This window comes from Moschus berezovskii, chromosome 19 (assembly GCF_049115385.1).
Source record: "Moschus berezovskii isolate FMDL1 chromosome 19, NW_MosBer_1.0, whole genome shotgun sequence".
Taxonomy (NCBI): Eukaryota; Metazoa; Chordata; class Mammalia; order Artiodactyla; family Moschidae; genus Moschus; species Moschus berezovskii.
In genome coordinates this window covers 4670079-4958436 of record NC_142478.1, presented here as the reverse complement: position 1 = coordinate 4958436, position 288358 = coordinate 4670079, and the positions used below count along the sequence as shown (strand labels likewise).

General features: G+C 43.3%; 2 protein-coding genes, 1 long non-coding RNA gene and 1 pseudogene across 13 annotated transcripts; 1 reads left to right on the top strand and 3 right to left on the bottom strand.

The window, feature by feature from the left end:
* Positions 1-30033: 30033 nt before the first annotated feature.
* Positions 30034-72995, bottom strand: FHDC1 (FH2 domain containing 1). Of its 3 annotated transcripts, none has more exons than XM_055404776.2 (12): positions 72861-72995; positions 66627-67221; positions 56828-56889; positions 56076-56178; positions 47150-47235; positions 46962-47062; positions 44102-44172; positions 43896-44003; positions 42076-42146; positions 39900-40017; positions 36291-36455; positions 30034-34283 (listed from the first exon to the last, which is right to left on the bottom strand). In XM_055404776.2, the coding sequence occupies exons 2-12, from the start codon at positions 67086-67088 to the stop codon at positions 32250-32252; spliced, it is 3381 nt and encodes a 1126-aa protein (XP_055260751.2). In that variant the 5' UTR covers positions 67089-67221; positions 72861-72995; the 3' UTR covers positions 30034-32249. The 3 variants fall into 3 exon arrangements, with proteins under 3 accessions (XP_055260751.2, XP_055260752.2, XP_055260754.2); XM_055404777.2 differs by lacking the exon at positions 72861-72995 and adding an exon at positions 72615-72851; XM_055404779.2 differs by lacking the exon at positions 72861-72995 and adding an exon at positions 71540-72544.
* An 18047-nt stretch (positions 72996-91042) lies between these two features.
* ARFIP1 (ARF interacting protein 1) lies at positions 91043-237058 on the bottom strand. Of its 9 annotated transcripts, none has more exons than XM_088827905.1 (12): positions 236909-237058; positions 215618-215697; positions 215450-215494; positions 214379-214474; positions 182610-182711; positions 158181-158289; positions 151043-151138; positions 149087-149199; positions 143024-143245; positions 136660-136817; positions 123395-123569; positions 91043-92901 (listed from the first exon to the last, which is right to left on the bottom strand). In XM_088827905.1, the coding sequence occupies exons 2-12, from the start codon at positions 215693-215695 to the stop codon at positions 92746-92748; spliced, it is 1350 nt and encodes a 449-aa protein (XP_088684031.1). In that variant the 5' UTR covers positions 215696-215697; positions 236909-237058; the 3' UTR covers positions 91043-92745. The 9 variants fall into 9 exon arrangements, with proteins under 9 accessions (XP_088684031.1, XP_088684032.1, XP_088684033.1 ...); XM_088827906.1 differs by having other exon boundaries at positions 215450-215488; XM_088827907.1 differs by lacking the exon at positions 215450-215494.
* Positions 123491-136053, top strand: LOC129542837 (uncharacterized). Its single transcript, XR_008683168.2, has 3 exons — positions 123491-123615; positions 127925-128021; positions 135929-136053. It is a non-coding gene; the product is annotated as an uncharacterized LOC129542837 (long non-coding RNA).
* Positions 169242-170867, bottom strand: LOC148774804 (lariat debranching enzyme pseudogene; annotated as a pseudogene).
* Positions 237059-288358: the final 51300 nt, after the last annotated feature.

Below are 288358 nucleotides of genomic sequence, written 5' to 3'. Positions count from 1 at the left end.
TTCAAACATTTCCTGTAAGATAGGTCTACTGGCAAAAATTCTCTCAACTTTTGTCTTTATATTTCTCCTTCACTTTTGAGGGATAATTCCAGAGTACAGAATTCTAGGTGGGTGATTTATTTCTCACAACATTTAAAATGTCTTACTCAACCTTCTTTTTGCTTGCATGGCTCCTGAGAAGTCAGATATAATTATTATCCTTGTTCTTCTCTAAGTCACGTGGTTTTTCCCTCTGGCTTCTTTCATTACCTTTGATTTTCTGTAGGTTGAAAATAATATTCTTAGGTGTGATTTTTTGGGTCATTTGTCCTGCTTGATGTTCTCTGAGCTGCTGGGATCTGTGGTGTGATGTCTGACTTTAATTTCAGGAAATTCTCATAATTATTGTTTCAAATGTTTCTTCTGTTCTTTTCTCTCTTCCTTCTCCTCTGGTATTTCCATTATCTATTACATTTTTTTGTAGTTGTCTCACAGTTCTTGAAGACTATATGGCGTTTTCCCACTCTTTGCTCTCTTTGCTTTTCACTTTGGGTGGTCTCTATTGAGATAATCAAGCTCAAGGACTCATTCCTTAGCTGTGTCCAGCCTACAAAGCCAATCATAGGTATTCTTCATTTCTGTTACAGCATTCTTGATCTCTAGCATTTCCTTTTGGTTTTTCCTTGGTGGCTCAGATGGTAAAGAATCCACCTGCAATGCAGGAGACTCGGGTTTAATCCGTGGGTCAGGAAGATCCCCTGGAGAAGGGAATGGCAACCCGCTCTAGTATGCTTGCTCTGAGAACTCCATGGACAGAGAAGCCTGGAGAGCTACAGTCCATGGGGACACAAAGAGTTGAACATGACTGAGTGATAACACGTCTTAGGATTTTCACCTCTTTTTGTATTGCCCATCTGCTCATGCATGCTGTCTGCTTTACTCATTACAGCCTTTAGTATATTCAGTTCAGTTCAGTCGCTCAGTTGTGTCCAACTCTTTGCGACCCCATGAATCACAGCATGCCAGGCCTCCCTGTCCATCACCAACTCCTGGAGTTTACCCAAACTCATGTCCATCTAGTTGGTGATGCCATTCAGCCATCTCATTCTCTGTCATCCCCGTCTCCTCCCACCCCCAATCCCTCCCAGCATCAGACTCTTTTCCAGTGAGTCAACTCGTCACATGAGGTGGCCAAAGTATTGGAGTTTCAGCTTTAGCATCAGTCCTTCCAATGAACACCCAGGATTGATCTCCTTTAGGATGGACTGGTTGGATCTCCTTGTAGTCCAAGGGACTCTCAAGAGTCTTCTCCAGCACCACAGTTCAAAAGCATCAATTCTTCGGCAATCAGCTTTCTTCACAATCCAACTCTCACATCCATACATGACCACGGGAAAAACCATAGCCTTGACTAGACGGACCCTGGTAGGCAAAGTAATGTCTCTGCTTTTTAATATGCTATCTAGGTTGGTCATAACTTTCCTTCCAAGGAGTAAGCGTCTTTTAATTTCATGGCTGCAATCAGCATCTGCAGTGATTTTGGAGGCCCCAAAAATAAAGTCTGACACTGCTTCCACTGTTTGCCCATCTATTTCCCATGAAGTGATGGGACCAGATGCCATGATCTTTGTTTTCTGAATGTTGAGCGTCAAGCCAACCTTTTCACTCTCCTCTTTCACTTTCATCAAGAGGCTTTTGAGTTCCTCTTCACTTTCTGCCATAAGGGTGGTATAATCTGCATATCTGAGGTTATTGATATTTCTCCCAGCAATTTTGATTCCAGCTTTTGCTTCTTCCAACCTAGCGTTCCTCATGATGTACCCTGCATATAAGTTAAATAAGCAGGGTGACAATATACAGCCTTGACGTACTCCTTTTCCCATTTGGAACCAGTCTGTTGTTCCATGTCCAGTTAAGCAGCTATTTTAAATTCCCAGTTTGGTAGTTCCAACATCACTGTCATGTCTGAGTCTTGTTCTGTGGCTTGCTCTGTCTCTTCCATCTGTGCTTTTTTAGTATGTATTGTAATTTTTTCCTTGATAGCTGGGCATCAAGGAGCCCAGGGTAAAGGCGAGGCACTGGGTAAAAGGAGCCACTGTGAATAGGCCTCTCGTGGTGTGGTGGCAAGGTGTGGGGGAGCCGTGTCTGTGGTGTCAGTCATTTTGTGAGTTTATGCCTCAAGGCCGTGCGTCTCAGTATTGTCCCATCAAGTGGGACGGGATGTGTAGAGAGGGCTGGATGTGGTGTTTCCCTTCCTCCAAGTTAGTTAGGCTCTGATAAAATCCCAGGAGGCTAGGCTCTGGTTAAACAGTTTCTTTTGAGGGCAGGCCCTGTTAAGAAGAGCAGAGTGCTTTGGCATATTTCAAAATGGTTCTTTCCCCCCTCCCTCTGCTGGAAACACAAGGGGATTTTTTTTCCCCCTCTGATAATCACTGTCAGAACCTGATAGAGCTCCAGGAGATAAATCTCACAAAAGTATGTCCCTGCACTCCTGTGAATTTTTAACTCTCAGAGTTGTCTGCGTGGGGTCTCTAGCAGTTCACCAGTTCCAGCTGGGCTTCCCTCCCCCAGCACTGGTCTCCACTCTAGCAAGTTGTGATTCTTGGTATTTGCCTGTCAGTCTCGCCAATCTGGAGGGCATCAGTTTGTTCTGTGACCTCACTTCTCTTGCGGATCTGAGAATAGTTATTGATTTTTCAGTTCAGGTGTTTATTTGTTGTTAGGACAGGATGGCATTTTCTAAGCTTCCTACATGCTGGAATGGAAACTGGAAGTTGGATCTTGCTTGAATTTTTAAGCAATTTTTATTTATTGAGAAAAGTTGGTGTCATTCATCATGCCTTTTGTTTAACCCTGAGTGGACTGCCTATTTGAACTATAAAAAATGTAAAAATGGAAACTGAGGCAGGGAGAAGTTAAATGACTTGGGGTCCAGCACCCAAAACATGAGGCTCAGGCTGTGGTTTTAAAACAGCATCTTCTCTTTCCGGTACATAAGTTCATTGAACCTAGACCAAATACAGGAGAGGAGTCCGAATAAAGTTTCCCAGGGGATGGTTCAACAAATGCCATTCCTGCCAGATGCCGAGTTAAAAACAAAAAGGGCTCTATGGTCCTGTGGTGTGACCATCACCCAAATAAAATGTGGAAAAATGCCATTGCCCCAGTGAGCTCCCTCCTGCCCTTTTCCAATTAACCCCCCACTCTCAGAGACAATCGCTGCTCTGATTTCTGTCACACTAGATTAATTCTGCCTGTCCTTGAACCTCATATAAATAGGCTCATGCAGTAAGTCCTCACTCACATCCGGCCTTGCTCACGCGTCTGTGGCATTCCTTAAGTTGTGCACGTCAGTAGCTGGTTCCTTTTTATTTCTCAGTAGTGTTTCATTGTAGAACTATACCCAGTTTGTTTATTCATTCTCTTGTTGATAGAGACCTTGACTCTTGTGAATAAACCTACTGTGAACATTTTTAGATAAGTCTTCCTCGAGACTTCTTTTTTAAAATTTTTATTTACTTTATTTATTTTTCCTGGTAAATACCTAGAATGATAGGATAGGTATATGTCACATTCTGTAAGAAACTGTCAGATAGTTTTCCAGAGCAGTTTTACAACTACTTTGAAACAGGGTTTGGAGGTTTCTTAGAAACCCCTTGATCAAAGTTTTGAGTTTGCACCTTTCAGAAGCAAGCAGGAGAGGGTCAGCCCTTTTCTCGCCAGCAGACATAGAGCATTCTATTTCTCCGTGACCTCACCAGCATGAGATCGTCAGTCCTCTAAGTCTAGCTGTTCTAGAAGGTGTGAGGAGGGACAAGCGTTGTTTCCTTTCCTCTGCCAGCCTTCAGCTCCCAGCTTTGCAGTGCTCTTTGTGGCGCTCTTCCCACTTCTCAGGGAAGCACCTGGGGGCTTCCCATCATTGGTCACTTTCAGGGTCTCCATCTCCAATCTCGGCCCCTTGGAGCTGTCAGAAGCCTTGCTCTGATATGTCACTCATTTGTGCAAAGAACATAACTTCCCCCAGCCCTAGGAATAGCCTGAAATCCTTTAAAAATAAACAAGTCAGGACTTGGAAGACCCTAACAGTCTGGCCTCACCGCCTTTCCAACCATATTTTTCTCAGTCTCCTCACACACCCTCTTCTTCCTCTGCTGCCTGAATGCCTTTCGGGGGCTTTAGGGTGGGAGGAGATTATCAGCTTGAAGTCACTGCGTTTATGGGCATAGTTGCTGCCGAGCCTTTCCCCCCGCCCTCTCTCCTCCTGTGCTGGGTGTGAACTGTTGTGAGTTGGCTTCACAGCTATTATGAGTTGAACTCGGGGGCCCTGGGAGCAGTTGGGTGCTTTTGGAGGCGGGGAATTTGCAGCATAACAATTAATGTCCCTCAACCCTTTGCCCTCGCATCTCCTGCTCCTCCCACTTATCTGCCACATCCATCCTGAGGTAGGAATTAGGAAGTGACACTCCCTGGCTGTGTATGTAAGTGTTATTTTCAGCTCAACACCGCTGTTTTCCAGGCCGCCCGCCCTGGCCCCTTCCAAGAGTTCCCTGGCCCAAGGTTCTGTCTGGAAGCTTGGACGTTCCAGATAATGGAGGCCCAGGGTGAAGAGCAAGCCATTTGGATGCTGGCAAGCAGAGGGGCAGTGGTGAGGCTGATGTCCCCTGGCCAGCCCTCGGGACCACAGGAATCTGCCTTCTGAAAGCTCCCCTGAGGCCTCTCAGAAAGGGGCCTGGCTGTCCCTGCTGTTACTGGATTCAAGCCAGATACAAGTGCTGCTTCTCCCCACCCACAGCTGCCAGGCGCTCCAGGCTCCACAGCAGAACTGGCGGGAGACCCAGCTCCATCACGTCTCCCACCCAACAGCTGTTATGGGGCTATTTCTGAAAATGGCACTAGAGGTGGTCCCCCGATGTGTACAGAGTATCTGCTGTGGTCAGGCTCCACGTAGTCTACTATTCCGGCTGCATGAAGGTGGGAACAGGGCTGCAAAGAAGTTAAGTGATTCGGGTGCCAAGACCCAAGACACCAGGTGCTTTAGAAACAGCGTCTTCTTCTTTCTTCTGGGTAGACCTGAGGAACGTACACAACTCACATAAGGAGTGAATTCCAGAGTGTGTGTGTGTGTGCCTGTTCACGCTAGTCTTCCTAGATGCCCAGTGGAGCAAAAGTGTTCTAAGGTGAAATTTGGAAATCACTGCACACAAATCTAATTTATATTAAAGGCTCTGAGAAATTCTGAAGTCAAGCAAATGGTGTCATGCAGGTACGCTAGTTTACTGGGATGGCAGTAACAAAGCAGAACAAATTGGGTGGCTTAAACAACAGAAATCCATTGTTTCCCAGCCCAGGAGGCCAGAATTGAGTCAGCAAGGCTGCTTCCTTCTGAAGGGCCATGAGGGAGGCTCTGTTCCCAGCTGCTCTCCGAGCTTCTGGTGGTTTATTGATGAGGTTTAGCGTTCCTTGGCTTGTAGAAGCATCACACCAGTCTCTGCCTTCATCCTCACGTGATGTTCTGTGTGTGTGTGTTCAAATTTCCTTTTATAGGGGCACTAGTTACATCAGGTTAGGGGCCCACCTTACTCCAGCATGACCTCACCTTAACTACCTCTGCATCAACCCTATTTTCCTACAGAAGTTCATTCTGAGGTCCTGAGGGTAAAGACATCAGCACATACATTTGGGGCAGGGAACACAGTTCAACTCACAGTACCAGGGTTTCCCATGTTTAGTTTGGGCTCCTTGGTTCTGGAAAGAGGTTGATGACGGCTCAAGGAGACCAGAACACACACTTGCAGGTGCAAAGACCAGCCCTTACCGCTGAAACTTCCCCAAACCCCTGCAGAATCTACCACCTTGGGATACTCACTCTAAACCTCAGGCCACGGGTTTCAACTTGGATGAGGGGAGCCTCTGAGGGCTCAGTGAGGGGCAGCCCACACCCCAGCCCAGAAGAGACACAGAATTTTTCAGACTTGCTTGTCCTCACCCCAGCACAGGGTGTCGGGGTGTCAGCAGGAGCCACTGAGCCACAGTAGCTGCCCTCCAGACTGAGGAAAGATCCATTCTCCCTTGATATGCAGCAGCCCCTGGCCATTCATGAAAGTGAAATTCGCTCAGTCGTGTCTGCCTCTTTGCGACCCCATGGACTAAACGGTCCATGGAATTCTCTAGGCCAGAATACTTCTCCAGGGGATCTTCCCAACCGAGGGATTGAACCCAGGTCTCCTGTATTGCAGGTGGATTCTTTTCCAGCTGAGCCACCAGGGAAGCCCAAGAATACTGGAGTGGGTAGCCTATCCCTTCTCCAGCAGATCTTCCCGACCCAGGAATTGAACCGGGGTCTCCTTCATTGCAGGTGGATTCTTTACCAACTGAGGTATCAGGGAATCCCATTCATAGTTTCCAGTATTTAAGAAGAACTGAAGTTCTGAGACAGGTGGAAAGTTGTCACTTGTCTGGGGCATGAATGCAGCACCACGTGGCAGGGCTGACTTGGAAATCCCAGAGCAGTGAGCAGGCCTAGCTGAGGGCCACCCACCCTCTCCCTCACTCACTTTGGGGATGTGACCCAGGCTTCTTGGGGAAGAACGGGCCTATCGGCGCGCTCTCTTCTGATTATCCTCTGATTAACGAAAAGGAAATAGTAGGCTTTTTATTAAAACCATATGCCCAGCTGGCCTCAACAAATCACCACAGCTGACATGAGCATCTTATTGACCAGAGGTTCACTCAGAATACCACTATGGGGAAACTGTCCTGAGATATTATCAGCTCAAAAAGTCACATTGAAGGGGACTGGAAGAGTGACATTTAGATGAGTCCAGAGAATCAGCTTGGCCAGACAGAAAGGAAGGAACTTCTGGTTTGGAGGATGAAAATGGAAGAGAGAATAAGTTTGAAATTTAAGAGACCAAGAACATCTCAGAGAAAGAATATTCTGAAATACTTGAACAAACAAATGTTTCCTTTGAAACTTAGGAAAAGCAGTTGTAGGATAAATAAAAGCAAGTACTATTGTTAGAGCAGATGGTTAACAATTAAAGATATAATACAGGCTGATGCTATATTACAAGTAGGTTTAAAGAGTAAAATCAACAGACTCCATCATGGGATATACATTTAGACATGAGAGCGGTGGCTGGAATTCAGAATGTTCAATGGGAACTACTCAAAATCTCACAAGCTAGCTTTGAGCCCAAAGCCCAGTGAAAATCCATAATATTTACAAACACAGCTCTATTTTTAAGAGCTCTTTCCCTCTTCTACTTTGACTCCTTTATCTTCTTCCTACCAGGAACTGCATAGCATAGCATAATAGGAAGAGAGTCACAGGCTTAAGGACCAGATGAGATGGTCCTGGTTTTACGTCTCATGGGGGGTTGAGCTTAGGTGAATTATTGTATTTCATTCTGCCTAATATCACCAAATTAGATGTTTATGGATCAGTAATTTATACAAAAGGCTGGCACATAGTAGATGCTCAATTAAACAGGCTACCATCTAGCCCTGCTCCTCAGGACTCAAGTGTAGAAAGTAGCTTTTCCTAAGGCAGCACAGACAAAGCCCAGATTCTGCCTAGATGTTGAAAGTTCCTTTAAATTGGGGTTCATCCCACTTTGGTGCTCCCTGTGTCAAGGGATTTCCTTAGGGCTTCCCCAGTGGCCCCGACAGTAGAGAATCTGCCTGCAATGCAGGAGACCTGGGTTTGATCCCCAGGTGGGGAAGATTCCCTGGAGGAGGGCATGGCAACCCACTCCATTATTCTTGCCTGGAGAATCCCATGGACAGAGGAGCCTGGCGGGCTACAGTCCATGGGATCACAAAGAGTTGGCCATGACTGTGCAACTAACACAGTTAGTTGACTTTAGCTTTACTTTCAGAGCTGGAGGGAGGCCGGCTGGCCGTTGGGAGGCCTGAACTGTGGCACTATGGCCTGAGGCTATGGTTCTGGGCGATCAAAGGAGCCAACTAAACCCAAATTTTAAAGAGAAGGGACTTGTAAATACATTAGAGGTGTGAATATCTCTTCTCTCAACCTCCCTGGTCATTGAATGCCAACCTTGTTAAAGGCTGTCTTCTTTGTTCGTGTATTCTTTGATTGCAAATTTACAGGCCCAGCTCCCTGAGACAGTGGGACAGGAGGGAGACGGAGCTCTACCTCACGGGATTCCCAGCCTAGCAATCAAAGTTACCCCTTCCTGTGTGAAAAGCCTTAGCCTCTTTCTCTTAGACCTTTAAAGAATTTTTGAGGCAGGAAGGAGGCTTGGGGCAAGGGACTGGCCAAGACCTTACTTTATTCATCTGAACACAGGAAAGGATGGTTGCAAGAGGCCTAAAGAGAAAGAAATCAAAGTGGGGTAAAGCACCAAAGACAAGGGGGCTGAACTTTCAGGAGTCAGAGAGGCCGGGACAGGGCTGAGAGGGCAGGAGAGGGCCACGCCGGCGGGGAGGAGCCAGTGCCTGGCTGCACCCCCTTCCCCAGGCTGGAGACACATCCTGGCTTGGCCGGAAAGGGAGGACTAGCAGGACTTTCTGTGATTCTGCCTGGAGGAGGGCTATTTGTTCTCACCTGGTGTGGAGCCCCCAAAGATGTGGAGGCCCCTAATCCTCTGCTCTATGGCACAGGCATCAGGGAAGTTCTACTCTGTACTTTTCCTTTCCCAGGAGACACTCCTCTGAAGGCACTCTCCTTCCCAGACAGTGATTTGAATGACCAAGAGGGCGGCAGAAATCAAAAGCAGAGCCCCAGGCAGCCACCTGCCCTGTTTCCCGCTCCCCAGCATCCCCCTCCCCAGCAGCGGGCAGAGCTGCCTGCCTCACCCGGCTGAGGTCCTGGTGCCAGGGGCATCCCATCTGCTGTTTTAAATGCCCCAATGAACCACGTTTCTCCATCCTAGGAGAGTGCCCCCTGCCCACCTTGGAACCGACTTCCCCAGTAAGATGGGGATGAAAGTAAGATGAAAGCTGCCAAGAGATCAAATTGTCCAGTTTACCTGGGGTTGTCTTGCTTTGCGCACCAAAAATCTCATGTACCAGGAACCTCCTCAGTCCCTGGTCAGCCTGCACGTTCCTGGGGGCCAGACTAGCTTTGTGGTTTTTCTAGGGGCTCCCTTAGACCCCCAGGGGTCCCAGCTTCTCACACTGGATTCACCTCTGGGGCCTTGTCCAGAATTCCCTCATCACAGGAGACAGCTGCTGGAGGACCCAGGGCGTCCAATAACTACAGAGAACTGCTCGGGGCTCTGGGGCTCTCCCACTGCTACAGAGGGTTCCTGGGGGACCCAGGTCCCCCCAACTGCTACAGAGGCTTCCTAGGGGAACTGGGGCTCCCCCCAACCGAGGGTTCCTGGGGGTAGGGGCCACAACTTCCTTGTCAGCTAGTCAGTCCAGGGCATCCTGGCCAGGCAGTTTCAGCAGGGGCTTGAGAAATGGAATATTTCCTGCCATATCAGTAAATAAGGATGTCACGGTCATCAGTGATTGTAGCCCTCCAGTGTGAGCCTGGGAGCCCTAAAGGAACACAGGAAGGAGATGAATACCTGCTATTTGGCAACCATCAGACTGCAGCCACTCCCTACAGTGAGTCCTGAGGAAAGGAAGCCCAGGATGTCAAAACACAGGATAGTGGCCTGAGATAACTGAGGTGCATAGGCGAGGAATTATTTCCGTGAACCCAGACTCTTACATCTTCCCATACATAAAAAAGCATTAAATTCCTTTACTTGGGTTTTCTGGTTTTCTTTGGTTAAGAACAGTCGTTTGATGTTCAGACTCCCTGGCCTCTGTTGCAAAACTTCTGTGTAACCCGGCTCCTCCCCTCGCCTCCTCAGAGCAGCTCTCAGGGTCACTTGAGATGCTGTCTCCTGAGCTTGAAGTCCTAAAAATTCCCACCAAATAAAACGTAGCTCTCAACTTTTAGGTTGTGAACATTTTTTAAGTCAACAGGCTGTTACATATCAGACACATATGCTCTCATGTGATCCTCCTGCCCAGACTGCAAAGGGGAAAAAAAAATGAGAAAAACGAGCCACAAGCAAGTGGTGGATCTGGATGAAAACCCAGGTCTGGCAAACTCTCAGAGAGCCCGTTCTCTGAAAACAAGAAACAAAGAGAGGCCACGTTGGGTGTGGAGTGGTGGTGTGGCGAGTGATTGGACAGCTGCAGAGTCAGGCCTGAGAAACGGGGAGCAAGACCTCCTGGGGACTTCTTTCAAAGCGCTCCCCCCCCACTTAGAGAAGCAGAATCGGGGCAGGGGTGGCATGTACGTTGCTGAAAAGCTCTCCTGGCATTCTGACACATCCCCACCTCCATCGCCCTGGACCCCTGGGGAAGGCCTGGCTCTTCAGTGGAAAGGGTCACTGGAGCTTTTGTGAATGCATTTGAACTTGGAGATCTAGAAGTCCCAGGAACATTCCTCCAACTCCCGTGGGGTCATGACCCCTCACTTCACGTACCTCCTTGGTAGGAGGGGTCAAGCTGGGAAGGTAGCCTATTTCAGGGACAGTTGTCTGTAACCTTTTCAGGAGCAGGATGCTGTGCAGTCTGGCTTTTCTTTGAGCACAGCTGGAAGGGGTCATCCTTGAAAGCAGGCCAAGTGTAAGGCCTGTGAGGAATCCCCACGAGCCCTTGAAAGTCAGAGTAAAAGCCTTAGTGTCCCCAACCAAGTACTGTTTTTCTCATTCTCTTTGTGAATGGATCAATGCTTGGCTGACACAGAAATGTTTACAGAAACTTAGAAGGTATGTGGGCTTCCCAGGTGGAGCTAATGGTAAAGAACCCACCTGCCAATGCAGGAGACAAAAGAGATGTGGGTTCAATCCCTGGTTTGGGAAGATCCCCTGGAGGAGGGCATGGCAACCCGTTCCAGTATTCTTGCCTGGAGCATCCCACGGACAGAGGGCCTGGTGCGCTACAGTCCATGGGGTTGCACAGAGTCAGACACGATGAAGGACTCAGCACGTAGGCACGCACAGGCCGAGGGCACTGCTAGATGGTTCAGGACCTCAGGCCAAAGTTGCCCAAGGCTGTGCCTTTAATTTCTATGAGGTGCAAAATAAACACATGTCTAGTCCTTTCTAGAAATCCTGGGAAGTATTTCTGTAACATTGTTTCATTTCTTTTAGTCATAAAATGAAGAAGTTGCTAGTTTTTTCTATAATTCCAAGGAAACGGTTCCTTGGACTGCTAGGAGCGGGAGGGGGCGGGAGGAGGTGGGATCTCTTGCTGGTTTGCAGGTGTCTTAGAACATTGCCCCCCACCCCCATTCTCCACCCCCTCACCCAGACAGAGCCCTCACCAGCCATTAGTTCCCACTGGTCCCTGGGGGCCGTTTTGGCCTCTCACCCCCAGGTTGTTAAGTTGCGTTTACTGAACACCAAGCACCTGCCAGGGGCCTTCCCACGCAAATGCGTCCCCAAGGTCTGTCCCTGCCAGTCTCCTAGTTAATTTGCTACTTAATCCCTCAGGCTGATCACAGTGCCTGTCACATGGCTGACACCCAATCATACCGTTTTATTGTTATCCTAAGCATTCTTTCACTGAACTTTCATCATAACCACGAGATGGGCATCTCTCCACTTAACAGGTGAGGCTCCCATAGGTTCCTTGACTCCCCCAGGGTCACACAACCAGAAAATGACGCTGCAGATTGTCACCCTGCCCCCTGTCTAAGCTCTTGCTCCTTCCCCAGGACTTGTCTTCACAGCTGAGCAAAGTTCCTCACGTAATAAGCACATCTTAGGTGCCCATCGAGCTAAGTGCCAGGGGCACAAATAAGTTCAAGACACCAACAGGGCACCCAGGTGATCTCTGAAGGACAAAGAGCGCGTAGGTGTGCTCTGTGCTGGGTCGGACAATACAAAAGGGGGCGGAGCAATACAAAAGGGGCGGAGTCAAATGTGCTTCCGGGCTAGGTCAGCTCAGGTTTCCCAGGGCCAGTGACTCTTGAACCAAATCCCAAACGGTGACAAAGATCTGCAAGCAGCTGGGAGGAGCAGGAGGGCGGATAGGTTGGCGGGCAGCCCGAGTTAGTGGGGCGGGGCGTAGGTAAAGACGGTAACTCCGTGCCCCAACCCCAGCCTCCTCGCCCCCGCCCCCATCCCAGTGATTTTTTCCCCTGGCACCGGTCTCTCCCTTCCCAGCTTCAGGAAGGGGACTTGCGGAAGTCTCAGAGTGGCTTGACTGCACGGATGGGGCAGAGGGCAGAGTTTAGTGTGGAATCTGGCAGGATCAAATCTGAGGCTCTGCACGCAGTCCAGGCAGACTGGGAGTCCGGGGCATCCCTGGCTCATTTCCCACCCCTCTGGGGTCACCTGTGGTCGGTGTGAGTCTGTAGACAGTCCAGATGCATCACTGGGACCCAGGGCCTGAAGAGCACCCGCCACCGACCTCCACGCATCAGTGGGAGGGTGAGTGGACAGCCTGCAGAAGCGGTGCTGGGGAGAAGCTTAACTCCCTGCGGCAGTTCAGCTCTCGGAGAGCAGGCGCACCTGTGGGTGCCACCACCGCCAACACCACCGAATGCCCCACCGGCAGGAGAAAGGCTCTGGCAGGACTGAAGAGGCAAAGACCTGTGGGTCAGCCTCCATGCTGGGAGTCAGAGTTCTGCCACTGGTGGGTCAGGCAAGTTCCCCAGACTCCTGGCTTGGCAGGAGAACTTAATCTGCCCTCCTGTCCCTTCCCACTTTCCCCACAAAACAGGGAAGCTCCATGCCCTGCTGCTGAGCAGGGGCTCCGGTCTTTGTAGGCAGACCCATCTGATCTCGAATGTTCCTCCAGTAGCAGGTCCAAGGTTCAAAGAGACTGAAGGTGGTGTAGTTTGGAGCTTTCAACTTTGCCTTCATTTCAACCCACCCCCCAAGCTGCCTCGGGTCCTGGCTGTCCTGGGCCCTGTGAAGTTACCGGCCTCAAGAGTGTGAATAATTGTCACTGGAGCAGTGATATACGAGTCTGTTTGACCGGCTTGCTTTCTTGCACTAACGTATGTCATTCACAGTCCCTAAGCCTGTTGCGTTATGAATGAGCGTGAATCAGAAGAGAGAGGACGTTTCCAGAGAGTTCTCTTCTTTCCCCTGAAGTAAAAGCATGGTGTTTCCAGCTGTGCATCATGCCTGTCAGGCTGAGATGGGAGAACCTCAGCATGGGTTGAAGTTTGCCATCCTATACCCACTAAAGCCCAAAGAGCCTAGGGCTGGTCCTCGAACCCTGGGCACCATTCCCATTTACTAAGTGACATGTGAACCTGTATATTTAAAAAAAAGAGACAGAAGGGACGTTTCTGGTGGTCCAGTGGTTAAGACTTCACCTTCCAATGCAGGGGGTGCCGGTTAGATCCCTGGTCAGGGAGCCTCATGGCCAAAAAGCCAAAACAAAAGACAGAAGCAAGATTGTAACAGATTCAGTAAGGACTTTAAAATGGTCCACAGTAAAAAAAAAAAAAAAAACTTTTAAAAAATTGTTTAAAAATGGGAGAGACCGTATGAGTCATTGCACTTTGAGGGAGGGAAAGGGAGAGAGCCTGTTCACCGCTTCCTCCCACTCTGGTTCTCAAGGGCCAAACTGGTCCTCTCTGCAAAGCAGGATTTTCTTGGTGTTGCCTGCACCCAGGGCCCCTTGGGGTTGGTCCTGGGAGCACCCAGCAAACCCGATCTGGCCCTGTTTGCAGCAGAGCTGTGCCAAGGGGGACTTACTTTTGGAGCTGGTGTGTGGCAGCTGAGGGTGCTGGCCCCCTGTGAAGCTTCTGCCAGCCTGTTTCAGAGCCTCCTGCCCTGCTCCCTCAACAGGTGTCTGGCTCTGCCTTGCCCTCGAGGTCTCTGACTGCAGGAGCCCAGAGGCCTAGTACTGTCACTTCCAGGGAGTCACCTGCCTTCCTCCCACCTGCACTTCTGACAGAGGCCCAGAGGGCACAGAACCGCTTTGAACTTGTAAGGATGTATTGGTTTGGAGGCTGGGCTGCTCTTGCTTCTGTTCTGTGTCCTCTAGGACTTTGGCCATTGTTAGATGAAGAATGTTAACAAAGATCACCGCTCTTGGAGGCCACAACCACTGAAAATGGACTCCAGGAAGAACCGGAGAACACCGTGCTGAGAGCTGTGTGCTCCCACTGTGGACAGGAGACATGAGGAGAGCTGGGCCGACAGCGTCACCGTGCAGCAGAGGAGAGTGGGGTCCACGCCTTGTCTGGATCACATAGGGGCTTCTTGGCTGGACTGGAGCCGCCCATGTCTGCTGATTCTCAGCCCCCCAGCAGCTCATCCTACCGTACTTTCTGCATGGCGGTATTGTTGTTTAGTCACTCAGTCATGTCTGACTCTTTGCGACCCCATGGACTACAGCATGCCAGGTTTCCCTGTCCTTTACCATCTCCCAGAGTTTGTTCAAACTCACGTCCACTGAGTCAGTGATGCCATCCAACCATCTCATCCTCTGTCGTCCCCTTCTCCTCCCGCCTTCAATCTTTCCCAGCATCAGCATCTTTTCAAATGAGTCAGCTCTTCACATCAGGTGGCCAAAGTATTGGAGTTTCAGCTTCAGCATCAGTCCTTCCAATGAACACTTAGGACTGATCTCCTCGAGGATGGACTGGTTGGATCTTCTAGCAGTCCAAGAGACTCTCAAGAGTCTTCTCCAGCACCACAGCTCAAAAGTATCAATTCTTTGGCCCTCAGTCTTCTTTATGGTCCAACTCTCACATTCATACATGACTACTGGAAAAACCATAGCTTTGATTGACTACCAGGACCTTTGTTGGCAAAATAACATCTCTGCTTTTTAATATGCTGTCTAAGTTTGTGATAGCAAACGTCTTTTAATTTCATTTAACTGAAATTAAAATTAAATTTTAATTTCATTTTAACTTCAATTGCATGGCAGTGACCAGAGTCTAAATGCCTTCATATTTCCATTACTATTTCCTGTCTCCAATATAAGCTCCTCCAGTAGCTAAGTTCCTTGGGACTTGGTTTCTCTTGTCCTTCCTACACCCCTGTGCCTGACCAGCGACACATAGTAGGACATCAGTAAATAGCTATTGACTGGCTGGTGGGTTCCTAGTCCAGCGCCCTTTCTACACTGATGATCTGCTCTCTGATCCACCTATGAACTGGGGATTTAGGAATAAACCTTAGGGCCTTGCCTGGTGGTCCAGCAAGCGCTGGAAGACACCCAGCTTCCACTGCAGGAGGCACGGGTTTGATCCCTTGGGAACTAACATCTGGTATGCTGCATGGGATAAATAAAAAAAAAGAAACCATAAAGCTGAGGCCCACTCAGGTGAATAAAACAGTTTGTCCCCCCCAAAAAGGTTTGTCCTCCTTTATTCAGGGCACAGAGCTGGTCACAAACTGGACACATGAGAACAGATGTGAGTCATTCTTCACTCCTGCTTTGGTACCGGAGAGGTGACCTCAGCCTCTGCCAAGCAGGACGGACTGCTGGTGACTCTCCTGCCGGGAGATCAGCACCGGCTTCAGGCTCTCCCGGATGGGCGCGAGGCTGTGCTGAGCAAGTGCCCGGCCCTGGGTGTGCAGTGTGCGCGCAGGTTCAGGGAGGAGGCCAGGGAGACAGACAGGTTCCCAAAAGCGCTGTCAGCAGCGCTGGCCTGGGGTGGGGGTCACCTATCATCTTGCACCTTATACATTTGTAGAGCACAAGCACTGAAATGAAGAGCTACTATCAATAATTTAACCTAAATAAGTTCCCCTGGAGGATACCAGATAGCTGCGCTCTCCCCGCCTCCTTTGTTTTCCTATCCTACCTGGGCTGCAGGCAGACGCAGGAACGCAGAGACCTGGCCTGTGCCACAGCAAAGAGTCGAATTCAGAGGCACAGGGGAAGGTCAAGGCTTCCAACGTGGAAACCCCTGGGGACTGAGGTCAGAGGTTTCATTGACCAACAGGCCAAATAGCTGGCCGGGTTCCATGGACACAAATGGCCTCAACCCCAGGCAGCCACCTCTCTTTCTCTGTCTGCTTCCCAGGCCTCCACTCCCTGGATTCAGCATGTTAACGCCCCAGCGCTCTCCTAGTGCAGACAGCGCCCAAACGCGATGGGGCGGCGCTGCCAGACCAGGGGCGTGCAGCGGGACCCGGGGAATTTTCTCGGGGGGTTTGTGCTCTGCTGACACTTTTATGCCCGCCCACAGCCCAGGGGGGTCAGAAGCAAGAAGACAGGAAGGAGGGGGTGGGAGGGCAGTGGGGCAGCTGCCATCCCAGGCTGATCTTCTTGTGAAACAACTTTAAAGAACCAACTGAATTTTTTTTAATTGAAAAAATAAGGCCCCCAGATAATGTTGACGTCTCCCTGAGTGGGGACCTGCAACTCTGTGTCACTCTGACCAGGCTGGGCATGTCCCCAAGTTCTGTTTCCACAGGAGAGAGGGGACGCTCGGTCCCCCGAGCCGGGGCTGAAGGTGTGCGGGGCTCAGCAGGGCATGAGGGTCAGCAGCAGAGCGAGCCGGCAGCGCCAGTGCGGGCAGCGTCTCTAAGCGCAGGGAGCCGGGGCCGGCTCTCGCCGGGGTTTCTGGCGGCCAGCGCTGCGCCGAGGACAGGCTCACCGGCTCCGAGGGGCTGGCAGGGCAGCGGCTGCTCCGGGAGGCCCGGCCGGCGGAGGCGGCACCGGTCACGCCTGCTCACGGCGAGGGGCCTGGGGTCCCGGGACAGAGAAGAGTCCGAGGAAGCAGAGGGTCGGGGCGGCCGGGGCGAGGGGAGGAGGCGGGGAGCCCGGACGCCGCCGGAGGGCAGCCCCGCCCGCAGCCTGGCGTGGGGCCCGGGGCAGAGGCTCCTCCCCGGCCCGGCGGGCCAGGCGGCGCGGAGGTCGTGGCTTCTCCCTCCGTCCTGAGGCTCCTCAGCCTGGCCCCGCAGGAGGCTCCCGCTCCCTGCCAAGGCCGCTTCGGAGGCTTCCGTTTCAGGAGACGGAAGAGAAAGTTCCCTCCCGGGCCGGGAGTGCAGGCGGAGAGAAGAAGCCCCTGTCCTGAGAGGGAGAGAGCCAGCCCGGGGCCTGCATGGCCCCTCTGGGGTCGAGGTCCTGCTTCTTCCGAGCAAGAGGACAGCTTGGGGCCTTTCTCGCTTCTGGAAGACAGCTTTGCTGATGGTTGTTTGGGTCACAAAGCTGGGGAGGCATCTCTGACTGCCTTTCTTTTGACCCCAGTGAGACCCTGCCCAGTGGCTCCCCAGATGCTTCAGTTCTCCTCTGGACACCCAGCAATGACTTTACACACTTTTACACAAATGATGCGTGATCTTCTAAAGGGCCCTCTTCTCCCTGCCATGCCCAGCTTACAATTCTTCCATAAATTGTGGCCCTCAGGATACCGCCTGAGTGGCCCCTCTGAACGGCACCCCATTTTTACCCTTCCCCTACCACCCCGCATCCCCTGCCGCTGCAGCCTGGCCCCCACTGCTCCCCTGACCCAGAAGCTTGCCTCTGCCCTGGACCTCAGGCTGTGGGAACAGGTCTTCCCCAGCCCTGACCACACACGTGGTTCCGACCCAGTGCCTGACTCAGACGCCCTCCATCCACCACCTCTGGACAAAATTCCACCCCGCCATGCTGTCAGAGGTGACTGCCTACCCACTCGTCCCTGCCTCCAACATCCTGGGCGATGACTCGCTCTGTTTTTTAAAAAAACTCACGTCCATGCATCATAATGGTTATTCTCCTGGGGACATTGACCCTACCGGGTCCTAGCACAGGATCGAGCCCACAGTGAAGGTCCATGAAAGGGGGCGGAGGCCGGGGGGGCGGGGGGAGTGGGAAGAGAGAGGAAGGGAGCAGGTGGGATGCTAACCTGAGGTCAGAGCTGTGCTAAGGCAGAAGTACCTGCAATCAGAACGGGGTCTAGGCTGAGGCAGGGGGACCCCAGTCTCAAGGGGCACGTGGGTAGGCAGCATCTGAGGGCGGGCCTGCTTGACTTCTGCCCCCCAGGAGCCCCTCATCCCTCCCCCTGGGCCCGGCCCGCCCAGGCTTCGCGCATTCCTCACGTCCCAACTTCACCACTGACACAGACCCAGCGTATGCTTGCCGCAGTCTGCTGGACCAGCTCGGCCTTAGGTGTGGGGCCCAATCTGACGGCAGGAGCAAAGAGCCCTGCCCTTGCAGAACCTGCAGTCTAGGAGGTGAGGAGACAATCAAATGTCAATCAAATCACCTTTAATTACAGCTCACTGTTATGGGCTTCCTTGGTGGCTCAGACGGTAAACAATCTGCGTGTAGTGTGGGACACCAGGGTTCAATCCCCTGCTAGGGAAGATCCCCTGAAGGGAATGGTAACCCACTCCAGCATTCTTGCCTGGAGAATCTCAATGGACAGAGGAGCCTGGAGAGCTACAGTCCATGGGGTCGCAAAGAGTTGGACATGACTGAAGTGACTGACACACACACATGTGTGCGCATGCACGCGCGCATGCACGCACACACACACACACACACGTGAGTTATAAAGGAAGGGGACGCTGACCTCAAAATTGGAGCCAATCAGAAAAAGCTGTGCTCTCCCCTGAGAAGGGAATCCAGCACCAGCGCCCCACAACTCAGCCCCAGACCGCCCAGGCTCACAGGCCCTGATCCAGGCCCAGCCTCACCAGCCCTAGGCAGCTGCCTCCCGTCCCATCCAGAACAATCTGCCAGGACTAAGACAGTGACTGCACACAGACTTTGCAGGGCAGTCCCAAGAAACTCTGGGGTCCTTAAGGGGGTGTGTGTGGAAATGTCAGCCATGGTGCCGGGTCTGGTGACAGTGTGTGAGTGCCATAGGGGTCCATCAGTAGCGGACGGACAGAAATAACATGGTGGCCACATATTCAGGACTTGAGTGCATCAGTAAGAATGAATAAGCTGGGAACACGGAAGGATCATAGAACAGTGGAGAGTGAAGAAACAGGACAAGTTTCATAGCCTGCCATCACCCATGTAAATTAAAAATACACACACGAAGCAATGGGATATGTTTATATAAAGACATATAGACACACATGGACTTAACCCAATGGCTCAGCAGGTAAAGAATCCACCCGCAATGCAGGAGGCACAGGAGATGCTGGTTCAGTCCCTGGTTCAGAAAGAGCCCCTGGAGAAGGAAATAGCAACCCATTCCAGTGTTTTGCCTGAAAAATCGCGTGGACAGAGGAGCTTGGTAGGCTACAGTCCAAAGGGTGGCAAAGAGACACGACTGAGTGACTGAGCACAAACAGAGACACACACAAATCTAAGAACAGACGTCAAATATCTTTCGGCGGCTCCCAAGGGGAGAGGGGTGGGAGTGGAGATTACAGGTGGAGAGATAAAGCAGTGAGGCTTTGCACACATCAGTGAGAGTCTGGGCAGCTGTACCCCGTGCTCCTCCAGCACAGGGTGTGACAGCTCAAAGCCAACCAGCTGGCTAGTGAGAGCCCTGGCCTTGTTCAGCTGGGCACAATGGCTGTGTTCCATTTGTTTTCAGGGGCTATAGGAATTATTCCAACTCAAAACCCACCATGAGGGTTGAGGAACCCAGGGCCCAGAGAGGGCATATGAGCCGGCCAGCTGCAAACACTCTGGAGGGCAAAAGGAAGAGCTGATGCACGGCTGACCCCGTGTTCTACTCTCTTCATTTCCATTTTCTGACTGCCCAGCCCAGCCTCCTGAGAGTGTTTGTTTAAAGGGCTGGGCTATGCTTGTCTGAGCACATGAGCACCCAGGCTGAGGTAATGCACTGGCATTAACTGGCCCTTCCTGTGTAGAGTTCAAGGTGAGAAACTCCTAGGGAACTGGGAGGCTCAGGGACTCCTTTATCTCTGTTGTTTAGTGTTTTCCTCCTTCCAGGACAACTGACTCAAAGCTCAGATGAGCTCATCGACTCACCTGGGCAGGTAAGCGCAGAACTTGAACAGGGCTTTAATGGGAGTGAGTCCTGCTGGAGGAAATGGTATCATTGCGGTGCTGAGGGTGGGAGGAGCCAGCCCTTAAAGGACCCATCTTTCCCACAGCTTGGTCAGCGTGTGCCCTGCCCACGGCATGTCCTGAAGCTCAGCACAGGATGGGTTTGGTGTGTTGATGACAACAGATTTGCTGGAACCCACAGACCCATAAGACTGCTGACAAGAAAATTGGATGGGGTATTAACGTAGGCAGTTGGTGGAGATTTGTGGCTACCTTCCCTGGGAGAAGGAGATGAACAGTGAATACTGGGGCACCTCTCTAAGGAGCAGCCCCCGAGACGGGCTTAGATCATCAATGCCCCCTAATCCTACATGGCCTGGCTTTTCACGATTAAAGCACAATATGCTTACACAGGGAAAAGAGCATATATCGTAAGAATGAACGTTCAAAAACCAAAGAAAAACACACAAAAGAGAAGAAGAAAAGGAATGAATGTTCATAAATTCTATCTCCTCATATAATCAATATCCTGATAACATTCCAGAATAGTCCCAGACCGCAGAAGTCCCTTTTGGGTCCTTGCCCACTCTCCAGGGCGGTCGCTACTACGCTGACTTCTATGGACACAGATGAGTGTGTCTCCCATTTTAACTCTGTCAGCATCAAGGTCAGGGTGTCAGCAGAAAAGAAACCCTGGGATAGTTGACCAAAGTCCCTTTAAAATAGTAATGCATTTGCCCCACTGTTCTCCGTTGAGACAAGCAGGTGACAGGCAATGTTCCCATCCTTGGGAGTGTGGAGGAACCAAGAGAACTAAGGGATTGCTTCGTCTTAAGAACCCTACAGGGAGTCAGCAAAAACCTGCCGCTCAACCAGTCCACCAGTGGGTGGACTCCCGGCTTGCCCTGCACCTTCTGACATCCTTGGGCATCATGCAATGGGGAGTAGCTCTTTGCTGAGCCACCTGGGCTCTGCTGGGACTGCACAGATTTGGCATGTGATATTGGCTCCTGGATGAGTTGTCAGCACTTTCCTTTAAGAGCCTCCAATGGCGACAGACCTCAAGCTTAAAGATGTATTAAACTGTGGGAAACAATCAAACATTGTGGCCATGTGTGAGAAACAATGGTCTGGTATGCTCAGATCACTCAGAATTTCTCTTTTACAAATTCCTTCAGAGCCAGATTCTTGTTGTTCAGTCGCTAAGTCTCGTCTGACTCTGCAGCCCCATTTCCTTGTCCTTCAGTCTCCCAGAGCTTGCTCAAACTCATGTCCATCGAGTCAGTGATGGCATCCAACCATCTCGTCCTCTGTTGTCCCCTTCTCCTCCTGCCTGCAATCATTCCCAGCATCAGGGTCTTTTCTAATGAGTCAGTTCTTCAGGTGGCCAAAGTATTGGAGCTTCAGCTTCATCTTCAGTCCTTCCAATGAATATTCAGAGTTGATTTCCTGTAAGATTGACTCATTTGATCTCCTTGTAGTCCAAGGGATTTTCAAGTCTTCAACACCAACAGGAGTTCAAAAACTACAGTTCTTCAGTGTCCAACCTTCTTTACGGTCAAGCCCTCACATCTGCACATGACTAATGGAAAAACCATGGCCTTGACTCAGTTCAGTTCAGTTCAGTCGCTCAGTCATGTCCGACTCTCTGCGACCCCATGAATCACAGCACGCCAGGCCTCCCTGTCCATCACCAACTCCTGGAGTTCACTCAAACTCATGTACACAGAGTCGGTGATACCATCCAGCCATCTCATTCTCTGTCGTCCCCGTCTCCTCCCGCCCCCAACCTTTCCCAGCATCAGAGTCTTTTCCAGTGTGTCAACTTGTCGCATGAGGTGGCCAAAGTATTGGAGTTTCAGCTTTAGCATCAGTCCTTCCAATGAACACCCAGGATTGATCTCCTTTAGAATGGACTGGTTGGATCTCCTTGCAGTACAAGGGACTCTCAAGAGTCTTCTCCAACACCACAGTTCAAAAGCATCAATTCTTCGGCAATCAGCTTTCTTCACAGTCCAACCCTCACATCCATACATGACCACGGGAAAAACCATAGTCTTGACTAGACGGACCTTGGTTGGCAAAGTAATGTCTCTGCTTTTTAATATACTATCAAGGTTGGTCATAACTTTCCTTCCAAGGAATAAGCGTCTTTTAATGTCATGGCTGCAATCAGCATCTGCTGTGATTTTGGAGCCCAAAAAATAAAGTCTGACACTGTTTCCACTGTTTTTCCATCTATTTCCCATGAAGTGATGGGACCAGATGCCATGATCTTTGTTTTCTGAATGTTGAGCTTCAAGCCAACCTTTTCACTCTCCTCTTTCACTTTCATCAAGAGGCCTTTGAGTTCCTCTTCACTTTCTGCCATAAGGGTGGTGTCATCTGCATATCTGAGGTTATTGATATTTCTCCTGGCAATCTTGATTCTAGCTTGTGCTTCTTCCAGCCTAGCGTTCCTCATGATGTACTCTGCATATAAGTTAAATAAGCAAGGTGACAATATACAGCCTTGACGCACTCCTTTTCCTATTTGGAACCAGTCTGTTGTTCCATGTACAGTTCTGACTGTTGCTTCCTCACCTGCATACAGGTTTCTCAAGAGACAGGTCAGGTGGTCCGGTATTCCCATCTCTTTCAGAATGTTCCACAGTTTCTTGTGATCCACACAGTCAAAGGCTTTGGCATAGTCAATGAAGCAGAAATAGATGTTTTTCTGGAACTCTCTTGCTTTCTCCATGATCCAGCGGATGTTGGCAATTTGATCTCTGGTGCCTCTGCCTTTTCTAAAACCTGCTTGAACATCTGGGAGTTCACGGTTCACATATTGCTGAAGCCTGGCTTGGAAAATTTTGAGCATGACTTTACTAGCCTTGACTAGACAGACCTTAATCAGCAAAGTGGAGCCAGATGGTTAGTCTTTTCTCTTTTATGTTGAGGTTGTATCATGTTTGCAATGAAAGACAACTATAATCCTGTTGGACCTCCCACCATTTTTCTCACATGGGGGCTCATCAGAAACTAGAGCCCCAGTCAACTGTCACTAAGCAAATGGGAAACATTCATGAAACAACCTTCCCTAATCATCCCAGTCACCATTTATTGAGTACCTTCTATGCACCAGAATATATCTCCCGTTTTAATAGCAACCCCCAAAACTGGGCCTGATTTATACCATTTTACAGATGAAAAACTGAGACTTAATGGTAAGTGATTTCCCCACAGTAATCCAGTTAGCAGAGCTGAGATCTGAGTAAGTCTGTCCTTCTCCACAGACCATGCCCTCAAGGGTCCTCAGAAAGGCCCTTTGGGGCTACCACAGAACGAGAGACGGGTGGGCTCTTTGAGTCCTTCTTGGGAGACGAGGGAGGCTGCTGGTATAAGATATGAGTGATGAGGCAGAAGGGGTGGGCTCTGGCGTGGCCCCAAGGTCACTCACACTGTCACCAAGAAACAGACCTCCAAAGAACATCAGCGCTGATGGGAACTGGAAGGTCATAGTACCCCACCCTCCTCGGACACAGATGTTTTCAGGGGACTTGTAACTGAGCAGGTGACCCAGGGCAGACCAGAAGAGCTCAGGAATTCCAGGCCCCTGTGCTTCCCCCAAAATTGGAGGGCTTCCTTTGTCTGTCTGTGATGCCTTCCTTGCAGCCGGGGTGGCAGGTTTTAAGTGGGCAGAGGACACACCCCCTCAGGTGGCCCAAGGCAACAGGTGGTCCCAGGTGGAGCCAGGAAGGCAGGAGGTGGTGGACCCCTGTTCCTTGCGTTCCCGCTGGGTTTCGCTGACCTCAAGGGAGGCTCCTTTTCCCAAACTAACACCACACCTGCTGCTGTCAAGAGCACCTCCCCCCAGACACCTGGTGGACAAATATTTTCCCAGGGAAAGGACACCAGGAGTCCCAGGTGAGAGGGAATTCCCTGAAGACTTTGGCCTCAAGAGTGAGATCATGGGTCTTGGGAGCAGCTGCATTTTATAGATCCAATAAATTAGACACAACCTGTCTGGTTATACACTGGCAGGTATCATGGGGCCCTGCCTTGCTTACTTGGCTCAAGGAGAAAACAGAAATAAAGGTAAACTGCGTTCAGGGACCAGGTCACCCAGATGGATAGGGAAAGAGTCCTGTGAGCACACAGGGCTGAGTCGGCAGGCTGCTTCGGGCCCTGCTGGCCCCCTGCCTGACTCATCTGGGTCTGTCGACCTCCTTGTGAGCCAGCCCCCATCACTGGGCCCCTGAGAAGCTGCCAGGTTGGGCTCTGACCTCGGATAGTGACGATGGCTAACATACTGTCTAACGTATTTAACCATCAAACCCTCTCAGCTGCTCTGAAGTTACATAGGGATATGATTTCCAAGCTGAGGTGTTAAGTAATTCCCAAAGTCACACACAGCTTATAAAATGGCAGAGTGGGCAGGAACCTGGCTGTCAGCGGGGGGCAGGGACCTAGCTACCTCCATCTCCCCAACATGCCCAGAACTGTGTCACTGTCCTGTGCAAATCAAGGATGCAGCGTCACATTGATCTGTCTCGGGGCTGCTTCGTTCTGCTCTCAGTGCCCAAGGGGAAGGCTAAGGGGTATCCAGCTGCCTTCCAACAGGCCTGAGGGTTGGTGGGGTGGCCACGAGGCTCCCGTGATTTTCCGTGTGAAGTGCAGATGAGCACCTGGGTGCCTAGTACTGTCTTTATCTTTGTTCTCATCCCTCTTCGTGCTTCTCAGAGCCCTCCTCTCCCAGAAGCCCTTTGCCCCCTCCACGGGGCCTTCTGCTGGGAGTCACATGCGCCCCAGCTTTATCTACCTAGGCCAGGTCCAGACACAGGCAATGGGCTTCAACCACGTGTTCCGCTAGCACACAGGACCCTGAGCCTTGCCCTCTCATTGCACTCCATCTGCCCACTCGTGTGTATGGGGCACCCATTAGCGGCAGCCCTTGCTGAGACCTAGAGGCCTCCACAGATGGAGAATCACCCCCATCCCCACCTGACACACACATACCCTTGGTCCAGGAGTCAGATATAACCAACCATCCTTACAAGGCAGGTGGGGATCAGAGTTTTAATCCCAAGCACTCTGAGTTCAGGGGAGGGAAATATCAATTTCCAGAGCAAAAGGACAGAGGAGGAAAAGACTGTTTGATCTGGACTTGGAGATGGCTGTGCTTCTGAGGAGCCACTGGATGGCACAGGCCTGGGCACCGTGTTTTAGAATCCCTACAAGACCCAGAGCTTTTCAGGATCACAAGCCTGCCTTGAACTTCCACTGAGAATCTGTCACAAGGTGACTGTCCTTGCATTTCTGCTGTACAGTCAGATCCAGAGGAATGAGCAGGTGCTGCCATGACAACGGGAGACCCTACGCCCAGGAGACCCCCATGAGGGCCTCTTGGCATAGTGACAAGGGTGGCTGTCACGAAGCTGCTTCTTGTGACATATAAGGTACAGCTGGGCCTCCCGGGAGGTGGCCCCTTCAAGGAAAAAGTGGCCTTCAGCGGCTACTGGGTCAACTCAGCAACTGAGTCTGAGGCAGCCATGTCATAGGCTCAGAGTCTTCCAAGTGGAAGGGCTTTGGGAGCCTCTGGCCCAGGGAGGTGGACACGCAGCTTTGGCGTGAGCTCTTCTTGTACATGAAGATTTAGCTCTGCTTTTCTTTGGAACAACACAGAATACGATTGATCTCACTGCCATGTTCTTATTGCCTTTTTTCAGTTTGAACAGTCTGAGTGGGCTCATCCTCAAACATGACGACCGGACCCTTGGGGGCCCCTTCATTCCTTCCACCATGACCCAGCTCATCACACTTCCTCATGAAAGGTGGCCCAGGGTGAGGCCCTCATGCTGGGTGTTATCACCCCCACAGATGTGGCCTCAGATGGTGCCTCAGGTAGCCATGCAGCATCACCGGTTCACCTGCTTCCCTGCCACCTCTCCCAGAAGGAACTCCTCCACTGGAAAGTGGGAATGGCAAATTTCACCTCCCACTAGGTCGCTAGAATGGTGGGTGTGTGGTGAGTGCCTGTCTGTAAAGCCATAAGCTTCTTGGGAGGAAAGCACTAGCCGGAGTCCAGCCTATTATGAGCTGGCTGAGAACCACAGGAGCCGGGGAAGGGCTGGGGGCAGTGGGCACCTTATCCAGGTGCTGATCTGATGACTCTCGTTTCCATCGTATAAAAGGCACTTAGGAGTAGGAGGCCCTGTGGGGGTGGGGAGGTAGTTCCGCTGTCTCAGCTGTGGCAAGAAGCTTGCCCTGCAGGCAGCCCACCTCTTCCCTCTCCTCCCTGGAGATGAATCAGTTTGTGGGAACTGCTGGTGCCTTGGGAAAGAGAAATACAGCTGACCAGCCAGGCTGCCGTCTCCACAGCTGAATGGAGGCACTGTTCTTCCTGCTGGGGCATCGTCCAAGGCTGAACCATCGTTTTAATCCAAGTATAGCTAGATCACCTCTGCTGCCCTCTGGGAACTGGCAAAACAGTTGTCCCTGGAAGTGGCCAGACTGTCCAGACCTCAGCAACTTTCCCGGTCTGATGGGGAGCTGTTTACAGCACGAAGCGGTGAAAGGTGGATTATTCTGTGCTGACAGGGGCCGGACCTCCTTCCAGGGAGGCCTTTTACCCCCTAAAGCAGGACAGAAGGGCTGAGCTCCGGCCGCTGCCGCGAGGCCGCCCTGAGTCTGCACCCTGGAGAGCTGCCCCACCCCCTTCCTAAGCGGTGAGGTCAGCGCAGATGCGTCCGTCTGGCCCCAGCTCGCCGCGGGAGAAGGAGCCGCGGCCACCAGAAAAAAGCTCCGAAGAACAGAGGTGCAGTGACTCTCATGAAGGTTGTGAAAACTCCAGAATCCAAGAGGCTTAGGGAGCAGGGTTCCACAGAGCACCTTTGCTGACAAAAATCTCACCGTGGGCAGTCAGGTGGGTGTGGCATTGCTCAGCACCTATTACCGAATTGCTTCACTGACACTCAATTATGACCTTCCTAAAAGGCGGTCATTGCCTCACTTCCTATGTTCCCCTGGAGCCACCGTTCTGGGCTCTGGTGCTGTGCTCCTGAGAGCTCCAGACTCAAAGGAGTGGCCGGGCCACCCAGTGGAGGTGCTTCTGCTGCAAGATCCAAATTAGACCACCTCCTCAGGCTCCTGGGGGCAACTCTGAGCCCGCAGGGAACTGTGTCCCTTGCCCAGAGGAAAAGCACCTGCTTTGCCCGGCAGAGGCCCAAGGAGAGGGCCAGGCCAGAGAAGCCAGCCGCTGGCCTCTCTCTGGTCCACTGGTTCAGGGTACAAAATGAAGTCACTGGGGAGTCATTCAGTGCAAATCAGGGGCCCCACTGAAGGAGGCTGAGTTGGTGCAGGTCTGGGGTGGGACCAGGAACCCCCCACCACTCCCAGGTATCCTGTCCCACACTAGAGCTCTCCCCCAGAGGAAAGTGGGCGCCATTTGGTGCTCTGACACTGTCAGGGGTCACCATGGAGAGCTCACCGCCCTCGTCAAATACCCAGCTTTCATTGAAGTGGCCCAACCTAGACAGCATATTAAAAAGCAGAGACATCGCTTTGTCAACAGAAGTCCGTCTAGTCAAGGCTATGGTTTTTCCAGTGGTCATGTATGGATGTGAGAGTTGGACTGTGAAGAAAGTTGAGTGCCAAAGAACTGATACTTCTGAACTGTGGTGTTGGAGAAGACTCTTGAGAGTCCCTTGGACTGCAAGGAGATCCAACCAGTCCATCCTAAAGGAGATCAGTCCTGGGTGTTCATTGGAAGGACTGATGTTGAAGCTGAAACTCCAATAATTTGACCACCTGATGTGAAGACCCTGATGCTGGGAGGGGTTGGAGGCAGGAGGAGAAGGGGACAACAGAGGATGATATGGGTGAACTCCAGGAGTTGGTGATGGACAGGGAGGCCTGGCGTGCTGCGGTTCATGGGGTCACAAAGAGTCTGACATGACTGAACGATTGAACTGAACTGAATGGCCCCGCAGCCAGCTGCCGTTGGCTCATGAGGCACGCCCTGGGCACACAGGTGGCCTCCCCACAACCCTGCCGCCTGCTGCTGGTTTTCAGGAGGCTGAGGGAGCGTGGTTGAGTCCGGTCCTGGAGGACTGAAAGCACCAGGCACATACCTTTCTGCTGCACAGTGTGCTATCAGGAAGCACAGACGAAAGGCAGTCCCCCACAGGAAGCGGCCTGTATTTACTGGAATTGGCCTAGGAGACGGGCGCTCCTGTGGCTGACCTGAGTGGAGAGGATTTTCTTGTCCAGCGGCGGAGAGTGAACATGACTGTGCCCTCATCTCTATATAACGTCATTAACTAGGGGGGACATGTTCGCGGCACCCTGGTGTTTTCCTCTAGGATGACAGTTACAAGTGAGGTTCTTGCCTATGAAATTTCAGTGCTGCCGTCCACCCATGGACGGGTTAAGGAAGTTTCTGATGGGCTGCCTTGGAAACCTCCCTATAACCGTGACATGATTGCTCAGGGAATGTGCATTCTGAATTTCTCAAATCTAATTTTGAGCAAACTTGGGGAACATCATTTGCTGGCAAGTTAGGGACCGCCTCTATGACTCAGCGTTTGAACATTTCTGATGAGGCTGGGGACAAAGCCTGACTCCAGAGGTCTGGTAGAAATTGCCTAAGAGGACCTCGAGCACTGACAGGCAGACGGTCAGGCCACACCAGGCTCCAGGTGGCCTCTGGTCAAGGCTCATGAAGGAGACTGTGGGTGCTGCTCCGGCCATGACCCCACTTGCAGTGGGGCCTGTTGTCCCACCTGCCAACTAGGAAGGAAAGCTGAGGCAGTGAGCTGCAGGGCTCTGGCCTGGAAGACAGAAAAGCCACTTTCTTCAACCGCAGGACATTACCTTTGTCTTCACTGAGGCGACCCAGTGAGCCACTGGGCATTTCACTGGAAGATATTTGCAGACGAAAACACCCCTGGGGAGAGGGTGCTCTGGCTTGTGTTTTCAAGCCTGTCCCAGATTCATTCCGAGCTGCGCACTGTGGCTCCGCAGAAGCTGAGTCGGGTGACTCTGTCACCCATTCTGCTTGTGCTCACAACCCAAATCATTTTAAGAAGTACTTAGTGGGTCAACTGCAATGTCTCTTCGTCACATTTGGCTTAAATGTGTATGCTTACATGTACTCAGGAACACATACCAGGAAAAAAAAAACCTCTTATATTTTCATGGCAGGACTGAAGCATGAAGCGAAAGTTTATAATGAAGAATTAAGAACAAAGTTTAAGTTTCAGTAGAAAATTCTGTGAAACTGCAGAACGTCATCATTGCTAGATGGGAGGAGATAGAGGAAGGAGAGTATGCCCTTGGAGGCAGGAGGTGGCAAATTTGTTCCCCTCGGAAACCTGAATTAGTCAACCGTTCCAGAGCCTCTCACTGTAATAAATAAATACGAAGACTGCTGAATGAACAATGAGGAAAGTGTGGTCCCTGGGTTTCAACGAGAACCTTTAGAAGACTGGAATACAGGTTCCGTGAGGAAATCATCAACCAAGAGTTGAGAGAACTACTTGAGACCCACTGTGGAAATAAAAGGCCTCACTTTGGTCTGTGTCAGTAAGCCCCGTTACCACAGGGATGACGGCAGAGGAGGGGCCCAATGTTCCCAACCGCTGACAACCCAGGCAAAACCAGGCTCTACACGTCTACGGGGCAGCGCCTCACAAGCAGGACAAGGACGTCATCTGCTGTCATCCATTGCTGTCTGACCCCAGGATCTTCCCAAGGAGAGCAGCTCGGACTGAAACTTAATAGGAAATCCCAAGGTATGAGTCTCATGTTACACACAATCCCCCTTTCTTTTCAAACCAATGCTGCATTTCAAATAAAAGCATGCCTCCCTCCCTCTCTACTCATTCCTGAGGCAGCCACAGAGGTGAGCTGCGATTTCCCAATAGCGTCCTGAGCCAAAACACATGCGAGCGCACAGGAGCAGATCCAGACTTGCCGGCCCCACGGAGATTGTGCAAAGGTTGGCCCACAACACGGAATAACGCAAGGGCACACGAGGTGCTGAACATTCCATGCGTGGCCCGCATATCAGATGCATGCCTGCATCCCAGGTATGGCGCAAGACCCCCTCCCAGGGCCCGCGCAGTTAAATGCAGGTTCTATGCTATTAAGAAGACACACATCAATAGCTCATTTTGGCTCTGGAGACGTCTGAAGCTACAGCTGCTCTATCCCAACCTTCTGGCCCCTCCCGTCCACCCCATCTCCACCCTTCTCTCTGTACGGGAAATGATGCACTCTCTTACCGGGGTCACCTGCCCACGACAACAGAAGCAGCTGAGAAGACACAAATCTCATAAACATGAACTTTATTAAACTACACATTACATAAAAGAACAAACATATAAATGGACCTTTAAATACATTCAGTTCATCTTAAAATTCATATATAAACTTATTTACATTTCTGCATTATATATTTAAATTATTTTCCAAGCTTACTACCAATAAAAGGTAATAGAATGATCACCCGCTCACACAGATGCATACAAGTGGTCCACAGGGCTAAGCAAAACGCCACTTCTCAGGAAACTCAGCTTATTAGATTTCAAAGCAACAACTCATTCTGAAGGTGCTTTCTTCCGAGCGAGCCTTTATGTGAGACCTCCACCATGGAAATGCTGGAGTTTAGTTCTGGAAGCTGATCCCAGGGCAGAGATGGGTTCTTGGCTGTTCACGATGACGTGGACTCTGGGAGTTGGCAGGACCCTTGAAGACCACAGCAGAGGCCCCCACTTATGCAGACTGGGAAACAGAGGCTTAAGGAGAGGGGGTGACTTGCCAAAGCCTCACAGCATCAGTGAGGGAACAGGGATTTGGACCCTGCTTTCCAGGGTTCCCCAAGAGGCCACAACCCTGACACTACCCACAAACACACAAACTTTTGACCTCTTTCACAGGCCCTAGGTTTCAAACAGTTTTGTGTGCATGGTTAAATATATGATTTTTTTTAAAGGCTTTTCGAGATGATGAAAACTGGCTCAGAATTCTCACAACCATCTTTGTGGAACCCTGCAAATACTACTCAGGGCTATTTTCATAAGAGGTTTTGTGGTCAGGTGCCTTGTTTTCCTTTTCAGTTTAGTTGACTTACGGAAGCTCAGAGTTTCCAATTAATTTGGATGGAAGGCAACATTCTATAGGAGGGAGACTGTAACATCAACCGTATGGATTCACCAGGAATACATTACTATATTTGCCTAAATCCACCTCCCGCTGTCAGCTCTAAAACAGTTTCACTAATAAGTGATCAAAAGTGAAAAGTGGGAGGAGGGGCAATTTTTAAATAACAAAAATGTTTCAAGAATCCCCACTTCCCAATTAGCTAGTTGGCACGGAAGCAGTGAAACTGAAACTGAGCAGTATGTTTTCCTCTTTTGAATGAAGGCTTACTTTTTTTTCTTCAAAATTTTCCTGATAATATAGTCTTCTTAAAGCAATTTCAATTGTGGTCCGGTTTTAAAAACTTGACCTGGTTTTTCTCAGGATTTAAAACCACTGTACCAAAGGACAGACATCAACATTTAAAAATACCATGGAGAGAGAAAGTGAATCTTTCTCTCCAGGCCACATTAGCAAAGGAGAAAGTCTGGGTTTATTCCTCCCTAGAGGAACTACAGTGAACACAAGTTACAGCAGCCTTCACTCAGTTTTACAACAAACGGTCAAACGAGAAAACAGGACAGGAAGGATGTTCTCGGCTGAACAGTCCCTGATGACCTTCCATCAAAACACGGCCCCTCTAAACTCTGGAAGCTCCAGCCTTCTCCCAGGGGCCACCACCCGTCTACAGGGGAGCACCAGATTCCTGTCCAACAGTTTTGCTTTCCCTCCTGTTCACCTCACCAAAGGCAGCAGGTGGAGATGAGCAAGGGAGAGTCTTCAGGAAGACGGTGCCAATCACAGGACACCCAAAGGCTTTGCGGCGGAAGTCCAGTTGCCAGCTGCACAGCATGGGCAGGTGGAACCCTGAGGCCAGGGAACTAGGAAGATAAAAAATACCTTCACCATTTTTCCCCAGGGAGGCATTTCACTCTGTGAAAGGAGCCAACTAAAACGTTTAATTTTTATAATAGTAAAAAATGTCACTGATATATAAAAACTGGCCCCAAGATCTTGTTACTCGTCACCTAAGAACATCAGATGATGTTGAGTCAGGCAGCGACCTTGTCTGGGTCGTTCGCCGCTCTCCGTTTGGAGGATGCGGCTCACCAGGTCCACCTCCGGGGCCGATCGGTCCAGCGGGGATGTGGGTCCAGCAAGCTACACCTTCAGGGGCGCTGGCAGGCGGCCCCAGGGAGGGGTTCCATGCGGAACAGACATTCAGGGTCGGCCTTTTGCACAAGTCAGCCTCACCATCCGAACCCCAGAAGGCTAGCGGCGAGGGCGGGCGCCCCTCACTTACGCAAGGGATGAAGCCCCTTCCCCAGCGCCGCGCGGCTGGCCTCCTTCAGCCGCAGGGAGGCCCTTTCGCCGGCCGCGCGGCCCTTCGGCGGGGCCTCGGCGCCGGGCCCGGGGCCCTCTGCGGACTCGGGCCCCTTCCGCAGGGTGCGGGCGCTGCCGGCCCGCCGGAGGGCGCCGCTGTCCTTGGGGGCGGCGTCCTCGGGGCCGCCCTTCACTCTCAGCTGCCGCTGAGACACGGTCCGCGTGAGGCCGGGGGCTCTGGCCGGAGCGGGAGAGTCGAGCCTCTGGCTCCGAGACGAGGAGGCCACCGTGTTGCGAGCGAAGCTGGGGACCGGGGCCGGGCCCCGGGGCACGCTGGCGGCCGGCGCGGCGCGGGGCGGCTCTCCGGGGCCGTCGGGGCCCTGGGCGCCGGAGCGGCACACCTTGTCCTCCTCGGGCTTCGGCCGCGGCACGTTGCGCAGGGGTTTGGCGCTGGGCTTCCTGAAGGAGCTCCGGAGCAGCGGCGGGGGCTCCCTCCCGGGCCGGGCCGCGGGCGCCGGCGTGGGCCTCGCCGGGGACGCGTCCGCGGGGCCGCGCAGGGAGCTGCGGCGCGCCGGGGCCGGGGGCGGGGCGGGCCCGGCCTCGCGGGGGCTGCCCTTGGCCGCCGGGGGCGCGCGGCCGGCGCGCGAGATGGGCACGACCCTGCGCATGCTCTCGTTCTCGCCGCCGGTCAGCGTCCTCACCGGCCGCACGGGCCCGGCCGGCCCTGCGCTCCGCCGGGCGGCCCCGGCCCGGGACGGCCCCGCCGACGGCGGAGCCTCTCTGGGGGCGATCCTCCGGAGGGCCGAAGCCTCCCTGCCTCGGGCCGGCCTGTCCCTGGGCGGGCCGCCCTTGCAGCTCTCCGGCTCCCTCTTCCCTGAGACGGAGCCCGAGCCGGGGGTGGAGGCAGCCGCGGGAGCCCCTGCAGTCGGGCTGCAGATGGGGTTGGAGGAGGCCTGACTGGCGCCCGTCTCCCAGGCCCCGGGGGACACGGAGCCCTCCCCATCGCCCGCCTCGCCCGGGTCCCCCTCTAAGGGTCTGGAGTTGGCTCCCTCAGAGCAGTCCAGGGTCAGCGAGCAGTCACTGGTGTCCGAGATGCAGAACAGAGGCCCAGGATCTTGGCTCTCAGAGAGCGGAGCTGTGCTTCTGGGCTCATAAGCGGCAGCCCCGCCATCCTGGGGGACAGGGCTGGGACCCACTCGGGTACTTCTCCCCATGGGCGTCGTTGGGCTGGTGTTGGGGGCGCCCAGGGACTGTGGGCTCCCATCCCCCACGGACACCAGCTCCATTGGGCTGCAGTCATTCCCGGTCAGCCGGACCGGCTCCTCCGGGCCCTTGGGAGCCTGGAGGTCGAACTGGGCCAGCCCGGTCACCAGCTCATGCTCTCTAATCCCTAGAGCCAACGGTGAGAGCGGGGGCGAGGACCGCACAGGACCCAGGCCCACCGGTGCGCTGTTCCTTTTTCTGAGGGTGCTGACCCCACTGCGCCGAGGACGGCGTAAAGCGCAGGCGGGATCCTCGGGGTGGGCTGCAGGGAGCCAGCTCGGCCAAGCCGTGGTAGGGTGGGGGGCTTCCTCCTGGCCCTCCGAGGCCCGAGGGCTGTGCGCTAGGCTGGAGTCCTGGCCCCTCGGTTCTCCAGGCTCCCTGCAGGCTCTGTCAGGCGGGACCTGCCAGAGGCAGCCCCGGGATGAGTTGCTGGGCTTGAGCTCCTCGCGGCTGCCCGTGGAGCTCTCCAGGAAGCTCAGCAGCTCCCGGTCGGCCATGGTGTCCAGGGAGAGGCGGGAGCGGCGGGTGGTGGGGGGCCGGTAGGACGGGCTGGCGGGCCTGCAGCAGAGAAAAGGGGGCAGGTCCTCCGCGCCCCTCTTGGTCAGCATCTCCACATCGTTCTCACTGCTGCTCCGGCCAAATCCAAACTCCCCCGCCGTCCAGGATCGCCGCTTCTGCTCCAGCTCCTTGAGCCGCTGCCGCTGCCGCTGCCTCAGCTCCTGCACCTGGCGTTCGTGGTTGTCCTGAAGGTGGGGTGGAGAGGCGGGAAGATGCATGAGACGCGGGGATCCGAGTGCAGCTGCAGAGCTAGCTATCCGAACACCCCACCGAGAGACACTGGCTGGAGGAGAGCCCTGAGTCACGGGCTTCCCTCACTGAGGGAGATGGCCTGTGTTTGCACATGCGTGTGCCAGGACGGCTGGAGGCCTCCGTCCTCCTCCAGCTGTGTGGGCATGACCAGGACACACTGGGCCTGACCCCAGCCATCTGCCTACGGTGATCATCAGAACCTGGGGCCCAACTTCCAGTCGAGGCACTGTGCCCTCAGTGTGGGCTGTGACTGCACACGTGTCCGTGACCTCAACTCCCAGGCAATGCAACTTGGTTTCGAAGTAGGGCGAGACAGAAGGGACTTCCAGGAGTGCTACTTAGGCACAGAGAGAAAAATGCTCTGGGTATTAAAAGGGGTCTGAATCAGCGTTGCATACATACAGACATATACACACATGTCCACACACTCATGCGCACACATTCGGGATCTGGATGCATAGACGCAGACTCAGGATATTAAGAGATGCCTGTGATCTCTGAATGCTCCCTGGTAAACACCACAAATGCCACAGAGGCTCTGTCCTTTGTGCCCGACACACGTCCCACAGTCAGAGAAGAGGATCTGCTTTATCAACCTTTCTGCCTTTCACCCTGCTCCAAGGAGCCGGCCCTCCCCCAACAAAACCGAACAGAACAAATGCACACACCACACACAGTTTACTGCCTGCACCTTAAATATACTCGTGCCATATAAATGTGAGGAGCCCACAACCCAAATCTGCTATCATTAGTGCTTTTCACTTGAAAATCAGTTTCTGCAAACAGTGGACTTTCGCTTCCAAGTGGTGCACTTTTCCTTCCAAGTTTCTGTGAGCCTCAGGCTCCGACCACTGGGGACTCTGGGCCCCTCCTGCAGCCTCGGCCTCCCCAAGGTCCCCAGGTCTTCTTTTAAGGCTGCCTGCGGACGGCACAGGGCCAGCTCCTGGCTCTCAGGACAGCTGGGCTGAGAGCATCACACAGGTGGCCTCACAAGCGTGGAGAATTCCAACTGGGAGTGAGGGACTCAGGGCCAGTTTGGCCAGTACCACCCCAGCAGCACCTCCCCTGCTGACCTCACTGCTTGGACAGAGGAGAGGAAACGTGGCCACAGGCTCAGCCTCCTTTTCAGTGGACAGAGAAAGGCAGTTTGAGAACTCCAGTCACTCTGAGCTACTCATGTAGGGGTCCACAGACACTGAGCAGCCCCTCAGAGAAATTCAGCTATGGACAAACGTGCGTTTAAAATTGAGGGAGAGAGGCTCACAGGAGTATTTGGTTCCTTACCAACACCTGAAATGATGGGCTGTTGTTCTGTTTTTAGTTGGCAGATGAAAGTTTTATGTGCAAAGTCAAGAAACCCAGAGTTTTCTGGAGTCTGCATGAACTCAGAGATTATGACCTGGAGGCTGACGGGTAAGAAGGCGGCAGTTGCGTGGACAGCAGCCTGCTCCCTCAGTCTCTGGGCATTCTGAAGCCCGCTCTGGCCAAGGACAGCCTGGTTCCCCAGATGCCGACCCCTGGCAATGGCTATAGAGCTCAAAAGAGGGGCAAGGGGGCCTTCCGATCACCCCACTGTGACAAAGGACCCCCTGAAGGAGGAAAGTGTCTCCTGGGAAGAGAGAAGGGTCTTCAAAGAGATGCCTTAATAGCATGACTGCCATCCTAAACAAACCTGACAAACAAAACGCTTTTAGAGCATCAGCTTGAGCACTGGAATGAACAGCACACGTTAGACTTGGCAACAGGGGAAGGCTCAGGACTGCGAGGGCAGAGCTCCCCCGGCATCCCGAGGGACAGCCAGGCAGCGCCGCCAGGGCCAGACCTTCCTGCTGCTGTGAAGCCACCGAGGCACCCTTCCGCCACAGGCAGGGGCCAGGCTAGGAAGAGGATAGGCAGAAATCCAGACAACTCAGAAAACACAGAGATGCCACGAGCTGTACCTTCACCGCGTTGTTGAATCTGACGCAGAAGTCTCTGAATATCTGCAGGCACTCATCCAGCTTCACCGTGTCCTTGTCTTCGCAGAAGAAGTCGATGAGGGTGTGGGCCTCGTCCTGGAGCTCTCGCTTCCATCGCTCCAGCTCTGCCAGCTTTTCGAGGGCAAACTGTGGGGGAGGGACAGGCGGCAGATGTGGAGCTAAGCGCTCGGCGGCCCCTGGGGCCCAGGGCTCAGTCTCGGATCTCACTGCAGGGCCCCTAGAGCCAACAGGGCAGTAAGTCACCCCCAACAAAACTCCGGGGAGCAAGGTGGATCCTGTGTCAGGGGAGCCAGAGGAGGCTGAGGAGCTTTAACCTGGAGGCTGTCGCCAAGCCAGTGTCCCCCTGTAATGTCACTGGACACGTGGCACTGGCATATAGTCGGTGTCATTAAGGAAAGCCCCGTCTGCCTCTGTTCTTCCTGCCTCATGAATGGGTCACTCTCTGGTCATGGGTCCGCTTCAGGGTCCCAGAAGTCTCTTGTGTTGACCAGTTGTCTTATTCACAGTTGGGAAGGGTTTAAACTTAACCCTGAATGAGCACTGTTAGGCTCACCCAGAAGCCTCACATGCTTTCTTTTTCACTGGGAACCACGAATTTTATGAAGAAGGCATGCATGGGGTATATTCCTTTATGAAATCACACTTTAGTTGGGTTGGCCAAAAAGTTTGTTCAGGTTTTTCTGTTCCCCCCCCGAAAAACTTTTTGGCCAAACTGATATTTGAGAAACTTCTTCCTGGGTAGGGGGCCAGGCCTGGGCAATGGTGACATTGTGGGCTGCCCCCTGGCCGCTGGGCTCGCTTCCAGAACACAAAAGAGAATCTCAAGAGAAAGTTTGAGAAGACAAGCTCCTTCCTATCTACACCATCCACCATCCCCTTTCAAAGCCCGTTTCTCACACCAAATGCCTTTGAGAGGTAGTAGGAAACCAAAACTATTTAGGAAACCAAATGCCAGAGAAAGTAACCATCTGAGTCAGTAGCCCGAGGCAGTGTGTGTGTTCACGCTGTATTTTTCTTCACAGAGGGAAGGGTATTAATGGAAGGATTAATCTCTGCCTGTCCCTCTTGTACAGGGGGAAAGATGGATCCTAGCCAAGAATAGCTCAACTGCAGAAAAACAGGACTTTGACAGGAACCTTCATGGGAGCTGACTCTACCTGGGATATCTCATCGTCAGATCCCATGGGGACGGCAGAGCACCTGGACACTTGCAGGCCGCCTGGGACTTGGAGAGTGACACATTCTGAACAGACCCTGAAAAGCCACCATGCTTGGAATCACTGGCCAGGAGCTAGTTTCTGAACTCTTCCCTCATGGTTGGGGCCACAGATGAAAAAGTTCAAAGCAACGCTGGCAAAGCGTGAATGACAGATCGGTAGTTGTGGCAGCCAATTCAACTTTTCAACTCAAACTTGTCTGCTGTGGAGTATCAGGTCCACCCCAGTGTGCTTGATACTTCTCACCCAAAGGGTCAAATTGTGAAACAGATCTGCAGATGGTAGATCATTTTTCTACTCAAAAACCTTCAATGGGGCTTCCCTGGTGGCTCAGTAGTAAAGAGTCTGCCTGCCAATGCAGGAGACACAGGTTCGATCCCTGATCCAGGAAGATCCCATATGCCGTGGAGCAACTAAGCCCGTCTGCCACAACTAATCAGTCTGTGCTCCAGAGCCTGGGAGCTGTAAGTACTGGAGCCCACCCGTCCTAGAGCCCGTGCTCTGCAACAAGAGAAGCCGCTGCAGTGAAAAACCCACGCACCACAACAGGAGAAAAAGACAGAGCAGCAGTGAAGACTCAGCACAGTCAAAATAATAAATAAATAAATGTTTAAAAAACCCTTCAATCATTCCCCACTTGGCTTAGAGAGCAAAGTTTTCAGACTGGCATTTAGAGCCTTCTGTGTCCTGACTCTAACCTACATTAAAAATTGTATTTCCCCTATTTAAAAAGAAAGTAAACTTGAGAAAAATAAGTAGCTGTATGGAATATTTCACTTACATAGATAAAAATGAGTACCAGGAAGATGAGTTTAGAGTGAAAACAAGGCTGCCTCTCAGCAGCCGTCTGGGTGTGCAACTTTGCATCATAAGCTTTCCTGTGCTGCCATTTAACAGAAGAAATTAACACCTCTTATAAGAACCGAGAAACAGGCCTCCAGAATGCTCCTCTGAATGTGTGACAGGCTTCTCCTCACATTCCTGGATTGTTCCATTTGTCTGAACAGGCTTATTTATTACTGAGTGTTTTCCTAGCTCCTGTTCATGTGATTCTGTGGTGATGTCTACTTAGTTGTCTCGGAGAAGAAAATCTGTGCACTTTTAAGGGAAAATTAAAGTTCAGTGATGTTTGAAAGAAAATACAGAATACGTGTTTAATAATAAAAACAAACTCCTAGCAGAGCCAAACAAAATCAGGTGTTCCCTGATGGGAGCTGCAGTTCACAGCATCTGATGTGGCTCCATTTCAAGGAAACCAGTGGGGGAGACTGAGGCTGACCTTGGTCTGATCTTCAAGCACACGGTCCCTTTCCCACCTCCCAGGGCAGCCCTGCCTCACATATCCCGGCTCACAAGCATTAGAGCCCTGACGCCAAGGTTTCAGATCTGTTTGGCGAAGGCAAATTGAGCAGCACACCATTTCCTGAAGGCTGAAAGCATGAAGAGGTGCCACTTCTTTTTTTTTTTTTTAAATAAGGAAGATAAAAGAAGTATGTCAGACTATGTGATTAGTGAGTCACGATGAGCTGTCACAAACAGGTCCACTCTGCTGGGTTCTGTTGATGCTACTTGGGGCAGCTCCCACCACACCCTGTGGGCCGGTGGATCTGGGGTGGTAGGAGGCACTGGCTCAGTGTGCTCTCCTGTCTCCCTATAAAACATGCCAAAACGGAGCTTGTTTCTTCCACAGAAATAACTGGAGGAACAACAGCCCAAGTGCTCAGGTGTCTTTAACGAGCACCTCATTCTGGCATCCAAAAGTTTAACTGGGAGGCAGGAACTCCAGAACTGAGCTTTCGAACCAAAACCTGAGTCGCCAGGCAGCAGCCGCCAAGCATAAGCATAAGTGATCCCAGTCCACGTGGGAGTGGGTGCCATCCTGTAGACCGAGCAGAAATAAACAGACACCCCATCTCTAGCCAAGGGCTCAGGGTCAGACATATTGCATATCCTCCGCCAGAAAACCAATCCAGCAAAGAATGCATGCTCAGCTGCTCAGTAGTGTCCAACTCTTTGCTACTCCATGGGCTGTAGCCTGCCGGGCTCTTCTGTCCATGGAATTTTCCAGGCAAGAATACTGGAGTGGGTTGTCATTTCCTTCTCCAGGGGATCTTCCTGACCCAGGGATCAAACCTGGGTCTCCTGCGTCTCCTGCATTGCAGGCGGATGCTTTACTGCTGAGCCACTGGGGACGCCCCCATAAAGACGGGGCACTGAAATATCAAGTTGCTTTGACTGGCTTAGGGGGAAAGCATGAATGGAAACCTGCTGCTTCCACAAACACAGCCCTGCAAATGTAAGTAGGCTCACAGGGCCACTGAGGAGATCAGAGGGACAGGCTCGAATCACTCACCTGAAGGAACTCCTCCATCTGCTGACACAGCTCTCGATCCCGCTGGATGTTCTCCTTGAGAGACTTCGTCCTGACAAAGAGCGAGTGCAGCTCCGCCTCCGTGTTATCCAGAGATAATCTGCAAGAAAGAAGGAGAGAGTGGGCAGCTGGCACTGGGGTTGAGGGGCGGTCACCCCAGGGATACCAAACAAGACCCTGGAAATAGAGGGGAGAGCTGCCGCAATCACCTTCACCACCCTCTATGTTTATAGCTTCCTCCTATGTTTTTCTAAGAGGCGATTCCTTCCTAAAGACACACGGTGGTTCAAAGAAAGCGGGCTGCAATTTTGTTCTTGCTGGATAGAACCACTTGCAAAGCTTTTCCTAACCTAGGTCTCAACGGCTTTATGCTGTCAGCATCAGTGTCCAACAGGACTCACATACTTATACTTTCCTCTGGCCTCGAAAATGCAAATACAAAAGCCCTAACCAACCCATGAAAAGCAAGGTGGCGGCCACATGCTGATAACCAGGACGTTACTGGGGCTGTAGAGACACTGCACAGACTACATGTTGCCTGCCACAAGCAACCAGAGTCAGTACTCTGGGTCTTGGAGAGAATGGACACACAGCTAAGAGTTCTGCAGAGAAATGGTGGGATTGCTGGCAAGGCTTTTGTTATAAATGTCATACCGAGATTAACAGAGCATGAATGATGTTCATGTCACCTGGTAAAGTGAAAGGTGAAACCTAAGTCCAGGAGGAATTCAATGAGCACATTCATAGATCAAGATGCTCTCAAGCGTCCACTGTCAGTTCTAACTTTTCTTTACACAGTAGCTTTCCACCTTCACTGGCACCCACCTATATCCTTTTCGTACTTCCCTTTCCAGTTCAAATAAACCTCAGTAAGTTTTTCCTAAGACAATATGTAGCTAACTTTCCCCATCTAACTCTGACCAGAAATGGAACCGTTATTTCTATGTGTATCTCTTAGAAACATTTCTGTATTAGAAGGAGGAAAAAATATTTCCACGCAAATTTCTTTTAGTAATTCAAAAGTGAAAACAGTTTACATCTTTGCAGATGCCCGTTCTGTGGGAGGAATACTCTGGTGATCTGTAAATATGAACTATATCAACTGTTCACACTTAGGACTGATCCTCTCACTTTGGGAAAGACGACATCTGTGGTTAGATGTTCTCAGGCAGTAACCCTGAGATGCGGGCCGGTGGTGGGCGGGGCTTGAAAAGCTCTGGTTGGCATGTTTATGCGTCTGGCTCACAGCTGTCCCAACTGGATAGAGTCCCTCAGATAACAAGCAGATGACATGCACTGGGCTGATAGGTGAGGTGGCTGCTGCCGCCTGCTCACAGGACACGGCTGTGGCCGTGGGCATCTTTCCCCAGCTCCGTAATCGACAGTGCCGCTTGGGAACGTGAGGTCAGTCATGGTGGCAGTATTTATACCACAGAAATCAGCAGTAGCTACAAATCAGGACCTTTTTCCTTAAAAAGCTGGCTATGGGACATTACCACCATTTCACATTTACATGTGTGGTATATATTATAAATTTAAAAGCACAGGACTCAGAATGGATACACAGATTATAGCTACATTAAAATACACATCTATATGAGGATCAGAAGCAAAGAGCAGTGATGTAAATAGAGCTTTATGTTTGTTAGATACTTTCTCTGTAAAGTTGAGTGACTAATTTAAAACAAAATCCTTTCACAGCCCTTGATATGGTTCCAACTTCTTCTAATGCAATAGAAAGTAAATGTACCATGTTAGATTCTAAAGGAATCAGTGAGGTAGGGCCCCGAGAGCTTGACTGATGTATACCAACTCCAAGTGCTGTGTCCTTTGAGCCCTGTCTTTTGGGTGTGGAGTATTTGAAGTTCTTATCCATATACATACATTTTTACATTGATGATATTCATTAGAATAAACTGAAATAGGGGTTTTATTTAGATTAAAAATAAAGATTAATTTTTCAAAACCCCCCTAATTCCAAAGCTGCACACACACCTCTATAACCAAATGAAAGGAAGGTCTAAAGTTCAACTAGACAAAACTTTTGAAAGTTCAAACCTGAATCCAGAAGTTGTAAAATATTCATCAGTTTTTATAAGAAGGTAGTCAAGAAAAAACAACCAACCACGTTTGTCTCACCATACTCTTTCTTGCTTACCTGGCAGCCTCCTGAACATGAAGCAATTTTTCAGAAAAATTTAGAAGCACAGCATCTTTCTTTTGGGCTTCCTGAAACAAAAAAAGAATTTTCTCTCACTCTATGGGGACAAAACTGGAATTGTATCCACTACACGGAGAAGTTTTTCTCAAGGCTTAAAGGAACCCTAAAATCACTGTCCCCCTTTAAGGCGTGATACAGTCAAAGTAATTCACAGAGACACAAACTCAGTCTGACATTCTCAGTAAGACTGGCCAGAAATCTCCTACTCTCAAGAAACATTTAACTTCCCGGAGCAACTGATCCTGACATGAAACACAACACATGCGTGTGAAAACTCCGTGGAAGGAGGAGGCAGCTTCGCAGGGCCCACCGCTCCTAAAAGAATCCAATCTATCCTGCTGAAAACCACCACAGCTACGAGGGCGCCTCTGTGTGACCCAGCTTCCAGCAGCTGTTAGACCAGTCTGAAAACTGAGCTTAATCAGACGGCACACAGGCCATGGAGGAGTCTGGACCCTTCCCCTGTTCAGAGGGCACAAGGAGCGCAAATATGAAGGGGGCAATTTGCAACTCAGCAAACCTCCCCACAGGGGCAGGGACCAAGCCACACAGAGCACCTGGATATGGGGATCTAACAGGGCTAAGGAACACATTTTCTGGTCTTAATGTCCTGAAAATGGACTCTTCAGTTAGTACCAAGTGCAACATGCCCTCTGTCTTCTGAAGAATATAGTAATAATAGGGTGTATTATTTATGGAGCGCGTACTATATTCAGAACACTGAGTTAATAATCACACTCTGAAATTATCTTCCTCCGCCTTCTCAATTACCTAGTTTTGAGGTTATCACTCCCCGCCCCCCATCATTAGATGAAGAAATTGAGGAACTTAAGGCTTACATAACTTGTCTGAGGAAGTACAGCTAATAAAGGACAGGTCAAAAATCTCCCTTCTGTCCTGTTCAGAAGCTCACACTTAAGCCTGCAACACACCTTCCTCCCAGGTTAAGCTATGTCTCCATGACTGCTGTCAAAATACAAGGAGATTCAGCAGGAAAAACAAGCCTGCACAATTCGTTATTTGAGATAATTTAACAACAAAGAGAGAACTGTCCTTGGCTGGTCTTTGACTTTGTAACTAGTTATCTGGGGGTCACAAAAACCCAGTCCATGAGTCCAAGTGGTGGACAGGGTTCAGTCCCCAAACATTGTGTGGACGGTAAGGCTCCCTCACCCCCAATTCACAAAGAAAACGAAGTGATCCATCCTCTCATTGCTCTGACCCCTCACTCTTTACACACAACTGGTCAAAACTCCAGTCAACTCAATACTAGAAAGAAATGTTTCAACACCCAGGCCTCTGCTCTCCATCCCATGGCCATTACTCGGATTCTCAACTCTCCCAAACGATGAACGCCAGCTTCCACCAAGAGGCACCCCTATTTCTCTTCTCTCTCCACTCCAAGCCATCCCCCCACACTGCCTCATTTTCCTCGGAAAAAAACATCCCTGGTCATGCCATGATGAGTACAAACCACTGCTGGCTCACCAGTGCTAATGCGTGAAATCCAAATTCCCCAGCTGTGGGTGTGAATCCTTCATCACGTGACTTCACCAACCTCTGTGCCCAGTCCCGACCCCTCCACTTCCCTCCAGCCCTGTAACTCCAGGTGCAGCTCAACTCAGGAATCTGCACACAGAACCTTCTTGGCATCTACCATGCCCTTTTCTGACTGTTTGATGCCACTTCACACCTCTGAGAAACTCCACTGCCTCCAGCGGGGGTGCACAAACACTCTATCAATCACTTCCACGTACCTGCGCAACAAAGTGCAGGAGATTCATCCCAGGTTTATTTGCTTTTGTGTCTGCCAATTTGAGCAAAGAAGACAGTTTAAATCCTACTGCATTGCCAGCATACCCTCCCTAAAGAAGACAAATCAAAAGAAAAAAAAATAAACACATTTTTAGACAGACAAAGTTGGAAATGCAACATTTAAAAAATTTTTTTGAACTTTACTTACTGCATTCATGATATTCCCTGCTTGTAGCACCAAGTGTAATATGGAATGTAATTCTTCACACGACATCAGCTCTGTCAGAAAGAACACACCACGGAACCTTAGAGAAGCCTGCAGCTCAAACACACGCAAGACAGCCATCACACCCAAGTTTAAGTGTGTCTGAAGCAAAGTCTGACCCTAAACTGTATAAAAGACTGAAACAAACAAAGCAGTGCATTGCATGGTATATTTAATGTACCACCAGCTCCTGGCGATGCCCATCCTAGTGTTAAACTGGGAACCCCAATGACACTTAAGTGTCCCATATACTTCAATGATGAAAATTTTCAAGGAGTGGAAAATACAAAAATCTCAGGAAAGGCAGCATACTGTGCTATAGGAATAATCTCCTCAACAGTTCTTTCTTTTTTTCCTTTATATCCTTTGAGATTGTGTTTATGGACTATGAAAATGAATAGTAAGCAGCATTTTGCTTAGCTGATGAGCTGTGAGGAGATACAAAATAAACAGGCTGGCATGATATGTAAATAACTTGCAAAGCTCCAACTCTTAGAGGCAGGTACCCAGAGAATCTTTCCATTTTATTCAAAACTAAACATTTTGTTTGGATTGGCTTAAAAGTTTCAAAAGGAACTCAATCACTGTTGTATTAATAAACTAATTCTTTAAACATAAATCTTTTGTATTATCCACCAAGACAAATAAACAATATTAAAATTTGTTAATGTATTTAAAAGATAAAGAGATAATTTAATTACTAAAATTACAGTATATATAAGTAATAAAATGTCATCTATGATATTGTTAATATTCTCCATTATGTCTGGTATTACTTTCAGAAAGTTACACTTGGATCACTGCCTATACTGTGTTATCTAAGAAGGCCAGGTTTTAAAGGGTAACCAGATAAAAAACATTTCCACGGTGCCCACAAATTTGCATCGCTTAATATGAAAACACATTCTTCCATCTCTATTTGAACAGAGGAAACAATCCTTTCAAAGCTGCTGCTTTAGCCTTAGTATAGGAAGAAATTTTAAAAGGGCTCCATATTGAAAGAAGAAAATGCCCTTAATTCTTAGTCTCTTCTCTAAACGAAGAAAATATAATGAGCTGAAGAAAAGGCGACTTAATGTCAACACAAGTCAGAGTCACTAAGCAGGTAAAATAAATAGGAATAAGCAGTGTACCACAGTAACTAGAGATCCAGAAAGGGACCAGGAGGAGATGAGGCCAGGGACCCCAGGTGACAAAGGCAGGAAAACAGGAGTCCAGGGAGCGCCAGAGACTCTGCCTCAGAGACAGCAGGAGGCAACTATGGCCAGCATTCTCACTGGGCTGCCTGCAGGAAAGCAAGCTCCCAACTCTGGAGCGAGACAGCAGAGCGGCCTGAGGAGGCTCCCCACTGGGGCAAGCGGAAAGTCAGCACGAGGCTCAAAGGACCAGAAACGGCTGGCTCGCTCCTCTCCTAGCATCTGGAGGGACCTGGGGTGCGGGAGAAACCGTTGGGGAGGGGTCTGGAGGGAAGGAGCCATGCTTCCCGGAGAGTGGGGCGCAGGGCCAGAGCCGCCGACACAGGCCAGAATGTGCAGGCGGCCAGGGCTCAGGCTGACAGCACGCACCACCATGCACACACATGACACACACAACGCATGCACAACATACACAGGCTACACACAGAGAACACACAACATACACACTCTACACACACACCACACACACACACCACACACAACTACACACACTAAACACACCACACACAACATACAGCACACACACAATCATACACACCACACACACTAAACACACCACATACAGCACACACACAACCACACACACTAAACACACCACACACAAACAACTACACACACTAAACACACCACACACAACATAGAGCACACACACAACCACACACACTAAACACACCACACACAAACAACTACACACACTAAACACACCACACACAACATAGAGCACACACACAACCACACACACCACACACACTAAACACACCACATACAGCACACACACAACCACACACACTAAACACAACACACACAACACACATACTAGACCCACCACACACAACATACAGCAGACACACAACCACACACTAAACACCACACACAACCACACACACCACACACTAAACACCACACACAACATACAGCACACACACAACCACACACAAAACACACCACACACAACATACAGCACACACACAACCACACACACCACACACAACATACAGCACACACACAACCACACACACCACACACAAAATATATACCACACACACACACACACGTTCAGAAAGCTAATTTAGGAGAGAAACAAGAGCACGCTGCAACCAACAGGCTTATTCCTAAACTTGAGAGGAAAGATGGGCTTCCCTGGTGGCTCAGATAGTAAAGAATCTGCCTGCAGTGCAGGAGACCTGGTTTCAATCCCTGGGCCCGGAAGATCTCCGGGAGAAGGGAATGACAACCCACTCCAATATTTCTGCCTGGAGAATTCCATGGACAGAGGAGCCTGGGGGACTACAGTCCATGGGGTCGCAAAAGAGTCGGAGTTGACTGAGCAACTAACACGTTCACTTTCTGAGATGAGATAACTTTCTTTTATTGGAGGATGATATGCTAATTAATTGGCTGGTCAGTTAATTTAATTAATTAACGGGGGGAGTAAATGGAGCTAAACCTTAAATACCATCCTTGGTAACACGTCATTTCCCTTTTTAGAGTGTATCAGAAATGGAACTTTCCATATCTATAACTTTTCAATTGAACGGTTTTTAAAAAATAGGCTGCTACCAAAATTAATAAAAACAGATTACACAAAGCATCATGTATTCACCCACCTTTTGTAGCGTTTCTTAGAATCGTCATATCTGTGTATAGAGAAGAACAAGAAGGCAAAAATTCCTTCTTTAGCACCATGGCTTCAATCCGCAGGGAATAGCTGAAAAATAAGAAGCAGAGCTGTAGCGTGTGATGCTGTTGACCTAAGAACCATGCTCTGCCAAGAGCAGTGATGGGTGGTCCTTACTTTGGCACCTGGATTAAGCAGTGCAGAAAGGAGTCTGCCAGGGACAGCTTGGCCACATCTCCACTGAACGACTTTAGTTTCTTTATCTAAAAGACAAATGGAAAAGGGGGCGGTCAAAGAAAAAGGACCAATGATTGAAATACAACATCATTTTAAATTCCACCTTAGAATTCCTTTCAGAAAATAAGGATTTCAGAGCTAAATTCAAATTAATAAAAATGTAGACCTAAGAAAAGACAAAAGAAAGTCATCGACTAGTTTGTTGTTCCCAAACAAGCAAGTTAGGGAAAGGAGAGCTGCGTCACTCATGTGGGTATAAACAGCCCCACACAAACCGGAGAGCCAGAGCCACTGGAGTGAGTCCTCAGGGGGTTACTAAGGAAGCCAGAAAAAGGATCAGGCCCAGGATGAAAATGTTGAGTAAGTCATAAGCTGGAGGGGAGACCCCTGTCTGGAAAAAGAAAGAAGAGACTCGATATATATAGTTACTATCAGCTCAGTTCAGTCGCTCAGTCATGACCGACTCTTTGCGACCCCATGAATCACAGCACGCCAGGCCTCCCTGTCCATCACCAACTCCCAGAGTTCACCCAAACTCATGTCCATCGAGTCGGTGATGCCATCCAGCCATCTCATCCTCTGTCATCCCCTTCTCCTCCCGCCCCCAACCTTTCCCAGCATCAGAGTCTTTCCCAGTGAGTCAACTCTTCGCATGATGTGGCCAAAGTATTGGAGTTTCAGCTTTAGCATCAGTCCTTCCAATGAACACCCAGGATCAATCTCCTTTAGGATGGACTGGTTGGATCTCCTCACAGTCCAAGGGACTCTCAAGAGTCTTCTCCGGCACCAGAGTTCAAAAGCATCAATTCTTCGGCGATCAGCTTTCTTCACAGTCCACCTCTCATTATACATGGATGATATACATGTTCATATACAGTTCATCCCAGTATAATACTGGAGATCAGTGGAGAAATAACTCCAGAAATGAAGGGATGGAGCCAAAGCAAAACCAATACCCAGTTGTGGATTGTGACCAGTGATAGAAGCAACATACGATGCTGTAAAGAGCAATATTGCATAGGAACCTGGAATGTTAGGTCCATGAATCAAGGCAAATTGGAAATGGTCAAACAGGAGATGGCAAGAGTGAACGTCGACATTCTAGGAATCAGTGAACTAAAATGGACTGGAATGGGTGAATTTAACTCAGATGACCATTATATCTACTACTGTGGGCAGGAATCCCTTAGAAGAAATGGAGTAGCCATCACGGTCAACAAAAGAGTCCGAAATGCAGTACTTGGATGCAGTCTTAAAAACGACAGAATGATTTCTGTTCGTTTCCAAGGCAAACCATTCAATATTACAGTAATCCAGGCCTATGCCCCAACCAGTAACGTTGAAGAAGCTGAAGTTGAACGGTACTATGAAGACCTACAAGACCTTTTAGAACTAACACCCAAAAAAGATGTCCTTTTCATTATAGGGGACTGGAATGCAAAAGTAGAAAGTCAAGAAACACCTGGAGTAACAGGCAAATTTGGCCTTGGAGCACGAAATGAAGCAGGGCAAAGGCTAATAGAGTTTTGCCAAAAGAATGCACTGGTCATAGCAAACACCCTCTTCCAACAACACAGGAGAACACTCTACACATGGACATCACCAGATGGTCAACACCGAAATCAGATTGATTATATTCTTTACAGCCAAAGATGGAGAAGCTCTATACAGTTAACAAAAACAAGACCAGGAGTTGACTGTGGCTCAGATCGTGAACTCCTCATTGCCAAATTCAGACTTAAATTGAAGAAAGAAGGGAAAACCACTAGACCATAGTTACCATAGCAGAGCCTAAGTCACAAGTGAAATGTCTTATTACTTTGAATATTTTGGATATAATAAAGATGCGGGGGGAGCTAACACAGATCTCCCTTCTAAGGTCAAGCTCCCCTTCACATTTAGCAGCTTTATAGGAAGGGCTCACTGGATGTGGAGGTGAGTACACACTGGCTTTGCAGCAGGAAGCTAGAGAGGAAAATGTCTTAAACATTTGAAAGATGTCAAGATCTTCCCCTCTGAAAGAGAGTCAGGTAAGGATCAGTAGAATGCCACTTCCATAAATTAAGACAAGAAGCGTCTATGCCCCGGCCCTCGAGGCACATACTACAAACACAAGAACAAGATGAACCAGGCATCTACACGAGGTTCTGGAATCAAAGTCGGTATCACTCGCATCTGCTGCTCATTCTTATTTTCTAAAATGTCCACAATGAGCATGTACTAGTCCTGTAAAAAGGTAAACTAAACTAAACGTTATTAAATACACAAATATGCCTTCAACTGTGGTAGAGGAAAGAAATAAAAGAGTTCTGACACAGGAATGTAACAGCTAGCAAGTAGGGATGGAGGCACAGAAAGTTCTCAAGCTGTGCCTGCCCCCCACAGAAAACAGGAGCAGCCCCAAACACATTCCTGTCCGCTGGACTGGAGTTTTCCAACAAAAACACTTTATGGTCAGTAGCACCTTAAGATTGCTGCTGCTGCTGCTGTCGCGTCAGTCGTGTCCAATTCTGTGCGACCCCATAGACGGCAGCCCACCAGGCTCCCCTGTCCCTGGGATTCTCCAGGCAAGAACACTGGAGCGGGTTGCCATTTCCTTCTCCAATGCATGAAAGTGAAAAGTGAAAGTGAAGTCGCTCAGTGGTGTCCGACTCTTAGCGAGCCCATGGACTGTAGCCCACCAGGCTCCTCTGTCCATGGGATTTCCTAGGCAAGAGTACTGGAGTGGGGTGCCATTTTAAGATTGCTAGAGTTTTGTAATAACCTACACGGGAAAAGAATCTGAAGAAGAATAGATGTATACATATGTGTAACTGAATCACTGCTGTCCACCTGAAACTAACACACTAATCAACTATGACTTAATTAAAAACAAACAAGACCACTGGAGTAAAGCTGATAGTCCATCCTTGCAGCTAACTGCTCCCAGTAAGCACTCAACACTTCAGAAAGCTTTATGCTTCCTACCCCTGGATTATGTTCAGTTCAGTTCAGTCGCTCAGTCGTGTCTGACTCTTTGCGATCCCATGAATCACAGCACGCCAGGCCTCCCTGTCCATCACCAACTCCCGGAGTTCACTCAAACTCATGTCCATCGAGTCGGTGATGCCATCCAGCCATCTCATTCTCTGTCATCCCCGTCTCCTCCCGCCCCCAATCCCTCCCAGCATCAGAGTCTTTTCCAGTGAGTCAACTCGTCGCATGAGGTGGCCAAAGTATTGGAGTTTCAGCTTTAGCATCAGTCCTTCCAATGAACACCCAGGATCTATCTCCTCTAGAATGGACTGGTTAGATCTCCTTGCAGTCCAAGGGACTCTCAAGAGTCTTCCCCAACACCACAGTTCAAAAGCATCAATTCTTCGGCGATCAGCTTTCTTCACAGTCCAACTCTCACATCCATACATGACCACGGGAAAAACCATAGCCTTGACTAGACGGACCTTTGTTGGCAAAGTAATGTCTCTGCTTTTTAATATGCTATCTAGGTTGGTCATAACTTTCCTTCCAAGGAGTAAGCGTCTTTTAATTTCATGGCTGCAATCAGCATCTGCAGTGATTTTGGAGCCCAAAAAAATAGTCTGACACTGTTTCCGCTGTTTCCCCATCTATTTCCCATGAAGTGATAGGACCAGATGCCATGATCTTTGTTTTCTGAATGTTGAGCTTCAAGCCAACCTTTTCACTCTCCTCTTTCACTTTCATCAAGAGTTTCATTTTGAGTTCCTCTTCACTTTCTGCCATAAGCGTAGTGTCATCTGCATATCTGAGGTTATTGATATTTCTCCCGGCAATCTTGATTCCAGCTTGTGCTTCTTCCAGCCCAGCGTTCCTCATGATGTACTCTGCATAGAAGTTAAATAAGCAGGGTGACAATATACAGCCTTGACGTACTCCTTTTCCTGTTTGGAACCAGTCTGTTGTTCCATGTCCAGTTCTAACTGTTGCTTCCTGACCTGCACACAGGTTTCTCAAGAGGCAGGTCAGGTGGTCCGGTATTCCCATCTCTTTCAGAATGTTCCACAGTTTCTTGTGATCCACACAGTCAAAGGCTTTGGCATAGTCAATGAAGCAGAAATAGATGTTTTTCTGGAACTCTCTTACTTTCTCCATGATCCAGCGGATGTTGGCAATTTGATTTCTGGTGCCTCTGCCTTTTCTAAAACCTGCTTGAACATCTGGAAGTTCACGGTTCACATATTGCTGAAGCCTGGCTTGGAGAATTTTGATTATGTTAGGTGCCCATAATAATAACCTAATTTTTAAACCTCTTGAAAAATAGGAATTAACCATTCAAAAACAGGGAGGAGATCCCCAAACTGAAACATCTGCATCAATTTTTCTGAAATACAAAATGTAACAGTGCAGATGCATACCCCAGACTCCCCAATATTAAGTCTGGGCCTTAAGACTACATTTTCTCCCCAATAGCCAGAAAACAGCCATTTATAGAATTGCATTATTCCCCCTACCTTTAGGGTCTCAAAGTGAATTTTCCATTTTCAGCCTTACTAAGCTTAAGTTTCTGTGAAGAAAGCTGAGCACCGAAGAATTGATGCTTTTGAACTATGGTGCTGGAGAAGTGGGACTCTTGAGAGTCCCTTGGACTGCAAGAAGATCCAACCAGTCCATTCTAAAGGAGATCAATCCTGGGTGTTCACTGGAAGGACTGATGCTAAAGCTGAAACTCCAATACTTTGGCCACCTCATGAGACGAGTTGACTCACTGGAAAAGACTCTGATGCTTGGAGGGATTGGGGGCAGGAGGAGAAGGGGACGACAGAGAATGAGATGGCTGGATGGCATCACCGACTCGATGGACATGAGTTTGAGTGAACTCCGGGAGTTGGTGATGGACAGGGAGGCCTGGCATGCTGTGATTCATGGGGTTTCAGAGTCGGACACAACTGAGCAACTGAACTGAACTGAAGTTTAAGGAGAGATGGAACTTGTGCTTTACTTAAACCCAAACTAGTGCCTAGTTTCTGAACTGAAAAAGCCACAGGATGAATTCTGATCCCTCCTGAACTAGAGTCTAACGAGTCACCATATATGGGCAGGGGCAGAGTGGGGTTGTCTGTGTCTTTTCTAAGGCCACATATATAGCATGGGCAAAACCTCTGAGAACCACAGCACAGCTTCCTGTCTACAGCACAAGAGCAGGTCATGGTAAGTGCACTTGGTAGAGATTTCTATTAAACATGTGGTGAACTGTAAATGAACAATGATTAATTGCCTTCTCATATAATGAGTGAAAAATGTTTATGCAGTTCAAGAGAACAGTGATGCTAAAGATAGTATTTGTTTTAAAAGCCATGTATACAGTTCTTAATTCCATTTCAAAATGAGATTTATGTTCATTAAGAGGGATTACTGTGCCTTCACAGTGAGGGAGTTAAAAAAGAGAGGTGGACCAAACCCTGTAATTATTGTGTATTCTCATCACCATCAAAAAGCATTTATCAAGCGTTGTTAGGCATCGTTTTTTTGGCTGAGCCGAGGGACTCTCATTATGACCCGGCTGCGCCCGGTTTCTGCCCTAACAGCAAACAGCCTGCTCCTTAAGACCCACGCATTCCACAGCACAGGCCTCCTTCATCCCGGCTAAGTCCACTCACGTGGCCATGAAACAGCAGGGTTTCCCACCAAATGGCAGACCCACGCAAGAGAAGACCCCGGGGCTTCCTCCTCTCCCAGGAGCAGAGTGAACAAACAAGGTAAGAATAAGGTGATAAAAACATCAGAAGGGGCAAGTCAGCTCGCTGCTCCAGACAGCAGCACCACCTCCAGCCCCAAGTCCCTGAAGCTGAGCCAGAGAGGGGGTACCAGCCCCCACAGAGGGCACGGCTCCTCCGTGACCCATGGCTCCTCGTCAAGCCCCCTCTTGGGGCCCAGGCAGGGGACATGCTTTCATTTCTGGGTCTATCTCCCTCTTCCCTGGGAGCTCAGTTGGTAAAGAACCCACCTGCAATGCAGGGGACCCAGGTTCAATCCCTAGGTAAGGAAGATTCCCTGGAGAAGGGAACGGCAGCCCACTCCAGTCTTGCCTGGGAAATCCCATGGACAGCGGAGCCAGGTGGGGTCACCAGGAATTGGACACGACTTAGCAATTAAACACCACCACCTCCCTCTACAAATTTTAAACACGAGTTTGAAGCAAGACGAACAAAACATGCCAGATAAAAAGCTCTGTGGTGAAGGGCAGGGCAGGGTGAGCTGGCGGCCGGGCGGTCCCGTTCACCAGCTCAGCGGCCACTGATGGTTTTGCGGAGCTGACACTCACACGTGTGCCTCGGTTCCCCGTGAGAGCGGAGGTGACGCAGGCCTGGGGGGCTGGCCTGGAGCAGGCGGCGGGTGGGGAACCCTTGTCCTTCCGTCCTCAGAGGGAGGTGGCAAGGGTGGCCTGGGAGCGGCCCAGGGGTCAGATGAGTCAGGCCAAGCCCACCCCCGCCCTCCAGGGCCCGTCAGTCCTGTGGCACCAGACGGGGTTTCGTCTGTTACTCGAGGAAGAGCTTATAATGTCACCGTGCAGATCAAACGAAAAAAACACAGCCAGCCCCCATGGATGATTTACCGACTTTCTGTGTGCCAGAGCTGGGCTAAGCACTCGCTCCCTGCAGTCCCGGCTGGCGCACGCAGTCAGGGCATGGCCCTCCCTGTGCTAAAAAACGAGCACGGGACGTACTGCACGGGCTGAGCAAGGCGCAGCTGTGCGTCCGCTGATGCGCTTGTCAGCGTCTTTCTGCTGCATCCCTCAGCCTCTTTCACTCCTTGGCCTCTTCTCCAGCCTCTGCCCTCCACTTGGGGCTCTACGGTTGCCCCCATTGCGTTGGGGTCCAGGGCGGCCAGAGCCGCCCAGCACTCATGGCAAAGCGAGCCTGTCCATGCAGGGGCAGTGGTCGGGAGGTGGCTCCTGCCCGGGGAGGCACACAGCCCCCAGGGAGGGGCTGAGGGAGGGCTGCCAACAGCCGTGGGGACTGTCAGGGCGTTCCTGCCGCAGGAAGCTCAGCTCCCGGAGGAGGGTGTGCCCCGTCGGAGGCCAAGACGCGGGAATGTAAACGAGCAGAGTGTGACCGAACTTGTCAGATACACAGACTGAGGGGGACCCTGCAGGGGAGAGGACGGCAGGCCCCGGGGCTGGGAAGGCCCTGCAGGACCCCAAGGCCTCAGCGGGACCCTGTTTGTCTCTGGGGTCAGCCGATCGTCTGAGGGTGAGAGTGCCTGGGGATCCTCAGGGCAGCGCTGGGGTGGGTTTTGGTCACCTCATCCTTAACCGCCTCTTCCCTCTGAATTACTCCCACACACAAAAAACAGGGTTCTTGAAAACAAGAGGTTGGACAGCTAAGTTCCTTCTTTGGAAGATTCCTTAAGTCTTCCACAGCCTTTGCATTTAAAGAGTTTTCAACGTAGTTTTCAATTGCCTCTGATTTTTATATTAGGAAGGAAGACATTAAGGAAACCATATCTAGCCTCCTCCCTCTTCAGTGGCATGAAGCTGGCAGCCTCCCCTCGCGCTTAACTCCCAGAGTTGGAAATTCAGAGCCGTGTTAGGAAGGTACCAGAGCAGTGCTCAGGAGGCGTGAGAAATGCCCAAGCAGGAATAAGATTTCCAGAGCAACCGAATCTTCTTAAAAACTCAATTCATTAAAACTATCCATCCTAATAAAAGACCTTGAGTACGCCTGAAACACAATACTGTAAATCAATATAGTTCAATTACAAAAAAAGATTTTGGAATGCCATTCTTTACAAAAAAGATTAAGGAGTGATCAGTAGGTAGGATACAGGGTGAACCATGATCTAATGTACTTTACCCTCAATTCTGTAGGACCCTTTACTAACAGTAACAAATGCCTTTAACTAATCCTGGCTTTGGAGAATTACAATTAATCTGTGAGCAGAAACCTGAGGTGAAGAGAGCAGCTCAGAATACCTGAAGACCCAGTCACCCACTAGGACCCTCAGCTTGGCGCTGTGAAGTTAGCACTGATGGAAAAGAAAAAAGCATAAATATATATATTTTTTGCGATTAATGGCACTAAAGTCAAGGAGGAGCCAGCAGCGTATGGAAGAGGGTAACTTACACATTTTACTTTAGAAGACTTTGTATTATTCAAATAACATGTATTTATTTAGCCTTTTACTAAATTTTTTTCAATGGTCACTTATTCAGAAATAGTACTACAATTTTGGAAGGTTTTACGAAACTGTCTTTCTCTTTTTTAAAATCCAGTCAAGCTCCTAATCAGGCAAAGATTCAGTTAATTCAGTCCCTCCAAAATCAGTAACTTTATTTATACTGTGGTACTATACTGTCACCATAGCCATCTCCATCTTTAGTCAATTAACATATACAACATCTGTTAACGATTTACCTACCTCTTAGGTTTTAGAGCATCTTTATTCAAAAGTGGTCGGTCTTTCCTTTTTTCAAAAAAAGTATGCATTATCAAACAACCCCAGGTACACCCTAGGCAAAGATCACCTTAGTTGACAGAAAAGGGAACTAACATTTATTGAGCTCCCCTGTGCCAAGTACCATGTTAGATGCATAACGAGGGCCTATCATCTCGACAATTCAATGAGGTAAGCCTCATTATCCTTATTTTACAGGTGAGGAAACTAAAGTTCACAAGACTTAAGAAACGTGCCCACTTTCTCAATTAAGGGAAGGAATGTCAATTTAAGCCTAGGTTCTTTAACTCCATAACTTGTACTCTTACTACTGGGTAACTTTTTACTGTCACAAGAGAAAACTCGGGCTCTGGATAAAAGAGCACCCATTCCATGTGAGTTCTGACATTCCTAAAAAGTAGGAAGCTTTTATTATCACTCTTAACATCAAAAACTCATGCCCCTAATTCCTTACCTCCTCTGACTCTGGCAAAAGCTTAAGAAATTCTCGCAATGTCTCTGATCCATAGTGTTCACTCTTTCCTCGATGGATATCTTCCACGATGGACGGAGGAGACCTTGAAAAGACAACAGTCAGATTCCATTTCACATTTGCTGGAGTGCCGAAGAAACACAAGCCAGTGGAAATGAAAACAAATCACCTCCACCCTCCTTCCCATCCCGCCTCCCTCCCTGTCTGACAGGTGGTTTTGTGTCAGTGATCCTAACAGCCCCCCTGCCAGGGGAAGCAGGGGATCCTGACATACCAGAGATCCCTTCCATAGGAAACCACCCTCGGACATCCCAGAGAGGCTACAAGTAGTATCTTCTTTGGGAGAAGAAAGGCAGCTCGGTCAACCCCCTGGAGCCAGAGCCCTCTCCACGTTAGCACACCTGAATTCAACCACTCTTTGACTCACCTGTCCATCCTCCGCTAACGGGGCAACACATCGGGTGAGTTTATAAACCCCCTGACATGTCAGGCCTGAAGAGGTGCCCCAAGACAATTCTCCCTGAACTCCCAGAGACTAGACTATGCTTTTATGGAGGAAAGCATCAGAAAGGGACACACACTTGGGGACTCGTCAAGCCATGTGCCTAAAAACAATTTGAAGGGATGAGGGATGCCTTTCCCTCATTAGAATCTGAGTTTCAGCTCACACCCACAGAGTCTGATGCTGACAGCAGAGGTGTGACTAAAGTTTCAAATGTGTACAAAAATCTTACTTCTTAAATTGCTTAAGAAATATCCCAATGTTCATGCTCCGTTTTGCATCCAAGAGAGTAATCTGGAAAAAACATAAGACACATAAGATTGTTAAAGTATGTGCTCTAGAGCCCAGGAGCCAGAACTACCAAGCCCGTGCGCTACAGCTACTGAAGCCTGAGCACCCTGGAGCTTGTGCTCCAAAGCAAGAGAGGCCACCACAATCAGAAGCCTGTGCTCTGCAACTAGAGAGGAGCCCCATGCACTGCAGCTACTGAAGCCCCAGCGCCCTGGAGCCCGTGCTCCGCAGCAAGAGAAGCCACCGCAATGAGAAGCCTGCACGCCTCAACCAGGGAGCAGCTCTGCGCGCTGCAACCAGAGAAGAGCCCACACAGCAGCGAAGACCCAGCACAGCCTGAATAAATAAAATGACTTTTTAAAAAAGAGATGGAGGAGAGAATTAAGACCTATCAAAACATAACATAAGGATTAATATGAGAATAATTTTAATGTATTAAAGTAAGAGAATAATTCCCAGTATGTAAGTCTGCAAATTGATACCTAATATAGCTTCAAAATATTATCTCCCCAAGTTTTCTGCAATATTTCCTTAATGGTAACAATCATATATATATATATATATATATAACATATATATAACAATCATATAAATATATATATATATATATATATTTTGGTCAAGCTGCAGGGCTTGGGAACCTCAGTCTCTTGACCAGGTATTGAATCGGGGCCCAAAGCAGTGAAAGCACTGAGCTAACCACTGGACAGCCAGGGAATTCCCATGTAGATCTATTTTAATATTGCATAATCTTAAATAAACTATATCAACATCTTCTAAATTTTGCAGTTTCCTCTTAGAACAATACAGCCCGCATTTAAAAGCCCCAATTTGGAAATAGATGTCTTAGCATAGCAAGAATGGTATGAGATTTGAACTCTGAAGCTACTGCGGCTTGAGCTCCAACCCTGATTTAGGGATGTTAAAGGACCAACACTGTTATTTTCAGAAACATAATAAAATTCGTAATATTTTTCTAAACAAAAATTTTATTTTCATTCAAAGAGACTATATAGATCCAGTAGCCCTTTTAAAGGAGGAGGTAAGAAAGTGTCCTACACTTTTTTCAGAATTTAAAAGGGAATTTATAAGGGAAATCTCCTAGGCTGTATTTTACCAAGTCTAAGATGCTTTTTTTTTTTTTTTTGGCATGTGAGCATTTCTGGAATCCTTGCACCATCCCGCTCCATCCACAGGGACATGAGTCAACCCTCTGTCCAGAGTGTCCTGCCCGTTAGTCACTTAGCAGCTATGGGTTATGGGGTTACTGGCATGGTACCACAGTGCTTGCGTTCACGATGCTTGCTTATTTTACTTGGTAATGGCCCCAAAGCACAAGCGTGGTTACACTGGCAACTCAGATATACCAAAGAGAGGCTGTAAAGAGCTTCCTTTAAGTGAAAAGGTGAAAGTTCTCAATAATGAGGAAAGAAAACACTCATTTGCTAAGGTTGCTAAGATCTATGGTCAGAAAGAACCTTCCACCCATGAAATTGTGGAGAAGGAAAAAGAAATTCCTCCGAGCTTTGCTGTTGCACCTTAAGTTGCAGAGGTTACAGTCACAGTGCATAAGTGCTTTGTTATGCTGGAAAAGGCATTAAATTTGTGCCAGATATTTTGAGAGAGACCACATTCACATAACTTTTATTACAGTACATTATTATTCATGAATAAAAATTCATATTGTACGGCAAATCAAGGAAAATGTAAACATGAGTTTTATCCTCTGCTCTTTGGCCTCCTCGTTGTCCTCTAGTGTGTACTGTGTATCTGTCTTACGCATGGACCAAAACTCCCCATCGGCAGAAATGCCTGCTCAGCCATGAAAGGCAACATTCCCTTGGCATCAACGAGATAACTCCATAGGAGATAACCTTCCTTCTTAATCTTGCAAGGGGCCACCATGACCCATCACCCACTGTTTGCTTTGTATGGGTAGATCTGGATTGTGTAGAATGTACAGCCCTCGTTCTCAAAAACTGATAGAACTGTGCTTTTATGTCTAATGAGAGGAGCAGTTCTCAGAGCTTTCTGAGAGGCTATTCCAAGGTTATAGTCCTCAATTTGGCACAAATAAAATTTTCTGTCTTTTTTTAGATAAATTTTGTTCAGCAACATGATAACTGTTCTATTTTACTATTCCTTATTGTTGTTAAGCTCCTACTGTGCCTAACTGATATTAAAATTTATCACAGTTATGTTTGTACAGGGAAAAACACAGTACAGATTTTCCTCGGCTTATGTCCTGATAAACCCATCATGAGTTGAAAATACTGAAAGTGTACTGAATACACCTAAATGACTGACATCACAGCTTAGCACAACCTACTTTAAATGTGTTCAGAACCTTCACATGAGACTACGTTGAGCAAACTCATCTAACACAAAGACTGTTTTATAATAAAGTGTTGAACACCTCCTGTAACTGATGGAATGCTGTACGGAAAGTGGAAGACAGCGTCTGTCAGTGTGCTGGCTTCTTCCCCTCGAGGCGGCACGGCTGACCGGAGCGGCCGCTCCACCACCGCGCAGTACCGGCAGACGGGCCTGCACTGCAGATGGCCAGTGTGGAAACAGCAAAACTCAAAAGTCCAAGTATTGCTTCGACAGAATGTCTACTGCTTCTATACCATCATAAGGTTGAAAACCTTAGGTCAAAAACATCATGAGACCATCTGCAGACAGAGAGTTTGGCACTATTCACGGTTTCAGGCATCCACCGGGGTCTTGGAAAGTACTCCCTGCAGATAAGGTAGAACTACTGTAATCGCTGGGGAAGGCTTATCAGACTGAAAGTTAGAACCTCTTATAGAAGGTGGTAGTAGCAGCGTGTCACTCAGTGGGGTCCAACTCTCTGCAACCCCATGGACTGCAGCCCGCCAGGCTCCAGGATTCTCCAGGCAAGAATACTGGAGTGGGTTGCCATGCCCTCCTCCAGGGGATCTTCCCAACCCAGGGATCGAACCCATGCCTTCTGCATTGCAGGCCGATTCTTTACTGTCTGAGCCATCAGGGAAGTCCCTTTTTAGGGCGTGGGTATTGTTAAACACAGAAGTCATTTCTTTGGAAGTAAATATCCAGCCAGAATACCTGGAGGAAAGATAATCTTAAAATTCTCCCATTTTCACCATTTGTTTTTTGGAGGAGGGAGATTAGCTAAATAGGAATGTTGCTATAATGCTCTTTCTTTCCAAATGTATGTGATTCATTGTGAACAGGAAAGAATCAGGTTTCAGATTAAATTCCTGATCTCTGGGCCTGCTTCTAAGTTTATAAGAGGCAGCAAGATTGTTAACCAAAGTTAATGGGACTTCCTGGCTAGAAGGTTAAATTTTTACAAGAGTATGGTTGCCTGCTTTTGAAGACTAATCTTAAACAATCACAATTATTTACTATCTGAGGGGTTTATTTCATCTTAACACAATCACCTGCCAGCCATAAAATAAACTCCTGAGCTAAAAGGACAGGCTCCTTATTGGAATCCTACCCAGGGATTACAGTTCAAGTTCAGTGAGAAGGGAGGGGAGAGGAGACGGGAGAGAAAGTCACACTTCACAGCCTCTAAGAGGAGAGCTTACATCAAAAAGAGGAATCTGGATTTCAGGCAGAAAATGATGTGGTTATTAGAATTCACAACTAAATAGTAAGCGCAGGCACACTGATCTGGCTGTTTATTTACCTGAAGGGCTTTTTCTGCATTCATATCTACCCAGAATGAGGACAAACCATCTTTTGTAGTTTTTCATTAAACCACCCCTCCTGCTCTATCTAACCTTGATGGCAGCGCCCTCGCCCAGCCCCGCCAGCCTCTTCCCCATCGACCCTCGGGGACTCCACGCGCTTAGTCCAGGCCCATCGCTACCGCTGTTGGAGAAGCAGGTGGAGAAATCACCGTCATTGCTCCTGTTTCACAGATAAGGAGACTGAGCCTTAGGGATGTCATTAAACCTTCCCAAAGCAACAGGCTCGCTCTGGTTCCGATTCATCTAGTTCTTACGACCCTCCCTCTGCTGAGGATACAGCGACACAGAGAAACAGCGAAGGTCCCCACCAGCCCAGTATCCACACTGAGATGCTTTTCCAGGAACGGGGGCGGCTCTGCAGAGAGCGGCCCACAGGCCTGGCCAGAGCCCCGGTGACCCCAGGGCTGTGCGCGTGGGACAGCGGGCAGCACCCTGGTTCCGGGAGCGGAGCTCTGAGCCGGGGGGCACACGCAGGGCCACGCTGGGGGCAGCAGCGGTCTCCACCGCTGGAGTGGAGCTTCAGAACCTGGTCCGTCCTTAGCGGGGCTCCTGGGGACAGCCTGGGCTGGCCAGCACGGGGCCCCCTAAAGGGAAAGCAGCACCTGGGCCTCCTGCAAAGCACAGGACAGTGAGGTGGCTGAGAGCCCCGTGGGGACGGCGCCCTTCTCTCCGGGCCTCCTCAGCTCTGCCAGTGCGGGCAGTCTCCTCTCAAAGCAGTGTTATCACACAGTCCTTTGAAGAGGCTTATCAGGACGCGTGTAACTTAGCTTATCTCACTTCCCCAGAGGCTGGCCAGGGCGCAGACACCCGGCAGAGTAGGGGGAGGGGCTGGTGCTCTGAGTCGCCCCCAGGAGCGCACTCCAGCCGCCAAGAACGGGGTGACCGGCCCGCCCCGCCCTCCCCTCCAGCTCGGTCAGTCCCATCGACTCCTGGGGACACAACAGCCGGCCACGGCCGTGCCCTCGGTGTGCATGGAGCTCGTGACCGCTCCCCCGAGGGGCCTGCCTGCGAGCTCACTACCCCGCTGCACAGGGGAGCCGAGATGCGAGGGCAGGATCCCAGCAGCTCCAGGAACAGCCTCCCCGCTGGCCGCCAGGGCCAGGGCTCAGGCCCCTCTGAGGCCCTGAAACAGCAGCGCTGACCCGTCTCGGGGCAGCTGGTGAGACCTCCAACTAAGCGCGTCTCCTTCCTTCTACCGTTTTACACTCTCATCCACCTGCTCCAGACTCTGCCTCTCATGTTCATTACAGGAAGAAGAAACTTTTCTTTTTAAATTGTGGTCAAATACACACGTGCTGTGCTGTGTTCAGTTGCTCAGTCATGTCTGACTCTTTGTGACCCCATGGACTGCAGCCCGCCAGGCCCTTCTGTCCATGGGGATTCTCCAGGCAAGAATACTGGAGTGGGTTGCCATGCCCTCCTCCAGGGGATCTTCCCCACCCCTGGAAGATGGATCACTGGTCTGTGTTAGACTACCATTCTGCTCGATCGAACCAAGGTCTCCTGCATGGCAGGAGGATTCTTTACCAGTTGAGCTACCCAGGAAGCCCCAAAATACACATAACAGTTACCATTTTGCCATGACAGTTAACCATGTTTTAAGTGTACAGTTCAGCGGTGATAGGTACACTTAGTGTTGTGTAAACACCTCCAGAACCCTTCATCGTGCAGACTGAGGCTCCATCCCCATTACACACTAACCTCCCCTCCCCACCACTGGAGGCCACCTCCTACTTGTCTCAGACTTCAGAACATTCTGGAACTAGAGCAGAAGCTGACAAAGAATGACTGAAACCTGAATTACTATGTGGGAAAATAACATTACTTTTCACAAATTCAGAAAGGCCAACCTTCCTTCCTTCCTCCCTCTCTCTTTCCCATCCTTCCTTTTTCTCATAAGCAATTTTAGTTCTTTCTTATGTGATATGAGCAATGAACAGTAATTGTAATATTACTACAGACACCACAGTGGATGACCTCAAGTGTTTCAACGTTTACATTTTTTTTCAAACCTCAGTTTTATGGACATGTAATTGAGAAATAAAATTGTCAGAAATTTAAGGAATACATGGGATTTGATATATATACACACACCGTATGCTGATATACATTCCCCTCATCTAACATCCATCACCTAACATATTTCTCTTTTGTATGTGTGAGTGGAGAGTGAAGTTCTACTCTCTTAGCACATTTCAATTATAGAATACGGTGTTATCAACTAGTCACCAGGTTCCACATGATGTCCTCAGACCCTATTCATCTTACAGTTTACTCTGGGAACACCTATTTTGACCCATGATATTGATGTCTTATAAGACAGTCCCTTTTCTCCTTTGGCTCACTTCTGGCAGTTCAGTTTACTTTCTTTGGAGGATACCAGATGGCTAGGACTGTCTTCCCCTTCAGACCATTTCAGATTCTGTAGGGAGACAAATGCAGCCCTAATTAACCAGCTCTGGGGGGCTGAACAGCAGCGCTAACAGATGGACAGGGGCTTCTCAGACCTGAGACCACTAAACTCGGGAAAGAAGATGGAGTTTGAGTTGAATCTCTTTACCACTACCCCAATAACACTGTTTGTTATTTCTAGTTACTTTATTACAATTTATTATTGTAGCATCTGTAGCCTCTTCAAGTTAATTTTTAGCTAACAAAAATACACAGGCAGTATTTCATAACCTTTTCCCCCATACTAAATGTTCTAATTTACTATTTTAGATGTTGTCCTTCCTAAATTTAGCCATTCTCAAATTCAGTTCTTCCCTGTCTCCCAGTAACTTCTTCCTTCAGAGTATAATGGAACTTATTTGTAATGCTTTATAAGTTCTTTAATGTCAGAGCCAACTGCATAATGGCAGGTCATTTCTGTAGGAGGTTATTACATTTCAAGGGGACATAATCGGATTCGCGGTATGTCTGAGTCTCCAGAATTATGAGCTGTGTGGCAGCAGATTGGAAAGCCACACTTCCAGGCTCAGGACGGACCTCCTGGGCTGTACATGCTCCATGTGCATGCTTCAGTTTGCACAGCTTCAACCCTGGACTCCACTTGCTACTGAGGGAATCAGAAGATGGATCACTGGTCTGTGTTAGACTACCATTCTGCTGGGCTGTAACTTCTCTAGAAGAAAATCTAAAGAGGGAATAAAATAGCATGCACTGTATTCTTTTGCCAAAAAAAGAAGAAGTATATGTAGTATAGGTGATACTTCTTACTTGATGCCATGTTGGAGATAGCATGAAGAATGGAAGTGAATTCTGGACCCTCTGTGATGTGACAATATTACCTAATATTCCCTTAAATCCATCTCCCTTCACTACTTATCCTGAGTATTGAAGAGTTAGATCACCTTATAATACAGTCATGGTGATTTTTCTTTCTAGACGGCTGTCTCTCAGATTAGGACCTACATATGTTAAAAGATATCTGCACACCCACCATTCATAGCAGCAGCATTCACAAAAACCAAAAGGTGGAAGCGACCCAAGTGTCCACCAAAGATGACTAGATAAACAAAGTGATAAATATATGCCTGCATGCTCAGTCACTTCAGTCATCTCCAACTCTTTGTGACCCTCTGGACTGTAGCCCACCAGGCTCCTCTGTCCATGGGATTCTCCAGGCAAGAATACTGGAGTGGGTTGCCATTTCCTCCTCCAGGGGATCTTCCTGACCCAAAGATCAAAACTGAGTCTCCTACAGCTCCTGCCTTCACAGGTGGAATCTTTTACCACTGAGCCACCTGGGAAACCCTGTGATATATACCTGTAATGGAATATTAGCCTGAAAATTCTGGCACATGTTACAACATGGATGAACCTTGAAAACATTGTGCTAAGTGAAACAGTCAGGTCACAAAAAGACAAATACTGTGTGAGGTACCTAGGGTAGTTAGATTCATAGAGATAGAAAGGGGAGGGGTGGCTGCCAGGGGCGGGGGGAGAGGACAGTGGGAACAGTTTTAATTTTTCAAGAAGCAAGGACTTCTGTGGATGGATGGTGATGGTGGCCATTCAGCAACGTGAATGTTTCCATGTTACTAAACGATACACTTAAAAACTGTTGAGAGAGACTTCCCTCGTGGTCCAATGGCTAAGACTCTGTGCTTCCAATGCAGGGGGCCCAGGTTCAATCTTGGGTCAGGAAAGTAGATCCCACAAGCTGCAACTAAGACCTGGCACAGCCAAACAAATAAAGAGTTTTAAAAAATTTTAAGAGGGTGAATGTTATGCTGTGTACATATCACCACATTTTAAAATATAATTATTCACTTTCAGGTTTTTTTTTTTTTTAAGTTAAAGAAAAAAAAAAAGTAAAGATGTACCTAGGGTAAAGGGAGGTGAAGAGAAAGACTTTTTTACTTGAATTTTAGATCAGGCCTAAGAAATAGACATTTCTGCTTCTGCCTAGTTGGGAAAAGATGTTACAAGCCCCTCCTGTTCCTTCCATCAGTGGGTCTTAATCCCTCTTGAAGTCACAAACATCCAGCAGCAAGTTCCACACAGCCTCTTGAACACCTGGCTGGCAGCCTCCCTGGGGGCCTGATCAGCCAGACCCCCTTCTGTCTGTGCTGGGCTTTCCTGAGACACATGCTCTGACTTGGGGCCCCCATCTACTCTTTCCTTCAAAGTGCTGGAAGGCCAGAAAGCAGAGCCGGGGAACAACAGTGAGGATGACCTACTGTCCAGCAGGAGCCTCTGCTGGAAGTGAGGTCACAGGCCAAGGCACTGAAGAAATGCCTTCCTGCTCCTTCTGATACTGAAACGATGCGCTCAGAAATAAACGGTCTTTGCATAAAGCAAAGAGCAGGGAAAGCCAGGCTCAGCATGGAGGACGCTGAGCATGTCCCGAAGACCTCCTCTCACATGTCTCAGCTCACGCCTGATTCTACTCCTAGGGTTCTCCTCATTTTATAAAAACTTGGCTGTTTCGACAGGGGACCATACAGCCCCCAGACAGAGAAAAGAGGACAATACTGCCGGCTCAAGAATTCAGTAATGTGGAGAACTACCACTTCATCCCAGAGCCCTTCCCATTCTCTTATCTAGTCAGCTCCATCTCTAACCTATTTTCCTTGCTCCTTTCCAACAGATTAAGAAATAAATGCATTTCTATTGCCCTTATTTCGGGGGGTGTCAATATTCTTTTAACCTCTTGGTTTCCTGATTACTTCTTCTAGCAAGTAGAGTTGTCTTAATTTACCTTCATGTTTCTAAACAGAGAATACTTATAAATGTCATTTTGCCTCAGTTTCTATAAGACATGGTAACCTGTTTCTCTGAGGCCATGCTTTCACTTAAATTTTCAGAACTTGCTAGCTTTATATTTTTCTCAAAGTACCACAGTTCGTGTTCACTGGAAACATGCTTTGTAAAAAGTCTATCTGAAAATAGCGTTATGCTTTGGCTGTCAGAATCTCTGTTCCACAACGGCCAAAATTTAATTAGGAGGTCAGAGGAATAAAGATCACCTCAAAACACTTGTGGAAAGAAAACTGGAGGGGAAAACAAAGATAAACGTCTAAGGATGTACATTACTTAATGATGTTATTTAATAAAAGGCATTCTGTCTCAGAGAGCTTCAGTTAATGTCAAATCACTGAGTTCAGAAGCTCAGGGTTTTGTTTCAGTGGAGACTAATAGGACCGGACTTCAGCGGAGCTCTTCCACCCAGGGTGCGGGGAGGGGCGTGGGACACGCAGATGTGCTGGAGGCAGGGCTGGGCTGGGCAGCGATCGAGGCCCCAGACAGCATGCTCTCCGCATGAGGTCATGGTCCTGTGGGACGTCTGGGAGGATACGGCTCGCAGGCCTCTTACACTTTCTTGCTACTTAGCTCAGGCTCCTTACATAGGACCCTCCTTTTATTTTCAGAGCACGTTCACTTGGGTTATCGCATTTCTCAGTGATTCTAGCAGGTTTTGGAACGGAGGCACATACCAAACACAAAACCAGGCAGCATGAGCAGAAGCACCCCTCCGTGGGTCACTCTTACCTCTTCTCTGGCCTCCCTGGAGGATGAATTTAAAGACCCTCCCCTCCTGGAAGGGGCAGCCGTGGTGGCATCTTCCTGCTGCCCAAACAGCTCTTCGACGGTCTTGGTGTCGATCTGGTAGTGATGTTGCTGGCTGGCTGCCAAGGTCCAGATGTTGGTTTTGCCGCGAACTTGCTCTTCTGGAATGGTTTTCCAATAAAAGCTTCTCATCCGCTTTTTCTTACCAAGCTGGCTGTAGCCGTTCAGGTGAGAGCTCGGGGGTGGTCCTGGAGGAGGTGGGGGCAGCGGAGGCTCCCCGGGCAGCGGCGGGGGCGGGGGCGGGGACGGAAGAAGCCCCTCCCCCGAGCAGGGCCCGGGAGGGGGCGGCGGGGGCGGCGCCTGCGCAGTATTGAAGCCGGCTGCCATGGCGGTGTTCCCATTGCTCTTATCGCTGACCAAGGAGACACAGTTCATAACATGCATAGCACCGTCGCCTTCTGAGGTGGTGATTTCTTGACCGTGGGGAAGCAGACACAGCCATCAAACTTGTGCCATGCTTCTCCATCTGCTAGTAGGCCGCCAGAGAAAAGGCTGCGGGGTGTGTCCTTTTCCAAACCTGCAAAGATAAAACAACTCTCAGTTCCGTTCAGGAGAACACTGCCACGTGGCGACTCCCTTCCGAGGCCACTGCCAGTCCTTTCAGAGTAGCTGGATGTTAAAATCAATGAGGGGCCGCGCGTCCAGAAGAGCACGGAAAGGGACTAATAGTTTTCTAAACGTGAACCACGTTTTACTACCTGGAAATGCTGCCAAAGCAGCAATGGTAAAGCCCACCTGGAAACCTTCCATTCACCAATAAAACACATATTTACCGCGAACCCGCGATAGGTTCTGCTCACTTTCTGAATAAGCTACTTGTTCACCAACTGGCTCCTTTCCTTGGGGCAGTGGATTGGCCATCCCTGGGGAAATTACCCAGATGGCTGCAGCCTTAGTGGCTCTGCCTTTCTTCAGTAGGGACATGTCCCTGGGTCAGCGGGTCAAAGGGCATCCTCCACCTTGCACATATGATCAACTAATGGCCAAACCTTCTCCCAGGATCAGGGCCACCATCTTCCACCTGTACTTGGTGATGCTGCTTCCCCACAGAGGAAAGAATGCCAGGCATGAAGATGAAAGGTTCCAGCTCTAAGCCAAGCTCTCTGGCTTACAATTTTAGAAGGGCCACTTTCCCTCAGTAGCTTGGGCTTTCTCATTTGTAAATTTAGGAGGTTGGGATTGACCTCCACCATTGCTTCCGAAGCAGTTGTTTCGGGCTCGTGTTAAGACACTCTCTGTACACCATCAGAACATTTCTCTGCCTCTTCTGCTCCCCCTGACACTATTAGCAGAGCAGACGCTGGCACAAAAGGGGGTGTGCCCGAACCACGCCTGTCACATGTCTCCCCCTCATCCACTCAGTCACGGACTTATCTCAGTGGCTTGTGTTTTTATTGACCTTTAAATGTTTATTTTTGGTGTTGAGCTGTTGCAGAATCTGGTGTGAAAACAGGGGTCAAAATGACTACATTTCTTCAGCTATGAGGACAGGTGAGTGGAGATACAGAACACAGGGCCCTGTGCAGGCTGCGGAGTGCGCACCCAAGTATGTGGGCATGCAAAAAGGTGGTAAAGGGTCACATGGAGGGGCTTTTTAGCCTGGACTTCCGAGGGGAAGCATCCTTCTACAGCATTCACTTACACATCTTCATCAGACACAGCAGAATTCTACAGGAGTAAATGTTATGAAATGTTTTACACAGAATCACATACAAAAGGCAGGCTTGCCTTGGGAGTAAGAGGGAAGACTCCAAAGACAGAGCTCTTCCTCAGATACCAGGTCTGCTACTTCTTGGGGGTGCAACCGGGGCTGAAGCAGATTATTTAACTTACATTTCAGCACCCTCCTCTTTATCCACACTGTACGCATACACCATTCCATTGGTTTGTATGAGATAAATGAGCTCACACATGTACACCCTTACCAAGACGCCTGGTACCTAGCTAGCTATGACTAACAACTGGTATCAGATGTATATACAATTTCTCTTTATTTTCACAAGTACTGCATTTGCTTTAAAATAATAAGTTGCCCTTGGTTACTAGAAACACACCTTTAATATTTCCAGTCTCTGCTTTCTAAGTTGCTAGGGTTGTGACCTTTGTCCTTTTTCAATACTCAGTGATTGTATATTACATTTCTACACATTACAAGAACAAATGTTTTTATGAAACATTTAAATATTTAAGTTCTAAAAATTATATATGGGTAGAAAATAGGATAATTGGAGACATTTTTTTTAGCATTTTAAACACTTTAAAATGCACATCAGTGGCATTAAGTACATTCACATTGTTGTGTGAAGTGTCATCGTGGGATAATTTTTTAGAAAGTAAAACTGAAAATATTTATCCAAACGAACTTACAACTCACTAGAGATGCAACCAGCTTTTAAAACGAATTTTCATAATTATCATTAGGGGCATAACTAGGCTGTTTTCATAGTTGGCACCCCTGAAGCAAATGACTCATTGTCAATTACAGTTTATAGTTATATTTGAACTCTTCTTCTCTCAAGACTGTACAGGTAATCTTGGCAGTTTATTCTTACATATTTTAAAATACTTCTGTACATGAAATATCTCATATATAGAAGAATTGCTAATCCTCCAATTCACCTCCAATTCCAGATATGCTGACTTGTTTATAGATTATCCCTCTTAAGAATGGTGACGAGCTAAAAAAGTCCCCATCCTAGAAAGCAGTAACTCATTCGGTGCTGTGTTAGTATATGCACAGCTGTGCCATTAAACCTCCCATAGCAAATGCGAAGATACTAATAAAGAGTGAGAAAAACTGTGCCCTCAAAGGTTGTGCAACAACACTGTCTCCTAATACCAAAGCACCAAAGCATATAGGTTCTTTTGAGTATAGCCTTTTCTACAGAGGAAGTACAAGCTTAAAGCTTGTCAAATAAAAAGTGACACAAGTTAGCTTTGCATGGACAGGATTCTAACCACTATTCTGTTTTGAGAAAGAATGCTATTTTAGAAAGTTAAAGGAACAAAAGAAAATTTACAACATTGTTCCTGGTATGTTGTCTGCCTAATTTTTTCCCAGGGTAACATACAAGGATCCTAGGCCCCCAACAGCTTCTAATGAATGAGTTCTCCAGCAATGATTAGCTAAGATGCTAATGCTTTTACTAGGAGCCTCAATGGGGCTTTGACAGGGCTTCCCCTTTGGGCCAGGATTTCCAATGTCAAAGAGATGGCAGGAAAAAGAAAGTGCAGACAGACATTCTAACCCTTTCCACAGTCCCATGAGATATTAAAACAGAGGACACACAAAGTGCCAGATTAAAGCTTGTCCGCAGTAAAGATATAAAGGTGTACTCTCCAAGCCGGCGAGAACATAGGTGATGCAGCAGCCCCGAAGCAGACTGCTTCACACAGTGGGCAGCTGCCTTCCGGACAATGGAATGAGCTTTTGGTTCTATCTGGAAAATGTCAAGTGTCTCATCAATCTCCCCCAGGGCAAAGAGAGACAGGCTTGTATTTAACATCTCACCTACAGGTTGGGGACCTCAGCAGCAGGGGGGACGGCTGCTAAGGTTGACAAATGCCCAGCCCTGAGTAAATCATAGAGGTGTCACAATCAGTCTCTGAAGATGAGAACTTATCTTCAAGTCCCCTGACTGCTACTCAGGACCCACTGGGGGTAAATCTGAGGGGAGGTCCCTCCTGGGGAGGTTGTAGCTCAGCTGAGCATCTCCCAAAGATGGGTTTTTAATAAGGGGACGTTTGAGCTGATCAGTAAGCAAAAAGTCTTAGAGTGAGAATGTTTATAAGGGTCTCAAAGGAGCCCCAACTCTCTTGCCTTTGCTCTTGGTGTCAGAACCAGTGCTGAAGCTCTTGAAGGGAGTGGGTGGAGGGGAGAAAAGAATACGTACATTTCATTTCACAGCGTATTTAGGAGAAAAGAGGGTCCCTGAAAGCTCGTTCAGGGTTCAGAGCTTTCCTGAAAGAGGGCTAGTAACTGTTGCTCAGTTATTCACTCACCCGCTAGGTCAACAATAAGCAAAAGTAAACGCCAGGGAAAACCTACCAGAAAAACCGCTCCCCTTGATTTCTGACTTGTGTCACAGATGAGGTGGGAGCAGGAAAGGCTGGCCCACACCTTTCTGATGACAAACGGGAGCAGAGCAAGCCCGGTGTGGAGAGAAGAGGCAGAGGAACCCACAGCTCTGTTTTATCTGGGGGGAGAGGAGAGGGTGGGGAAGGAACAGCTCCCACCAGCTTACCGGGAAAACGCCTCCTCCCATCACCTATCTTTCAAAACCTTTCTTGATTACTGAACACAAAACGTCAACCACACAGTGGAACCAGAACTGGCAACACCCAACCAGTTCTTCACCTTGGCACTTTCACCAGCAGTGAAGAACCTAAGATGCTTCCAGTCCCCGCAGTTAATCCGCTGTCGCACAACAATCCACAGACACCCCTGAGCGCAATACCCTGGGAGAAGAGGAAAAAACGCCTGTGTTTTGAACGTAGTTTCAGCTTCTCTCAATGTCCCCAAACCAAGAGGAAAAAAAAAAAAAAAAGGCACAAAGGCGCCAAAGGATGCTCTGAAGAGAAAAAAGAGCTCGCGATTCATTCCAGGAAGACAACCGTGGGTCAGGACAGAGGGGGTCACAGACAGTCAAACCCCAGGGTCAGCTTCTATGCAAACAGCTGTTTGAAAACGGACTCCCGAGGAGTCGGCGTGGGGGACACGGGGACCCGATTTCTTTGTGGAGCCCCAGCAGTTCCCCAGGTCTCTGTACTGGCGAGCGCTCCACCGCGTCCTTCCATCCCCAACCCCCCGCCCGTGTCCCGCCCCAGCCACTCACCGAAGCGCCACCGGCCCGGCCGCACGAAAGGCTCCGAGGGCGCTGCCTCCGCCTGAGTCCCCGCGGAGCCCCGTTTGGCCGGTGCCGGTTGGGCCGCCGGCGCCTGCGCGTCCTTATCTGGGCGGCGGCGGGAGGGTGAGGGAGAGGGCGCCGGTGCGCGGCCCAGAGAGACGCCCACACGCGCCGCGCAGGCTCCGCGGCCGGCTCGGGCCGCGCGCCGGGGAGGCCCGGCCGCCCTCGACGCAGGGACACGCGGGCCCGTCGGCGGACGCCGGGACCCGAGCGCCGGGCGAGAGTCCTCCGGCAGAAGGTCCCGGAGCAGCCGCCGCACCGACGCGCCCCGCCCTGGCCTCGCTGGGGTCGGCGACCCCGCCCCGCGCCTCCGGGACCCCCGCCGATCCCCGGGGCCCCGCCCCGCCGCCGAGCCGGGTTCCCCCAAGCGGAGTCGGGGGCTGCTCACTAGGGGCGGTGTCACTGGGCTTGACGCCAAAGGAGGGGGTCTCCCGGTTTGCGGGTTCCGCCCGCTCCTCGCCTCTCCGCGGAGACGCTCTCCCAGGTCCGGGGCTGAGTCCAGAGCGCGGGGGAGAGAGCCTCGCGGCCGCAGTGCGCAACGGCCAGAGGGAGCGGGGCAGAGCCTGCGAGGAGAACAGACGGGAGACGCCTGGTGTTTGGTCAGGGGATTAAACCGGGAGCCCCGGGTCCCCGAGCTGGGGCACCGTGGCGGCTGGAGGTGGCCCGCCAGCCCACCCTTCCTCCCTCGACTTCCACGAGCTCAGGGTTTAACTTCCAACCAGAACTTCGCACGGGCCGAGCGGACGTGCCAGTGCAAGTGCCGCCTTGCCGTCGGCCCGCATCTCCCGGACGCCGCTCTAGCCAGCCCCGCACCCACTGGCAGGAGGGGCGAGCCGTGGCTCCCAGTTGGCCAGGGACCCGGCGCGGCGCCCCTCGCTGCGTGCTCTTGGATGGGAGGGGATCCAGGGGGAGCGCAGTTTATCCGAGTCCTCGCAGCTAAAGCTCGATCAGCCAGCCGAGGTTTAACCCAGAGGCGGCCGGGGACCTATCTGGTTCTACGTACGCGGGTCCAGACCAGAGCGTCTTCCCCTCAAGGGGTGGATCGCTGTCCTCTGCGGCCCGGCGACTGCAGCCACCAGGTCGGGGGAGCTCAAACCTCCCCAGCCTTCCCGGTGAAGCTCGAAGACAGCAGAGACTCGGCGCCCCAGCACCGGGTCCGGGCTGATCCGCTCCTCCGGAGTCGAGGACTCTCCGTCCCCGGGCACTCCCGAGCAGCGATCGCTCCGCCGAGGCCGCACGGCTCACGTACCCGCGGTCGGTGCTCCCGCGCGCGCTCCTCTCCCCGGCGTCCGCGGCCTCCCGGCGCCGCCGCCTCCTCGCGGCTGCTGCAGCCGCGTCAGCTCGGGACCGCGAGGGGGCAGGGCGGCGCGGGGCGGGGCGCGGCCGCTGCCTCAGGTAACAATGCTGCAGACCAGGCTGCTCCCAGCGCCAGCTGCGAAGGGCAGCACGCCCTTTCCTGCTCGGCCCTTCCGCTCTCCCGTAAGCGCCCACGCCGGTGCTGCCGCGTTCACCTGCGCGGGGCCCCGGGGGGCGTGGTTGCCAGCACCCGAAGGCTGGCGCAGAGCGGCCACCGAGGAAAGTCGAGGGGCGGCAGGGGACAGTGAGGTACGGACTGTGCAGAAGAACCAGGTGTCCTCCTGGATCAGCAGAGGGAGGCGCCAAGCTGGCTCTGAACCCGCAAGTGGCTCCACAAAGGAGCCTCTGCGACAGCCTCCCCAACACCATTACCTGTGCACACGCGCGCGCACAGGCATATTAGCACATTCATGCACGCTCGAACCCCGCGCGCACACACAAACGCGTGCCAAGTCACCCTCTGCCCAACACACTCGTTTCTACCGGGAGCAGGAGTCAGCACCGGGGTGAACTGTCCCAGCCCGCGCGGCCGAGTCCCAGCCGGGCCGTAGCTTCCCAAATCAGCTTCTCCCTGGCCCTTGCCATCCAGTAAGTTTGTTACTTTTTTTTTTTTTAATCTCCTCAACGATAGTGGTAAGAGAAACCTTTCAGTTATATATAAAAGAAAAAGTCCACCCCAGGACGGATTGGATAAACAGAGCTGTCTGGGAAAGGCCCCTCACAGGAGGAAACCCCGGGAACGGTTTAATCGCATCTTTTTTTCAAAGTGACTTGTGACGCCAGGCAGTGAGAAAGGAGTAATCAAAGAAAACCCATCCCGAGCGACGCGGCTGATGGGAAATCAGCTGCAGGGGTGGGGAGGTGCCCTCTGCGAGGATGAAGTCATTGCTACCTTTGGCTCTGTGCTCGCAGATAACAGACCAGGGCTTATCCAGCTTCTGGTGCCTGAGGACTTCCGCCTTTGTGCCCTGGTCCACAGCCCCTGAATTCCCAGGACAGAATTCCCGGCGTCTACGTGGATAGAAAAAGAGAAGCTATTAGGGTAAAACCGAGAACAACCAAGCCCCCACCCTCAAACAAAATCCTGCCCAGCAGGCTTACACTACCATCAAGAAAAGTAGATCCAGGGAAGACCACAGAAAATCTCAAGGGGTGCGGAGTGTCTGTTACAGAAGAGATGACCTGAAAGGAATACTGACGGCAGAGGCAAAAGTTAAATTAGAGAATAGGAAGGTGGGGCGCTAATGGCACCCTCTTCCTTTATGTTAACCTTGCCAGATGAGGCATCTGCAGACACTTCTTGTTCAGCAAGCCCCCTTCCTCACAGTGTACTGAGTGTGCATTCTAAAATCGGTCACTTGTTCTGAAGGGTCAAGGCCGGTGACCCATCCTCAGTCCTTCAGCCCTTTGATGCCCCTGCAGCCTCCTGGCCTGCAGGCCTTCCCTCTGTCTCTTCCGCCTCCACTACCCACCCTTCCTGTCCCCTGAGGACAGCAATCGGATTCTTCCAGCTCTTATCCCCCTTACCCCTGGACACTGCCTTCTGACTTCAACCCACACTGGTCCAGAATTTGCAGGGCCTGAAGCTTGCATATACAACTCCCCAGGGAGCTTTTAAAAGAACAGTAAAGACTTAAAATGCAACATCAGCTAGGTGTCCTAGGAAGTGCCTGGGGAAACAGAAGCGTGGAAACGTGAGCTCTGAGGTGAATTCACTTCTGACTTCAGCTCTGTATCAGGGAGTCTTGCATCCACACTCACTGTCCCTGTAATGGTTCAAGTCCAAATTCCTTGTCCAAAAGTCAACTCATCTGTCTCTCAATACTAGCACTCTTCCATCTGCACCCCTTATTTAAGACCTTATTTTTTTTAAAAAGATTTTTTGTTGTGGACCACTTTTTTAAAGTCTTTATTGAATGAGTTACAATATCGCTTCCGTTTTATGTCTTGGTTTTTTGGCCACAAGGCATGTGGGATCTTAGTTCCCCAACAAAGGTGAACCTGCATCCCAGGCATTGGAAGGTCAACTCAGTAACCACTGGACCTCCAGGGAAATCCCAAGACCAGATTTTTAAAATTTAAAATCCCAGTTTTCCTCTTATTCTCTTTTACGTTTTTTATATCCAAGTATTTGCCACATTTGTTCCTCTTTACCAAGTAGTATCTACTGCATCTGTACTTTATATCCAGAGCCACTATACCTGCCCCAATGAGAGGAAGGAGGAGGTGATGTTTCTTTGCTGTTGGCTGTGTGTCAGGCATCACGCTTGATTCTCACAACCATCCTAGAAATCCTATTTTTTATATTTTCCAGCTTGGACAATTGAAACTGGACTCCTGCATCCACTGCCTCAGCAATCTTTCTGCCTTTCTTCTCCTGACTCCGCTGTCAGGTCAGTGTTTTTAAAAGCCTGATTTCATCCCATTACCCGTACAGGGAGGAGATGGCCATCTTCCGTCTGACACTCGGGCAGCATCCTTCCTTCGTCCCCTGCAGTGTGAAGCATCCCATTTCACTCAGTCTGTATAGAGAGGTATTTCTGACATATTTGCAGGAGGAGGTGAATTCCAAGTCCTTGTACTCCGTCTTGACCTTGACCCCCTCCCGTCTCCCTTGAGCAGCACCATGTGCTGACCCTGAAAGAAACATGCTTATTTTCATTCTTCTTTGCTGGGTTGTACATATGAGGCGGCCAAAACGCCCCTGAACAGAGCAGAACACAGTTCTCACTCTAATGTCCCTGTGGGTTGGGTCTGAGGCTGCAAATCCAGAGGGCAGTTTATCCTTCATTCATCGTGAGCCACACCTTCATCTCACCTAAGACTGTGCTCAGGAGTGAAGATCTGCAGTTCATCTGTTTCCCAGCAACGTGCCAGCCACTCTGTGGTGAGGCCAGAAAGACTCCTGAAGCCAGGCTGCCCAAAGTCAGTGCAGCTCCTGGAGTTTGTGGCCAGGAGCCTGCTGCTGCTGCTACTTCTGGGCTCCTGAGCCGCGGCCAGCCCACACCTCTCCAGGACAGTTGGGCCTCCTGGGAGCATGGCAGGGGCTCAGAGTGGCCTCCTAGGTGCCAGCTGCAAGCCCTACTGAAGAATTCTGTTTGCAGCTCTCCCTCCCTCCCCTTAGGCTGTCCTTCCCTGAGGGCTTCATTTCCTTTTCCCAGTTCATCTTATTTCTTTCAGCCTCAGCTCCTCGGCCCTGAGAAGCTTTCAGTTTCTCCTACATGGAGCATTTCGGATTTGGATCTCTCGTTGTATGGGTGCTGAGTCGGCTCAGTGTGACCCCATGGACTGCAGCCCACCAGGCTCCTCTGTCCACGGGATTCTCCAGGCAAGAATACTGGAGCGGGTTGCCATTCCCTTCTCCAGGGGATCTTCCTGACCCAGGGATCAAAACCAGGTCTCCTGCATTGCAGGCAGATTCTTTATTGTCTGAGCCACCTGGGAAGCCATGAAAGAAAACTTTCAAACCAAAATGAGGCAAATGTCAGGATGCAATCTAAAGAAGACCTCACAGTTCTGAGACAGGCTTATTTGCTCAAGGAGTGTGGTCCTCTGGGGACTGCAGTGACACACTGAGTTCCCTCTGGCTTAATAGTGAGGCCTCAAATTAATTTTTAAATCTTTCTCTCCCTTTCTCTCTACTATAGACTGAGATTTACTTCATCTTTGCTCTTCTTAAAACATATATTTGATGAAATCAGTTGTTCAGTAGATTATAGGCTATATCTTTGCTCTTAACAATTGGAAACTGCAAAAAGAAACAAACCTTACCAACTCTGTAGTTAAACAGACTTGCAGACAAAGGCAAAGTCTCACCAGCCCTTCTAGCAATAGGCATTTCTAAGAGAAATTGCTAGACCTTGTTTCCCTCAGAGAACGAAAGTGTAAAATGAATAAAATGAGCAGAATTTATAACATCACTATGAATGCAGATGTGCATCCAATATCTTATTGGCAAATTGCACGCACTGTATTATTATAATTTTCCAAACAACTTGGAACTGACAAAATGAGGCTTTATTTTTGTAGGCTAAGAAATCTGAATAGCAAGTTGCCTTTTATAAACATTGGAAATAATGTCTAGGCTTTGGTCCTTAAAGAGGGAGAAACTTTGTTTCTGGATGCTACGTAGTGATTTCTGAAAGTTGTAAATAGAAAATGTTCCCACACGTGGTACTGATATCCATGGCAGCATTAACGGCTTTTCCTTTGCCAGAGGTAAATACAGGTACTTTGTCAACAGCAGTGCCTCGTTTGTTTGGAGGTAGGAGAGACTACGGACAGTCTTTATCCAAGGTACAACTGATGTAATCAGACGCCCCTTGTCCCTACCTGTCCATGTTTCCTTAGAGCAAAGTGTCCATCTTCTCTCTTTTAAGACGTGTGTGTGTGTTTGGAGACAGGGAAGAAAAAGGAGACTTAGGTAAGAGAAAAGCTGCAGGTATCACTGAGTTTTCACCCAGAAAACCTTCGGCTAGACTTTTTTTTTAGTTTACATTTGGTACAGTGCTTAGAAAACTGGTTGATTTTAATCACAAATGTATGTCTAGCTGTTATAACATTCAAATTATGAGGAAAAAATAGCTTTAAAATAAAACATGAAAGTATATCACTTCTTTCCACTGCTGCTGCTGCTAAGTCACTTCAGTCGTGTCCGACTCTGTGCGACCCCATAGACGGAAGCCCACCAGGCTCCCCCGTCCCTGCGATTCTCCAGGCAAGAACACTGGAGTGGGTTGCCATTGCCTTCTCCAATGTGTGAAAGTGAAAAGTGAAAGTGAAGTCGCTCAGTCTGTCTGACCCCTAGTGACCCCATGGAGTGCAGCCCACCAGGCTCCTCCATCCATGGGATTTTCCAGGCAAGAGTACTGGAGTGGCTTGCCATTGCCTTCTCCGTTCTTTCCACTACCCATTATCAAAAACAAGTGTGCGTCTCAGTAAGAGGAATTAAGGTAAAGAGGGTGTCAGATGCCAATTTCGTTGGCTACCGGTTCTGTTTCCAAGTTGTTTACCTTCCAAGAAGTTAGAAGAGCAAACAGTAATTTGAAACCATAACACACACAGTATAGGCAGGCCCCAAACAGAAGCCCGGTGAGCCAACAGTATCGGGATGCAACGGTGTGTGTGTCTGTGTTGTGTATGTCCCATATAGGACTTTGTAGAGTGTGTGAAGGTGGCAGAAAAGCCATGTTGATGACTTAGCAATTTGGAAAGCTTTATTTTTTTAACTCCCCTGGGAAACTGAGTTTGTATTTAGTTTATGAACAATCCCTTTGCACTAAGCTGCCATTTTATTAGGTCGGCCAAAAAATTCATTGGGTTTTGCTGTTAGATCTTATGGAAAAACCCAAATGAACTTTTTGGCTAACTCCATAATAAGAAGGTAAATACTCTGGGTATGATAGCAAACAACAAAACTAGCCAATAGCAATTAGCATCTTAATATTTCTTAAGCCAGATTTATAAAAATAATGAAAATGGACCACTTTAAAAACTACCTATGCACTTTTGCCTATGGTGGGCTTCACTGCTCTGCAGGCGTTCTCTAGTTAGAGCAGCGGGGCTGCTCCTCCCTGCGGTGCACAGGCTTCCCTTGTGGAGCACAGACTCCTGAACCCAGGCGCAGAAGTTGTGGTGCCCTGGCTCAGCCTCTTCTTGGCACATGGAATCTTCCCGGATGAGGGATCAAACTCATGTCCTCTGCATTGGCAAGCAGATTCCCAACCACTGGACTGCCAGGGAAATCTAAAAATGCACCACTCTAGAGAAAGTGAAGAGGGTGAGCTTTTTGTTAGAAACACCATTATTCAGGTTTTGACTGGCCTTTGGACAAAGAGGATCCCTGTCAAAACACTGTGTCACAGTTCCCTCACCGTTCCGTCCCTTTGTGGGCTGACCAGGCTAAAACTGGCAGGGGGTGCATGGCGTGAAATCCAGGACTTCTCATCTTTACTCCTATTAAATAGCTTGCCAGCTCCCTCCTGAAGAAAGAGGCTCCTATATTTAATCTAACTCAGAGAGGGATGTGGTATTACATGTTCAGGCATTTGTAGTTTAAAATGGACAAAAAAATTTCCCCTCACCTTCTAAGTTCCTTTTATATAGTGTTCTTGTGCATATGATCAACTTTGTATGAACTGTATATTAAGTCATAAAAAAGAGTAAAATGTACCTATACAAAATATTTTTCTATTGGTGATGATGTTTCAGGACTAGGCTAGAGAACAGAGCAAATGACTTTATTTTTCTTGACACGTCGCTGGTTTTCTAAGCCGCCCCCTAGACTCCCTGCCCACCACATCCTTCTGTTGAGGGTGCAGGTGAAGGAGTTTCCGAGTGTTGAGTTCCACGCTGTCATGTTTCCCGTGGGATGATGCCTGAGCTGGGTCACTCCAGTGTCTGGTTTGCGATGCGGGGAGGGGATGCTCAGCAAGCACACAGTGACACACAGGGCCTGACTGTACACTGCACAGGGGAATGTTTAAAAGTTGGGAATGGCTTCACACACACACACACAAAAGAAAAAAGGGAGTTTCTCTTCCCAGGAAGTTGAATACCCTTTCACTCTGGATTTGTATTTATTTCAAATTTGGGGTCACAAACACAAGGCCCACCTGCAATTTTCAGGAGAGGATAAATAAGGAAAAGCAGAGAAAATGCCACTTGTTCACACAACTTATTCCGGTCTTCACATTCCTTATTATCAAAGATTTGAACACATTTCCTAGCTTCGAAGTCCTTTAGATGCAGGCCCTCTTCACAGTTGATCTCAATAATGAGACTAATTTCCAAGGGCCCTATTTGCCTGCTGCGCAGTCAAGCTAAAACCCTGTCTCCTAGAGGGGAGGGCAAAAGGAAGGAATTCTAGCCAGCAGCTCTACCACACAGGAACTCATAAAAAAGGGGGCCCTTGTGATCCCGTGCACATGGTACAGAGTCTACAAGGGTCACTTGATGTTCAGAGACCTTTGTCCTGTGTGACAGGCCAGGCCTGAGGCACCATAAAGAAATCAGAGGCTGATTCAGGAGAATGGAGCAGGCATAACGGGAGAAGGGGCAGCCACAGAGACGGTGACTCACCCCCAAATCCTTATTAGCGTCAGACTGTTAACAGTCACCTGTGATTCCACTTGGGCTAAAACTCTGGAGTAAAACTACCAATGACATTTTTTGCATTTGAGTGTCTTCCCTGTCAAAGCAAGCTGATTTCTTCTACATTAGACTGCAATCATCAACACCACAATAAAGGACTGTTACCAGAATTGTTTTCAAATTCCAGCAGATTATTTTTGCAGATACTAGGGCTTTCCTGGGAAACCCTGAAACAGACATGCACCCTAGTCCTTGTGTGTCTAGTTATAATCCACACATTTGAGCAGCCAGGGAACTAGTTATCAATTTCTTTTCCCTCTCAAAAATGGGAGTACTGGAAAAAAAAAAAAGGGAGCATTCAAGTTGACTTCCAGATGGAAAGTAAGTCATATATTCTGACCAACAAGGCTGCCCTGATGACCTAGGAGCCATAGGCTAGTTTTGCCTCTTCGTCTAAATACACTCTAGTGCTACTGATATTAGAAAGAAAGGAATCAAGCATTCTGTCTGACTGACTGGGAGCAGCGGGGGACAGTGTTAAGATTCAAAGCCTACAAATAAATAACATTGTATTATATTTAAGATTTGACTTACGTAAGGCTTAGTTTGACAGCATGGACAGGACCATTTCCACTGGCAGAGCTGCGGAGGGTAAAACACAGCCCTCTGCACCCAAAGCATGTGCTCACACAGGCACTCCAATTTGGAGCTGCTTCCCCACTCAACCACTAATAAATAGCATGCATTACCCACACCACGAATTCCCAGGATTTGCATGGACTTTATCCCTACTAACCACAAAATCTGAGGGCAGGGCCGCCTTACTCATCTTCATGTCTCAGTATTAATCGTATCTGCTCCAAGGGCTCTGACAATGAATCGTTGGTTGTCAGTTTGTCTGCCAACTAAACTCAGTCCTCATCACAGGCAAATGGTGCCAATGGACCTCCATCCTTCCAAACTGGAAGCTCCAGCAATGACCATCATCATTATGGACAGAACTGAATGCTTTTTGTGTGCAAGGCACAGAGAGGGCTACACACACGTTCAAAACAGCTCTGCTCTCAAGAGGCTTCTAGAATCCAGAAAGGAAGCCACCAGATGAGACTCAAGCTCTTTGGAGCAGGACGAGCAGCACATGAAGAGAATAACCAGATATTGTAATAATCCATGATGAACTGCAGAAATGTAGGAACGTATGGGCTGGTCACATGAAACATGTCCGAGGACACGCTGATGGCTGTCGCATAGCAGTGTGTCCCAACCCTGGACCAAACAACACCTCTCGCTTTGACATGGTTTGGGAAGAAGAGTGATTGGGATTGAGTTCTATCTTTTGAAATTTTTCTAAATTAATTTATTTTTAAGTGAAGGATAATTGCTTTATCCCAATGTTGACTGCAGCATTATTCACAATAGCTAGGACATGGAAGCAACCTAGATGTCCATCGACAGGTGAATGGATAAAAGAAGCTGTGGTACATAAATACAATGGAATACTACTCAGCCATAAAAAGGAACACATTTGAGTCAGTCCTAATGAGGTGGATGAACCTAGAGCCTATTATACAGAGTGAAGTAAGTCAGAAAGAGAAAAACAAATATTGTATACGAACGCATATAAATAGAATCTAGAAAGATGGTACTGTTGAACCTATTTGCAGGGCAGCAGTGGACATGCAGACACAGAGAAGAGACTTCTGGATACAGAATGGAGGGGAGGAAGGAGCGGGTAGGACGTACAGCGAGAGTATCATGGAGACATACATTACCACACGTAAAACAGATAGCCAGCGGGACTTTTCTCTCTTCTGAAATGTGATACAGAGGCTTAAGAATTTCGAACGAAGAGAGCCAAGTTGCCCCTTGGAAAGATAGCCTTCTGGTTCTGCCACTGCTTCTGGAAACTCGTTTTGTAGGCCAGGTGTACGAGGTCCCAAAGAGGCCACTGAGAGAAAATGAGATGCTGTTAACGATGAAGAGCCAGCACACCAGAAGTTAAGTGATTCATGAATGAAGTTTTTCTGAATTAACTGGCTGATCCAGTTCACTTCTAGTGAACAGAAACTCACATAAAAATGAGCTAAAAGAACTAAACAGATAGAGTTCTTCCTGGGATAAGTCAAGGTCAGTGTTGAGGTCACTGGCAAGGAAGTCTGGAGTGGCTTGGACTGAAGCTACTGTGTCTTGGGAGAAAAAAGACTTGTTTTCATCGCTTTAGTCATGAGCACAAATCGTGACTCCAAAGCTTGAAAACCCGAAGACAGCACAGCAGCTTCTTATGATGTCACTGTTTTTATTTTTAAAGGACAAAGGGGCAAGCTGGCATTAGAGCCTCCTATAAAGAGTAATACTTTCCCTTCCCTTGTGAGTTTAGACAGGTCATATATATATATATATATACACGTGCGTGTGTGCTAACTCGCTTCAGTTGTGTCTGACTCTTTTTGACTCTATGGACTGAGCCTGCCAAGCTCCTCTGTCCATGGGGTTCTCCAGGCAAGAACACTGGAGTGGGTTGCCATGCCCTCCTCCAGGGGATCTACCCGACCCAGGGACTGAACTGCGTCTCCTGCAGCTCTTGCATCGCAGGCGGATTCTTTACCATTGAGCCACCAGGGAAGCCCATATATATATACACACATATATACACAAAAGTTTCATCATTGGACTTAGAGCTATTCCTTTGCAGTTCCTAACTAATTTATCTTATGACTGCCTTAATTGGAGGGAAATGCTGAACTTCAAAAAGAAAATGTAGTGAGGGGGACTTCCCTGGTGGCTCAGTGGTAAAGAATCCACCTGCCAGTGCAGGAGACACCCATTTAATCCCTGATCCGAGAGGATCCCACATGCCTTGGAGCAACTAAAGACCATGCACTACAATTACTAAGCCTGTGCACTAGAGCCCAGGAACCACAACGACTGCTGCCCCCAAGCCGCAGAGCTCCTGCTCTGCAACAAGAGGAGCCCCTGCTCACCGCAACTAGAGAAAAGCCCATGCAGCAAGGAAGACCCAGGACAGCCTAGACAAAGAAACACTTTTTTTTTTTTTTAAAGGGACAATATAGTGAGGATTTTTACATAAAAAATGTTTAGAGAATATGAAGACAGGTTATTTTTTTTAAAGTCCATACCGTGGGAAATCTAAGTGAATCTAACTGACTAACTAAAGGCCTGGCCCTCTCTGGTAGCCAACACCAGTCCAAGAAGGAATTGCCCAACCCACTTCAGGGGCTCTCTGACCCTTTTGAGGGTGTTAGTGGGATCAGGTGATGAAAGGCAACATGGACGGGCCAACCGGTTTGTTCAGCAAATACTCATGACCGTTTAAACCTACACAGATTTTTCCTTCTTACTCACTTGATCATACCAGTGATTAGGTAGTAACCATTGCCATGGTAAAAACTCAAATTCTCAAAACATCCTCTGGGCTATTTTACTGCTTCTATTTCTAGTTAGAAACTTTTAATCCACAGGATTTTCCTTGTTCGAGGTAGGGGTGAAGGAATGAGAGAGAATTTTAGATCAATGTAAATATCCATTATTTATTTGGGGAGTTCTTTAAAGATTTAAGCTATTTAACAAGTGTGAATTAAGGACAATTTGTCCAACTATTTAGATATCTTTCAGATTGAAAGTTATACCAATGTATAAATATAACTCACCTTAAAGTTAGCAATCTAAGTTGTTACTGTAAGTGAACCTGTAAGAAATTAAGCTTTCAGAAATACAGCATCTCAGTACGCTACTGAGTTTCAGTCATCTAGGCTTGCTTATGAGAAGAAAAATTGAGACAGAAGAGAAATTGGTATTAACACCAAGTTACTGTTTAATTCCGGGACTTAACTTCCCTTACAGTTTCTTATGGGGCCTCTCCAATGCTCAGCAGTAAAGACTCTTCCGGCAGTGTAGGAGATGCGGTGTTCAATCCTTGGGTGGGCAAGATCCCATGGAGAAGGAAATGGCAAGCCACTCCAGTATTCTTGCCTGAAGAACCCCATGGACAGAGGGGCCTGGCGGGCTACAGTGCATGGGGTCTCAAAGAGCAGAACACGACTGAAGGGACCTGGCATGCATGCACGCAGTTTCTTACAGCTTCACACAGCCACTGAGAAAGTTGATGAGAAAAAGGTCTAGGTGAGTGAATGCATGTTTTCTCACATGACTTTTTTCTAACTAGCCTCGTATGCTAAATTATTTCTACTTCTTCAATCGTCCTGTTTCTGTAATCTTTACTGACGAACAGAAAACTGTTCAATTTTACAGTTTTTTGAATCTCTGTGCTTCCAAGCACAAACCAATATCTTTTACATGCTGGTGAAGGGGTTCTGATAGCTGCAGGAGTGAGGCCTTAATATAGAAGCTGACTTGTGTTTCTAGACCAAACACCCTAGATATTTTCTTGCTAATTTTTATTATGAAAAAGTTCAAAAAAGGAAAAGTTAAAAGACTAGTGCAATGAAATCCCACACATCCACCCACCCATTACATTGGGCCATATGTATTTTATTATTTTTAAAAACTTTTGGCTGTGCATTGGAGTACAGCCGATTAACAGTGTGTGATGGTTTCAGGTGCACAGCAGGGTGACTGCCATACATGTGTCCATTCTCCCCCAAGCTCTCCTCCATCCAGGGTGACACGTAGATTGAGCGGGGGTCATATTTAATGACACTTTTTTCTTCTTCCTTTTCTCTTTCCTCCAGCTTTCTGCAAACATGTATGGAGATGTGTATATTTCTGCTGAGCCACTTGAGAGTGCATTTCAGACACTAGGCCACTTCACTTTTCAGTACTTTTTCGCCTGCATCTCCTATTATAAGGCTCCCCCCTTACCTGACCACGAGAGCACACCTCAGAAAGTTAATGAAAAGCCCCCAGTTGTAGCGAATACAAATTCAAATTGCTCAGTTGTTCCCTGGCGTTTCAAGTGATTTTTCTAAGTCTGCCAATAGATATTTTTTGAACTGTAATCTAAAGTCTCTTTTATCTTCTAACACATTTCTAAAATATTTTTTCTTTCTTGACTTTTTGAAGAAACTACACCAATTGTCTTGTAGGAAGCCCCAGATTCTGGGTTTGTCCAATTAATTCCTTATGGTATTTAACTTATTCTTTATCCTCTTGTATTATCTGTTCACTGGAATTTAAGGTAAAAGTCCTGATGAGATGTAGGCCAAACAATCCCAGCGGGACTATCTCATCTCACAAGTGATGTTGCATAACTTACACTTCATCATACCTGGAGGTACCTGGTTATCTGGTTATTAGCGATGTTAACTTTGATCTCTTGAGGTAGATGCTAAGCACAAAACTCTTAGGAATGGCACCTTTTCCCCCGTTCACATTGAGTAACATGTGAAGCAATGCTTTGTATTTTGGACATAATCTGTTTTCTTTCAATCTCTAATGATTTTACATTCCACTGGTGATCCCTGTGTGAAACAGTATTTCAGTAGGGGCTGTAAAACAGTGATTTTTCTAAGTCTGCCAATATCTCTACATTTTTATTTAAAAAAACTGATCATTCATCTGTAAACATCCTAGTACCTTAGTTAACACCCTGATGTTGATTCAGAATAAGTTATTGATATAAATGTACCACCTTCTTTATAATTCATTCAAATGAAATGGCAGTGCAACCTCCAAATGTTTTTCTATATTATTATTTTGTATCAAAAAGCAGACACATTTTTTACTACATGGCTCCTTTGAGCTACAATCTATCCAAGGAGCTGGGGATGCAGAGTGAATAAAAAGCAACACCCACCCTCTGCTTTTCCCAAGAGCTTGGAGCCTAAGCCATAGTAAGTATATATATATATCCCTCAAAGGAGAGAAGCACAATCATCTGCCTAAAACTTTAGGGAGCTTTTCATAAAAAGCTTCCTAACACAGATTTAGAAATCACTTGTGAAGTGAAAGTCTGCTCAATTGTGTCTGACTCTTTGAGACCCCATGGACTAGTTCATGGAATTCTCCAGGCCAGAATACCAGAGTGGGTAGCCTTTCACTTTTCCAGGGGATCTTCCCAACCCAGGGATTGAACCCAGGTCTCCCGCATTGCAGGCAGATTCTTTACCAGCTGAGCCACCAGGGAAGCCCCTGGAAATCATTCACGGGGAGGATCAAACAAAGTCAAGTTGCATATATATATATATATATACATATCTACATATATAGCACCTAATTCACTATTCTAAAAGATTTGTAATTTAAAAACTTTTCAGCAAGGCCAACAGGATTAAAGTTACCCTCCCTCTCCATACCCCATAATACCCTCCACTCTTTTTAAAGTTAGATTGTGCTTTTTCTGTAGAACTTCAATAATCAAAACTCCAACATATACTGAAGACCAGTAGGGTTTACATTTTTCTCCCCTATGTGCCCCATGCCAACTTGATGTACATTTCACTTCTAAGATATTCATACAAACACATACCTGTGCCAAAAGCAAAGCAACAGCAACGTGTATTATACAAAGTTATTTTTGTGTCTAAGGCCAACAAGGTGGTATCTGGTTCTATCATTTTTCTTAGGAATCAACAACTCACAATGAACCAGTTGCAGAAAGCTCAGTCTTTGACAGAGGACACTTCTGGCAAAACCTAGCTTGGGCACAAACCAAACTGTGGTTTTATTTATTACTTTTGATTGGAGTACAAACGCTTTACAATGTTGTGTTAGTTTCTGCTGTACAACAAAGTGAATCAGCCACGTGTATACAAATATCCCCTCTCTCCTCAGCATCCTCCAACCCCCGACCCCCCCACCCCTCTAGGTCATCACAGAGCATGAAGCTGAGCTCCCTGTGATATACAACAGCTTCCCGCTAGGTATCTATTTTACACACAAGTGTAAATATATCAATGCTATTTTTCAAATGGAAGTTTCATTTGCAAAAATATCATTGACATTCCCAGATCTGCTACCATATTAACTAACATAATTAACTACTCAGGAACAGAGTTATGGTTGTTAGACTGGGCCCAATTTCCCTCCCTCACGTGGAGCGTAGCTCAAATGGTAAAGAATCTGCCTGCGATGCCAGAAACCTAGGTTGCATCCCTGGGTCAGGAAGATCTCCTGAACCTGGTGGAGGGCATGGCAACCCACCCCAGTATTCTTGCCTGGAGAATTGCACGGACAGAGGAGCCTGGTGGGCTACAGCCCATGGGATCGCAGAATCGGACAGGACTAAGTGACTAACATACACACAGTTTTCCCATAGCAGAGTTATGACCAGAATAATAAATAGTTCTCACTTCATATATAGAAACTGCCAAGAGTTCGCCTTTATTTCACAAAAAACAAAGCTGAACTTCATAGTTTTCTGTACATTAGGAGAACGACTTGGCAATTTATTATAAAGACCCATTCATGTCAGGAAACCTGTTGAGCAGGAAACCTTCAAGTGGGAACACAGAAGAGAATTTAATGCAAGTCCTTAAAAGTGGTAAGCCGTTTGCACTGTCATTCTATTTTAACAGGTTCTATTATATATATATATATATATATATAAAACATTCTATTTAACAGGTTCTCTGTTGTACGGAGAAGGCAATGAATGGCAAGCCACTCCAGTACTATTGCCTAGAAAATCCCATGGATGGAGGAGCCTGGTAGGATGAAGTCCGTGGGGTCGCTAAGGGTCGGACACACTGAGCGACTTCACTTTCACACACTGGAGAAGGAAATGGCAACCCACTCCAGTGTTCTTGCCTGGAAAATCCCAGGGACGGGGGAGTCTGGTGGGCTGCCGTCTTTGGGGTCACACAGAGTCGGACACGACTGAAGTGACTTAGCAGCAGCAGCAGCTCTGTTGTAAAGCTAGTTAAGGACTAATGCAAAATATAATTGGCCGTTTGGTCAGAAAATAGCCTACTCACAACTGGTCAGTCAATCTTAGCCAGTATAAAAATTTGCAGTCTTACAGGGAGAATACCTTTTTTTAAAGGCCTAAATTTGGTTACAATAAAGGATCTCAGACAGTCTCAACCCTCCCAGAAAGGTCCAACAGCTACTGGCAAAAGATATTAAGGAATATTACTACAAAATACAGGCATTCTTAGTGCTTCACAACAGTGTGAATTAACTACAAATGTTATACCGAATTAGCAGTTTAGATAATACACTTTTATTTTTCACATCTTACAGTCATCGCAAGTGAAGGGTAAAGGAGATTGAGCACATGAGGTATCACATTATTCTTCAAATTAACAGTCCCATGATTAAAAGATTTATTTTTAGCTTTTACGATATGTATAGTTTTACTTAATATAATCCTTTCTGGGTTCACAGTATTTCAGAATAGTTTAAGTTAAAGATCAGTGGATTGCATACACTGTGAAATACATCTAATATGAATCTGTTTGGGGGTGCGTTATTTTTTTCAACTGAGAAGACATTTATCCATATAGTGCTTTAGTAGAAGAAATGACAGGCTTCCCTGGTAGCTCAGACTTCTCTGGTAGCTCAGCTGGTAAAGAATCTGGCTGCAATGCAGAAGACTCTGGTTCATTTCTTGGGTGGGGAAGATCCCCTAGAGGGCATGGCAACCCACTCCAGTATCTTGCCTGGAGAATTCCCCAAGGACAGAGGAGCCTGGCAGGTTAAGTCCATGGGGTCACAAAGAGTTGGACATGACTGAGTGACTAAGCACGGAAGAAATGACACTTCTGACACACTGAATTAATTATATAGTTGCAGTTGAAATTGGAAGGATTTAAAGATGAATTCATATATTTAGTTGCAAATATTCACCTGGGGCATTACATTTGGAGATGGGAGTTGGCTAAGTCAGTTTGATGTTTTGGGGCCTTTGTGAAAAAAAAAAAGGGAGGCCTTAAACAGGTATCTCTAAGGAAACTCCTAGTTTCACTCTATGGGATACACTTCAGTAATATTATCAATATGCTTTGATTATTGAAAAGATGCTTCTTAAAATCTACATTTCAGCTAAACTACTTCTGTTAAGTCCAGGTCATTCCAGGGCCCTAACATTTTGGAAGCTTTGGTTTTGTTAAACAGACAAGGAGGCGTTTAGACTGAGGTGGCTTTAATGACTTAGTCTACGTAAGCAAACCAACACCTAAGTCAGAAGTGCCTCAAACTTATGATGACGGGACGTCCCCAGTGGTCTAGTGGTTAAGACTCTATGCTTCCAGTGCAGGGAGTGCAATGTTGGTTACCTGGTTTGGGAACTAGGATCCCAATGCCAACTGACAAAGAGAAAAAAAACACCAAAGCTCGGGACAACCAGTCACAAACAGCCAACTAGGTTTTCCCAAGTGAGCAACCCTTAAGCTGCAGCCGGTCGAATCCGTTTCCTCCTTGGTACCTACTCCTTCTCTCTCAACGGTCTCCCTCAACCCCAGCTCCTGCTGGTGGAGGGCTAACCAGGTCTCAGGTCGGTGCTGCTTGATTCCAATCAACTTTAAATATAAACCCTTACAAATTTTAACATGCCTCCGTTTACCTTTTAACAGGATGGAGAGTTCAATTTCACAGACTTGCTCTTCAGTGCATTTTCTTTCTTGAATAATTTCTATTTTTAATGAGAGAAAAGTTACACATTTCTATCCGTCCCCTGCCTCACACCCCACAATTCCCCAAATCCTGATGGTTCAGCCCTTACGTACTTGACAATTTTTCCCTTTCCACTTAAATATTTATAAAATGATGTTCTGCTGATTATATGCATGATGTCCTTTTCTGTATAATGGCTTTAAAAAATCTTTCTTGAAAGACAACCGGCAATGCGTAATAAACTCATACACTTTGTGAGGGCTCATATTCACTTTATGAATCTAACCTAAGGGAAGAACCTGGTTTGCGTGTGTGTGAAAGGATATTCAAACTAGAGCCTATAATACAAACAACTGGTAACTAAAGTAACATCAGAGGGAGTTAAGGGGTCCCATGCAGTACTCAATGATTGGGGAAGTTATCCTCAATTTTTGAGATTTTCTTCTACTGTTTTTCTACTTAATACAATGAATATGAGTTGCTTTCCTAACAAAGTAAATAAACCACAGGCTAATATGTTAGTCTGGCTACCCTGGTGTGTCAGTGGTAAAGAAACCCCCTGCCAATGCAGAAGAGGAGGGTTCGATCCCCGGGTCAGGAAGATCCCCTGGAGAAGGAAATGGCAACTCACTCCCGTATTCTTGCCTGGGAAATACCATGGGCAGGGGAGCTTGGCGGGCTACAGTCCATGGGGTCACAAAAGAGACACAACTGAGCGACTAAACAACATATTAATTCACTTACTTCTTTGGCACATGTACTCACTACTTAACATTACTGAAAATTTTAGTTTCTTCTGAAAATGAAATAATTTAATTACTGAGCTACAGTTGTTATTGAAGTATGTAAGAGTGGACACGTTCTGCTCCCAGCAGAGTCCCACTGAGGGAAGAGTAACTTACTGAAATAACACAATCTAAGGGACAGAATGTGAGAGTTGGACTGTGAAGAAAGCTGATCGCTGAAGAATTGATGCTTTTGAACTGTGGTGTTGGAGAAGACTCTTGAGAGTCCCTTGGACTGCAAGGAGATCCAAAGGATCTAAAGGAGATCAATCCTGGGTGTTCACTGGAGGGACTGATGCTAAAGCTGAAACTCCAGTACTTTGGCCACCTCATGCGAAGAGCTGACTCACTGGAAAAGACTCTGATGCTGGGAAGGATTGGGGGTGGGAGGAGAAGGGGACGACAGTGAGTGAGATGGCTGGATGGCATCACCGACTCTATGGACATGAGTTTGAGTGAACTCCGGGAGTTGGTGATGGACAGGAAGGCCTGGTGTGCTGTGATTCATGGGGTCGCGGAGAGTCGGACACGACTGAGCAACTGAACTGAACTGAAGGGACAGAAGCACCGTTTTCTGGTCATTGTCACTGTTTCCAAAGGCAAATCACACAGCCTCTCTTTTTCCAAATAGTTATTTCTTATTCTGAATTATGAAGAGGCAGAGATATGAGGTATCGCAGCAAACACTTTTAATAAGAATACAAAATTCACACCAGAGGCACATTCTGGGGAATGTAAATGAATTATCACAAGTAGTAATTCTGCTGGAAGAATAAAATAAGGCTCTCTCAGAGTACAAATATACAGGAGGGAATGATTTAAAATAGGTTTATGATTTATAGTCACATTACACTGTGTTAAGCATTGAAAACAAGCATATTAATTTAAAAGTCAGCTAAATGACATTTGAACATATATAACAAATCTTACAGTCCATGAAGTTCTGGTATAACAGTAATTTTAAGTACTTCATTTCAACACAAAAGAAATGAACAGGTGAAGAGATGCATCTCAAGATATTAATTTATGTCTATGACAAAAATCAAGAGAACTTGTACTGAAAAAGGGTTACATTACTGATAAAATCACGCAGAAGGCCATAAAACAAAACCAACAGTGCTGAGCAACTGAAATAGTACTGGCCTTTCCAGCCCCCTGTACCACCACACTGACCCATGTTACTGTTCCTTTACTCAAAGGCAAACAAGTCCTCCATCTTCCCCTCTCGCAAAAAGAACAAAGAAAATCCAAACGGCAAATTCACAAGTTGATTTCTCCATAAACCTTAAATGTACTTAATGAATATAAAGAAATTCAACATTTATACACAGTACTCCTTTCCAAGAAAGGAACAGACACATCAAACATTATCTGAAAGGGGCTTCTTTATGAATTTATGTACATTGGTTGAATGAGAATTACTGTATCTGAGAAGGCACATATCTGTGATTTAAGGCTTAGCCGGTATTGTTACATATGGAAGTCAATACAAGCTGTCTAGGAATTCACTTCTGTCAAAATGGAATTTACCCAAAAACTAGTTTTCTAATAAGCACAAATTTCCACTCTACAAACCATTGAGAATTTCTACTCCCAGATCCATCTGTCAAAAAAAATTCTCTCAATCAGGTTTCATTATGAATCAAAAGAAACTGCTAGCAGAACCGCTCCATGACTTTGGGTGATGCAAATTCTTAAGTTCAAAAGCCTCAAAGAAATGACAGTGTGATTCCTGCGTCTTGAAGAAAAAGTCTAAACAAAATTACCATGGTACAGATTCATTTTTAAAAAGGTATCTGCCACAACTCCACAAGCCAATCATTCATTCATCAGAGCTGCCACCTCTGTGTGCGTGCTGCAGGAACACCATATAATATGACTCTGCAAAATAGTCTCTTTTTCTCTTTAAGACAATACATGAAAATGACTCTCTTAAAGATGTTTAATATATTCTTATATAAAATATCTGATGTTGATACAAATCATGTAAACCTTCCTTTGGAAAAGTTACAACTGGTCCTCATTTGCAGGACCAAAAACCTTGAATTTTTATCTTGTCAGTGCAAATGTATATTAGGTGTTTTCAAACTACAGAAATAGCCATCAACCCTCACAATACAAAAGGATTTCTAAAAAGGAAGATTATTGTGTTCAGGTTATAGAAATTATGGTTACATTAAAACCACCCACCTTCCCATCAAATTTAACAGCTTAATTGTTAAAGTATGAAAAAGGGAAAAATTAAAGCTGTTTGTGCAAGAATCTCTACAATGGTTGTCACCCCTTCCCTCTCCCCCCAACTCTGCTTATTCTTACTAGGTTTGTTTAGAAATACAACAATGTGACTTTCTCTTTGTCTCCAGGTGGATTTTACTGTTCTTCAAGCCAAGACGGGGCATCAACTCCAGGGGTTTTCAATTTGATATGGAACTGTTTAAGTGTCTGTTCAAGCTGCTTCTGATTCCCAGCAAAGTAAGCGGCAATGGCGTTGTGAAAAAGGACCAGCTGATTGTGTAACACTTTAACCTGTGAACAGAGGAGTTATAAGACCAAGCATTAACACCAATGATGATAAAATATAAGGTGATTTGTTACATGTCGTAATGAAAGACTGTATCTCTCCTGAGGAAAAGGTGTTCTGACGGAAGTATTTCACACATACCAACTGTACACTGCTTTGCAAAGTCACCGAGCCTTTCATAGTTTTTAACTTCTCTGAAGGGAACAGATCAGCTTAATAAGATGCTAGCCATATTCAAACATTACTGAGCATACTGTAATTTAAACGCACCAGTACGTCCCTCTTTAAACTGTGTTCAAAGAAGCAAAATTATATATAAATAACTACTATATATGATCTGTGCCAAGTGTGGACATCATTAAGGCTACACTTTAAGTGAAACCTGAGTATTTAAAAGGCTGGATACTTTAAAATACTGCTGTTCTCTGCAAAGATTGAAGAAGTGATGGCAAGAGTCGCCCCGAAAGGCAATTTACTTAAAGTTCATATACCCCTCAGTTATTTTCAACTGCTTATTACTTTGAATGATATAAGAGTATGTTTTAACCAGGTAACACTATTTCTGTGACTCTTCTATTTAAAGACACCAGCAAAATATCACAAAGATATTACGAATGAAGTGTTTCCTCAAGTCTTATTTGTAAGTGCAAACTGTTCAACAATAAAGTATAAAATTTACCCATCCAATGCAATATTCACTAAAACTGCACTTTTAATAATTTTTAATGATGTAAAAGCATCTGATATATGATGGTAAGTGAAAAAATAGGATATAACATATATGATAAGACATCTGTATTCACTATAACACACATGCATAGTCTCTAGCCATTTCTTTGTCTATGTACCTCTATAAAGGAAAACACTTAATATGTTTATATTGGATAGATTTGTAAAAGCCTTTAAGATTAAAATATTGTAAAAATGGCATATGCTAAAAATTATAAAGTCTCCACTCTGCATTTATTCCTCTCCTTCCCACCCAAGAGAATCACTGTTAGCATTTTATTGTGCACCCATTGAGAAATTTTCTAGGGTTATATATATTTAAAAACATAAATGGACTGTACTATGTACACTTAGGGCTTCCCTTGTGGCTTAGAAGGTAAAGAATCTGCCTGTGATGCAGGAGACCAAGGTCTGATCCTTGGGTGGGGAAGATCTCCTGGAGAAGAGAATGACTACCCACCCAAGTATTCTTGTCTGGAAAATCAATGGACAGAGGAGCCTGGCGGGCTATAGTCCATGGGGTCGCAAAGAGTTGGACACGACTGATTAACTAACACTTTCACTTTCTACACACACTTTCAGTAAGAGATTTTTAAAGTATCTTAGAAAACTTTTTATTTCATTCACTTATTCATTCAACAGAGATTAAGCACCTTCTAGATGCCAGGTTCCGGAGAAGGCAATGGCAAGCCACTCCAGTACTCTTGCCTAGAAAATCCCATGGATGGAGGAGCCTGGTAGGCTGCAGTCTGTGGGGTCACTAAGGGTCGGACACGACTGAGCGACTTCACTTTCCCTTTTCAGTTTCACACATTGGAGAAGGAAATGTCAACCCACTCGTGTTCTTGCCTGGAGAATCCCAGGGACGGGGAGCCTGGTGGGCTTCTGTCTATGGGGTCACACAGAGTCGGACACGACTGAAGTGACTTAGCAGCAGCAGATGCCAGGTTCAGTTCAGTCGCTCAGTCATGGCTGACTCTTTGAGACCCCATGAATCACAGCACGCCAGGCCTCCCTGTCCATCACCAACTCCCGGAGTTCACTCAAACTCATGTCCATCGAGTCGGTGATGCCATCCAGCCATCTCATTCTCTGTCTTCCCCTTCTCCTCCTGCCCCCAATCCCTCCCAGCATCAGAGTCTTTTCCAGTGAGTCAACTCGTCACATGAGGTGGCCAAAGTATTGGAGTTTCAGTTTTAGCATCAGTCCTTCCAATGAACACCCAGGATTGATCTCCTTTAGAATGGACTGGTTGGATCTCCTTGCAGTCCAAGGGACTCTCAAGAGTCTTCTCCAGCACCACAGTTCAAAAGCATCAATTCTTTGGCGATCAGCTTTCTTCACAGTCCAACTCTCACATCCATACATGACCACTGGAAAAACCATAGCCTTGACTAGACGGACCTTTGTTGGCAAAGTAACGTCTCTGCTTTTTAATATACTATCTAGGTTGGTCATAACTTTCCTTGCAAGGAGTAAGCGTCTTTTAATTTCATGGCTGCAATCAGCATCTGCAGTGATTTTGGAGCCCCCCCAAAAAAAGTCTGACACTGTTTCCATGTTTCCCCATCTGAAAAGACTCTGATGCTGGAAGGGATTGGGGGCGGGAGGAGAAGGGGACGACAGAGAATGAGATGGCTGGATGGCATCACCGACACGATGGACATGAGTTTGAGTGAACTCCGGGAGTTGGTGATGGACAGGGAGGCCTGGCATGCTGTGATTCATGGGGTCGCAAAGAGTCGGACACGACTGAGTGACTGAACTGAAATGCCAGGTACTTTCTAGGAGATACAGAAAAACATTCCTTCCCTCCCAAGCTTACACTCTTTTTAAAAAAATTTTAATTGGAGGCTAATTACTTCACAATATTGTAGTGGTTCTGCCATACACTGACATGAATCAGCCATGGGTGTACATGTGTCCCCCATCCTGAACCCCCCTCCCACCTCCCTCCCTTATCCCATCCCTCAGGGTCATCCCCGTGCACCAGCCCCGAGCATCCTGTGTCATGCATCGAACCTGGACTGGTGATTTGTTTCACATATGATAATATACATGTTTCAATGCCATTCTCCCAAATCATCCCACCCTCGCCCTCTTCCACATAGTCCAAAAAACTGTATACACCTGTGTCTCTTTTGCTATCTCGCATATAGGGTCATTGTTACCAACTTTCTAAATTCCATATATATGCGCTAATATACTGTGTTGATGTTTTTCTTTCTGACTTACTTCACTCTGTATAATAGGCTCCAGTTTCATCCACCTTGTTAGAACTGATTCAAATGCATTCTTCCAAGCTTACATTCTTAAGGGATTGGGAAGGTAAGAGGCAGGTAAGAAACAAAATAAGTACTGACTCCAGGGAATGAATAGCTCAAGTCTTGAGAAGATGGGTTAACATTCAGGGCATCTGAAGCTGCTGATTCAACTGAAGTTGTTTAAAAAAATAAAAGGGATTTTTTTCCTTTCTCTCTGACAAAGATAAGAAGGAGATAGTTTCCGGCAAGGAGATAGTTTAACAGGGCCAGATAGCATGAAATGACGACAACTAAAAGCATACTTTGAATTAATCTGGTCAGAAATGTAAGCCCTGCAACCTTCCTAAATGAAAGGCTCCGGGACCAGGTATAAGGACAATACAAAGCCCTTAACCCTGTGTGTCAGGCACTGGACTCGGGGCACAAGAGTACACGGAGAACTGGAGGAGAGGGCAGCAGAAGCGCTGATTGACGTGACAAACGGGCAGAGCCTGCCCCTCTGGCTCTGAGATGAGGGGGACGGTGACGGACCTCCATCAGGGGCAACTCTTCAGGACACAGGATGATCACAGGAAGTGCAGGTTCCTAGAAGGCAACTGGGCTTCCCTGGTGGCTCAGACGGTAAAGAAGCCACCTGCAATGCAGGAGATTCCGGTTCGATTCCTGGGTCAGGAAGATCGCCTGCAGAAGGGATAGGGTACCCACTCTAGTATTCTTGCCTGGAGAATCCCCATAGACAGAGGAACCCGGCGGGCTACAGTCCATGGGGTCACAAAGAGTTGGACACAACTGAGCGCCCAAGCGCACAGAAGGCAATCAGGAGGCGAGCAAAGTGCACTATTACATTAACACAACAGTGGCTCCAGTCAGCCCTCTCAAGCCACACCCTTGGGGAGGTTTCTACAGTGACAGTGAGCTCAGTCTATCAAATCTGGAAAGTGAGGCCTCATAAACAAGTGCCGGCCATGTGGGATCACTGCTGCTGCAGTGTGAGGAAGCCCCATTTAGCTTCCCTTCTAGACGAAAGCCCACAGGGACAGAGGTCCAATGGTTCCAGCTGCTCCCAGAGCCCAGGGGCCCTCCAGCTGAAAGCCACCAGGCAACTGTGGGAATAACAGTGCTCAAGGTCACTAAGCTGTGGGTGCTTCTGTTAGGCAGCAAAAGAGGTGCATCCATGAAAAAGGTTAAGAATGTGCTCTCCTAGGAGTTAATAAGGGTTTAGAAAACACAGTGAAAAGGAGGAAAATCAGAGGCAGAACGATAGGCCTAGGAGGAGGAAAAGCTAATAAGCAGCGTGGTTGCGATACATGAGAGAAACTACGAGAGCGCGCAGCTGTGGAGCAGACACTCAAACAAGGAAGGCAGAACCGATATGGACAGAAAGGCACAGCTACACGGGCAGCTAGAGAAGCCCGACGGGGGTGACAGACAGAGGGAGACCCAGGGGACTTCGGGGAAGGGCTCTAAGTTAACGATCGCTCAAGAAAGCTCTCAGACAGCGTGGAACAGAGCAGCTTGCTTAACCATAAAAGCACGAGATAGGCCCCAGGCCATTAAGTGAAAGAACCATCCTTCTGCTGATGTGAATAACTGCTATGATGATCACAGTTTGACCTCACAGGGTTACACACTCTCCTGCAGGATACTGTGGAGGGGTTAGGGACGTAAGCCCGAGGTCTACTGAAGAAGGCAGTCTACCCCCGCCCCCACTTTCCTTTGATTATAAAAACGCAGCTGCTTAATTCTAGGGCACAGGCCTCTTGACTGCCCAACCGCATCCCTCACAAGCATCCTCTATCAATACATCTGCTTCTTGCCTATCATCTTGCCTCTCGCTGGATTCCTTCTGAGCTGAGACACAAAGAACCTGGGCCTTGGTAAGTCCCACCAGATGAGTGATTCTAAGAGAACATAGGTTCAAGTCCCAATCTGAATCTCATGGTTTCAAAACTGCTACTAACCAGCCTCAAGACCTAAGTGCAATTCATGGAATACAGATTCTTTGAGAACTTTTATTTCCAATTTTCTGGCCAGACTTGCATTCAGTTCAGTTCAGTTCAGTCGCTTAGTCGTGTCCGGCTCTTTGTGACCCCATGAATCACAGCACGCCAGGCCTCCCTGTCCATCACCAACTCCCGGAGTTCACGCAAACTCATGTCCATTGAATCGGTGATGCCATCCAGCCATCTCATTCTCTGTAGTCCCCTTCTCCCGCCCCCAATCCCTCCCAGCATCAGAGTCTTTTCCAGTGAATCAACTCTTCGCATAAGGTGGCCAAAGGATTGGAGTTTCAGCTTTAGCATCAGTCCTTCCAATGAACACCCATGATCAATCTCCTTTAGAATGGACTGGTTGGATCTCCCTGCAGTCCAAGGGACTTTCAAGAGTCTTCTCCAACACCACAGTTCAAAAGCATCAATTCTTCGGCGATCAGCCTTCTTCACAGTCCAACTCTCACATCCATACATGACCACGGGAAAAACCATAGCCTTGACTAGACGGACCTTTGTTGGCAAAGTAATGTCTCTGCTTTTTAATATGCTGTCTAGGTTGGTCATAACTTTCCTTCCAAGGAGTAAGCGTCTTTTAATTTCCTGGCTGTAATCAGCATTCGCAATGATTTTGGAGCCCAGAAAATGAAGTCTGACACTGTCTCCACTGTTTCCCCATCTATAGTTGATACTGGGCACAGCCTCCCCAAATCTGTATTTGTTACTTATCTAGATCATTAGTAAAACATCCCTATTACTAGTGCTGTTCTTTTACAGAAACTACCAGAAGGAGCTCTGGAATCAGGAAGCACACGTGCCAGGCCCGGCGGTCCCACTTTCCAGTGGCACCAGGCACAGGGTCCTCCTCACCTCACTGGCCAAGGTCTTTATCTGTCTATGGGCTGCCATCACCGAGCACTGCATCTGCAGAGCTGCTGAAAGGTTAAATGAAACCAGATCCTACCGAGTACTCTGTCTGACAGAGTAAAGTATTCCTTCGATTTCAGTGGAATCTAAATTTACCTATTTGATGGTTTAAACCTCCACACGACAGTGACATTTTTTAATGAGATAAAATTTCCTTTATTTAGAATCCACTGATTTGGAACTTGTAAGAAGTAAGAGTGTGATCCTGTGATTTATAATAATAAATACACACTTTGTTTTGGCCCCATTCTAGGCGCAGAGCTCCTAAGACCTGCTAATCTCCTAAGTGGTAAGAGCCAAGGAGGCAGCTTTAGTTGTAATATCTGGTCTCCTGTTCGGTTCCTGAAATAGTCCCAGAGCTATTACAGGTGAAATGAGTGTCTTTTGTTATTCACAACAAGCACTTTTCAACCACACCAGCCTTTATGTTAATAAGATTCCTGGAAAGCCCCTAGATAACCATAGCTTGAGACTGGTTGCCAGGGGAACTAAATTGTGATTAGGTGGGAATTTTCACCCTCACCTCCCAACCTCTGGACAATTATTTAATCAGCCGTGCCCATGCAATGAAGGCTGTGTGAAAATCCCTACAGTACCCGGTCTGGACAGTGTCTGGGCTGGCTGACGCATCCACAAACAAGGACGGTGGTGCCGTCCAAACCCCATGGGCACAAGAGCTGGTGTTCAGAGCCCTTCCAGACCTTGCCCACTGGACGTCTTCGTCTTTTAATACTTCCGTGATGAACCGGTGATGTAATAAGTCAACTGTTTCCTGAGCGCTGTGAGCTGCTCTAACAAATGACTGAGCTTCCCGAGGGGTCTGTGGGAACCATGTTACAAGCTGACCGGTCAGATACACAGGCGACGCCCCAGAGTTTCCAACTGCGTGCACAGATGGTGCTGGCGGGGCCACAGGGTCAGAAGTCAGCTGAACTTCAGGACACCCAGCTAGCGTCCAGAAAACCAGAGAACTGTCTGCGTGGAAGGAAAATGCCCACATGCAACTAATGTCAGAAAAGTGCTGCAAGAGAAACAAGAATCAGGGTTTTCTACTTTTCAAAGATACAAAGTGATGTGAAGTCTACCCGAGCACCATGAAAAAAAGATGTGCGCTAAGCAAATAAGCTCTGCTGACAGGAGTGCATGGACACGACTGGCTTATCCACACTGCCTGCCGTGACAAGGCCCTCAGGCCAAGAATGAATTCCTCTGCCTGAGGGATCACCTCACAAGAACCTCTGAGGATCCCTCTATAACTCCATGAGTCTGCACTTCTGAAATGAACACATTTTTCAAGCACCAAGAAGGCACTTAATTTCTTCCTATCCTTTGGTTAACAACATTCAAGTTAACACAGTATTACATTAAAAATCTGTTTAAACATTCTTAATACAGACTTTAATTAATCCATATTGATCTCCTTTTCTATGTTTAGATAGAAAAGTTTTGCATGGCAACCACTTTTAAAACAAGCTTTAAAATGAAAACTGATTTGTCTAAGTATCTACTAAGATAAGGTCAAATTATTAAAGTTAAAACCTGGGTTTACCTTACATGAGTGGAGTTTGATTTTAGGACCAAATATTTTCCCTGTACGCCACTAGAATCAATGAAAACTGTTGTTGTTTTGTCGCTAAGTCATGTCCGACTCTTTTGCAACCCTATGGACTCAGCCTGCCAGGCTCCTCTGTCCCTGGGATCTCCCAGGCAAGAATCCTGGAGTGGGCTGCCTTTTCCTTCTCCAGGGGATCTTCCTGACCAGGGATGTAACCTGCATCACCTGCACTGGCAGGTGGATTCTTTACCACTGAGTCACCAGGGATGCCACAATGAAAATCACAGCTGGAAAAAAGAGGTAAAATAAAACATTACAGGCTAGCTCTCATTTGATTCCTGTTTACGTAAAAATGTTTTCTAACACTGACCTGTTCTCGGTCACCTCTGCCAGTGTGACTGAGTTTCAGGTCTCTTCTGGAGAACAGACTGTCAAGGACTGGTCAGAGCAGAGCTCTGAGGGCAGTATACTTGGACAGAAGGGTGGGAAAGTTTCCAGATGACCTTAGGTGTGAAAGAACTTCTTAAAGAGAAACAAGCATAAGTTACGAAGAAGAGACAGTTAAATTCAACTACTTTAAAATCTGGAATTCCTATTCACCCAAAGGCAGTGAAAATACAAGCTACAAAGTGGGGAAAAGGGTCTGCATTACTCGACAAAGGGTGCATATGCAGAAAACGTGAAGGACCCCTGCACACCCACAACCCAGCCAAAAAGAGCGGGTACAGGGACGTGCACTTCACAGAAGAGGAAAAAGTGGCCAATGGAGCCTGAAAAGACATCAGCCTCACAAGAAAACAGGAAATGCACATTAAAACTGATGTGAGATGTTGTTTTATTTTCTACCTTAGGAAAACTTAATAGCAATTCTTGTACACTGCCAACTGGTGTATAAATTTGTACAACTACTTTTGAAAATAGTTTGGCATTAACCAGTAAAATTAAAGATGCATATACCCTATGGAATAGCAATTTAACTCACAAAAACATGCCTTAGAAAAACCTGCACATGCGTTCCACAAGACATGGGGCTTTCCTGACAGCTCAGATGGCAAAGAATCCACCTGTAATGCACGAGAACTGGGTTCAATCCCTGGGTTGGGAAGATCCCCTGGAGAAGGGCATGGCTACCCACTCCCATATCGTGCCTAGAGAATTCCATGGACAGAGAAGCCTGGCCGGCTACAGTCCATAGCATTGTAAAGAGTTGAACACGACTGAAAGAACACTTTTACATGAGACGGGCACAAATATGTTCATAACAACAGTGTTTCTAGCATAATAATACAAGAAAACAACCCCAAATGTGTAATTACAGGAAAACCCATAAACTAGTTTCCTACGCAGTGGGGATACTATTGATATAAAGGTGTGAAAATAAATGAACTAGAGCTCCAAGCATCAACATGGACGGCCTGCAGGAAGGTCAGAGAGAACAGAACAGAACACTCACAGCAGGACCCCATTTATATGAAGTTCGGAGACACACGTAACTGAACGAGACGCTCACACGCAGCAAAACCACGCAGAACACCCGCGGCGACAGCAAGACAAACTCAGAAGAGCGCTGCAGAGGCGGCAGGCGAGGGGCACGGGGCAAGGGGGCAACAAGCAGGCTGCGGAAGAACGGGCGGCTTTGTTTCTTAAGCTGGATGGTAGGAGAGTGGCTGCCGTTTGCTGTCATTACTATTTATATCTTGCCTGTATACTGAAACATTCTGTTGAATGTGTTTCACATTTTTTATTATTAAAGGAGAGGTTAAAAAAGATGATGTCTCCACTTTATATTCAGAGGAAAAAAAATATTGCACCTAAAATGTTACTTATATTCATTCACTCTGTAAATATTACCAGGGTCTGGTCTAGGGGCTGGAATGCAAGCAAGCAACAAAACAGACAATTCTCAAAAAGCTTGTATTGTATTGAGGGAATAAAGAGAAATACAACCAGTACAGTACCCAGTATGTCAGATGATGACACTTGTTACAAAGGAAACAAAGCAGCACAGGAGAATCTGAGCTGTGTGCACAGCAGAGGCGCTGCAACGCCAGGAGGACGGCTAAGCACAGGGAAAGACGCACGCGGTGACCAGCACAGCACTACTCACAACAGCCAAGACCTGGAAGCAGCCCAACGGCCACCATACAGGAATGGGAAGGTGCACAGAACGGAACAGTACTACCATTCAGCCGTAAAAAAGAACCAAAGAGTGCCATGTGCAGTAACATGGGCAGACCTGGAGATCACCACACTAAGTGAAATCAGACGAAGACAAATATAATACACTATAACTCATGTGGGATCTATTTTTCAAAAAACAACACAAAAGATACATATTCATTTACAAAACAGAAATAAACTCACAGATTTTGAAAACAAACTTATGGTTACCAAAGGGGAAACATGGGAGGGAAGGATAAATGAGTAGTTCAGGATTAACACACACACACTACTACATGCAGAATATCTAGGTAGCCAACAAGGACAGCACAGGAAACTCTACTCAACAATCTGTAACGAGCTATGTGGGAAAAGAACCCAAACAACAATGAGTATATGTATAACTGAATCATTTTCTGTACACCTGAAACTAACAACAAATTAAAAAACAAAAAAAGAAGGCCAAAAGAGGTCTCACTAAGGTGACATTTGAATAAAGACCTAAAGTGAAAGGAGAGGAAAAAGGAGAAGAGGAGAGTGAAAAAGCTGGCTTAAAGCTCAACATTCAGAAAACTAAGATCATGGGATCTGGTCCCATCACTTCATGGGAAATAGATGGGGAAATAATGGAAACAGTGAGAGACTATATTTTCTTGGGCTCCAAAATCACTGCAGCCCGAGCAGTGACTGCATCCTTTCATGGTGACTGCACCCATGAAATTAAAAGACGCTTGCTCCTTGGAAGAAAAGTTATGACCAACCTTCACAGCATATTAAAAAGCAGAGACATTACTTTGCCAACAAAGGTCCGTCTAGTCAAAGCTATGGTTTTTCCAGTAGTCATGTACGGATGTGAGAGGTGGACTACAAAGAAAGCTGAGTGCCAAAGAACTGATGCTTTTGAACTGTAGTTGGTATTTGAGAAGATACTTGAGAGTCCCTTGGGCTGCAAGGAGATCCAACCAGTCCATCCTAAAGGAGATCAGTCCTGAATATTCACTGGAAGGACTGACAATGAAGCTGAAACTCCAACACTTCGGCCACCTGATGCAAAGAGCTGACTCATCAGAAAAGACCCAGATGCTGGGACAGACTGAAAGCGGGAGGAGAAGGGGAGGACAGAGGATCAGATGGTTGGATGGCATCACTGACTGGATGGACATGAGTTTGAGCAAGCTCTGGGAGTTGGTGATGGAGAGGGAAGCCTGGCGTGCTGCAGTCCACAGGGTTGCAAAGAGTCGGACACGACTGAGTGACTGAACTGAACTAAAGTGAAAGTTGCTTTAGTTGTGTCTGACTCTTTGTAACCCAATGGACTAAGCAGTCCATGGAATTCTCCAAGCCAGAATACTGGAGTGGGTAGCCTTCCCCTTCTCCAGGGGATCGTCCCAACCCAAGGATAGAACCCAGGTCTCCCACATTGCAGGCGGATTCTTTACCAGCTGAGCCTCAAGGGAAGCCCGTGGGTAGCCTATCCTTTCTCCAGCAGATCTTCCCAACCCAGGAATTGAACCGAGGTCTCCTGCATTGCAAGTGGATTCTTTACCAACAGAGCTGTCACGGAAGCCACAGGAAGTAAGAAAATGAACCAAATTTAAAATACTTAGAAGAACACCCCAGACAGAGAAAATAGTAAGTACACAGGTCCTGCGGTGGGCAGGTGGGTTGTTGGAGAGACACTAACAAGGCCAGCACGACTGGAGTTGAGTGAGTCTGGTGGGAGATGAAATCAAATAGGTGATGAGGGTCAGATGGTGTGAGAACTTGGATGTCATTAAAGACTCTAGCTGCTTTTCTAAGTGAGATGAGAAGGCGCTACAAGATACGACAATACCTAACTCAGATAATAAACACTCATGGGCAGAACTAGCAAGACCTGCTAGAATGCTTCGGCAGCAACCGAGGCGAGCTGACCGCGGCCTGGACTAGAGTGGTGACAAGCGAGCAGTGCTAAAGGGGGGCTTCTCAGTTCGAGGGCGGGGCCATCAGAAAGAACAAGAGGCGGGGTGTGAGAGAAAGGGGACGAAGAGGACGGCACGATTCTGCCCTGAACAACTGAGGCCGACACACAAAGACTATGAGAGGGGCGGTGTGGAGGGAGGGAAAGGGCACATAAGGAGCTCAGTTTAGGACACATTCGAGATGCTTTTCAAGTAAACATGAATTGAAATGTTCAACAGGTAACTGCAATTTTGAGACTACCACCACACTAATGGCAGAAAACAGAGAGGAACTAAAGAGCCTCTTGATGAGGATGAAAGAGGAGAGTGAAAAAGCTGGCTTAAAACTTAACACTCAAAACACTAACATCATGGCATCTGGTCCCATCACTTCATGGCAAACAGATAGGGAAATAATGGAAACAGTGACAGACTTTATTTTCTTGTGCTCCAAAATCACCGGGGATGATGACTGCAACCATGAAATTAAAAGACACTTGCTCCCTGAAGAAAAGCTATGAGAAATCTACACAGTGTATTAAAAAACAGAGACATCACTTTGCCGATAAAAGTCTGTATAGTAATAGCTATGACTTTTCCGGTAGTCATGTATGGATGTGAGAGCTGGACCATAAAGAAGGCTGATGCTTTAAGACTCGAGAGTCCTTTTGATAGCAAAGAGATAAAATCAGTCAATCTTAAAGGAAACCAGCTCTGAATATTCATTGCAAGGACTGATGCTGAAGCTGCAATACTTTGGCCACCTGATGTGAAGAGCCGACTCAGTGGACTAAAGACCCTGATGCTGGGAAAGATTGAGGGCAGGAGGAGAAGGTGGTGACAGAGGATGAGATGGCTGGATGACATCACCAACTCAATGGACATGAGTTTGAGCAAACTCTGCGAGACAGTAGGGACAGGGAAGCCTGGTGTGCTGCAGTCCATGGGGTCGTGAGGAGGCAGGCACGACTGGACAACTGAACAACAACAATTTTGAGACTGGAAAGAGTTCAGTATGGCAGTCTAGGTTGGAAACGTAAATTAAGAGTCAGTATACAACAATATTCAGATGATATTCAAAGCCATATGGCTAGATAAAGCTCCTCAAGAGAGTGGAGAGACAGGAAAGACATCCAAGGAGCGAGTCATGAAAAATGAATCCTGACCCTTATACTTTGTAACATATACAGAACTCAGCTCAAAATGGAATACAGGCCTAACTGTAGACGCTAAAAACTATAAACCTCCTAGAAGAAAACAGGAAAAAAATCTTAATCTTAGGTTTGGTAAAAATTTTTAAACAGCTCACACAAAGAATAAATTATAAAAAGAAAACAATCAACCGGACTTCATCAAAATTAAAATGTTTTTCTCTTCAAAAGACACTGTTATGGGCTTCCCTGGTGGCTCGGTGGTGAAGAATCCACCTGCCAGGGTAGGAGACATGGGTGTGACCCCTGATCCGGGAGGGCCCCACATGTCACGAGACATCTAAGCCTGTGCTCCAGAACCGCAACTACTGAAGTCCATGTGCCCTAGAGCCCATGCTCGTGCAACAAGAGAAGCCGTTGCAATAAGAAGCCCTCGAACTGCAACTAGAGAGTAGCTCCCACTTGTTGCAACTAGAGACAAGCCCGTGAAACAACGAAGACCCAGCAGGGCAACCCCCCCCAGAAAATTGATTAAAAGACACTGTTATAAAAAGAAATAGGCAAGCCATATATTGGGAGACAATATTTGCAAAACCTATTAGACAAAGAACTGATATACACAATATACATACAAAATATTCTTGCAAATGAATAAGAAAATGACAAACAACCTAGCCAAGAAATAGGGGAGAAGTCTGAACAGGCATTTCACCAAAAAACAAAACAAAAAACAGATGGCAAATAAGTCCATGAAAAGATGACCAATGTCATCTTTTTTTTGTTAGGGAAATTCTGACTTAAACCAGTGAGGACATAGAACAAATTGGCCTCTCATATATTATTGGTGGAAATGTGAAATGGTACAACTGTCTAGGAAAAGTTTGCCAATTTCTTAAAAAGTTAAACACGCACCTATTATTCCCATGTTATTGTACATACAGCCCAGCTATTCCACAACTAGGTATTGACCTAAGAGGGATGCATTGTTGTCGTGTAGTCGCTCAGTTGAGTCCGACTCTTTGCAACCGCATGGACTGTAGCCCGCCAGGCTCCTCTGTCCATGGGATTTCCCAGATAAGAATGCTGGAGCAGGTTGCCACTTCCTTCTCCAGGGGAACTTCCAGACCCAGGGGTTGAACCCGCGTCTCCTGCTTGGCAGGCGGATGCTTTTCCACTGAGTCACCTGGGAAGCCCAAGGGTATGTATTTTGTGTGCATACCAATTTTAATAATCAAAATAAACTGTGTGTAGCCCTACTGGACTTTCCCAGGTAGCTCAGGGGTAAAGAACCTGCCTGCCAATGCAGGAGACACAGAGAGACACATGGGTTCAATCCCTGTCTGGGTAGGGAAAATCCCCTGGAGGAGGAAATGGTTACCTACTTCAGTATTCTTCCCTGGAAAATTCCATGGACAGAGGAGCCTGGTGGCGGACTGCAGTCCGTAGGGTCACAAAGAGTTGGACACAACTAAATGACAAGCACGCACACATGTACACCAATTAAATAAAGAAGCAAAGGAAAACAGGACAACAACGAACCTTTGTGACTCAACTATGGTATAAAAAATAAAGACTAGAAATCAATAAAGTTAAAGATGAAACTAAATTAGAACGTTTTAAATAATCTTTCTAGTTTCTAATTCTCTCTAAAGCCACAAATCAATTCTGTTTATAATCAAGACATTCACCTTTGCTTGTAGAGTCTAAAGTAACACACCTCAGAGGATTCAAGGAAAACTTCTGTCCCTAAAACATCATGTTACAATCCTTACAAATTGCTATGTGACGAGTTTTGAATTTTTGCAAAAGCACACAATTTCCTTCACTGAAAATGTCACCTACCAGACTAGGAACAAAGCAAATCTACTACAAATAAATCATTTATTAATTTTCTATTTTCTCTGTCCATGAAGTAGACAATCCTTTTCTTTGCCCTTAGAGACTCTTGTTAACTCCAGAAGGAGGGTGATAAAGTTGAATGAGAATGACAGATTCAAGAAAACTGGGCTTAATTCCCGTTTCTGTCCCAAGTTTACCATGTGAACTCTCTTTTCACTTGAATAATGAAGAAACTGAGATTCAGGTCATTTTTATGGTTCCTTTCTACTGAAACTTCCTGACAAAGTTGCTTTCTAAATAGAAGTATACATATATTTGGAAACTCAAATGGCTCTGGAAAACCTTTCTATTGAAAGGCTTTCTTTCAGTAGAAAAACATTTCTATTTATTTTTAAGGACAGAAACTGGCACTTCAATTAGAGAAGTATAAAATTCAGCTGAAAGTTTATGTACAAGTTTATGAACACTCTTCCCTATTTTGAGTTATTAAGGTTTTACACTAGTAAACCTACTTGAGTCACAAAGTAATATTTCTATCTTGCTCTTCTAGTATTTTGCTTTTCTTGTTTTCCAATTTCAGATGACCCTTGGCTTCTGGAATTACAGAGAAACTAAAAGGCTTCTGTATTTTTAGTGTGAAATTCTAATTTTTAGAAATAGGGCCTAACTAGTTATTGTTTTTTTGGGCCACAAAAAATTCTGGGTTTGAATTTTAATTGTCAGTGTTTTAGAATTGGAGAAGACAATAAAAGAGCACAGGATTCGATTCACATACTAAACTGCAGAGAGCTCTTACAACAATCTAGAAAGTTAGGAGAGCGTCAAAAAGAAAGTGGGAAGGGCATCAGACAATTTTTAGTTAGCCCTGGTGGCTCAGAATTTAAAGCGTCTGCCTCCAATGTGGGAGACCCGAGTTCGATCCCTGGGTTGGGAAGATCTCCTGGAGAAGGAAACGGTAACCCATTCCAGTATTCTTGCCTGGAGAATTCCATGGACGGAGAAGCCTGGCAGGCTACAGTCCACGGGGTCACAAAGAGTCAGACACTACTGAGCGACGGAAGGGCACGGACTGATGTCGACACAAGGGTCCCCACCCTCTGACAGTCAACCAACCTAACAGACACCCTAACCGAGCCTCAAAACAGGGACATTAGCTGTATTTAAAATGGCTTCCCACCCCCCAAGGAAACCTAATCTAGAAAGAAAAGAGGATGCTTTTTAGGACTGAATTCTAATTTTCACAACAAAATGAGACAATATCCATTTTCACAAAAACATTATTTTGGTAACTGTGAGAAGGCTGATGTGTAAAAGCATTTTAAAGTATTCACACTACAGAAAAGTTTCTGGTATAAAGAGAGGCTCTGGGGATTCACAACTTTTCAAATATAATTATGGAAATAAAGTATAAAATTTCGCTGTCACTTTAACCTCAGAAGCTGTTTTATACCAAAACAGATAACTTATCTCACTTTTCTATTATCATCTGTGTTATTCTAGTGCAAGTTTTGATTCTGGTACTAAGTCTTCAAATCAGATGCAAATTTAAATAAGAACAGTAAGTTGATTCTTTACTCCAACCATTACTAACTCAAAAAAAAGGTAAATTAAACTAATAAATCAATTATCATAAGAATATACCTTCTAAATTAAATGAATTAAAAACAGAATATTTTGCTTTTACTACATCTTCTTGTAAATTTTTTTTTTCTACTCTTTCTCTACTTATTTTTGACTAATTTTAATTTGCACTAGGACATGGACTCAAAATGTATTCAATGAAGCTATGATAGCTACAAAGAATCTTCAGGATGTTCTGGCCAATAATAAATATAAACCATTACCAATAGAGGGAAAAATTAAGAACTATTAGAAAAGCAGCTGCCGTACAATTTTAAAGATAATTTTTGCGACCATGGTAATGATATTATGCTGCTGTCACTGTACATGAGCAATTTTAATAAGAATCAAAAGCATTATTTTAAGTATTTGGTTTTTTCATCAGGTTTACTTTATAAAGGTCAGTCTGGGCAAGATTCTGGCTTCTCAATTAGAACTGACTTGAGGAGAGACGTGAAGAAAGCAAAATGAGGGGAAAAGATCAAACCCTATTTTCAGAAGAAGGGTCAGAAAGCCATAATGCTGAAGGAAATATCTGAGGGTCATTATATTTTTTCAGTTTACTTCTACATTTGTGCTATAAAATCATGAGAAGTCATAAGCATACAGTATCAAAGAAACAGCCAAGAATTTTTGGTAGACTATTCTTTATTATAGTAGGTGACACTAACTTTTGTGAAGCACTTCCTGTTCAACAGATAAATGTTACCCTTACCTCTGCTCTTTGCAATCTTCTATTCTCTCCATGTTCTTCTATACTCTCCATTAAAAAAAAAAAAAAAAAGACTCAGAAAGTTGAGTAATTCACTTAAGTTTTAGACATCCAGTAAGCAGATAGAATTTGGGGAACTTAGGAATGTCTATTCCAAGAGTGGCTTCTTTCTCCTATTCTAACCTGCCTCTATTCATAAGGCAAAAAGCATTTTAGAAAGCTTTTAAACAAAGTTTGAAATAAATGAAGAAAGGTTTCACAGATCAACTAAAGGAAGGGAAGTAATGTAGAAAAGATACTTTGACCTTCTTTCTGTTTTGTCTCCGGTCCTCAAGCTGCAGGCACACAGACTCAGGACAAGGAGCTAATGCAGAGGCTGGAGCAGCTAAGATTCAACCCTTCCTAACGTTAGGAAGAATAATGCACAATTAAAGATTCATACAATAAAAACCTTCCACATAATCTCTCCATAGTTACAGAGCAGGACAATAAAATCTATATTGATCTATTTATGTATGTATCTCCTAACTTAAAGTGGTTATAAGGCTAAATAAAACACAACAGAAAAGCAGATTTAAAATAGCAGTAGAAGACAGAAGCAACATTTCCTGCCTGTGGGATGACGAAAGATTTGACCAATTTTCAAAACCTCACATCAGAAACAGTTAACAGTAATTCAGAAATATACTAAATCATTGTGAAGTCGATCACAAAGAACTTTCATAAAGATCTGACAAAGAGCAACCCAGACCAGACAGAAGGAAAACCACTATAGCAACATCTGGTGAATGACCTAAAATATACCATACGATACTGTAATTGTTAAAGGGCAAAACAAACTTCAACACTGACTACTAACACAGACACAAGCTGGGGTTTTAAACAGAAGTTGGGTAAGAGAAATTTAAGAGCAGAACTGATACATGATACCAAGTTCAGTTCAGTTCAGTCGCTCAGTCGTGTCCGACTCTTAGAGACCCCATGAATCACAGCACACCAGCCCTCCTTGTCCATCACCAACTCCCGGAGTCCACCGAAACCCATGTCCATCAAGTCGGTGATGCCATCCAACCATCTCATCCTCTGTCATCCCCTTCTCCTGCCCTCAATCTTTCCCAGCATCAGGATCTTTGCAAATGAGTCAGCTCTTCGCATCAGGTGGCCAAAGTATTGGAGTTTCAGCTTCAGCATCAGTCCTTCCAATGAACACCCAGGACTGATCTCCTTTTTTGAATTTATTTATTTTAATTGGAGGCTAATTACTTTACATTATTGTACTGGTTTTGCCATACATTGACATGAATCTGCCCCGGGTGTACATATGTTCCCCATCTTGAACCCCCCTTCCACCTCCTTCCCCCTCCTAGAATGGACTGGTTGGATTTCCTTGCAGTCCTAGGGACTCTCAAGAGTTTTCTCCAACACCACAGTTCAAAAGCATCAATTCTTCGGTGCTCAGCTTTCTTTATAGTCCAACTCTCACATTCATACATGACTACTGGAAAAACCATAGTCTTGACTGGACAGACCTTCGTTGGCAAAGTAATGTCTCTGCTTTTTAATATGCTGTCTAGGCAGACTTGTCTAACTCAATGATACCAAGTGGATAACACTAAAAACTTTCTCCTGCCTACACAGCATGTATCAATAGAAGATAAATACCGTTGACAGTCACTGACTATAAAACTTAAAATATTACTTCATAGACATCAAACAATAAAAAAAAGTACTTTATTTCTACCAAATGAACTTTTTTCCAAATCAAATTTAGATTATATACCTTATCAGAGACATTGAGGTAATTTTTTTAAATGAGGTAATTTCTAGTTAAAATAAGTTATTAGTTTACAATTTTATTTACAATTGTTAAGTTCTTCAAACTTGTTTGGCTCTCCTTTATTTTTTTTGGCTCTCCTTTATAATAATTCTATAAAATAAGGTTTTATCGGAGAAGGCAATGGCAAGCCACTCCAGTACTCTTGCCTAGAAAATCCCATGGATGGAGGAGCCTGGTAGGCTGAAGTCCATGGGGTCGCTACGAGTCAGACATGACTGAGCAACTTCACTTTCACTTTTCACTTTCACACATTGGAGAAGGAAATGGCAACCCACTCCAGTGTTCTTGCCTGGAGAATCCCAGGGATGGTGGAGCCTGGTGGCCTGCCGTCTATGGGGTCACACAGAGTCGGACACGACTGAAGTGACTTAGCAGCAGCAGCAGCAGCAACTTGGCTTAAACATGAAAGGTAAAGCTGGGACAAAATCACTATTTAGTAAGAAGTCTCAAACCACTAATATGTAAGGTATTAACTCCTTTCTTTTCTCCCAACTATTTAAAAATGTATAATGATGTGCTTTCTCTGTGCATCCTTGATCTTTTTCCAGTAAGAAACCAGAAGAGTAATAGCAGGAAAATATACCTGTCGTGGCCTTTTATTGGGTTTGCAAAGTATAATTTTATTTGTAACAGCTTTGGAAATGGTTTGTCATAAAAGCAACTACCAGCTGAAAAAGAAAAGCACTATCAGAAATATGGGTGTGGGCCTTGGGAAGGGAGGGAGAGAAGGAAAGTGGGAAGGGAGGGAGAGAAGGAAAGACAAATATGGAGGTGGAAGAACAGATTTCATTTTTCTGACTCACTGGGATGGGTTTCAACAAATCGTTGACAATTAGGTTAAAAAAAAAAAAAAAGCATCCTATGAGGTAAAAAGCGGCTTCCCTCCTGGTTCCTGCTTGCAATTCAGGAGATCTGCGTTTCATCCCTGGGTCGGGAAGACTCCCTGAAGAAAGAAATGGCAACCCACTCCAGTATTCTTGCCTGGAGAACCCCATGGACTGAGCAGCCTGGAGGGTTACAGTCCACGGGGTTGCAGAGTCGGACATGACTGAGTGGAGGCCAAATGCCATGAGGTAAACAAAGGGCAGTCCAGTTTTGAAAAGAAGGTAACTGATGAAACGCAATCTGTAAACTCCAGTAACAGATTCGTACACGTTTTCTCCCCTTTAGCAAAAATGCCTAAGCTAGCTAACTCCCAGTCCTCACCCTTCCCTCCGAAGGTTCCAGGTTTAGATGTGACCAATTTGGCTTCTGTTTTCCAAGGTTATCTCCAATCTTTTCCCTCTGCTGGTTTTTTTTTTTTGAGGCAAGGAATAGGACTTTAATTGGAAAGCTGGCTGGCTGAGAAGATGACAGACTTTCTCTACATGCAGATTACTCAAAGATCCGTGTCCATCAGTTCACTTACTATAGGAAGCGAATGCCCTAACTATGTACCCATGGCAGTCACGTCGAGGAGAAGAAACAGACTAACAGGCATTCACAGCACAGTATGATTTTGCTTTGATTAGAGAAAGCCCTGGACGCTATGATAATACACAGAAGAAGAAACTTTCAAGTTGCTCGAGGACATGTTTTATAGCATAAATCTTTCCAGTTAGCATATGAACTCCTAGCATAAAATTAATTTAGGGCCATGAGGGTAGTTAAGGCACTGGGTATTTCCTTTCATTAAATAGGTGATCCTGTTCTCACTGGCCTTTTGGACACTGGGCAAAAGGAACTTACCAATAAACTAATGGTCCATTCAAATTCATCTTTACATTCACAACATCGTTTTCCTTCATAGTGTGGTTCTATATTTTATCTTGGAAAGCTAACTTTTTTCCTCTTAAAGAGCTTGCAAAATTCTCATCCCAGGCACCTAACAACTGTTTAAACTTAAAAAATCTTTACCAAAATTTGTTACAATAAAACCATTAGTTTTCTTAAAAAAAAAAAAAAATCCATAAGCAGCAATACTCTGTTTTGCTTTAAGAAGAGAACAGAAAATATAACAAAAGTTTACGAATCACTGAAACATATGATCCAGGATTTCTTGAAGACTTTTTCTTTGACCTCTTTCTGCCAGGGCTCATGTTCCTCATCCTGTGTGGTCTGGCTCAAGCCATACTGCCACTTCCAGCCCTCACTAAGGTTTTCTTCGTCAAATTCTAGGTTTCTTCTACCTCATGCTTCACTCACCATTTTGCATAAAACAGAAATGGTCTCCATGAGACTCTAAGTTGCTTGGTAGCAGAGAGTTTGTCATAATAGAATTATACAATATTTCTTTAGATTTAGTCATTATAATAGCCCAAAGTAAGCACCTTAAAAATGTACTGAATAATTTTTAAAAGGGATCTTTTGAAAATTTAAAGAAATTTTAAAAAGAATGTTACAAGATTTAAGAGGAATAAAGAAAAAAGTCTAGTTATAAAGTGATTATTTCAAATCTAAGAAAGCAAAGTGTAGTTGAGTCATGGAGGAAATATATATATGGTCAACAAGGAAAGGACCAAGTCATTACTGAGAGGACTTCAAGGAAGGTCACAGAGAACAACACACAGTCAAGTTCTTAAACACTGCTGGTACAGTCTGAGATTCTACTCGGAAATACTAAGTAAAGGGTTTATTTTTAAGTAAATCTCAAGACGGTAACTACTAAGAACCAAAAATAAAAAAAAAAATTGTGCAGTAATGCTACTGTCACTAAATTGAATGCAGACACCAGTGATCTGTTCAAATCTCACACTGGTTGCACACTTAAAAACTCACCTTAATCACAAACTGACAAACTGGCAAACTGACCTGGGTGATAATCAAGGCTGGCAAAGTAAGTGAAATGTGGATCTGAGGCGTACACAAGTACAACCATTTAACAGAACAGAGACAATGAAGCAGTAATGGTCAAGAATTAGATTTTAATCAGTGAATCTATACACTCAGAGTAAAAGCACTGAACGATCCCCTCCCCTCTGAGATAAACAACAGAGACATGAACTGACCAGAAGAGGTCAAGAAAACACAAAGACTTTAAACATAATTGCCACACACACACGAAGTCTAATATATAAAAACAGCGATTCATGAGAGATCCCTTTGGAAGGCTTTTAAATCTAGTGTACAAAATATCTTTCCTTCACACTGCCTGCTGGAAGCTAGCACACCTGGCAGGGAGACTGCATGAACTGGTTGGTTCGGTGTGCTCTCTCCCTCGTTCACCAGCTGAGGGCTGCAAACTATCAAGCAACTCTGGACAGGTATGGCTTGGATGCTGTTAATTTCAAAATCAGCCAACAGGTATGGCCTGGATGCTGTTAATTTCAAAATCAACCCACAACTCTCAATTCTTTTTAGTTGCATGATTGATACAAAGATAGCTAACTTTCATCTTCTTTATAAAAAGGGAAAGGAGGCAAGCAAACCACAGGCAAATTTTTCCTGTTTCACATGTGCTGCTGCTGCTAAGTCACTTCAGTCGTGTCCGACTCTGTGTGACCCCATAGACGGAAGCCCACCAGGCTCCCCCATCCCTGGGATTCTCCAGGCAAGAACACTGGAGTGGGTTGCCATTTCCTTCTCCAATGTGTGAAAGTGAAAAGTGAAAGTGAAGTCGCTCAGTCATGTCCGACCCTTAGCGACCCCACGGACTGCAGCCTACCAGGCTCCTCCATCCATGGGATTTTCTAGGCAAGAGTACTGGAGTGGCTTGCCATTGCCTTCTCCGTCACACGTGCTTAAGAAGTTTTAAAGGAACATGGAAGTCAGACCACTAAACGCAGCAAACATGGCAGTACACAAGCAAATATTTTCTGATGTATATGGAAGGCACTATCATGTCATTACTAACCTCACACTTAAGATGAAACTGTCTATTCTTTCCAACACAGAATCAATCATTTGATTTTAAGCTGTAAGCAAAATTATAGGTCATAGGTAATAAAATTATGTTTAAAAAATAGAAATCTGGTTGAGTCTTTTTGAAAACAGAAGGTATCCTATTTAAAATCAAACATCTTTTATCTATACATATTTTTTCTTTTTAGTCAAAATCATCCTTTGAATAGGTAGGACCAAAATTGACAGGATAGAAGAAGTATATATCAAGATTTTCAGTCCTGTCTCCAACTACTCTATTCCCCTTACAGGTAAAAAAGAAAACAAAACACGTTAATTAGTTAATTCCTTTGGGCTTTATGCAAATACAAGAAAATAAGATCATACATTCTTAAGCCTTTCCTTTCTTACACAAAAGGTTTTGTACCACATACACTGCTGTGCACCTTGGTTTTCTCATTTATTATTAATAGTATGCTCTGAGGATCTTTCTATTAATCACATCCCTAGTCTTTTTTTAAATGGCTGAAAAGTGTTCCGTTGTATAAATGAGCCACAGTTTATTCAGCTTGTTCTTTACTGCTGAGCTGCTCAGTTGTTCCTCGTCTTTTGATATTACCAGTGATACTGTGATGAATAATTTTGTATGGAGGTCATTTCACCCTTGTGTTGGCCGGATCTATCTGTCCAGCTTCATCCAGAGCCTCTCCCCCTGGTTCTCTGCATGCTCTGGACTCCCTGACCTTTGACTGGCTTTTGCATATTCTATTCCTTTCCCTTATGGCTCAGAGGTAAAAAATCCATCTGCAACGCAGGAGACACAGGAGATGCGGGTTCGATCCCGATCTAGGCTGGGAGGATCCCTTGGAGGAGGGGGATCTTCAACCCACTCCAGTCTTCTTGCCTGGAGAATTCCATAGACAGCGGAGCCTGACCACGACTGAGCACACACCCATCATTCCTTTCCCTATACACCTCTGGTGACCTCCTCTCCATCCCTTTGGATCTCAGCTCCAGGGTCACTTCCTCTCTCATGTCAAGTATGCTCATAAGACCCCTCTGTTTTCCCTTCACAGCACCAATCACAGCTTGTATTTCTGTAATTAGCAGGTTAACGTCTATTTCTCTTACTTGCCTATAAGCTCTGTGACAGCAAGGCCATTATATTTCTACTACTTAACTCAGTGACTGACAGGAAAAACAAGTACTGAATATTTGCTGAATAAAGGAATAGAAAAAGTCAAAGGTGCCAATTATCTATCAATCTATTCTTCATATTTTACATGTATTTCTGTTCCACCATTTAAGTATCTCTGGAAACCTTCGGCTCACCCCACTTTCATTAACACAACGCCAGCCCGCACTCCCAGCATCCTGTTTAAACGCCTCTATTCACTCTTACGTTCTACCACAGCCCCTGCACCGTTTTGAGACTTGTCATTTGCCAAGAATTCCTGCAATGGATTCCCACCCACAATTAAATTAGCTCCTCCCTAACATGGCCTATCGGAGAAGGCAATGGCAAGCCACTCCAGTACTATTGCCTAGAAAATCCCATGGATGGAGGAGCCCGGTAGGCTGCAGTCCGTGGGGTCGCTGAGAACGACTGAGCGACTTCAATTCCACTTTTCACTTTCATACATTGGAGAAGGAAATGGCAGCCCACTCCAGTGTTCTTGCCTGGAGAATCCCAGGGACGGGGGAGCCTGGTGGGCTTCCAATCTACGGGGTCACACAGAGTCGGACACGACTGAAGTGACTTAGCAGCAGCAGCAGCAACATGGCCTATAAGGCCTGCATGGTTTGGCCCCTGTTTACCTCCCACAGACTATTCCAATTACCTGGAATACTCTCTGCTTCTCACTTTACTGGTGAACTTTCAACATCACATTCTAATAGAAGCCTGCCCTGACCACTCACTGGTCACAGCCACAATTTATATATACATACATACATGAGTTTTGCTGTGATTTGATCAGTGTTGCTTCTTTCGTTGCTATTCAGTTGCTAAGTTGTGTCTGACTCTTTGGGACCCCGTGTACTGCAGCATGCCAGGCTTCCCTGTTTCTTTTACTAGGCTATAAACTCTGAGGGTAGAATTTTTTTTACTTTTGCTCACTGGGTCCAGAACAACGTCAGAATACCTCCTGGTACACAGTATATAATACATGATAAATGTTTGCTAAATAAATAAAAAACAGTAACAACATGAAATTACATGACTGAATCCACTCAGGAATTACATTTGGAAATAAAGCTGCAGGAGTAAGGGATGGTCTCACAGGATCCAAATGGAGGTAACCATACTTGGCACAGTGTTGCGGTTGCTCACTATACTTCTACCTTTCAATCCATAAAGGCTTATGTTTTATTTAGAACCACGTTCTTTTACCTATAGAATATAATAACTTCACATGATTTAGGGGCAAATACCAAGAATATTGTTTATACCTATAATTACAGAAATAAAGATGACAGTAAATCACTGACACGAATCTTTTAAAAATATCGAGTAAAAAATGAGAGTTCTTTTGAGAATGGGGAAAAAGATTTCAAGAATGTATCTGCTTGTACATATTAAGTAACAATTAACATGCTTCTTGAAATCAGGCAACAGATATCCATTTTTTAAACTCAGAGGCTCCTATCTTCTCAAAGAGAAGAATCTGTTTGCTCTCCTAGCCTTTCCCAGCATTTACAGCGCATTCTTATACAAAAGTAGTAGGCCTGAGTATCCCCTATAACAGAGCATATTTGTATGCGGTCACTGGGTCACCAAAACGACAAGCACAGCTGTCTCACATTATCTGTGTTTACTTTGTTTTGTGTGTTTTTTAATGGAGGTGAAGTCGATTTACAATGTGTCTTGTTCTTATTCTCTGTGTGTCCCCCTCTTTCTCTGTCTCATCACTTTTGTTTACTGTGTCTCTGTTAAGTTAAATTCATAATAACACACATACGAAATAAATCTGGAATATATCAGGAAAGAAATCCTAACACACAGGATTATCACTGTATTATAATTCTATATGAAACATGATGTGAGTAAAGTTCTTTTCATCAACCCAGTGTTAAGAATGACTGTAATTTTAAAGAAATATATATATTTTAAAAATCAAGTATATTAATCAAACACGTTTCTAGGACAGATCCCAAGTCTGGCTCATCTTTTTTCTCCTGGCCTCCCAACCCCCAACTCCCTTGTCATCCTTTGAGTTACTGACCATAGTAACAGAAAAAAATGTGCAATTAATGGTTATAGCTAATTAACTGACATTACCTTAAAGAGTATATTCCACCCTTCTTAAAGTAAGAATATAACAAAATTAATGGGATTCTTAGTCTTTGCTTATACCCTAAACTATTGCTGAATCTCTGATACATTCAGGATCCTCCCCACAATATATTAGTAGACCTGAAAAGATATTTACTTGTACTCTTAAATTACAATTATCTTAAGGGGAAGGTTAATCATCTTAAATTACTTTTTCCACATTCTACATGGTTCTAAGCCATAAAAAGTTTTGAAAGAAAGTAAACATGGGTTACTCACACTATGTGTTTATTTTCCTCGAATTTTTTGCTCTCTTTCCGTGAAAACAGGACATATTGCAGACAACAGAAGCATTTCTGAGAGAGCATGCTATGCCTCACTAAATCAAAGAGCGAGGTAAGCATCGACTGTGTCCTAGTTGACTCTTACTCACCTCCGTCTCCTCCCTTCCCTGCAGCATGCCTCAAATTTTGGGAAGAAATACAAACATGTATTTGCTAAATGACTACTATACATTTAACATCATTGCTGGGCATCATGAGGCTGTAAAAGAAGGCACGGCGCCTATTCCAACAAAGTCTACAAAGCACTAGGAATGACTGTTTTCTTTACCGTGACTGTATTTTTTAGTCTATGCTTTGTTTTAAACTTTGAGAGGAACAATAAAAGGTAAACTGCCTTAAGTCAGAAAATAGCTCAAGTTACATTATTTAAAAGTCTAGGAAAAAAGAAATATTGATGAAAACAGAAACACTATAAGAGCCTAATTAGTTGTGCTCTTATTGTTATGCAACTCAATCCTGTTTAGTAAGTAAGAGAATTCAGAGGTTTGTTTAGGTTAAAGGTAAACACAATGTATTGGGGGGTGGGGGTAGGGTAAGGGGGTGGACAGAGTATAGACTGTAAACAGTAGAAGAATTCAAGTTTTCCCATTAAGGGTAAATGACAAGCATGGACATATGTACACAACTCTCAGCATTAACACATGTACATACATACCCCAGTAAGGACACACAGGTATTTTTAATACATACCTATTCCTTTTGCTTTGCCAGAGAGAAAAAAGGCTAGACTAAGTACACATACACACGTCAATTTTCTAACAGCAAAGAATCTACCTCCCAATCACTCTCAGTTTTTTTCCTTAAGTTCTGAAAACAAAATAAACAAAACTAGTCTTGCAATGTTTGGCCACTAAAGCTTATTACAATAGTCACAGGACGACCTTGAGTCCTTTACGCAGTGACTACTTGCTTTCAATTTTGCACTGTTCCAGCTGTCTGATTATCTGGCCTCACATTTTATAAGAGGAGTGTCGCTACGGGAGGATACTCGAAAAGCCAGGATAACCAAAAGGCCCTCCTTCTCCCCGCCATGTCCTGGCAAAAGGAGGTGCAAAAACAGCTTTAGAAAAAACAACAGCCTTTAGGACATCCTCAAATTACAAATCAGCACTCACCAATGTTTCAGATCGGAGAAGGCAATGGCAAGCCACTCCAGTACTGTTGCCTAGAAAATCCCATGGATGGAGGAGCCTGGTAGGCTGCAGTCCTTGGGGTCGCTAAGGGTCGGACACGACTGAGCGACTTCACTTTCACTTTTCACTTTCACACATTGGAGAAGGAAATGGCAACCCACTCCAGTGTTCTTGCCTGGAGAATCCCAGGGACGGGGGAGCCTGGTGGGCTTCCGTCTATGGGGTCACACAGAGTCGGACACGACTGAAGTGACTTAGGAGGAGGAGGAGGAGAATGTTTCAGATGACTTATGCTTTTTAAAAAATTCAACATATGGTATTTAAAAAATAGAAAGCTCGTATTTTGTTCACAGTCAAGCACTGAGAAGGTTACGTGACAACTGTACATAAAAGAAATACTAAGGAACAAATTCAGCTGCAGTTCACAACAGAAGAGTCCCACACGCGAGGCACTGCAGGCTGCTGAGAGAGCAAGCAGGGCCGACGGCAGCTCTGAGGCCGGCTTTACCCTCCCCTCGTTAGAGCTGCTAAAGGAAAAGGGGAGAAGCTGCTCCAGCAGAAGCAAGAAAACAAAAAATTCTTCTCATGAGTTGAGGTCTTCAGCCAAATCATAGCTGTTTACTGTTTGAAATAACTGAGACCAGGAACATTATCTCTTTATAGTTTTAAAGAATTAAATATGAAAGATAAAAATGTTGAGTTTCTTTACAGATTTTATTTTAGACAAAGCTGCTGAGTTGAAACTGAAGCTTGATGACAACTGTGGAAAACCCCGAACAGGGTATTTCTAGGCTCTCCATGAATATAAATAAAATCCTTGAGAATAAATGCAACTTTTTTTTTTTTTTTTAGTTTATAGTAAGAAAGGTCAAGATGAGACAATGACAATACTATCCTCAAAGTAATGACTTCTAAACTTTAATCTCTGGAACTCTGACCCTGTTCATCCAAAGTGCAAACCCACACCATAAACTTCCTACCAACTGCTTCCATGTGAGTATCTTGTTGTCATTTCAAACTAAACACTGAGTTAAGCAGAACAAGTTCCCAACCTTCATCCCTCATAACCTTCAGGCCAAATTAGCTTCCTCTGTCAATTTCCCAATTCCTGCCATGCAGCCCTGAAACCACTGCTCTTTCCTTTCTCTGCTAATGTAGTGATCCTAGTCCAGGCTTTTCACAAGGGTGCCTGAAGAGTGTTTCTAAGTCACAATCTTCTATTATTCCCAACTTTCCTCACTGCTCAGTGTGTCTCCTGAGTCTGAAGACTGTTTTGATGAATGAGTAAGAGAATAAATGTAAAATGCATAGTAAATAATAAGTAAGTGCCTTCCCTGGTTCATGTCTAAATCTGGAGATCTACCGCCAAGTTTCAAAAAGAGCTATACAGTTAAGAGAGTTGCAGTTACACGGCCATTATTTATCCTTGTATAATTTGATGGCAAGAACCATATAAGCATGGGTGGTTTAGGGACATTAATTATTTCAAAACAAGCTTATCTCCCTTTTTATAAAGGCAACACAACCTTTCATAGAAAATGTTTAAAATACAGAAAAATACAAAATACAAAAAATATCCATAATCTCACTATTCAGAGAATCACACACAACAAATACCATTAGGTTCCAAGAGAACACAATTACTATTTTAAACATTTCCCAAAAGCATTCCCTCTACTAGCAGAGGTCCTGGACCCTCATATTAGATGACTTCCTTTTTCCCATTCAAGTCAGCTTCAGGGAGAACCCATAAAACGCTAGCACACTTTATGCAGCACCACACTGTACAGTGCTGATTCTATGGCAGGATGTAAAAACTAGTTTATATTTAAAATACATGCCTATATCTAAGTATTGACATACTCTTATCCTTCAGAATAGTAAGCCAAATGACCAGAATGAGTGCCACAGCACGTGCTCAGCTAATGAAACTAAACGACTCACTGTGCTCTTGTCTGAGCAGCGCTGAGCAACCTGTCTGATGACTCTGCTGAGACTTCCTTCACTGACAACATAATGGCTGCAGTGTAACAGAAAATCAGTACTTTTCATGCACTGTGGCTAAAAGAAAAACAAAAAAGGTAGGAGACAATCCTGGTCTCAAGGAAATCTATGCAGCTTTTACAGTAGCCAGAAGAGTTTCTAAGGAAATATTAAAGAAGACAAGAAGATATCAAGTGACAGAACTGAAAAATACTAAGAAGGTACCTGGGAGAAAGCAGAGCTGAAGTTCTATTATGACTTCAGAGGATATGAAAAGCACAGGAAAGGGACCACCAGTGTGCAGTATGAGACCCTATCTCCACAGGATGCCACACCTCTTCTGTACGGAGTTCCCGACTGGGAGGAGAACTGCAATCCTTCTCCCTGATCCAAGTATGCATGTAACGTTAAACACCGGAACCTCCTCTCTGCTTAAACCGGAGCCCCGAGCCTGTTATCCCATGACTCTGCCTCCAACAAAAGCTGCAGTAGGTCCACATCGCCTCTCACAGCTCTAGGGTTTGGATGTGTTCATGCTGCATGGAAATAAGCTGGAAAGTTGATTTCTTAGCTTGTTTCTCTTAGGTTATGCTAACTGCAGCCCTAATCAGAACCTTTCAGCTATTCCTCATTCATTAGGTACTGAGAAGAATGCTGGTCCCTTCCTGAAATCTGTACCTACCGTTAATATAAAGTTTTCAAAATATTCAGAACAGAATCTACCATTACATAACTTTTTAAAGCACGTGATACCAACAGCAGTCTGAAGATCAGCATCAAGTATTTTTGCCAATTGTTACATGTGAAAAGACTGGAACAGCACAGCTGATGATGACTGTAATGACAGAAAGGTGAAGGCAAATATACTTTATGCACCCATAAACATGAAAACACTGTGTATAAGTGGAATTTCATTTCCAACAACTCCAAAGTTGACCCTTAAACAATATGGGTTTGAACTGTGTAGGTCCACATACATGTGAGGTTTCTTCAACAGTAAATACTACAGCACTGCATGATCCATGGTGGGCTGAATCTGCATATGTGGAGCTGCAGACTCAGGGGAACCCTGGATTCAGGGAATCAAGTGTGCATTACACGTGGACTTTCAATTGCATTGGAGGGTCAGTGCCCCCAATCCCCAGGTGGTTCAAGGGTCAACTCTATAATGAAAGAGTTAACAGAGTCAAAATATCTCAGAAGGTAAAGAATACATTTACCTTATTTTCTTCTAAAAATTTTAACTTGATAGAAACATCATTGCGCATTTTATCGTACTTTTCCTTATGTGCTTGGAACAGATGCTGTGATTGCTCAATCTTTGGCAGAGTGTTTGCATCACGTGGTCCAAGATTCAGTTCTTCCAAATCAGTACGATATGCATCATATTCAATTCTGGAAAGAGGAGAATAAGTGAAGCACGCTACAAAGACAGTGTGAAGTAAGTTCAGGAGGCGAAGGGGAACTCCCCAACAGTCCCATATTATACATTAATATGTAATAATCCTCATACATATTTGATACTTTATGCTTTTAAAACCAAGTATCTTACTACAAAGAGCAGAGCTATTAATATAAGTATGGTGGTGGGGGAGCTGCTGCTTTTTTAGAGGGAGGGGGGACTGCTTCTTAATCTCATTAACTCTTCCTTTTCAAGCACAGTATCAACTGACAAGTAAAATTTCCACAATTTAAAAACCAGGTTAGGGACTTCCCTGGTGGTCCAGTGGTTATGAATTCTTGCTTCCAATGCAGGGGGCATAGGTTTGATCCCCCGTCAGAGAACTAAGATTTCACAAGCCACAAAGGCATAACCAAAAAAAAAGTTAACTTCATCTCTTTAACAGTATGCTTTATTTTACCCAATATGTCCAAAATATTATCACTGTACTACATAATCAGTGTAAAAAATCTGTTACTGAGCTACTGCACTTTTGGGGGTCGGGAGACTGAGTCTCTGAGATCCACTGTTTAAGTTTCCATCACATCTCAATTCAAGCTAGTTACTTCATGTGCTCCACAGACACCTGTGCTGAGTGGCTACCGTATGCACAGCGCAACTCTAGGTGGATTTCCGTAGCGTTAGTATTTGGAATGCGACCATGGTATCTCCTATGGTATCACTTCATGTTCCCTGAGATACCCTCCCCTAATGCCTTCTCACCATTAAAACTGAAACAGTTACCCCAACACTGTCACTGCACGGTCCCAGTCCTCACAAGACCTCTGTCATAGCGGCCAAGTAGGGACAGCATTTCTTTGCTCATTAAACACGAATTACGCAGTAGTGTTAATTGCTCGGTACTCAGGAAATACAATCAGAAAAACTAGCCAGACTGATCACATGGCCCACAGCCTTGTCTGTCTCAAGCAAACTATAAGCCAGGCCGTGTGGGGCCACCCAAGACAGACAGGGCATGGTGGAGAGTTCTGACAAAACGTGGTCCACTGGAGAAGGGAATGGCAAACCACGTCACTGTTCTTGTCTTGAGAACCCCATGAACAGTATGGAAAAGATATGACATTGAAAGATGAACTCCCCAGCTCAGTAAGTGAATGGATAAACAACTCCAAAAAGAATGAAGAGATGGGGCCAAAGCAAAAACAACACCAAGTTTTGGATGTGACTGGTGATGGAAGTAAAGTCCGATGCTGTAAAGAGTAATATTGCATAGCAACCTGGAATGTTAGATCCATGAATCGAGGTAAATTGGAGATGAAAAGAGTGAACATCAACATTCTAGGAATGGACCCAAATGGGTGAATTTAATTCAGATGACCATTATCTACTACTACTGTGGGCAAGATCCTTTAGAAGGAAATGGATAGGCCCTCACAGCAAACAAGAGTCCAAAATGCAGTTTTTGGGTACAATCTCAAGAACGACAGAATGATCTCTGTTTCCAAGGGAAACCATTCAATATCACAGTAATCCAAGTTTATGCCCCAACCACCAATGCCAAAGAAGCTCAAGTGGAATGGTTCTATGATGACCTACAAGACCTTCTAGAACTAATACCCCAAAAAGATGTCCTTTTCATCATAGGGGACTGGAACACAAAAGTAGAAAGTCAAGAGTTACCTGGAGTAACAGGCAAATTTGGCTTTAAGAGTACAAAAGTAAGCAGGGCAAATGCTAACAGAATTATGCAAAGAGAACACACTGGTCATAACAAACACCTTCTTCCAACAACACAAGAGACGACTCTATACATGGACATCACCAGATGATTAATACTGAAATCAGACTGATTATATTCTTTGCAGCTGAAGATGGAGAAGCTCTATACAGTCAGCAAAAGCAAGACCGGGAGCTGACTGTGGCTCAGATTATGAACTCCTTATTGCCAAATTCAGATCTAAATTGAAAAAAGTAGGTAAAACCACTAGATAATTTGTAGATAATTTGTTCAGGTATGACCTAAACAAATCCTTTACAATTATACAGTGGAAGTGACAAATAGAGTCAAGGGATTAGATCTGATAGAGTGCCTGAAGAACTATGGACAGAAGTTCATGACATTGTACAGGAGGCAGTGATCAAGACCATCCCCAAGAAAAAGAAACGCCAAAAGGCAAAATGGGTGTCTGAGGAAGCCTTACAAATAGCTGTGAAAAGAAAAGAAGTAAAAGGCAAAGGAGAAAAGGAAAGATATATGCATCTGAATGCAGAATTCCAAAGAATAGCAGGGAGAGGTAAGAAAGCCTTCCTCAGTGATCAATGCAAAAAAATAGAGGAAAACAATAGAATGGGAAAGACTAGAGATCTCTTCAAGAAAATGAGAGATACCAAGGGAACATTTCATGCAAAGACGGGCTCAGTAAAGGACAGAAATGGTATGGACCTAACAGAAGCAGAAGACATTAAGAAGAGGTGGCAAGAATACACAGAAGAAATATGCAAAAAAGATCTTCATGACCCAGATAATCATGATGGTTTGATCACTCATCTAGAGCCAGACACCCTGGAATGTGAAGTCAAGTGGGCCTTAGGATGAACACAAACAGGTGATGGAATTCCAGCTGAGCTATTTCAAATACTAAAAGATGATGCTGTGGAAGTGCTACAGTCAACATGCCAGCAAAATTTGGAAAACTCAGCAGTGGCCACAGGACTGGAAAAGGTCAGTTTTCATTCCAATCCCAAAGAAAGGCAATGCCAAAGAATGCTCAAACTACCACCCAATTGCACTCATCTCACATGCTAGTAAAGGCAGGCTCAAAATTCTCCAAGCCAGGCTTCAACAGTACATGAACCATGAACTTCCAGATGTTCAAGCTGGATTTAGAAAAGTCAGAGGACCCAGAGATCAAATTGTCAACATCCACTGGATCATAGAAAAAGCAAGAGAATTCCAGAAAAACATCTACTTCTGTTTCAATGATTACGCTACAGCCTTTGCTTGTGTGGATCACAACAAACTGTGGAAAATTCTTAAAGAGATGGGAATACCAGACCACCTTACCTGCCTCCTGAGAAATCTGTATGAAGGTCAGGAAGCAACAGTTAGAACTGGACATGGAACAACAGACTGGTTCCAAATAGGAAAAGGAGTACGTCAAGGTTGTATATTGTCACCCTGCTTATTTAAATTCTATGCAGAGTACATCATGAGGAATGCTGGGCTGGAAGAAGCACAAGCTGGAATCAAGATTGCTGGGAGAAATATCAATAACCTCAGATATGCAGATGACACCACCCTCATGGCAGAAAGTGAAGAGGAACTCAAAAGCCTCTTGATGAAAGTGAAAGAGGAGAGTGAAAAAGTTGGCTTAAAACTCAACATCAGAAAACTAAGATCATGGCATCTGGTCCCATCACTTCATGGCAAATAGATGTGGAAACAACGGAAATAGTGACAGACTTTATTTTCTTGGGCTCCAAAATCACTGTGGATGGTGACTCCAGCCATGAAATTAAAAGAAGCTTCCTCCTTGGAAGAAAAGCTATAAGAAACCCAGATAGCATATTAAAAGCAAAGACATTATTCTGCCGACAAAATTCCAATCTAGTCAAAGTTATGGTTTTTCCAGTAGTCATGTATGGATGTGAGAGTTGGACCATAAGGAAAGCTCAATTGATGAACTGATGCTTTTGAACTGTGGTGTTGGAGAAGACTCTTGAGAGTCCCTTGGACTGCAAGGAGATCCAACCAGTCAATCCTATAGGAAATCACCCCTGAATATTCACTGGAAGGACTGATGCTGAAGCTGAAACTCCAATACTTTGGCTATCTGATGGGAAGAACTGACACCTTAGAAAAGACCCTGATGCTGGGAAAGACTGAAGGCAGGAGAAGGGGATGACAGAGGATGAGATGGTTGGATGGCATGCATCACCGACTGGATGGACATGAGTTTTAGCAAGTTCCAGGAGTTGGTGAGGGACAGGGAAGCCTGGCATGTTGCAGTCCAAGGGGTCACAAAGAGTCAAACACGACTGAACGACCAGACAGGAAGAAACAAAGTGATCTCGAACTTAGTCAAAATCAGCACCTCAAACTTATGCCCTAAAACTAAAGCTTTTTATTAAACTATCTATAGTACAATTTGTATCTCCTATTTTGGGAATTAAACACACTCTATAATATATATGTGACTCAGAAAGAACATGAGTCCCTCACACCAAGCCCAATTTATTCTCAACTCATACTGAATTTAATAAATTGCCCTTTTTAAGGTCAAAAGCATATCAATGGTTCATTCATGATACAATTCATTCAACAAATACGAAGTGTTAACTTTGTAAGTTTCAGGCACTGTGCTAGAAACAAAGACTATCTAACATCTTCAAGAAGTTAACAGTCTAGAGGGAGAGAAGCTCTTAAACAACCACAGCAAAATGAGGTAAGGGACACTGCCATGGGGAAAGGAAGATGGAGATCAAGATGAAGAGTTACTTAATCAGGGGTCTGAAAGAGCAACTCAGGAGAAAGTTAACACAAGTTTTAAAGGATGGTTAAGATGCTTTTGAACTGTGGTGCTGGAGAAGACTCTTGAGTCCCTTGGACTGCAAGGAGATCCAACCAGTCCATTCTAAAGGAGATCAGTCCTGGGTGTTCATTGGAAGGACTGATGCTAAAGCTGAAACTCCAATACTTTGGCCACCTCATGCAACGAGTTGACTCACTGGAAAAGAGTCTGATGCTGGGAAAGGTTGGGGGTGGGAGGAGACGGGGACGACAGAGAATGAGATGGCTGGATGGCATCACCGACTCGATGGACATGAGTTTGAGTGAACTCCGGGAGTTGGTGATGGACAGGGAGGCCTGGCGTGCTGTGATTCATGGGGTCACAAAGAGTCGGACACGACTGAGCGACTGAACTGAACTGAACTGAAGAGTTTTTGAGGTGGAATGGGGCTGGGAAATTGACAGAGCAGGAACAGAACAGTAGGCATAAAGGCATAGATTTGTAAGATACCATGACACATTGGGCAAGTAATTCAGTAACTTACAACCTAAGGTTGGAATAAGATCACGGAAGGAATTAGTTATCAGGCAGGAAGGCAGAATTGAGATTAACCAGGACCTTACAGGCCATACTGTAACAAACAAATATGGAACAACAGACTGGTTCAAAATTGGGAAACGAGTGAGTCAAGGCTATATATTGTTACCCTGCTTTATTTAACTTATATTCAGAGTACATCATGCAAAATGCCCAGGTGGATGAATCACAAGCTGAAATCAAGACTGCCAGGAGAAATATCAACAACCTCAGATATGCATATGACACCATCCTTATGGCAGAAAGTGAAGAGCCTCTTGATGAAGGTGAAAGAGGAGAGTGAAAAAGCTGGCTTGAAACTCAACATTCAGAAAACTAATATCATGGTATATAGACCTATTACTTCATGGCATATAGATGAGGAAAAAATGGAAACAGTGGCAGACTTTATTTTCTGGGGCTCCAAAATCACTGAGAATGGTGACTCCAGCCACGAAATTAAAAGATGCTTGCTCCTTGGAAGAAGAGCTATGACCAACCTAGACAGCATATTAAAAAGCAGAGACATTACTTTGCCGACAAAGGTCCATATACTTAAAGCTTTGGTTTTTCCAGTAGTCATGTACGGATGTGAGAGTTGGGCCATAAAGAAGGCTGAGTGCTGAAGAATTGATGCCTTTGAAGTGTGGTGTTGGAGAAGACTCCTGAGCAACCCATGGACAGGAAGGAGATCAAAGCAGTCAATCCTAAAGGAAATCAACCCTGAACATTCTTTGGAAGGACTGATGCTGAAGCTGACGCTTCAATACTTTGGCAACCTGATGCAAAGAGCTGACTCACTGGAAATGTCCCTGGTGCTGGGAAAAACTGAAGGCAGGAGGAGAAGGGGATGACAGAGGATGAGACAGCTGGATGGCATCACTGACTCAATGGACGTAAATTTGAGCAAGCTCCGGGAGACAGTGAAGAACAGGGGAGCCTGGTGTGCTGCAGTCCGTGGGAATGCAGTCAGACACAACTGAGTGACTGAACAACAACATTATAGGCCATTACTACAGAGATCAGACTGAATCCAGAGATCAGTGATGAAAACCCACGGAATAACTTTGATTTGCGAAGTGGCATGTTCTAACTGCTCAGGACAGAGATGAGTTTAGTGGTAAAGTCAGGCATGGAGCACGGACTAGAATAGACTAAGAAATCAGAAGGAAACCAATTAGAAGACTATGGGCAAAAGAGAAGTGAGCCACTGCATTCGGAAGACAATGACCAGTGCTGGCCAGGCTGCAGAGCTGGAGAGCCACGAAAAACTCAGGAGGCGGAGCTGACATGGCAATAGCTAGTTAAACTTCATGCGTTCAGCGGTCAAACGGCATGACCACTCTGTTCTTCACCGGCTCCAATGTCTTAAGCTTTTTTTTTCCCCCCTCTTGCTCTCATTCTCTGCTTCAGAAATGTGAATAATAATCTAAAACCATATTTTTTTCCCACTAAAACCCATATATACAAAGTACTTAGGACACCTGCTAATAACTAATATCTTTAGAGTGCTTATCATTTCAGCCTAATTAGAAGAGGGATGGACTGAAGCAAACATACTAAAATCAGTAAGAAGTGAGAGAGAAATAAGTAGAACAAAAATAAACAGCAATGTGTGGTGATTTAATGTGAAGACAAATATTCTTCAAGGCCATGGGGTATACCTTTAAATAATAGCAATTAATTTAAACACAGTCAAAGTTATAATACTGACATTAATTTTTACATCCAGTTTGCAGATGCTGTCAAAGTAAAACTTTCCCTAAGAGCTAAAAGTCTCACTACTACCAGGAAGAGAAACATACTAAGTTTTCAAAACGCAACTCTTCACTTCAAGGTTGCCAGTCTAAACTGAGTCCATACCAATACAGTTAGTGATAGTTGGTTACTTTATGCCTTATGTAAAACTTATAGGAAACAGGTGTCCACATCTGAAAAGTTCTGACCACAATTGGCTCCCTTGTTGCTGCTGCTCTGGAGAAGTCTTGAATAGGCTGTTATAAGATTTTCTATGCATGAAGCCCCAGACAGCTAGGAAACACTTATACAATGCATAATAGGGAGCGTTAAAAGGCCACCCAGACATCTGCCTAAACTGCCACTTTCTGTGCCGATCAAACAGCTGACCCTTGCCCTAAAAGTCAATAAATTCTGGGTTTGACAGAGAAGAAAATTCAACTACTGAGAAACTTTCAGTCTGGGACTCTTTTTCAATGTTATTCCTCACTAGGCAATGTTTTAGTGTTACAACTAGTCAATGCCTCAGCTACTACAAAAATGGCACAGAAAAGTTAACCACCAAGCTAAGCTTAATAAATAAAATCATATACCGAAATTTCAATATGAGAATAAATTATCGGGAAGGTCATTATTGTTGATTTTTAAAGAATATGCAGAGGTTATGTAAAGGTTTCCTGATAACCAGCTATCCAGTATATATAACTTGATAGATAATTTTGTTCAAAAGTTTCAAACGAACTTATATTATTGGATAAACTGAGATTTTTATATCACGTTATACATTAAGTCAGATTCCTCAACATAAGATGTGAAAGCTACTTTTTAAAATTAGATATGAAAATTTGAGATTAGTCCAATTCAAGTTTGAGGCCTGATGATCAAAAATAGAAGGCAGGAGCCCACGGATTTTCATTTGACTTTGAAATCGGTTCCAAGAAAATAACCCACTTAACCTCTAGAGGGTCATTTTTCTCCTTGGCAAATTAAATATAAAATGTTTTGTGCATGATATGTGACATGTAATGTATTTTTCTTTAATATGGGTCAATATTTTTAAAAACATGTTAGAAATAAATGCTGAATAGAAAGATATTACATGCTTCAAATAAAATATACTTTATATTTAAAAATCAGGATAGGTGGACAATTACAAAGTAGAGAGACAGAAACTAGATTCACATAGTTCTTAACTGGGATACTTTCAGAACAAAAGAAATTTCAACTTTAAAACCACAGATATTAGAACAATCTTTTTTAGATTAGAAAATAAGAATGTTTAAAATGATTACAAGATAAAAGGAAGAGTATTCATTATGAACAAATTAGGATACTATGAAAATGAATAGACAGATTTGGAGAAGAAACAGCTTATAGAAATAAAAATATACATAATAAACATATATCCTTTGAAAATTACAGGCAATATCCATGAAAGGATTTAACAGAGACTGGAAACCCAACTACTGGGAATGTTACTGAAGGAAGTCCTACTGAAGGATATTTTATTGAGACATCCCTTCAGTGTTACTGAGCAAAATCATACTGATACATTTCTTCACTTTTTCCCATCTTCTGATTTTAATACTATATTACTAAATTCTTCAAACAATAAAGGAAAGTAAAAAAAACCAAGTCCAAAACTTAAATAAGGCACACAGATCCATTTGTGCCCTTCTCCCACCAGACAACCACAAGAACTTGTCTTGACCTTCCTTTCCAAGTGATTGAGAATCTGATACATTAATACTAAAATGAGAGCTACAAACACAGCATAGGATAGAAGTATCTCTTCTTATGCAAAGATAGAAAGTAAACTTTCCAGAAAAACAAAAAAATCCTTGACTTCCCGGTGGTCCAGTGGTTGGGAACCCACCTGCCAACACAGGTGATGGGTTCAACCCCTGGTCCAGAGAGACCCCACATGCCATGGGGCAACTAAGCCCACATACCACAACTACTACATACGCCACGACTAAGTGAGCACCCCAGAGGCCATGAGCAGCAGCTACTGCAGCCTGCACTCCCTAGAGCCCATGCTCTGCAACAAGAGGAGCCACCACAAGCCCATGCACAGCAACCAGAGTACCCCCTGCTCGCCACAACCAGAGGACACCCACACACAGCAACAAAGTCCTAGTATAGCCAAAACTAAACGAGCAAAACTTTTTTAAAAAAGAAAAAAAATCCCATTTAAAATTGTCAAAAATAACAAACAAAAACATGAAAAACAGAGTTGAAATAACCCTAACCAAGGAGGTGAAAGACCTATATGCTGATAACTATAAAATACTGATAAAGCAACTAAAGATGATTCAAAGAAATGGAAAGCTACTCTATACTCTTGGTTTGTAAGAATCAGAATTGTTAGCATGGTCATACTACCCAAAGCAATCCACAGATTTAATGTGACTGCTATTAAAATTATTCATGACCTTTTTCACAGAACCAGAACAAACAATCCTAAAATTTATATGGAACTCCAGAAGACTCAGATTTGCCAAAGCAATCCAGAGGAAAAAGAACAAAGCAGGAAGCATAACTTTCCCAGGCTTCAGACAATACTACAAAGCTACAGTAATCAAAACAGCATGGTATTAGCATAAAAACAGACACATGGATCAATGGAACAGAATAGAGAACCCGGAAATAAACGCACACACCTATGGTCAATTAATCTTTGACAAGGGAGGCAAGAATATACAACGGAGAACAGAGAGTCTCTTCAGCAAACTGGTGTTGGGAAAACTAGAAGGCCTCACGTAAATCAATGAAGTTAAAACATACCCTCACACCACATACAAAATAAACTCAAAACGGCTTAAATATAAGAAATGACACAATAAAACTTCCAGAAGAGAACATAGGAAAAACATTCTGACATAAATTGTAGCAATGTCTTCTAGGTCAGTGTCCAAAGGCAAAAGAAATAAAGGCAAAAATAAACAAATGAGAGCTAATCAACGTTATAAGCTTTTGCACAGCAAAGGAAACCATAAACAAAATGAAAAGACAACCTACAGACTGGGAGAAATACTGGTGACCAACGTGACTCCGTTCCGTTCTGTCACTCAGTCATGTCTGACTCTTTGCGACCCCGTGGACTGTAGCCTACCAGGCTTCTCCGTCCATGGGATTCTCCAGGCAAGAATACCGGAGTGGGTTACCGTTTCCTTCTCCAGGGGATCTTCCCGACCCAGGGACCGAACCCGGGTCTCCCGCATTGGAGGCAGATGCTTTAACCTCTGAGCCACCAGGAAAGCATGGTGGTTAGACCAACGTGACTAACAAGGGCTTAATCTCCAAAACATACAAACAGCTCATACAACTCAGTAACAAAAAACCAACCCAATCAAAAAATGGGGAGAAGATCTACATAGACACTTTCCCAAAAACATCCAGTTAACAGGGTCAGGAAAAGATGCTCAACATCTCTAATCATTAAGTTCAGTTCAGTCGCTCAGTCGTGTCTGACTCTTTGCGGCCCCATGAATCACAGCACGCCAGGCCTCCCTGTCCATCACCAAATCCCGGAGTTCACTCAAACTCATGTCCATCGAATCGGTGATGCCATCCAGCCATCTCATTCTCTGTCGTCCCCTTCTCCTCCCGCCCCCAATCCCTCCTAGCATCAGAGTCTTTTCCAGGGAGTCAACTCATCGCATGAGGTGGCCAAAGTATTGGAGTTTCAGCTTTAGCATCAGTCCTTCCAATGAACACCCAGGACTGATCTCCTTTAGAATGGACTGCTTGGATCTCCTTGCAGTCCAAGGGACTCTCAAGAGTCTTCTCCAGCATCACAGTTCAAAAGCATCAATTCTTTGGCGATCAGCTTTCTTCACAGTCCAACTCTCACATCCATACATGACCACTGGAAAAACCATAGCCTTGACTAGACAGACCTTTGTTGGCAAAGTAATGTCTCTGCTTTTAATATACTATCTAGTCCTGGCAAGGAGTAAGCGTCTTTTAATTTCCTGGCTGCAGTCACCATCTGCAGTGATTTTGCAGCCCCCCAAAATAAAGTCTGACACTGTTTCCACTGTTTCCCCATCTATTTCCCATGAAGTGATGGGACCAGATGCCATGATCTTTGTTTTCTGAATGCTGAGTTTCAAGCCAACCTTTTCACTCTCCTCTTTCACTTTCATCAAGAGGCTTTTGAGTTCCTCTTCACTTTCTGCCATAAGGATGGCGTCATCTGCATATCTGAGGTTACTGATATTTCTCCCGGCAATCTTGATTCCAGTTTGTGCTTCTTCCAGCCCAGCATTCTCTAATTATTAGAGAAATGTAAATCAAACCTACAATGAGGTATCACTTCCTATCTGTGAGAATGGCCATTATCAAAAATTCGACCAAAAAACCCCCCAAATTCTACAAATAATAAATGCTAGAGAGAGTGAGGAGAAAAGGGAACCCTCCTACACTGTTAGTGGGAATGGAAACTGGTACAGCCACTATGGAGAACTACGGATGTTCCTTAAAAAATTATTATTCAACCATAAAAAATAATGAAGTACTGCCATTTGCAGCAACGTGGATGGAGCTAGAGATTACCACACTAGGTGAAGTCAGACAGAGAAAGACAAATACTCATAACACTTACTTGACAAATAATATCATTTATTTGTGAAATCTAAAAAATGATACAATTGAACTTATTTACAAAACAAAGAGAGACTCAGATTTTGAAAGGAAGTTTATGGTTACCAAAGGGAAAAGTTGGGGAGAAAGAAAAATTGGGAGTATGGAATTAACAGATACACATCACTATGTGTATACATATGTGTGTGTGTGTGTGCGTGCATAAAGTACATAAACAACAAGGGATCACTACACAGCTCAGGGAACTACATTCCACAGCGTAGAATAACCTACAATGGAAAAGAATGTGAAAAAGGTATGTGTGTATCTGCGTATACTGAATTGCTTTGCGTGTGTGTGTGTGTGTGAAGAATGTGAAAAAGGATATGTGTGTATCTGCGTATACTGAATTGCTATTTCAGGAAAGAGGGTGTGTGTAAAAAGGCAAGCTATTGAAAGAACATGGTAATAAGTTTTTAAAGTTTGAATTGAAACTACGTAAGTGTTTATAAGGTACAAAAATGTTTTGAGCAACTACTATCAATAAAAAAAAAAAAAAACAGTTAACTCTCCATGTGGTTTGGGATTTTAGTTATGTAAAGCATAAGGACACGCTTAAGAATAAGCACTCAACTGCAAAAAGACTATATACATTTAGCACTTTCACAGGCACTTCTCATACCACTAAACTAGACCAAGAGGCCAAAAAGTAAAGTTATACACCAAAAAGGTAAAGTTTGTACTAACTGTGGCTATGCTATAAAAAGTATAACAAATAATAAAGAAATCAAGTGTTCAGAGGAGAAAAACTAAAAGGGGACAAAAATGAATGGGGGAAAAAAACTGGGGCTGGAATCAGAAGCTGAAAAATGCTATCATAGATCTGCTGCATTTTAGACTTTTCTAAGCATCTATTAATATGTATTTTGTTTACCTAACAGGATGTTTATGAGACAGAGAAATCATGTGTGTGTGGAGGTGTGTAAAAAAGTTACGAAAATGCTGCATTATAAACCACCATGGAAATACAAGGCAAATAATTTATGCATAAAATAAAATCTGGAAGACTGAAGACTGGTTATAATCTGAATAATCAACATAAAAGAAAGGAGGCAGAAATGGGCTTCTATATTCAAAAGCAACTGAAACTATGCATCTGGCTGTTGCAGAAGCGCCGTCCTGCTTACAGGGAAGCAGTATGGCTGAAAAGGCAGGCTCAGGCCAGATTAGACAGGGCTCTGCTGTCGACCTGGTGGGAAACAAAGCTCTGTGCTCTGCCAAGAAAGCTGGAGCGGGGAGCTCCCCCACCCTCCTAATGCAAACAGGCAGGGTTTGGGCACATGACCAAGGCTCAACTGGATACTCTCAAGGCAAGGAAGCAAAGTATTCAGGAGCCTTTGGAATTTTTATTTATGTGAGCTGTGAGGTACCCAGGCATCAGAACCCTTATGAGATTCTTCTGAGGCATTATTTTGGCTTTGGCTCTCGCTCATTTCTAGAACTGTTCTCCTGCCTTTTTATTAGCTCTGTGGGCTCTCCTACAACACTCTAATAACACATTCTTTTTCTGTTCATATTGACCAGAGTTGGTTTCTCGTGTTGGAAAGCCTAAATCTTACCTGAATTATGTATTATCTGTAAAACAAATGATATAATGAAAATCTATACTTACCTGGCACTTTCATACTGTTTCACAGTCATTAATGTATCTTCAATTGTTTTATTCACCAAAGTGTTTACACTGGCAATGAAAAAATTAATGGCTCCTAGAAGAGTCTCTCCATTTTTAGCTAGCAGCTTCTGGGTATCTGCATTATAGCCAAATTCTTCCTAAAACAAACAAAAAAAAGTCATCTTAATTTATCCAGCTGTAAATCAGTAAATGTGACTAAAGAAAATCTCAAACACATCACTATTGGGAAAATATTTGATTTAGAAATCTAGCGATAGAAGCTTTTTCTTTCAATGTTTAAATAAATAGGAATCTAAATCACAACTAGCTATACAATTACAGAAAAAGTCTAGTAAACCAAACTGTCATTAGCTTAGATGTATAGCTAAAATCAAATAATTTTAAAGTTAAACTACTTTGTACTAGGAAGAATATTTTCATTTCCACGTTTTGTTTCTATTATACTGTAAGCACAGCTGTTAAGAAGAAAAATATAGCAGATTATTAATCAGAGAGGCTTTAACTCTCACAACCAAATTAGGTAACAATTGGCTAAAACTTTCAGACATAAAATAGACTACAATTTTTGTGTTTTGACTGAATCTCCTCAAAGTATAAATATTAACAATACACATTTCTTTGTAAACCTAGTGACCAACTGACTCTCAAGCTCAGGTCTGTCTGGACAAACAGTTGGGGAAGGACCACTCAACACCAACGTTAGTTCATTCTCTCTGCATAAACTGACTCTTGGCTTAGCAAACGTTACACACGCCTCCCTAACATGCGGACAGCAGAGACTCAGTTTCAGCAGGGAAAGCTTTCCAGTCTCCGCTTGACTGCTGCTGCTAAGTCGTTTCAGTCGTGGCCGCCTCTGTGCGACCCCACAACTGATTATCAGGAACATATCTGACCAAATAAAAACTCTGATCGTATCAATTTTAGAACTGAATGTAGGATGTATATCATTTGAGAATTCTGACTTTGTTAAAAATACTTTTAAATTTCAAGTGAAAAAAAAAATAAAAATGATGTAAATAGCTTCTCCAGATTTCTTTTTGGTAATGCAAACAAACAAAAGTGTTTATTTCACTATTACATAATTTTTCTAGGCAATGCTGTCAGTCTTTTGTTTTCTTATTATCTTACTCATTTTTAACATGGTAGGGATAAGCTGATGAGTAATAATGAAATAATTCCTAAGATGATGAAACAGCAAAATGTCTTAAGATACAGGAAAATAAGATCATTAAGATCCCATACTGTGTATTTGATCTCCAATGGACTCATATGGTAGTTCCAAGATAAAAAACATTTATTCTATTTTTAAAAATTAGTCAATTTATCATTGGAAGATCTCTAAGAAAGAATAAAAGTCATAAAATATCAATCCTTACAAAGAGAAATGCTCAAATAAGAAACTCAAAAATTAAAACTCAGTCCTCTAACTTTCCTGGTGGCCAGCGGTAAAGAATCTATCAGCCAATGCAGGAGACATGGGTTCAATCTCTGGCCCAAGAAGATCCCACATTGAACCCGTGCTCTGCCCATGTGTGGCAACTCCTGAAGCCTGACAACTCTAGAGCCCGTGCTCTGTAACAAGAGAAGCCACCAAAAGCCTACGCAGCAATGAAGAGCCAGCACAGCCAAAAATAAAAAAATATATACAAAAATAAAATTAAGGAAAAAAAAAACAGAAAAAAAATAAAGTTATTAAAAAATAAACTGGGTCCAACAGACTTGAATCCCCTTCATGGATCACTGCCTTGTCGCAGAGAAGGGGCTGTGTAACTCAATGAAATTATGAGCCATGCTGTCCATGCAGGGCCACCCAAGACAGACAGGTCATAGTGAAGAGTTCTGACAAACTGAGGTCCACTGGAGAGGGGAATGGCAAACCACTCCAGTATTCTTGCCTGGAGAACCCCATGAAAAGGCTAAAAGATAGGATGTTGGAAGATGAGCTCCCTAGGTCGGACGGTGTCCAATGTGCTACTGGAGAAGAGCGGAGGACAATTCCTAATGGCTCCGGTAAGAATGAAGCGCCGAGGCCAAACCCAGAATGAGTCTCAGCTGTGGATGTGTCTGGTGGTGAAAGTAAAGTCTGATGCTGTAAAGAACAATACTGGATAGGAACATGGAATGTTAGGTCCATGAATCAGGGTAAACTGGGTGTGGACAAGCAGGAGATATAAACTCTGAACGTCAACATTTTGGGCATCAGTGAACTAAAATGGATATGAATAGCAGAATTTAATTCATACAGACATTATATCTACTACTGTGGACAAGAATTCCTTATAAGAAATGGAGTAGCCCTCACAGTCAACAAAAGAGTCTGAAATACAGTCTTGGGTGCAATCTCAAAAACGACAGAATGATCATGGTTCGTTTCCAAGGAAACCATTCAACATCACAGTAAGACGAGTCTATGCCCCAACCACTGATGGTGAAGATAAGGTATCACCTCAATCAAATCCCTTATGATTATATACTAGAGGTGACAAACAGATTCAAGGGATTAGATCTGATAGATAGAGTGCCTGAAGAACTACGGACTGAAGTTTGCAATACTGTACAGGAGACAGGGACCAAAATCATCCCAAAGAAAAAGAAATGCAAGAAGGCAAAGTGGTTGTCTGAGGAGAGTTTACAAACAGCTGAGGAAAGAAAGAGAACTGAAAGATAAGGGAGAAAGGGAAAGATATACCCAAACGAATGCAGAGTTCCAGAGAACAGCAAGGAGAGATAAGAAGGCCCTCTTAAATAAACAAAGCAAAGAAATAAGAAGAAAACAATAAAATGGAAAAGACTAGAAATCTCTTCAAGAAAACTGGAGATATCAAGGGAACATTTCATACAAGGACAGATCCTTACCATTTTTGTCCTTTATCATGCCTAACAGAAGTAGAAGAAATTAAAAAGAGGTGGCAAGAATACACAGAAGAACCATACAAGAAAGGTCTTAACGACCTATATAACCATGATGGTGTGGTCACTCACCTAGAGCTGGATATCCTTAAGTGTGAAGTCAAGTGGGCCTTAGGAAACATTACTATGAACAAAGCTAGTGAAGGTGATGGAATTCCAGTTGAGCTATTTCAAATCCTAAAAGATGATGCTGTGAAAGTGCTGTACTCAATATGCCAGCACACTTGGAAAACCCAGCAGTGGCTACAGGACTGGAAAAGGTAAGTTTTCATTCCAATCCCAAAGAAGGGCAATGTGAAAGAATGTTCAAACTACCACATAAATGTACTCATTTCACATGCTAGCTAGTTTATGCTCAAATTACTTCAAGCTAGGCTTCAGCAGTATATGAACTGAGAAGTTCCAGGTGTACAAGCTGGGTTTAGAAAAGGCAGAGGAACCAGAGATCAAATTGCCAACATTCATTGGATTGTGGAGAAAGCAAAGGAGCTCCAGAGAAACATCTATTTCTGCTTCACTGACTACACTTAACCCTCTGACTGTGGGGACCACAACAAACTGTGGAAAATTCTTAAAGTGATGGGAATACCGGACCACCTTACCTGTCTCCTGAGAAACCTGTATGTGGCTCAAGAAGCAACAGTTAGAACTGGACATGGAACAGTGGCCTGGTTCAGAATTGGGAAAGGAGTAAGGCTGTATATTATCACCTTACTTATTTAACTTCGATGCAGAGTACATCATGCAAAATGCCAGACTGGATGAATCACAAGTTGGAATCAAGACTGCCAGGAGAAATAGCAACAACTTCAGATATGCATATATCACATCACTCAAATGGCACAAAGTGAAGAGAAACTAGAGACACTCTTAATGAGGGTGAAAGAGTAGAGTGACAAAGTTGGCTTGAAATTCAGCACTCAAGAACCTAAGATCATGGCATCCAGTCCTATCACTTCATGGCAAACAGAAGGAGATTTTCTTCGACAACAAAAATCACTATGGATGGTGACTACAGCTAAGAGATTAAAAGATGCTTGCTCCTTGGAAGGAAAGCTACGACAAACCTAGACAGTGTATTAAAAAGCAGAGTTATCACTTTGCCAACAAAGATCTATGTAGTCAAGGCTATAGTTTTTCCAGTAGTCATGTATGGATGTGAGAGATGGACTATAAAGAAAGCTGAAAGCCAAAGAACCGATGCTTTCGAATTGTGGTGCCGGAGAAGACTCTTGAGTCCCTTGGACAAAACGGAGACCCAACCAGTCAATCCTAAAGGAAATCAGTCCTGAATATTCATTGGAAGGACTATGCCAAAGCTCCAATCCTTTGGTCACCTGATGGGAAGAGGAGAGCTAACTCACTAGAAAAGACGCTGATGCTGGGAAAGATTGAAGGCAAAAGGAGAAGGGGGTGGCAGAGGATGAGACAGTCAGACAGCATCACTGACTCAGTGGACATTAATTAGAGAAAATTCTGGGAGACAGTGGAGGACATAGGAGCCTGGTGTGCTATAGTCCATGGGTTGCAAAGAGTTGGACTTGACTTAGAAACTGAACAATAACAACAATGGACTTGAATACTGAGGATTTGAATACTCTCGGGTTTTTTTTTTTAAAGGACTTCATATCTGTAAAAGAAAGGTAATAAAAGTACTACTAACTAAGACTGAGCACTATATGAGCTAACACACATGTAAGCAAGTTGTATCTGATGCATAGTAAGTCCCCAACTGGTGTTAAGTATTATAATTAATAGACTCTGTTCAATGTATCATCACTGATAACACTGCTCTACTTCCCCAGACCTTATACTCTGATCATCTCTTTCCATACTGTGGGGATTTTTTACCGGGTCACACCTTCTAAAGATCTCACTTCAAGAGACAGGCAGAGATCAGGAAGAGACAGAAAGGCCTGAATATAAATTCCACTTCCATCTTTTGTTTTTCATGATTTTATAAAAACTACCTAACCATCCTGGCCTCCACTTCCTCATCTATAAAATCAGGATAACATTTCTTCCAGTGTTATTAGAGAAATTACATGATATAATGGCTAAAAAGCACCCCACCCATCACATTGAAATTGTGGATACTCAGTAATAACAGCTGCTATAACTCAGCTCCCTAAATATTAGTATCATTCTTCTTTTTGTCTAGTGACTCAGTTAGAACTGAATCTCAATATTTATCTCAATATTGTCATCTCTAGCCAAACTTTCTTTGTCCAAGATTCTAGATTATTAACAAATAATTTAATGATCTAAATTACCTAACTTCTCAAGTTATTCGTCTGTAGGGGATTTTCGTAGAAAAGGGATTTCTTCTGGTTCTCTTTTGGACATCTTTTGGTTCCAGGTGAGGACAAAAAGACATAAAAGGAGTAATTTAAGATATCATTAGATGGGACTTCCCTGGTGGTCCAGTGATTATGAGTCCACCTTGCAATTCAGAGGACACCGGTTCTATCCCTGGTCCAGGAAGATCTCACACGTGGCAGAGCAACTAAGTCCGCCTGGCACAACTAGTGAACCCACAGGCTGCAACTACTAAAGCCTGCCACACTCCAGGGCCCACACTCCCAATAAGAGAAGCCACCGCAACGAGAAGCCAGCACGCCACGACTACAGAGTAGCCCCAGCCTGCTACAACTAGAGAAAACCCACTGCAGCAACAAAGAGCCAGCCAATAAAAAGACAGCGTAAGAAATTAATAATGCTTTCTGCTGCATACTTATATAGATATACACAGAAAAATAATTTCATTCTAAAATTCATAATTTATACTAATGATTTCAGTAAAAGTGTATCACAAATCAAGTCAAGTAAGTATTGTTTAGGACATTCAGAGACTAGGTAAGAGATTTTCAACATGCTGTGCTAAGTTGCTTCAGTTATGTCCGACTCTATGCAAACCTATGGACCACAGCCTGCCATGCTCCTCTGTCCAGGGGATTTCCCAGGCAAGAATACTGGAGACGGTTGCCACTTTCTCCTCCAGGGGATCTTCATGACCCAGGGATCAAACCTGTGTCTTCTGCATTGGCAGGCAAGTTCTTTACCACTGACGCCACCCGGGAAGCCCCAAGATTTTCAACAGGTGCCTGAATTTACCTTTTTACCAACACCCAGTTATTTACATGACTATATATGATTCTTTCTAGGCTCAAGCAGGCTGAGTACTCTTTTTCCTTTCCTCTAACCAAGTTCCCTTTCCCTGAAACCTCCAGTTGACATTTTCTTTGGATCAGTATTTTGACAAAAGTCAGCTGGGCCTTCTTGAAAATTACGTGAAGTATCTTAAAAGAATACCACAAGATCCCAATTTTATTAAAGAGTTCAACAAATCAGAAATGTAACAAATTGTCTCTCAGAACACTCCTATTGCCCTTTCAGCCCTCTCCTCTCCAATGGTTGTTTCAAATAACCTTACATGGAGTTCTAGTGATTTTAAACTCAGGTCAGCAAACGCATCTCCAAGTTGCCTTTGGGTATGCACCATCTGGAAAAGCTGGGTCGACAGGGTCTGAGCCAGTTTTAGAATATTTTCGTATTTTTTCTTGTTATCTCTTAATATATCAATCTGAGCTTCAAGTTCAAGGTCCACAGTTCTTGATCCACGGCCCAGCTTCTCAGAGATAATTTGTCGAGTGCACTAGAAGTAGAAAGATGTATTTTGTTTAGGAAAAAAAAGAACAAAAGATAAAAGCAGTAATCCAAAGTGCAAACGCTGAAGCACCATTTCTGGCTTCAACAAGCTAGCCTAACAAACTGCAGACTTTCAGGCCCCTTCAGATGTTCATCAGGACTCAGAAAGTAAACTCACCAATCATGCTTATTAACTATTACTAATCAGAGAGATTTTAAAAACTTATCTAGCTAATTCACATACTGCCAGATGAGTTCTCTCCTGGAATCATATTTCAAGCTCTGTGCATTTTGGTAGATGATTTAAAACAACTGACACACTTGGCATTGATTTAAGAATACCGGACTATATAGGAATAATAAGAATACCAAAACTCTACTCTCCTAAGTTTCAAATGCTTCTTTCCGTTCCAGCGTTCCCTTAAACAGTTGGGCATGTGTGTGAGCAGGAAGAATGAAGGGAAGGAAGGAAGGAGAAAGAAGAAAGAGGGGAGGAGGGGAGGGAGGGGCGAAGGACAGAGCAGGAGGTAGCGATTGGAGATTTCTGAATTCTTCCACTTTTGCCTAGATAAAATAGTATTAAACGATGTTACTCTATTCTACCGGATTCTATTTCTGTTCCAGAAATGATACAAGAGGTTATAGTTTTCAATTCACTACTCAACAATACATTAAAAGAGCAACCATATAGGGTATTAATATAATCATTATCATTTAAAGTTAACAAAAATATTCTAAAAAGTAGTCAATAAGCAATTGCAATTTTTAAAATTTGCAAATATGTTATTTTATCATGTCTTTTAAAGTTTTAGTTATTAGTATTTGTTGTAGAAGTGAAAATAATGAATGAAATAAAAATGAATTTCCTCTTCCTTTAATTCGACTGGATAGTAGAAAACTATTAATAAGACTTTCCTTTAAACCTATATAATCACATATATAATATTTTTAAAGTAAACATGAGACTATGCTATCTATACATCATATCCAGAGCATTTTTTTAAGAACAAATATCTTGAAACTTCTCCTTGTCAACATACATAAATCCATTATTTATCCTTTTAATGTTAACATATATGCTACTTACATTTTTCTATTGAAAACAGAAATGAATTCCCTGACACTCTCTATTATCATCAATTAAGGATCTTTACAAATAAGCTTTTTTAAATAAAGGAGTTCTTAAAAAAAAAAAGAGTAGAGAAATTAACTCTATAGAAAGTGATAGGAAGATGAAAGACCAAACTCACAGAAGGGACAGAACTATTTCTATGGAAAACACACAAACACTCTCTGGGGACGAAAAACATATAGAGAGAGCGTTTAACTGCAGACTCTGTGATCTTAATGAGAGAGACACCAGCAAGTGATATTTGAAACGGCAACAAAATCAAGATGCGTCACTCATTTCCACTTTCCTTCCACAAAAGGATTTTCCCTATGCAACAGAATATTATCGGAGGCGTTCACCTACTCTTAAGCCAAAGCATGTGGTACTTTCCACAGTTACCCAGATATAACAGTCTGTTGAAAACCAAGAAGCCAGAATTCATTGAAGGAACTTGGCAGACTGGGCAAAATGAAAGAAATGTCTACTTTTGTCTGAGTGGTCATTTTTTTACAGAAATAATGGTGATAAGCAGACAGTAAGGTCAAAGGTTTAATGAGGAAATTTTTTTTGGTTTCCAGGAAGCTATGGCAATGGGAAAAGTAAGGCAAGAGTATAAGGCATCAAATCTGGGCACCTTAAGTTTTGAAACTGAACTTACAAAGCTTATATTCCAATACAGGTAACTAACCACTCTCAAGGAAATCTAAGTAATCTGAAGGTGAGAATGCTACAGACAGCCTTTGTAGGGCTTTGTAGAGAAAACATAAAGTTGCGAGGCATTTCCCCACTCATCAGGGTCCCAGAGCAAGTTTCTCATAGGATCACTGAAAAACAATTTTATTTAAGTTGCTTCCTAGTAAATACTGAAATTGAAGTGCAAAATTAAAGGTATATATTATAAAGCAAGTTTAAAACAGAAGAAAATTAAAAATTCTCAGTTTTTTACCCTTCTCCAAAGTCCCTGAAAATGCAAATGACTTACCATGATCTGTGGTCCTGTCCAGCTTTCCATATAAATTAATAATTTATTTTGAGGATAAAAGGACAAATGGAGCAAAGTTAAATGGGAAGGAAAAAGCAAAAGTAAATTATAGCTCTACAGATATTCCCTACTTGGGAGAGGATAAAATAATGATAAATAGTGTATAAAAATACCATGAATCACCACCGCACAGGTCATGAATTTACAAGATAATCACTGGATACTGTTAGTATTTAAATAGCACCAAGAGCTTAGAATAAAACAATTAGGTACAAGGAAAAGAATAAGCTAATGGCAGCAAAAGACAGATACTATATTAAGAAAGTTGTTAAGACTGAAGGATAGGGAAGAAGGGAACATAAAAGTAAATATCAGAACCTGAGCAGTGGAAACAGATAAACCAGTAAATAAATAAGACAATACGGTAAGAAAGCCAGGAGTGAAAATTTAAAAGATACTGGCTTTAAGCCAACAAATATTAATTTGTTAAAGGTATGAATACTGGTGGCAAGTTCTTAAAACATTTTTAAAAAGAATTTAATGTTTGGAAGAGACATTAAATAGGTCTGAATGCTAAAACTGAGATTATTCTTTAAAAAACAAGATAGACTTCTACAAGTACCCTATATTCTATATTTGCAAAATACAAAAGTGATAAACCAGAGTTTATTATTCACACTGATTCCTGCAGATGAGAAAAAATAAGAAAATAAACTTTGGATTCAAACTGTACGAATAAAATCAGGTAGATTAAAATACTACTTAAGAAAATAGGTTCAAGGCCTAAACTTCTATTACAAAATCACTTCTATTACATATTTGGTTTTAATCATCAGACCAATCTTGGAGCCAATATTAGCACTTCCTTTATTAAACACCGATAAAGGAAGTGTTAATATTCTCTTTGAGTAAAAGCTTTCAAGTGTCTGCCAGAGAACAGAAACAGAAGAAACTGAAAACAAAAAATCATGAAGAAACTGAAGTCCATGAGAGAGGATCAAAGTCACAGCCAGAATCAAAGTCCTCAGAGTGCGGTGGACAATAAGCACAAATCAGAATCAACACTTGAAGGATTATCCCAATGACAGTGAATGTCCTCTGTCAGCTCATACTCTGGACTAAAAAGGTCAAAAAGACAGAAGAACAGAGTTGTATATCAGTACAGACACACTGAGCTACAAACTCCATAAAACCATGTAAGCTAGGACTTTCTCTCTTTTGACTTAGATTGCGACACACAATAATTCTGATGAAAAAAATTTTTCAGTTAAAAATAAAATGATCACTCTGAAAGAATGGTAATTCCTTCACATAGTACTATGCCATGTGTATACATTATGAAGTCTGCTTATTTTCAATAACAGAAAATCTGAATGTGGTATGTTAATGCAGAAAAAAGTGAAAGTGTTATTTGCTCAGTCGTGTCCAATTCCTTGTAACCCTACGGACTCCTATGGACCACTAGGCTCCTCTGTCCATGAATTCTCCAGGCAAGAATGGAGTGGGTAGCCATTCCCTTCTTCAGGGGATCTTTCCAACCTAGGGACCAAACCTGGGTCTCCTGCATTGCAGAAGGATTCCTTACCATCTGAGCAACCTGGGAAGCCCCATGTTAAGGTAGAGATAACCAGAAACTAATAATCATTCAACTCTGATTACTGTAGAAGTAAAAGAAGAAAAGAACAGCTGATAAACACACACATACAGGGTGGAAAAAAAGATAAGCAACAAGGAAAACACAACTGACACAAGAGAGGAAGGCCACAATGACAAAAAATTAAACTTGATAATTTGTAAAATTAGGATTATCAGGATTTGGTTCAAAAATAAGACCTGTATTCTTTAGGCTCAAAATGTGAGGCTAAATTTCAGGAATAAATGAACAAAGGAATGACTGAATACACGAATTTAATAAATAAATAAGTGAGACTCAGTCTGGTATGAAAGACAAACAAGTGAAATGAAAGGGAGTATGAAGAGGAATTTCAGGCAGTGGGCAAATACAGCCCCCGTGAACAAAGCTGCAGAGGTGTGAGAAAGCACAGCTTGCTTAGGAAATCTCTGGATAAACTGGTATGGATCACGAGATCTGCAGGTGGAAGAGAGGAGCAGCAGGATAAAAATGGAAAGGTAGATGGGGATAGCGGAGAAGGCAATGGCAAGCCACTCCAGTACTCTTGCCTAGAAAATCGCATGGACAGAGGAGCCTGTTGGGCTGCAGTCCATGGGGTCGCTACTAGTTGGACACGACTGAGCGACTTCACTTTCACACACTGGAGAAGGAAACGGCAACCCACTCCAGTGTTCTTGCCTGGAGAATCCCAGGGACGGGGGAGCCTGGTGGGCTGCCGTCTATGGGGTCGCACAGAGTCGGACACGACTGAAGTGACTTAGCAGCAGCAGCAGATGGGGATAGAGGGAAGGATTTAAGCAAACCGAACCATGTCAGGCAGAGCAGAATCTGGAGGATGAGACAATGTGTTGAGAAGCTACTACACTAATGTAAGACAGTAATCACATGGCTGTGAAGACTAAGATGGAGACAAGGATAAAGTCAGATAATAGTAAAGAGGCAGAGCCCATTTAATAATTAACTGGGCATGTGGAATCAGTGAGAAGATGAAGGAGACGTCTGAATATTTGGATGAACTGCTGTGATATGAAGGAGTGCAAACAAAAACCAGTATTCATGGAGTGAGAGAATCTACATCCTTGAGAACAAAAGGGGCAATGGGCAGATAGAATATCCTGAATGAGAACAGTTCAGCAGGCATCAAGTTTTGATGGCTACTACTGGCATTTCTCAGTTCTACACTGACATGAGCTAAATGATTTTGGGGAAGTTTCATGCAGCAGTTTCAGGGCACTTTTACCATCTTAAGAAAACCTGTACTTTTGTGGAAAATTGCAGATCATACTTAAAAAATACTAACTGAAAAAATAAATGCACTTCTGTATTACTCTTTAGAAGATACATAAGAGACTCCTGTATAAGAATACAGACAATTCCTGATTTACAAACCACTAGGCGCACTACCAATTCACAAACAGAGCGAGTGTTAGCGCTGATGCTCTGAATAGGGCTGTTAGGGTTTTCATCCACTTAACTACTCTACGAATTCTACTGTCTCATCCCTGTTAAGATTCAATGGCACTAAGTGAATTTGGGGTTTGAGATATCTATTTGTAACACATCAAATATAGCTGTATTGCTTCAGAGTAAGTTTTGCTTATTTAGTCTAGGAGAATGTAAGAAAAATAATCAATACGTGCTCTGAAGCAATACACTTAACAACAGTAAGCCTCTGAAATCCAACTCATATACTGTCTGTCCAGTTTACTGCTTAGTTATTACAATAAGATCAGAGAATTTCAAACTCCGGAAAACTAACATACCTCTCTTGACATTCCGCTGCTGTAAAGTATCAAAAAGATAGGAAGTTGTGACAACCATATCTATGGCAGTTCTACAGCTAAATGTGCTCCCAGACAACATATCTCTTCTTCAATTATGTGTTATCTGTCAATTAATAAGAACTTTAGTAGCTCTTTTTAGAACTCAACCTACTGACTTTTTAAACTACATTTATGCAAAGATCAGTAAGACAAAATACTTTATTTTAATTGTATATTTATGTTTAAAGAGCATTATTCTCTCCTATACATTTATATAATTGCAAAACAATAATTTGAGTAACATTCGAATGAAATTCTTAGAGCTACTTGGGGTGGAAACATTAAAAAAAATTACAAACCTTGTAGGTATTTAGACTCCATTTTCTAACAAGTTCTAACTTTTCCATTGCAGGATTTTTAGCTTCATCTGCTAGAATAACTGGACCACTTTTTGTCTGTGTTCTCTGGCCACCTGTAACATCAGAACAAAAGATAAAAATGCAAACCACACAGACAAGTAGAAAGAAAACAAAACTCTGATGCAGTTCAAATTAAACTACTTATGCATTTAAAGAAATAAGAAGGTTCCTGCAAAGTAAAGGCCTAGAACTTCTTGGAATCATTTTAAGGATGATTTCCTGATACTGTAAAAAAAAAAAAATTTCTTTGGTTTGTCCATCTTCTTTAAAAAAAAAAAAAAAGCTGCAATGGGCCTTCTTCTCTAAACTGCTATTTACTTCTAGGAAAATACATTTTCCATAATTTATCTTATAACCTAATGATTCTTAAAAAACTGTCATTAAAAATCTGAAAGGCTCATACTCTTCACAGTGATCTCCTTTCATTATACTACATAGAAGAGAGCAACAACACAATGTTACCAAAATTTTGGAGGGTTTAAAAATACTGTAACTTTAGATAGTCATCAAAAATATCTCACTGTAGTATAAGAGGTTTTGTTACAACAAGACCTTCACTGTGCCTCATTTTTTTCCTCAAGAAACCCAGCACTTCCCCCAAAGCCGTAATTAATACAGGCAGTATAAAGCCCTGATAATGCATTATTCCAACAATTAAGAAATTATGACATATCAGCAACTCCACAACTATACAGCTCCTCACAGTAAAATATTTTTCAGAGAAGAACATATTTAGTAACATTTATGATGCTAATACGGAGAAGGCAATGGCAAGCCACTCCAGTACTCTTGCCTAGAAAATCCCATGGACGGAGGAGCCTGGTAGGCTGCAGTCCATGGGGTCACTAAGAGTCAGGCACGACTGAGTGACTTCACTTTTCACTTTCACACATTGGAGAAGGAAATGGCAACCCACTCCAGTGTTCTTGCCTGGAGAATCCCAGGGATGGGTGAGCCTAGCGGGCTGCCATCTATGGGGTCGCACAGAGTCAGACATGACTGAAGCGACTTAGCAGCAGCAGCAGCAGCATGATGCTAATAACTTGGGATAGAAACATAATTTGAAAATAACAATTTTTTAAAAAGACAAGAGAAAACATTTTATAAAATGGTTTTAAAAGGTTAGAGTCGGCTAAAATTTCTTCTCTCACCCCTACAGCCAGGCCAGGCTTTACCACAGTTTTACCATAATCTAAGAAGGAGAACAGTATATAAAATCAAATGCATTTAAGAATTTACAAAATTCTCACCTAAACAAAATATAAAAATATTAACATTTCGTATAAAAAGAAACACAGAGTTTACTTTTTGCCCTGTTTTTATAGTCCAGCAATACTAAAGTGAAAAGCAAATCCAATGTAAAGAAATAGGTTTTTCCCAGTACTTTTCACTCAGCATAACTGGAAAGTTAGAGTATTTTGATGCAATTTGACAACTAGTTGTTAAGTCAAAGTTGAAAAAAGGAAGACACAACCTTCTCCACTTGATTCATTCCAAATAATGAACAACACAACTGTTGAAAGTCCTTTTTTATTTAACTGAAAACAGATGGCAGAGCTGCAAAGCCAAGAGCTTAGGATCAAATAAATAAAGCAACATTTTCCAGAGCAAAGAAAAGAAAGGTAGGTTAAAAATGAATCAAACTTTAATGTGTTTTTTTCTCGTAAAGTTAATTAATTTCATGTTTGAGATTGTGCCTAATAAACTTTGAAAAGCCAGAAAGATAAGCTATGGCTAGAGATTACTTTCCTTATTGTTAAAAAAAAAAACAAAAAACAGCCACCAAAAAAGCCAGAATAACACACACCTAAGAATCTAAAGCAAGCAACATGAAACTGAGTGAGTTTAGCTTCAGCAGTAGCAAGAAGGGCTTTATCCAATCAGCGCAGTGAATACCTGCAGGGACAGTTAAATCACTTCCATGTTGAGTCAGTCCACTAGCTGCCACCCTGCCAGGAGACATAACAGATGGCAGAGGTGGTGCTGGGGAACCTGAAAAGGGCAGACATGTCACTGTGAAAATGCTTCTCTTCCTCCACACAATATACAGTTTGAATACAGCTGTACTGACATTTCCTTTAAAATATTCAAAAAAAAGGATTAAAAGCTGGAAACTAACACACTTGCTTTCATGCAGAAATGGATGAGTAATAAATGGATGCTATCAGGATGAGCTCTTACATAACCTTTTCATAGAACTAGTAAAACCAAACAAAACACCTAACTGTAAGAAGAAACCTGGTAAGATCATGTTTACTCAGTACTTTACCTGGACTTTGCTATTTTCAAATCATTTAAAAGTATGTGATTAAAGGAATCAGCTGAATGGTAACTCAACATTTTATAACTTGCTACTCTAACATAGGGAGGAAAGCTCTTCAAGTAGAAATCCAAAGGCATGTAACACTTGTATCAAATTTATCATTAACATTCACAGAAATGTGAATGAATCAGCCTTCACAGAAATTATAGCCAAAAATTTCAAATCATAAATCAAGTATCACCTAGTACAGATTACTGCTACTTAGTATGGATGCAAGGGGTTTCCATCAATTATGTCATCTAGGAGCTCATCAGAAATACAGACCTACTTAATTAGAATTTGCATTTTCACAAGATCTTCAGGTGATTTGTATGTGTTTTGAAGCCTGAGAAGTGATAATACAGAGTGTTATTCTGATAAATCATAAGACTTCTGAAGCTTTTAAAACATACCTGAGACATTCCACAAGATATCACTGAAACAGGTTATCTTCAGAGCTTTTCGGGGTGGGGAGGGAAGCTTTAGCTTTTTTATTAGATTTTCTGCTTTTATTTATTAGATAAATAAAAATAGCACATTTTAAGATGTAAAAGTTATTTTTTGATATATGTATACACTGTGAAATGATTATATCCATCACCTCACACAGTTACCATCTTTCTGTGTGTGATGAGAAAACCTGAGATCTATCAGCAAATTTCAACTATACATTATTATTAACTACAGTCACCATGCTGCTCATTAGGCAACAGTTTTTTAAAAGCTACTTATTCTCAGACACAGCTAAGCTTGAGAACCTGAGGAAAGAATACAATTTTGGAATGAAACACACTGAGTTTTAAAATTCTAACTCTGGGTTTGAAATTCTGGCTCTATTTATCAAATAGTATCAGGAACACCCTGGCAAATTACTCAACATCTCTGAGCCTTAATTTTTTTAAAAGTAAGAAAAACTTAGTACCCAACATTGTTGCTGATGTCCAGCATAAACTGTACAGCTTCAATTGACTATTTTAAATTCTAAAGGTTGTATGTCTTTAGGGAAGTGATCACTGAAAAGAAACTGAAAAAATAATTAACTCCTTCACATTTAGCTGAATATGTTTTAATGTTTCTAAGATAATTTTATTACAACTACACTCTTCTCCAGTTTTCTAAAAACACATATCAAATTTATAATTAAAATATTCTAATAAGAATGAATGTCAACTTTCTCATATCCCAGATATACTAAGTTCTGATCAGGAACAGTCACCAGTTTTAATAATATGGAATACTTAATCTGGACTGAATCTAACATTAAAATCCAAAACACACAATGTATCTAAATAGAATGGCATTACCTTTCAAAATGAGATACCCGTCTTTCAAAAAAAATCCTGTTGAAGCACAAAAATTTAAAACTGGAAGGGACAACAGAAATCAACTAGTCTGATGCTAAACTACAGGAAAAAAAGAGGCTCAGAGAGGTTTAAACAGCTTCTTATTAGATTCTCAGATGTTCTGAATCTATACTATAATATCTCCATTATTAAATTCAATACAAAAAACATCAATCCATAAATTACTTGTTAAGCTGGAAGGCATTTAATGGATTATCCAATGCAATCACTATTTTAAACAAAAACTCTATCTCTACTATTACATAAAGAAGAGTTCAATAAACGATGACTACTATAATTCCATTTCGTGATAATCCCAGGAACAGAGCTCTGTTGTTCTGGCTATTATTGTTTATTAATCTTGGATAAGAAATAATCTCATGATTTAACATGAGATATGTATAACATGTATGTCACAAGTGATACAGAACTTTCCAAACTAAAGCAGCAAAAAGACGTAGTGCTGAGGTAAGTAGATACCTTCAACTATTTGCTTTACTTTCAAGGGTTAATTGTTCTCTGTATCTTCAAATCCTTAAGGCAGATTAGTTACTAAAATCATTCACAAGTAATAAGTAAATCATTCCAACAAAAATAATTCTTAAAACTCTAGGCTTGTGCTAACTGATGAAATTTGGAGAATTAGCTCAGCTTTCTCTCAACAGGAGAAGTCTAGGAATACGAATAATGTGTATGCAATGACCAAAACCCCACTGAAACAAAACTCAGATACCAAGAACAACTCACTCTTAAGAGTTCTGATTTATTCACGGTTTCCACTGTTATTGATTCTACCATGTATTTCTTGGGTAGATTTCAATATTTACTGTTACACTGAATTTAAGCACAATTTCTTCTAAATTTGCTCCAGAGATGGAAAAGTAAATGGTAATAGAGTCCTTATAAAGCTATCATTCAGTCCTTTTCCCAGAAAGTTAACAGAGCCCCAACTCCTAACACTTTCCCATGAGACATACATCCTAAATTTTGTTCAGTTAAAAAGGCTTTCTTATCTCTTCTTGCTATTCTCTGGAACTCTGCATTTGGCTGGGTATATATCTCCCTTTCTCTTCGGCCTTTCACGTCTCTTCTTTTCTAAGGTATTCGTAAGGCTTTCTCAGACAACCACTTTTATCTTCTTGCATTTCGTCTTCTTGGGGTTACCCAACTGAATGCAGAGTTCCAGAGAACAGCAAGGAGACATAAGAAAGCCCTCCTCAGTGATCAATGCAAAGAAATAGAGGAAAACAGCAGAATGGGAAAGACGAGAGATCTCTTCAAGAAAATCAGAGATACCAAGGGAACATTTCATGCAAAAATGGGCTCAATAAAGGACAGAAAGGACAGAAACGGTATGGGCCTGACAGAAGCAGAAGAGATTAAGAGGTGGCAAGAATACACAGAACTATCATATCCCGAACAGTCATGATGGTGTGGACACTCACCTAGAACTGGACATCCTGAAAAGTGTGAAGTCAAGTGGGCCTTAGGAAACATTACTACGAACAAAGTTAATGGAGGTGATGGAATTCCAGCTGAGCTATTTCAAGTCCTAAAAGTTGATGCTGTTAAAGTGCTGCACTCAATATGTGCAAATTTGGAAAACTCAGCAGTGGCCACAGGACTGGAAAAGGTCATTCCAATCCCAAAGAAGGGCAATACAAAAGAATGTTCAAACTACCACACAGTTGCACTTATTTCACACGCTAGCAAGGTAATGCTCAAAATCCTTCAAGCTAGGCTTCAACAGTATGTGAATTGGAACTTCTGGATGTCAAATCTGGATTTGGAAACGGCAGAGGAACCGGAGGCCAAATTACCAACATCCAGTGGATCATAGAGAAAGCAAAGGAATTTCAGAAAAACAGCTATTTCTGTTTCACTGACTATGTTAGAAGTCTTTGACAATGTGGATCACAACAAACTGTGGAAAATACTTATAGAGACGGGAATACCAGACCACCTTACCTGTCTCCTGAGAAACCTGCATGCAGGAAAAGAAGCAACGGTTAGAACCTTACATGGAAAAATGAACTGGTTTAAAACTGGGCAGGAAGTATGACAAGGCTGTATACTGTCACCCTGCTTATTTAACTTATATGCAGAGTATATTAAGTTAAATGCCAGACTGGAATGAATCACAAGATGGAATCAAGACAGCTAGGAGAAATATCAACAACCTCAGATATGCAGATGATACCATTCTAATGAGAGAAAGTGAAGAGGAACTAAAGAGCTTCTTGATGAGGGCAAAAGAGGAGTGAAAAACCTGGCTTAAACTAATTCAATAAAGCAGATACATCACTTTGCCAACAAAAGTCCATATAGTCAAAGCTATGGTTTTTCCAGTGGTCATGTATAGATGTGAGAGCTGGACATAAAGAAGGCTGAGCACTGAAGAACTGTTGCTTTCGAATTGTGCTGGAATAGACTCTTGAGAGTCCCATGGACAGCAAGGAGCTCAAACCAGGCAATCCTAAAGAAAATCAACCCTGAATATTCATTGGAAGGGCTGATTCTAAAACTGAAGCTCCAATACTTTGGCCACCTGATGCGAACAGCCAACTCAGTGGGAAAGACCCTGATGCTGGGTAAGATTGGGGGCAGGAGCAGAAGGGGGCAACAGTGGATGAGATGGTTGGATGGCATCACTGACTCAATGGACATGAGTTTGAGCAAGCTCCAGGAGATAGTGGAGGACAAGGAAGCCTGGCGTGCTGCATTTTATGGGGCTTGCAAAGAGCTGGACACAGCTTAGCAACTGAACAACAATAAGAACATATTCTAAATTTTAAACATGAGAAAATCATGCTCATTCTGATTTATGTATACATGCCTCAAAACAAGGACACTTAATTACAAATTTCCAGTAAATGTTTAACGAATCTGAGTATGACAGAATGATTATCTTTTTAACATACTGATTAACTATGTAGCTTGTTTTAAAAGGTGTTTTATAAAGCCAATTCAAAGAGACATAAATTACTGCCATTATCACAAAACATATTTTTTATTCCAATTTGAGGGACTACAATAGATCTGTAAGCAAGTGAAACCGACTGGCACTTTCATGTTCATGTATAACAGGTTACAATGGCAGCTGACTTTGATTACTGTATATACTATTCTGTTTAAGGGGGAAAGGATAAAACCAAATGTCAGCTAAATAATTTCACGGAAAATCTTCAAATATCTTAATTGTAAAAGTCTTTTTTAAAAAATTCTATGTTGATATTTAAATTTGGAAATTGGTGACCGGTTGGAAAATGTTGTCATGCAAATTGTGGCTTGTGTCTTCAAACGTTCATAATCTTAGGCAATTGGTCAACCTTCTCAAATTCAAAGTTATGCCCTAGAGAACACCAACACAATGCCATGCAAAGACTACTGAGATACTGATACATGTGTTTCCTTTCTATATCTTTATTTTTGTGAACATAAGAATGAAAAGGGTGAAAAAAAGATGTAGAGAGCCCACTCATTTTACAGAAGACAGTATACTGGGTTACCCTAAATGCCTATTTATTTCTAGGATCCATTTAGCAAGGAATATATTTTAAAATATAAGTTGTTTCTCACTAAAATATTGGCCATTAGTATAATAAAATACAGAATACTGTAAGAGGGCTAAGGAATACAAAGGCATGGAGATATATTTTTTAATTTGTGAAATTATAATACAATATTAAAAGATGCTTGGAAGAAAGATCCTTGGAAGAAAAGCTACGACCAAACCTAGACAGCATATTAAAAAGCAGAGCCATTACTTTACCGACTAGGTCTGTATAGTCAAAGCTATGCTTTTTCCAGTAGTCGTGTATGGATGTGACAGTTGGACTATAAAGAAGGCTGAGCACTGAAGAACTAATGCTTTTGAATTGGAGAAGTGTTGGAGAAGACTCTTGAGAGTTCCTTGAACAGCAAAGAGATCAAACCAGTCAATCCTAAAGGAAATCAACTCTGAATATTCACTGGAAGGACTGATGCTGAAGTTGAAGCTCCAATACTTTGGCCACCTGATGCAAAGAACTGACTCATTGGAAAAGACCCTGATGCTGGGAAAGACTGAAGGCAGGAGGAGAAGTGGACAACAGAGGATGAGATGGTTGGATGGCATCACCGACTCGATGGATCTGAGTCAGAGCAAGCTCCAGGAGTCCACGGGGCTCGCAGAGTCAGACACAACTGAGCATGCTACAGTCCACGGGGTCGCAGAGTCAGACACAACTGAGCAACTGAATTGAACTTAATGCAGTATTAAAATTAAAATACTTCATTGAACATCCAACTATTGCTACTTTAACTAGAGCTCTGTCAAGAAAACAATCCATTTTTATATCCACATGATTTTACTTTCTTTCACTTGTGTAAAAATGAAAAAATACCTAAAAAGGTAATTATAGACCAGGGTATTTAAAAAGGAAGTATCTTTCTTTATATTAAAAAAGAAAAAGAACATATACATGGGATGTATGCAGAAAAGAGCTAATATACTAGGTCTAACTATTTACCTTTGAAAAGACCAGTTTAGAAAAGAGTGGCTCTCAACTGGCATCTGAGAACTTTAATTTTGGAGTGATTCTCGCCATTCCCGGAATTTTAAGACTTGCTCACTATGCCTAAACTGTTTATACTAACAACGTGGTTTATGCTTTCCTTCTGGGAGTCTGGAATCTGGCACATGATAGGCAGAGGGTGCCTATGTGAACAATCTCCAATAAAAACCCGGGCACTAATTTATCTTCCTTGGTTAGTGACATTTCACACTTGTTGTCACAGCTCTGTTGGGAGAATTAAGCATGTCCTTTATGACTGCACTGGGAAAGGACCCTTGCAAGGTGATGCTTAGTTTTCCCCAACCTCAGGCATCCTTTGCCTTTGCCGACTGTGCTCGGTATACTTTTGCTGTAATCATGGTCTGAATTATGACTATATACTGAGTCCTGTTAGTCCTCTTTGAAAATTACTTTATTGGAGGGTGCTCTTGGGAGACCTCCGACACAGCATATATATAGAAAGAAAAATAAAAGTTTCATTTTCTAATTGCTTTATAATAAGAAATATGTATTTATACAAATCAATATTGACAGAAATTTTGTGGTTACCACTAAAATAAATTAAATCTGCATTCCTGATATAATTTTTGAGTTTTTATTTTAGTATTTGAAAACCAACTTTCAAGTAGTAATCAGTGAAATTATGCACACTGATCTGTTTATACAAAGACAATTATTAAAACAATTCCCACGTTAAATTGAAGAGAAAAAGGATTATGTTTTAATCAGTATTTTATCATGAAATTAAAGTTCTCAACTCTAATAAAGGTAGCATTTGGTGACCTTCTCCCATCTTCTACCCTGCTCATCTTTAAAAATAATGGGTTCCTTACCTTGAAATGCTCCTGCTTCAATAACCCCCTCTTTGGTACTGTCAAAGCCATGAGTTGTGATTTGCGTTTCTGAGAGACCAAGTCCAGCTGGTAATGAACGCTTCAAATCCTTAGCAACATTTGAACAAAAGAGAAAACCTTGTGAAACATCTCGAGTCACAGAGCAGTTCAGCGTAACTGTTTCCTTTCAATCACACAGTGAACTACTTTTCTCTCTACCATGTAGTAGTCCCTCACGCTGCCATGCGGTCCAAGACGATGTGTATCTGCAGCAAACTAAGCAAGGCTTGCTACTAAGAGATACAGTGTACAGCAAATTTAAAACAGTTTCCTTAGTTTGACTTAAGCATCCGACAGACATTAAAATTCAATTTCAAATTCCAAATCTTCTGATACATAAGGAAAATCATTTTAAGGACAGAATTAAGATGACTAAAAAGTCACGTCTAATATTAGAAAACTCACTAATGTCTAATATCATCCTGATGAGCCTTCAGTGATGTTTAACATAAATAAATCATTCACTTGCAATATTAAGTTTCCCTTTGATTTGCAGGTTAGTTAGGTAAACAGGGCTTCAATCAGTGTGAGGGAAAGAAAATTTCTTGTGATTTAGATTTAAACTACTGATATTTGCCAACCTAACTGCAATTTAGCTTATAAGTGTAATAAATACAATATTTGACATTCAGTCTTACAGTAAGAGAAAAGAGAAAGACTTGAAACACAGATTTCCAACTAAAGTTCTTTCTTGCCTCTGGCTTGGATATGAGGAATTACCCAATTTTCATGATCAGTCTATGACTGGACCCTATTGATTCTTCGTAACATGGTAAGTTAGTGATACACTAAGAGATGTCTTTGAAATTCTTCCTTAAGGCCCTATTCCACCACATATAATGTACAGCTATAATCTGAAACTGCAGCAACCTTCACAGAGGAACTTCTTTTCTGATTATCCAGTTTTATTTTTCTCATAGTGATTATCACTAACATATTCAATAAATATTTGTTGGACAAATAAATAAATGAATTTGTTAAATAAACTAAGGGACTTATGACAACATCATATAGATTAAGAAGTTGCAGGCTTCTCTGGTGGCTCAACGTAAGGAATCCACCTGCCAACACAGAAGACACAGGTTTGATGGCTGATTTGGGAAGATCCCACATGCTGCAGAGCAACTAAGCCCTTGTGTCACAACTACTGAGCCCGTGCGCTAAAGCCTGGGAGCCACAGCTACTGAAGTCCGCAGGCCCCAGAGAAGCAGAGCCAGAGAAGCCACCGCAATGAGAGGTCCACGCACCACAACTGGACAAAAGCCTGCGCAGCAGTGAAGACCCCACACATCCCCAAACAAACCAACAGAGTTGCTACAGCAATAAGCTCACTTGAAAACCTGAGTATCTGGTTATTCTTACTACGTGAGACTTGCTGGGCAAAGAGAAAGATAACATAAGGGAGAGACAAGATATACACACATTAATATAAAAGCTGAACTCGGTGCCAAAGTAAAGACAGTATCAGAGGAATTCACAATAGGGGCTAAGTCCAGGAGAACCGAATAAGAAAAGAAAAAGTACTTCCTGCACTCTGAAATAGAGTATTTCTTTATTCATTCAGTCAAGATCTAATGAGCACCAAGTTCATGACAGCCACGGCTCTAGATACTACACATGGAGCGCTGCAGGAAACAGACCACCTCTGTCCATCAGACCCATCTGAGGCGTAATGGAAGGGGAGACTGATAGTAAACAAATGCATCTCAGGTACGATGCAGTACCATAAAAATACAGGCGACCCTTGAAAAACACAGGTTTGAACTGTGTTCCCTTATATGCATTTTTTTTTTCAATAAATATGCTTGTACTGCAGTACTACAAGATCCAAGGTGGTTGACTCTTCAGAGGCTGAACTGTGGATACAGAGAACCAAAGGAAAAGTTATACAAAAATTTGACTGCATTTGGCACACAGTATCCACTGTACCGTGAAGTCACGCCACTGTTACAGAGTTTGCCCTTGTGAAGTGTGGGATTCTGTGGGTTTGTATATCGACAGGCTGTGCAGACATCATCATTATCTAATCACCTTCATCACCCCAAAAAGAAACTGTGCCCATCAGAGCTCACTCCTCTTCTCCACCCTCCCCAGCCCCTCACCAACACTAGTGTGCTTTCTGGGTCCTGCTTACTCTGGTTGTCACTGTCGTTCAGTCAAGGCCAATTCTCTGCGACCCCGTGGCCTGCAGCACACCAGGCCTCCCTGTCCATCACCAACTCCCGGAGCTTGCTCAAACTCACGTCCATCGAGTCGGTGATGCCATCCCACCATCTCATCCTCTACTGTCCCCTTCTCTTGCCTTCAATCTTCCCCAGCATCAGGGTCTTTTCCAATGAGTCAGTTCTTCGCATCAGGTGGCCAAAGTATTACAGCTGCAGCATCAGTTCTTCCAAACAATATTCAAGGCTGATTTCTCTAGGAATGAGTGGTTTGATGTTCTTGCTGTCCAAGGGACTCTCAAGAGTCTTCTCCAGCACCACAATTTGAAAGCATCAATTCTTCAGTGCTCAGTCTTCTTTACAGTCCAACTCTCACATCCATACATGACTACTAGAAAAACCATAGCTTTCACCATACGTGGGCAACGTGACATCTCTGCTTTTTAACAGGCTGTCTAGGTTGGTCATAGTTTTTCTTCCAAGGAGCAAGTGTCTTTTAATTTCATGGCTACAGTCACCATCTGCAGTGATTCTGGAGCCCAGGAAAATAAAGTCTGTCACTGTTTCCACTGTTTCCCCATCTATTTGCCAGGAAGTGATGGGACTGGATGCCATGATCTTCGTTTTTTGAATGCTCAGTTTCAAGCCAGTTTTGGACATTATTCTATGTTCCTGGCTAGGTCAGATAGTAACTCTACGTTTAACTTTTCAAGGAACTGTCAGAACTGTCTTCTGAAAGGGTTGGACCATTTCACATTCCCAAAAGCAATGTAAGAAGGTTCTAATTTCTCCACATTTTCATCAATACTTGTTATTATCTGTCTTTCTGATTACAGTCAACCAGGCAGGTGTGAAGTAGTATCTTACTGAAGTGATGATTTACATTTCCCTGATGACTAATAATGCTGAGCATCTTTACATGTGCTTATTTGCATTTGAATATCTCCCCTGGAGAAATGTCTAGTCAAATCTATTGCCCCGTTTTTAACTGGGGCATCGATCATTTGACTGATACAGATAAAAATCACTGATCATTCATAGGACTTTTATTTTTTCCCCACTTTCTTGGCTGTTCACTTTCTTCATGGTGTTCTTTGAAGCACAAAAGTTTTAAAATTTGATAAAGTCTGATTTACCTATTCATTCTTTTGTTGCTTATGATTTTGGCATCATACATAAGAAACTAAAGTGCCTAATCCAAGGTTATAAAGATTCATCACTAAGTTTTTCTTCTAAGAGTTCTATAGTTTTAGCTCTTACATTTAAGTCATAGATCCATTTCAGTTAATTTCTAACTATGGTGAGGGCTATGGTGTGAGGTCTGCCTTCAAATTCCTTTTTCCCATGTGGATATCCAGTTGTCCCAGAACCATGTGTTGAAGACTATTCTTTCCACGGGCTTCCCAGGTGCCGTTAGTGGTAAGGAACCCACCTACTAATTCAGGAGATGTAAGAGATGCAGGTTCAATCCCTGGGTCAGGAAGATCCCCTGGAGGAGGTATGGCAACCCAGTCTACTGATCTTGCCTGGAGAATCTCATGGACAGAGGAGCCTGAAGAACTACAGTCCATAGGGTCACAAAGAGTCAGACACAACTGAAGTGACTTAGCATACATGCATTCTTGCCACACTGAAAACTGTCTTGGCACCCTTGCTGAAACTCAACTGGCCATAAATGTAGGGTCTATTTCTCTACTCTCAATTCTGTTCCACTGATCTGTATGTCATCCTTATGTCAATACCATATTGTTCCAATTACTGTAGCTTTGTGGTAGTAAGTTTTGAAATCACAAGTAATGAGTCCTACAACTCTGTTCTTCTTTTTCAATTCTCTGGGCATTCTGCATCCTTTGTGTTCACATCTGATCAGTTTGTCAATTTCTACAAAAAGAAAAAAGCCAGCTGCGATTCTGATAGACACTGTGCTGAATCTGATCAATTTGGGGAGATTCCCATCTGATCCATGAACGTGAGACACCCTTCCATTTATTTAGATCTTTTTTTAACTTCCTCCCACAATGTTCTGTAGTTTTTAGGACAATCTCACGGGCCACAGGGAGCCTTGGCCTGCCTGCCTGAGAGCGCACGCTTCCCCAGAGCGCAAGGAGAGGCTGCCGCCGTGACAGGCCCCATGTGCTGTAACTGGAGAGAGGAGCCCCACTCACTGCAGCCAGAGAAAGCCCACGCCCAGAGACCGAGACCCAACAGCAGTCACAAAGATAAATACACAAGGTGATATGGGCAAGATACCCAGTTCTTATGTTCGGGCACTCAGCTGAAGTTAGCCACTGCACTCCTCTGTTAAAGTCACCTTTATAACTAATCAGTGCTATCACTAATAATCACAATCGCGAACATTTCTTGAGAACTTACTATGTGCCAGGGACTGTTCCAAGCACTTTACATACAGTTGGTCCTCACTCTGCATGACAGGGCAAGATCAAGATGGTAAAAATAAACAAGCAGGTTGAAACCATGCAAAGTGGTTAACGGGAAAAACCAATCATTCCATGAACTTCAAAAATTCATCTCAAAACTTTAAAAATTCTTTCCTTGCTTATGTTGTTAAGTGAGCTTTCACTAAGTTCCTCTGGCTCAAATCTAGAGCTCCTCAAACAGTGTAGCAGTGCCAACAGACCTATGGGTCAGCTATTTCCTCTACAACTTGTTAGTTCTGATTTGAATTTCACTCCTTCCACTGTTACCGTTTTTTATTTATTTGCTGTACTTCTATCTTCGTTCACCCATCCCCTTTTGCTTATCCACTTCTGTAAAATATCACATGGGTTTATGAGCAAGATACAAGGTGATAGATAACACAGCCACATGATTTGCTATCTGTGTATAACAGCAAATATAGTGACCATCACCGAAAGACTTTGAAAGTGATATGATTACACAATAATCATGATATGCGTTGGTATTTATAGGCTAAGTTTGTACTTTACACTGCTGCTGCTGCTAAGTTGCTTCAGTTGTGTCCGACTCTGTGTGACCCCACAGACGGCAGCCCACTAGGCTCGCCCATCCCTGGGATTCTCCAGGCAAGAACACTGGAGTGGGATGCCATTGCTTTCTCCGTGTACTTTATATAATTACACTTAATACAATGTGGTGACAGCAATCTGAGCTGTGGTGTTGGGGACAGGCAATATTTAATTAAACCAGAGCAATCAAAATTAGAAGAAGGCAATGGCAACCCACTCCAGTACTCTTGCCTGGAAAATCCCATGGGTGGGGGAGTCTGGTAGGCTGCAGTCCATGGGGTCGCTAAGAGTCGGACACGACTGAGTGACTTCCCTTTCACTTTTCACTTTCATGCACTGGAGAAGGAAATGGCAACCCACTCCAGTGTTCTTGTCTGGAGAATCCCAGGGACAGGGGAGCCTGGTGGGCTGCCGTCTATGGGGTCACACAGAGTTGGACACAACTGATGCGACTTAGCAGCAGCAGCAACTAAAATTAATACATTTGGAACTATAAATGGAAGAACTGCCTAAAATAACCTCATTTAGTAGTATTATCACTACTATTTTACAAAGGGGAAAAAGGCCACACAAAAATAGGACTAAGCATAAAAAAAATATTAATTAATGTATCATAAATGTAAATAGCTACAAGCAATTTATTAGAGACTCAGAATTTATTTTACCTAGTATGTTTTCTTTAAACAATTTAGTTAACAAATATCTTTTAAAACTCATTATTTCACAATCTGCTCAAGTTTAAACATACTAATGCAAATACATTCTCCACTCGTAATTTCCTGCTGGCGCAAAAGAGATGACAACTGCCATTCTGTTCCACTTATATTCTAGTGTCAATTAAAATCTCTTGTCTCAGGACATCTTTGCCATCAGTGTAGTGTTTTGGGGGAGCACTTTGAATTAAAAGCACTCTTTACCCTCACTGTTACTTACTTCCTATTTTAAAACCAAATCTCTGAGTCTGTTCATTTTGCTGAATAAATCTTTACCTTCCCAGTTTATTTTGTAATATACTAATATACTAAATTAACGGTTTATCGGAGAAGGCAATGGCAAGCCACTCCAGTACTCTTGCCTGGAAAATCCCATGGATGGAGGAGCCTGGTGGGCTGGGTCCGTGGGGTTGCTGGGTCGGACACGACTGAGCGACTTCACTTTCATGCATTGGAGAAGGAAATGGCAACCCACTCCAGTGTTGTTCTTGCCTGGAGAATCCCAGGGATGGGGGATTCCATCTATGGGGTCACACAGAGTCGGACACGACTGAAGTGACTTAGCAGCAGCAGCAGTTTTAAATATCAGTGATCCTTTTATTTGTATTTACATTAAAACCACATATAAAAACCAGATAATCATCACTTCAGTTCAGTTCAGTCGCTCAGTCGTGACTGACTCTTTGTGACCCCATGATCACAGCACGCCAGGCCTCCCTGTCCATCACCAACTCCCGGAGTTCACTCAAACTCATATCTATCGAGTCGGTGATGCCATCCAGCCATCTCACTTACAAAATAAATAATGTCAAAGCACCAAGATATTTCTTAAACTTTATCAATCTGGTTATTAAGGTCAATTATTTATAGGGTGGTTTCCCTAGATACTGCTTTGCTCCTTGTCTTGACAGCTTTTCAGCTCTCCATAAGTAAAAATGTACTGAAGATATCTCTCAAAATACGAGGGTAAAAAACCGTAAAGAACATACAAAGGGGAAGAGAGGTCCAAGAGAGCTCTGTTTACTGTATTCTCAGAACTTAACTGAAAGAGCTCTGCTCATTTGAATCATCTGTCCTGTCACAAAATAGTGTGCAAATTCCCAAAAAAGAGATACAGTAGCAGTAGTTGGAAAGACAGGAGACAGTAACAGGTTCAATAGTAAATTTGATGTATACCTCTAACTCCCTAAGTTTTCAGGAAGTTAAGGGATGCTTCCATTTTGCCATGCGTGGTTTCTGGAAGAAACAACTTCTGGCTGTCTGAGGATATTACATTTCACTCAAACCTCTCCCAGTGGTCTCCCCAAGGGTCCTTTACTCAACAAAAAGTTCTTTCAGAAAAAAAGCCTCCTGTCCTTTATGTAAAACAGCTGTAACATCTGAAAAGCACTACAGCTCCTCTGCTTAAATTGTTAGTAACAGAAGGAGCCTAACCAAAGTGGTAGGAATAGGTCCATTCAGAGTGTGAACAGAACTATCATTCTGATAGCTGTCTGACTGTTAAGCTGCTCCAACACAAAATGATACGCTCTACAAGAGAGGAATGCATGACTTGTGAGAAAACACCCAGTATTTCATGAGCCTGTTGAACGCGCTCTGTAAAACACATATTCTGTAAGTGATATAATTTAGCCTCATAGTTCACAAGAACTTTAAAATGTGTTTTTACATAACTCTTAAATGTTTAACATGTCTCAGTGGTGAGGCTGTGACTACCTTAGTAACTTTTAAATTAACTGCTGCAGCATTTCCTTCCACAGTTTCCAGAATACATTTGGGAGACAATGAGCCTATTTGCAACCAACAATGTAAAATCCCTTCTCTGCATTTTCATATTGCTCACATTCAACTCAAGGTTTAAGGCTTTACAAAGTTGTGCTTAACAACTGTACAATAAAACAGTATAAACGTGAACTTTCTATTCAAGCTGCTAGGATAATACTATAATACTGGAGTATTTAATAGTTTTTAAAAATAAATCTTCAAACAATTAAAATATAGTGCTTTTGTCAAAAAAAGTTTCACGCATAGTTTCTTTTCAAAGGACAGAAGTTAATACTTGTAGTTACAGCTTCCATAAAGCTGTGAAGGGCTGGCTCATTTTCAACCAAAATGACTCGCTTCCATTTGCACATTTTAACAGAGGTAAGAATAAGTCTGAGGTTAAAAATGTAACCTTATAATTTAGCACAAAAATCTACTTTTGAACTAAAGTTAGTGCAAAATTAACAATTAAAAACCAAATGTTCGGCAATTAATAAGATGCACAACACTACAATGAAGCAGAACTAGAGATTTATTCATGAGAATTCCCTTTTTACTCAGAGAGGGAGGAGGCAAAAGCTTAAGAGGGAGGCATTTGCTAGGCATGCACTGTAAGCACCAACCATCTGTACGGATTCTCCGAGCACTCTATAAACTGCAGACTCTTCGCCCTAGTTTCCTCACGCTGCACTTTCCCGGTTTTCCTCCTATCTGCACCTTTAAAAATGGCCTGGGGTCCTTTACAGGCTCTAGTTTCTCTACTGAGAGCAAAATCCAAAGTCTCACTTCCCTTCTTTCCGTGGTGACCTAACTGAAACATCTCCCTTGTCTCTAGTCTCGTCAGCCTTGAAACGGATTCCCTGAACAGTAGGCAGAAACAACTTTCTACAATGCAAATGCCATGAGGCCCTTCAAGATTTCACATCATTTTGGGTCAAGTCTGAAGTCCTCCACTTTTAGGTAAAGTCAGAACCTCCACGTGGTTCTGAGGTTTCCCAGAACCTTATCCCTACTTACCTCCTCAGGTGCATTTCTCACACCTCTGCCCCATTATCCCCCACTCCAACAATGGTGAATGTTCAATTCAGTGCTCTCCTACTGATGGGACTCCTTTATCCTTCTTCGTCTGGTTCGTTCATCCTCTAGATTTGGCTTGGCGAGCTATTCCCTAGTTGTCCACACCCTTTCTCTCACACCATGCTACACCAGGCTAAGAACATCACCTCTCACACGGCAGCAACATTATCTGCCTGTATTCTCTCTTCCTGAAGACAGCAAGCTCCCTAAGACCATCTATCTTATTCCTTTCTGGCATTAATATCATTGAGCAGATATACAATACTAATACTTCATTTAATTTTCTCAATTTACACACCTTTTCTCATTCTTCAAAATGGATAAAACCTTCCATAGCATTTATATAATTTCAAAAGAAACAGCTTGAAAATGTTGTGCTAAATATTCTATGAACTCTGGCAATTTTAAATCCCCTTTTGTTGTTTTAATCGTTAGCTACTTATAAGGAGCATCTGCCAGAAGCAAAGGTGTTGTTCACCAGACTTCCACATTCCCAATTTGGCTGAAGCATACTACGACATCCTCAGCCTCCTCACGGTGTCCTCTCTGACAATTACACTGGGTCAGAGCGGACTAATTCCCAACATTCTGTTTATCAAGCAGGCAGAGGGAGGGCCAGCATTTTCTCAGCTCTCCACTGTAAACTGCCAGTTCTCAAACTTTAGCTTGGGTAAGAATCATCTGAGAAAACTACTTAAAACGCAGTTCTTAGCTGCCTGCTGTAATTCTTGTTAAGTTGGAGGGTGGAGCCCAGGAGTCCGAATTTCAAACAAGTAACCCGGCCGGTTCTGCTACAGGAGCTCCTCTATCTGCGTCCTGAGGGCTCTGCCGCAGGGAACTGCTGCAGGAACTGCTCTATCTGCATCCTGAGGGCTCTGCCGCAGGGACCTGCCTTCTGTGCTTGTGCGGCTCGCTGCCACCCCTCGCCACCCTGCGGACGCCCAGACGACTCCACTCCGCCACTTACCTTCTCCTCAGCCAATCCAGGGTGCCGACACACCCAGGCTTTCTGTTCTGTCCACAACTCCTACTATTATCCTGGGTGTTTCCAATGTTTTGCACGCTACATGGGGCACACTTTCAGGGGATGATTCTATGTTCAGTCTGCAATCCTTCCAAAGCAATAATGTAAGGCATCTAATATGAGTTTTCATTGCTCATCAAAAACATTCTACTAATGGCACATATATCATGTGGTATGTTGCGTTTTTATAAAAAATATAAATTGTGAAATACTTGAAGTAAAGTCTACTGCATGAGTCCGTCTACCTACATTGATGTAGGATGATGGCCTGTAGTAATAAGTCTGTAAAGATGTATAATTTTTCCCCCTCAGTATGCTTTAGGAAGCCTAAGGGAGGTAGTTTGATTCAGATTTGGTGATATGTGGTTAGACACGGGGCCAAAAAAGTGTAATGGCAGATAAAAAAATATACTCAACTAATACAATACACCCAACCTACACTTACATCTCAGCTACACTGCCTTTCACCTTTCACGCCCAGTTCTACTTAGCAACTGGGACTCCCAGGGCCACTCTTTGAACCTTGTCATTGCTCAGGAAGCAACGCTTTTGGAATTTTAAACCTAACAACTTATTTTATGACCACAGTCTCCTCCCATATCTGTCATTCCACATGATCCAGACAGCAAATCTCCCGGCTCGCCTGCTTTCCCCATCTCAGCAACACACACACATACACACACATATGCACACACAATCTCAGCCTCACTTCTCTCTCCCTGCCCGCTTCCCTTTCAGTCTCTCAACAAACTTTTAACAAGAATTTAAAGCATCACTATCTTCTGACAGTTTACTGTCTATTCTCTTGGTCCCACCCCAACCCCTGCAGCCAGACTACGGTCTCAATTCTAAGTAGTACTGAAATTTGATAAGAATGAAATCATGTACCAATTTGCATCAAGAAAATTCCGAATTCACTCAAAAACTATAACAATTTCTACTAGATAGTGAAAGCTGTCCATGATAGCATTTGTTTATAAAGGCACAATCTAAAAATTATAATTAAGATACACAGGGCTGCAGCCTTTCATTAAAAATTATGTTTATTCACAATTTTCTATTTCCCAAACAGGAATACAAATCCAGAGTTATTTATTTATTTTTTTTTTAAATATATGAAATTTTAATATCCTTTTATCTGAAATATACAAAGTTCTAGAGATAAAGTCGATATCTAACTAAAACATTCTTATGTAACGTCATTATTACAAACTTAAGTCTTGAGTCAAAGATCCAATTCTAAAAATATAGTCTTAAAAAGCATGTATCTACATATAATACTAAGACAAGTAAACTGTCTCAGGCTGTATCATTATCATCCACTGCGGCATAGATGGCTTGATTCCTTCTCTTGATTTTCTTTCTTTGTTCAGGTTCATGTTCATCACTCAGCCTCTTCAATGGCACCGTGGTTAAGTCCTTTCCATCCCCCAAGTCCACAAGGTCACTGGAATTCCCCTCCTTGCACACTGGGGAACCCAGTGAATCGTCAGAAGACACAGTCATGGAACCTGGCAAGATCCTGATTTCAGAGAAGCTTGCAGAAAAGTCAGAGGCTTGATCAGAAGACGGTTCTACAGACGGTGTATTCATGTCACTGTGTGCACTCACAATACTATCATCACACTCCTCTTCTTCATCTAACACGATCTCATCTGGATTAATAGAGGACAGGGCAGATGTGTCTGTGTTATATTCACTAGGGTCTTCTCCAGAGTCATTACCCTCCACGTCATCCTGCCCTTCATAGTCACCACACAAATGCTGGTCTTCCTTGGCCGTCTGAAGCCTGACATTAATGTCTGTGATGCCAAGTTGGGCACAAAATTCAGTCGTCTGAGGATTGATCCTATGAACCAACTGCATCTGTGTCTGCGGCTTGCTAGGGTCATAACAAGCAGCTGTTATACTAAAGTTATTTGGAACTTTGAGGTCATGGTTCAGTTTCTCCAGTACTTCATTAATTGCTTCCTTTGTTGCACTGTAATCCCATCTTGTATGCAGGCCATTATTTTCAGGCATATTCCACAGGCGTTCAGTCACATTAATAAGATCATTAGTAGCCCTGAGAATAGTGAGCCATTCAGCATCATATTCCAAGTAATCAGGAGCACTGGGGTCATGTTCTACTTCTATTACCTGAAGAAAGTCTCTGTGTGGTAAGCACTTGTCCAAGGCTAGAAATTTGGTTGCTTTGGTTGACTGTCCTTTATCCATGGTCTGGTGCTGCATCAAAGCTGCAAACTTTACATGCAGATGGGCGGAAAACCAGTAAGTAGGTTTTAAGTGCTCTAAAAGCTCGGAGGCAGCAGGACTTCCTAGTGTGTTATTTTCCACTTCTTGTCGGAAAAAAGATTTAGTCTTAAGAAGTTGCTTCTTATTTCCATAATGATAGATACTTCTTGGCCAATCATGAGATAAGAATATGTCCATAGGCTGCTTCAGCTGTTTTAATTTGTAGACTTCAATATTTCTCACATGATATATACTCCTTATTGTAGCTGCATTATAAGGGGGGCACTCAAAATGACCTTTTCGATAGTCATGAGATTTAAAGATGCCAGAGATTCCACCAATCCTTACTCCTCGGTATTTTACTACTCCTGCCAAACCTGTAGAAGGTTTGCATGTGGCGGTACTTGGGCGGCACGGCCATGCAGCGCAGGTCGGCCTCGTTGCGCACTGCCTGGAAGTCGCCGCAGCAGAGCAGAAGGTCTATCCGCCCCGGGCCGAGCCGCTCCGCCAGCGCCAGCGTCTCATAAATCTTGTCCAGCTCGCCGTGGCAGCAGCCGGCCACAGCCACGCGCATCCTGCCGGTCCGAAGAGGGAAGCGCTGCCCGCAACCCCTTAACCAGAACCAGCCCAGGACAGACGGCGAAGACCAGACTGAACTCACCACCCGCCCGCCTTTCCTGACATGCCGCCTCCCGCAATTGAGTCTCCAATAGTATAATTCCAGAGTTATTTAATAGATGTATATATAATAAACACATTTTAAAATTAATTTGTGGTAACAGTACTAACAATATATTCTATACTTTAAAAAGCAAATATTAAAATGAATCTGTTTGCAAGGATTAAACAATCCTTGAAAAACATCTGCCATACCTTTAAAAGTGTCCAAGATATATATCTGGTAAAAACTGGCCTTCGGGAAAAGCTCTCATCAAATGTTACTGAGCTACTAAATTTTTCAGGTAACGCAGAAACATTCATCACATGCTATTCAAACTCCAGGGTAGGATGACTGAGGTAGAAAATATGTTAAATTTAAGTCAAACAAAAACTCAATCTTTTATTGAAAAATTACTGTGATCTATAAGCTGTACAGAGTGCATATACTATCTCTGTCCTAAATGTAACTGCAAGCTCTTGGGAAAAGCAGACACATAAATGGACAGTTACATTATTAAGGTGATTGGAGGAAATATGTTCAAAACAGGCTCTTATAATTCCTATTCTTCCATTCTTTCTCAAGTCTTTAGACTGCTAACATATATTATCCAAACTGATAAGTACAGGGGAATGGAGAAACAATTTAACAAAACAACAACAAAAAAGAGTAAAAGAAAAGTAACAATTAAAACTTTCAAAACAAAATTTCCAGCAGCAACAACAGCAATGACCACGACGCATGCTGGAAAACTGAGGACACAGGATGTGTCGTCTAAAAGTATATTCTTCCTGTTGCTCCACGTAACTCCTGAAACCGTGTTTCTAGTTCTCATTCTAATATTTGTTCACTCATCCACCAAACATCTAATGAAAGCCTGATTATCAATTACGTGCAGCACTGCTGCCAGGCCCTGGAGATCAGGTAATGAACGACATTCCTGGCGACACTGTACTTATAGCCAATCACACAAGTTTTTGGTAGAGTCAGTCAAGGTAGGCAATTTCATCATAACCTCAGGGCCCCTTTTCCTCAGTTGTAAACTAAAGTAGTGAGATTCAGGGATCTTCGAGGTACTTCTATTGAATTAACATTCTGTCATTTAACTCAAAACTTGTAGACCAGGAATAGTTAAGACATAGGGAACCCAAGGATCTACAGGCAGAATTCAAGTGATCCTAAACTCCTTGAAATTGAACACAAGATTTGGCAGTTTTGTATATATGTACGTTTTTCTAAAGACAAGGTCCATAGGTGGAAAAAGCTAAATTAGGAATTTTAGTTTTGGGCCTACCAGAGGAAAAGTTTTATTTTAGCTAAGGTAATTTTTCTAAATCTGCCAAATATAACTTAATTCACAAGAAGTTTCAATTTAACTCACAAAGAGCTAATCTTTGCTTCTTTAAACTCATGGTACAAATTGCACATTTCTAACCTAATATTTTGATCAGCACTATAGGACTAATGCTGAAAATCCAGTATTTTGGTCATCTGATACAAACAGCTGACTCACTGGAAAAGTAACTAATGCTGGGAAAGATAGAGGGTAGAAGGAGAAGAGGGTGTCAGAGGATGAGATGGCTGGATGGCATCACCGATGCAATGGACATGAACTTGGGCAAACTTCAGGAGATGGTGAGGGAGAGGGAGGCCTGGCGTGCTGCAGTCCATGGGGTCGCAAAGAGTCGGACACGACTGGGTGACTGAACAACAATATAACAGAATAAATTATAAATAACATGTAGCTTATAAGTAAAAGAGTAATTTACATTCTTTAGAGATTAAACTTTACTCTTTTAAAAATACCAATTGCTTTTTATTTAGAAACAAAAATAGTTTTGCTGTAAAAAACTGCAATAATACGAAGATTATCATCCTATTCTCTCTTCACATAGCTGTTGCCCTCTACGACAAGTAACAAACCTCGAAACATTAACAAGTGTTAAGCTGCTACCAGGGAATTTCTAGGGCAAATTCTCCTATTATATCCTCTATTTCAATGTGAATGTTGAGATAAAGTCCACCAGGGCCTTTCACAATAGGAGACTAAGAAGGGAAATGAAATGAAAAAGGAAACCGCGGCAGTAAGACACAGAAAGAACAGAAGCATTTACACTCTCACTGCCTGGGCCACAGTGACACCAACTGGCCAGCCAAGTAACGGCAACTTAATGCGCCATCATCTTAACTTTTGGCTCAGATGGTAGAGAATCTGCTTGAAATTCAGAAGACCCAGATTCGATCCCTAGGTCGGGAAGAGCCCCTGGAGGAGGGAATGGCTACCCACTCCAGTGTTCTGGCCTGGAGAATTCCATGGACAGAGGAGCCTGGCAGGCTACAGTCCATGGGGTCGTGGAGTCGGACACAACTGAGCAACAAACACGTTCATATCATATATATATATAATTTTTTATAATACTTTATACTTTTAAAAGTGTAATATGCATTAAATAAAAGCCATTATATGATTTATTTTATTGTTATCAATTTTTAAAATTGAAGGATAGTTTATTTACAATGTGACAATATAATTTTAAACATCAAGTATGTATAAAAGAAGATGTATATTAGTAAAACATGCTTTTAAAACTAGAAAACTCTAGTTATGAGGTAGTTTTTTATATAATCTCTTTACTAGTCTACATAATGCTAAGCAATATTTAATACATTATACACACTTACTTTCTCCATGAACTTTTATCTATTTGAAAACAGAAACATGAATTTGACATTAAATATTGATAAAATTTCCCTTTTATTGCTCAGGAAAATAAAGGAGTGTGCCAAAACATCGGTAAATATATGCCTAACAGATCTTGAGTGTAATTTATTTAAAAGTCAAAAGATGCTACTGAAATACTGTTTTCACTCATAGTAAAAGGGATCATAGAAGTGATTTTTATTTTAAAATACTAAATATGTAAGAAACTCTCATGATACATTTTTTCTTTCATAAGAGCAGGTACAAAAAGAAGCTAAATGATGTTGAACTTCTTTACGGAGGTAAAGTAGGGTGTACTGGTTGACTGAATTATTGCTTCCAAGGAGTCTTGCCTACTGGTAAGTGAAGTGAAAGTCACTCAGTCATGTCCGACTCTTTACGACCCCATGGACTATGCAGTCCATGGCATTCTCCAGGCCACAATACCAGAGTGGGTAGCCTTTCCCTTCTCCAGGGGATCTTCCCAACCCAGGGATCAAACCCAGGTCTCCCGCATTGCGGGTGGGTTCTTTACCAGCTGAGTCACAAGGGAAGCCCAAGAATAATGGAGTATGTAGCCTATCCCTTCTCCAGTGGATCTTCCTGACCCAGGAATCAAACTGGGGTCTCCTGCACTGCAGGCGGAATCTTTACCAACTGAGCTATGAGATAAGAACTTTGACTACCGGTAAAGTTCATAACTATTAAGAGACCTCCAGGACAACATATCCTTTTTTCCTTCTCTATCCCTCAATAGAAAATGAAATAACATTATAAGGGAATCTCCAAAAAGAGAATTAGACATTAAGTAAGAAGTTAACTTATAAAGCAGCAAGTTAACTGGTTTTGACTATGTAAGCAAAGAAAAAATTGAAATCATTCCAAGCATCTTTTCTGACCACAATGCAGTAAGATTAGATCTCAGTTACGGGAGAAAAACCATTAAAAATGCCAACATATGAAGGCTGAACAACACGCGGCTGAATAATGAACAAATCATAGAAGAAATCAAAAGAGAAATCAAAATATGCATAGAAATGAATGAAAATGAAAACACAACAACCCAAAACCTCTGGGACACTGTAAAAGCAGTGCTAAGGGGGAAGTTCACAGCAATACAGGCACACCTCAAGAAACAAGAAAAAAGTCAACTAAATAACCTAACTCTACATCTAAAGAAACTAGAAAAGGAAGAAATGAAGAACCCCAGGGTCAGTAGAAGGAAAGAAATCGTAAAAATTAGGGCAGACATAAATGCAAAAGAAACAAAAGAGACCATAGCAAAAATCAACAAAGCCAAAAGCTGCTTCTTTGAGAAGGTAAATAAAATTAACAAAGCACTAGCCAGACTCATCAAGAAACAAAGGGAGAAGAACCAAATCAATAAAATTAGAAATGAAAATGGAGAGATCACAACCAACAACACAGAAATACAAAGGATTATTAGAGAATACTATCAGCAATTATATGGCAATAAAATGAATAACCTGGAAGAAATGGACAAATTCCTAGAAAAGTACAACTTTCCAAAACTGAACCAGGAAGAAATAGAAAATCTGAACAGACCCATCACAAGCACAGAACTAGAGGCTGTAATCAAGAAATCTTCCAGCAAACAAAAGCCCAGGTCCAGACGGCTTCACAGCCAAATTCTACCAAAAATTTAGAGAAGAGCTAACACCTATTCTACTCAAACTCTTCAAAAAATTGCTGAGGAAGGGAAACTTCCAAACTCATGCTATGAGGCCACCATCACCTAATCCCAAAACCTGGTAAAGATCCCACAAAAAAAGGAAACTACAGGCCAATATCACTGATGAACATAGATGCGAAAATCCTTAACAAAATTCTAGCAATCAGAATCCAACAACACATTAAGAAGATCATACATCATGACCAAGTGGGCTTGATCCCAGGAATGCAAGGATTTTTCAATATCCGCAAATCAATCAACGTACTACACCACATTAACAAACTGAAAAATAAAAATCATATGATTATCTCAATAGATGCAGAGAAAGCCTTTGACAAAATTCAACATCCATTTATGATAAAAACCCTCCAGAAAGTGGGAATAGAAGGGACATATATCAACATAGTAAAAGCTATATATGACAAACCCACAGCAAACATTATCCTCAATGGTGAAAAACTGAAAGCATTTCCTGTAAAGTCAGCAACAAGACAAGGGTGTCCACTCTCACCACTACTACTCAACATAGTTCTGGAAGTTTCAGCAATCAGAGCAGAAAAAGACATAAAAGGAATACAAATTGGAAAAGAAGAAGTAAAACTTTCACTGTTCACTGATGACATGATCCTCTACACAGAAAACCCTGAAGACTCTACCAGAAAACTACTACAGCTAATCAATGAATACAGTAAAGTTGCAGGATATAAAATCAACACACAGAAATCCCTTGTATTCCTGTACACTAATAATGAGAAAATAGAAAGAGCAATTAAGGAAACTATTCCATTCACTGTTGCAATGAAAAGAATTAAATACTTAGGAATATATCTACCTAAGGAAACAAAAGACTTGTACATAGAAAACTATAAAACACTAGTGAAAGTAATCAGAGGACACTAATAGATGGAGAAATATACCGTGTTCATGGATTGGAAGAATAAATATTGTAAAAATGAGTATACTACCCAAAGTAATTTATACATTCAATGCAATCCCTATCAAGCTACCAACGATATTTTTCACAGAACTAGAACAAATAATCTCACAATTTGTATGGAAATACAAAAAACCTTGAATAGCCAAAGCAATCTTGAGGAAGAAAAATGGAACTGGGGGAATCAACCTGCCGGACTTCAGGCTCTACTACAAAGCCACAGTCATCAAGACAGTATGGTACTGGCATAAAGACAGAAATATAGATCAATGGAACAAAATAGAAAGCCCAGGATAAATCCATGCACCTATGGACACCTTATCTTTGACAAAGGAGGCAAGAATATAAAATGGAGAAAAGACAGTCTCTTTAACAAGTGGTGCTGGGAAAACTGGACAGCCACTTGTAAAAGAATGAAACTAGAACACTTCCTGACACCATACACAAAAATAAACTCAAAATGCATTAGAGAGCTAAATGTAAGACCAGAAACTATAAAACTCCTAGAGGAGAACGTAGGCAAAACACTCTCTGACATAAATCACAGCAGGATCCTCCAAGACCTCCCAGAATATTGGAAATAAAAGCAAAAATCAACAAATGGGACCTAATTAAAATCAAAAGCTTCTGCACAGCAAAGGAAACTATAAGCAAGGTGAAAAGACAGCCTTCAGAATGGGAGAAAATAATAGCAAATGAAGCAACGGATAAAGGATTAATCTCCAAAATATACAAGCAGCTCCTGCAGCTCAATTCCAGAAAAATAAATGACCCAATCAAAAAATGGGCCAAAGAACTAAACAGACATTTCTCCAAAGAAGACATACAGATGGCTAACAAACACATGAAAAAATGCCCAACATCCCTCATAATCAGAGAAATGCAGATCAAAACCACAATGAGATACCATTTCACACCAGTCTGAATGGCTGCTATCCAAAAGTCTGCTGCTGCTGCTGCTGCTAAGTCACTTCAGTCATGTCCGACTCTGTGTGACCCCACTGACAGCAGCCCACCAGGCTCCCCCGTCCCTGGGATTCTCCAGGCAAGAACATGCAATAAATGCTGGAGAGGGTGTGGAGAGAAGGGAACCCTCTTACACTGTTGGTGGGAATGCAAACTAGTACAGCCACTATGGAGAACAGTGTGGAGATTCCTCAAAAAACTGGAAAGAGAACTGCCAGATGATCCAGCAATCACACTCCTGGGCATACACACCGAGGAAACCAGAATTGAAAGAGACACATGTACTCCAATGTTCATCGTAGCACTGTTTATAATAGCCAGGACATGGAAGCAACCTAGATGTCCATCTGCAGACGAATGGATAAGAAAGCTTTGGTACTTATACACAATGGAGTATTACTCAGCCATTAAAAAGAATGCATTTGAATCAGTTCTAATGAGGTGGATGAAACTAGAGCCTATTATACAGAGTGAAGTAAGCCAGAAAGAAAAACACCAATACAATATACTAACGCATATATATGGAATTTAGAAAGATGCAAATGATAACCCTGTATACGTGACAGCAAAAGAGACACAGACGTATAGAACAGTCTTTGGGACTCTGTGGGAGAGGGTGAGGGTGGGATGGTTTGGGAGAATGGCATTGAAACATGTATATTATCATATGTGAAACGAATCGCCAGTTCAGGGTCGATGCATGTTACAGGATGCTCGGGGCTGGTATGCGGGGATGACCCAGAGGGAGGATAAGGGGAGGAGCGAGGTGGGAGGGGGCTTCGGGAGGTTCATGTCAATGTATGGCAAAACCAACCAATATAATATTGTAAAATAATTAGCCTCCAATAAAAATAAAATAAAACCAAAAAAATAAAATAAAATAACATTATAGGGGAATCTCCAAAAAGAGAATTAGACATTAAGTAAGAAGTTAACTTATAAAGCAGCAAGTTAACTGGCTTTGACTATGTAAGCAAAGAACTTACACAGATACATGAGTTAATTCACTTCACTCTAAAAAGACTCTAAAGTTAAAATTTGAAAGGATTAAAAATAACTTTTCAATGATACTCAAAGGCAAATTAAGGTACTTAACTAAAGACTCATGAATAGTTTTAAGGGACAAAGTAACGCTGAAGAAGAACGAAGCTAGAGGAATTACCAGGTACCAAGGCTGAAGCTACTATTTATTTCAGCCTTAATTACTCTAGTAAGTGGTAAGACAGTGTGGTATGACTGCAAGGATAGACAAAAAGACCAAGAAATGACACAGTCAGCCACGTAATACAGCTACACATGTATGATCACTTGATCAACAGCAAAGGCCCCTGTGTGGAGAAAGAATTTTTTTCCCAATAAACGATGCATATCACATGATATGCACATGGGGACAAAATGAGCCCTGACTTCCACATCATGCCATAAACAAAATTCAAGATGGATCATAGACCATGTGTGAGAAGACAAGCAGAGAAACCGTTAGAAGATGGAGTATCTCCATGACATGGGGACAGGCAAAGATACAAGGGCCATAAAAACCACTAAAGGGAGAGAAACACTAATAAACTGGACTTCCTTAAAATTAGCCTTTGGGCATCTAAAGATCCCATTAATACAGTACAAAAGCTAGTTACAGACTGGAGGTAAACACCTGCAATACACACATGCAAATGACTATACCCAGAACACATAAAGAACTGCTACGAATGAATTAGAAAAAGGCATACACTTAACAGAAAAATGAGCACAGGACTTGAAAAGGTACTTCATAAAAGATAACATTCAAATGGTCAGTAAGAATCTGAAAATATGCTTGACGTCATTAGTCATCAAGGAGATGCATGTTAAAACTATGAGATAACTACTATGATTTCATCAGAATGGCAAAAACTTAAAAGTATGACAATACCCCAAACTGCTAATGATGTGGAACAACTAGAACGCTTACTCACCGCTGGCAGGATTGTCGACTGATTTGATCATTTGGCAAACTAGTTGACAAAATCTACCAAAGCCAAACATCACATACCCATGACCTGCAATTCCACTCCAGGGTAAACACCCAACAGAAATAGGTGGTCATGTACACCGAAAGACCTATACAATAACGGCCACAGCGGCTTTATTCGTAATAGGTGCAGACTGGAGACAACCTAGGCATCGCCTATGGCTGATTCACGCTGATGTTTGACAGAACAAACAACAAACTGTAAAGCAATTATCTTTCAATTACAAAATAAATACATTTTTTTAAAAACAAACCAAAAAACCCACCAGAAACAAAAATAAATAAAAGAAAAAGAAAAAAAAATTTTAAGAACAAAACAAACAAACAGATAAACAAATTAGGGCCTATTAACACACACTGTGGTGTATTAACACAATGGAAAACCGTATTACAATGAAAAAGAATTGGTGGTGGTTTAGTCGTTGTTGGGTCTGACTCTTGCGAACCATGGACTATAGCCTGCCAGACTCCTCTGTCCATGGGATTTTCCAGGCAAGGATACTGGAGTGATTTGCCATTTCCTTCTCCAGGGGAAATGAAGAATTAAATACTGCCAAGCAACAACAACAACATTACGGATACAATGCTGGGTGAAAGCCAGTCAGAAAAGAATACACACAGTGTAAGTCCACTTACATGCAGTTCAGGAGGAGTCAAAAGCAATCAGTGGTGACAGAATGGTGACAGAAGGAATTACTCTAGAAGGGAGGGGGACGAAACGCCTAGAAGAGGGCGAGGGGGCTGGGGAAGACCTGGAGACGGCCTCCATCTTGATGCGGGTGCTGGCTCCACTGAGCTGCACACTCAACATGAGTGTTTTTTACTATGCAAAAGCTATAGCTCAAAAAAAACACACCCCAAGCTAGCAGGTGAATGCCAACCAAAGATGGCAGGTGAATCTTCCAAACAACGCAGCATTTTGTGTTTATCGCATTCTTAGATGAAAAGTCTCATTAGACTGTCTATGTATAAGAGTATCAACTCTCTGGCGGCAGGCATTTCTGTCATTTTGTTGTGAACCAGGCACGGTCATCCCTCATGCCTGGTATACAACATACACTCAATAAATACCTGCAGGATAAATTCGCAAAAAGGAGCTGTTACCAAAAACAAGACAAAGCAGTCATTAACTAAAATCCTGGTATAATGAGTTATTTAAATTAACAGAAGTTTATAAAGCTATTAGTAGAGTGTCTAATGATGGTAACTTGAGTTTCCTTAATCTGCAAGTATATCTCAGTGTTTTCAAATACCAGAAAGACTTTAAAATCTGAAGTGAAAATTCCTCTGAGTGCTCAGAGTTTCCACCTGCCAATGCAGGATACACAAAAGATGATGGTTTGACTGCTGGGTCGGGAAGATCCCCTGGAGGAGGAAACGGCAACCCATTCCAGTGTTTTGCCTAGGAAATACTACGGACAGAGAAGCCTGGCAACCATGGCGTTGCAAACAGTTGGACACAACTGAGTGACTTAGCACACACACAGCTGACTTACAATGCTGTGAGCTTCCGGTGTTTCAGGCATACAAATCCTGTCAGTCACTCAGTACTGGCCCATGGGTCCTTACAAACCAAGTGAAAACACTTGCAATTAAAATAAAAACACATCCCAAGCTTGAAGACAAATCTGTTTCTTCTAAATGACTTGAGCCAAAAAGAAGTGAAATAGAGTGGAATTTTCCAAAAGTCCATTAAAACGATCTATCTAAAAAGCGGTTCCCAACCAGAGGCAACTTCCTCCCTACCCCTGACATTCGGGAATGTCTGGGTACATTTGTGCTTGTCAACTACTGGAGGGGCTACTGGCATCTACTAGGAAGAGCCCAGGGATGCGGCCAACCGCCCTACATGCACAGGCCAACCCTCCACAAAGGAATTTTTCTGGCCCCAAATGTCAATAATGCTGGGAATGATAAATTGTGATCTAAAATATCACCTTCTGGGGACTTCCCTGGTGGTTCAGTGGTTAAGAATCTGCCTTTCAATGCAGGAGACATGAGTTCAATTCCTGGTTGGGGAACTAAGATCCATCACGTTGTGGGGCAACTAAGACCTCACACCCCAACTAGAGCCTGTGTGCTGCAACTACAGAGCCCCATGCCGCACCCAGAGAGAGGCCCATGTGCTGCAGGGGAGACCCAATGCAGTCAAAACTAAATATTTTATTTTATTTTTATTTTATTTTTTTTTACTTGATTATTTTAGCTATGTTTTATTGCTATTTAATTCTTTTTTTTGTAGTTAATTTATTTTTTATTGGAGGCAAAATTATTTTACAATATTATATTGGTTGGTTTTGCCATACATTGATATGAATTTGCCCCAGGTTTACATAAGTTCCCCCTCCTGAACCCCCCTCCCACCTCCCTCCTCCCTTTATCCTCCCTCTGGGTCATCCCCGCATGCCAGCCCCGAGCATCCTATAACATGCATCGACCCTGAACTAGTGAAACACGTATGTTGTCATATGTGAAACGAATCACTAGTTCAAAACTAAATATTTTAAAAAATAAATTTTTTTAAATTAAAAGTAAAATGTTATCTTCTGTTAAACTAAAGAACTTTATTCTCAAACACATGAAGTAAAAGAGTTCAATTTAAGCTGTAAAATAATTCAAGTATCTTTCAACCATTACTTTTTCAAGAATATGAAAACTATTTTTAAAGTTATTTAACATTGTACACATGTGTCAAGTGTTTGACACACACATGTCAAAAAGGAATGTTTAACGGAAATATCTCCAGAAATAACTAACATCACTCTCATTTCTAGGACTATATTAGGCATATTACTTATTTTAATATCATTTAACATTAACATCACCATAAAAATAAAATTCTCATTTAGAGAGATTAGAATAATATCTGCCCAAGGTTACACTGCTAGGAAAGGTATAGCTGAAATTTGAACCCACGTTATCTCTAAACCCATGGTGTTTCCATTTAAATGCATTAAATTTCAATTTCAAATGAGAGGCAGATCAAAATTAAACAGATCCCAAGTTTCATTTTCCACGGAGTCAAATATGTCACTCTAGAAAGTAAACAGCAAAATGAAGAGGCACCTACTTAGGAATTATGTACTGAGAAAAGAGACCAACGCTTTAAAGGATAACCCATAGTTAATATTTTTTCTTATCACAAGTAGAATGAAGTAGTTTTTTAATAAAGTTATATGCCAAAATCATTAGAGACACTCTTGCTCTGATTATACAGTAAAATTACAGATAGTAACATTAAGGCCTAAATGCTTTACTGGCCAGAAGCTTATTCTGGACAAATTACTAACATGACCCACCTAGTCATCCCTCCATAATAACATCAGACTCCAGAATATAATCAATCTAAGAACATATTCCTATATTATGAATAAGCTCTATTACTTTCATCTCAGCACTAAAGGGCTTATCATGATTCTTTGTATTGAGAGACAGAAGTGTCCTTACCCTATTAAAGCCATGTTCATGAGAGTCATCAACTTCCCCATTACTAGTCACCGGAATTTCTGCTGCTGAACTTTTTGGAGATTCTTGAGCCATGGTAGACTCCTAAAAAAATGAGGAAAGAAATAGTCATAAGTAACACCAAATCACTAAAGGCAAATATTCAAGAGACTATATTCATGTTTATAGCACATAAAAGCAACCATTATAGCTACCTAATCCTTATATAATAAACACGATACCAATATAATAAAAACACATCTGGCTTTTAAAACTGCATTCAACTTAGATTTCTTGATCTTATTGTAGGTACCTTATTTAAAGTGCCTGGGGGCAAATAACACAAAAAGTTTTTTAAATGAAAATAATGTCATAGTATTACTGAAAATGGACTTCCCTGGAAGCTCAGAGGGTAAAGAGTGTGTCTGCAATGTGGGACACCTGAATTCAATCCCTGGCTCAGGAAGATCCCCTGGAGAAGATCCTTCTGTTCTTGTCTAGAGAATTCCATGGACAGAAGAGCCTGCCAGGCTATAGTCCATGGGGTTGCAAAGTGTCAGACATGACTAACTGACTAACACACATTACTGAAAATAGTTTTAACCTTACAGGCTCCCCGAAAGATTCTTGGGTCTACAGACCACACTTTGAAAAACACTGGTATAGACAAATTTTAAAAGGGCTTCCCAGATGGCGCTAATGCTAAGAGACACGGGTGGATCCCTCGGTCGGGAAAATCCCCTGGAGAAGGGGATGGCAACCCACTCCAGTATTCTTGTCTGGAGAATCCCATCGACAGAGGGGCCTGGTGGGCTACAGACCATAGCGTCACAAGAGTCAGACACAACTGAAGCGACTTAGTACACTAGCGCAGAGAGACAAATTTATCCAACACTTAGTGAAACTTGTTATGTGCAAGGCACTCTACTAGATTCTACAGAATATAAAAAACAAGTAAGGCAGTCACTGCTCTAGGGAAAAGAACCACTGACTTAGTGTGGGAGACCGGCTGGACTCTTCAGTAAACACCTAGGACAGTTAAGTATCTGCCCCTTTTTCTTGAGGACCCTCTAAAACTTTTGGAATAGCTATAGATTACATAAATCCTAGGGTCTTCCTAGGCCAGATTTCTATTTCTTGGCAGCTCTAGAAATGCTCTACTTTCAACAGATCATCTTTTAGATTAATTACACTTCTACTCCTTATACAAACCTCTTTATCGTGAAAAATTTTATATTAATACATAATAATGTTTCTAATGTCTATTCACAAAACTGAACAGACTATCTCTAGATCTTTGTATACCCAGGGCAACAGAATACAGATCTAAGCAAATTAATACATTCCTTCAGGTCAGGTCCCTGAGAACAGAGACCGTCAGAGCCATCATCATCAGACTGACCCAGGGTCTGACAAGCAAGAGGTTCTTAACAAACGCTTACTGAATAAAGAGGATATGCATTACACCAAAAGTCTGATTCACAGTTATGAAGGTGTCAGACTGATCATTATACACTTAAGCTCCACACTCACTCCTCTGGAGCATGGAGCCATATGTTCGTTACTTCTTATGAATATCACTGCAGGAAGACAAACTAACAGAAAACATCTGAAGTAACAAAACAAACAAACAAAAAAAAGTGAATTATCAAGTACCTCAAAATCAGTGTACTTTAATTACTTGGTGACAGTTTTAATAAAAGACTAAAATGTCAAACTGAAATCCTAATTGGTTAAGCCAATGAAAAAAGAACTTTCATAATAATGTCAAATCCTATTAATATCACTCAAAACATTTCTCAGAAAACTTATTTCCTTGCATTCTTAAAATATCTTATAAAAAATACTGGCTTAAAAAATGCCATATTTCAGAGTCTATCATACCACAGGCTTGAAACTAGTGACAGAATTAATAAACTGAACATATCATGTAAGCCTTGAAAATTGAAAGAAAGAAATTTCAGAGAGAAGATTTCAAAAGGTTGAAGGTGGGAAAACAAAACATTCGTCTGCTTTAGCCTAGATTCTGGGGAAGTCTCTGAACACATGAAGCTTACTGTAGAGTCCTCCACTAACCTGAGTGAGGGCAGGAAGACTCGACAGAGCTGCAGCGCTGTTATGTCATAAGGCTCGGCCCATCCTACACAGAGCACTGAAGCCGAGGCTCTTCAAGCTGTTCCAAATTAAGGCAATGGGACCAGGCCTTTGGGCCCCCACATCCATACCCGATTATTAGATGCAAACTATCCGCTAGATAGGGGTATAACGGTGGACGACGCAGCTCTCTTTCGCAGAGGCAATTCCTGGACAGACTCAGCTATGAGCCCTCAGCAGGCACCACTCCTGGAAGGAGGATCCTGGTCCTAAAGCAGGTAACTGAGTCCCTCATCATAGCACCCATTGTATCTTCCTTATGATTATTCTAAAGTAGTATCTACTTTAAAAGGATTTGAAATGTCTTATTTAAATTATACCTGGATACCTTTATGCATGTATGAAGCCTAGCGTGCTGCAGTCTATGGGGTCGCAAAGAGTCGGACACGATGGAGCAACTGAACTGAACTGAATGCATGTATTTACGGATGTTCACTGATCTCTAATAAGAGAAACTGCCTCTTTCATAGTCCCCAGTTAAGAGGTGGCCACTGACTGAGCCAAAGAAGAATCCTTGACACAAGGCCTTGCAGTTCATAGGTGTGACAACAGGGCCTGGTTAGAAAATTACTGCCAAAATAGAAAAGAGGAATTTCCCGAGCCAAATTCTTTCTGAAGGTCTGAATTGGGGATACTGAGTGAATCAACCAACGAGGGTACTGGGAAGACAAATGAAAGTGCAATAAGAGCAAAGAGTAGAATTACACCGATGACAAGTCACAGAGTAAAAATTCACAAACTCTACTTGACAAGTGTTAGCAAACTTGTGAAAGTTTGCTGACAGTGTTATCTGTGTCTAGATCTTTTGTTTCTAAATTACGACCTTATAATCATAATAAACCTAGGTTTTATATTCTTTTTTATTGTGGTAAAAAACACATAACATAAAATTTACCCTTTTAACCATTTCTAAATGCACAGTTCAGCAGGGTTACATATATTTACACTGCTGTGTAATCAATCTCCAGAATTTTTCCATGTTGCAGAACTGAAACTTTATACCCATTAAACAATGACTCCATTTCCACTGTCCTCAACTCCCCTACAGCCCTTGGTAAGCATCACTCTACTTTGTTTCTATGAGCTTGATTGCTCTAGATACCTCACATCAATGCAGTCATATAGTATTTGACTTTTTGTGACTGGCTTACTTCTTTACATGATGTCCTCAAGATTCATCCATATTGGAAAAGTGTCAAAATTTCCTTTCTTTTTAAGGCTGAATAATAATTGGCTGCATATACTGTTGTTAAGTTGATAAATCGTTTTTGTCTCTTTGCAAGCCCATGGACTGCAGCATGCCAGGCTTCCCTGTTCTCCACTGTCTATCTGCCAGAGTTTGCTCAAGTCGATGTCCATTGCATGTATATACCACGTTCATTCAGTTCACTGATGGACACTTAGGTTTCTTCCATTTCTTGGCTATTATGAATAGTGCTGCTATCGCTGCTATGAACATAGGTATGGATGTATTTCTTCAAGATCTCGCTTTCAATTCTTTTGGAAACATACCCCAAAGTGGGACTGCTAGACCACATGGTAATTCAGAAACAGAGCAAGACCCTATGGTCCTTGCCCCTCTGTCCCATGTCCTCTGCCTGCCTTTTGTCTGTGGAAAACTTTAGTTGAAGAATAAGCTTAATCAGAGAAACGAGAAATGCAGAAACAAAGGAAAACAGTTAAGGGAGAAAAATAATAATGTAGTCATTAAGTATAGTCAAGGACTCTTAGTTCCTTCTCAAGGACTATAGATGATATCCTGAGCCATACTATGTGAGCTGTCTTTACAGATACTGAAATCCCAGGTGAAAGAAGCTAGCTATATGATGAACAGACTGTACTCATGACACAAGCTGCCACAGTTCTGAGAACTGGACTCAAAGCAATGAGAACAAATGGACCTTGGAACTGAAGATTAACTGCACCTAAAACAATCAAGATGACACTGGTCAGACCACTGATGACCGACTTGAAGATGAGTGTCAGAGATGGCTGCATTGTTTCTGCATGTAGCCCCCCTCCCCTCACCTCTGTCTATAAAAGCTCTTGCCCCACTGATTGTCAGTAGGGGGCGTCAGCCTTTGCACAGATGTCCATCCTCCCAGCCAGCTGCCAGCATCTGAATTAAAGCAAACTTTCCTTTTCACCAACTTAGCCTGTTTATTGTCTTTTCAGTGGCAAGCAGCCAGACCCCAAACTCTTCCAGTAACAAGTTTATTTTTAATGATTTTAGGAAACACTATATTATTTTCCATAACGGTTTCACCATTTTATATTCCTACCAACAGTGCATAAAGGCTCTAGTTTCTTCACATTCTCACCAATAATTGTTATTTACGTTTTTAAAATAGTAACCATCCTAACAAGTGTGAGGAGATATCTCATTGAGGTTCTGATTTGCATTTCCCTAATGATTAGTGGACATGGAACAACAGGTTCCAAATAGGAAAAGGCGTACGTCAAGGCTGTATATCGTCACCTTGCTTATTTAACTTCTATGCAGAGTACATCATGAGAAACGCTGGGCTGGACGAAGCACAAGCTGGAATCAAGACTGCTGGGAGAAATATCAATAACCTCAGATATGCAGATGACACCACCCTTATGGCAGAAAGTGAAGAAGAACTAAAGAGCCTCTTGATGAACGTGAAAGAGGAGAGTGAAAAGTTGGCTTGAAGCTCAACATCCAGAAAACAAAGATCATGGCATCCGGTCCCATCACTTCATGGCAAATAGATGGGGAGACGGTGGAAGCAGTGGCCGACTTTATTTTTCTGGGCTCCAAAATCACTGCAGAAAGTGACTGCAGCCATGAAATTAAAAGACACTCCTTGAAAGGAAAGTTATGATCAACCTAGACAGCATATTAAAAAGCAGAGACATTACTTTGCAAACAAAGGTCTGTCTAGTCAAGGCTACGGTTTTTCCAGTGTCATGTATGGATGTGAGAGTTGGACTGTGAAGAAAGCTGAGCACTGAAGAATAGATGCTTTTGAACTGTGGTGTTGGAGAAGACTCTTGAGAGTCCCTTGGACTGCAAGGAGATCCCACCAGTCCATCCTAAAGGAGAAGTCCTGGGTGTTCACTGGTAGGACTGATATTGAAGATGCAACTCCAATACTTTGGCCACTTGATGCGAAGAGCTGACTCATTGGAAAAGACCCTGATGCTGGGAAAGACCGAGGGCAGGAGGAGAAGGGGACAACAGAGGATGAGATGGTAGGAGGGCATCACCAACTCAATGGACATGGGTTTGGGTGGACTCCAGGAGTTGATGATGGACAGGGAGGCCTGGCGTATTGTGGTTCATGGTATCACAAAGAGTCGGACATGACTGAGAGACCGAACTGAATGATTAGTGATGCTGAACATTTTTTCATACGTTTGTTGGAGATTTATATATCATCTTTGAAGAAATGTCTATTCAAGTCTTTAGTCCATATTTTAATTGGGTTATTTGTGTTTTAATTGTTGACTTCTAGGAGTTTTTTTTACATATTCTGGATATTAACCTCAAAAGATGTATAATTTGTAAATATTTTCTCTCAATTCTGTAGGCTACCTTTTAACGCTGTTGATTGTATATAAACGTTTTGATATATAAAAATTATTTGATGTATAAGAAGGTTTTAATTTAGATGTAGTTCAATTTGTCTGTTTTTGCTTTTGTCGCTAGTATTTTTGCTGTTATGTTCAGGAAATTGTTGCCAAATCTACTATCATAAGCATTTCTTCTCAGTGTTACAGGTACAGGTCTTACACTTAGGTCTCTGATACATTCTGGGGCTGATTGTGTGTATGGTATAAGACAGGGTCCAGCATGCATATTGATATCCAGTTTTCCCAGCACCATTTGTTAAAGAGACTTTCCCTTCTCCATCGAAGGGTCTCAGCATCTTGGATACTTCTGAGATCCCTATTTGCTTCACTGCCACAGCATCCTCACAATATATCCAGATTATCTGAGGCTACTGGAGTTAAGTTTCTACGTCTTGCAAATAAGAGATACACAGATACTAACCTCATAGCTCAGTTGGTAAAGAATCTGCCTGCAATGCAGGAGACATGGGTTCGATCCCTGGTTCAGGAAGATCCCTTGGAGAAGGAAATGGCAACTCACTCCAGTATTCTTGCCTGGAGAATCCCATGGACAGAGGAGCCTGGCGGGCTACAGTCTATGGGGTTGTAAGAGTCGGATACGACTGAGTGACTAAACCACCACAGATACTAACTAGATACTTGATCTCTAATCCAACCAAAAAGACTAAGATTTTGTTCTCGAGATAATTATCACTCTGCCTAAAATTATAAGATATGCTCTTACTTTCTCCCTCCTAATAACAGCTGGTGATTCAACAGGTACTTGCTATCTTCTATGCAATATGCATGGGATAAAACAGAAACAGAAATCAGACCTTAGGTTTCTAAGAACTAGAAGCACTTGCAAAAAGTAATTACAATACAGCGTTGTGAGCACCTGAAGGAAGCATGTAATGCGGTAAGCACTCAGAGGGAAAACTTAATCAGAGGTGGATACTTAAGCTGAATCTTGTAGATGACAGATGGGGACACAGTAAAGGAGAGATTCTAAATAGAAAGAATAATAGGAGCAGAATAGAATCTAATATATTCCAGAAACCCAAGTAAAGCAATTTCACTAGAATGGTGATTGTTCATGCATACATTCACTGACTCAACTGACTCATCACGCTCTCTGATGTGCCGGGCAGGATGTCAGATACTTAGGACAGAGTGGTGAACCAGAGAAAACTTCCTACCCTCAAAGAGCTTATATCCTAGTTGGGGAAAACAAACAAATAAATACACACATTCAGTTCAGTTCAGTCGCTCAGTCGTGTCCGACTCTCCGCGACCCCATGAATCACAGCACGCCAGGCCTCCCTGTCCATCACCAACTCCCGGAGTTCACTCAGACTCATGTCCACAGAGTAGGTGATGCCATCCAGCCATCTCATTCTCTGTCGTCCCCTTCTCCTCCCGCCCCCAACCTTTCCCAGCATCAGAGTCTTTTCTAGTGAGTCAACACATTATGCAGTCCTAAATGCTAACGGGCATGTATACAAACACATTTGTTTGTGAATGTGCTGTTTTAAATAAGGTGGTCAGGGGAAAACTTACAAGAGGCATCATATTTCTGTAAGACACGAGTAAAGTGAGGGAGTGGGTCATTAAGATACCTGGAATACGCATGCATGCATGACGGTGGAGGGAGATGGGTTGGTACCAATAAACTGGTAGAACTAAAAAAATCACCAAAACAAGAACCCCAGGCAGAGGAAACAGTCAACACAAAGACAGGGAGGCGGGAACAGGCTCAGCTTCTCCAGGAACAGGAGACGGTGTGAGGGCCAGGGGAGCACAGAAGGAAATGTCAGACGGGCAGCACAAACCCATGAAGCGTTAAAGACACTAGCAAGAATGCTGGATTTTATTCTCAGTGCAATGAGAAATCACTGAAGGGTTCTGAACTTAACAGTGAAATGATCTGACTTATTCCATTTAAGGATCACTCTTTTCCTGCTGTGGTGCACTAACTATACAGGAGCAAACGGCAGAAGCAGGGAGAATAATTTTATGGAACAATCTAGGCAAAAGATAATGGGAGCCTGGAGTGGGGAGACAGTGGCTGAGGAGGAAGAAGTGGTTAGATTCTAGACATATTCTGAAGGTAGAACAAACTGGAATTCCTTACAGACAGATGTGAGAGATGGGAAAAGAGAGCTCAAGGACAACTACAAAGGTTTCTGGCCTGAGCAGCTGTTAAAGTGGAATTGCTGTTAACAGAACTAGGCAAGACTCAGGGTGGAGCACAAGGTAGAGAAAACAGCTAGAGTTTAGATTAGGATATATTCAGGTTTGTATAGATAAGGGTACTAGCCTTTTGGGTATATGAGCTTGAAGTCCAGAGGATAGCTTGAAATTGGGGATAAGAAATGTATAAGTCACTGGTGTTGCAGATGGCATTTAAATTCTTGGACTAAAGATTACCTAGATCAGGGGTCAGCAAGCATTTTCTATAAAGGGCCAAATGGCAAACACTATAGGCTTTTGTGAGCCTACACAACTACTCAACTTTGCTGTCAACTCTGATGTTGTAGACCAAAGCAGCCAAAGAAAATATGTAAATAACTATGCATGGATTCGGGACTCCCACATGGCTCAGTGGTAAAGAATCATGCAGGAGCCACGGGTTTGATCCCTGGGTCGGGAAGATCCCTTGAAGGAGGAAATGGCAACCCACTCCAGTGTTCTTGCCTGGAGAATCCCACGGACAGAGGAACCTGGCGGGCTACAGTCCATATGGTCACAAAGAGTCGGACACAGCTGAGTGACTGAGCACACACGCACGGATTTGACTTGACTTTTGATCTAGAAAGTCAATGCAGACAGAAGAGAGAGCTTTGCAGACTGAGCTCTAGGATACTTCAATATTTGGACATGGGAGAAACTAGCAAAGGAAACTTATAAGGGACAGGGTAGGAGGAAAAACCACAACAGGCGGTTTTCCAAGACAGGTAAAAAAGAAAGCAGGTTTTTGTTTCTGGAACTATACTAAACGTCCCCAGCCCAGCACAGAAAACAACTGCAAATGCTGAACACAATTTAAAAAGCAATTATTTGAAGGCACTGAGAGCAAAGAGAAGCTAGTGAAGAGCACATGCTTGCTCGGAGAAGGGGAGACAGGGAGCTATGCGAGCAAGTTTCCATCTCTTTGGCTTGTAGATGAAAACTAAATCCTATCTGTGCTGTGCACCCAGCAGCTGTCAGGGCACCCAGTGGAAAACTAGTCCTTTTCAGCTGGGGAAAGTTAAGCTGACAAAAGTAAAAGGAAGGGTGCAATACTGGAAAAGAAAGGTCCAGGGAGGGGATTCCCAAACTCTGTCTACTCACAGCTCTAACCCCTCTATGTACCTGCACAGACAAGAAACTGAGTCTGTAATGCAAGCCCAAACAAGACAATTAGCAACCAAAACAAAGGAAGTAATACTCACTGGAAAAGAATAAGACAATCTCCGATCTTCGCATCCCAATGTTCAAAATTTTCAGGATACAACCCCAAATTACCAGATATATAATGAACCAAGAAAATGACACAGGATTCCCAGGAGAAAAGAAAAATAATTTAGTCTGGCTTTGATATGAAGCAGAGATTGGAACTGATACACATTCAAACGAAGCTACAGTACCTGCAAATAAGTGAAACATTTTCGGTGAAACAATGATCTCAGTGAAAAAAATAGGAATTCTCTCAGCACAGTAAAAATGAAGCAAATGGATTCTATTATAAAATTGAAAGCCACAATTTTTCAAAGGAAAAAATCACTAGATGGACCTAGCCAAATGAAGATGACATACAAAACAGTAAGTAAAACTAAATTAAATAAATATAAATTACCCAAGGTTGAGAGTAGAGCAAAAACAAAGACTAAAAGAAAAGCTTCATGGAACCAGAAGACAGTATTAAATATTCCAACTTATGTGTAAATAAATGCTAGAAGAAAAGGGTACAGAAAAAGTATTTGGAGAACTAATGGCCCAATTTTTTCCAAATCTGATGAAAGACAAAAGTTTATAGATGCAAGACATTTAATGAACAACATGCAGAATAAACACCAAGTACACCACAGTCAAACTATTTAAAGATTGAGAGGTAACCTCAAAAGCAGCAAGAGAAGACAAATACTACTATCAGAACCCAAATCCCAGCAAATGGCTGATTTCTCATCAAATACTGTAAATGCCAGGAGAGGGCAGAACACTGGTAAAAAGAACGCTGTCCACCTAGAGCTCCATATCCAGGGAAAGCATTAGCAACTACAGAGGGCACTAAGGGTACTCTCAAATAAAACTAAGAGAATTCATCACCAGCAGACCTGAACTATACAAAATGCTAAACGAAATCCTCCTGCTGAAGGGAAATAAAACCAGACGGAAAAAAAAAGAATGTTGAGAAAAGAACGAGTCAGAAATGAAATGGTAATTACCTGGGTAAACACAAAAACCATTTTGTTTTTACCGATTCATCTCAATTTCTTTATAAACCATATAACTGCTTAAAGCAAATGTTGATAACATCATTTCTGTGCTTTATAATGTATCCAGATGTAACATATATAGAACAAGTATATCAAAGAACAAGAAGGGAGGTAAGGGAAATACTGACTCATTGGAAAAGATCCTGATGTTGGGAAAGATTGAAGGCAGAAGGAGAAGAGGGCCACAGAGGATAAGATGGTTGGATGGCATCATCGATTCCACGGAAATGAACTTGGGCAAACTTTGGGAGATGGTGAGGGACAGGGAAGCCTGGTGCGCTGCAGTCCATGGGGTCATGTGACTTAACGGCTAAACAACAACAAAAGGGAAATACAGACCTAAAAGGTTACGAAATTTCTTTAAGAGAAAAGCAGTACATTATTAATTAGAAGTGAAATATGAGAAGTTTCATATATACACTATAACCATTATCGCAAGCCCTATTATGTGGCTTGCAAGATCTTAGTTCCCTGACCGAGACTGAACCCAGACCACTGGCAGTGAAAGCACAGAGCTCTAATTGCTGGATCACCAGGGAATTCCCTGAATATATGTGTATATATACATATTTTTAATGATTCTACTATAGTCTATCTACAAGAGATGCACTTTAAAGACAAAGGTATAAATATTACAGATTGAAAATAGACAGATGAACAAAGATACACCATACAATGAGTAGGCGTAAGAAAGTTGGCACAGTTTTATTATTAATCCGTTCCGTTCCGTCGCTCAGTCGTGTCCGACTCTTTGCGACCCCGTGGACTGTAGCCTACCAGGCTTCTCCACCCATGGGATTCTCCAGGCAAGAATACTGGAGTGGGTTACCGGTTCCTTCTCCAGGGGATCTTCCCGATCCAGGGATCGAACCCAGGTCTCCCGCATTGGAGGCAGATGCCTTAACCTCTGAGCCACCAGGGAAGCCCTTATTATTAATAATATCTGATAAAATAGTTTTTTTAAAAAGTATTACCAGAGATAAAGAGGGTAGTATCACTCTGATATTTCATAATGATAAAATGATCGATTCATCAGGAATACAAAACAATCACAAATGTGCATGTTGGTTGTAATAACAGAGCTTCAAAATAAATGAAACAAACATTGACAGAATTAAAAGGAGAAACAGAACTCCACAATCATAGTTGGAGACTTTACCATCACTCTTATGGCAACTGACAGAATTAGACAAAGAAAACCAGCATAAACACAGAAGATCTGAACACCATCAACCACTCTGATACTTAAAGAATAGGGAACAATAATGGCAGAATATATATATTATTCTCATGTGAACATGCTGTGTTCAGCAAAACAGATATTTTAGGCCATAAAACATAACTCAATAAATTTTAAAAGACTGAAACCATATAAAGAATGTTCTAGTAAAGTCATGCTCAAAATTCTCCAAGCCAGGCCACAGCAATATGTGAACCGTGAACTCCCAGATGTTCAAGCAGGTTTTAGAAAAGGCAGAGGAACCAGAGATCAAATTGCCAACATCTGCTGGATCATGGAGAAAGCAAGAGAGTTCCAGAAAAACATCTATTTCTGCTTCATTGACTATGCCAAAGCCTTTGACTGTGTGGATCACCACAAACTGTGGAACATTCTGAAAGAGATGGGAATACCAGACCACCTGACCTGCCTCTTGAGAAACCTGTATGCAGGTCAGGAAGCAACAGTTAGAACTGGACATGGAACAACAGACTGGTTCCAAATAGGAAAAGGAGTACGTCAAGGTTGTATATTGTCACCCTGCTTATTTAACTTTTATGCAGAGAACATCATGAGGAATGCTGGGCTGGAAGAAGCACAAGCTGGAATCAAGATTGCCAGGAGAAATATCAATAACCTCAGATATGCAGATGACACCACCCTTATGGCAGAAAGTGAAGAGGAACTCAAAAGCCTCTTGATGAAAGTGAAAAAGGAAAGTGAAAAAGTTGGCTTGAAGCTCAACATTCAGAAATCAAAGATCATGGCATCTGGTCCCATCAGTTCACGGGAAATCGATGGGGAAACAGTGGAAACAGTGTCAGACTTTATTTTTTTGGGCTCCAAAATCACTGCAGATGCTGATTGCAGCCATGAAATTAAAAGTCGCTTACTCCTTGGAAGGAAAGTTATGACCAACCTAGACAGCATATTAAAAAGCAGACACATTACTTTGCCAACCAAGGTCCATCTAGTCAAGGCTATGGTTTTTCCCGTGGTCATGTATGGATGTGAGAGTTAGACTGTGAAGAAAGCTGATCGCCAAAGAATTTATGCTTTTGAACTGTGGTGCTGGAGAAGACTCTTGAGAGTCCCTTGGACTACAAGGAGATCCAACCAGTCCATTCTAAAGGAGATCAATCCTGGGTGTTCACTGGAAGGACTGATGCTAAAGCTGAAACTCCAATACTTTGGCCACCTCATGCGACGAGTTGACTCATTGGAAAAGAGTCTGATGCTAGGAGGGATTGGGGGTGGGAGGAGACGGGGACGACAGAGAATGAGGTGGCTGGATGGCATCACTGAATCGATGGACATGAGTTTGAGTGAACTCCGGGAGTTGGTGATGGACAGGGAGGCCTGGCGTGCTGTGATTCATGGGGTCGCAAAGAGCCGGACACGACTGAGCGACTGAACTGAACTGATGACCACAGAGAAATCTAATTACAATCAACTCACACAAGATATGCAGGGGCCTTCCCCAAATTTGAAAAAGAAGAAATCACAAGAGAAAGAAAATATTTTTTAACTGAATGAAAATGATAATGCAGGGCAGGGGGATGAAAAAAAAGAAAGAAAATGAAAATACACCACAGCAGTATTTGTGGGATGCACACAAAGAAGCAATGCTGAGAGAAATTTATAGCTTTAAATGTTTATATCTGAATAAGAAGATCTTACACCAACAATCTAAGATTGCACCTTAAGAAAATAGAAAATGAGCAAATTAAAGTAAGATGTAGGAAGGAAATAATAAAGACCAAAAATCTTGGAAACATGGTAGATCGTAGAAAACCTGGCTCCTATACTTGATAAAGCTTCAGTTCAGTTCAGTCGCTCAGTTGTGTCCGACTCTTTGCGACCCCATGAATCACAGCACGCCAGGCCTCCCTGTCCATCACCAACTCCCGGAATTCACTCAAACTCATGTCCACCGAGTCGGTGATGCCATCCAGCCATCTCATTCTCTGTCGTCCCCTTAAGTTCATGAAAAAAGTAGATGAACTATTGCAGATAAAAGAAGACAAGAGAAAAGACAGCTAAATACAATATATATTATAGACTGGATCACAAAACAGGAAAAAAAAGCTGTAAAGGATATTATTGGAACAACTGTGGATTAAATAATAGTACTGTATCAATTTCTTTAATAATTTTCTAATTTTGATAAAAGTACTGAGATTATATAAGAGAAAGTCCTTGTTCTTAAGAACAAATAGACATAAGAACCACTCTCAAATGGTTCAAAAGAGAAGAAACTCTGTATTTAAAGAGAAAATGATAAAGTAAATGGGACAAAACAATGGTGAATCTGGGTAAAGAGTTTAATTTTTCTGTATGAAATTTTATCAAAATTAGGTTTTAAAAATAAAAATGACAAGGAGGCTAGAAAAGTATGTAGGACACTATTATGATGGACTTTATAAATGCTAGACCAAGAACTGTGAAATTCTCCTAAAAGAGATAAGGAAAAAGAAGCAGAAAAATCGGATCAATTTATTTTAGAGAACAGCCTGATAGGAAGTTAGACTGAAGGGAAAGAAGGAAAGACTAGAAGCAGAAAAACCATTTAGGAAGCATTTTACAGTGTGAGTAAGAAATAATAAAGATCTAAATTAAGGCTGTGGGAACTGAAAAAGGTGAATTCTTTTTTGAGAATTCTTTAGGAGGTAAAGTAAGAGCCTTACAGAGTGACTAGATTGTGGGGGGTTAAGAGTAGGGGAGAAATGCAGGGCAACCCAGGCCTTCTCCCTGCTCCCTACCCAATTTTTGGCTTGGGCAATGAGAAAGACAAACATGTCACTCACCAAAGGGTACAGCAAAGTCCTGAGAGGCACAGAATATTTCATTCAAAAATGCCAATGACTTTCAACCCTCTCTGCATCCTAGAATTACCTGGGGAACTTTAAGTTTTAAAAGTTCACCAGGTGATTCCAAAGTGTAGCTAATAAGAACTACGGCTATAAGTACGCACTAGACTCTTTAAGCAAACATAAAATTTCAGTATTAGGAAAGATCTACAAGTCATTTGTGTCTGACTCTTTGGGACCCTGTGGACTATAGCCCATCAGGCTCCTCTGTCCATAGAATTCTCCATGCAAGAATACTGGAGTGGGTAGCAACTCCTTTCTCCAGGGGCTCTTTCTGAACCAGGAAAAGAACCCAGGTCTTCCGCATTTCAGGCAGATTCTTCACCATCTGAGTCACCGGGACAGCCCTGTCATTCAGTTTAATTTGTCATACAGGTTAAGACCACAGATCAGAATACTACTAACACCCATTAGAGTGGCCAAATTTAGAAAGACTGACAAAATTGTTAGCAACTATGTAGGTTCTCAAACATTGTTGGTGCAAGTAAAATTTGGTAAAATCACTTTGAAAACTTTCTGGCAATACTATTAAACATATGTCTATTCTACAACCCAGAAATTCTACTCCTAGGAAACATACCCGTGAAATAATAGTGCATCTGTCCATCATAAAACAAGTACAAGACTATTCACAGCAGCTTTATCCATAATATAGCTTAAAACTGGAAACTCAAATGTCCATCAACAGCAGAACAGATAAAGAAACTGTAGTATAATCAAACAATGGAACACTACACTACACAGCAATAAAATAGAACTACTGCCATTAAAAACAGAAAAAATTCTTACAGACCATGTTGAGCCACCGAAGCCAGACCCAAAGAGTATCTACTACATGATTCAATTCAAAAAGAAAACCAATAAGGTATGATGATGGTAGGCAGAACAGTAGTTATCTTGGGGTGGGGACTTCTGCTTTCGTTTCTGCATATAAGGAGCTTGGAAATCACCATCTCATTCTAACAAGTACCTTGAACACACTGAAAAATCAACAAGTCGTCTTGGATTCATAAAAGAGGAGAGGACACAGGGCACACTGTTACTCCCAAAATTGGAGAGAGGCAAATGCAAAGTCATGGCTTACTAGAACAAAAACCAGTGGAAACCACCTCAGTAACCAATGTTGTGGTAGGAAAATCTGAACTGTAATCAATGAGTTGCTGGAGGCTCAGCGTGGACAACTCTGGAGAGTTAAAGACTCCAGAGGAACCCAGTCAAAAGCAAGGACCCGCAATATTTAGTATTGCTTTCAAGAGCGGGACCAGGTTACTCCAGTAAATATCACAGAAAAACTCCCTCATCCTCCAGCAAGTGGTGAGAACTGGAACCACTGTGAAATACGCTAAGCAGCCCACTCTTTTTCCTGTGGCTGAGCTGGGTCTCCGCTGCTGCATGAGGGCTTTCTCTAGTTGCAGAGTGTGGGGGGCTCGTCACAGTGGCTTCTCTCTTCTGGAGCACAGGCTCCAGGGCATGTGGGCTTCAGCAGTGTGGCTCACAGGCTGAGCTGCTCCACACAGCATGTGGAATCTTCCCAGACCAGGGATTGAACCCGAGTCCCATGCACTGGCAGGACAATTCTCATTCACTGCACCACCAGGGAGGTCCCTAAGTACTCTATTCTTAACAAGGCTTACCCTCAGGAGAAACCAGAACCCAGCCTGCTTGGGTATAACCAGCAGCTAACAGGGCTGAGCAGGCAAACAGCCACACCCAGCACATTCCAGATATCCTGCGCCACCTAAGGAGAGGAGAGAAAAACTGAGAAACACTCGAGAGTTTCACAGTCCAGAGGCACAGGCTCACTGAAAGACTGACACCTAATCATAGGATAATATTCCCCTCCTCCTACACTTTATACCCACAGCCACAGCAGGGCCTTCTACCTGATACATCATGTCTGATTAACAAGTAAAAATCACAAGGTCTACAAAAGGCAAAAACACACTTTGAAGTCACAAAGCAAACATCACAATCAGAAATGGCACAATGCGGGAATTACCAGACTAGGAATTTAAAACAACTATGAGTAATATGGGCTTCCCTGGTGGTTCAGAAGGCTGTAATGGATAAAGTTGACAACATGCATGAACAGCCGGACAACATAAACAAAGATGTATAAATACTAAGAAAGAACCAAAAAGAAATGCTAGAGATTAAAAAAAAAAAAAGAAACGCTAGAGATAAAAAAAAATCACTTATAACAGAAATGAAGAATGCCTTTGATGGGTTTATTAGTAGACTTCACAATGACTTTGGAGTAGGCAAATATTTTCTTAGGAAATGGAAAACATAAACCATAAGAGAAACACTGATAACTTGGACTTCATCAAAATTAAAAATTTCTTTTCAAAATGACACCATTTAAAAGATGAAAAGATGAGCTACAGACTGGGAGAAATTAGATGTAAGATATGCATCTGACAGACAACTGGTATTCAAAATGAACTGTCGTTTAGTCGCTCAGTCATGAGGATTCTTTTGCGACTCCATGGACGGTAGCCAACCAGGCTCCTCTGTTCACGGGATTTCCCAGGCAAGAATACTGGAGCGAGTTGCCATTTCCTTCTTGAGGAGATCTTCCTGACCCAGGGATTGAACCTGAGTCTCCTGCATTGGCAGGCAGATTCTTTACCACTGAGCCATAAGGGAGCCCCATTTAAAATGTATATATGTCTTATTTAAAATAAATAAAATTCAATAAGAAGACAAACAACCCAAATACAATATGGACAAAACTTTAACAGTCATCTCACTAAGGAAAACAAATAAGTGGTAAGTGCATGGAAGATGTTTAACATCACTAATCATCAAGGAAATGCAATTTAAAGCCACAGAAGGCACAAGCATACACCCAGTACAACAGCTGAAGTTCAAAAAGGCTGACAATACCAAGTATTGGTTAAAGAGTAGTAAATGGAACTTGCATACACTGCTGGTGGTTTAGCTGTTAAGTCGTGTCTGACTCCTTATGACCCCACGGACTGTAGTCTACCAGGCTCCTCTGTCCATGGGATTCTCCAGGCAAGAATACTGGAGTGGGTTGCCATTTCCTTCTCCAATACACTGCTGGAGGAAATGTAAAAAACCACTTCACTTAGCAATTTCTTATGAAATCAAACATACACTTGATCATATAACTCAGTCATTCTACTCCTAAGCATTTACCAGAAAAATAAAAACAAACGTCCCAACGAGACTTGTGCATGTACATTCATAGCAGGCTTACTTATAAGAGCCCAAAATGAGAAGAAAAAAATGTCTATCACAGGTTAATGGATAAACAAATTACAGTTTATACTTATAATATTCCTTAGCAATAAAAAGGACTGAATCACTGACGTATGCAATAGCTGTTGTTTAATCTCAATATTCTGAGCCAAAAATCCAGACACAGAAAGAATACATACCAGAACTGTAAAACACAAAGTTCTCACTTTTGTAGATGAAGAAGGGCTTCCCAGGTGGCCCAGTGGTAAAGAATCCACCTGCCAGCGTAGGAGATACAGAGATGGGGTTCAGTATTGGGGCCGGGAAGACCCCCTGGAGAAGGAAAAGGCAACGCACTCCAGGAGTTTTGCCTGGAGGGCGACAGTCCCAGCGTCACAGACTCGGACACGACTGAACAACTGAGCACGCACAGAGCACACACGCTAACTCATCGCGCCAGACCAGCTCCTGCCTGAGGAGCAGGGCAGATGCAGGAGGGCTGACTGCAAACGTGCACAAGAAACTGTCTGTGTCTTGACTGAGGTTACGGTTTCCCAAATTCATATACTTGTCAAAACTCATCGAACTGTACATCTTAAGTGGACACATTTTATCATATGCAAAATTCACCTCAATAAAGACAGCTTTTTACAGGGTGAAATTCCATTCTACCACCTCTAATGGCAGAGGATCTGCTTTTCTTGAAAGTCTCAAATCCACCCCTAGGGAGACCACACCCATCTGGTGGTGGGAGGCGCATGGTCCTGAATATAGCGCCCACCCAGGAGCAAGGACTGACTTGCGGCTCTACAACCCAGCAGCAAATAAAGTTTACCAATTTTCCAAACCTGGTCTTCATGACAAAAATAAACTAGGCCAATACCCTCTCACTATAAAAATGTCGCAGAATCCTAAGGGTTATTTAGACACATATTCCCTATTTGATCCAGAGTCTGAAATCTCAAAAGTATTCTCCTCTCTAAGTGAATAAAAAATGGCAGAGCACTAAAAAAAAAAAAAAAAAAAAAAATCCCTCTGATCCTCAAATTCAGCATCCCGCATCCTGGAGCTTTTAAAACAGCAACAGAGGCAATGACTGGTTTGCCAAGTCAGACTTAAGCCACGTATTGAGTCTATATCTCATTCTTCTGGCTGCCCAGTCACAGTACCCTTTTAATGTTGGGGAAAGCCTCCACATAAGGCTGGGGAAAGGCAGAACCTGCTTCTTATAACTATATAAAAGCTCAAAATACCTGATAATCAAGCAAATATCTGCAGCCAGATTACTTGAGTTCAATCCCTAGCTCCTCCACATATTATGTAAACTTCCTAAAAGTTCCAAAGTTTCTAAAATTCTCTTTCCTCATCAGTAAAATGATATTAGTTGTTGTAAGGATTAAGTGAAATATATATAAAGTACTTAGAAAAGTATCTGGCATATAATAAGTTCTACGTAAGTTACATGATTATTATTAGTTTCCCAAGCTCTGGGGGAACTGCCATGTGACCTAGGTTCTATGAAGGCACTTGCCCCAGACCTGAGATCAGAAAGTAGTGACAAGAGCAGTGATAAAAACTCACTGTGGGGCAGCAGGAACTGAGGTGAGACCAAACTGCCACCACTTGGGGGCAGCGCCACATAACACAGCTAGTACCCAGAGTCCTGGCAGTACCCGCTGCTAAGCCCTGGCAGCACAGTGCCCGAACTGAAACTGTGCTGAACCAGGATTTGGTGCATACTCCCAGAGAGGGAACCTGGATTCTGGTTTCCAACTTTCTTGTAAGTTACCTCAGATCCTCTTAGTAAATATCTTTTCTATGTAAGTGACCTGGAATTGGTTTCATCTACTTGCAACAGAAGACACTGAAAGCTGAACTACAAGAAGTGGATAAATGGAAAAAAGTCTTACGACATCTTTGTGAGTGCTTTTGAGTATCAATGATAACTATGCAACGCTCTAGAAACCTTTCAGAATGCTAGTGAATGAATTACCTATGAAACCTGTTTGATAGCTTCAGTTCAGTTCAGTTGCTCAGTCGTGTCCGGCTCTTTGCGACCCCATGAATCACAGCACGCCAGGCCTCCCTGTCCATCACCAACTCCTGGAGTTCACTCAATCTCATGTCCATCGAGTCGGTGATGCCATCCAGCCATCTCATTCTCCGTCGTCCCCTTCTCCTCCCACCCCCAATCCTTCCCAGCATCAGAGTCTTTCCCAGTGAGTCAACTCGTCGCATGAGGTGGCCAAAGTATTGGAGTTTCAGCTTTAGCATCAGTCCTTCCAATGAACACCCAGGATCGATCTCCTTTAGAATGGACTGGTTGGATCTCCTTGCAGTCCAAGGGACTCTCAAGAGTCTTCTCCAGCACCACAGTTCAAAAGCATAAATTCTTTGGAGATCAGCTTTCTTCACAGTCCAACTCTCACATCCATACATGACCACGGGACAAACCATAGCCTTGACTAGATGGACCTTTGTTGGCAAAGTAATGTCTCTGCTTTTTAATATGCTGTCTAGGTTGGTCATAACTTTCCTTCCAAGGAGTAAGCATCTTTTAATTTCATGGCTGCAATCAGCATCCGCAGTGATTTTGGAGCCCCAAAAAATAAAGTCTGACACTGTTTCCACTGTTTTTCCATCTATTTCCCATGAAGTGATGGGACCAGATGCCATGATCTTTGTTTTCTGAATGTTGAGCTTCAAGCCAACCTTTTCACTCTCCTCTCTCACTTTCATCAAGAGGCTTTTGAGTTCCTCTTCACTTTCTGCCATAAGGGTGGTGTCTGGTTCCCTAATTTGCCAGTAATAACTGAATGCTGACCTTTATTAACTGCCTTCTATCAATATATGCCACGTGTCATGCTAATAAGCATATTACCTGAAATATTTCCTTTAACGTTTACAAGTGCCCTGTGAAGTAGATAATGTTAGTCACTCGGTCGTGACCAACTCTTTGCGACCCCATGGACTGTAGTCCTCTGTGAAGAGCTGACTCACTGGAAAAGACCCTGATGCTGGGAGTGATTGGGGGCAGGAGGAGAAGGGGACGACAGAGGATGAGACGGCTGGATGGCCTCACCAACTCGATGGACATGAGTTTGGGTAAACTCTGGGAGTTTGTGATGGACAGGGAGGCCTGGCGTGCTGCGATTCATGGGGTCGCAAAGAGTCGGACACGACTGAGCTACTGAACTCTCTGTGCATGAGATTCTCCAGGCAAGAATACTAGAGTCAGTAGCCATTTCCTTCTCCAGGAGGTCTTCCTGACCCAGGGATTGAACCCAGGTCTCCTGCATTTTAAGTGGATTCTTTACCATCTGAGCCACAAGGGAAGCCTGTGAAGGAGATAAGATTTCCCAATTTAACAGATAAGAAAACTGAGGACTAGGTCGGTTAAAAGATTAAAATAATTTAAATAATGTATCGTCTTGCAAATGGAGCCCGACAACGAAAACAATGAGTACTTACTATGTGACAGGTACTGGTCTATGTGTCTTTTCACATATTAACTGATTCAATTCTAACCACTCAACGTGCATTATCTCTTTCAAAACCCACAAAACTCTCAAACTTAGGTGCCATTATTATATCTGCTTTACAGGTAAGAAAACAGATTAAGAAATCTGCTCAATGACATGCAGCTACCAAGTGGCGAAATGGGATTCAAATCTGTCACACTGGCTTCAAGAGGCCTTACTTTTAACCTCAACATTACACTCTCTCACAGGCGACTGAAACATATCAATGGGTCATGCCAGCCATTACACACATACGCTTTCAGACATTAATGAGTCAAACGTATTGTTTCCTCGATGCTGCTTTCTCTATTTCAGTATCATCCTACATGGTTAGAGCAGCATTTGTCTTAATCTGACCCTTCACTTTCAACAATTCAAGACTGAAGCATCAGATCCAACTATATCATTCAGTTCAGTTCAGTTACTCAGTCGTGTCCGACTCTTTGCGACCCCATGAATCACAGCACGCCAGGTCTCCCTGTCCGTCACCAACTCCGGGAAATCACTCATACTCATGTCCATCGAGTCAGTGATGCCATCCAGCCATCTCATTCTCTGTCCTCCCCTTCTCCTCCTGCCCCCAATCCCTCCCAGCATTAGTCAACTCTTCCCATGAGGTGGCCAAAGTATTAGAGCTTCAGCTTTAGCATTAGTCCTTCCAAAGAACACCCAGGATTGATCTCCTTTAGAATGGACTGGTTGGATCTCCTTGCAGTCCAAGGGACTCTCAAGAGTCTTCTCCAGCACCACAGTTCAAAAGCATCAATTCTTCGGCGATCAGCTTTCTTCACAGTCCAACTCTCACATCCATACATGACCACAGGAAAAACCATAGCCTTGACTAGACGGACCTTGGTTGACAAAGTAATGTCTCTGTTTTTTAATATGCTATCTAGGTTGGGCATAACTTTCCTTCCAAGGAATAAGCGACTTTTAATTTTATGGCTTCAGTCAGCATCCGCAGTGATTTTTGGAGCCAAAAAAAAGTCTGCCACTGTTCCCACTGTTTCCCCATCGATTTCCCATGAAGTGATGGGACCAGATGCCATGATCTTCGTTTTCTGAATGTTGAGCTTCAAGCCAACCTTTTCACTCTCCTCTTTCACTTTCATCAAGAGTTTCATTTTTAGTTCCTCTTCACTTTCTGCCTTAAGGATGGTGTCATCTGCATATCTGAAGTTATTGATATTTCTCCCGGCAATATTGATTCCAGCTTGTGCTTCTTCCAGCCCAGCGTTCCTCATGATGTACTCTGCATAGAAGTTAAATAAGCAGGGTGACAATATACAACCTTGACGTACTCCTTTTCCTATTTGGAACCAGTCTGTTGTTCCATGTCCAGTTCTGACTGTTGCTTCCTGACCTGCATACAGGTTTCTCAAGAGGCAGGTCAGGTGGTCTGGGATTCCCATCTCTTTCAGAATGTCCCACAGTTTGTGGTGATCCACACAGTCAAAGGCTTTGGCATAGTCAATGAAGCAGAAATAGATGTTTTTCTGGAACTCTCTTGCTTTTTCCATGATCCAGAGTATGTTGGCAATTTGATCTCTGGTTCCTCTGCCTTTTCTAAAACCAGCTTGAACATCTGGAAGTTCATGGTTCACGTACTGTTGAAGCCTGGCTTGGAGAATTTTCAGCATGACTTTACTAGCATGTGAGATGAGTGCAACTGTGCGGCAGTTTGAGCATTCTTTGGCATTGCCTTTCTTTGGGATTGGAATGAAGACTGACCTTTTCCAGTCCTGTGGCCACTGCTGAGTTTTCCAAATTTGCTGGCATATTGAGTGCAGCACTTTCACAGCATCATCTTTCAGGATTTGAAATAGCTCAACTGGAATTCCATCACCTCCACTAGCTTTGTTCGTAGTGATGCTCTCTAAGGTCCACTTGACTTCACATTCTAAGATGTCTGGCTCTAGGTGAGTGATCACACCATCGTGATTATCTTGGTCGTGAAGATCTTTTTTGTACAGTTCTTCTGTGTATTCTTGCCACCTCTTCTTAATATCTTCTGCTTCTGTTAGGTCCACACCATTTCTGTCCTTTATAATAATTATATCATTAGTGCTGCCTTTTGCTAATACCAGAGCCCCAGAGACAGCTACATCTAGGACTTCCTACTCCTAGTTGTGGGAGGCTGCAGAATGAAACTAGGATGTCTGGGAATCAGGAGCGACAAGATACGGATTAAGCCTGCTATTGCAAATAGCATCAGCTGCCAGAAAATATGGATGTTATTACTGATCCTGATAACTCCATAGTTATTAACTGGAGTCCATTTTAGTACCCATCTCCCCCTCTAAAGACATTTCTGTATGTTATAGCTGGGGATGGTGTCCTACTGGCATCTTGAAGATACAGGGCAGGAATGTTGCTAGAGGTCCTACAATATACAGGATAATGTCCAACAATAAAAAATCTTAAAGCGAAATATGTCATACTGCTAAGGCTGGAAAACCCTGTAAATAGCCTGATGCTACACACTGCTTCTTATAATAGCAGAACTTATTGGTCTAATACATACTCACTTTATCAAATTACCTATGACATCTTTCAGAGAAATAGAGCAAATAATCCTAAAATTATATTGAACCAGAATTGCCAGAGCAATCCTAAGGAAAAAAACAAAGCTGGAGGCAAAACCTTTCCAGACTTCAGACAATACTACAAAGTCACGATAATCAAAACAGTGTGGTATTGGGGGGAAAAAAACAGATATATGGATAAATGGAACAGAACAAAAAGCCCAGAAACAAACCCATACACCTACAGTCAAAGGAGGCAAAAATACACAATGAAGAAAAGACAGTCTCTTCAGCAAATGAACTGGGAAAGCTGGACAGCCTCATGCAAATCAATGAAGTTAAAACACACCCTCACACCATACACAAAAATAAACTCAAAAAAGCTTAAAGCAGTGGTTCCCAACCTTTTTGGCACCAGGGACTCATTTCATGAAAGACAATTTTTCCATGGCCCAGGCGTGAGGGGGATGGTTTAGGGATGATTCGAGCACTTTCACTTTTCACTTTCACACATTGGAGAAGGAAATGGCAACCCACTCCAGTGTTCTTGCCTGGAGAATTCCAGGGACGGAGGAGCCTGGTGGGCTTCCGTCTCTGGGGTCACACAGAGTCGGATATGACTGAAGTGACTTAGCAGCAGCAGCAGCAAGTACATTACATTTATTGTGCACTTTGTTTCTAATCTAAGGACACTGATCTCACAAGAGGTACTGGTCTTCAGTCTGGAAGCTGGGACCCCTGACTTAAAGACTTAAAATATAAAACACGACACCATGAAACTCCTAGAAGAAAACACAGGCGAAACATTTTCTGCCATAAATTGTACAGGCGATTTTTTAGATCAGTCTCCCAAGGCAAAAGAAACAAAAGCAAAAATAAACAAATGGGACCTGATTCAAAGCAGCTTTCACACAAAAAGAAACCATAATCAAAAGGAAAAGGCAACCTATGAATGGGAGAAAATATTGGCAAATGATGTGACTGATATGGGCTTAATCTCCAAACTATACAAACAGCTCATACAACTCAATAACCAACCAAACTCAATCAAAAAATGGGGAGACACTTAAGTAGACATTTTTCCAAAGAAGACATACAGATGGCTAACAGGCACATGAAAAGATGCTGCTAATGCTGCTAACTTGCGTCAGTCGTGTCCGACTTTGTGTGATCCCCCAGAGACGGCAGCCCACCAGGCTCCCCCATCCCTGGGATTCTCCAGGCAAGAACGCTGGAGTGGGTTGCCATTTCCTTCTCCAATGCACGAAAGTGAAAAGTGAAAGTGAAGTCACTCAGTCGTGTCTGACTCTTCGTGATCCCATGGACTGCAGCCTTCCTGGCTCCTCCGTCCATGGCATTTTCCAGGCAAGAGTGGGGTGCCATTGTCTTCTGCAGAAAAGATGCTAAACATTGCTAATTACTAGAGAAATGCAAATCCAAACTACATCTCACACCAGTCAGAATGGCCATCACCAAAAAGTATACAAACAAGAGCTGGAGAGGGTCTAAAGAAAAGAGAACCCTCCTCCACTGCTGGTGGGACTGTAAGCTGGTGCAGCCACTATGGAAAACAGTATGAGTGTGTGCATGACTCTGCGACGCTATGGATTGTAACCTGTCAGGCTCCTCTGTCCATGGGATTCTCCAGGCAAGAATACTGGAGTGGGTTGCCGTTCCCTTCTCCAAGGGATATTCCTAACCCAAGGATCAAACCTCAGTCTCTTATGTCTCCTGCACTGGCAGGCGGGTTCTTTATCACTAGTACCAGATTACCTCAAAAACTAGAAACAGAATTGCCATATGATCCAGAAACCCACTTCTGGGCACATATCTGGAGAAAACTATAATTCAAAAAGATACATGCATCCCAAATGTTCACAGCAACACTACTTACAATAGCCAAGACACGGAAGCAACCTAAATGTCCATCAACAGATGGATGAATAAAGACGACGTGTGTGTGTAGGCACACACAAGGGGATACTATTCAGCCAGAAAAAATGGATGAAATAAGGCCATTTGCAGCAACATGGATGGACCTAGAAACTGTCATACTGAGTGAAATAAATCAGAGAAAAACAAGTACCATAAGATATCACTTATATGTGGAACCTAAAATACGACGCAAATGAATATATTTACAAAAAAATAAATTCAGACATAGAAAACACTTATGGTTCTTGAAGGGGAAAGGGGCTAGGAGAGGGATATATCAGGAGTTTGTAATTAGCAGATACAAACTACTATATATAAATGACAAAGCCTTCCTGTATCGGATAGGGAACTGTATTTAGTATCATGTAATAAAGGCACCCCCCTCCAGTATTCTCGCCTGGAGAATCCCAGGGACAGAGGAGCCTGGCAGGCTACAGTCCATGGGATTGCAAGAATCAGATACGACTTAGCAACTAAACCATTACCACCAATAAACCATTTTGGAAAAAAATATGAAAAAGAACGTGTGTGTATATACATAGAACTGAATCACTTTGCCGCACACCAGAAACTAACACAGCACTGTGAATCCACTATAATTAAAAAATATATAACTTTAATGTCATAAATGCAATGCATTTCATAGCATAAGACCAACCGCACTGGGGGAGAATAACTCCCCCACGCCCTTCTTTGGTGAAGCCCTTAACACTATTCATCACTCCAGCGAATTTTCTCAACAGTACACTAGTTATAATATGGCTCAAAAAACTGCTGATGGGACTTCCCCAGTAGTGCATCTGGTTAAGAATCTGCCTGCCAATGCAGAAGACCTGGGTTCTGTCCCTGATCTAGGAAGATCCCACATGCTGTGAAACAATTAAGCCTGTGCACCACAACTCCTGAGGCCAAGTTCTAGAGCCCGAGAGCCATAATTACCGAGCCCGCCTGCCTCAACTATCGACACCTGCGCACCCTAGAGCCCCCGCTCCGCAACAAGAGAAGGCACCACAATGAGCAGTCCGTGCACGACAGCTAGAGAGCAGCCCCCGCTCCCCACAGCTAGAGAAAGCCCTCACAGCAACCCACACCCAGCACAGCCAGAAATCAATACAATAAAAAAGCAACACCAAAAAACTGCTGATAGTCTGACCCCTACCACTTCAGTCACCTCTCGGACTCCATTCTCCCTTAACGTTCTCCATCCTGGCCAACTGAATGCCTGCCTGCTCACTTCATCTGCACCCCTGTGGCTGGTGCAATAACTCTTCCTCCTATAAATTCAACCCCCAGTCTACAGTCTTCCTGTAGCTGCCGAAGACCAAAACTAAAAGAAAAAGCTCATGAAATTTTTTCTCACACTTATGTTTTCTATTCCTGAAAATACGCCTTGAGATTAACACTGTAAAAGGCCTTACACTTTGACAATCAGCATTTATGACTACTGATGAGGTGAGTTTTTTCCCCTCGGACAGGCAGGACTGTGTGAGGTGACATGCTCTGGGGTGTCTGTGGGCAGCCTGCCTACTGACAACCGGGTTTATGTTCTTGTCTCGCTTGTTGTTTGGGTGAGGCGTCCAGCGCTGGGTGCTGCAGGCAGTTGGGTGGTGCTGGGTCTTGGATTCAGGTGGAGGGCTTCGTGGGAATGCTCACTGATTAATACTCCCTGGGGTCAGGAGTTCTCGGGCGGTCTAGTGTCCTGGACTCAGTACTCCCACTCCAGCAACTCAGGCCCAACTTTTGGCCAGGGAGCCAAGATTCCACAAGCCGTTTGTTATGGCAATAAAGGGCATTAAAACAAACAAGCTAACAAACACACACACACACACAAAAGCTCCCCAAAAACAACAACAAAAACCTCCAAAAATACCTCACCAACAACCAAGAAACAAAAAATGAAACGCAGACAAATGGTAAAAGCAAAATCAGACAAATAGAAAACAAAAACAAAGGAACACACACACACGAAACCAAAACACACCAAAGAAAACTAAGTACAAGAGTGACCCCATGAACAAAGAAAACCAAAAATGGTATCAACCAATTAGAAACAAAACCACAAAACAAGACCAAAGCAGAGTGCCAAGTAAGGAATAAAGCAAAGAAAACAAAATAACCAAACAAACAAGATGAAAAAAAAAGAACAGGAAAGCAAAAACTATAAAAAAAGGGCTTCCCAGGTTGCTCAGTGGTCAAGAATCTGCCTGACAAGCAGGACATGTGGGTTTGATCCCTATGTCGGGAAGTTCCCGGGAGAAGGAAATGGCAACCCACTACAGTATTCTTGCCTAGGAAACCCCATGGACAGAGGAGCTTCGCGGAGCTACAGTTCATAGGGTTGAGAAGAGTTGGACACAACTTAGCAACTAAATCAACAACAATTTATGATGACGGAAACACTTCACAGAAAATCAAAGGGGCAACAATAACAAAAATTCACCCAAAGACTAAAAGTCTATCTTAATAATGTAACAGAAGGCTTACTGGAAATAAGTTTCTTGATGTTATCAATGTATTACATTAAGGATAGTAAAACCTAATTTCTAAAATGCTTATTAGAAACAAGATAGAAACTTTCTAGAAAGGATATAAAAGAACTTGTCTTAGCCTTAGTCAGACTTCTGGAACAATACAAGACATTACTTCTTCTATAACACATATATTTAACACTGTTGTTTAATATAATTTGCCACTGAGCAGTAAAAATAAAGTACAATAATAAGCTTCAAGCTTTTCAACTGTTTCTTATATCTATCATTTTTAAATGTTATTTGAAAATTCATTATAAAAGCACTGTGAAATACTTCTAATGATCAACAGGTATTTTGTTCTGCTATCAAGTAGTTACATTTTCATATAATTTAAAAGATTAGATGAAATCTTAATCTCAGTCAAACCTAAACAAAACAGCAATGAATAAAGTAAGCAGTGTGGAAAACAAGAAAAAGGAGTCACAAATATTCAACTCTAATTGTTCTAGTTATGGCTTCAGACAATGAAGGTCGAAGTGCTTACTGAACTATTATGCATGTCAACAGAGACCATATTCTGTTCTAAAACCAAAGCACAAATGCCTTCTGTGTCCAATGAAATTAGATTATTTTTTTGCCTACAAAAAGAGAAAGCAATCCTATTAAAATCATAATTCAAACAGTCTTTGAAATTTCTGTCTGAATCAGTAAAAATATGACCTTTAAAACATGGTTAGTGTATTTATGGCAAAGTTAATTTAACATGGTTCAAGAGCATTAGGTGAATAAGCCCACCCATGATATCTCAAGAGAACTAATCAACATATCAGGAGACACAGATTTAAGGACTGGCTCTGCCCCTTTTTATAACTGTACAGAAGTCACTTGTACTTCCCTAGGTCTCAATTTCCTCTTTTCTAAAACAAGAGTCTTAACTTCACCTATACCTCATACAGCTACTAAAAGAATCAACTATGAAATAGCTAAGAAAGTTAAAAACATTATATAAAGCTGCTGTAACTCTAGCACACTGATTTTAGCTAAGGACCAACAGGAGAAATGCTGGAGTCCCGCACACCTACTCCGAACTGTCACTGGGTGCACCCTAACTGTATTTCTCTAAGACAGACCAGTATCAAGTCAGAGCTGCAACAAGCTTACAAATGCTACTGTCTTGGCCAAGTTCTTTCTTTTTTTCCTTTATTCCATCTTGTCATTGTCAATTTCATGGTTTGTAAAAGGGAGGTGACCACTACACAAGAATGGATAAAGCAAATGTTGTCAAGTCGAAATAATGATTGAATCTGGATGGTAAGTCTATGGGAGTTGATTTACTGCTTCAATTTTCTTTCATATGTTGCATATTTTTCTTAACAAGTGTTTTAATCTACTAGTATCAACATCTATTTGTCTTATATTTTCCAACCACTTGCTACTTGAATTCTGCATTTCAGATCTCCCAAGCTTCTAATCATCTGTCAGTCGTTTTTGAGCCAAGCAAATCTTAGCTACTGCATTTCCTTCCACTCTTTTCTCACTGACCCTCAGTTCCAGCCAGAGTCCTCACCACTATTCCTCCAACATACCAATCTTATTTTTGCTCTTTTTGTTTCCTCTTTCTGGAAGGTTCTTACTCCCAGATTTTCACATGCCCCTCCTTCAACTCACTGAGGTATTTGCTCACCCAGAAAGGGCCCTTCCTGACCAACTCATGTAAATTAGCACTCATCACTCTTTAGCCTCTTATCCTGCTTTGTAGCAGTAAAGATTACATCAGAATTTCAGTTCAGTCCAGTTGCTCAGTCATGTCCGACTCTTTGCGACCCCGTGGACTGCAGCATGCCAGGCTTCCCTGTTCTTTACCAACTCCTGGAGCTTGCTCGAACTCATGCCCATTGAGTCAGTGATGTCATCCAACCATCTCATTCTCTGTCATCCCCTTCTCCTTCTGCCTTCAGTCTTTCCCAGCATCTGGGTCTTTTCAAATGAGTCAGTTCTTCGCATCACGCAGCCAAAGTTTCAGCTTCAGTCCTCCCAATGAATATTCAGGACTAATTTCCTTTAAGTTGGCTGGTTGGATCTCCTTGCTGTCCCTGGGACTCTAAAGAGTCTTCTCCAACACCACAGTTCAAATGCCTCAATTCTTCAGCGTTCAGCTTTCTTTATGGTCCAACTCTCACATCCATACATGACTACTGGAAAAAACACAGCATGACTAGATGGACCTTTGTTGTCTATAATTTATGTATATGTTATATATATTTTTAACATGTCTGTCTTCCTGCCCAATAATATATCTACAACATAAAAGCCAATTCCACCTGACACAATCTTTCCACGACCTGAACTATCTTCTTAACACCAATTATGCTTCTTCAGATACCTTATTAAATCACACTTACTCATGCTTCCCCATACACGCTTCTGTTTCCTTTCTCTAAGACTCTGCCCAGGTAGTGACCATCACCAGTCACCTGCTCAAATACTACCCCACACTGTAAGACAGTTTAAAGACCACCTCCACAGATATTCCTGGCTGACACTTCCTGAACTGCTGTAATACTTCATGGGAACCACTCCAAAGGCATTATTATTCTACACTCTATTTTACTTATTTTAAAATTTCTCCTAATAACGTGCAGCTTGTGTGCAGGATCTGAACAAATTCACTTTTAGACCTCTGAGTTACTTATGTAAAGAAGGAATGAAAATATTTGTATATACATTTTTTGGGTATTAGAATTAAGTATATGCATTACTGTTACTATATCAAAGGGCAGACAGGAAAGTTGCACAAAAATACTAAAATACACTAATAAATACCTAATGCAACTACTCTGCTTTCCCTTTTTGTTGTTGGCAAAAATACACCTGTTTTCCCAACTTCCTTGTTTCTGTCTTTATATAATTCGTCCCTATTAAGTTTCTTAAATTTATTCATTTTTCTTTATGTTCAAATCACAGCTCTTTCCTCATTATCGATGTTAAGACTTCCAGGTCTCAGTTGCCACAGTTTGTTTTCCAGTTTGTTGTGATCCACACAGTAATGTCATACAGAACCTGCATGAACCTTACGTCTCTTATTCAGGGTTGATGTTTTTGGCTCAGTTCAAAATGTTGAGAGTTTCTGCTATTTTGTTTTGCTTTTTATGAAATGAAAACTATAATTCAGGTCATCATATTCTATTTCTAAGAAACTAGTATCCATATATCATTTACTAGTAGAGTGAGTATTAATTCACTCATCAAACTGACCATCAGTTTATGTGCCAAGCTCTGCTATGATTACCCTGAATTACTGAAAAGTTTGATGTATAGAACATTTAAGAGTTAATGGCCAAAATACATATAGAGTTATAACACATTAAAAGAAGAATTCTTATAAGCTAATTTGAGCCTTAAATTGTTTTCATCAAGGATAGTGAAAACAGAACATTTAGGTTAATAGAATTCTAATAAATAAGCAATTTCAAAGTCACAAAATATTCCTAAATCTGACTTTCGTTAACTGTAATAAACTCATACAAACCTTTTAAATTTGGGCATAAATTCAGATTATACTCACACACTTAGTTTTTCTTTTTTCTTCTTTAAGTACAATATCCCTGGGTATGGCTAAAAATACAGAGAATGCCTAATATGAATTTACACACAAATTTTGTACAATTACTTGGCAGTGGATTCCTTCAGATTACTGCCATCCAGGTTTAACTCTCTACTGAGCAGGAAATTTCTAGTTTAGTATCTATCCGGGTGACATTCAAGTAGTTGAGACTCACAGTGGTAAACCACAAAAAGAATAATTTTATTTACAATTATAAGCCCCATCACTGGCTGGGCTGGCAATCCTTCCTGTAGTTCACAGGTGTCAAACTTCTGATCATCTCTCAACAGTACAGATTCAGAGATCTGATCATAAAAAATAAAAAACACGAGTTAAGACAAACATGGTATACATAATTCCCTAGGTTCTCAGAACTAAATATAACTACAACACTTCTTTGACAAATGGTAAACAGCCAAACTATTTTAAATCACAAAGAATTCCAAATCCCTCACAGATAATACATATTCTGCCAACCAGAGCTCATCTTTGACTTTTGAGTGAAAAGTACATTATCGAGCTCTAAATCTAAAGCTTGTCATACAGACTCAGTGTCTTGGGATGATGATGAAACATTATGCCTAGCACTGCCACCTACACAGACAGCAAACCAATTTTTTAACACTGCAACTGGAGTCGGAAGAACCCGTGTTATGCTCCAGACCTGCCCGTTTCCCAAAGTCAGCTACTGCCTCTCTGAAAGTTAAGATATGTTCAACAAATAAATGAGGGAAATAATGGCTGTTCTTCTTACCTAATTGGATTGTATCAAATCAGTCTAAGGGGCAAGGTGGAAAAATATGAAAGTGTTACTCTGTAAATCTTTAACCACTATAAATTTGAGACCTGTTACTAGGATTAGATGTTCAAAGAAATATCTGAGTCCTTGAATTCAATATAAGATTAATTTCTTAATATCTCTGTATTCTAATTAGCTAGAACAGTGGTTTTGAGGTGATATAGAATCACCTGTAGAATTTAAAACAACAACAAAAACATACACATAGCCCAGTATCTAGCACTACACACTCAGATTTCGTGAGTCTGAGGTAAAGTCCAGAACTCAGTATATTTTTTAAACATTACACTTAGATTCTGATGTATAATTAACTAGAGACAATACAGGATCAGATGAGCACAATTACTACTATTACTTCAACAGAAACTTCGTTGCATATTTAAATTTAATACTGTAGTTTGACTCAACTTTTATTTCATTTTTATGGGACAGGTATACTGTAGAATTTCATATGCCCAAAGGCAAATGATAACTGACTTACAATTATGAAGAAATGGCTCTCTTTCTTCCCACGCCTTTCCTGTGTCTATGTGTGTAGAAGAGTTTATTTAGATTGGCACATGGTTAGACAAACTAACTCAATTTGGACAGTTTAAATTTGATTGATATGGGCTGACTTTAAAAAACAATATACATATCACCCAATCACCTCAGAACTAGACTTGGCTTCTTCTGTGGCTGGTTTAGATGCACCAAGAGTTGCAGTGTCATTGCTGCAGCCAGACATGCCTGAAAGCACAACGTGTTAGGCACACGTTAAACAATCTAGTTAAGAGAGCTGCATCACTTCACTGATACTCTTACAAACATTCCACAACATAAATTATTTATTTGCAGTCAGAATTTGTTTTGCAAAACTATCTACAATCATGAGTATCTATTGATTATAACAGGTAAGTAATTCTAAAAGCAAACAAAAATTTGGGAAAAGTTTTTCTGCGAAACGTAAAAATACATACTTCAATGACTAAAAAACAATTTCATTTAATCCTTTTGAATATGAAACAAGTCAAAAGATCAGAGTGTCCACTTGATTTGACAGATGAAAAAACTGACATCCAAAGATGTCAAGATATCCAAAGATGAAGCCAAATATTATTTACTTATGGCCTACATAAAATCAAAGTTTCAGATTAGAACTTAGACGTGTTCCAGTTCCCTGACCAGTGCTCTTTAATACTGTAACAAATGTAACTGCTCACTGTCAAAATCAAACACTAAAATCAGATTTCATTCCATACAACTTGAGGCTATTTCTGCTTCTAACTTGTTCAACAACATTAGAGAATGCCAACTACAAATAAAGAATTAAAATTCAGCAGTGGCCACAGGACTAGAAAAAAAAAATCACTTTTAATTCCAATCTCAAAGAAAGGCAATGCCAAAGAATGTTCAAACTACCATACGATCACATTCATTTCATATGCCAGCAAGATTATGCTCAAAATCCTTCAAGCTAGGCTTCAGCAGTATGTGAACTGAGAATTCCCAGATGTACGAGGTGGATTTAGAAAAGGCAGAGGAACCAGAGATCAATTGCCAACATCCGTTAGTGAGAGAAAGCAAAAGAATTCTGGAAAAAAACGTCTACTTCTGCTTTACTGACTACGCTAAAGCCTTTGACTGTACGGATCACAACATACTGGAAAATTCTTAAAGAGATGGGACTACCAGACCACCTCACCTGTCTCCTGAGAAACCTGTCTGCAGGTCAAGAAGTAACAGTTAGAACTGGACATGGAACAATGGACTAGTTCAAAAGTGGGAAGGAATACAACAAGGCTATATATGATCACCCTGCTTGTTTAACTTATATGCAGAGTACATCCTGTGAAACACTGGGCTGGAGGAAGCACAAACTGGAATCAAGATTGCTGGGAGAAATATCAACAACCTCAGATATGCAGAGGACTCCACTCATGGAAGAAAGTAAAGAGGAACTAAAAAACCTGTTAAAGGTGGAAGAGGAGAGTGAAAAAGCTAGCTAAAGATCATGGCATCCGGTCCCATCACTTCATGGCAAACAGATGGGGAAACAATGGAAACAGCGATAGACTTCATTTTCTTGGGCTCCAAAATCACTGCAGATGGTAACTGCAGTCATGAAATTAAAAGACGCTTACTCCTTGGAAGAAAAACTATTATAAAGTTAGACAGCATATTAAAAAGCAGAGATCACTTTGCTGGCGAAGGTCCGCATAGTTAAGGCTATGGTTTTTCCAGTAGTCATGTATGAATATAAGAGCTGGACCATAAAGAAGGCTGAGCACCAAAGAATTAACACTTTCGAACTGCAGTGCTGGAGAAGACTCTTGAGAGTCCCCTGGACAGCAAGGAGAACAAACCAGTCAATCCTAAAGAAAATCAACTTTGAATATTCATTGGAAGGAGTGATGCTGAAGCTCCAAGACTTTGGCCACCTGACGTGAAGAGCTGACTCACTGGAAAAGACCCTGATGCTGGGAAATACCGAGGGCAAGAGAGGAAGGGGTAACAGAGGACAAGATGGATGGATGACATCACTGACTCAAAGGACATGAGTTTCAACAAACTTCAGGAGATAGTGAAGGACACGGAAGCCTGATGTGCTGCAGCTCATGGTGTCTCAAAGAGTCAGACACGACTTAGTTACTGAACAACAACAATAAGGAGATGGAAAAGTAAAATCAAATTCAAGCTAAAAGAGTAGTTAGTCCTCCACAGCTGCAGGTTCAAACAAAGATTGAAAAAAAAAAAAAACCCTTCAGAAAGTTCCAAAAAGCAAAACTTGAATTTGCCATACACCAGCAACTATTTACATAGCATTTACCTTTGCATTACATTATATACTACAAACGTGTACATATTATATACATATGTACACATTAAATACATATTAGAAGCCTGGCATGCTGCAGTTCATGGGGTCACAAAGAGTCAGACACAACTTAGCGACTGAACAATAACAACGTATTACAGGTAATTTAGAGATTAAAGTATATGGGAGCATGTGCATAGGTTAGATACAAACACTGTACCATTTTATACAAGGGCCTGAAATTAAAAGACGCTTACTCCTTGGAAGGAAAGTTATGACCAACCTTGATAGTATATTAAAAAGCAGAGACATTACTTTGCCAACAAAGGTCAGTCTAGTCAAGGCTATGGTTTTTCCTGTGGTCATGTATGGATGTCAGAGTTGGACTGTGAAGAAAGCTGATCGCCGAAGAATTGATGCTTTTGAACTGTGGTGTTGGAGAAGACTCTTGAGAGTCCCTTGGACTGCAAGGAGATCCAACCAGTCCATTCTAAGGGAGATCGATCCTGGGTGTTCACTGGAAAAGACTCTGATGCTGGGAAAGGTTGGGGGCAGGAGGAGACGGGGACGACAGAGAATGAGATGGCTGGATGGCATCACCGACTCGATGGACATGAGCTGGAGTGAACTCCGGGAGTTGGTGATGGACAGGGAGGCCTGGCGTGCTGTGATTCATGGGGTCGCAGAGAGTTGGAAATGACTGAGCGACTGAACTGAACTGAACTTCTTATCTGACAGTGTATAAGAACCAATGCCCCACAGATGAATCTAATCAAGGAGCTAGATAAATAAGTACAAAACAGCACATCAGGTACTACAATGCAGAGAAACAAAAAAACTCATGAAATACAATGGAGGGAACAATTTTTGTGCATGCTCAGTCACTCAGTCATATCTGACTCTTTTTGACCCCATGGACTGTAGCCCTCCAGTCTCCTCTGACCATGAGATTTCCCAGGCAAGAATAACAGAGTGGGTTGCCGTTTCCTTCTTTAAGCAATTTTACTGCTTGCCAGCTGGATCCAGTACTACATTAAGAAAATAATACAATATAAACAAGAGTGATTTATCCCAGGAATGCAAGACTGTTCAATTAAAATCTTTTAATATATAATATATTCATTAATATAAGCTGAAAAACATGGTTTTCTACACAGATGAGAAATCTACTGACAGAATTCAACACCCATTCACAATTCAATAATTAAGGAAGAAGGAATTAAGGGCAACATCTTCAACACGATACAGGCTTTAATCCTACAACCATTATCTTATTTAATAAATAACAGAGGCATTTCCAATAAGAATAGAAACAATGCAAAAACCCACCATCTCTGCTACTATTCAACACTAAACTAGAGGTATTAGCCAATCCAAGGAGATAAGAAAAATTATAAGACAGGTAAAGAAGTAAACATTTCGTTTTGCAGATCATATAATAGTACACCTAAAAAACTCCAAAAAATCAATGCTAAAACTAAGTAAAAAATAGAAGACTTTAATGAAAAAGTAGGATGTAAAATTAACATACAAAAGGAGTTTGGGGTTGACATATACACACTCAGTTCAGTTCAGTTCTGTTCAGTCGCTCAGTCGTGTCCGACTCTCCGCGACCCCATGAATCACAGCACGCCAGGCCTCCCTGTCCATCACCACTGTACATAAAACAGATAATTTTTGAAATAATATTGAAAAGCAATAATCAGGACTTAACGGCAGAGAAAACTCCTATTTACGATAACAAGAAAGAAGATTAAATAACTTACAAATAAATTAAACAACGTATAAAGTCTACATGAAAAAAACGTTTACACGTAACTGATAAGACCCTAAAGACTGAGCAAACAAAAAGACATATCGTATTCTTAGCTATGATGCTGCTGTATGTGCTGGCAGTCACTTCAGTTGTGTCCAGGTTTTTGCAACTCCATGGACTGCAGCCCTCCAGGCTCCTCTGTCCATGGGATTTTCCCAGCAAGAATACTGGAGTGGGTTGCTATGTCCTTCTCCAGGGAATCTTCCTGACCCAGGGATTGAACCCACATCTCTTGCATTGCAGGCAGGTTCTTTACCACTGAGCTATCAGGGAAGCCTATGACGATATTAAAAGAAGTCATTTCTTCCTTACTTAATTTACAAATTCAATGCAATACAAGAAAAATATATAACAAGTTAAATTATACAGTTAGACAAGTTACAATACAGTTGATACAGAAAAATCAAACATGCAATAGCAACCAGGAAAACAATGAAAAAGGAAAATCACAAGAGGACTAAATTTGTCAAACATTAAAATATCCCATAAAGCACCTATAATTAAAGCAGTATGGCAGTAGCACAAGAATAAACAAAGAGACCAGAATAAAAAGCCAAGTTAGACCATATACACACAAAAATTTAATATATAACAAAGGTGACATCTTAAATCACTTAATTACAAATGGACTTCCCAATAAATAATACCAGGAAAATTAGGTATTTGGAAAAACACAAAATTAGATCCATATCTCACACCACATTTATTCACACAAATGAATTCGGAATCTAGATATAAAAAAATGAAAACTCAAATAAATTGCTAAAAGAAAACATACATGAATTGTACTTTAAATTTTCTAATTCTAAGAATCCAGAGACAATTTTAAAAATGGATAAATTTGACTAAGAATTTTAAAACTGAATAACATAAGTGCTAGACAAAAAGACAACTGAAAAACTAGGGAAATATTTATAACATATGCTACAATAGGTTAATGGTCCTAACATAAAGAACTCTTAAAAACAAAGGGAAGAAAACAAAAAACCAGAAAGAAGGAAAAAGACATGAACAGACAATTCACAAAAAAAGATTAAAATAGCCTCTAAAATATAAAAAATGATCAAATTCACTCATGCTAGAGAAATTCAGGTTAAAACAACACTGAGATACCATTTCTCATCTATTAGATAAGCAAACTTTTAACACTCTGTCACTAAGGATGTGAGGAAACAAGCACTCACATACGCTGCTGATGGGAACACAAATTTGTACATTCATTCTGGAGGGAACTTTGGTAATGCCTAACAAAATCACACGCGCACTTACTTTTGAACCCAGCAGTCCATTTCTAGGAATACATCCTGGGAATACATCACCAGCAACATAAAACTACATACACACTGCCGCATTCTTCATAAATGTAAAGTATTGGGGAAAAGGTACCTAAATGTCTACATATAGGAAAGTGATTGACTAAACTATGACACATTCAGACAATGGAGTACTGTACAACTGTTGAAAAAAATGAAGATCTCTCTGATATGCAGTAATTTCCAAGACACAGTGATAAGTCAAAAAAAAGCAAAGTTCAAAAGTACCTATAGATACACTGTCTCAATGTAAGAACAGAAAGGATACATGAAAATACATGCTTCTGCTCACTGGAAGAAAAATACAAGAACAAACCATAAACTAAGAAGGTAGGTTACCTACAGGGAATAGGTGAGAAAGGAGTGCGAACAACTAGGAAATGGGAACAGGGTAGCAGGAATAAGGAACAAGTGACAGTCCTTTGAATATTTAGTTTTAAATAATTCTGACTCTTAAAACCATAGTAATTTTGAGAGAAATTCAATGGCATAAAATCATAACAAATGAAACTAACTGTACTAAAAAAGAATAACCCAGGAAACGGAAGGGGGAGGCGAGAATGGACAAAGGGAGGAGGAGGAGCAGAAAGTGAAGGAACGGGAGGGGAAGAATGGGGGCGGAGAGAGAGGAAAGGCAGGCGAAAAGAAGATCCTGAGGCTAAAGACAAAGTGAATTATATACAAATCCTACGAATACAGTATTTCTCACAGGGGTATAGGTTAGTAACTCTTACACTACCTTATGTGTGTAACAGAACAGAACAAATACGTGAATAGAATGTAGGTACTAAAAACTTAAGCGTCTCACTGTTGGAGAAAAACTTACAAAGAAAGGAGAAATGCTAAATAAGCACTGCTGTATTGGACTGGAAATGGTTATCAGTATTGTTTTATATACGTGTGCATGTATGTGTGTATGCGTGTTACACACACACATATGCACGTATGTACTGGTCTCCGAGCTTCGTCCCCGGAGCAGACCTAGAAGCAGTGTAACGACAAGGACATCTGGCACTCAGATCCTCGTCCCTAAACACTGTTTTCCAATAAAAGGAACCATCATTCTTAAGGAAAAGCGGACGATTCCAAGACTGGGATAAGGAAAAGACAAGATGAGCCTGGGACATTATCTGGGGTCAGAAATAAGAAAAAAATTCAGTAAAAGAAGGGGAGTTGCCAAAAGAGGAAAGGACCCAACCTGAAGGAATCCCTAAAGGCCACTGCTGGGACATCTTGAGCAACAAAGCAAATAATGATAGTCCAGTTCAGTTCAGTCGCTCTAGATTTGAACTCACATAATGAAACAAATACTAATGAGTCCATACTGATATAAAAAATAATCAAATATAAATGGGGTAAAGTGACAATTCTTCACACAAGAATTTCCATTAATAAGCACAGAAGAGAGACAACCAGAAATCCCCACCAGGCAAACATCACAGTAGTTAAAGTGTTGCAGACGGATGTTAAAATAAAAGGGCAAAAGTTTGAGGAGAAACAGAATTTACCTAATCTGCAAGTGTCTCCTATAACGTACTCAACTGAAAAAAGAACGACAGTAAATGTAGAACTCATAGTTCACAGTGAAGAAACTCAGCAGATCTCTCTCAAAGTGATTAATCACCAGTATTAAGACATACCAAGAGCATAATCCTTAAGATGCTGCGCTGAGAAGGACAACATCATTTTTGCAGTATTCGTCCCCTAAATGCGTAAGTTCAGTCTAATGATGAGAAAACACTGGACAAACCCAAACTGAGGAAAATTCTAGGAGATACTTAACCAGTACTTTTCAAAAATGACATGGTCATGAAAGACTAGGAAAGTGTGAGAAATGTCCATATTGAAAGAGACTTTGGAGAAATGATTAATTTCAATGCGGGTTCCTAGACAGGATCCTGAAAAACGACAGTCAGTTGAAAATTTGGTGAAACTCTGATAACGGCTGTAGTTTAGTTAATAATATTATACCAACGTTAGTTTCCTATTCTTGATAATTATGTTACGGTCATGTGAGCATCAGGGGAAGAAGGTAAGAAGTATAAGGAAACTACAATTTTTGCAAGTCTAAAATCAGATCAAAATAAAAGCTTTTTAAGAACAGTAAATGGCATTGTGCTTTGTACTATTTATTAAATAAAAATTATATTAAAAAAAAAGAACAGTAAAGAAGTCTGAGCAAAGTTAGAGGAATTACCCTCAGACAGAAGGAGGAAATCTCTTCCACAGAGGAAAGAATGGAAGAAGGAAGGAACCCGCAGAAATAGTGACGCATGGAATGGAAAACAGAAGAAAGTTAGGGGAGTTCATTTTTGCTGTCCGCTACTTTCAGGAGTTATCATCTGCTCCTGTGTATGAACCAGCAGCACCAAATAGGAAAATATATCATTATCAGGGAGCTCAAAAGACCAAACAATAGCTTTAGAAGGGGGGCTGGTTACCGGAACGACCACGCCACGGGTAGAAGTCTGCCACTCTCAGAGGCGAGAGGAGACAGACTGAGTTAACAAGTGAGAATGACCTGGTGGGGAGGTCTCCACAAACATCCCTGAGCCAGGCGGTCTGCAGAGACTCCGTGGTGAGCACAGCCATGTCCTGCAGTCACAGGACACCCTAACTCACAGGGACAGAAGCTCGTCTCAGAATCATTCCAGATCTTGTCCAATAGATCACTTCGTCCGGCTATCTCTCTGTGTCCTTTACCATATCCTTTATTATTAATATATAATAAACTGCTAAGTATAAAAAAAAACTCCTGGCAGATAGGGAAAGGGGGAATCAAATTTCTGAGAATTACAGAGATAGGTACTATGTCTGTGTTTCATTCATATTATTTAAATGTTCCAACCTTCACATTTTTAGAAGTTAATTTGTTCATAACTTTAACAACTGGCAACGCTGGGAATGACAAGATTGAAAAATAATGACATTCACTAAACTTACTGTGACAATCACTTTATGATGCATGTAAATCAAATCATTATGCTGTACACCTTAAGCTTATACAGTGCTTTATGTCAATTATATCTCAAAAAAGCTAGAAGAAAAAATAAAACTTACGATTATGGGGGGGAAAGTGACTTGCAATACGTGCTGTTTCAGTTCAGTTCAGTTCAGTCGCTCAGTCGTGTCCGACTCTCCGCAACCCAATGAATCACAGCACGCCAGGCCTCCCTGTCCATCACCAACTCCCGGAGTTCACTCAGACTCAAGTCCACAGAGTCGGTGATGCCATCCAGCCATCTCATCCTCGGTCGTCCCCTTCTCCTCCCGCCCCCAACCTTTCCCAGCATCAGAGTCTTTTCCAGTGAGTCAACTCGTTGCATGAGGTGGCCAAAGTATTGCAGTCTCAGCTTTAGCATCGGTCCTTCCAATGAACACCCAGGATCAATCTCCCTTAGAATGGACTGGTTGGATCTCCTTGCGGTACAAGGGACTCTCAAGAGTCTTCTCCAACACCACAGTTCAAAAGCATCAGTTCTTTGGCGATCAGCTTTCTTCACAGTCCAACTCTCACATCCATACATGACCACGGTAAAAACCATAGCCGTGACTAGACGGACCTTTGTTGGCAAAGTAATGTCTCTGCTTTTTAATATATTATCAAGGTTGGTTATAACTTTCCTTCCAAGGAGTAAGCGTCTTTTAATTTCATGGCTGCAATCAGCATCTGCAGTGATTTTGGAGCCCAAAAAAATAAAGTCTGACACAGTTTCCATTGTTTTTCCATCTATTTCCCATGAAGTGATGGGACCAGATGCCATGATCTTTGTTTTCTGAATGTTGAGCTTCAAGCCAACCTTTTCACTCTCCTCTTTCACTTTCATCAAGAGGCTTTTGAGTTACTCTTCACTTTCTGCCATAAGGGTAGTGTCATCTGCATATCTGAGGTTATTGATATTTCTCCCAGCAATCTTGATTCCAGCTTGTGCTTCTTCCAGCCCAGCGTTCCTCATGATGTACTCTGCATATAAATTAAATAAGCAAGGTGACAATATACAGCCTTGATGTACTCCTTTTCCTATTTGGAACCAGTCTGTTGTTCCATGTACAGTTCTGACTGTTGCTTCCTGACCTGCATACAGGTTTCTCAAGAGGCAGGTCAGGTGGTCTGGGATTCCCATCTCTTTCAGAATTCTCCACAGTTTACTGTGATCCACACAGTCAAAGGCTTTGGCATAGTCAATGAAGCAGAAATAGATGCTCTTCTGGAACTCTCTTGCTTTCTCCATGATCCAGCAGATGTTGGTAATTTGATCTCTGGTGCCTCTGCCTTTTCTAAAACCTGCTTGAACATCTGGGAGTTCACGGTTCACATATTGCTGAAGCCTGGCTTGGAGAATTTTGAGCATCACTTTGCTAGCGTGTGAGATGAGTGCAATTGTGCGGTAGTTTGAGCATTCTTTGACATTCCCTTTCTTTGGGATTGGAATGAAGACTGACCTTTTCCAGTCCTGTGGCCACTGCTGAGTTTTCCAAATTTGCTGGCATACTGAGTGCAGCACTTTCACAGCATCATCTTTCAAGATTTGAAATAGCTCAACTGTTATTCCATTACCTCCACTAGCTTTGTTCGTGGTGATGCTTTCTAAGGCCCACTTGACTTCACATTCCAAGATGTCTGGCTCTAGGTCAGTGATCACGTTATCGTGACTATCTTGGTCGTGAAGATCTTTTTTGTACAGTTCTTCTGTGTATTCTTGCCACCTCTTCTTAATATCTTCTGCTTCTGTTAGGTACATACCATTTCTGTCCTTTATCGAGCCCTTAAACGTGCTGTTTAAGATACATGTTTTCTGATCTTTACATGAATTTAAAGTTATCTTTAACTGTGATCCTCAAAATAAAATGATAAATAATTATTTCAAAACTACCATCAATGTTGAAGCTTCACAGCCTGGTTTATACTGGACGCCCAAAGTATCTTGTCATCTCTGGGGCTCTACTTCTATAAATTGGCCAGAAGTATTCATTAACTAATGAGTGTAAGAACCAATGACCTATAAAGTGAATTATTAATTAGCATCTGTAAAAATATATAATTAATGTTACATAAAGTTTATACTTCATCCACTGTTTGGAGTTGCTTTTAATTTATTATCACAATCACATTTTGTTTTCTACAAACTGAATAGACCAGTTCTATATGTGGGCTTTCCTGATGGCTCAGCGGTAAAGGACCTGTCCCAATGCAGGAGAGTTTAATGAGGGAGAATTCAATATCCTACAACTGTTAAATGTATTCACGATCTTTCTCAGGACCCAGGAAAGAGAGGACAGAAGGCAGAGATCTGCCAGGACTCTGGAAGATAAAAAGAAACACAAGGCTCCATGGATACCAGAAAAGAAAAAACTGCATTTACAACCGCCATGACGTTGAGGAGTTAAGAGATATAGAAGTATAATACTAAAGAAAGAAAGTTGAACAGAAATTATAACATGAACATTTCAAATTAAGGTACTCACATATCACAGGGCATCTGAAAAGGTACGCTCAAGGCACAGGAAAGCAAATATAAGCACGGCAGACACAAACAGGATACACATAGCACAGCACAGTGGAATGAGAATTTACATTTTTGGAATGAAAATAAGTATGCATCAAGGAATCTAAAACAAAATTCACTTGAATAAAATACATTCAAGCCATCGAAGAAACTTCTTGAATTTTTATGATGAAATATGAGAACTATCTGAAGAGTTATTCTTTGCAGGTTACGCTAGTGGAATAGTTGGAGAAGTACTATAAATAATTATGAAGGAGTTCTGCTGGAACGTAAGGACGATGCTAGTGAGGTAGGTAACAGAAAATTGAGGGCAATCAGGAGCAAAACCTGGGCTTGCTTTGTCTGAACTTGCTTTAACTTCTCTAGACAGAGCATCGGAGAAGGCAATGACAACCTACTCCAGTACTCTTACCTGGAGAATCCCATGGACGGAGGAGCGTGGTAGGCTACAGTCCTTGGGGTTGCAAAGAGTCGGACACGACTCAGCCACTTCACTTTCACTTTTCACTTTCATGCACTGGAGAAGGAAATGGCAACCCACTCCAGTGTTCTTGCCTGGAGAATCTCAGGGACGGGGGAGCCTGGTGGGCTGCCGTCTATGGGGTCACACAGAGTCAGACGCGACTGACAGCAACAGACAGAGTATATCACTGATTTCAGAGACTCGTTACTGATTAAAAGAAAGTGGCTCTATTTCTTTTGCTCTAGATAGAATCTACTGAAACGTCTATCTTTTTTTGTTCGTGGATAAATAAGAAGAGAATGGTTAAGATTTGTTTTTATTTCATAATTCAATATTAATCTACAAGTTGCAATGACTGGTTTACAATAAAAAAATTATAAATCTAAAAAATTAGTTTTCTTAGTCAAAACAATCTAAAATAGTGTGTAAGTTTTTTTTTAAAGACAACAGCATCCTTAACCTCTGAGGAAAATCCTTTTCCCTACTGTCAACGCAAATAATGTTGAACTCAAAGTGGTTTACCATACAATATGTTCATACTTTCTTTCATAAGTAGAATAATCAAATAAGATTAAAAACATCATTTACATTACACTGCTGTCTTTATGTATCTGTATCTGTAACTATCTGGTATCTGTAAAAGCTATGTTGTTAGACACCCATTAGTCCCTTTAAGTACTAATAAATTCAGTTCATGTTGCTCATTAAGAAAAACACATCGGTCTAGACAATTCAAAAGCAGAAAACTATGACAAAATATAGTTAATTCTCAATTATATATAGTAATGAGGAACAATTTAAAAAATCAACATAACAGATATTCAACTATTTTCATCCTCATCATTATCACCAACTTCTAACCACGCGACAAAATTAATGGTTTGGAGAAGTCTTTTTATTTGCCCCATTCAGACTGTGTTACAGAGAAACTAATGAGAAGTCAAAAGATAAGACTCAAAGCTAAATTACTCCCTGAAAACTAGTTGTAAATAAACTCTCAATTATTCAATGTACTGTGGCCTCATTCTTCACAGATGGCTAGCTAAGGTCCAGAACATGAGCAGTGAAGAGAAGCAAGAGAATTGGAGAGATCCTTTAGTTCTGTTATTAATTTCCAAAACCATATAAAATAAACCCCTCAATATTCAGGTAATTTTTTCAATGGGAAAAAGCTCAGAGTAAATAATCTAAGAATCAGTTCAGTTCAGTCGCTCAGTCGTGTCCGACTCTTTGCAACCCCATGAACCGCAGCACACCAGGCCTCCCTGTCCATTACCAACTCCCGGAGTTCACTCAAACTCATGTCCATCCAGTCGGTGATGCCATCCAACCATATCATCCTCTGTTGTCCCCTTCTCCTCCTGCCCCCAATCCCTCCCAGCATCAGAGTCTTTTCCAATGAGTCAACTTGTCGCATGAGGTGGCCAAAGTATTACAGTTTCAGCTTCAACGTCAGTCCTTCCAATGAACACCCAGGACTGATCTCCTTTACAATGGACTGGTTGGATCTCCTTGCTGTCCAAGGGACTCTCAAGAGTCTTCTCCAGCACCACAGTTCAAAGGATCAATTCTTTGGCGATCAGCTTTTTTCACAGTCCAATTCTCACATCCATACATGACCATGGGAAAAACCATAGCCTTGACTAGACGAACCTTGGTTGGCAAAGTAATGTCTCTGCTTTTTAATATGCTCTCTAGGTTGGTCATAACTTTCCTTCCAAGAAAGCATCTTTTAATTTCATGGCTGCAATCAGCATCTGCAGTGATTTTGGAGCCCAAAAAAATGAAGTCTGACACTGTTTCCACTGTTTCCCCATCTATTTGCCATGAAGTAATGGGACTAGATGCCATGCCATGATCTTAGTTTTCTGAATGTTGAGCTTCAAGCCAACTTTTTCACTTTCCTTTTTCACTTTCATCAAGAGGCTTTTGAGTTCCTCTTCACTTTCTGCCATAAGGGTGGTGTCATCTGCATATCTGAGGTTATTGATATTTCTCCCGGCAATCTTGATTCCAGCTTGTGCTAGACATGTGTATTTACATAAGTTAGTGTATATTTCTTAAAAGCAACCCTAGCAACAGTGAGCATACATAGTGCCCAGATCCTGGTCTCTAATACCATTCTCCAATAAAGGGCACCAGAGCTCCTTGGAGAAATGGCTGATTCTGGAACTGGGGCAGGATATATAGAAGATGAGCCTGGAGCATCTTGTACTGCTGGAAAGGAAGAAAGCGCTTTTTTTTATAAACCCCACCAGAACAGAACAACAACAAAAAAATCTCAAAAGAATATAAGAACCAACTGAAAAAGCTTCCAAAGGCCAAAGCTGGAACAATCTGAGCAACAAAATTAATAAATACTGGATTATATACTATATTACCATATAAAGCAAGACTGGATTTTATGCAAAGTATAAAATACCCAAGGGTCAATCAATACTGATGTAAATAATTGATTGAATAAATAAATATGAGAAAAGAGGCAAATCTCCTTTGCAGAAAAATCCCCCAAATGTATGTACATACCACTGTTAAGGAGATAGAACATAATACCCCACACATTAAGAGTGCATTTCATATAATGACTTTCTTCCAAAAAGTACAATATACAAAGCAGAGGGTAACTTTACAATGTACAGACTTGACACTGTCAAAAGCCAGGTGACCAAAGTTACCATCAACAATGGTAGGCAGATTGACAGTATCTACTCTTGATCCACCTCAGTGGTCTTTCTCCCCAAGACACGTTACCCAGTTGAATAATGAGAAAAGAATCACACAAACCCCAACTGAGGTACAATCTACAATCACCTGCCCCTGTATCCTTGCCTGGAGAATCCCATGGACAGTGGAGCCTGGCAGGCCATGTTCCATGGGACCGCAGAGAGTTGGACACGACTGAAGCGACTCAGCAGGCAGGCAGCACTGCAGTCACCTGACCTGATAACCTCAAAACTATCAACCTGTCATCAAATATGAGGCGTCCTCGCGAGAAAGTGTTAAAGGAGGACAAATGACAACTAATCTGTGGATTTCTTCCAGGATGGAATCCTGGGACAGAAGAAGTACATTAGGAGAAAACTGAGGCAATCTCAACATACGTTATTAATAATGTATAAATACTGGTTCATGAATTGCGACAAATGTGCCACACTAATGTAATATGCTAATCATGTGGGAAACTGGGAATAGTGTACATAGGAATCTGCACAGTATTTCTACAATAACTGTTAGTCTAAAACTATTCCAAAATAAGTTGATTATAAAATAATCAAAGAATATTGTGCTATGGTCTTATTACATAATATGTATTGTTTTGTTAATATTAATACAAACTTATGCTATTAATTTATTTTCATGCACTTGGAAAAAACAATATAACTAGCAATTTAACTGTTATATTTATAAATATTTATATTTAAAATCCTATATTAGAAAACTCCATGAACTGAAATCTTTCATACTATCAACTTGGAAATTCAATCAATATTTAGGTGTCAGGAACTGAGACAGGTCCGTGGTCCCTGTCTGCATGGAAATGGAGAGAGTGGAAGAGAAAGACAACCATACAATCACACGTATAAAAGTAAACTGCAACTGTGGTAAATGCACAATGTTGCTGTCTCATCGGCCAGGTTAGATTATGTCCTAAAGAAGCAAAACGTCAGTTGAGGTGTTAAGAATAGTTGGAAGCCAACAAGTAAAACGAAAGTAAAGAAAGAGTGGTCTAGACAGGGAGAGAAGCATGTGCCAAAGCCGTGTAACACAAGAGCAAGACGAGCGCAAAGGACTGGTGAAGGCCTGCACGGGTGAGACGCAGAGCTACAGCTGAGGCCTAAGGCCGGTAAGGAGTCTTGTTTTTATCCAAAAAGCAATGAGAAGCCATAAAAAGACTGGGACGGAGGAGGGAAGAGCTGAAAATCAGATGTGCATTTCAAAATAAATCACTGTGCCTTGAGGATGGATAATGGGTTAGAGATGATCTGAAGGAGAAGTGGGTAAACAAGAAAGAAGGCTGCTGTGTGCTGCTGTGGCAATCTCAGGCGAGATCGTGGTAACAAAGTAAAGTGGTGGTGGTGGTGGTGGAGACGGGAAACACGAGACAGACTGAAGAGATACTCAGAAAGTAAGACTAATGAAAACCTGCTGACAGATGGGACACGCCAGGGAGAGGGAGTGAGTAAGGTTCACTCCTACTTTCCTGGATTTTCCAACTGGAAAGACATGGAGTCATTCACTAACATAAAAAACAAAGAAAGAGGAAAACATTGGGGCGGGGGGCTGGGAGTGAGGGAGCGACCAGTTTAGTTTCAGACCTTGTATATGAGATATCTTTAATATATTCCAGAGAGGTGCCAACTTAAAGTAAGATATACAGATCTAGAGCCCAGAGGAGATAGAAAACACTCACCTCCTTAGAAAAGCTGATATCTTTATCCTAGAAAAGCAGCTAACCATAATCCCCAAACACCCAAGGAAAATATTAGACTCTGACCATCTGGATTTAGTTAAAACAAAAAGCTGAGAAAACACACGGCAGTAGTATTTCATCAGCTAAAACAAAAACTACACAGCATGGAAAACAGACATTTTAAAAAATCTTATTTCAATGGTATATTTATTATGTCACCAACTATACAGTAAAGTTTTAGCAGGGCTGGCCAATGTCTTCGGAAATATTCAACACCTGCGCTGGGCAATACAGTGGAGATGGAGACTACCCATCCTATTTTATCTTAACTAATTTAAACAGCCACATGTGGCAAGTGGCTACTCTGTCAGACAGCAGCAGTTTTGAGCTTTCTCATGAATTTCCTCTAATTCCCAACATCTACTTTGTGAATTAACTGACAGCAGGTGTGACGGATAGGCTTAAAGAAGTAGAAGCTTCCAATCCATTTGCTTATTATCTGAATTTTTATTTCAAGAATATATCTGAGTTGTAATGCTGAAAATATGCTTAATTTTAAAATAATACACTGTACCAAAAAATGAGGAAATACAGAAAAAAACAATAATCTATAAACGTACCTTTAAGAAACAATCTAAGTTACATTTAGTCAAACATGAAGGGGCTCTTCATTTTTAGCCTTTTGTTAGCAGGAGCCAGTGGCTCCAGTCACTCTGAGTTTTATCACAGTTTTCTTCTCCCCCATCCCCATCCCCATCCCTTTGGAAACCCTATGAGAAAGCCATCAGCTCTAGAACGCCACTTCAAGGCTGCCAAAAATAAACACTTAATAGTCCTCGTGCTTATCTCCCTTTCACCACCATCACCCTCTGCCACCAAGGTCTCAAACTTTAACTAGAAGCCGCAATGTCACAAAATCATTTAGTTACTGCAGTGAAAAAGAGTACATGCTTTGGAGTCAAGTAACTTTGTGAGTCTCCTTTAATTAGTCCAATTAGTTGGACTAATTACTTCTGCTGGTTTCTACACCTGTTTCTTTAAGAGAAATAAGAATACCTAAAACACATAAAGCATCCATAAAGCATAATGCCTAGCCTGTTATGGACTTCTATATCCTGGTGCTATCTTAGAGCTCTGAAACCACACACAGAGCCATCCGAGAGGTTACAGTCCCCTGGCTTAACCCCAAGGGACTCTTTCAACCTGGGATGTGAATTCCTGGTCCATCCCATATCAGGTACTTCACAAAGTATTTTATCAGAATGCCATATTCCTCTTCTCTTGGACAAAGCTTTTCCAACCAATATGCCAAGAATGAATCAGGGATGTGCTGAAATACTGACCGCCCCCCCCACTCCCTGGCCCCCTCAGCTTTCAGGGAGCATGCCATACAAATAATCATTTTATGTGTGCCACGATGCAGAAAAGTTTGGAAACCTTGCTGTAACACACTATCTCATGTTGGCAGAACGTTGGAGCTGGCAGCTTCCTTCCTCTAGATGATTTAGGTCTCACCACCAATTCTGTCTTTCTTACAATTCTGCTTCAAAGACAGTGGTGCCACAGTTCTCCCAAAGGGTCAAAAAGGATCAAGCCTGAACATCAAGGAGCTGCGAGTCCAATGCCACATAGATACACAAAAAATGAATCAAAAACTCTCAGGTGACAATATGGCAGAGATGCTACCAAATTTTCACAAAACATTCGGGCAATTTACAGCAATACCTGCCTATAATTATTTTAAGGCAAAAGTTTAGAAGTAATGGAGGAAAGATGAAATAGAAAGTCACACAGGAAAGAGAAAACGAAAATGTGTACTTTTGTAGAGAACAGCTGAGGATTTGTAAGAGCTATTCAGTGGCTTCCATGACTGGCTAAAGTTAGGAGACACTAAAGAGAACAGACTGTTTTCAAGTTCCTTTGTTTTATAGTCCTTTTTTTCATACTTCCCAGGACTAATGCTGGTGAATATCGGACTTTTAGACCGTTACAGTCCCTAAGTCATCGTCATCCATACTTGGTGGAACTACTCTTTCCAGTCTGTACATATATCATTAGTTTTTCATCCATAACCATATTCTCTTAAATTCCCTATTCAATGTGCTTACTCCATCCTGAATTTATTCCTTATCCCTTCCCAAATTCATCATTCTGGAATGTATTTATACCTCCAGACTCCAACAATGCTAAGTCTATGACTTAAAGCCTGTATTTTCACATTTTCCACTCCTCATGTCACCTCACACACTCACACACACACAGATTTGTGTCTACCCTGTAGGAAAACTATCAAATAACACTCCGTAGGCCTCCTCCAAATTCATTTCTTTTTGTCATACTTTTTGATGTGATATGAAATCAGGTGTTCAATTATTGAAAATTAATAAAGGAAGAGATCTTCCTAATGTCTGCGAGAAAATCAGGTGAGATACCTCCAACTTGTAGCAAAAAAGATGTAAAGAAAATATGCGAGACGCAGTCTGGAGTAGCAGTTGTCTCGATTCGGTAGCTCAGTCTGGATTCAGATAACCCAGCTTCAATCCTGCCTCCACCAGTGTAATTCTGAGCAGATTCGCTTCAGTTAATTGTTTAGTTCCAATTTCTTTATCTGTGTGTGCGTGCTCACTCAGTCGTGTCCGACTCTTTGCAACCCCATGGACTGTAGCCCACCAGGCTTCTCTCTCCATGGAATCCTCCAGGCAGAAATACTGGTGTGGGTTGCCATGCCCTCTGCCAGGGGATCTTTCCAACCTCGGCATTGTGTCTATTACATCTCCTGCACTGGCAGGTGGATTATTTACCACTGGACCACCTGAGAAGCCCTCTCAATCTACAAAAATGAAAAGTTTAGCCAAGTTATAAGGCTGCTATGAGGATTAGATGAGATGAGATAATCACATAAAGTACTTAGCATAATGCCTGGCACACAGTAAGCAAACAAATGTTATGATGTCAGATATCAATCTTCTGGCTTCCTCATTACCTTAGAAGGAAACGTATTTAGCATGATTGATTTTTTTTATAAAGTTATGTTTTCTGTCGCCCCCCAAGTAAGGATGCTAGATAGAGGGAAAATTAATTTTTCAGCAGAAGACACTAGTCACTCTATGTGGACTAAGATGAGCTTTATAGTTCTCTTCAAGTTTAAACATTCTATAAAATAGGTGTTAAACATTTTAGAAGGTCAACCCTTGACCAACAAACACTTCATCAAATCAGCAAATTTCAATACGCACTCTAAACTGACATTAAGTTTGGAAGGATACTAACTTACTCACAAAAGAGAACTATCATTCAATTCTTCATCTAGAGGTAACACGGAGAGAAAGGAGACGTCAAGATGAGCAGCAGCGTGACAAAGACTTAGGGACCACACCACCAGAGCGTGCTTCGCCCTTCGAAATAAGCCGAAGCCCAAAGAAGATACCTTAAGTGAACAATAAGAAAATGAAACAAAGTACAGTAGGAGTTTAAACTTTTACTCTGAGCTGTACACAGTGAGTTGGTGATATTTAATATGCATTCAATAATCATAAACATACCAATTTATAAATCCACTGGATCTCTACAATATTGGCCACAAATAGCCATCCCTAACGGAGAAGGCAATGGCAAGCCACTCCAGTACTCTTGCCTAGAAAATCCCATGGATGGAGGAGCCTGGTAGGCTGCAGTCCGTGGGGTCGCTAAGGGTCGGACACGACTGAGCGACTTCACTTTCACTTTTCAATTTCACACATTGGAGAAGGAAATGGCAACCCACTCCAGTGTTCTTGCCTGGAGAATCCCAGGGACGGGGGACCCTGGTGGGCTTCTGTCTATGGGGTCACACAGAGTCGGACACGACTGAAGTGACGCAGCAGCAGCCATCCCTAAAAAGAAACCTCAAAACCGCAAATCAGGAACTAAATAAGTAGGCAGCCTTACTTCCTTCTCTAGGTCTAGGAAGGAATTTAGAAACATTGAAATTCTGAAGTACCTAGAGATTTCATCACTATAAAGCTAGAATCTCTGCATTCTACTCTCCATGATGCCCACACTAGCAATGTAGAGTTTGAACAGAAAAAAAAAAAAAAAAAGCTCCACAAAAAAAAAAAAAAAAGTTTTCATTAACTTCAAGAAGACACTACCTAAGGAGTGGTTTTTAATCTACTGGAGGTTATATATTTCACTTAAGAATTTTCTTCAGAGGGGAGAAAATGCACTGAAACAAAACTTTGCCCATAATTTCAGGGGTGGGGATGAGGAAGTCCCCTGAAAGTCACAGACCATGGACTCCCTAAGGCATGACCCAGGATTTAGGCAAACTAATTTATCAATTTGAAAAAGAAGGAAAGTAAGTGAGGCAGAGATTTTAATTCAAAAAATAAAATAAGGTTAGAAATATTTGCTGTTTTCTCAGCTAAGGAGTGTTAGACACGGTGGCTGGGAGGGAGGGTTGACCAAGGAAAAACAAAAGTGGGAATAAAACAGTACTGACGTGTAATCTGTTGTCTCCAAATCGAAAGAGCAGCAATAAAACGGCCAACTCCTGCAGCCTTAACACAGGAAGGATTTAACATAACCAATTCTTGTGCACATTCCCACCGGTGAGGTTAATTAAACAGCACACGGGAACACACACACACACCTGCCACATTTGCCAGGTGAAAGCACAAGTTTAACAAAAGTCCTTCGACCCTTCCATTTTTTCTTCCTTAAGAAGCGACTTAGAGAAATTACATGCTTTAATCTAGGAGAAAAGGAAGGGAGGGGGACAGAAATCCTAAAAGGGGGTGGTTAAAAGGATGTGCAGGAAGTGGAAACTACAAACTTTTTGAGATCAAAGGGCTCAAGAGGTCGGATAGGAACACAAAGGAAGTAATAATAAAATAAAATAAAAGGGAAAAGCGTCTAGAAACTGTTCTTAAAAAAAAAAGAAAGCAACAACAACCTCTTTCCTTTTTCCTAGACACGTCAACAGTAGTAACTCGGCAAAGAGGAACGGACGAGACGACAGCACACTTCCTTCCCAAACTCCAGCATTCCTTGGACGTCCTCGCCAGCACAGTCAGGCTTGGGACGTTTCCTAGGCAAGGCTCCTCCCTGCACCGCCGCCGGAGGAGCCTCTAGCAGGGACCGTCGCTGCGGGAGAGAGGAGGCGCCAGGTGCAGGCTGGCCGCCAAACCCGAGGGCGGCCCGCTCGGAGACTCAGGTCGGAAAGACCCGGATCCTGCAATCCCTTTCCCACGCAACGCACTCACACCGGGAGGGGCCGCGCTGGGAGGCCCGGTCCTCCTCTCCACCCGGCGGTTTCGGGCACACTCAGGTGACAAGAGGGACGAAGGGGCAGAAGCCCAAGGCCGAGCACCTGGGTACAGCGCGACGGCACACGCAGTCTAAGGACAGAGCGCCCTGCGGAAGCACGGAACAGCGAGCCCCGGAGGCAGCGCGTCCGGCCCGGCACCCGCCGCCCGGCAGCCCTCCCCCGCCTCCCTCGCGGCCGGCGGCTCCGCCCTCAGCGTCTGCAGGGAAGCGGGCAGCCTCACGTCGAGGGTTAGCCCTGCCCTGCTCCCTGGAGTCGCCGGGGCCCTGGCCAGGAGTGAGCGCAAACGCGACCTGGGCCCCTTCCTCCTTCCCCTCCCGCCACGCACCTCGGCTCCTCCGGGGCGGGAGGCAACTGCAACTGCCACAGCCTCACACGCACCCGCCTCTGAGGACACTCGGACCGGCAGGCTCCCCACCGGCGGCCCACGGCTCCCGCACCCGGAGCGGCGGAGCCGGAAGTGAGGGGCCGGAAGCAGCTGGTCCGTGGCCCTGGACGGCCTCTCTCTCCCTCAATCTGGCCGCCCGTCCACGTCTCGATGGTGCCGGCGCACCTCCCGCGAGGGCCGCTCTCCGGGGCGGGCCCCGCCCCGCCCACTGCGGCCCTAGCAACCACATCCGGGACTCAGCGGCGCCGTTGCCCGGGTAGTTCTCTGGCTGTGGCCGGAGGGGTGTGAGCGCGGGTCCGGACGCACCTGCCCGAGCTCGCCCCAGGGCGCGCGGGCCTGGTCTGGAGAGGTCGGAGGTCCAGGAGCCCTTGGCATAACTCTCTCACTCGCACACCCCGGCCTCACGCCTTAGGCTTTCCCCCGAGGGTGAGCCGGTGGCGGGAGGGCGCCTCGCAGTCCCAGGAGAGCCAAAGCTGCTTTCTCGGCTGCCGGAGAGCACGCAGAAGGTTATCCAGCCCCGCGGGCGCGGAGAGGGTGGCGGGAACGCGGGGTTCAGGGAGCAGACGGGACGCGGGTGCCTCACGCCCCTTCCCCAGTGCCCGCGGCTGTCCACTCTCGCCCCCCCCCCCCCCCGCCTCTGGACGAGCAGACTAAACTCCCTTGTTCGGGTCCGCGTTATGATTTGCTCAGTCTTTGTGATCACTTTCTGCTCTGCTTGCTGGCAGAGTGAATCCGTGATACTTTTCTCTCCTGCTCCTCTTTACTCAGACGACCGGTTTCTGCTTTCTTTGCTTGCCCCATTACTTAATAGATCACTGCCCTGTCTACAGAGACCGCCTAACAGTCCTCTCGGATCCCGTTGTAGTTTCCTAAGTGAAGGCTCCAACCTGCACTAGGCTATTCTGCCTGTCCCCGCACAGCACGGCTCAGCAGTGGTGCTAGACACCTGAAGCTTATTTGCATACAGTACGGACCGGTGATCCAGCCGCGCTAGTCTCCCTTCCAGGTTCTAGACTGCTTTTACTTTGACAGCCGGTCACTTGCAGAAATGCCAAAGGTACCAGCGCACTCCGTGGAATCTGCCCCTCTAGACCATACTTCTCACCTGCCTTGTCACATTAGCTGACAAGACGTTTTTAATGGCTAAGTGCCCGAAGGCAGAATTCTGCCTCTCCGGATTTGTAGGGAATTTCAGCATAGTGAACCATACATCCCTGTACGAATACCTATCCCATATCTGTGAAGAGTGAATACACCACAAGTGTTTCAAAAGTAAATACCAATATTTATTGTCTGAGATTTCCAGGACACCTTCTCTGATAAAAACCGTAATGAAATCCCAAAACAGAAATCTGTGGTTGCATGTGGAATCGCTTCAGTCGTGTCCGACCCTTTACTATCCCATGGACCGTAGCCCGCCAGGCTCCTCCTCCATGGGGATTCTCCAAAAGATTCAAGAATACTGGAGTGAGTTGTCGTGCCCTCACCCAGGGGAAATGGATGAATATATGTATTCATTCATTTAGCTTTAGTTCTACAGTTTACTGTGGATTTTCTGGTTCAAAGCATTCCTGTTAGTCTTCTCAAGTATAAGAGAAGGATCCCCATCTAGAATGATTATTGCTTTTATTATATAGGAACAGAATGGAACTTAGTAGCAAGTACAAGGATTAGAGTTTCAGAAGGATGACTAGGAAGAGGTGGGTGACAGTGATCAGTGCTGCTAGAAGGAAGTGTACTTAACTGTTTGGGCTGGCTGGGGCTGGAAAGATTCCTGCTAGCTGTCTCTTGAGTTTGGGGACATTTAACTAAAATTATCTATTAGACCGTTAGGCTCAGAAGTATTTCTGATATTAAAAAGGTAGACACTTGGTTTGGTTATTTGTCCTTAGCTAGATCGTTTTCTTGGCAGCTGCTGGTTTTGATAGAAATTCATATGTGGTTGGAACTAATGCTAACTTCTCCTTGGTGAGGGTGCTGTCAATCATTTTAGGTACTCTCTGGTCCAGTGTGATTCTGGTAGTGTGCACCGTTCTTATATTAATACATAGTGTTATGCTGTGCAAGGCTATACACAGGATTAATCCTCCTATGATTTTTGCTACCCCCAGGGAAATTAGAAAGTAGGTAGCCCTGAAGGACACACTGGAAATTACTTCAGCTGGTGATGGAAAACAGTGAAACTCTATGCACTTTCTTTGGGAAGAAGGAAGTAGTAGCTATTATTCTTCGGTTGGGGACATTTTTTCATGCTGACTAGAAAGACTATTTTAAACCTACTCCTGCCTAGATGGATTCTCTCTCACTCTTTGCTTCCCTCCCTCCCCCTTTCCCTTGATCCCTCCCTCCCTCTGGCTTGCTTTCTCTCTCCCTGTTCCCCTACAGCTTGGGGAATTCTTCCTGACCATTCTCCATGGGAAGAATAGAAGGTTACTATTTTAATTGGCATTGTGTTTGGAGAAGTATAACAAGAAGGGAATAGCTGCCTGCCATATATGCTTGTGACAGGAGGCTTATCTAATCACTTACCTTTGCTCTGCTATTGGCTATTATTCAGCTTTAGAAAAATCAGGCACCATTTATTCGCTTGGCTTATGGGGGAACTGTAGCAGCCTGTTTTTTATTTATTGACCAGGAAGAAAAGCAGGCAATGGGTTAAAGGATATTGTTATTTTCCCTTTACAAGTGAATTCAGTGGGCATAATCTTTTCTCTTTGCTTTCGATGTTGAGTACTGTATTCTGCTCATCAATGTTATTTCCTCAAAAGAGAGAAGAAAGGGGCACCTTTAGGTCTTTTCTAGAGGAGTTCTGGTAGTGTCACAGTAATTTCATCACTCTTTATCAACAGCTTCCTTTTCATGAAGACATATTTAGTTACTGATTGCACAGTGTGATTCTCTGAAAGTAAACCCTTTATTAAAGGGTACTGATTAATGCAATATTTAATAAGCCCATGAAAAGTAGAATGGGTAGAACATAAAGTAGAAACTGTTTTCACTACAAAGGAAAAAACTTATAATTCCATTGTTTACAGTTAACATCAACATTTTGGTCAATATCTGATGCAAATATTTTTTCTTCATTTATTTAACAAATTGTTATTGGGAACCTACAGTTAGCTGGGCAGTAAGCACTGCAGGAATAGCCATGAGCCTCTGCCCTCAAGGAACTTTCAGGATAGGTTGTATTTGTTGGCATGCAATTTTGTATTTTGCTTTTCCCACTTAATATTGACATATTATGAAATTTCCCTCATACCAGTAAACATTCTCCTTCTCAATAGTATTTTAACATGTAGATATTCCTTAAGTTATTTATCTATTCCTTTTTTACAGATTTGGATAACTTTAAGTTTTCTCTATAAAACAACCATGTAGGAAATAGTCTTGTGTGGTATAATTCTAAGATGAATTCCAATGATTGTCACCTTGTATAATTCCTTCCTCTGCAAACATGATAGGATATCATTCTATGATTATGTTATATTATATGCAAGAGGAATTTTGCAGATGTAATTGAAGTAAGTACTCTAACTTTGAGTTACTCAAAACGAAGTTAGTCTGGCTAGTCCTAAACTGACTACGTGAATCTTATATTTTATTTATTTTATTGAAGCATCATTGATTTGCAATATTAGTTTCAAACGTACAAAATAGTGATTCAGTATTTCTGTAGATTATACTCCATTTAAAGTTATTGCACAATAATAGCCACATTTTCCTGTGCTGTACAGTGTGCCCCTGTTGCTTGTTGGTTTTGTACACAGCGGTTTGTGTCTCTTACCCGCAGACGCCTGTCTCGCCTCCCCCTTCCCTCGCCTCACTGGTGATCACCAGGATGTTCTCTGTGTCTGTGAGTCTGCCTCTGTTTTGTTACATACATTGCTTTGCTTTAGATTCTGCATGAAAGTGTTAACAGAGTGTCTGTCTTTCCCTGATTTATTTCACAAAGCATAATACCCCCTAGGTCCGTCCACGTTTTTCCAAATGGCAAAATTTCGTTCTTTTTTGTGGCTGAGCAATATTCTATTAGGTCTTTATACAACATCTTTATCCATTCACCTGTTGATAGACACTTAGGTTACTTCCATATCCTGGCTATTGTAAGTGATGCTGTTGTTAACAGTGGGGTGTGTGTATCTTTTCAAATTAATGTTTTTGTTTTCTTCACATATATATATACCTAGCACTGGATTGCTGGATCATATGGTAGTTTATTTCTAGTTTTTTGAAGAACCTCCATACTATTTTCCATATTGTTGCACCAGTTTACGTTTCTGCCAGCAGTGTTCAAAGTTTCCTTTCTCCACATGGTTGCCAACGTTTGTTATTGTTTTTGATGACAGCCTTTCTGACAGGTGTGAGGTGGTATCCTGTTGTGGTTTCGATTTGCATTTTCCTGAGGATTCTGATGTTGAGCATCATTTTTTGTGCCTGTTGGCCGTCTGTGTATCTTCTTTGGAAAAATGTCTGATCAGATCTTCAGCCTATTTTTAATTGGGTTGTTTGGTTTTTGATATTGAGTTGTATAGGCTATCTATATAGTTTGGATATTATCCCCTTCTTGGTCACATCATTTACAAGTAAAATGTCTTTTCATTTTGTCGATGGTTTCCTTTGCAGTCCAAAAGCCTTCTAGTTTAACTGGGTTACATGAACCTTTCAAAAGCTTAGAGTTTTCTCTAGCTGATGGCAGCAGAGGAAATTAGAGAGATCTGAAGCTTGAGAGACATTTGACTTGAGAAAAGTTCCCTGTTGCTGAAATAAAGAGGACCCCAGGCCAGTACCTGAGAGAGGCCTCCAAGAGCTAAGGGTAATCTCTGCTGACAGTCAACAAAAAGCCAGGGACCTCAGTCCTACCACCACAGAAGTCTAAGTCCTTTACCAGCCGAGCCTCAGGGCAGGCCCATGAATACTGGAGTGGGTAGCCTATCCCTTCTCCAGCGGATCTTCCCGACTCAGGAATCAAATCAGGCAGATTCTTTACCAACTGAGCTATCAGGGAAGCCCACAAATAACCTGAATGAACTTGGAAGCAAATTCTCCCCCAGCTTCTAGATAGAGCCCAGGCTGACTGGAATCTTGATTTCAGCCCTCTAAGACCCTAAGCAGAGGACTCAGTTAAGCCCACCTGGACTTCTGGCTAGTTCTGTGAGATAATAAATGGATATTGTTTTAAGCTACTAAACGTCTGTTAATTTGTTACACAGCAATAGAAAATGAATATATTTGTAAGATAGGTTATTTCTACATCTGTAATTTTGAGGGAGATGGAATAAAATGGTAGGTTTGGACTTACTGGATAAAAAGTTATGCACATTTTTAAAGTTTTCATGTTTTCTTGCTAATTTGCCCTCAGCAAGCTTTGTACCAATTTATGTGCCTCCTAGCAATGTGTGTTACTGCATCCCAGCAAACCCTGCATACTGCCGTTTTGGTAAGCAGAAACAGAAAGGTGGCTCCTGTCTTGGAGGAGGATTTGCGTTTCTCTTCCTGCCAGTAGGACGTTTGTCGCCTTCATTGGAGGGCAGCTGGTAAGTCTGTTTCGGTGAGTTGCCTATTCTCAGTCTTTGGTTAGCTTCACCGCCGGCGCAGAGAAAGGAGTTCCGAACTGCTGATGAGGAGGACAGCGTTTCTCTACTGGAGTATCCTCAAGGGGTTGTTGTTTTGTTCAGTCACAGAGTAGTGTCTGACACTGTGCGACCCCGTGGGCTATAGGACACCAAATTCCTCTTTCCTCCACTGTCTCCCGGAGTTTGCTCAAATTCATGCCCATCTTCAAGGAGTAGCATGATTGAGAGAATTATTACTTCTAAGAAATATTAGCTGCTGCCATTATTCCCTGCAAAAAAAACAAAAAAACCCAGCCACTGGACTGTGGGAGAATGGAAAAGTCCCATTCTCAATGAACTCAGCGTCATTGATTAGGCAGTGTTGCCTAATTTTGCTAGGGAAAAAGCCTAGCTTGTCTGATTTGGCGTTGGAAATTTGGTTGTTTCAAGAATAAAGATGTATTGCATCTTCCATGGAAAACTGTAATTTTGACAACTGTTTTAGAAGGAAATATATACTGTTAACTCTCAGGAAAAATATCCTACTATCTCCCTAAAAAAGTATCACTATTTTCAATTTGATCAAGATAATCATCTCTGATTGTGTGTATTATATTGCTTTATTTGGGGTAGGATATGGGAGAAAGTTCAAGTAACTGTTTCTGTAATCCTTATTGTTTGAGATAATAGGGTTTATACCTGACAAATGAAATAAAATGGAAGGAAAGAAGAGGAAGAAAGAAAAAAACAAAAACAACCAAACAGAAAGAAGGAAGAGATTCCCTTTTACTCTTGGAGAGTAGTTTTGCTTGGTTTTGACTTTTCTTAAAAAATTGGTTCTTGCTCCCTAAATTTCTGGAGGTTGGTATCCTTCCTAATAAGAGGAAGATATTTTTCATTTTTTATTCTGAAATAATGGTGTATTTATAGGATATAGTAGAAAAATATGCAGGTAGTTTTCAATATATACGAATTTTTTTAGTTGAATGGTCAAATCTTATTGACTTAAAAAGTCAGCTCACCCTAAAATTGGATGTGGGGGTATGGTTTCTGTTTTTGTCCCCAGAATTCATAATGGCTGTTCTCCTGTGGAAACCTTATACTGCCTTTTGGGGTATACGTGGAGGGGGATAGGTTTGGAAAGGCATTGGAAACTGTCTTTAGCTTGGTGCTGGAGGCATAGAATGTGTAACTATTAGAGGAGCCATGCCATGTGTAAAAAGAATGGGGGACTTGACCTTGGAAAGCCTGGATTCTGGACTGCATTCAACCATGTTATAACCGTATGAGCTCTGAAATCCAGTTTTACCTTCCTCCTGAGTTGTTTGGAATACAGGAAGTAAAGGAGTTTGGAAATTAACACCCTAGGCTCTCATAATTATTATTAAGATCTTTTTTCCAATAACAGCAACAACAAAAAAGATTCCTTTACTGGTTTTATTTCCTATAATAAAAATTACTTGTTTTGGACAACAAAGGCAGAGGAATTTTGATAAAGTTTTGTGAAAAAAAAAATGCATGTGTTATCTTGAAACCTCCAAGGACAGAGAGAAAAACTAGAGGAATGGAGTGTCTACCCTCTCACATGGAAGGAAGTAACCCTTCCCCCAAACCCCCCCAGCCCCGTTCAACAGATTAGCTTGTTTCCTTGGCCTGTAGGAGGCCCAAAGCCTGTGGATTCTAGTGGGGGAGATGCTACTTGGGAAGGCTGGGACCAGCCTGTGTAGGGTGACCATTCTCACTGCACTATTTGGCTTAAGAAGAGTTCTGTTTTCAGTGTATATTTAAGGTGGGATTCTTGCTATCATTTGAAGTAGGATTTCATGAAATCTCAGAATTTTGTAGATTGACGCAGTGGAAGGGCACATTGGAGGGAAGATAACAATGATGAAAATGAAAGGGAAAGTCGCTCAGTCATGTCCCACTCTTTGCAGCCCCATGGATTTTACAGTCCGTGGAATTCTCCAGGCCAGAATATTGGGGTGGGTAGCCTGTTCCTTCTCTAGTGGATCTTCCCAACCCAGCAATTGAACCCAGGTCTCCAGCACTGCAGGCGGATTCTTTACCTGCTGAGCCACAAAATGATGATGAGGTCATCAAATATTTATTGAATACTTGGTAAGGTGAAATACTGGGCTAAGTGCTTTACATGCTCTCACTGACTCTCACTGGATGTGCCATTACTCCATGAGGTACACGCTGTAGTTACCTTTATTTTACAGAAAAGGGGGCCAAGGCTTCAAAAGCTTAAGTGAACTACCCAGGATCACCTTAAGTGCTAAACAGCAGAGTCACATGTCAATTCAGGTGTGTCTGGCACCAAGGCCCATCTCCTCCCACTGTGATACGCCCTTTATTTTACTGATGAAGTAGAGGTCCTGAGAGGTTGAGACCATGATCTCTCTCCTTCTTTTGTTTCTTTCTACATTATATCTTCTCAGTAATTTGTTTATTCCCATGCATTTTGTCAAGTATTTTCTGGCCTCTGTGCATCTGGCCAATGTGTCAAAGTGATCAAAAGTTACTAGATTTTTAAGCAACTAGAATGCGATTTCAGTTTTTAAACTTTGTAATGGAATCACTTGATTGGATTTTTAGTGAAGCATTTTCTACCAGACTCCTATAAAGGAGACACTGTCTCCCATGTGCTATTAAAAGTTGGACCTTGTGACCACTGTCTGACTGTGTTTTTCTTTTAGAGAAGCCAGAGGGGCAGCCTGTGACTTCATGGGAAAAATAGCCACCAAAGATCTACCCAGCATCATTTTTAGTTCTTTAATTTTGGTAAGTTCACATTTTTAAAACAGATTAAATTTGTCTGATTTATTCCAGAAGTATATATTACAAAGCATTCAAAGGCAAGTGAGAACTCAAGGGGTCAGAGCGGAGCTTGAGAGCTTTTCACAGAGACACCATTTGGGAGGTAAGCATTTCTTCTGGAAGCTTCAGTTACTGTATTTTTAGAAACATGTTCCCATTCTTTTCATGATTATTAAAAGCATAACTAATTAGTACAAATATTTTTTTGATATTAAGTTGACATATCATCGCTAAAATTCCTCTTTTTTTTTTTTTTTTAAACATTTCAAGTGACAGAGGATATTGTTGAGTCCTAGAAGGGTTCTACCATTTTCTTCTCCACCCTAAAGAGACTTGGAAATTAGCAGCTGACATTTTGTGTGCAATTTCGGGATGCTTTTCTTCTTATCGCTGAGGCCTTCTGTGGAGAATTAAGAGGAGGTTGAATGCGCACATGGATAAAATGGATCATCTTAAAGGATTGAAGTTCCAAAAATACATCAGCAGGACTGGACAGGTTTGACATAATGAGATTTCTATTTTAGCTTGACTTCTGGAACTCCGAATAAACTGAACTGCACAAGGTCCTGGGGAGGAGATTGCTCTTCTAAAATATTCTAGCTGCAGATAGTATTTTTTTATTCAGATCCTTTGAAGAAATGTATTTATTCATCCAGTTCCACACAAATAAGACTATTAGACACTGACCAACTTTTAATATATGCAGTGGCATAGAAAGCAATTTGTATCATACTGAAAAATAACTTTTCCTAAAGAAACAGACCCAGAGACATACGACATCTCCTCATAAGCTCAGGGTGAGATGGCAGAAGCTCCTGTGGATGCCTCAACTCTGCCTGTAACTGTGAAGAAAAAGAAAAGTCTCTCCATTGAAGAAAAGATCGACATCATAAATGCAGTAGAAAGCGGTAAAAGCAGAGATTGCAGCTGAATATGGAATAAAGAAAAATTCATTGTCTTCTATTATGAAAAAGACAAGGTTCTGGAAGCCTTTGAATCACTGAGATTTGATCCAAAGAGAAGACTGAGAACTGCTTTTAACACAGACCTGGAAGAGGCACTGATGAGGTGGTATCGAATCGCTCAGTGTCTGAATGTGCCAGTCAGTGGTCCAATGTTGCGGCTAAAAGCTAATGATTTTGCCCAGAAACTGGGACATAATGATTTTAAGTGCAGCAATGGTTGGCTGGACCGTTTTAAATCCAGGTATGGTCTAGTATTCAGAGGTCAACCTGTAGAAGCCACAGGTGTACCAGTAGACCCTTCAGCTGTCTGGCACCAAAACATACTTCCTTATAATTTAAATGATTATCATCCTAAAAATGTTTTTAATGTAAAAGGGACTGGGCTGCTTTATCGAATGTTGCCTACAAATACCTTTGCATTTAAAGGAGAAACCTGTTCAATTGGCAAGTTATGCAAAGACAGAATAACTCTGGTGGTTGGGACAAACATGGACAGCTCAGAGAAACGTCCTCTGCTTCTCATTGGAAAAAACAGAAATCCACATTGCTTCAAAGGCATAAAATCACTGCCTGTGTATTATGAAGCTAACAAAATGGCATGGATGACTGCAGATGTATTTGAACAGTGGATGCAGAAGCTGGATGAGAGATTTCAAGCTCAGCAAAGAAGAGTGGTGATTTTTGTTGAATCTTCTCCTGCACACCCAGAGGTAAAAAAACCTGAAGTCCATTGAATTAGCGTTCTTTCCATCATGTTTGTCTTCCAAAATTTATAGCTATGAAACAAGGTGTTATTAGAAGCCTTAAAATCAAATAGCGATGTTGTCTTATTAAGAAATTTCTGAGCTCTGTTGAAGGCAGCAAAGAATTCACCTTTTCCCTTCTAGATGCAGTTGATACATTGCATCTCTCTTGGAGGGCTGTCACCCCAGAGACTATTGTTAAGAGCTACGAAGAGGCCGGATTCAAATCTCAAAGGGGAGAAAGTGAGGCGGCAAATGCAGAGACAGACGCTGGTCTTGATTTGGTTGCCGACGCCCAGGCGGCAGGAGTGGAATTTCCCGAAGGCTTATCTGTAGAAGAGTACGCTGCCCTGGATGATGACTTAGAGACTTGTGAGTCAGCACCAGGCGGTGATGCTGTGTGCCCCAAAGAAAGTGAATCAGATGAAACTGGGTTTTATACTTCTGACAAGGAGGATGATGGTGGATCTCTGGAAAGCGAACTCCCTTTACCATCAAAAAATGAGGCAATAACGGCTTTAGATACTCTGAAAACTTTTCTTAGAAGTCGAGATATAAATGATGAGCTTCATAATTCTTTAGCAGACTTTGAAATTTTTATTAACTCTTTATCATCTAGGTAATTATTTATTGTAAAACATCTGAAGATAATAGAGCTTTTTATAATGTATTTTATTATTAATATTTAAATATGTAAAGGGAAAATACCTCCTAAACCTAAAAAATGCCTAACTAATAATTTTTGGTTTGATTGCAGATGTCTTTGGTCTGTCTGCAGAGTGAAGTTCCCTAGGTAGATTAAATGATGAGTAAGTAAATGAAAAACATGAATTTCAATTTAGTAAGATTTTGGGAAATAGAAAATAAATTTCACAAGCCTTCTATTTGAAATATATGGCATATATGTCAAAAACAAAAAGAACACTCCACCTATTTGATTCACACAGGTTGAACTGGTGATTGCTATATTCTGTTTTTTTCAAGTTCAGATCACGTTGTAAGATATTTTAATTTTTCTACCTCGTCAAAGAACCAAAACATGTATCTGTTGGTTAGATATTTATTTTTATAAACATATACTAACTAGACTCTGAAGTATCAAGTGCTAATTTTAAATTATTTTTCTCATGACTAGCTAATCATCCTCAGAAAAATTACTGAAAAAAAATCTGACCAATTATAAACCCAGATGGTTAAAAATATGCATCTAAATTTAAAATTATTTCTGTATAAGGCCAAATTAAAGACTATGACCTTATCAGGTTTTCTTAAATCATATATAACCAGAAGATGATATGGATTCCTCCTAAATATTTGTATGTATATGTGTGCGTGTTTAAAAGAAAAGTACATTATTAAAATATGTATTAAACTCTTTTTATATTTTAATAAGATTACTCTTTAAAAATGTGAAGAAACATGTGCAGTTACTAAAAAAGAAAATATGTAATTCTTAGTTTTCTATTTTAAGAGCTGAAACAATCTATAATATTGGATTTTTTTTTATTTTACTGAATTTAGTTTTCAGGACAAACTGATTGTTCTTTCAGCGTATTTTGATTTTTTTTTTTTCAAATTCATTGGGTAGCATTTTGGATTAACTTTCTGTTTCAGGAAGTTTTGTATTTAGAATGTTTTAAAATATTGTATGAAATTATTTATATTCCATAAAATAGTCTTTAACCAGTAGAAAAATATAACAATGTGTCTGACTCTTTTGTTGTTAAATTTTAAATACATTTAAGTTATTACATCTAATTTAGTGTCCCCTTTGAAAAGTATTATGAAAAAGTATAAATTTTTATACTGAATTATTTTTATTCTGAATTATTAGTCTGCCAACACAAGACACATTTGGAAGTTACTATTTATAGAAAGTATTTTTATTTTCCACTGTTGACTTACTTTGCATTGATATTTAGTAGTTGTTAAGCCTGAAAAATGTATTAATATTAAAGTTTCTTTTAGAGTAAAATATAGATTGTTTATATTTAATTAAAAGCATTTTTATTAATGACTTGATTTAAAATTTCAGTGTGATGGAATCATGGACCTAAATCGTGGACCTTGATCTCTCTTAAGAGCCCCACTTGAAACTGAAATACCCGGTAAATACTGAGCCCTCAATAACTTTCTTCTCTTTCTTTCTCCACTTCATATCATTTGGATATCAAATATTTTATTTAATCATTCCAGATAAGATAAGAATTATTATATCCATTTTTACAGATGAGGGAATTAAAACCTGGAACGGTGATTTGGTTAAAATCTCAGGATGAAAACTAAAATGCCATAGTTCACCGTCACCTAGTCCTGTGTTCTGCTGACTATATACCACAATACTTCTTTTCTGTACTCTATCAAAGAAAATCCTATGGGTTTTTTTCCCCTTAAACTTAGGGTTCTGAGGACACAAGTATTTCAGAGACTAACCTGAGTCTTTGCTGATAGCTGTATTCATACCTCTCTCATAAGAACATTGTTGCTAATGAAATGCCAGGACTTTCTGATTTGGTACTCTGTACCATTTTAACACACAAGTTCCGTGGAGTTCTAATGAAAATATTTAAAAACAGCTTTACTATTCCCAAAGTGTTGAAAGAACCTACTCATTTCCTCTATATGACATCATCCATTTTTTACTTCTGGGCATAATAAATCACAGTTCAGTTCAGTTCAGTTCAGTCGCTCAGTCGTGTCCAACTCTTAGCGACCCCAGGAACTACAGCACGCCAGGCCTCCCTGTCCATCACCAACTCCTGGAGTTCAGTCAAACCCATGTCCATCGAGTAGGTGATGCCATCCAGCCATCTCATTCTCTGTCATCCCCGTCTCCTCCTACCCCCAATCGCTCCCAGCATCAGAGTCTTTTCCAGTGAGTCGACTCGTCGCATGAGGTGGCCAAAGTATTGGAGTTTCAGCTTTAGCATAAGTCTTTCCAGTGAACACCCAGGATTGATCTCCTCTAGAATGGACTGGTTGGATCTCCTTGCAGTCCAAGGGACTCTCAAGAGTCTTCTCCAGCACCACAGTTCAAAAGCATCCATTCTTCGGCGATCAGCTTTCTTCACAGTCCAACTCTCACATCCATACATGACCACGGGAAAAACCATAGCCTTGACTAGATGGACCTTGGTTGGCAAAGTAATGTCTCTGCTTTCTAATATGCTATCTAGGCTGGTCATAACTTTCCTTCCAAGGAGTAAGCGTCTTTTAATTTCATCCTCAGTGATTTTGGAGCCCCCAAAAATAAAGTCTGACACGGTTTCCACTGTTTCCCCATCTATTTCCCAAGAAGTGATGGGACCAGATGCCATGATCTTTGTTTTCTGAATGTTGAGCTTCAAGCCAACCTTTTCACTCTCCTCTTTCACTTTCATCAAGAGGCCTTTGAGTTCCTCTTCACTTTCTGTCATAAGGGTGGTGTCATCTGCATATCTGAGGTTATTGATATTTCTCCCCGCAATCTTGATTCCAGCTTGTGCTTCTTCCAGCCCAGCGTTCCTCATGATGTACTCTGCATATAAGTTAAATAAGCAGGGTGACAATATACAACCTTGACGTACTCCTTTTCCTATTTGGAACCAGTCTATTGTTCCATGTCCAGTTCTAACTGTTGCTTCCTGACCCGCATACAGGTTTCTCAAGAGGCAGGTCAGGTGGTCTGGTATTCCCATCTCTTTCAGAATTTTCCACAGTTTATTGTGATCCACACAGTCAAAGGCCTTGGCATAGTCAATGAAGCAGAAATAGATGTTTTTCTGGAACTCTCTTGCTTTCTCCATAATCCAGCGGATGTTGGCAATTTGATTTCTGGTGCCTCTGCCCTTTCTAAAACCTGCTTGAACATCTGGAATTTCACGATTCACATATTGCTGAAGCCTAGCTTGGAGAATTTTGAGCATGACTTTACTAGTGTGTGAGATGAGTGCAATTGTGCGGTAGTTTGAGCATTCTTTGGCATTCCCTTTCTTTGGGATTGGAATGAAGACTGACCTTTTCCAGTCCTGTGGCCATTGCTGAGTTTTCCAAATTTGCTGGCATATTGAGTGCAGCACTTTCACAGCATCATCTTTCAAGATTTGAAATAGCTCAATTGGAATTCCATCACCTCCACTAGCTTTGTTCGTCATGATGCTCTCTAAGGCCCACTTGACTTCACATTCCAAGATGTCTGGTTCCAGGTGAGTGATCACGCCATCATGATTATCTTCATCGTGAAGATCTCTTTTGTACAGTTCTTCTGTGTATTTTTGCCACCTCTTCTTAATATCTTCTGCTTCTGTTAGGTCCATACCATTTCTGTCCTTTATCGAGCCCATCTTTGCATGAAATGTTCCCTTGATATCTCTAATTTTCTTGAAAAGATCTCTTGTTTTTCCTATTCTGTTGTTTTCCTCTATTTCTTTGCATTGATCACTGAGGAAGGCTTTCTTATCTCTCCTTGCTGTTCTTTGGAACTCTGCATTCAGATTCTTATATCTTTCCTTTCCTCCTTTACTTTTCACTTCTTTTCACAGCTATTTGTAAGGCCTCCTCAGACAGCCATTTTGCTCTTTTGCATTTCTTTTCCATGGGGATGGTCTTGGTCCCTGTCTCCTGTACAATGTCACAAACCTCCATCCAGAGTTCATCAGGCACTCTATCTATCAGATCTAGACCCTTAAATCTATTTCTTACTTCCACTGTATAATCATAAGGGATTTGATTGAGGTCATATCTGAGTGGTCTAGTGGTTTTCCCTACTTTCTTCAATTTCAGTCTGAATTTGGCAATAAGGAGTTCATGATATGAGCCACAGTCAGCTCCTGGTCTTGTTTTTGCTAACTGTATAGAGCTTCTCCATCTTTGGCTACAAAGAATATAATCAATCTGAATTCGGTGTTGACCATCTGGCGATGTCCATGTGTAGAGTCTTCTCCTGTGTTGTTGGAAGAGGGTGTTTGCTATCTTGGCAAAACTCTACTAGCCTTTGCCCTGCTTCATTTCATGCTCCAAGGCCAAATTTGCCAGTTACTCCAGGTGTTTCTTGACTTCCTACTTTTGCATTCCAGTCCCCTATAATGAAAAGGACATCTTTTTTGGGTGTTAGTTCTAAAAGGTCTTGTAGATCTTCATAGAACTGTTCAACTTCGGCTTCTTCAGCATTACTGGTTGGGGCATAGACTTGGATTACTGTAATATTGAATGGTTTGCCTTGGAAACGAACAGAAATCATTCTGTCGTTTTTAAGATTGCATCCAAGTACTGCATTTCGGACTCTTTTGTTGACCATGATGGCTACTCCATTTCTTCTAAGGGATTCCTGCCCACGATAGTAGATATAATGGTCATCTGAGTTAAATTCACCCATTCCAGTCCATTTTAGTTCACTGATTCCTAGAATGTCGATGTTCACTCTTGCCATCTCCTGTTTGACCACTTCCAATTTGCATTGATTCATGGACCTAACATTCCAGATTCCTATGCAATATTGCTCTTTACAGCATCAGACCTTGCTTCTAGCATCAGTCACATCCACAACTGGGTATTTGTTTTGCTTTGGCTCCATCCCTTCATTCTTTCTGGAGTTATTTCTCACTGATCTCCAGTAGCATACTGGGCATCTACCGACCTAGGGAATTCCTCATTCACTATCCTATCATTTTGCCTTTTGATACTGTTCATGGGGTTCTCAAGGCAAGTATACTGAAGTGGTTTGCCATTCCCTTCCCCAGTGGACCACATTCTGTCAGACCTCTCCACCATGACCCGTCCGTCTTAGGTGGCCCCACACGGCATGGCTTAGCTTCATTGAGTTAGACAGGACTGTGGTCCATATGATCAGATCAACTAGTTTTTTGTGATTATGATTTCAGTGTGTCTGCCCTCTAATGCCCCCTCCCAGTACCTACCCTCTTATTTGGGTTTCACTTACCTTGGTTGTGGAGTATCTCTTCACAGCTGCTCCAGCAAAGTGCAGCTGCTGTACCTTACCTTGGACAAGGGGTATCTCCTCAAGGCCGCCCCTCCTGACCTTGAACGTGGAGTAGCTCCTCTTGGCCCTCCTGTGCCCAAGCAGCCACTGTCTCTTGGACGTGAGAGAGCTCCTCTCGGCCACCGCCCTAACCTTGGGCGTGGGGTAGCTCCTCTTGGCCACGATTCTGCACGTGGTCGGTTGTGCCGGGGCTCGCGTCTGTGCCGCCGGGGCCGGCGTCTCTCACATAAATCTCAAGGTGATAAAATAAAACAAGGCTCCTATGAAGACTAAGAAAAAGGTGCCCGAGATTTAAATCAAAGATAAACTTTTAAACTGTCGACGGTGTACACAATTCCATGTAGTTTGCAAGGTATATAGATTTAGGTCATTTTCAGAACAAAAGAAAAAAGTCACTTTTCCTGAGACAGTCTCTACTGCCTGCCTGCCTACTGATCTATCTTCTCCATACACAGTCACAAAGAGTGACTAACACACATACACACACACACACACACACACACACACGGTCAGTACAGAGTTGGGACTAAATGTCTCTTGTCTTTTCAAAGAAGCACTTGATTTACAATTCAATAGTTTTTCAATTAAATGTGACATTATTCTTCCTTACAAATTCCTGTTGTTTCAACAATGTTTTTGCCTGTTTCTACTTCGTCAAGCAACAAATCTTATGTTGAATCTGGGACACTGTTTCACTCCCTCAGTGAGGGGTTTGGTCCAGGATAAAAGAGGGCAATGAGTAAATCAAGGCCTCTTGGGTTTTATGGTGCTTGCCTGGCTTCTTATTGGGACCTAAGATCAAATGTTAAACCTCCCATTTAACACATACAAAGCAGAATAATTGGAAGGGGAAGTAAAGTAGGAGAGGAAGAGTCAAAGGAGAACTTGCAACACAAATGCCTCAGATTTTAAAAGAAGCCTTTTCAGTCCCTCTTCCAGCAGGGGCTCCTTGGAAACTGGCAGACAGAAGTTTGCCCCCAGGGACGACAGCACCACACGTCTGCTCAGAGGTTCAGAGTCCAGCGCTGGGGTGCATCTTTGGCTGAGTGCAGGCAGCCACCCTAGTTGCTGGGAGGAGATCTCTTGAGAGAAAGGCCTAGGCGAGGGGCCACAGTATGCATACAATTAAGTTCTCAGAAAACATTTCAGTCACCGGATGTATTAAATCAGGTCATAGTCCTGTGCTGTCTCGCAAAAGACGTGTCACTTCTCTGAATCTCAGTTTCCTTCCTTCATAAAATGAGACTGACACTTCATTTGAATTTATTTAGCAGATGAAAGAAAATTTGTGTGTGAATGCTTTCAGCAACTCGAAAGTGTTCCACAACTGTAGCCAATGACTGAAAGTGCTTCCAGGTTACTACTTCCAGATATGCCCGAGTATTAATGTTGTGCTCACTAAGCACCAATGAGAATTTTCTCATTGAAGTTCCTTCTGTGCAGTAAAATAGGAGAGTCAACATTTCTAGAAATATGCCATTTATCTGTAGAAATAAAACTTATTTCTGATTTGAATGAGGGAATAAGGTGACTTAGAAAGCTTCATTTTTTTTTTAATTGATCCTCATGGAAAGCAATTCAATAAAATAAGTACTCATTGCGAAGTAGCTTTCTAAGTAGCCTGTCATTAGCTGATTGAATTGTACTGTTTCCTTGGGCTGTGTATCTGAGGGTAACCCAGAGTCTGGGGGAAGACTAATAAACACACTTCTATTGTAATCTTCTTGGGCTGTCATACCAAATACCATTGACTGGGTGGCTTAAACAACAGAAATTTATTTTCTCTCAGTTCTAGAGGCCAGAAGTCTTGAAATCAGGGTGCCAGCTGGTCAGTTTATGGTGAGGAATCTCGCCCTGGGCTGCAGACAGCCATCATCTTCCTGATGCTCATGTGACCTCTGCTTTGTCAGTACAGGGAGAGAGAGAAAGTGCTAGCCCTCTGATGTCTCTTCTTGTAAGAGCACTGTCCCATTGTGAGGGGCCCATCTTCATGACCTCATCTAACCCTGATTAAGTTCTCAAAGCCCCATCTCCAAGTACCATCACACTGGAGAGTTAGGGCTTTGACATATGAATTCTGAGTCATCCAACTACCCCGTACTGATGAAAGTACAGTTGACCCTTGAAAAACACAGGTTTGAATGGCAAGGGTCCACTTAGATGTAGATTCCTTTAGCTAAATATGTACTACAACTACAGGACTACACTGGTCCTCCGTTGGTTGAATGCATGTATACAGAGGGCACACTGTAAAGTTATACATGTGTTCTCAACATCCTGGAGGTTCAGTGCTCCTAACCCCCACATTGTTCAAGGGTTAACTTTTCGCATATTAATCAGCTTCCTTTTCAATTTGCTATAAACTAAAAGGACATGCATATTTCAGAAGTTATTAATTAGCAGTAGCTATTAGCAAAGACTTTAAAGCTCATGAAACTTTAAGAAGAAATGGGGACATATTTCACTTCCTTGAACAAATGGGAAGACTCAATATTGAAATATACCTATTTCCTCCAAGTTAATTTCAAACAAAATCCCATTGCAGTTTTGTTGAAAATTTTGCAAAATATTGTTTAACAGTTTTGCAAAAATAATTCTGATTTGTATCTGGAAAAATAAAACTGTATCAATATCTAAGAAATTCTTGAAAAATAAAAATAAGTAGTACTTGACCTATACCAGAAGTTTAAGCAATTTGATGTTGGCAAGAGAATTAATAGGTCAATCAAAAGAATGATATATGATGTCTAGCAAAAAGTAAAGAATTTGCATATGATAAAAATGGTTTTTATTCAGTGGTGAAAAAGATGGATTATTCAGTAACTGATATTGAGGCAACTGGCTAAGAGAAAAGGAATTTTTAAAGTCGTATTCAAAACGAATCCTAGAAGGAATAAAGAATTAGAAGGAAGGAAAGCAAGAAAGGAAGGAGGGAAAGCAAAAAAGGAAGAAAGGAAGGATCCGAGGAAAGGAAAAAGAAAGGACACAGAAAAAAATGAAGAGAGAAAGGAAAGAAACTTGTAAACACCAGGGGGGAAAAGGTAAATCTTTAAGAGAGAAGATCTTTTAAAAAATATGACACTCAAGAAAAGACTTGAGTATGAAAATATTTTCAACAACACTAGAAATCAAAGAAATACAAGCAAAATGGATTAGCTTTGTGGGGAAGGTTTAGCACGCTGGAAAGATTATGAAGAATGGCACTACTAAATCGAGAAAGGATAGGCAAGTGGATGCACTGCTGTCGGAAATAAAAATTGATACACTGTTACTGTAATTATAGCTGACATGTATTAAATGCTTACTAATTACAAAACTGTTCTAAGTGTTTCACATGTTACCCCACTCAATCCTCAGAATAATTCCAATTATCATCATTCCCATTTTACCAATGAGAAAATTTAAGTGTAGATACAGTTACAGGAAATCCCATGGACTAAGGAGCCTGGGAGGCTACAGTCCGCGGGGTCGCAAGAGAGTCACACACGACTCAGTGACTGAACAACAACTAGTAAGTAGCAGAATGAAGGTTTAAACATGAAAACCTGACACAGAAATATGCTGGACACGATAGAGATCTGTCCTCACAGAGCAGAGAGAACAAGAATGTTTGCTGTCGTGTGTGTATAGGGCCATGGGATCCCCAGGTGGCTCAGCGGTAAAGAAGTCGCCTGCCATTGCAGGAGATGCAGGAGACAATCAATCCTTGGGTCAGGAAGATCCCTGAAGAAGGGAATGGCAACCCGCTCCAGTATTCTTGCCTGGAAAATGCCATGGACAGCAGAGCTTTGTGGGCTACTGTCCATGGGTTCACAAAGAGCTGGACACACTGAGCAACTGAGCACACATGCAATACAGGGCCATAGTCCCATATCCAACACCTGGGAGCCATATATGTTTCAGAATTTCTCAGGTTTGGAAAAGATAGTATACGCATATACTTCATATTATATGACACCCCTGGGAGTACTAGGGTAGCATCCCACAACCAACATTAATAATTTTGCAGTGAAACATATTCCCTTGAAGTCAGATATGTAAAGATTATAAACAATAGCTTCATACTTTTTATTGCCAAATAAGTTCATGTCAGTCAGCTTTTACCACCCACAAGGCTACAAAAAGGTTTTCAGAGCTTTTCATGTTTCAGAATGCAGATAGCAGATTGCAGTCCTATAATAAAGCAAAAGCCTGAAAACTATCTGAATGTTTTTAAGAGAACGGATTAAATATATGTTTACATTGATGAAATATCAGCATCTAAACTTTTAAGAAATTTCTTTTACTATGTGTGTTTGCAAATTTGCTTGCATGAACTGAAGTGAGTATTTTCTAAATTCAAATTTTTCTAAATTGCAAATTCTGGAACTAAAATCTTCTGATTCTCATTGTTGAACATCTTACTGTCACCGCAAGGCTAGGAAATTCCTTGCCAAGTAAAACAGAAAATATACATAGTACTGAATTGGTTAAAAACTAGACTTACTGGTTTAACATACTATAAATTATAATACATGTTCATCTTTGGGCATTAGTCCAATATAAGTCCAAAGGAATCAGCTTCCTTGATCGGAGAACTCTTGGCCAATGTGTCAGGGAGAAAAATCAAAAGAATAAGAGCCCTATTTCATTCCACTTTTATTTTTTTCTGAGTCATCAAATACCAGCAAGATCATGTTTTGCTTTTTAAGGGACTGCTGTTTAATCCCATTATACCTTTCCAAGAGTACCTATTAAATATAAGCAGGTTGTTGATATGATCAGTACTTGCTCATTTGGGGAACTCAGTGATGTTACAGATAGTCTTGTTTCCTGTATTAGGCATAAAGACCAGGTTTGTTTTGTTTTGTTTTCCTCTCACTTCCTCTTTGAAAGCCACTAAACTCCACTAAACTGTTGTTAATGCAAAATCACACCAGTGTTGCTGGCTGATGCCACACCTTATTTTCCATATTGCAAAAGAGATAACTCAGCATGGAGATAAGAGTCATTTTCATGTTACTACCTGCCCCACTGAGCAACCACTTCCAAAAAAAGATTCAGAATTACATCTCTCAACACTTGGAGTGGTTTGCAGAGAGATATTTGCCCCACCCTTACGCTCTAAATATCTAGGAGAATCTCATACTGTTTGTGCAATGAACAGTCAATTCCCAAGTTAAATTAAATCAAGTAAATTAGTTACCAAAAATTAAGAAAACAAAATAAAGCAAATAATAACAAAAAAGACTCAGACCTATGCACTGCACTATTTTAATTGTTATAAAGTCAGCCAACAATAAGCTTGGTAAAAGAAGACCCATACACAATATCACAAGAGAGTAGTCACTAATTCGATACACTCTAATTTTTAACTTAAAAATATAGGGAGGTATAAATATCTACCAATTTATATAATATGATATTGGCTTCAGATTACCATCCATATCCTTTATTTTCTTAATTTATTCCTAAATATTTTATACTTTGATTGCTACTATGAACGTAATAGTTTCCTTTTTAATTTTCAGATTACTGCTATTGTGTTGTTGCTGTTAGTCACTAAGTCCTGTCCAACTCTTTGCAATCCCATGGACTACAGCCCAGCAGGCTCCTCTGCTCATGGGATTGCCCAGGCAAGAGTACTGCAGTGTGTTGCCATTTCCTTCTCCAGGGGATCTTCCTGACCCAGAGATTGAACCCACTTCTTCTTTGTTGGCTGGCAGATTCTTTACCATTGAGCCCCCAGGGAAGCTCTACCGCTAGTCTAGAGACTGCTGCTGCTAAGTCGCTTCAGTTGTGTCCGACTCTGTGCGTCTATGGAGACGGAAGCCCACCAGGTCCCCTGTCCCTGGGATTCTCCAGGCAAGAACACTGGAGTGGGTTGCCATTTCCTGCTCCAATGCATGAAAGTGAAAAGTAAAAGTGAAGTTGCTCAGTCGTGTCCGACTCTTAGCGACCGCATGGACTGCAGCATACCAAGCTTCTCCGTCCATGGGATTTTCCAGGCAAGAGTACTGGAGTGGGGTGCCATTGCCTTCTCCGAGTATAGAGACTAGTGAACAATTTTTGACGGTATCTAGTCACATCATCAAGATGTCTTATTAATCCAAGTATGTTTTCTAGTCAGATCATTTTGTTATTAAAATTGAAATCACAATCTCTTGTGTTTTGTAAAAATGTATACTAAGGAGTTTATTTTTCTCATCCCTACTTGAAGGCCATGAAATGGTCTTCTGGATTTTCTTCCAGTAGCTTACAAGCTTTGTTTTCATATTTGGATTTATCCTGTGTGTAGTAGAGGCAAGGATCTAATCTAACTTTCTTAAAGGGAAAGTTACCACCCTCTGCTGACTAGTTTACTCTTTTGTAATGCTTTTTCTATTTATAATAAGTTTCAGCACCCTCATTGAGAGGTCATGCTGAACAGTTTAAACCCTACAATGTCGAGTAATTTTAAAATTAAATTTTAAACCAGAAGAAAGTTATTATTTAAGGGGAAAGATTGTTGTTTTTCTGCTACTTAATAGGAATGAGGGCTTGTGGACAAGTAAGTTTAATTTTGTTTAAAAAAAATTATGTGTTTGCATTCCTGAATTGTACAGTTTGAGTCTATTACAAGGCTAGTAACCTTTCACAACAGCCACTTAGACTTTGTCATTTTTTTCTCCCTACATTTGATCATTATCTGCCATATTCAGTTATTCTGTTAGAGAAATGATGCAAAATCCTGGAAAGTCCAGATTGATACTGCCTAATTTATTTCGTTTCTCATAGAGGTTTCCTAATAGACTCCATTCAAGCCTAGTGACTCCCAAAGAAAAGCAATGGCTGTTTGTCCCACAAGAGCCCGTCCCACTGTTCATGTGCGGCACTGAGGCTGTACCGGCGGGAGTGAAACATTCTCGCCACAATTGACTCGCAGGCTAGTGGGGGTGGGGAGGGCAGACCACACTCAATAATGACACGCAGAGTATAAAAGCACAGCTGTGCTGAAAACTCTGCAGGAGCAGTACCTGCTTCTACAAAATCATGTAATATAGGAAACTGACCTCATCTGGAGGTCAGGAAGGAAGTGTCAGATTGAGACCTGGTTTGACTAATAAATAAGTGTCAATGAGGCAAAGGAGATGTTCTGGGCAAGGGCTCTGGGAGGGAAGGAACCTGAGTAGGTTGAAGAACCAGAAGAAAGCATCTCAGGTGAGGAAGAGTGGCAAGAGGCAGGTAGAGGCCAAGCCTGCCAGGCAGGCCTGGGTAAGCATTCGCTCTCTCATTAAAAACAAAAAAAAAAGAGTAAAAGGAGATGTCTCATCTTTGGTTTTCAAAGCCTGAACCATGTAAGAGAAGAGAGAATTTGAGGAAAGTGAAGTTTCCTCTCAAGATGAAAAAAGATTTCCTCCAGATGTGAGGAGAAAACAAGGCCCTGTGAGCCACACAGGAATGAGGACGATTATACCCAAGGCCATTGAGCGGGACACTGTCCGAGGGTCAAGGAACAGCGGGGCTGGGTTGACTCTGCGGGTGGCCCAGCTCCCTTGAGGGGGCTGTGTCTACTGCCCCAGCCAAGGACGGGCATCTGCACCCCTCCCTCCTCGTGGCATCCTGGAGCATCTTCTTTTGACAGCAACCAGTACTTTTCTGGTGACCACAGAGAAATGGAATCTTCCCTGCCGTATCAGTAAACAAGGATGTCACAGTCATTACCAACGGCGGCCCTCTTATGTGAGCCAGTGAGCCCTCAGGATCTCAGGAGGGAGAAGAATCCCTGCCAGCTAGCAGCCATCAGACTGCACCCACTCTCTGTGGTGAGCTCTGAGGAAAGAAACTCCAGGATGTGAAAACACAGAAGGCTGGCCCCAGCTAGCTGAGGTGCGTATTAAAGGAATGATTTCAGTGGACCCAGACTCTTGCATCTTCCCATATGTAGAAAAGCACTATTTCTTAACTTGGGCTATCTGGTTTTCCTCCCTGCTATTGGTTGCAAAATTTCTAAATGAACTGGCTCCTTCCCTCACCTCTTTGGAACGATTCTCTCAGGGTCACTTGAGATGCTGTCTCCTGGGCTTGAAGTGCTAAAAATTCCCACTGCATAAAACATAACTCTCAACTTTTAGGTTGTGAATATTTTTTAAGTCAACAATTACGGCAACCACAAAGGGACCAGAGCATATTCCTCTCCTCCCCCTGAACTCTACGAGGATGCAGAGCCTTGAGAGGTATCAAGGTATAATTTTATGTCTATCTGCCTCCTCAGGGAGTCCAAATGAATTTGAATGAGTGTCTCCTGGTTCTAGAATCTCCCGTATTGGTTGAGGATCCGAAGTTTTATTCACTGGGGAAAAATTATCCTTGAAACTTGTTTTCAAGAAGTAACTGGATTATCCTCAGTTGAAGGACTGGGAAGATTTTGCTCAGTACAGGTGTCTGAGCAGCTTAAACTCAGTGAAAAGCCCTGGGAAGATTTTGCTCCAACAGGTTATCCTTAGTGAAAAAGGCAATGGGAAGACTCAGTTTGAATATTGAGGGGTAATGCTCAGTTTACAGACTGGGAAGACTTTGCTCAAACAGAGTAAGGTGAAACTGAGTTATTGGGGCAAGATTGGCTGTCATTTTTCATAGAATTGGTTACCTTAATAGAGTTTGTTGAAATAAAACTGAAATCTTATGAGAGCCTCTGAGCTCTGGACAAGGGATTCTCTCCTCCTGGCTGGCAATGGCTTTCTCGGGTGACTGGAAAACATGCAGGAGTGGTGGAGGAAAGACCTCATGCTTTGCAGTTACCCCTGTAAGGAAACTCATTCACTTAATTAACGAGCTCAGCCAGGGACTCACATAATAATTGGCCATTCTGCGACACGCGCGGCTGCGGAAGTCTTAACTGCACTGGAATCGCCTGAGACACGCAAGAGGGGGCTGACACAACTCTGGGGCAAACAGAAACGTGGAGATCTCAAGCACCACACCGGGCCCGTCACACAATCAGCACTAGCAGTTTTATTTTGACAAACTGACTTCACAGTGGGAAATAAAGGTTCGAAAATAAAAGAGAAAAGAACAACAGATTGCCAGCCTCCAGCTAACACCAGGGCTTCCCTGGTGGCTCAGATGGTAAAGAATCCGTTTGCAATGTGGGAGACCTGGGTTTGATCCCTGGGTTGGGAAGATCCCCTGGAGGAGGGCATGGCAACCCACCCCATGGACAGAGGAGTCTGGGCAGGCTACAGCCCATGAGGTCACACAGAGTTGGGCATAACTGAGTGACTCAGCACAGCACAGCTAACACCCCAACTGGGTAAATATTTGTACAAAAATTACAATTTTTGCTTAATTGGAAGTTAAAGGAAATCAAGCCCTAAAAATGAGGGGCTCTTCTATTGTGCACACAAATTAAGGTTAAAAAAGCTGGCTTGGTGAAACTTTAAACAAAGGCCTTCTAGAGGGAAACTTGCATTTCTCTATGCCTCTGAGTCAACAAAAGACTCTGAAATGCAGTACTTGGGTGCAGTCTCAAAAACGATCTCTGTTTCCAAGGCAAACGATTCAATATCACAGTAATCCAAGTCTATGCCCCAACCAGTAATGCTGAAGAAGTTGAAGTTGAACGGTTCTATGATGACCTACAAGACTTTCTAGAACTAACACCCCCAAAAGATGTCCTTTTCATCATAGGGGCCTGGAGTGCAAAAGTAGGAAGTCAAGAGATACTTGGAGTAACAGGCAAATTTGGCCTTGGAGTACAAAATGAAGTAGGGCAAAGGCTAACAGAGTTTTGCCAAGAGAACACCCTGGTCATAGCAAACACCCTCGTCCAACAACAGAAGAGAAGATTCGACACATGGACATCACCAGATGGTCAATACTGAAATCAGATGGATTGTATTTTTTGCAGGTGAAGATGGAGAAAGAAGCTCTATACAGTCAGCAAAAACAAAACCAAGAGCTGACTGTGGCTCAGATCATGAACTGAGTTGGACACGACTGAAGTGTCAGATCATGAACTGAGTTGGACACGACTGAAGTGACTTAGCAGCAGCAGCAGCAGCAGCAGCAGCAGCAAATTTATAGAATTTTTTTTTTTTTGGTTTACTTTAAAAGAAGTAAAAAATGCATTGACATTTGAGATGTACTTGGAATAAAGGTAATTTGGAAGTGTCTACGCCTCTCCTATTAAACTCAGAGTAATGTGTAGGAAGGTTACCTGTAGTTTTTAAATCTCTTCTAATTAATAGTGTCTTCTAAGAATCCAAATAAAACTTCCGATTTCCTCTAGCAAAAGTACATGCATATAAAATTTGCTTCAGATTTCAGTACCATATATAAAGATTTTGTTATTCGAAGCTACACAGCATGTTAAAAAAAGAAAAAACAAACCCTCAGTCTCTGAGGAGACCAAGCCCACATCCCACCTCTGACTTTTCTTTGTCAAACACTTCAGTGTTACTGAATAATACTTAAAGAAATTTTAGTAGAATTGTTTTTCTAAACTTGCATTTGAGTTAAGCAATTTGGTCTTTTGCACATTATTTTTAATTTTCTTCTTTGAATGCTATTAAAAATAGCTTGCTTGTGTATTTTAACAAGGAATGATCTCCCCTTGCCAAATCCAACTAATAAATAGGACTGTCTGAGGCCGTGGCTCTCCAGCAGCTGAACACAGAGTCCAGAATTAGTTCCTGGCTGAATCTCTGTCTCCAGGAAGTGCTCATTTTGACACATGGTGATGTTATCATCTGGTGAAGCATCCAAAGCATAAGGTTTAAAAACTGAACCCTACAGACCCCAAGCTCACGTCTTCAGAATGACATGTTTTCTTTCTTCAGAGCAAAGAAAATAATGATTCAGTCACAGAATCACTGTAAGTTGAGTTATCTCTGAACTGGAAGGAGGACTGTAGCATTGGAGTAAGACATTTCGGGAGCCTGCTCTGCTGATTTCGTGTTAGGCAGTGAGAGGGGACAGAGAGTCTCTGAAGACCTCATCCCTACCTTAGGTTTTGCCACCTGGCTGGGGAGACACAATACCAGATACTAAAAGCTACTGTATGCTAAGTTTCCAGTCAGCATAGCACAAGAATTCTCAGAACAGGGAAGAGCTTGGTGTGAGCTGCTTTAGTCAGGAAGCTTTGCTGCAGAGGGTCCTAGGCCTAGACATGTGAAACACAGGGCAATAAAGCCAGGCTGGAAGAATGCAGAGATTTTTATTTTGATATTTTCTGAGTGAGGGAGTTCCAGAAAATCATCTATTTCTGCTGCATTTACTATGCCAAATCCACTGTGTGGATCACAATAAACTGTGCAAAATTCTGAAAGAGATGGGAATACCAGACCACCTGACCTGCCTCTTAGGAAACCAGTATGCAGGTCAGGAAGCAACAGTTAGAACTGGACATGGAACAACAGACTGGTTCCAAATAGGAAAAGGAGTACATCAAGGCTGCATATTGTCACCCTGCTTATTTAACTTATATGCAGTCTGTGGGGTTGCTAAGGGTCGGACACGACTGAGCGACTTCACTTTCACTTTTCACTTTCACACATTGAAGAAGGAAATGGCAACCCACTCCAGTGTTCTTGCCTGGAGAATCCCAGGGACGGGGGAGCCTGGTGGACTTCGGTCTATGGGGTCACACAGAGTCGGACATGACTGAAGTGACTTAGCAGCAGCAGCAACAGAGTACATCATGAGGAACGCTGGGCTGGAAGAAGCACAAGCTGGAATCAAGATTGCTGGGAGAATATCAATAACCTCAGATATGCAGATGACACCACCCTTATGGCAGAAAGTGAAGAGGAACTCAAAAGCCTCTTGATGAAAGTGAAAGAGGAGAGTGAAAAGGTTGGCTTGAAGCTCAACATTCAGAAAACAAAGATCATGGCATCTGGTCCCATCACTTCATGGCAAATTGATGGGGAAACAGTGGAAGCAGTGTCAGACTTTATTTTTTTGGGCTCCAAAATCACTGCAGATGCTGATTGTAGCCATGAAATTAAAAGATGCTTACTCCTTGGAAGGAAAGTTATGACCAACCTAGACAGCATATTAAAAAGCAGAGACATTACTTTGCCAACCAAGGTCCATCTAGTCAAGGCTATGGTTTTTCCCGTGGTCATGTATGGATGTGAGAGTTGGATTGTGAAGAAAGCTGATCGCCGAAGAATTGATGCTTTTGAACTGTGGTGCTGGAGAAGATTCTTGAGAGTCTCTTGTACTGCAAGGAGATCCAACCAGTCCGTTCTAGAGGAGATCAATCCTGGGTGTTCATTGGAAGGACTTATGCTAAAGCTGAAACTCCAATACTTTGGCCACCTCATGCGACGAGTTGACACTCTGGAAAAGACTGATGATGGGAGGGATTGGGGGCAGGAGGAGAAGGGGATGACAGAGAATGAGATGGCTGGTTGGCATCACCGACTCGATGGACATGAGTTTGAGTGAACTCCGGGAGTTGGTGATAGACAGAGAGGCCTGGCGTGCTGTGATTCATGGGGTCGCAAAGAGTAGGACACGACTGAGCGACTGAACTGAACTGAACTGAACTGTGCTGTATACAGGGCTTCCCAGGTGGCATTAGTGATAAAGAACCCGCCTCCCAGTGCAGGAGACAAAAGAGACACAAGTTTGATCCCTGGGTTGGGAAGATCCTTTGGAGCAGGGCATGGCAACCCACTCCGGTATTCTTGCCTGGAGAATTCCCAAGGACAGAGGAGCCTGGCAGGCTTCAGTCCATAGGGTCACACAGAGTTGGACACGACGATGCGACTTAGCGTGCACATAAGCACGTGCTGTATATAAGAAAGAAAGGGTGTACATTTACAGTATCTCCAAATGTAGACTGTAGAAGACAGGTCCATGAAGCCCCTGGGACTTTGTGCAGGTTGTGGATAAATCTACAGGAAGCCACCCTTGGGTGCAATAAAGCTCCAAGGAGAAAATGCCCTTCCATTCCATACGTGCATGGAATCTTCACAAGAAAACCGAACCATGATCAAAACAGCCCTGGATATGAAAGAAAAAGTTACAGGGGACCTAAGCTTGTGCTTTTATAGTAAATCTGAGGGTAGGGTTGGCTGAAAGATCGAGTAAGGAAAACCTGAGTCCAGAAGAATGCTGAGGTCAGGGAAATGATTTTGGGAGCTTGAAGTTCATATCAAGTATGTTAAGGAGTGGCTGGAAAGGCATCTGGCTCGTGTTACTCCTTCCTGCCCCAGCAACAAGGTGACTTACAGGGAGCATGAGGCCGTCTGCATGCAAGGGTGGGTTGAGAGAGCAACCCCCCGCCCCACCCCACCACTCCCTGCCCCACTTCAGTTACTATTGGGTTTACTTGCTAGGGATTCATTTTCTCAGTAACCTTAACCTTAACCAATTTAAGAAGGAAAGTTATTCTAAGTAGTCTAGTCAAAACTAGGTCCCACTCTCCAGCCCCCAGTTCCGAACCATTAAAATTTAAGGGTCTACTTAAACCAGGTTTGTGCTAATAACAGGTCTTATGTAGGTGAAAAAAACCACGAAGTTAATGATAGGATCTAGGGAGCCGGGACTAGATCAGTTCCCAGATGGACGTGGCGAGTTTCCTCATGGTCCCACAAACTTCTATTTCTGCCCAGCAGTAGTAACACAAGCTGCCTACATTGGAGTCTCCCAACGTGCTGACACGTGCTCAGAATTGTATATTCCTTATCCCATGTCACACCCGAACAGCAATAACGCTGTGAGGCAGAAATGGAAACACCAGTAAGCGGCCAGGCTGGGAGGCGGCATTTTAAAAGGGGACTGACCCTGTCCCCACATCCTGCCTCCTCCTGGGTGCCCTCCTCCTCCCCTCTGCCCACCCATCCTGAGGGAAGGCCCAGCTTACATCCTGTGTCCTCTGGTAAATGCCCCCGCTGCCTACCTTGACCCCATCTCAAAACAGCACGCTGGTAAGACACGGAGTAGTGATTTCATAACCCAATCAGAGTTAAAACATATTGAGGACTTACTGTGTATGAGGAATTGTTCTAAGAACTGTATATGGATTAACCGACTTCGCTCTCACGGCAAGGCGATAAGGTCATATGGGGTCAGTGCTTTCACTATTTCCGCTTTAGAGTTGGAAAAACCAAGGCCGAGGGAGGTTAAGTAACTGTCCTAAGAGCACAACATTATTTAATAATATATGTGAACAGGTAAGGGCTTCCCAGGTGGCACTAGTGGTAAAGAATCTGCCTTCCAATGTAAGAGATGCAGGAGATGCAGGTTTGACCCCTGGGTCAGGAAGATGCCCTGGAGGAGGGCATGGCAATCCCATGGACAGAGGAGCCTGGCAGGCTTCAGTCTATAGGATCACACAGAGTTGGACATGACTGAAGCAACTCAGCATGTAGGCACATGGACATGTAGAATAGCGTCTGGTGTATGAGCCTGTAAGGGTTACCTGTTATTATTGTCTCATTCTACTTCCTCTCCAAAAACATTCTGTCTCCATTCAATTGATTCATCTTTCCAGGAAAAAAGGATCGCATCTTCAAAGAGTCAAATGCTGGTTGTAGAGAAAGTTCCAGAGTTGTCGTTCATTTCATTCATTTAACCACTATTCATTGAACACCTACCATGTGCCAGGTACTGTTCTAGGCATCAGGATACAACAGTGAAGCAAACATGAAAATCCTAGAAAGGGAATGTGTTGGTGCCATTATTACAAATGATAAAACTGAGGCTTACACTAGGCAGGTGAAGGCTCAGGGTTTAAATATAAATCTTTCAAAAGTTCTGGGCCCCATCCCACTATGCCCAGGAAATAATGCTACTTCGACCTACTATTCCCTTAATATAAACTCTTCTCCCCAAGGGACACATTATTTGGAAATTAGGAAGCTATTGTTTCTCTTCCTCACATTTAGGTTACAGCTTCCCAATAACGTCATCATCACCCCCAAAGCAGTACTCAAAGAATATATGCACCCCAATGTTCACTGAAGCAGTATTTAAAAGGGTTAAGACATGGAAGCAACCTAAATGTCCATCGACAGGCGAATGGATAAAGATGTGGTACACATACAATAGAATATTACTCAGCTATAAAAAAAATGAAATAATGCCATTTGCAGGAACATAGATGAATTTAGAGATTATCATACTAAGTAAAATAAGCCATGCAGAGAAAGACAAATAGCATACAGTGCTTATATGTGGCATCTAGAAAAAAATGATGAACTTATTTATAAGATGGAAACAGACTCACAGACTTAGAAAGCAAATAGCATTCCCAGCGGGGAAAGGGTGCCCGCTCGGTCGCTCAGTCGCGCCCCCTCTTGGGTGAATATGCACACACTGCTGTACAGAAGGCAGATGAGAGGACAGGGCCTACTGTGCAGCACAGGACGCTTTGTTCAGTGTCTCTCAACAACTTACAAGAATTTGGAAACGATATGTACGTATAACTGAATCACTTTGCTGTACACCTGAAACCAGCACAACATTGTAAATCAAGCATCCTTCAGTTTAAAAAGAATATATGCAAGCTGGGTCACTGGTGAAGCGGCTCCCCTGCAGTGCCCCTGCTCCCCAGGAAAGTCTTCAAGCAGATGAACTGTTGAGGGCGGGGGGAAGCAGAGTCCTTCTGGTTGGTGTATGTGGTGGGGGGTACGGCGGCCTTGAGCCCCAGTAACTCTGCCTTGCCCTCGAATCCCTAAGGTGACTGCCAATAAACCCTCAAGGAGCTCTGCTGCTCCATGGGACACAAGAGAAACCATTGTGATTGAGGGAAAAGCTCTGTTTGGGAAATCATAAAGCCTATTTTATAAGCATTTGGGTTATTTATTTAACCAACACCCATGTATCATTTACTAGAGCCAAACACTCTTCGAAGCATTTTACAAATCCTAACTTCTGCTAGATCTTGACATGAGCCCTAATTTGCTCCTTACAAGTTGTGTGGTTATGGTCTAATCATTTAACTTCTTTGAGCCTCAGTTTCTCCATCTGTTAAATGGGAATAATAAAATCCGTCAAACTGCAAGAATTGAACGAAATGTCACATGCTGCTTTGGAAACTAACAAATGTGAATAACTGTCATTTTTTGAGTCATTGTCATTTTGGTAATCGTTGCTGTACAAAAGATTTAGATGTTTCTCCTCCTAGGAGCTCCTGATCTGTGATGCCAGGAGAGGAATTAGTCAAGACCAAGCTGTAGAGATTGGGTAGTAGAACCAGAAATTGCACCTCACGTTTCAGAAGAGCATGAAAGAGTAAGATTTCAGTTAGAGTTCATCTAGAATGGTGTGTGTATGTGTGTGAGTGATTACTACAATAAAGCTGGTCAATGTTTAACCCACAGGAGATTGGTCCCCTCATCATTCCCTTGTCTTATTTCCACTCACCTTTCAGGTTTCAGCTTAAAATAGCTTCCTCTTAGAAGCCCTCCTGATTCCCAAGACCTGTGTGAGGGATTTTTTGGTGTGCTCCCACAGCGTTCTATACTTGTCAGCTTCTTTTCTTCATGGTTTTCTTGTCTAGCTCCTCAGACAGACCATAAGCTCGATGAGGAACTAAGCCATGCCCATCTTTTCAGCCTTGTACAATATTTAATCCTGGCACTTTGTGGGACCTCAGGAAATAGCTGTGTGGAAAGGTGATTGCATATTTGGACTGAAGAGGTGGAAGGAACTTAGGTTCCCAGTATATTTCTAGGAGACTTCCAGAAATTTGCTTTGCCAAGAATACAGATCTTTTCTTATTATCATAAAACACATGGGGATCACGAGTTCCTAAGATGACTCTGAGACCAGGCCAGCGCCCAAGGTCACACCGGAAGTGCTCAGAAACCATCTTTATCTCTGATTCCTAGGTGACCTTTGCCCACTATTAAAGACTTTCACGTGACAGGTTATTCTTGATGGTGTGTGTCTATCATGAAGGCTTAAGTCCAGTTTGGCGATTTGAGCAAGATGGGAGAGGTTTTCCTTTTTAAGAACTCAGCCTCCGAAGTGTAGACAAGCCTGGGAGAGACTGGAAGGAAATCCAAACTGTTTTATTATTGGACTTGTTGGGGGTGTATGAAGTATCCTTGTCAGCTTCAGAAGGGTCAGCGCGTATGCTGTTCGCTGAAAAATTTCATCCATTGCAAAGAGATGAAGTGGTATTGAGAATGAAATGAAATGTCATCCCCAGTGAAATGAAGTGTCTGGGGGAAGGAAAAGGTGGCTGACAAGGATGACAGAGCTGGCAGTCGTGGGCAGACAGCCGTTTGGCATAAGTTAATTTACTGGCCAGCTCAGTCCAAAAGGGTGCTCATATCTGGCTCACACTGTGATGTATTAGACTGTGACACGATGGGAGGAGGAGAGAGGAAAGGGCCGTTTCCAAGGACATCCTATATTTTATGTATGATTTGCAGAAGCGTAAAGATCAAGGTGAAACTGCTTTTCATTTTCTTAGACTCCTTATCTCCTTGTGTCTACACCAGTTCCTTCTCTGGAATGCAGGCTTCAAGCAATCTGATGCATCAAGTTAAACTATGTATCTCCATGGAGGCGAATAAGAGAGTTCACTGGAATCAGCCAGAGATGCGCATATCGCATACCGGCAAAGGTAAGTATGTGGTAAGTTTTCCACAAGTTAGAATCGGAAAGCAAGTCAGCCACATAACAGACATTTCTCTTCGTACTGGAGATTGGGAAATAAAGCCTCTGGTTGTAATTCAAAAACAGTTAAAGTGAACTGAATAAGACCTTGGTTTCTAAAAACGTGAAATTATAACTTTTCTAATTGTCAGTAGCCGACAAAAACAATTCCTAGTAAAGCACCTGAAAGTTTTGACTTTTCTCCCTAAGCTTACAGGGAGAGAAGCACAGAAGCTTTACACAGATGAAACATCAAAGATGAAATGACAATAAAACACGATTAGACTGTAAGCCGCTCCCCTTGGGGCACCTTGGACAGAGCAGGTGTTCAAGTTCCTTTACACAAGGAGGTGCGGGTGTCCTTCTGAGGGAGGACTGGGGTCTTTTGACATCCGAAACTGATTGGAAGAACGACCAGGGACCCTGTCATCGTGGGTAGCCGTCACATGCCGGTCAGTTTCAGCAGAGGCCAGGGGAAAGAAAAGCCGACGCCCTGGGCAGGATGACTACGCCCAGTCTGCGTATGGCTTCCCCCTCACCAGCCTCTATCCCTGCTGGTCCCAAGGTGCCTGGGGAGCACTCAGGTGGCTGGGACAGGTGGAATTTTTGCTGTTATTCAGTCGATAAGGCATGTCTGACTCTGTGAATGCACGGACTGCAGCATATCAGGCTCCTCTGTCCTCCACTATCTCCTGGAGTTTGCTGAAATTCACGTCCATTGAGTCGTTGATGCTATCTAACCATCTCATGCTTTGCTGTCCCCTTCTCTTTTTGCCTTCAATTTTCTTCAACATCTTTTTCACTGAGATGGCTCTTTGCATCAGGTGGCCAAAGTATTGGAGCTTCAGCTTTAGCATCAGTCCTGCTAATGAATATTCAGGGTTAATTTCCTTTAGGAGTGACTGGTTTGATCTTGTTATTCAAGGGATTCTCAAGAGTCTATTCCAACAACCACAGTTGAAAAACATCAATTCTTTGGTGCTTAGCCTTATTTATGGTTCAACTCTCACATCCGTACCTGACTACTGGCAAAAACATAGCTTTGACTAGATGGGTAGGGGCTACAGATAAAATACCTTGCCTACCAATGGCTGTCATTTGATTCGCAAAGAGTCCACACTCTTGAAGTTTTGGAGTGAAATGTAAAATGGGATCATGTTATAAATGCACTTCAGGAGTTGATTGTGTAAAGGACATCCAAAGGACCTTCCCTCAAGTGCAAACTCTCTTACTGTAAAGCAGAACATTACAGATAGGAATATTTTAACCAAAATAGCCTTTAAATTTGACTTTAAACGGCATGTTTTCTTGTGGTGAAAAACTTTTATATTCTGAAATCTATTTCTAGAATTATTTTGTGTTGCAAAGCAATAGATTAATAAGTCATTAAATGTAAAATATATTCAGTATTTTTTTAAGGTACAGAACAGCCAGAAGTTGCCCTCTCTAAATTCTGTGAGGTAGAAATATATTTTTGCTATTATTTAATTAAAGAAATACTAATTTGACATACAAAAAGTAAAAAGGACATAGCATAAAGGTCAGTTGGTATAGCCAAACTATACAAATACAGGTGAAATATAATTTTACAAATATATACCTAGTGTTTGACTTGAGGAGAATTGCAACGTGAAATTTTATTTTACGGTAATACATTTATATAATTGTTAGCGTGATGCACATTTGGCAGCTTATGGGTATATATTCAATGAGATACCATGAAGCAGAGCAGAAATTTTCAGTTTATCCTTATCTTTTGCCTTTATCATTCACTGTGAAACTCTGTTTCTCAAGATTTGTTAACAAGCAATGGAAGTAACACTCTTAGGGCATTTCCCTCGGTTTGGACTGTTTTGTGTAAACTGAAGCGAGTTCACTGAGACCTCTGGTGCCACACTTATTCCTCACTGGACCCTGAAGGATCTGGGGGTGGCAGGACCCAGGTGCCTATGCATGCGTGCCTGCTGAGTCACTGTAGCCCTGTCTGACTCTTTGCGACCCTGTGGACTATAGCCCACCTCTCTCCGTGGGATTCTTCAGGCAAGAATAATGGAGTGGTTGCCACGCCCTCCCCCAGAGGACCTTCCCCACCCAGGGACTGAACCCATGTCTCTTACATCTCCTGCCTTGGCAGGCAGGTCCTTTACCCTAGTGTCACCTGGGAAGCCCCCAGGTACCTATAAATCACCCCTGTTCAGTGATTCCCCTTAGCTGAGGCTGGGCAGCTGGAGGCCCCAGGGTTTCAACTCAGGGCTTGCTGGGTTTGTGGGCAAAGATGCTTTGGCCTGTGAAAACTGCCCTTGGTTCAGTGCTGTTCTATTGCGGAGCATTTGGGAACCTCTGTTCTACAGGATATAGATAAAGATCAAGTTTACTCTTAATTGTCAATGTTCATGAGATAGTTGGCTGTAGTAAGAATGCCAGGGTAATCACAAAGAGGAAATTAATTTCCTATCTTACAAATGTGTGTGTGTGTGTGTGTGTGTGTGTGTGTGTTGCTCGGTTGTGTCCGACATTTGCAACCCCCTGGACTGTAGCCCGCCAGGCCTCTCAGTCCATGGGATTCTCCAGGCAAGTGTGGTAGAGTGGGTTGCCATTCCCTTCTCCATTATAAACGCATAGTCTCCCCTTTTGTCCATTTTCTGCAAGAGGTCACACGTGGCAGTGGGCTGCACAATGTGCCCCCCCGCCAAATTTATATCAACCCAGAATGTCAGAGTGTGGACTTGTTTGGAAGGAGGGTCTTTGCAGATGTAATTAAGGATCCTGAAATGAAATCATCCTGGATTTAGAGCAGGCCCTAAATTCACTGACCAGTGTTCTTATAAGGAGAGGAAAAGTTGTGCCTGGGACTGACATAGTAGGTTCATCATACTTCAACAAACAAACTCACAGAAAAAGAGATCAGATTTGTGTTTGCCAGAGGTGGGGAGTGGTGGTTGGTGGGGTAAGTGGAATTGGAGGAAGGCAGTCAGAAAGTATGAACTTTCAGATATGCGATAAATCAATGCTGGGGGTGAAATGCACAACAGGATAAACATAAGAACACTGCTGTATGCGATATGTGAAAGCTGTTACGAGAGTAAATCTGAAGGATTTTCATCACAAAGAGAAAAGGTGTTTTATTTTTCTTCTTAATTTTGTATACGAGGTGATGGATATTCACAATTTATTATGGTCATCATTTCATGATGTATGTAAGTCAAATCATGACCCTGTAACTAACACTGTGCTGTATGTCAATTATATCTCAGTAGAACTGGAAGAAAAAAACTCACACACACAGAAAATAAAAGCAGAGAAGGAAACCAACAAACATACAAAGGAGAAGGCTATGTGAAGACAGGCAGACAGAAGTGATGCTGCCACCGGCCACAGAACGCCAATTGCCTCCAGAGGCTGGAAGACACGAGAAAAGCTCGTCCCCGGAGCCTTCAGAGGCAGCACGGCCCTACCAGCACCTTCAGTTTGGACTCTGGTCTCTGGATCCGCGAGAGAATAAATTCTTGTTGTTGCCTCTCAGGTTAGCAGTCCTGGCAGAGTGACAGACGTCTTCTCCTTCTGTGACTCAGCCCTCTTTCTGCTCTACCCTCGGCCAGAATGAGGCTGTTAAACTCAGCAAGCGAATCTTTGTGGACTCTCCTTGCTGACTAAGGAAGGCTTCTTCACAAACCCTCGCTGGTTTCCAGGCTCCATTGGTCGGTCACCTGTCCTCACCTCGACTCTCCACCCTGTGATATTTGCTTCTGCTTTTGCTTCTGTCTCCTTGTGCCCTGAGAGTGTATTTGTCCAGGCGGGTGGACGCCTCATCTGCTGTCCTTTTCCCACGTTGACGTCTGAGGAGACTGAGAATGAACTGAGAGGGTTGACTCAGAAGAATCAGTTACGCTCAGGTCTTCTCTAAGACATTCTGGCTTCTACGATTCATCTTCTGACATCAGCAACTAGGCATGCCACTGATATTTATAACGACTGGCCCATTTCAGAGACTTTTTATTTTACCCAAACAGCATCTTCTTATTTGGTAACCCCCTCCGGGCTGCTGCCCGCCTGCTCTGGACCTATCGTAATCCCCTACTAAATTCAAGGCTGAAATCTGACCCAGAGCTCTTTTTAAAACAACTCATGTCCTAACTCGGCCAAGAAAGAAACACATACATTTACGGAGGCCCAGGTAAGGGCCTGGCCTGGTGTAGGAGGGCTTTATGTGTGTGTAACATCATGGATGATTCTCAGGCGGCGTCACTGACAAAGAACCCTCCTGCCAATGCAGGAGACACGAGAGACACAGGTTCGATCCCTGGGTCAGGAAGCTTCCCTGAGGGAGGAAATGGCAACCCACTCCAGCAGTCACGCCTGAAAAATTCCATGCAGAGAGGAACCTGGCGGGCTCCATGGGGTCGCAGAGTTGGACACACACAGACACATTATCGTGGATCCACCTAACAGGAAGAAGAGAGACCACTTAGTCTTCGTTTCCAGCCCCCTGGCTCTTTCCAAATGCTGGTCCTCTCCCTTCTAAGGCCTCCAGGGCGCAGACAGGGCTGTTTCCGTGCTCAGACTGAGCATTCTCCAGGTAATGTGAAACAAAGGAGAAACACTTCCTCTGCTGTTGCCGAGAATTATTCTGTCTTTTAGGTAATAATGCAGAGGGGAAATGAAACCTCCCATGCAGCAGACAACCCTCAAATTCTTCTGTCCCTGGCTGCCGACTCTTCTCTGGTCCCCTCCCCTTCCGGCATGTCCCCTCTTGTCTTCCGAGGCCAGTTCCTGAAGGAAGCCTGCCAGAGCCAGGCAAAACCATCCCTGGAACAGGGGCCGAGGAGTCGCTGGACTGTAGAGCGACCTGAAGGGCTTGCAGGGAAGAAGCCCGGGCAGCGGGGGTGATGGGGATTCTTGGGGAGCTTGAGGCAACAGCACTGTCCACCAGCATGTGAAAGTCGTGTCTGACTCTTTGCGACCCCACAGACTGTAGTCCATGGCATTCTCCTGGCCAGAATACTGGAGTGGGTAGCCTATCCCTTCTCCAGTGGATCTTCCTGACCCAGCAATCGAACCAGGGTCTCCAGCATTGCAGGTGGATTCTTTCCCAGCTGAGCCACCAGGGAAGCCCTGACCACCGGCATCGTCCACCTGCACTTTTGACAACTGGTCTGACCATGGGAGGGCGCCACTGGGTACCAGCCCTGCCTCACTGTGTGACCGTGAAAGTGTGAACGGGTTAGTTGCTCAGTGTGTCTAACTCTTTGCGACCCATGGACTGTAGCCTACTAGGCTTCTCTGTCCATGGAATTCTCCAGGCAAATGTACTTGCGTTGGTAACCATTCCCTTCTCCAGGGGATCTTCCCAACTCAGGGACTGAACATGGGTCTCCTGCGTCTCCTGCTTTGGCAGGCGGATTCTTTACCCTCTGAGCCACCAGACAAGCCTGCCACACTGTGTGATCAACATTAAGTGATTTAACCCTGCTGCTGCTGCTGCTGCTGCTAAGTCACTTCAGTCGTGTCCGACTCTGTGGGACCCCATAGACAGCAGCCCACCAGGCTCCCGTCCCTGGGATTCTCCAGGCAAGAACACTGGAGTGGGTTGCCATTTCCTTCTCCAATGTGTGAAAGTGAAAAGTGAAAGTGAAGTCGCTCAGTCGTGTCCGACCCTTATCAACCCCACGGACTGCAGCCTACCAGGCTCCTCCATCCATGGGATTTTCCAGGCAAGAGTACTGGAGTGGCTTGCCATTGCCTTCCCCGGATTTAACCCTACTGAGATCCAAATTCCTCCGGCATCAAAGGAAGTATACTGTCTTGTCTGCGCAGCTTCGTTTCAGATCACAGTCTGTGATGGACGCTCACCGCTTACAGCAGAATTTAGACAGATTTTACCCTACCTTTGTGCCTCAGCTGCTAACGAATCCGCCTGCAATGCGGGAGACCTGGGTTCGATCCCTGGGTTGGGAAGATCCCCTGGAGAAGGGAAGGCTGCCCACTCCAGTGTTCTGGCCTGGAGAACTCTAGGGATTGTGTAGTCCCATGGATTCACAAAGAGTCGGACACGCCTGAGTGACTTTCATTTTCACTTTCACTCGCAGGGTTGTGGTGAAGATCACGTGAATTGTTACAGGGAGGGTGGTTGAAACAGTGCCTGAACCATAATAATAATTAGCTGGCACTGAGTTGGCAGCTACCTAAATCCCATAAGTTGAATGAGAGGCTCTGAGGTATAAATGAAAAGCCCGCAGGTTGACCAGAAACTTAGGCTGTACTTTTGCTTGCCTGATATTTCTATTATCAGATGCTGATAGCTACCGAAACAAACACAAAAGGCAAAAAGGATTATTTTCCAACCCTTACATGCCTTCTAAAAAACTTTCTGATTTTTTTTTGGAGGAGGTGGGGTGGTCATCAAATACCATGCAGCCTCTTTTTTTGTCAACTTTGTGGGACTTTAGGCAAATCACTTCACTTCCCAGAGCCCTACTTTCTCTTCTGTTAAATGGGGAAAAACACTGGGAATCAAGCAAGATAAAGTTTATGGAAGTCCTTTGAAAATGACAAACCCTGAATAAATCTTAGGAAGGAAGACACATTTATGATTTATTAAGTATGTAAGCACAAACTGCTGTTTTGGATTAAAAATGCTTCCATAAGATGCCTTGAAGCCTCAGGGTAAACAAAGACCCATGGAGATACTGGAATGGATGGGGGACTGTGTGTCATGAAGCTGAGTTGACTAGAAGGCTGAAGAGTGACAGCAGTGGGATTCGCGGATAGAAAAGCTTAGAGAGGTTTCTGTTCACATGTTTTCCATCTTCACTGAGGACAGACAGGAGTAATTTCTCTGCTGAGGATTTTAAAAAATTGAAATGCACGGCTCAGTCTGCATGGGGTTTCTTCTCTGAAGGTCCTTAGGTCTGGGGTTTGCTAGGACTGAGGAGCGCTGGGTGAGAAATGGAAGGGAGCCGCCCGTGCCTGGAACATCCCAGTCGGGCCCAGACAGCCATGTCCACACCCACGTTCTTCTTGAACGAGTTTGTGTGTTTGTCTTGTGTTGGTTCATCGATTCACGTGCATCCTGTATCTAAATTAGCGTTCCCACTTATTCCAGGGTTGTTGCGCCTACAGGTTAGGAGCTCAGACTCGGGAGTCGGGAAGCAGGTTCCAATCCTGACTTTGCCACCCTTTCAGCTGTGTCATCTTAGTTCATTACAACAGCAATCAGTTTGCTATACTTTGGCTCCCTTATCTGTAAAATGGAGATAATCAAGGTTCTTACCCCAAAGGTGGTTGTGAGCATACCTGGCGCGGAGCAAATGCTCAAAAGTGGTAGCCGGTGTTATCCTAAAGCCCTCTCTTCATGGTTTCAAAGAGATCTCACGTTTGAGTATTTGCTCTATTAGCTCAGTGTTTCACACATGACAACTTTCTAATCTGTCGTGTATTCTTTCTCGTCCTACAGAAAATCTGTTCTCAGAGGAAAGTACATTTTTCTCCTTGTTTACTCGAGTAGCCCTTCTCTGAACTTTCTCAAGCTCCATTACATCTGCCTTGAAGGGAAGCGACCTGGAATTGTTCAAGTGATATCCTCCCTAAAGGCAGAGAGATGAACTAAATAATTTATGAAGGCACCTTCTGGCAATGCGAATCTTCACAGTGACTCTTAGGTTAAGGGAATTTTCCTTTTCAGACTGCCTCGTCGGCTAGTAGAGATCTCTTTATAACACTAGAGGTCACTGTTATAGCAATATTTCAAAAGCATCAGTCTTACATCAGCGATAAAACTGAGAAAAAATCCTTCAGAGTACGCCAAGTGAGAAGGTATTATTTGGGTATTTTGAGAGCAACAGCTGAAATTTTATCAAGTTTCAAAACTGAAATCCACTTCTAATCTCCTGTTTCGCATCCCTGGAAAGCAAATCTGTTTTCTTGTGGTAGTGAGACCCCTACTGGGGAAGATCTGGGGTGGGAAGCTGTGCCCTGGCTCGGACTGATGACTTCTAAGTCAGTCTCTCCTGTCTGATGCATCAGCCAAGCCGGCTTCTAGATTTCCCATTGTCTTCAACTCATTTCCATTTGTCAGTCCCCTCTGCCTGCAGCTTCAACTCAAAACCTGTTGAACAGGAATCAACTTCCCAGTCCGTTCTTCCCTCCACGTACACACCCAGATAACCTCTCTTCTCACCTCCCTTACTGATGACTAGGACCGATTCACCCTGCAGTTTCAGGCCTGTATTCACCAAGTCCTGCTGCTTTTCCATCCTCCCTGCAGTTTGAACATATCTTCTTTTGTAAAACCGGAATAACGACGGTACTCACATCACAGTGTTGTTTGGATTAAATACAGCCCGAGAGAGGGCCCAGCTCAGGGTAAGACCACCCCTGTGCAGGACTCCACACCCTTCCCAGCAGCCATCACGTGAGCCCCAGAACCTGTCCAGCTCCTATCAAGACCCCCAGATTCAGGGCTTCCCTGGAAGTTCAGCGGTTAAGGCTTCACTTTCCACTGCAGGGAATGCAGGTTCGATCCCTGGTCAGGCAGCTAAGATCCTAGAAGCCTTGAGCCAAAAACCCCAAAAATGTTAAAAAAAAAAAAAAAGAAGAAGAAGAAGAAGTAATGTAACAAATTTAATAAAGATTTTAAAAAATGGTCCACATCAAAAAATCTTTTTGAAAAAAGACCACCAAGATCCCTTGCTATTTGCCTGTGACCATCAGGACTAACCCTGTCATGTGCCTTATCCCCGCTGATGTCCATCCCCACAAGACCCAGGACTCACAGGCCATCTTTCAAATCTGGCAGTCTAATCCCCATCCCTTTTCTGACCTCATCTGGCCCCCCTCTGGATTTCCTGAGACACCTTCACCTGCCCTCTGGAACCTGCGTCAGCCAGTCAGTCAGTTCAGTCGCTCAGCCGTGTCTGACTCTGCAACCCCATGGACTGCAGCACACCAGGCCTCCCTGTACATCACCAGCTCCCAGAGTCCACTCAAACTCATGTCCATTGAGTTGGTGATGCCATCCAGCCATCTCATCCTCTGTTGTCCCCTTCTCCTCCTGCCCTCAATCTTGCCCACCATCAGGGTCTTTTCAAATGAGTCAGTTCTTCGCATCAGGTGGCCAAAGTATTGGAGTTTCAGCTTCAGTATCAGTCCTTCCAGTGAATATTCAGGACTGATTTCCTTTAGGATGGACTGTTTGGATCTCCTTGTAGTCCAAGGAACTCTCAAGAGTCTTCTCCAACACCACAGTTCAAAAGCATCAATTCTTCCATGCTCAGCTTTCTTTATAGTCCAACTCTCACATCCATACATGACTACTGGGAAAACCATAGCTTTGACTAGACGGACCTTTGTTGGCAAAGTAATGTCTCTGCTTTTTCATAAGCTATCCTTATTGATCACAGCTTGTCTTCCAAGGAGCAAGCATCTTTTAATTTCATGGCTGTGGTCACCATCTGCAGTGATTTTGGAGCCCCCCAAAATAAAGTCTGTTACTGTTTCCATTGATTTCCCATCTATTTGCCATGAAGTGGGATTTCCCAGGCAAGAATACTGGAGTGGGTTGTCTTTTCCTTCTCCATATAGGCAGCATCCTAGATGCTGGGCTGCGGGTCTGGAGAGGGAATCACGGGAGCGGCAACAACCAGTGGGAAACGGCTGCCCCATCACCATCCTCAGTCTCCAGAGCCCTCAGCGTGACCTTCGAGCCTTTACCCCCACTCCCACTCCCTCCCAATTTCACTGTCTTAGCTGAAGTGCTACAGCAGACCACCTGACCTGCCTCCTGAGAAACCTGTGTGCAGGTCAGGAAGCAACAGTTAGAACTGGACATGGAACAACAGACTGGTTCCAAATCGGGAAAGGAGTACGTCAAGGCTGTATATCGTCACCCTGCTTATTTAACTTATATGCAGAGAACATCATGAGAAACGCTGGGCTGGATGAGGCACAAGCTGGAATCAAGATTGCCGGGAGAAATATCAATAACCTCAGATATGCAGATGACACCACCCTTATGGCAGAAAGTGAAGAAGAACTAAAGAGCCTCTTGATGAAAGTGAAAGAGGAGCGTGAAAAATTGGTTTAAAACTCAACATTTAGAAAACTAAGATCATGGGAATCTGGTCCCATGACTTGCTGGCAAATAGATGGGGAAACAGTGACAGATTTTATTGTTTTGGAACCTGGGTCAATCATCAGCAAAATCCTCCATCCCGCACCCCTCCTGAGCGGTCCCTGCCCTCACTGAACCGTGGCCCAGTCCTTTGGGGATACTATTTCCCCGGTGCCCTCTGCGGGGGCTGGAGGTGGGGCAGGGCTCCTCCTTCGGCTTCAGCCATGACCTTGCCCTCAGATGGAAGACTGAGTCTGCAGGCATTCTTGGGATTTGTTATTATGATAGTCTCACCTTTCCTGTCTCCAGTGTTACCCCTGTCTGAAGTCTCAGCAGTTTCAAGTTACACACAGGTGATCTTTCTGACACCTTCCTCCTTGAGACGTTTTATTCACTTGGCTTCCGGGAAAACACACATCCTTGTTCTCCTTCCAGCTTTCTGGCTGTTCCGTCTGCGTCTGCTATAAGAGTTTCTTTTTCTTCCTCAACTCCTCAGCCTCTAAGTGTCAGAAGGCTTAGTCCTTGAACCTTTTTTTCCCCCTATTTATTCACTCCCTAGTTGATCTCATCGAGCTTTAAACATCCCCTGTATGCTGATCATTCTCACATTTTCATCTCCAGCACAGACCAAGCCCATGAAGTCCAGGCCAATACATCCAGATGCTAACTTGACTTTGCTAATTTATCAGGTCCCAAACAGAAGTGCTGATCTGCCTCCCTGCCACTCTTCCCCTAAAGGTCATTCCATCTTTTCCCAGCTGCTCAGCCAGAATCCTTAGGCATCCTTGGTTCCTGTCCTCTCTCTCTCTTACACAGAGTATCTGATTCATCAGCAAAGTTTATTGAGTCAACCTTCAAATTCTAATCAGAGACAGATCGCTCTTCGCCATCCCTGTTACACTATTTTGCTCTGAGCCGCCTTCGTTTCTCTCTTGGATGGCAGCACCGCACTGGTTTCTCTGAGTCTGCCCTGATCCCTGCAGTCTAGCCGCAAAAGTCAGCCCGAGTGACCCTGTTAAAGTTGAAGTCCCCACCACGTCACTCTCCTGCTCCGGGTGCGCCAGTTCCCAAGGCACTCAGAGTGAAGCCGAAGTCCTTACGACTTTCAAAGTCTCAACAAAATTGGGATTCCATCACTGCGTTCAGTATGTCTCCGGTTCCTCCTCTCCTTGTTGACCAGGACCCCCGACCTTCCTGCGGCTTCCGGAGAGACCGTGGCCGCTGTCGCCTCTGTCCCACGCGTTCTGTCTGCTATGCGTGCAGTGCCCTCCCCCAGACGTCTCTGTGCCCGCTCTCCTCGTTTCTCCAGGGCTACTCAAATCGCTCTGCTCTCTAAAATCTTTATCCCCTCACAATACTCGATTTCCCTTTCCTTCATTAGGTTTTTCTCCTCAGCTCTTAGCATTATCTACAAAGTTGCTAAACTTTATTTACTGTCTGCCGATCACCCTGTGTCCCTTGGTAGCAGGCAGGCTCTATGAAGGCGAGGATTTTTTATTGATGGTTCCGTCGCTGCGTTCTATTGCCTGGCTCTGTATCTGGCATATAGTAGGTGCTCAGTTAATACTTACTGAGTGAATTCATAAAATGAGATAATTCACTGAATGGCCTTAGAACGGTGCCTAGACTACAGTAACAGTTTTAGTCGTCCTAACCAGCGCTTTTGTCGCTATAGCTGTCATCACCTTCTGCATCGCTGCTGGGCTTATCCCCCCCTCTCCGTCCTCACCATCTCAGGCTCTTACTAGCTCTTGCCTAGACTGTCTCACTACTCTCAGAAGTTGTCTTCCAGTCCCTGGCTTGGCCTGCTTTAGACCCACCCTATGCTTCCATAGTTAAGTCTCTTGAAAACAAATTTGATCATTTCATTCCCCTGTTATAAAACTTTTTGGTGACTCCTCACTGCTTTCAGATTAAATCTCAGCATTTATTAGACACACAGACAAAGAGACCACTCTCTGGTCCCTGGTCTCCTCTCCACTTTTTCCCTTACACTTAAAACACCCCAAGACCCCATGCTGGGTCACTAGGCCAGTCTTCCTCACCGGAAGGCCCTTCCTTCCTTGTCTGTCTGGACAGCTTCTTTAAAACCAAGGCCAAGGGCTCCTTCCCTGCAGAATCTATTTCTGCCTCCTTTGTGCCAGCTCTCTTCTTTATAGATATTTCTATTAGAATTACATCATTCATAAGTCTTTATATATAATTCTGCCCACATTCTGAGTCTAATTTTCTCCTCTCCCTGTCTGCCACTCCTGTTTGGTGTAAACTTGTTTTTCTATTTAAGGGTCAGTGTTTATTGAACTGAGATCAACTTCGTGGTCTGCCCCATCCACATTTCTCCAGCTGTATTTATTCACGGCCCTCTAGGATTCGTGCCCCTTAGACCAGAGCCTGACGTAGACCATCACTCCATGTGGGAAGGGGCCTCACTGGTTACTACTCACATCTGTTTCCTTAGTATCTGGCTCATAGGCAGGCTTTAATCAATGTTTGATGAAGGAGTGCTTAAAACTGTGAGTATCCCCCAGCGGAGTAAAGGCCAGGTTAGGTGGGGATGTGTGAAGACGCGTGGATAAAACGTATTTCCCTGTAAACATTCATTTTACTTGGAGATTCGGGAGGAAAGCATTAAAAAGTTTAACTAGTATAGTTAAATTTAGGTAGATCATATTATATATTAAAACCAACCTATTAGGAACAAGAAGGTTAAATTCATAGCAACTTTAAAGACTGAACAGGACGCTTGAAAGAAGTTCTGAGTCTGTGGCAGTCCCTCTGCTTGCTCACTCTGGTCGGTCAGAGGTAAGACTTCATTCTCCTTCACCTGCCGGTGAGGTTGAGTTCCCTCCACTCACACCTCCATTCACTCTCCTTGCTCTTACAGGCACCCATGGACGGTTCCGTTGCACCCCCGACCCTGTGCCCATTCAATATTGGAGGCTTTCCTTCTGTTCCCCTCATCATCAAACCCCTAAACTCGATTCTATCTCTCCCCAAACACAACACCCACCCTGGTAGATATTTGCTCATTGAGGAGCTTCCCCACTTGCTCGTCCCCTTCTTCCTTCGGGGACCCCCTCCTGTGTAAGTCATGGTGGGAGGCAGGCCCATCACCCACGATTGGAGCTGTAATTTCAGTGACCCCGTTGCCCTTGGCTTCTTGATCCAGGTTTCCCTGCCTTCTGTCAACTCTTGAAGTGACCTGGTAGCCTTCTAGCAAAATTAGTTCCTGCTTAGGTTAGCTTGATTCTTGTTGCTTCCAAATAAGAATCCCTGTTGGCATGCACACGCGTGTGCAGACAGACACACACACCCCGTCTTTTTTTTTTTTTTTAGCTAACAGTCAGTGAGCATTTACCATGGGGCGAGCAGAATGCTAAGCCTTTACACGCATTATCTTAATTCTCTTAGCAATCTAAATGTACTATTTGGATTCTACACCAGAAAAAACAAACAGCAAAAGGTTCAGTGCTATGTCCAAGGTCACACCACTTACCAAGTGCTAGAGGAAGGACTTGAACCCAGGGAGTCTGGTGCCAAAGCACCTCATACTCATCACAATAACCAGTTGCCTTGTGTGTGTGCATGTGTGTCTGTGTTAGTCACTCAGCTGTGTCCGACTCTGCGACTCCATGGGCTGTAGCCCGCCAGGCTCCTCTGTCCATGGGATTCTCCAGGCAGGAATACTGGAGGGGGTTGCCATCCCCTTCTCCAGGGGATCTTCCCGACCCGGGGATCGGACCCAAGTCTCCTGCATCTCCTGCATTGCAGGCGGGTTCTTTAGGGTCTGAGCCACCAGGGAAATTCCCTTACTCTTCAGAATTTCACTCTGTCTTCAAAGCCTGTGCTCTCTGAAAGCGTTCCTTCATGGAACCATCCTGTCTACACCCGTGCACACGGGAGGCACCCCTTCTCAGCTCCCATCACACACACTGCTGACGCCAAATAATTCGCCTCTTGTCACACAGCGTGCTGTTATTTCAGTTCAATACACTGTGCTGTAATATGTTGCGCTGCTGTTCAGTAGCTTCATATAGATTCATGTTTTCCCTCCTCAGTTCATTGCTGCCCCACTCAATCTAATACTTCTTTGGTAAGCTGCTTTAGCAACAGAAGTTTAGGCTAGACGGGGTGGGGTCTCATATGAGATCCTAGGTCACTGTCCCTTACATGATAAGGGTTTGATAAAGACTAGGGACCTGGGTTTTTGAGATTTTGTTCTATTACCCTCTAGTTGAATTTTCAGTACTTAGATCACAAATACTAGAGAACTCATAGGCTTTGGGGCCAGCCTGGCCTGAGTTCATTCTAGACCTGTCATGTTACAGCCCCAACAAGTGGCTTGTTCAGAGCCTATTTCTTCATTTGACACGTGAGTGCAGTCAGCATGACAGGTGTCTGTAAGTAAAGCCTAAAGTGCTCAGTATGACTTCCTGCTTTCCTTCCTTGCCCGCTGCCTCTCCCCCAGGAGGGCTCCCAAGAGACATCTGACACTAATTTGCTTTAGGACAAAGTCAGATAAAGTAGGGTTTCTCAATTTTAACAGTATGGACACTTTGAGTTAGTCAATCCTAAAGGAAATCAACCCTGATTATTCATTAGGAAAACTAATGCTGAAGTTTGGTGATTCTTTGGAAAAGACCCTGATGCTGGGAAAGATTGAGGGCAGGAGGAAAAGTGGACCACAGAGGATGAGACGGTTGGATGGCATCACCGACTCAAGGGACATGAGTCTGAGCAAGCTCCGGGAGACAACGAAGGACAGGGAAGCCTGGCGTGCTGCAGTTCACGAGGTCGGAAAGAGTCAGATGTGACTTAGCAACTGAACGACAAGAACAGCACTTGGAACGGGATAACTTTTTCTTGGGGGTAACGGGCTGTCCCGTGCATTGCAGCTCGGTGAGGCAGCGTTCTTGGCCCCCGTCTCGCCACTAAATGTCAGTACTTTCCCCGCCCCAAGTCCCGATGATCAAAGACACTTGTGCTCAGGGTCCCCTGGCGGACAAAATCGGGATGACTGAGATAAGGAGCATGAAGACATTCTGCCGGACAGACAGCTGTACAAAGGACACCCTATTTAGCAGTTTATATAAAAGTCATTGACAACTGAAAGTGACCTGCTTGCAGCTTCAGTAATTGGAGAAAACCTTGGGGACCGGGTAAGAGAAATAGAACTGATAGAGGGACTTTGCTTCTTCTTGAGGAAGGAAATTCCTTTTGACCTTTGCCCAGACTGGCCTGGTTTGTGCAGTGGGACCAATTGAGCCCGACGAGGGGAAGGGGAGCTCCCATAGCAGGGGCATCAGAGTGGATGAGCAGATAAATTGCCTTCAAGATCTGAATTACTATCCTCTTCCTGTTGGAAGTCAAGATTTTAAAAAAGGGAAAGGAGATTTTTCTGTTGTTTTTTTTCCCCCTACTTGCAAAATGATACAGAAGTCCTTAGCCTGCTATAGTATCCTGATAAATGCTGAAAAGAAATCTGGCTTGATTAGTTCTAACTGATCATTAAAATCATTCATAGAGCAACCGACAAGATGCCCAAGGTGAGCATTTTGAAAAGGACAGCTGATAATGTGATTGTTCTTTCTTGGGATTTGAAGAACATTTAAAATATTTCTGAATCCAGCTTAAAATTTGTATTAAGAAAAATACTTTATAGTGAAGATTTCAATATTTGTAGGGCTGCATTCTTTCATTTGATTAAACAGCTAATATTTTCTCTTGCTTCATTTTCCATTTCAGAGAATTCTAGAGCTTCCAAACTGACAACTACTTTAGAGATTTTTAAGGAGGTTTTAGTCTTTTTCTGTCATGGATCCCTTTGGCATTCTTGTGAAGCCCAGTGGCCCCTTTCAAGACAATATTATTAAAATACATAAGATTCCAGAAATGTCAACCACATTGAAATATAGTTATCAATATAGCTTTTTTAAATTGTGATAAAACACACATAAAATTCATCATGTTAACCATTTTATTAACAGAATGTTCTATTCAGTGACATTACGTACATTCACATTGTTGTGCAAACATCACCACCATCCATCCCTAGAATTCTTTTCATCTTCAAAACTGGAACTCTGCACCGATTAAACAAACCCTCTGCTCTCCATCCAACCCAACCCTGCCCCAGGCAACAGTCACGCTTCTACTTTCTGTTTCTATAAATTTGACTACTCTTAAGTACCTCAAAAAATGGGAATCAAAATTATCGCCCTCTTGTGACTGGCTTCCGTCATTTAGTATTACGTCTTCAATGTTCATCCGTGTTGTAGCATGTGTCAGAATCTCCCTCCTTTTTATAGCCAGATGATATTCTGCTGTAAGTGCAGTCCATACTTTATTCATTCATCCATCCATTGATGGACATTTGAGTTCCATTTCTTGGCTATTGTGAATCATGCTTCTGTGAATATGGGTTTACAAATAACTGTTTGAGCTCTTTCTTTCTTTCGTCTCTCTACTCAGAAGTGGAATTGCTGGATCATATGATAATTCCAAGCTTAATTTTTTGAGGCCCTGAAACACCGCTGTTCATAGTCTCTGCCCCTTGTTAGTGTTACATTTCCACCAACAGTGCATACGTGTTCCACTTTCTCTGCAGTCTTACCAACACTTGTTATTTCCTTTTCTTAAGAATAGTAACCATCCTAACGGATATAAGGTGGAGTTTTGTACATATTTTTAAAATAAAATTGTAATATAGTAGTAGATATATATGCTTTTTATTAATATGATAGTTTAAAAAACTCTTGCAGCTGGTCTAATAACTACCGTAATTTCAAAGTAATAATGGGACTGAGCAATTTTTCAAGGTATCTGCAACCATTGCCAAATGAAGGTATCTGTGGTTTCCACTGGTGACAAAGCACAGCTGATACAGAGCTAATGCTGCCATGGCCTGTTACCTGCCTTCACAATGGGAGGAAATGTTCGTTTTCAGTTAGTGGAAATACGGTGCATTTTTCCCCCTGCACAAGTTTAATGACCCTGAATACTATCCTCGGACACCTGGGGCGTGGGCCATAGACCCCAGGTTTGGAAATACTGATCTAGTTTCTTCCTCTTATTACAGATAAAGAAAATGAGACCTCCAGAGGTTGATTTGCCAAGAGTCGTGTAGTGGGTGGAAGACCCAGGACTAGAACTCAATCCTTTAATTAACTCTGTGTGTCCCTTGTCCTATACACCTCGTGCAAAATGATCTACATCTGAGCCATCTCTGTGTGCACCAAAGCCTTTATTGCATTTCTGTGCACATAGTGAGAATCAGGAAATAGAGGGTGAGTGTTGTATATCATTATAGGCAAGAGAGACCAAAGCTGCACACAAGATCATATAATCAGCCCTCCTTGCTGAGAATCTTAGTATATAATAGTTTTCCTCTCTAGCAGCAATCGTAAGATAGAAATAAAGGCTTCATTTATATGAATAAAGAAACTGAGATTTAAAAATTAAAGATGTTTTGGTTACAATATATATAACAAGCTTCCCTGGTGGCTCAGATGGTTAAGAATCTGCCTGCAATGTAGGAGACCTGGATTTGATCCCTGAGTCAGAAAGATCCCCTGGAGGAGGGAGTCCCCACTCTAGTATTCTTGACTGGAGAATTCCACCAACGGAGGAGCCTAGTGGGCTA

Coding starts and splice junctions, on each gene's coding strand:
- ARFIP1 (XM_088827905.1), bottom strand. CDS start 215,695: ATGTCTGGCTGCAGCAATGACACTGCAACTCTTGGTGCATCTAAACCA. Junction 214,475..215,449: donor AGAGCCATTTCTTCATAATT/GTAAGTCAGTTA, acceptor TTTTATGATCAG/ATCTCTGAATCTGTACTGTT. Junction 182,712..214,378: donor CAGTGATGGGGCTTATAATT/GTAAATAAAATT, acceptor TCATTTTTTTAG/GAGTCTACCATGGCTCAAGA.
- FHDC1 (XM_055404776.2), bottom strand. CDS start 67,088: ATGCATGTTATGAACTGTGTCTCCTTGGTCAGCGATAAGAGCAATGGG. Junction 47,063..47,149: donor TGCTTAATCCAGGTGCCAAA/GTAAGGACCACC, acceptor CTTATTTTTCAG/CTATTCCCTGCGGATTGAAG. Junction 44,173..46,961: donor TCTAAGAAACGCTACAAAAG/GTGGGTGAATAC, acceptor TCTTTCTGACAG/AGCTGATGTCGTGTGAAGAA.